Source organism: Argopecten irradians, chromosome 13, assembly GCF_041381155.1.
Source record: "Argopecten irradians isolate NY chromosome 13, Ai_NY, whole genome shotgun sequence".
In the NCBI taxonomy this organism is placed as follows: domain Eukaryota; kingdom Metazoa; phylum Mollusca; class Bivalvia; order Pectinida; family Pectinidae; genus Argopecten; species Argopecten irradians.
This window is the reverse complement of record NC_091146.1, coordinates 33,131,222-33,419,579: the sequence shown is the minus strand read 5'-3', so window position 1 is coordinate 33,419,579 and position 288,358 is coordinate 33,131,222. Positions and strand designations below refer to the sequence as shown.

Genomic DNA, 288,358 nt, shown 5'->3' with positions numbered 1-288,358 from the left:
GACAAAGCAGTTACCTGTAATTAGTGGACAGACAAATGAGTTACCTGTAATTAGAGGGCAGAGAAAGGAGATACCAGTAATTAAAGGCAGACAATGAAGTTACCTGTAATTAGAGGGCAGACAAAGGAGTGACCTATAATTAGTGAGCAGACAAATGAGTTACCTGTAATTAGAGGACAGACAAAGGAGGTACCTATAATTCGAGGGCAGACAATGAAGTTACCTGTAATTCGAGGGCAGACAATGAAGTTACCTGTAATTAGAGGGCAGATAAAGGAGTTTCCTGTAATTAGTGGGCCAACAAATGAGTTACCTGTAATTAGAGGGCAGACAAAGGAGTGACCTATAATTAGTGGGCAGACAAAGGAGTTACCTGTAATTAGTGGGCAGACAAAGGAGTTACCTGTAATTAGTGGGCCGACAAATGAGTTGCCTGTAATTAGAGGGCAGACAAAGGAGTTACCTGTAATTAGAGGGCAGACAAAGGAGTTACCTGTAATTAGTGGGCCGACAAATGAGGTGCCTGTAATTCGAGGGCAGACAAATGAGGTACCTGTAATTAGAGGGCAGACAATGAAGTTACCTGTAATTAGAGGGCAGATAAAGGAGTTACCTGTAATTAGTGGGCCAACAAATGAGTTACCTGTAATAAGAGGGCAGACAATGAAGTTACCTGTAATTAGAGGGCAGACAAATGAGTTACCTGTAATTAAGGGGCAGACAATGCAGTTACCTGTTATTAAAGGGCAGACAAAGGAGTTACCTGTAATTAGTGGGCAGACAAAGGAGTTACCGGTAAGTAGTGGGCAGACAAATGAGTTACCTGTAATTAGAGGGCAGACAAAGGAGTCACCTATAATTAGTGGGCAGACAAATGAGTTGTCTGTAATTAGGGAGTAAATAAAAAAAGTTTAAAACCTGTAACTATCATAATAATAATATAAATCACACATGGTCAAGATGATTTTAAAATATACATAACAGTAAATGCAACATATATTTATTTGTATTATTTATTTCCAATTGCCTGATATAACAGTTTTGAGCGAGCGGACACCATCACACCTCACTATTTCCATTGAAGGTACAGGGATTGGTGTGCACGCAGTAGTTGTCTCCCCTCTTTAATTCTATAGTTGATCTTCTCTATGAACTCTTGGTCAAATGTAGCATGGTTCATTTCTCTGTCCTTTGACTTGTGGTGGGTTTCTTATTTTCCAATAAAAAAAAGAAATATTTGTAATTAAAAAATCTTTTATTATTCTTTGTGGGGAACAATTAAAAAAAATGTATTAATTAAAAGTTATATTCTTTTTAATTAAAAGAATTTAAAAACAAATACTTACCTACCAAAAAACCTGTGTAGCATGTGATGGTTCTAATTAAGATAATGTAGCAGAGGTGTGAATAACATGTAGAATATTTCATCTTTCATAGAAAAAATCATGTAGCGTGGTGGTTTTCATAACTCTGTAGCATGGTGGTTTTCATAACTCTCTGTAGCATGGTAGTTTTCATAACTCTCGGTAGCATGGTGGTTTTCATAACTCTCTGTAGCATGGTGGTTTTCATAACTCTCTGTAGCATGGTAGTTTTCATAACTCTCTGTAGCATGGTGGTTTTCATAACTCTCTGTAGCATGGTGGTGCTAAAATTTACAGCATGGAGGATATAAAAATGTGAAGATGTTTCTTGATATGGATTTGTAGTATGGTTTATAAAATCATGGTTTGTAGTTTATACAATACGTAGATTATTATTTATTTGTATATACATTTTGTAGCTTGATTGTTTGATTACCGATTTCAGTAGAGTTGTCTCCCTTAGATAATATAAATGTAATGTACGTAAGCCAGATAAAAAAAAAATGATGTCTCTTTCATTTGTCGATATGGAGGATACTGTAAACCAACTTGTTTTTGTAAACAATTTAATTTCCCGTAGTTACGCGATTAATTTTCCGTAGTTATGTGATTAATTTTCCGTAGTTACGCGATTAAATTTCCGTAGTTACGCGATTAAATTTCCTGTAGTTATGCAATTCAATTTCCCCTAGTTACACGATTTAATTTCCCATAGTTAAACGATTTAATTTTCCGTAGTTACTCGATTAAATTTTCTGTAGTTACGCGATTTAATTTCCCATAGTAACACGATTTAATGTCTCATACGTATGCGATTTAATTTCCCATAATTACGCAATTTAATTTCCCGTAGTAAAATGATCTAAATTTCCATAGTTAGGCGATTTAATTACCTGTAGTTATGCGATTTAATTTCCCGTAATTACACAATTTCATTTCCCGTAGCTACGCGATTTAATTTCCCATAGTTATGTGATTTAATTTCCCGTAGTTATGTGATTTAATTTCCCGTAGTTATGTGATTTAATTTCCCGTAGTTATGTGATTTAATTTCCCGTAGTTATGTGATTTAATTTCCCGTAGTTATGTGATTTAATTTCCCGTAGTTATGTGATTTAATTTCCCGTAGTTATGTGATTTAATTTCCCGTAGTTATGTGATTTAATTTCCCGTAGTTATGTGATTTAATTTCCCGTAGTTATGTGATTTAATTTCCCGTAGTTATGTGATTTAATTTCCCGTAGTTATGTGATTTAATTTCCCGTAGTTATGTGATTTAATTTCCCGTAGTTATGTGATTTAATTTTGTGTAGTTACGCTATTTAATTATCCGTAGCTATGCAATTTGATTTTGCGTAGTTATGCAATTTAATTATCCATAGTTACGCAATTTGTTTTTCCGTAGTTAAGCGATTGATTTAATTTCCCATAGTTACGCGATTTAATTTCCCGTAGTTACGCGATCTAATTTCGTGTAGTTTATGGGTAATCTGAGTTCAGGGAGATTTTCTCTTATTATGAGAAGAAAGTTGCTACTATAAAAAACTTAATATAGTGCAGCCACATTAAAAAAAAAATTGTAAATTATGATTTAGAAGTACGGATATAAATTAGTGCCATTCGATGGTTCAATACAGAATATATCCTTTTACTAAACAAAATATAGCGCTGTAAGTGAGTCGATCAGCACCTCAAAGACAGCGAAAATAAAACTACCGCTAAGATAAGTACATTTACATATGAAATATAATAATAAAAGAGCAAATACAAGAAGAAATTTTAACAGAATAAATGTTTCCTTTGATGATTTATACTTCATTTTAAATTATTTGAAAATCATTAATGAGCTTGAAAAACAATACCTAGATTTTATTTGTTGGATATCGAAGCTTTAGTTTGATGATTTCTTGTGTGCTGGTTTTCGATGTACAGTACAAAAGTAAAGATGTAATTTATGTTTTCAAACTATTTGGAAGCAATTGTCTCTAATTTAACATGGCATCAAGTTCATTGTATGTAAAGTGACTGCTGTAAGGTGTATATATATATACTTTATTTTCCAAGACAATGTTGGTTAACACAGAGTTGTGTTTGATGAGCTTAACATAGCCAGTATACTAACTCCAAACATAACAAATGTCAAAATAAAATTCTCTCTATACTGTGGGTATTTTCATAATACAAGTTTATGACCTTCAGTACACGACCTTTAAGATATCACTGCAACACAACTCATTTTTTTTTATTGTAAAAGTCAGTAAAATCACGGAAATTTGTATCTAATTAGTACCTGAGTGAGTTATTTGAATTAAATTATAAGCAATATTCTCAATATCTTTTGGGGTTATGAAGTCATAGACAAAAAACGAACAAACTCTATTTTTCATAGGTGTCTATGAGGTACTGTAGGCATTAATTTCCATGCTTTTACTTACTTTTTACAGTTAAAGATGTTCCACCGCTGACAAATGGTATTTTTTCACTATAAAAAACAGGAGCAGACGATTTAGAATTTTTCTTCAGTTACAAAAGTTACTTACTTTACACCATTACCACCATTGAAAAGTTTGAGCTTCTAATTTTACTTCAAGTTAAAAATATAAAAAATAATTAATTGCATCCCGAAAAAATTCCGTGACACTATATCCTATATGGAATGATGTACTGATTGCGCATGCACCAAAGGCGAAATAACTTATTGCATATTATTTTTTGTGTTAATTTATAAGCATATATATACACGATTAAACACCAATTATTGTTCAAATGATTAATATCATTTATGCTCTGTCGGCGGTGGAGCAACAAATTGAGTTGTGGCGCATTGATATCATGGCCAATAATTTAGTTTGGCCAATAGCTGCCACTCTTAAATTTCCCCACGAAAATGTTCTGTATGTGTGATGTCATAATACTCGATGTACATTTCTGAGCAATAGAAATGAGTGTAACTCATTAAATTGAATTATTCAGAAATGTATGAAATATATATATACTTTCTCTCATACCTACACGTGTAATACTGGCTGGTCTAGGGCAATACACTTTTTTTGCCCGAGGCTGTATTACATTGCTACCCATGCAATAAAGCTTCACGATGTCACAGCATCAACAATATTACTATTTTCTCGGTAAAGTTTTAACAATTTTTTTTCAGAAACTAGTCTAGATTTACGTTAAAAGATACAAACAACGGAATTTCCATTGAAGATATCACACAATTTTCATGTATGGAGAATTGACTTGCAGTCGCATTTATTGTCAAATTTATTTCAAATTGGCAAAAATTTGTAGAAGTAAAATTGCAATAAAAAACGTCGAGGTATGACAGAAAAATACTCTTCCATATGTGAATATGAAGGATAGGGATATTCTACCCTCGGGATCACAAAATGTTGTAAAACTCTTGGCAATTCTCAGGTTTTACAACATTTCGTGACCCTCAGGTAGAATATCCCTTTCCGTCATATCCACATATGAAAGCGTCTTATAATACTTTACAGCCAGATAAGAAAATTTTAAAACCACAAGACAATAGTTAAAAATCAATTTTCTACACAATGATGAAAATCGTGGAAATCGAGAAAATCATGAAAATTTTGATATGGTCATCCTGTAATCTAGCTGACATCAATATGATAAAAAAAATTCCAAACTTTCACCAATTTTCTTGTCTTTTATTTCCCAGAAAATGTCAAAAAGAGCAAGAGTCTGAATGAAAATGTGTTTGAAATTCTTGACAAGATGGAGGCACTACAGAATGAGGTATGATTTATTTTATCGGAATTAATTATACCTATAGATATATTGTATCTTAACTCAAACACCCCTAAAGACACATATGAACTCTTCCATTTTAATGACTGGAATAACCCATTATGAATTGCCAGGGTGAATATGTTTTATATACCTGTAATTATATTTCATTTAACCCAATGTTCTGCAGCGAATTTGCAGATTGATGGCTACATTTTTCAAACTAATTTTGTTTTCAAAATCTGTGAAATGTTAGTTTTTTGATAAAATTTAAACTGTCTACAAACTGTGTTTATTTATTATGAAAGGGATTTGGGATAAAAATCATTTCTTATTATCGTTTTTAAAACTGTCATATTTGTGCCAAATTTTTCATACTCATGAATCAAGAAGAGCTTTAATATGTTATTCACTACCAAAAGTTACCAACATTTTTGAGAATAACAATGATTACAATGCATAGGTTTTAATTTTACAAATACAAATGAGTACAGAAAGAGTGGCGATGTGGCTGACTTTTTTCGTCCACAACATTTTGGTTCAATGATAAGCGACTCCCTTTGTAACAATTCTTAAATGCACTGGTTAGTTACAAATTACGGCATATAAGGAAGTTTTTTGGGTTTTTTTTACAGCGTGCAAAGACTTGGGCGGACAAAATGGACCAGATGGGATCTGAACGAATTCGCCTGGCAAACCTCCTGATGGAGACTCTGGACTCAATCGAACAAGAATCAGGAATATTCCTCATCAAGCCCATGTATTCCTACCGTGGCAGGTAAAGTGCTATAAACTATACCGATACACATAAATACATACTTATATATTCAACGCTAAAAAAGAGGAATTTAAAGGTGATCTACTTTTAAACTTGAAATTCTAGCTACTTAAAGCCTGTATCATTCTATTTGACTATACATTCTTTGACCCCAAAACCTTGACCCAATCACATGGTAAAAAATATTGCTGCTATTATTTTTCCGAAAGAGAATGAGCAACTGAACATTTTGGTATATGGTGTCAATTAAGCTTTATCAAGAAACTACCACGGATTGACCCGCAAAACTATACATTATAAAGACACCAGACTTTTTAATTGGAATGATTTTCTTTATAATACCAAGTTTTTATAAGTAAGAAGAATTCGTCTCTCGGGTTTTGGACGAATACAGCGCAAGTGCTTTTGTGTTTGTGCACTGATCGTGACATTGGGCTACGACAGATTTTCCTTTGATATCCGCCGGCGCAACATTTGATGTGGCTTGTGGGTGTGAGGGTTTACCGTCTTACTTTCTGAAGCGGGCCGTCATCTCATGAACTATAGTATTTTTAGGTCACCTGAGACGAAGTCTCAAGTGACCTATTCTAATCGCCTTTTTTTCCTTCGTCCGTCGTACGTCGTATGGCCGTACACAATTTACATTTTTGACTTCTTCTCCAAAACTGCTGAAGCAATTTCAATGACATTTTGCACAAACCTTCTAAGGCATAAGGCCAATCAAAATTGTGAATTATATGGTCCCCAACCCCCAGGGGGCTGTGGGAGGGGCCAAAAGGGGTAAAATTGACTAAAATTTCAAAAATCTTCTTTTCCACTCACAGATGTGGTTGAATCAAATACTCTTCATAGATAGAAAGGTCTTTAGGCCCTTTACAAAAATTGTGAATAATATGACCCTGAGATATCAGATTTTCCCCTGGGGAAGGGGTCAAATTAGCTATAGTTTATATAGGAAAAACACCTTTATGAACATTATTTGCTTAGTTTTCATAGAAAATTAGTCAAACTGGGTTAGAATTATTAGCATGAGGTAGCATTTTAACGTCATATCCATATTGGTCCTGGCCGACCCCCAGGGGCCAGATGGGCGGGACCAAAAGGGGTCAAAAAGCTTAAAATTTCAAAAATCTGCTACTGAATTCACAGACTTGATGGAACCAGATATTCTTCATAGATTGGAAGGTCTTAAGTACCTCTAAAAAAATTGTGAATTATATGACCCTGGGGTCTCAGGTGTCCACCTGGGGAGAGGGTTAAGTTTACTATAGTTTAAATAGGGAAAACAAATTTTTCAGCATTATTTGGTCATTTATAATAGGAAATTAGTCAAATATTGTCATAATAATTATCCCTATGAGATTGCCATTGAATCCTATTAACAAATTTTCCATGACTGACCCCCAGAGGCCTGAGGGGTGGGGCCAAAATGGGTCAAATAGACTAAAACTTCAAAAATCTTCTTCTGAAATTCTGGAACTGGTAGAATCAAATACTCTTCATAGATGGAAAGGTCTTAAGGTCCTTTACAAAAATTGTGAATAATATGACCCTGGGATATCAGATTTTCCCCTGGGGAAGGGGTCAAATTACTATAGTTTATATAGGAAAAACACCTTTATGAACATTATTTGCTTAGTTTTCATAGAAAATTAGTCAAATTGGGTTTGAATTATTAGCATGAGGTAGCATTTTAACGTCATATCCATATTGGTCCTGGCCGACCCCCAGGGGCCAGATGGGCGGGGGCCAAAAGTGGTCAACATGGATAACATTTCAAAAATCTTTCTTCTGAATTCATAGATTTGATAGAACCAAATACTCTTCATAGATTAAAAAGTCAAATTTATAAAATCACTGCCTGATGGGCCAATATATTGTGTTTATATGTCTTTGTTTCATTCTGTATCTGAACTCAGGTGACCGTTAAGGCCCATGGGCCTCTTTTTTTTAATGAATTTTAAGGCACCTTAAATCAATGACTGAACGTTGTGAAATTTATTAAGCTTTACAATTGTTTTTCTTTTGACTCGAAAAGACAAGTGTTTGTTGAGAAAAATGGTTTTTATTCCCGGTCCATTTATATCGGCGTCTCGCGTGGTGTTTATATTAGTATTGTAAAGAGACAGTGACGAATCCTCCTCACTTATAAATCCTTGATAATATAGAAGTTCACAGTCATATCAATATAATCCATTGTTGAGATTAATGGTAGTATGACCTTTGACCCCTAACATTGACCCCACCACATGCGGGACGTTTTAATAGATTAATATCAGTTTAATGAAGCAGCCATTGTTTTGAGTGTCACATTACCACATTCCAGTATTTAACTCATTCACCCCTGAAATCTCATAATAAACTGTTCTAGTCCTTTATCTGGGAGAGTCTAAATATGTCTTCAGGGGTGAATGAGTCAAAAAACTTTGGTCAGTATGACACAAGAATAGGAGGTAAATTGGGTCTGGGTCCTGGGAGGTTCAAGTCTTTTCAGGTTTGTTTACATTAATTGGAGCTGTTTATTTATTGTTTATATTCAGGTAAATTTTAATAATTGATTAGATCTAACAAGGATTTATAAGTGAGAAGGATTCGTGACTGTCTCTTTACATTACTAAACACCACGCGAGACGCCTATGAACAGGGAATAAAAACCGTTTTTCTCAACAAATACTTGTCTTATCGAGTCAAACGAAACACCATTGTAAAGTTTATTAAATTTCACGACGTATATTACTTGCTTTAAAGACGGAATATTTACAGGATATGTCTTAAATTTTCGTTAAAAAAAATCGACAGCTCATGAAATGACGGCCCCGCTTCAGAAAGTAAGACGTGAAACCATCGCACCCGCAAGCTACATCAAAGGCTGCGCCGGCGGATATCAAAGGAAAATCAGTCGTCGCCCAATGTCACGGTCAGTGCACAAGCACAAAAGCGCCTGCCTTGGACTTCCCCAAAACCCAGTGTGACTTATCCTTCTCATATACGTCCTTGACTAGTAATCCTTATCACTTTTCTTTGAAGGAATAAATCTTTGTTTTACTGGGTGTATATAAAATATTCTTATCTAACGTGGTTTTGAATGATATTGTACCATCGGTAGATCTACTGAATAGGTCTGACCTACCGGCAACTAAATATTCAGTTTAAATTTTAAGATACATATCAGTACACTGGTTAGCCCAAAACTCGTAAATAAGAGAAAAAGTCGTAACTTAACTGAAAATGCGTAAAAATTACAACCTTATGGTTATTTTACAAATAGGGAAGTTATTTTAAGAGTTGAAAAGTTAAATTACAAGTTTTCCAGTTAAATTATGACTTTTTTCTTATTTCACAAGTTTTGGGTTTACCAATGGTTTCATTTCATATGTTAATATAATGTTTACAGTGAACAGTCGGGCAAGGATGGCTAAAGTCGGTAAAAATGGTGTGAATGTATCCAGTATAATTTCTTATGAAATGGAAAAATAAAATCTCTCGTCAAAATCTGTCTGCGTACGAAGAAATTAATTTAAAGTATGGAAATTCTAAAACGTCCTCCCGGCTCACTATGTCCGTGGTTACATTTCCACGCAGCCTCGCTTTCAATGCTTTCAATTTTTCTTTACTTTAATGGTCAGAACTGGGAAACTAAGCAGAACTTGGCCGTCGTATTAATATGCGAGAACTTTTGGAAGGCCAATGAACACATTTAGACTGGTTTTCTTTGCCCGACTATTCACTTTAAGCATTAAACTAGATTTCTATGGAATCTGTCGTCTATTTACTAATTACAGTAATTAGCTGTTTAACAGGTTAATTAAAATAATTGACTTCATCAGATAAATTCACCCTTGATATCATCTAGATATAAATATATTACACAAAAGCAGTATAAATATATCTGCTCAGGTAACATAGGACAGATCGCCAGCTGTCAATCAGACTTACTGAGTACCACACCTAACTTTGCATTTTGTATTCAATATTTTCTGCGATATTGAATAAGTACAGGAGCATTTGCGAGCATGAGTTGTGACTATATACTGCCTTGCGATTGGTCAATTGTTCCGTACTTGATTGTATGTTTCAGTCATTGAGAATAATCGTAACATATTTAATACTTATACCTTAATAATTATGTAAGACATATTTCTATGTTTCTCCAGGTTTAAATATCTTAATGCTCCGTTGACAGTGCGGTGAGAGAATTTAAATTATGATAACACTGCATAACCTCTCTAACTCGAACTCGCATTCCTCGAATACGAGTTTCATCAAACTGATCACATAGTCCTGACCTAATGCTCCAGATAGGTCTGTATATTTCATGTCACAAAACCCTCAGGATAGCTCAAACAGATATTGATCGTCAAAATACCCCTTATTCCTCAAACAGATATAAATTTGCTTTCCTTAATTCATATTCATATGTTGAACACTCGGGTATTTCGCTCAATAGATTTGTTGGTTAACGGAATTGGCCCGGGCTAATTCATGTACCATGTAATACCCGATAACATTTGTGCAGGACTATTGTTTCTTTTGGTGATGGAATGACGTCAAAAAAATGATATCACGAGCTAACGTCATTTCAGTGGGAAGATTACAAAGTGTTATTCCATCACCACTGCAGATACTAGTCCCGCACTAACGTTATCAGGTATCACATGGTACGTATGGAAATTAGTCCCATTTGAATGAGTGTGTTTATCCATCTATAATGAATTCTATTATCACAACAGTTGAAAATCACTTTTAAGATAATTAAAATGCTTTTAAACATGTTTAAATGGAAAAAAAAAATGTTAATTCAAATGTCATTTACATGCATAGTTTGTCATACATTGGTATCAAAGACTTTGACTGTCGATGCCTGAAATACCTCGTATTCCTCAAATTATTAACCGAGTCCCTTGTGGTTTGAGTTAGAGAGGTATTACTATACATGGTTATAAATTGATTGAGCCCACAATTATTCGTATTATTCTGTCTACTAATAATTCACTTCGCAACACATGTAATATCATGACATTATTTTGTAAAATAAAAAAAAAAAAAAAAAAAAAAATGCAATATATTCATGAATCAAAGATGCTCCACCACTGACAAATGGTATTTTTTCACTATCAAACAAAGGAGCTGATGATTTAGTATTTTCTTAAAGTTGAAAAAGTTACTTTCTTTACACCATAACCAGCATTGAGCTTCTATATGGAATTAAGTACTGATTGTGCATGCACCAAAGGCAAAATAAATTATTTCATATTATATTTTGTGTTAATTAGGCATATATACACGATTAAAACACCAATTATTGTTCAAATGACGAATATCAATTATGCTCTGTTGGCAGTGGAGCATCTTTTATCATATTTGTAATTGCTTTATTTAATCAAAGAAAAACAAATTAATGTATCTTAAAGTAATTAAATTACATGTATAGATATTAGAATTATTAATATTAGAATTTTAGCAGTTAGACTGTGTTTAAAACATTTGAACTATTTTTAGCTCACCTGGCCCGAAGGGCCAGTGAGCTTATGTCATGGCGCGGCGTCCGTCGTCCGTCCGTCCGTCCGTCAACATCCTTTAAATCACTACTTGTCCTAGAGTTCTGCATGGATTGTAACCAAATTTGGCCACAAACATCCTTGGGGGAAGGGGAACAGAACTTGTGTAAAGTTTGGCTCTGACCCGCCGGGGGCAGGAGGGGTGGGGTCCAATAGGGGAAATAGAGGTAAATCCTTTAAATCGTTACTAGTCATAGAGTTCTGAATGGAATGTAACCAAATTTGGCCATAAACATCCTTGGGGGAAGGGGAACAGAACTTGTATAAATTTTGGCTCTGGTCCCCCGGGGGCAGGAGGGGCGGGGCCCAATAGGGGAAATAGAGGTAAATCCTTTAAATCGCTACTTGTCATAGAGTTCTACATGGATTTTAACCAAATTTGGCCACAAACATCCTTGGGGGAAGGGGAGCAGAACTTGTATAAATTTTGGCTCTGGCCCCCCGGGGGCAGGAGGGGCGGGGCCCAATAGGGGAAATAGAGGTAAATCCTTTAAATCACTACTTGTCCTAGAGTTCTGCATGGATTGTAACCAAATTTGGCCACAAACATCCTTGGGGGAAGGGGAACAGAACTTGTGTAAAGTTTGGCTCTGACCCGCCGGGGGCAGGAGGGGTGGGGCCCAATAGGGGAAATAGAGGTAAATCCTTTAAATCGTTACTAGTCATAGAGTTCTGAATGGAATGTAACCAAATTTGGCCATAAACATCCTTGGGGGAAGGGGAACAGAACTTGTATAAATTTTGGCTCTGGTCCCCCGGGGGCAGGAGGGGCGGGGCCCAATAGGGGAAATAGAGCTAAATCCTTTAAATCGCTACTTGTCATAGAGTTCTACATGGATTTTAACCAAATTTGGCCACAAACATCCTTGGGGGAAGGGGAGCAGAACTTGTATAAATTTTGGCTCTGGCCCCCCGGGGGCTGGAGGGGTGGGGCCCAATAGGGGAAATAGAGGTAAATCCTTTAAATCGCTACTAGTCATAGAGCTAGTGGAATGTAACCAAATTTGGCCAGAAATATCCTTGGGAGAATAAGAACTGAGTTTGTATAAATTTTGGCACTGGTCCCGGGGGGCAGGAGGGGCGGGGTCCAATAGGGGAATTATAGGTAAATCCTATAAATCGGTACTTGTCCTAGAGTTCTGCATGGAATGTAACCAAATTTGGCCACAAACATCCTTGGGGGAAGGGGAACAGAACTTTTATAAATTTTGGCTTTGGCCCCTGGGGGCAGGATGGGTGGGGCCCAATAGGGGAAATAGAGGTAAATCCTATAAATCGCTACTTGTCCTAGAGTTTTGCTTGGATTGTGACCAAATTTGGCCAAAAACATCCTTGGGGAAGGAGAACAGAACTTTGGCTCTGACTTCCTGGGGACAGGAGGGGTGGAGCCCAATAGGGGACTTAGAGGTAGATATTAAAATTCCTTCAGAAAAGAAACAATGAACCTGTATTCAGAACATTATTTGGCATTACAAACCAGGTGAGCGATACAGGCCCTCTGGGCCTCTTGTTTATTAAAATGCATTTAGGATAAGGGCTGCAGTGGCCTAGTTAGTATGACATATATTACCACAAGCCCTCCATCTCTAAGTCACATGTTCAAATCCCATGTGGGGCAGTTGCCAGGTACTGACTGTTGGTCCGTGGTCTTCCTGCTGGTACTCAGGCTTTCCTCCACCAACAAACCTGGCATATCCTTTCATGACTCTGGTTGTTAATAGGATGTAAAGCTAATAAAAAAAAATCTTTTAGATAATTATGTACTTGTTTATTTGACCTTCACTATTGGTTTGACCTTCACTGTTGATTTGACCTTCACTGTTGATTTGACCTTCACTGTTGTTTTGACCTTCACTGTTGATTTGACTTTCACTATTGATTTGACCTTCACTGTTGATTTGACCTTCACTGTTGATTTGACCTTCACTATTGATTTGACCTTCACTGTTGATTTGACCTTCACTATTGATTTGACCTTCACTGTTGATTTGACCTTCACTGTTGATTTGACCTTCACAAAACACGGTCTCGTAACTATACGTAATCTGCACTTGTCCGTGAAAAAAAAAGAAAAATAAAGAATAACTAGATTTGATCGCGATCAAAACACGGGATTTCCACCTATGTGATGATAAAGTAATGTTAGCGAACAGACGATTGCTTGAACGAACGAACGATCTCACTCAATATTAATCACAAAGCGTTTCTTACGAAAGTAGTCTGGTTCAGCCGAAAAACAGATTTAGGGGAATCCCCCTTTGGGCACAAGATTTCATAGAGAGGTGAATATATAGGAGCCTGCTGATTGGATATATGTGTGGGTCGGAACAATACATGTAGATGTAAATTTTGTAAAGAATTTTGATAACTTCAATTAACCTGAATAGTAGCAAACGTTAACACGGTCCTCTATGGGAATTTATTTGGTTCTGTGATCTCAAAACGGCCGGATAGTTTCTCAAAATAGCACCGGTTGTGTTTGAACATCCGGTGTCACAGGTGACGGCTCTGCCACACACATAAAAGGTTTTTAAACCTGTCAGTTATTGTGTTTGTGCATTACTTTTATTGTTTGTTTGTTCAAATGTACGTCCTATTAACAGCTAGGGTCACGTAAGGACGGCCTCCCATGTATGCGGTGTAGTTACACATGTACGTGTATTTACGCAAACACGTGTACATTGTTCATATATACGTGTATATGTAGTGTGATAGAACGGGTTTCTATCATTGTTGCATTTATTTCTACAGTATGTATATTTGTTATTGCACTCTTCTAAGTCTTCACTTCAGTGATCTGTTTATGTATCTTGGACCCAAATTCAGGGGAACACCGTGAGAACAGGTCTTATCTAGGGTGTGTTTGCTGTTTAGCAGTCACATTCATCAACCTAGTTGTCCTCATGATCACCCCGATGATGACCGCTGGCCGGAGTACACGTGTGGTACACGTGGGAGGTTTTTATCAGTCAGTTGAGCCTTGTCTGTTTTAAGCGGAAGATATATTTAGTGTGTAGGTGGGTTGTTGTAGCAACGGTTTCACCTAAATATGGTGCTCTGTCCGGACATTGACCAATCAGTGGTCACTTTGGGGGTACTGGGTTGATGAGTTGTTATAAAAGGGGCTGATGGGTCTTTACTTAGAGTGTATCTATAGCTAACGTAGGGTTTGTGTATAATTAGGGGTTGTCAGGGGCTTAGGGCTTAGGCATCCTAAGGTATCCTAGTTTACACCGTTGGTTTTATATACCTCTAGAGTTAAGAACACTTGTAGGTGGTTAGTTGGCTCCGTAGGGTGTTAGGCTTTGTTTAGGGAACGTGGTAATCACACAGGACTTAGCTAATTAGGCCTAAAGTTTGGCTATAGTTAATCTTGGATACATTGTAACTGCTTCGGCACTTATATATCTCTTATTGTTATCTGTCTTAACGGGCACTATTGTGAATCTTCTATGTAATAATTAATCTACTTGTCTTTTATATAATAAATAGTTATTTGTACCTGTATTTACCTAGTTGAGTTATTGGATTAGTGTCAGTGCTTCCGCTACATCCTAGAGATCGAACCTGTTGAGATACAGGCCTGTAACCTGTGGAGGAAACGGGATCCGGAGAGGATTTGTGACGACTGTGGACTCTGTTGTATACTAAAAATACTATACGATCACGATTTGGGACTTATACATATAACGGGAGCTACAGTCGGATCGCCCCTCCGGGTCTCTTGTGGAAAACCCTCCCTATTACAGTAGCACTTAAAACATCCCGAAAAAGTATTGAAAACTAAATGTAAAAATACCTTCGAAACGGCCCGTGTGTAACGAAGATTGAGCCCAGGACAGAATTTTAACCCGGCCGCTGATTGGCTGGCTTATTATGAATTTCAAAATTAAAAATGTTTTCTGACAGGTAATTATTTCTTGATAACCGTGATATGAATTTGGAAATTCCGATTGAGATTTAGGTTCAAAATATCAATTTTGATAATGAATAGGTAAACACATTAGAATTTCAGGTTTTTTAAAAGTGCAAAAATTCTCCTTATCTTATGAAGATCTTGGACCAATGCGGAATAACAAGTACGATTAGAGTTTTAGTATTAGATACCGATTATCTCCCTTTGGCCACATGCCACATCATGTAATCACACCTCAAAATCGCTGAAAGTTCTATACCTCCGCCATTTTGAATCATATGACATTGAAATTGGTCATTTTATGTGTCTGAAAGCATGATCTTTTCACATCCAATTCAAAACATTTCACCTTTGAATTTTCATGAATTACCCTAAAATTTACGTTAAAAAATGAACGAAACGCCATATTCGGAGGTCTATATTTCCGCCATATTCAAATTCATGACTTTGAAATTAAAAACCTGTACAGACAATAGGCTAAAGCTAACATTTACAAAAATTCAACACTCTACATGAGATGATAAAGGCCCTACGAGCTCACAAATAACGGAAAAAAAATAAGAAAATGAAACAAATCGCCATATTCGGAGAGCTATCTTTCCGCCATTTTTCTATATAACCCCTTAAAAATAAATAACTTTTGAAGACAAAAGTTCATACAACATAGGTATGAAAAATCAACACTGTACATACAGGTTTAAAGGCGCTGAAACGTCTCGGGCAAGGACAAATATAAACTAAAATTTCGATTTTCGATGTCCTATATCTCCGCCATTTTGAATCTTATGACCTTGAACTTGGTCATTTTATGTGTCTGAAAGTATGATCTTTCACATCCAATTCAAAACATTTCACCTTTGAATTTTCATGAATTACGCTAAAATTTACGTTAAAAAATGAACGAAACGCCATATTCGGAGGTCTATATTTCCGCCATTTTCAAATTCATGTCTTTGAAATTAAAAACCTGTACAGACAATAGGCTAAAGCTTACATTTACAAAAATTCAACACTCTACATGAGATGATAAAGGCCCTACGAGCTCACAAATAACGGAAAAAAATAAGAAAATGAAACAAATTGCCATATTTGGAGAGCTATATTTCCGCCATTTTTCTATATAATCCCTTTAAAACCCATAACTGTTGAAGACAAAAGTTCATACAACAGCGGTATGAAAAATCAACACCGTACATACAGGTACTAAGGCGCTGAAACGTCTCGGGCAGGGGCAAATATAAACTAAAATTTCGATTTTTGATGTCCTATATCTCCGCCATTTTGGATCATATGACCTTGAATTTGGTCATTTTATGTGCCTGAGAACATGCCCTTTCATATGCGCCCTTCGAAACATTTCTATGGTAAAGTTCATTTTTGACCTTTGTTTTGACCTCATTTGACCCCCTAGTGAACTCGTGACCTTGACATAATTTCTGATAACATGTAATGAGAAAAAAACGTGAATTATCGTGATCTACATGGAGAATGAAACGTACATGTTGTGTAGCGTACGGTTATGAAATTATGAGCGTTTAAAGTTCGTTCGAAAAAAGCAGTTTTTTACGTCTGTGACCTTGACCTTGAACGTTATCCTCCAAAATCGAGAGTACATTTCAAGAACTCATGTACGTACATAACGTGTCCAAATTACAGCGCTCTACACCTCTTATTTATAAAGAAGAAGTCGTTTAAAGATTTAAAGCTTTTTGAACCCTGTGACCTTGAATGAATGTCAAGGTCAATAAAAAGGCATAAGTTCTGTAGACATTCGTCCATGCTATGTCTATACAAAAAATCAAGCATGTATGTTAAGTATTAAAGGCGCTGAAACCTTTAATATTTTTGGCGGGAAAACGCCAAAATAGCCTTTTTTCAAAGGCCTATATCTCCGCCATTTTGGATCTCATGACCTTAAAACTTGTCATTATATATTTCTGAGGGCATGACCTTTCATATTCAACTTTCAAAATTTTTCTGTGGTAAATTTCGTTTTTGACCTTTGTTTGACCCCGTAGCGAACTCTTGACCTTGACATAATCTCTGATAACATGGCATGGGAAAAGCACGCGCAATGTCACGATCTGCCTGAATAACAAAACGTGAACGACGTACAGCGTACGGTAATGAAGTTATGAGCGTTTAAACTTCATTCCAAAAAATTGTTTTTTACGTCTGTGACCTTGACCTTGAACATTTTTGTAAAAAATCGAACGTACATTTCAAGATCTTATGTACATTCATAACGTGTTTAAAGTTGAGCGTCATACCTTATTCCGTTCCTGAGATATCCTGCTAACAAGATTTGTGGAAATAAGAAAAAAAAAGAAAAATAAAGAATAATAATAATAAGAAGAAAAAAAACAGAACAATAACAATAGGGATTTCCATCCTCAATGGAAATCCCTAATAATGTAACACCGCCGACAAACATTAATTTTTATTAGGTCATCTGACCCAAAGGGTCAGGATGACCTATAGTCATCGTGATTCGTCCGTCGTCGTGCGCGCCGTGCGTGCGCCGTGCGCCGTGCGCCGTCCGTCGTGCGTAAACTTTTTCCTTTAAAACGCTACTCCTCCTTAACCACTAAGCGGATTTCATCCATATTTGGTGTGAAGCATTATTGGGGAAGGACAATCATATTTTATATAAATGAGCTTGGTCCAACCCCTAGGGGCTGAGGGGTGGGGCCCCAAAAGGGCAAATTTTCTTATTTTAAGCTTTAAAATCCTACTCCTCCTTCATCCTTGGGTTGATTTCATCCATATTTGGTGTGAAACATCATTAGGGAAGGGTAGTCAAATTTTATATAAATGAGCCTGGTCCGACCCCTAGGGGCTGAGGGGTGGGGCCCCACAAAAGGGCAAATTTTCTTAATTTTAGCTTTAAAATCCTACTCCTCCTTCATCCTTGGATGGATTTCATCCATATTTGGTGTGAAACATTATTGGGGAAAGAATATTTTATATAAATGAGCTTGGTCCGACCCCTAGGGGCTGAGTGGTAGGGCCCCAAAAGGGCAAATTTTCTTATTTTAAGCTTTAAAATCCTACTCCTCCTTCATCCTTGGGTTGATGTCTTCCATATTTAGTGTGAAACATCATTAGGGAAGGACAGTCATATTTTATATAAATGAGCCTGGTCGGACCCCTAGGGTCAGAGGGGCAGGGCCCCAAAAGGGCAAATTTTCTTAATTTAAGCTTTAAAATCCTACTTCTCCTTCATCCTTAGATGGATTTCATCCATATTTGGTATGAAATATCATTTGGGAAAGACAATCATATTTTATATAAATGAGCCTGGTCGGACCCCTAGGGGCTGAGGGTTGGGGCCCCAAAAGGGCAAATTTTCTTATTTTAAGCTTTAAAATCCTACTCCTCCTTCATCCTTGGGTTGATGTCTTCCATATTTAGTGTGAAACATCATTAGGGAAGGACAGTCATATTTTATATAAATGAGCCTGGTCGGACCCCTAGGGTCAGAGGGGCAGGGCCCCAAAAGGGCAAATTTTCTTAATTTAAGCTTTAAAATCCTACTTCTCCTTCATCCTTAGATGGATTTCATCCATATTTTGGTATGAAATATCATTTGGGAAAGACAATCATATTTTATATAAATGAGCCTGGTCGGACCCCTAGGGGCTGAGGGTTGGGGCCCCAAAAAGGCAAATTTTCTTATTTTAAGCTTTAAAATCCTACTTCTCCTTCATCCTTAGATGAATTTCATCCATATTTGGTATGAAATATCATTTGGGAAAGACAATCATATTTTATATAAATGAGCCTGGTCGGACCCCTAGGGGCTGAGGGGTGGGGCCCCAAAAGGGCAAATTTTCTTAATTTTAGCTTTAAAATCTTACTCCTCCTCAACTCTTGAGAGGATTTCATCCATATTTGGTGTAAAACATCATTAGGGAAGGACAATCATATTTTATATAAAGATTTTAGTATTCCAAGATGGCCACTGGCCCACTTCCTGTTTTCAGTCTTCAGTATCTGATCTCAATGAAAATTGGTCTATAGGGGTTTTAAGGGATGGCGAACAACATACAAACATTTTTATAAAGATTTTGGTATTCCAAGATGGCCGCTAGCCCACTTCCTGTTTTCAGGTTTCAGTCTCTGATCTCAACAAAAATTAGTCTAGAGGTTTAAAGGGATGGCAAACAACATGCAAATATTTTCATAAAGATTTTAGTATTCCAAGATGGCTGCGAGCCCACGTCCTGTTTTCAGGTTTCAGTCTCTGATCTCAACAAAAATTAGTCTGTAGAGGTTTTAAGGGATGGCGAACAACATGCAAACATTTTGGTAAAGATTTTGGTATTCCAAGATGGCCACTGGGCCAACTTCCTGTTTTTATATTTTGGTCTCTGATTTCAATGAAATTTAGTATAAAGGGTTATAAAGGGATGCTTGTCAGTATGATAAAAATTTTGAAAGATTTTTGCTGGGCAAACCTCCTGTTTTCAAATTTTCGTCTGCAATTCATTGAATGTAAAAGTACCTCAAAATTTCTTTCAAAATGTTCATATACTGTGCAACTGCATTCTTAATTTGTCGCAGGTGGAGATGGGGAGGGGGTCGTTTGGGGGATTATGTATTAGTGTCCATTACAATGAGTACTTGTTTTAGCTTTAAAATCCTACTCCTCCTTAACCCTTTAGTGGATTTCATCCATATTTTGCGTAAAAGATCGTAGAGGAAGGACTGTCATATTTTATATAAACAAGTTAGGTCCGACCCCTGGGGACAGAGGGGCGGGGCTCAGAATGGGGAATTTTGATTAAATTTTGCTTTAAAAGCCTACTCCTTGCTAACCCTTGTGGATTAATGCATCCATATTTTGTGTGAAACATCACTGGGGAAGGACAATCATATTTAATATAAACGAGTTAGGTAAGACCCTAGGGGACAGAGGGGCGGGGCTCAGAAGGGGGAACATATTTTATAAAGGACGAGGTAAGACCCATGGGGATAGAACGTCAGGGGTCCAAAATGGGAGCTTTGCTGATATTTGGCTTTGAAATCCGACTCCTCCTTCATCCTTGAATGGGTTAATACCATATATGGATGAAGGGCTACCAAGTTTGTTCAACAAATGACCTTTACCTATTTCAGAAACTTACATATTCAAAAAAAAGTTCCTTGTATTGCTTATATTAATTGTTAACCACTCCATTATACTGTGACTGTTGTTTTGTGCCATGAGTCAGATGACCATTAAGGCCCTTGGGCCTCTTGTTTGAAATTAAAAACAGGAGCAGACAATTTAGTATTTTTCTTCATTAACAAAAGTTTCTTGCTTTAATTATACTATTACCATCAATTGAAATTTTGAGTTTTATATTTTACTTCAGAATAAAACTATTTAAGATAATTTAATGCATCCTGGAAAAAAATCCACGACACTGCCATATGTAGAATAAGGTATTGATTGCGCTGACAACAAAAGCAAAACAATTTATGTTATAAGTATTCTGGTTTTTAATATATACATGATTTAACATCAATTATGCTTTGTCAAAAACAAAACTGTTAAATCTTGGTTAAAGTATCAGCGGGACAAATCTTACTACTTTGACACAAAATCTCTGTTCAATTGTGGTGTGACATGAAGGGAGACAACTCTAACAACCTTGACAACAAACATCTTACTTACCCAGATTGAAGTTTATTTATGTTATTTTTTTTGTTGTACACGACTATAATATGAACTAGAAATTGTCAGACAATTTGGCGGGCTTTTCACTATATTTAGTTTACAATACCGTCCTTGCCAGGTAAGTAAAGAACTAGGTAATGCATGGGTTTTGAAGTTGTAACCAATAAATGACCTTGACTTTCAGCCCTGAATAAAAGTGTTTTAGTGAAGATCTGCATGAAGTTTGATCAGCCGAAGAGAACTCTCATCTTAATCCAATTCATATTTCCAAATTCGTTCGAGCAAATGATAACGAGATCGAATGCACCTTAACGTCATCTGACTTGCGGTGTTGTTAAGTATATATACCCCGGTATGTATATTTAAACTCTGGACCCCTGTGACCTTGAACATATGAAGACTCTTGTCATTTTGGTTATTGTTGAGTCATTTAAAGATTTGAACATATTTGACTCATGTGACCTTGAATATGGGTCAAGGTCATTCCTAGTATCTGACTTTATAGCCCATCCCCTGGACATCTTATATATGAAATATGAAGATCCTAGACCTTACAGAACTTCAGGAGAAAAGTTTTCAAGTTTATTGTTAAAAACAGGACCTTTAAAATTTTACTCTTACGCTTAAGATTATCTGCAAAAAATATTATTGGATGAAATCTGTGAAAAGAACTGTAAGTGAGTTATAAGCATTTTTAAATTTTAAGATATGACGTCATAGCGACCATTTTTTTTTTTTTAATGAAGATGAAAATCATATCAAACGTTAGCGAACATTAGAGGGGTCTTTTCTATAGCAATTGCAGACTATATTAGTCATTCAGTTCGACAATATATAATGTTAAACATTTTGGCGGGAATTTAGCAAAGATCAAAGGACTGTTCAAAATGGCATATAGCATTAACCGGAAGTGCTACCGAAAAATAAAGACACCAAATTCATCAGAATGACATTCGCAAATTAAAAAAAATAAAAATTCGTGAACTTTGACCCCATAGCGAACTTTTTTGTTTGACCAAGGACGTATATAAGAAGGATAAGTCACACTGCGTTTTGGGGAAGTCCAAGGCAGGCGCTTTTGTGTTTGTGCACTGACCGTGACGTTGGGCGACGACTGATTTTCCTTTGATATCCGCCGGCGCAGCCTTTGATGTAGCTTGCGGGTGCGATGGTTACCGTCTTACTTTCTGAAGCGGGGCCGTCATTTCATGAGCTGTCAATCTTTTTTAACGAAAATTTAAGATATATCCTCTAAATATTCTGTCTTTAAAGCAAGTAATATACGTCGTGAAATTTAATAAACTTTACAATGGTGTTTCGTTTGACTCGATAAGACAAGTATTTGTTGAGAAAAACGGTTTTTATTCCCTGTTCATAGGCGTCTCGCGTGGAGTTTAGTAGTGTAAAGAGACAGTCACGAATCCTTCTCACTTATAAATCCTTGGTTTGACCTTTGACCTAATTGCTGTAATTAAATAAAAGTTAGTCTTTTAAACGATCTACATAAAACACCAAAAATATTTGCTGTATCTTAAACGGTTTTTGAGTTATGTCTGTTTTAAACTTTTTAGGTATGACGTCATGGCGGCCATCTTGGATTTTTAACCTACTTAAAAATGTTGCGGTCACCCCATCAACTCATGCCATACAATATAACAATAAGGCATTGACATACCTCTTATCATTTTGAACACAAAAAAGTGTAGAATAATAATAATAATAATGCTAATAATAATAATAAAAAACAGAACAAAAACAATAGGTCTTTTCACCGAAATGGTGAAAAGCCCTAATTAAATGTGCAATACAGTGTATATATTCTCTGCAAATGTTATGTTATTATCATCTGCTAATGGTATCGTCATCCCTTAAAAAGAGTTGTCTCCCCATATGCAATGTACATTATGAAATTACAAGAATTATCTCCCTTTGAATATTATCTCCCCTTAGTATCGTATGTCATTATAAAAAGAGTTTCTAATCCATATCTTTAGAGTGAATTTCCCTACTTGATCCATTAATTAATTAATTATTGATTAATTACAGTGATATATGTTGATTATATCTCCTAAATAATAGACTTATACAAAATACAATACTTATCACTTCTGACTGAGTGTGATATCTTGCAACAATATTTATCTCAAATTTTCCTTTTGCCATGAGGCAATAGCAAAGTTTGCTATTCTATGTGCAAATCCTATGTGATCAAAGGACTTCTTCCTCAAAAACAAATACATATTCATTATTGATATCACAGAGTTCGTTTTCGAGAATAATTTTTTTCAAGCAAAATGAAGTGTGAAATACCAGAGATAACAATGTTTTTGAGATTTTTTTTTCAATCAAAATTAAATTTGAAATACCTGCTAGAAAATAACTAGAATTAAGACAAAGTTTTAATCCATGATCTTCATTTTTCCAGAGACATCAAAGATGCTCGTTATGGAGGCAAACTAACGAGACCAAGCAGGCCACATCGAAACTTATCACCTCACAGAGACCAGAAATCATCGTTTGCTCCTGCGCCAACGCCTGCCTCTAATATGCGCCTTATAAGAGGTCAGCCAGTACCAACAACACAGGTAAGTAGGTCACTGTGACCTAGATCAGAGATCAGTCAGTACCAATAATACAGGTAAGTTGGTCAATGTGACCTAGATCAGAGATCAGTCAGTACCAATAATACAGGTAAGTTGGTCACTGTGACCTAGATCAGAGATCAGTCAGTACCAATAATACAGGTAAGAAGGTCACTGACTAGATCAGAGATCAGTCAGTACCAATAATACTGGTAAGTAGGTCACTGTGACCTATATCAAAGATCAGTCAGTACCAAGAATGCTGGTAAGTAGGTCACTGTGACCTAGATCAGAGATCAGTCAGTACCAAGAACACTGGTAACTAGGTCACTGTGACCTAGATCAGAGATCTGTCAGTACCAATGATACAGGTAAGTTGGTCACTGTGACCTAGATCAGAGATCAGTCATTACCAATAATACTGGTAAGTAGGTCACTGTGACCTATATCAGAGATCAGCCAGTACCAATAATACAGGTAAGTTGGTCACTGTGACCTAGATCAGAGATCAGTCAGTACCAATAATACAGGTAAGAAGGTCACTGACTAGATCAGAGATCAGTCAGTACCAATAATACTGGTAAGTAGGTCACTGTGACCTAGATCAGAGATTAGTCAGTACCAATAATACAGGTAAGAAGGTCACTGACTAGATCAGAGATCAGTCAGTACCAATAATACTGGTAAGTAGGTCACTGTGACCTAGATCAGAGATAAGTCATTACCAATAATATAGGTAAGTAGGTCACTGACCTATATCAGAGATCAGTCAGTACCAAGAACACTAGGTCATTGACCTATATCAGAGATCAGTCAGTACCAAGAACACTGGTAAGTAGGTCACTGTGACCTAGATCAGAGATCAGTCAGTACCAAGAACACTGGTAAGTAGGTCACTGTGACCTATATCAGAGATCAGTCAGTACCATTGCTACATGCTTTTCAGATAAAATGATGTCACAATGGATACCTATAGGGAATAACTTAATGATAAACAACAATGGAATATATTGGTTATGATTGAGTGAATGGAGAATCTTTGAGAAGTTATGCATTTTGTGCATGTGACTGCGTATATAAGGTCATTATGGAACAGTAGCTTTATTGTAATTGTTGATCTGGTTGGACACAGATCTTCTTCTAAATTCTGATCACCACTTATGTTCCTTTTGACAGTCAATGACGCACGAAACTACAGTGCCTAAACAGGAAGTACAGCGCCCTCTGGAGGGAGATGAAGGTGGCATATCTGGGGCCTCCCTAAACTGGGTCGGGACATCCCAAAAGCAAACCTGGAGTGTAAGTTGTTGCTTTTGATCTTGGACTTGTTCACGTGTACTGTGTATCATTGTATGATTATTTATCTGTTCCATTGTAAGGATGGGGTAGGGGAGCGAATGGAACTTCGTGAGATTTTGTAATTTTGGCAAATATTGCAAACATGTACTTCATTTCAAATCACACTTATATATTTAGTTTGTTAAATTTGTCTTTGAAATAATTGGGTGAAACAATGGTCAGACCTGAATGAAGTGAAAAAAATATTATGGAGCAAAATGGATGTCCATGGAATTTCATTGAATTTTGTTAAAAGATTTCACCAAATGTTGTTAACAATATATTCAGATCCATAATATCTGTTATTTGATATGAAAGTAATGGATATTAAAATAATTGCCTGGCATGCTATCCTGCAGCATGTTTGTTTGTTTTGTATTATTTTTTTTTTATCTTTTTGTCTCCCTTGCAGATGAACTCTTCTTTAGTAAGAGGAGATCCAGAAAACTTTCTTAGTTCACAAAATCCAAATGCAATGAACACACCCCGTATATTGGAGTTGGATATAAACAGGATGCTGATTGGTCAAAAACACTATCAGGTTTGTAACATTTAGTTTGATTGGATGGTTAATGTATCATCATATTCATAATGTTTTATTTGATTTGGCAATGCAGCTATTTGAGTTTTTTGTAATAATGTTTGTGACTAACTTTGCAATAATGTTTGTGACTAAGCTATCAAATCTATAACACTTTTGTAGTTAAAAGTTATAGTCAATAAAAATGATTTATTGTGTTAAATATCTTATAGTGTATGTAAAAATTGAATAGGTTATAGATTAAGGTACACTGCCTCTTTTGATTTCCAGTTCTAAGATCACACAACCTGGTATGACAGAAGACAGACTCGTGAATGCCTCACAAAACAACCTTCGATCTTACGTAACTGTTAACAGACCAACAGCTCAGCCAGTAAATGCACGACCACGGTCTTTTGCCAGTAAGTCACTATTTTAATTAGAACAGGTGTTTATTTTTATCATAATTAAGGTAATAGCAAAATCAAGAAAGATAACGACATAATTAAGGGAGTATGTCATAGTCAGGGGAGATAATGTTGTTTAGTCAAGGGAGGTAATGTCAGTGTCAGGGGAGGTAATGTCAGTGTCAGGGGAGATAATGTCAATGTCAGGGGAGATAATGTCATAGTCAGGGGAGGTAATGTCATAGTCAGGGTAGGTAATGTGTTATAGTCAGGGGAGGTAATGTCATAGTCAGGGGAGTAATGTGTTATAGTCAGGGGAGGGAGTAATGTGTTGTAGTCAGGGGAGGTAATGTCATAGTAAGGGAGAGTAATGTGTTATAGTCAGGGAGGTAATGTCATAGTCAAGTGGAGTAATGTGTTATAGTCAGGGGAGGTAATGTGTTATAGTCAGGGAGGTAATGTATAGTAAGGGAGATAATGTGTTATAGTCAGGGGAGGTAATGGATAGTCAGGGGAGGTAATATAGTCAGGGGAGGTAATGTCATAGTCAGGGAGTAATGTCATAGTCAGGGGAGGTAATGTCATAGTCAGGGGAGGTAATGTCATAGTAGGATTCATAGTCAGGGGAGTAATGTCATAGTCAGGGGAGATAATGTGTTAAGTCAGTAGGGTGGGAGTAATGTCATAGTCAGGGAGAGGTAATGTCTAGTCGGAGGTAATGTCATAGTCAGGGAAGTATATATCATAGTCAGGGGAGGTAATGTCATAGTCAGGGGAGGTAATGTTTAGCAGGAGTTATGTCATATCAGGGAGGTAATGTCATAGTCAGGGAGGTAATGTCGTATAGTCAGGGAGTGTAGGTAGTAATGTTTATAGTCAGGGGAGATAATGTGTTATAGTCAGGGGAGATAATGTCATAGTCAGGGGAGGTAATGTCATAGTCAGGGGTGGTAATGTCATAGTCAGGGGAGGTAATGTCATAGTCAGGGGAGATAATGTCATAGTCAGGGGAGATAATGTCATAGTCAGGGGAGGTAATGTCATAGTCAGGGGAGGTAATGTCATAGTCAGGGGAGATAATGTCATAGTCAGGGGAGGTAATGTCATAGTCAGGGGAGGTAATGTCATATAAAATGAAGGTAATGTCAAAGTCAGGGGAGGTTATGTCATAGTCAGGGGAGGTAATGTCATAGTCAGGGGAGGTTATGTTATAGTCAGGGGAGATAATGTCATAGTCAGGGAGGTAATGTCATAGTCAAGGGAGTAATGTGTTATAGTCAGGGAGGTAATGTTATAGTCAGGGGAGGTAATGTCATAGTCAGGGGAGTAATGTCATAGTCAGGGGAGATAATGTCAGTCGGGGAGATAATGTCATAGTCAGGGGAGAGTAGTTGGGAGGTTATGTCATAATGTCATAGTAGGGAGGTAATGTCATAGTCAGGGGAGGTAATGTCATAGTCAGGGAGGTAATGCAAAGTCAGGGAGGAATTCATAGTCAGGGGAGGTTATGTCATAGTCAGGGGAGTAATGTAATGTATAGTCAGGGGAGTAATGTCATAGTCAGGGAGTAATGTCATAGTGGGGAGTAATGTCATAGTCAGGGGGAGGTAATGTCATAGTAGGGAGGTAATGTTATAGTCAGGGGAGGTTAATGTCATAGTCAGGGGGTAATGTGTTACAGTCAGGGGAGGTAATGTCATAGTCAGGGGAGATAATGTCATAGTCAGGGGAGTAATGTCATAGTCAGGGAGATAATGTCATAGTCAGGGGAGATTTACAGTCAGGGAGGTTATGTCATAGTCAGGGAAGGTTATGTATATGTCAGGGGAGAATGTCATGTCAGGGGAGGTAATGTCATAGTCAGGGGAGATAATGGTCATAGTCAGGGGAGATATGTCATAGTTGGGAGGTAATGTCTAGTCAGGGAGGTAATGTGTTATAGTCAGGGGAGTATGTCATAGTCAGGGGAGATTATGTCATGTCAGGGAGGTAAGTGTTATAGTCAGGGGAGGTAATGTCATAGTCAGGGGAGGTAATGTCATAGTCAGGGGAGGTAATGTCATAGTCAGGGGAGGTAATGTCATAGTCAGGGGAGGTAATGTCATAGTTAGGGAGGTAATGTTATAGTTAGGAGAGGTAATGTCATAGTAGGGGAGGTAATGTCATAGTTAGGGGAGGTAATGTCATAGTCAGGGGAGGTAATGTCATAGTCAGGGGAGGTAATGTGTTATAGTCAGGGGAGGTAATGTCATAGTCAGGGGAGGTAATGTCAGTGTCAGGGAGTATGGTAATGTTATAGTCAGGGAGGTAATGTCATAGTCAGGGAGGTAATGTCATAGTCAGGGAGGTAATGTCATAGTCAGGGGAGGTAATGTTATAGTCAGGGAGGTAATGTCATAGTCAGGGAGGTAATGTCATAGTCAGGAGAGGTAATGTCATAGTCAGGGAGGTAATGTCATAGTAGGGGAGGTAATGTCATAGTCAGGGGAGTAATTATAGTCAGGGAGAATGTATGTATAGTCAGGGAAGGCTATGTCATAGTCAGGGGAGGTAATGTTATAGTCAGGGGAGGTAATGTGTTATAGTCAGGGGAGGTAATGTCATATAGTCAGGGAGGTAATGTCATAGTCAGGGAGGTAATGTCATAGTCAGGGGAGGTAATGTTATAGTCAGGGGAGGTAATGTCATAGTCAGGGGAGGTAATGTGTGATAGTCAGGGGAGGTAATGTCATAGTCAGGGGAGGTAATGTCATAGTCAGGGGAGGTAATGTGTTATAGTCAGGGGAGGTAATGTATATAGTCAGGGGAGGTAATGTGTTATAGTCAGGGGAGGTAATGTCATAGTCAGGGGAGGTAATGTGTTATAGTCAGGGGAGGTAATGTCATAGTCAGGGGAGGTAATGTCATAGTCAGGGGAGGTAATGTGTTACAGTCAGGGGAGGTTATGTCATAGTCAGGGGAGATTATGTAATAGTCAGGGGAGGTAATGTCATAGTCAAGGGAGGTAATGTGTTATAGTCAGGGGGAGGTAATGTCATAGTCAGGGGAGGTAATGTCATAGTCAGGGGAGGTAATGTCATAGTCAGGGGAGATAATTGTCATAGTCAGGGGAGATAATGTCATAGTCAGGGGAGGTATGTCATAGTCAGGGGAGTTAATGTCATAGTCAGGGGAGGTAATGTATAATCAGGAATGTCATAGAATGAAGGTAATGTCATAGTCAGGGAGGATAATGTCATAGTCAGGGGAGGTAATGTCATAGTCAGGGAGAGTAATGTCATAGTCATCAGGGGAGATAATGTCATAGTTTGGGGAGATAATGTCATAGTTTGGGGAGATTATGTCATAACTTAGGGGAGGTAATGTTATAGTCAGGGGAGGTTATGTCATAGTCAGGGAGGTAATGTGTTACAGTCAGGGGTGGTAATGTTATAATCAGGGGAGATATTGTCATAGTCAGGGGAGATAATGTCATAGTCAGGGGAGATAATGTCACAGTCAGGGGAGATAATGTCACAGTCAGGGGGGTAATGTCATAATCAGGGGAGATGTCATAGAAATGGAAGGTAATGTCATAGTCAGGGAGGATAATGTCATAGTAGAGGGAAGTAATGTCATAATAAGGGGAGATAATGTCATAGTCAGCGGAAGTAATGTCATAGTTTGGGGAGGTAATGTCATAGTCAGGGAGATTGTGTCATAACTTAGGGGAGATTATGTCATAACTTAAGGGAGGTAATGTTATAGTCAGGGGAGGTTATGTCAGTCAGGGAGGTAATGTGTTACAGTCAGGGATGGTAATGTTATAATCAGGGGAGATAATGTCATAGTCAGGGGAGGTAATGTCATAGTCAGGGGAGATTATGTCATAACTTAGGGGAGATTATGTCATAACTTAGGGGAGGTAGTGTTATAGTCAAGGGAGATAATGTCATAGTCAGGAGAGGTAAGGTCACAGTCGGGGAGGGGGGGGGGGTGATGTCATAATCAGGGGAGATAATGTCATAGAAATGGAAGGTAATGTCATAGTAAGGGGAAGTTATGTCATAGTCAGGGGGATAATGTCATAGTCAGGGGAGGTAAGGTCATAGTAGAGGGAAGTTATGTCATAATAAGGAGAGATAATGTCATAGTCAGCGGAAGTAATGTCATAGTCTTTGAAGGTAATGTAATAGTCAGGAGAAGTAATTTTATAGTCAGGGGAGATAATCTCAAAATGAGGGAAGATAATGTCATAGTCATGAAAGGTAATGACATAGTCAGTGTTGCTTCAATATTATAGCTCAGAAGACTTTAGACAGAAAATGGTGTCGTCTTTAGAGCTACAATTGGCGTCTATTACTGCTAATGGAGCAAAGTAATGGTTATTCAAACCATTATTAAAACGGTTGTTAGCATTTTATCATACTTGTTTTATATTTCTTATCTACTAGTTATCTACTAGGGAATAAAACTGAACAAAATATAAAATAACAAACTTTCTGCGAGGTCTTTTTGAAGGGAATATATGGGAAGTCTACAAATTGTGATTTTCACGTCTTGTGAGTGGGACGATATTAAAAATGGTAGTTATGTTTGTTTTGGACAAAAATAGTATATAAATGCATGTATATGCATTAAATAATCGGAAACCTACAAAAAAGTATCGAAAATTGTGCTTGAGTGATTTTCTTAGGCATTGCTCCCCTAGGACACATAGGCACCATTTAGTACCCGGCTGAAAGGTATAGTAGGTCAGGTACATATATTCGTTCTAAGTCAGGGGAGGTAATGTCATAGCCAGGGATGTTGTAGTCAGGGGAGATAATATTGCTTGTGAAGGAAAAATAAACACATGAATCATTTGTACAATAACTCACTCTATTGTTTAGGTTCTGCCACTAAGGAATACGTTCCACCATCGTCCCCTGTCAGCCAGAACACAAAACGAGTGAGGATGTCGGATGGCGACATGTCAAGGATGGACATGTCTCGTAATATGACCAACACACCCCCACTGCCACCTATAGGTAGCGCCACCTCCCGGGATATTCCAGGCGGTAGGTACCTGTCACATGCCCTTCATATAATTAACAAAAAAATAATTGTAGTATTGGTGAATGGTGCATAATTATATAGAAAATACACGGTTAGTATCATACAATACAAAATTTAATTAAGTGCGAGACGTATAGAAACCATGATGTTGAGTACCAAAATAAACCTTGTAATGTAAGATACAAACCATTTATTATACTTATCCTGGCACCAATTACTTACAATTGGCACTACTTTTTATGTAGGAAAATATTCATTAACTGAATCAGAATGAGAGTGTACTCCTTTTTACTGCTGTGAAAAATATATAGCACCTTCGCAAACAGCTCCAGTAATCCTGTTTTTAAATTTCATCAGAGTGTAAAAGCACTGAATGGAAATACTCAGAAAACAACTATAACCAAATAAATAATCATGTACAATACATAGATTTGTCACGATCCAAGATAAATGACGTCATTCCAATGAAAGGTTAAAGTTTGGGGTCAATTTAGAAAAGGTTCTGTCAGATTTGGAACAAATTCAATTGGTTTTTTGACATTTGGTATTGACACAGAAACCATAAGTTTATCTGGCTGTAGTTACATTGTGCAGTAATTGTAGATTAGATATATATATATATATTTAAATAACAAAGTTTGCCAATCTATGGTTAAATCTTGTATATAACTAATTATATATGTCGAGTTAAACTCAATAATTGGAAGTTGGCCCTGACCAAACTTCAAGCATCTGGGTACACTTATTTGGATTTCCGGTATCATTTGAAGTTTTACAATAACCTAGGATACCCTGACATCACGTGATCTTACTGTAAACAAAACAAAATCAGTTCAATCACTCTCCTCTCAAATCATCATTTTGGACACTTAGCGTTACTGAACTAGTCTAGCCTTAATGTTAATTTGGAATGAAATGAGAAAAGTGACGTTTTCATGTGAAATTTAATTTGAAATGGTATTTTTACATACCGTATTCGCAATATTCGTTGTAATAAGCGTCCAGGGCACTAAAAATATTAAAAATAATTGGGGCGCTTATCAGGGTATCAAAATTTAAGTTCGGTATAAAAAATCTGTAAAAAAAATTGCCATATTATTACACTTTCGGTACTCATGACACATTAATCTTTCAAAGTAAAAATGTGTTTTTTCCTCTGAGATACTTTATTACGTCATGATTTACATAAGAAACACTCGCAAGTTCATGTAATATGGGATACAATGACGATGCTATAAGCATCACAAACATGTAAAACATCATTAAATCCATGAGATGGGGCTTCTAAATAACTTCAATACTTTTCCTGAAGATGGGAGGGGGCGCTAACTACGGCCAATACAGTATTTTATCTGCACCTTTTTTCTTAAAAGGGATGCTTTCGTGTGGATGAAAAGCGGTATATGCATTGATTTTATATGTGTAATAATGGCTGTTTAATTTACTTTCAGAACCCCCTCGTAGTCCCCCAGGCTCTTCCATGCGTCTGTCACCTCCCCACGTACAGGAAGTGATATCACCTTTGAAATGATTGTTGATCATGCTGCACGTTCTTCCAGATGTGAAATTTCTCCCTCAAGATATGATAGTTCTCCATCCAGATGTGACATATTTCTCCATCAAGATGTGAAATTTCTCCGTCAAGATATGATAGTTCTCCATTTAGATGTGATAGTTCTCCATCCAGATGTGATAGTTCTCCATCCAGATGTGATAGTTCTCCGTCCAGATGTGATTGTTCTCCGTCCATATATGAAACCAGTGTACCATTGTCATAGACTTTAGTCCAATGATTGTAACATTGTAGACTCAAAAATTATTTTATCACTGGTCTTAAAATTTCAGTACTTTCAGTACTTTGATTTTATACCTGTACCTATGGAAACCATATTAACAATATCAGTATAAGTCTGACACTTTTACGACATTGTGTAGGTACACGTGCGCCAAGCACGAGGCGTGACTGCATACTGCCTGGTGATTGGTTAATTTGGCTACATCCGACCCCAATAACCCCAATTACGACCTGTGATTTTTCTGTGATTTTCTTGTGAATCATTGGGATATGAAATACGGCAGTGATTCTTGATTAACGTTTGAACTTTAATTAACAAATAAATAATTAATGATAATTTAATTTCAATAGGAGATAATTTATGTTTTCTTTTCTCTTTGTCTATACTAATCAGGTATTGAGAAATTATTGTCTTATTATCAGTTAATCATGAATAATTATAATTACAATCTGTGCTATAATGTAGAGTTATTTTCACTAGCATTATTTGGAGTTATTTCCCCTGAGTAGTGATCTCCCCTTCTCCAGAATTATCAGTGTCAGAATTAAGATATAAATTAAAAATTGAAATTGAAATTAAAGAGTATAAATATATGTCTAAATGTCAGATATTTTTGTGTAATATCTGGTCAAGCTATCTTTTATGTTCATAACAATTAAAGTTATATTTTTGACTTATGTTTTAATTATCAGACTTCAATTATGCTAATCGAACAATCCTAGCCTCTGTTCCGTTATTTGTGTTTATTTAATTGATAAGTGCTAAGTCTTAAAACAAAGACTGATCTTGTTTTATTTTATTGTTCTACGTATCATGTTTTAACTTTCAAACCATGATGGAGTATCGATATGAGTGCTTTAATTCCAAATAATCTTCCTATTCACAATGATCTATTGTTTTTCTTGAATTTTCAAATTTTTACATCTGTGAGATAAAATCCGATCTTAATATATACATTTATACCTTGTTTTTCAGCAACATAACAACAATTTTAGTCAGAATCACAAAATTAAGTTTGTATGGCCTTGTATTTATACGTAGAGGTAAACACGTTTATATAGACTGTGGTGTATATTGAATAGACTTGACATGTAGACTATCTATTGACTTAACTGTGATAGACCAATATGGTCTGTATATTTTTGTAAATAAACACGACTATCTCATATACAACAAAACTGTGTTGTTATATTTATCATAAAAGCAATAAAATCTTCTTTTTTTTAGCTCACCTGGCCTGAAGGGCCGGTGAGCTTATGTTATGGCGCGGCGTCCGGCGTCGGCGCGGCGTCCGTCGTCCGTCCGTCCGTCCGTCGTCCGTCCATCCGTCGTCCGTCCGTCAACATTTCCTTTAAATCGCAACTAGTCAAAGAGTTATGGATGGATTGTAACCAAATTTAGCCAGAAACATCATTGGGGGAAGGGGAACAGAACTTGTATAAATTTTGGCTCTGACCCCCAGGGGGCAGGAGGGGCGGGGCCCAATAGGGGTAATAGAGGTAAATCCTATAAATCGCTACTTGTCCTAGAGTTCTGCATGGATTGTAACCAAATTTGGCCAGAAACATCCTTGGGGGAAGGGGAACAGAACTTGTATAAATTTTGGCTCTGACCCCCTGGGGGCAGGAGGAGCGGGGCCCAATAGGGGTAATAGAGGTAAATCCTATAAATCGCTACTTGTCCTAGAGTTCTGCATGGATTGTAACCAAATTTGGCAAGAAACATCCTTGGGGGAAGGGGAACAGAACTTGTATAAATTTTGGCTCTGACCCCCCGGGGGCAGGAGGGGCGGGGCCCAATAGGGGTAATAGAGGTAAATCCTATAAAATTCTACTTGTCCTAGAGTTCTGCATGGATTGTAACCAAATTTGGCCAGAAACATCCTTGGGGGAAGGGGAACAGAACTTGTATAAATTTTGGCTCTGACCCCCCGGGGGCAGGAGGGGCGGGGCCCAATAGGGGAAATAGAGTTAAATCCTATAAATCGCTACTTGTCCTAGAGTTCTGCATGGATTGTAACCAAATTTGGCCAGAAACATCCTTGGGGGAAGGGGAACAGAACTTGTATAAATTTTGGCTCTGACCCCCAGGGGGCAGGAGGGGCGGGGCCCAATAGGGGTAATAGAGGTAAATCCTATAAATCGCTACTTGTCCTAGAGTTCTGCATGGATTGTAACCAAATTTGGCCAGAAACATCCTTGGAGGGAGAGGAACAGAACTTGTATACATTTTGGCTCTGACCCCCTGGGGGCAGGAGGGGCGGGGCCCAATAGGGGTAATAGAGGTAAATCATATTAATTGCTACTTGTCCTAGAGTTCTGCATGGATTGTAACCAAATTTGGCCAGAAACATCCTTGGGGGAAGGGGAACAGAACTTGTATAAATTTTGGCTCTGACCCCCAGGGGGCAGGAGGGGCGGGGCCCAATAGGGGTAATAGAGGTAAATCCTATAAATCTCTACTTGTCCTAGAGTTCTGCATGGATTGTAACCAAATTTGGCCAGAAACATCCTTGGGGGAAGGGGAACAGAACTTGTATAAATTTTGGCTCTGACCCCCCGGGGGCAGGAGGGGCGGGGCCCAATAGGGGTAATAGAGGTAAATCCTATAAATCGCTACTTGTCCTAGAGTTCTGCATGGATTGTAACCAAATTTGGCCAGAAACATCCTTGGGGGGAGAGGAACAGAACTTGTATAAATTTTGGCTCTGACCCCCTGGGGGCAGGAGGGGCGGGGCCCAATAGGGGTAATAGAGGTAAATCGTATAAATTGCTACTTGTCCTAGAGTTCTGCATGGATTGTAACCAAATTTGGCCACAAACATCCTTGGGGGAAGGGGAACAGAACTTGTATAAATTTTGGCATTGACCCCCCCCCCCCCCCCCCCGGGGGCAGGAAGGGCGGGGCCCAATAGGGGAAATAGAGGTAAATCCTAAAAAATTCTACTTGTCTTAGAGTTCTGCATGGATTGTAACCAAATTTGGCCAGAAACATCCTTGGGGTTAACAGAATTTGTATAAATTTTGGCTTTGACCCCCCTGGAGGAGAAAGAGTTGGCCCAATAGGGGAATTAGAGGTAAATATCCAAATTTCTTCAGAAAAGAAACAATGAACTTATATTCAGAACATTACTTGGCATTACAAACCAGGTGAGCGATACAGGCCCTCTGGGCCTCTTGTTTCACTGGGAGTTTGATGTATTCTGTATTTGCATGGCACGGAGTTATCTGCCCTTGTGGGATAAGTATTGATTGTGACGTCGTGTGTTTAGGAGCGTAACGTCATTCTTTTCGTAGAAAACAATGTGAATTGCGCACACAAAATAATGACGTAACAATGGATACCTACCTGTAAGGGAGCTTACTCTGTAATATGCAAAGACAGAAATGTGTAGCCGGTAATTTTGAAGGGTTGATATTTTCATAGAACATGTATATACGCAAAAAAATTGATCCGCGAACAATTGAAGTTTGATGAATTTAATGTACACATGTATATCCAATATCGCGAAATTTCATAAACGATATAATGTTAATTATCTCGTTTTTACTTCACATTTCGGCAATGTTGAAGCATGAGAATAGTTGGCTATAGGTATAGATATCACTATGCTAGCGTGCTTCATGTGGATTTATTTGAATATAATGTGTTAATTCTTAAAACTTTGATTGCAACCAAAGTACATCTGTGCTGTGAAAATGTCACGCTCTGGTGACTTTCAAATCGACCAATCAATCCAAATTTCTTGTCTTGGACGAAATAGTTTGGATAAGCTATCATAATTTACTTTCATGTACGGAAGCGTATTAGGCTCACGTACGAAAATATTTTTTAGGATAGCGAAAATGTTTTATTTGGCGGCCGCCAGATAATTAAGTGGCGGCCGCCAGATAATTATTTGGCAGCCGCCATATAATTATATGGCGGCCGCCAAATAAAACATTTTCGTTATCCTGAAAAATATTGTCGTACATGAGCCTATTACGCTTCCGTAGTCATGCAAGTAGATATTTGGATGAGCATAATATAGATACATATCGTTTTCAGCTGATGAAGCTTAACAGTGACTAACGTACAGTGAATATAAAGGTCATCAGGATGTGACCCCGAATGGAATGTTGTTATATCCTGTATGAAACGAAGCGGAATTGGACCTATATTTCATCTAATGAATGCATTGTATATGAATTGTATATGAATTGTACATGAATTGCCTTATAGGCCGTAATTTGTTAGATGGTGGACTATTCAAATCACCTTTCTTCTGTGGTGTAACAAACAACAGTGCTTATATGTATTGCATCTTCCTAAATATCTAATAATTAAAGATGCTACACCGCTGAACAATCAAACTAGTATTTTTCTTCAGTTACAAAAGTTACTTACTCACTGTATGCATGGTAATTAATGACACCGGAACTAGGTACCCCCTGAAGCGAGAGTGAGAAAATCAGGATTTGAATAGAGCCAAGATTGTCGCTATTATCTGCATTTTGAGATGTTTTTGGATACTGACGTTTGATGAACGTGTTTCCAAATATGTCAGCCACACAATGATATATAAATAGTTTTCGAGAAGTGTCGCAAAAAAGTTTGACAGATGTTAACATGCCACCACACCAAGGGAGGTACCGATGTAAATCGCCTGTCGTTAGAACAGATGCTGGAAAAAAACTTTCCATCGCCCATAAATACATAATTTAGTACTACTCTATTAAGATATATAAGGATAGATTCACAAGAAAAATACTTCTCAGTCCGTCTCATTATGCCAAAAGGCTCGTCCAAATCGCAAAGAGGTGTACGGCTCATAGCAAATGTAAAGGTAGTGGGCTGCAAAACATATTATAATATGTTGACTTGTTTATTATGTATGGGCTGCTTTGGTGGATAATGTTATGATTAAGTAATTCCCCGTATATTGATAAGTCAATTGTGTAAATGAGACAATACCTGAAAACAGTATACATGCATAATGGTGCAAAAGTTTTGCCACTTCGGTGGTAGCTAAATCCGGTGTACGATTACACACACTGGTTACACGTAGTGATCTGACGGAATTTCCAGTTTACTTCAATGAGATAACACTACAAAAGTTGAACGAGTTTTTAATATTACGCAACATAAGCATTATGTGATATGATACATTGTAGCCCGAGATACTCTGGCCCTGACACCAGACTTAGACATTATGACAGATAGATGTCTGGTGAGGGCCAGAGCGCAGTGCTATATCAAAACATGGAATAAGCCGACACCGTTTGGTATCGGCCCAGGCCATCTCCGATTGAGACTGCTTACAAAACATTACCACCGAGAAGCGTCACTTAACTTGGTCTTTTCAACAAGTGAATAATTTATCTACCCATATCAAGGACGTAGATAAATCCTTGACCCAGATATAGCAATCTGTCGAGATTAGAGGCGATTTTGTATTCTATGAGAAAATGGCGACGACGAGGAGGATAATTTAAAGTTGCGTAAAGGAAACTATTGTATTGACATAATATAAAATGCATGCATGATAAAATGGATTGCTGTGGGTAGATAAATCATTCATTTGTTGAAAAGCACCTTAGCACTGATAACTCATAGTAGAAATAATCAGTACCGTCCAATTGCTTGTGTGTTATATATATATGGAGACAGATTAATATAAGTACATTGTACTTGTTTCTGAATCCAGCCTTTCTTGTATTTTGTATCCTTTTTGAATAGGATATTGTTTAAACTAAACATTAATACATAGATACATAGATTTATTCTGACAACATACATGTTAACATGTACAGGATTTTTTATAATCCTATAATAGTCAGCTCTTAGAAATTCACGGATTTATTTTTTCAGTGTATAAATACTTTAGTGGCTGATTTTTCCAATGTGAATCGAGTTCATATTCAAATTGCTTAACTATCCTAGACTGAACAACATTTGATGGGAGACTGTTCCAAGTATTCACGACTCTCTGGGTAAACGAGTGTTTTCTCACGCACAGCCTTGAATGCTCTTTGTACACTTTCAAATCATGTCCGCGGGTACTTGATCCCTGGTTGATTGAAAACAAATCTGCGACTTCTTTATCGTATTTTCCAGAAAGTATTTTGTACATTTCAATCATATCCCCACTTGACCGCCTGTATGCTAACGTTGGAAGTTGGTTCTGTATATGGCAAAGTTGAGAGACCTGGCACTTGCTTTGTTGCTCGACGTTGAACGTTTTCTATTGTTGTTACATGCTTTTCCAAATACGGACACCAGGCTTGAACAGGATATTCAATATGAGGCCTAACTAATGCCGTGTATAAAAGTTTAAAACTGTTCTGGTCCATGTATTCCATTGTCCGCCGCAACACTCCCATGATTGAATTTGCTTTGTTGACCTTTTCACATATATGTTTGTCAAAGGTAAGTTTATCATCTATGGTGACACCAATATCCTTCTCCGAGTCAACAAATTTTAAAAATTGGGCATTTTCCTTCAGTCTGTATCCATATTTAGTTGTATTTGAATATCCCAATCGCATCATTTTACATTTGTCTGGGTGGAAGCAGAGTTTCCAAATATCTGACCATTGGCTTAATGAATATATATCATGTTGTAATATTTTGCAATCCTCTTCATTTTTTATTGATCTAAAAGCTTTCGTATCATCCGCATACAGATAGGTGTCTGTTCCGGTACTTGTTACATCGGGCATATCATTTATATAGAGAACAAAGAGAAGTGGTCCCAACACAGATCCTTGTGGTATCCCGCTTAAAACTGGATTCCACTCCGACGTTTTGCCATTCACTACAACTCTTTGTTTTCTTCCAAACAGAAAGGCTTGGATCCAGATTGAAAACTGACCACCGATGCCATATTTTGCGAGTTTATGTACTAGTCGGCCATGAGGTACTTTGTCGAAAGCCTTCATAAAGTCACAGTATATAATATCCACGCATGCTCCTTTATCCAAAATATCTGTCCATTTATCCATGACATTGATAAGTTGAAGAACCGTGGATCTACTGTCTATAAAAGATCAAACTGAGCGTTACTAAATAGCTTATTTCTTTTCATGTGACTCATTATTTTATCCCCTTATTATTGATTCTAATAATTTACAAACAACACTGGTCAGGCTTACTGGTCTGTAGTTTGAAGCCTCCTTCCGATCTCCTTTCTTAAATATTGCCGTTATATTAGCGCATTTCCAGTCCGCAGGTAATTTCCCAGTGTCGATTGATGTTTGAAATATTAATGTTAGAGGATGGCATATAATATCGCGTGTCTCTTTAAGAACTCTAGGATGGATCATATCCGGTCCAGGTGATTTTGAAATTTTCAACTTCATTAGCTTCTTCTGCACGACTTCTGGTGAAATATTTAATTGAGTGATCGGTTCCACATCAATCTTTTCAATATCAGGTAGTGATTTATCTTTATCTTGGGTAAACACTGTCTGGAAAAAATTAGCTAGTACATTTGCTTTTTCATCATCTGTTGTAGTGATATCCTCTTTGTTATTATTTTTGTACAGATTTGAAATATTGGATTTAGTTGTTGTCTTAGATTTCGCGTATCTCCAGAACTTTTTAGGATTGTCCTTTACTTGTTGTGCTATTTGTTTCTCACGTAATTTTACCGCCTTCCTTGTGAGTGACCTTACTTGATTCCTTACTTTACAATATTCTGCGTAGACTTCTTGATCCCGAGTGGACATATATCTGTTCCATAATCTGGCCTTATTTTTGATTTTAGACAATGTCTTTTTATCTAGACAACTTTTGTGGTTACTTAATTTGCGCGATGGTTTTATTTGTTGTACTGGAACTGTGTCCCTGATTGAGTTTTTCTGTTAATGATACCTATCGATTTGGTTTAACCAGAAAAAGCTATATTTAGAAGTCTATAGAGTATGAATATTACCTCGTCCTCGATTTTCACTTATCTGTTATAAAATCAATAATCAGTCGTCATAAAACATGTAATTGCTGTCAATGACATCGGACAGACTTAGAGTAGATTGAAGATTTATTTAAAAGAACCTAGCGGCAATAATTACTGAATATTATTTAAGTTAAAAACGACGATTGGTTTTGTTTCTGTGCTTATGCTTTTTCGTAAGAAATATAATAAAAAAAACTTATTGTAACTAGAGATCTGAAAATTATATTTTATTACAATATCTGCGGCCTCCTTCACTTCTTTGTTCACTTCCGTTTGTATAAGGCAAACCAATACACCGATGGTTATTAGAGAATCGTTTAAATAACACGATACCTAGGCTTTATATAGAGATAAAAATGAATTAAGTTTTAAAGTTTTGTACCCACTAGTCTGACATATGTCGTTATCAGGAATTGATGCTGTACATAAATCGATAACGCATTATTGTTTATTAGGACTCCGCACCAAGAAACTGGTTATAACCAGGGTGTGCGTCTATCCGTCCCTCTCTCTGTCTGTCCATCCGTCCGTCCGTCTGTCCGGGTTTTTTTTTCTGATGTACAATTACGATAGGTTCTTGTGATAATTTAAGAAGATTAATTTCCCATACCATCTAGATCTGGTTTGTGACTTCTTTGGGGGTAACCAAATACAGAATGTATATTTTAAGATAAAATTACGGAGTTAACTGGAAGGGTTAACACTAAGCAAAGACTCACATGACCATATATTACTGATAGTGAGTCACAGTTCAAGGTCAATATGTTAGAGGTCAAGGTGATTAGATCAACATCTCTGTTTTAAGCATAAATCTATTGTAACTATTCAGAATTAGTTCTTATGGCTTTATAAGTTGAAGTTGTTTTGAATTAAGCAATGCTTATTTACACTTGCTTTGAATCAGATATTGTTGAAAAGATTGAAGTTTGCAGTTGACATTTTGATGAGAGTTTTCTTGTGGTAACATCGCCTACCAGACAATCGTTTAGTGGGCTTTTCTGGCTTAATTGACGGTGCTTTATAATTAGTTTGATTATTCATAGCGCTCACTCACAGGTGACAATTCTCTGTTTAATTTTATCATCACTGTTTTAGTTATAAATCCCCGACAACAGTGAATGGTAATTGTCCATTGGCAGTGAATTGTATGGTTTAATCATGAAATATTTTAACTTATAGAAAAATATAAAATCTTTGGCCACATGTCCTATATACTAGGTGTACGTTATTAAACTCTCAATCAGAAACCAGAATCAGACGCCCGTGCTTTGGCATGACTTAAATGTAATTTAAAAACTCGGTATCAGACACTATTCCAGGGTTAGTAAATATTTAGGGCCCAAAATATTTAAAGTTATGCTCTATAATAAAGTAATGCATAGGATATACATGTAATGTATTTGAACGCAAGCTTATATCATTAGTGTCTCTTACTAAGAATAATGACTCATTTTACAGGTAACTTTAATACACAATACAACACAGTATCAGCTTCATAGTCGGTTATCAGTTAGGGCCAGACATATAGCGTTCCTTTAACAGGCATATGCATGTCCATAGTCATGTGAGGTGTTTTTTATCATATTATTAGGGGTGTCCTAAAATCTGACCTGCATCTTGAGTAAAATTTAAATCAATAAACGCTCATGTGATATGATTTGTGGAGATTTCTTATCAGACAACATTTCATTTGAAGAGGCCCATACATATATACCTAACCTGTTACCTGTAAATACAGGGACATGTTACGATGACTAATATCATTGAACGCCCATTTATATTATATTGTGTCTGAATTGTCTTTAATTTGATTATAAGTAAGAAATGGTTTTAAAAATCATAACATATTACAGAGTTAGCTCCCTTGCGGATAGTATCCATTGTGACGTAATTATTTTATGGGCACAATTCACGTCGTTTTCTCCGATAAGTATAACGTTACGCTCGCAAACACATGGTGTCACAATAAATACCTATACGCAAGGGCAGATAACTCTGTACTATGCAAATAGGGAATTAACGAAAAAAGAGCAGTATTTTAAGTAAGAGTTTTACGTAGAACTGTATTGTATGATATAATTATATGTGTAAGAGAGTAGCTTACACGTGCACCTCGCCCATGCATACATATATATAACTTAAAACTCTTATATTTATAGATATGATTCGTCAGGAAATTGCTAGAGTGTAATAAAAATTAAATTTTGTGTGTTGAAATTATCCAGGTTTCGATAGATTGCCATTTTACTAATCTTAGCCAATAAAGTATGGGTATTGATTTTTTTTATTTCATCAAGGCTATTTTGTCGTCATTACACGAAACCACACAGAGTTTGTGTGATAGACGCGATTCCTTGATCTTGATTGGCTGGCATACAAATTGCTAAACATTCGGAGGCGGGGTCTACTTTAGACTATGATCTTAGCTGGTTCACATTGATACCACTGATAAGCAGAGTACACGTGACGTGACCACGTCATTCACGTGACCGGTAAACTATTTATCTACCTGTGCGCTAACGACATTTCGTTATTGGAGCAAGGAGTCTCATATGAAAGACTTACAATTGGTGGACACGCAAGTTCTAATACGTTACTACGAAGATCACCAAATTCACAGTTACCAACACTCCGGATCTGCAAAGGTGAGTTAACTATTTTTTTTTATTTAACTGAAGAAGGCGATTCCCCTTTCTATATTTCTAGGTTGAGACAAGGACGAAGATATCACTTATTAATCCTTGGTTGAGATAAGAAACGATTGTCTTAGTTGATAGGATACAAAACAAACAGGTTTCTGTATCTGGAATATGTTTACTACCATTGTCAGTGGTAACGGTGACAGGAATAACACAATCAAACTATTAAAGGACGATTATCTTACCAAAACGGATTTTATGTCTTTAAAAAAATAAAAAAATAAATCAATAATTAAAAAATAATGAAACTGTATTAAATTTAAATTTTCATAACGCGGGTCGTTTTATGTTTCCCGCCGTCGTCCTACATTGTAATTACCGCGCATTTGTTGACTATTACTGCGCAAGACAGCAAACATTCAATGTTAACATATATTAAGCAGGGAATCTTACATTTGTTTAATGTTGTAATCGTGTAACTGATTCTAGTACTCTCTACTCTCTAACCCCTGCCCTTTACCCCCTACCTTCTAACCCCTGCCCTTTACCCCCTACCTTCTAACCCCAACCATCTACCCTCTACCCCATATCCTCTACCCTCTAACCCTAACCATCTACCCTCTACCCTCCACCCCATATCCTCTACCCTCTAACCCCAACCATCTACCCTCTACCCTCTACCCCATATCCTCTACCCTCTAACCCCAACCATCTACCCTCTACCCTCTACCCTCTACCCCATATCCTCTACCTTCAACCCCCTACCCTCTATCCTCTACCTTCTAACCCTACATGAGTTGCTATTACGGTCTATCGCCTTGCGCATGCACGGATTATGACGCCTTAGATATTCGAGAGAATTACAAAAGATAATAAAGGAATCATTTTAATGAACTCTAATTAATATATAAAAGCAATTTCTCAATTACTTTCCTAACAATGGCAGTCGGTCATTTTTAAGGCCGTGACATACTTGCATACCCTACCCTGTACCCCCTACCCTGTACCCCCTACCCTGTATCCCCTACCCTGTACCCTGTACCCCCTACACTGTACCTCTATCCTGTACCCTGTATCCTGTACTCTGTACCCCTACCCTGTACCCTTTACCTTCTACCCTTCCCCCTATCCTGTACCCTTTCCCCCCTACCCTGTACCCCTACCCTGTACCCTGTATCTCCTACCCTGTACCCCTATCTTGTACCCTGTACCTCTACCCTGTACCCCTACCTTGTACCCCGTACCATGTTCCTCTACACTGTACCCTGTTCCCCCTACCTTGTACCCTGTATCTCCTACCCTGTACCCTGTACCTCATACCCTGTACCCCTACCTTGTACCATGTACCTCTACCCTGTACCCTGTTCCTCTACCCAGTAGTACCCCCTACCCTGTACCCCTACCCTGTACCCCTACCCCTACCCTATACCCCCTACCCTGTACCCTGTGCCCCTACCCTGTAACCCCTACCCTGTACCCTTTACCTCCTACCCTGTACTCTTTACCCCCTACCCTGTACCCCCTACCCTGTACCCTTCACCCCTACCATGTACCCCCTACCCTGTACCCTTTACCCCTACCATGTACCCCCTACCCTGTACCCCCTACCCCATTACCCCCTACCCTGTACCCTTCACCCCTACCATGTACCCCCTACCCTGTACCCTTTACCCCGTGCCCTGTACCCCCTACCCTATACCCTTTACCCCCTACCCTGTACCCTTTACCCCCTACCATGTACCTCCTACCCTGTACCCTGTACCCCTACCATGTACCTCCTACCCTGTACCCTGTACCCCTACCATGTACCTCCTACCCTGTACCCTTTACCCCCTACCCTGTACCCTATACCCCCTACCCTTTACCCCCTACCCTGTACCCTTTACCCCTACCATGTACCCCCTACCCCTACCATATAATCCCTACCCTGTACCCTTTACCCCCTACCATGTACCTCCTACCCTGTACCCTTTACCCCCTACCATGTACCTCCTACCCCTACCCTGTACCCCCTACCCTGTACCCCTACCCTGTACCCTGTACCCCCTACCCTGCACCCCTACCCTGTACCCTTTACCCCCTACCATGTACCTCCTACCCTGTACCCTGTACCCCCCCTACCCTGTACCCCCTACCCTGTACCCTTTACCCCCTGCCATGTACCTCCTACCCTGTACCCTTTACCCCCTACCCTGTACCCCCTACCCTGTACCCTGTACCCCTACCCTGTACCCTTTACCCCCTGCCATGTACCTCCTACCCTGTACCCTGTATCCCTACCATGTACCTCCTACCCTGTACCCTGTACCCCTACCCTGTACCCTTTACCCCCTACCATGTACCTCCTACCCTGTACCCTGTACCCCTACCCTGTACCCTTTACCCCCTGCCATGTACCTCCTACCCTGTACCCTGTATCCCTACCATGTACCTCCTACCCTGTACCCTGTACCCCTACCCTGTACCCTTTACCCCCTGCCATGTACCTCCTACCCTGTACCCTGTACCCCCTACCCTGTACCCCTGCCATGTACCTCCTACCCTGTACCCTGTACCCTCTACCCTGTACCCCTACCATATACCCCCTACCCTGTACCCTGTACCCCTACCATGTACCTCCTACCCTGTACCCTTTACCCCCTACCATGTACCTCCTACCCTGTACCCTTTACCCCCTACCATGTACCTCCTACCCTGTACCCCTACCCTGTACCCTTTACCCCCTGCCATGTACCTCCTACCCTGTACCCTGTACCCCCTACCCTGTATCCCTACCGTGTACCTCCTACCCTGTACCCTTTACCCCCTACCATGTACCTCCTACCCTGTACCCTTTACCCCCTACCATGTACCTCCTACCCTGTACCCTGTATCCCTACCATGTACCCCCTACCCTGTACCCTTTACCCCCTACCATGTACCCCCTACCCTGTACCCTGTACCCCCTACCCCGTACCCCCTACCCTGTACCCTTTACCCCCTACCATGTACCCGCTACCCTGTACCCTTTACCCCCTACCATGTACCTCCTACCCTGTACCCCTACCCTGTACCCTTTACCCCCTACCATGTACCCCCTACCCTGTACCCTGTACCCCCTACCCCGTACCCCCTACCCTGTACCCTGTACCCCCTACCCTGTACCCCTACCCTGTACCCTTTACCCCCTACCATGTACCCCCTACCCCTACCATATAACCCCTACCCTGTACTCCGTACCCTGTACCCTTTACCCCCTACCATGTACCTCCTACCCTGTACCCTTTACCCCCTACCCTGTACCCCTACCCTGTACCCTTTACCCTCTACCATGTACCTCCTACCCTGTACCCTGTACCCCTACCCTGTACCCTTTACCCCCTACCGTGTACCTCCTACCCTATACCCTGTACCCCTACCATATACCCCCTACCCTGTACTCCGTACCCTGTACCCCTACCATCTACCTCCTACCCTGTACCCTTTACTCCCTACCATGTACCCCCTACCCTCTACCATATACCCCCTACCCTGTACCCTTTACTCCCTACCATGTGCCCCTACCCTGTAACCCCTACCCTGTACCCTTCACCCCCTACCATGTACCTCCTACCCTGTACTCCGTACCCTCTACCCTCTGCTCTTTACCTTATACCCCCTACTTTCTACCCAACATGAGCTGTTATTACGGTCTATCGCCGTGCGCATACGCGGATTATGACGCCTGGAATTACAAAAGATTATAAAGGAATCATTTTGATGAACTCTAAATAGAATGATAATAGATACAAGATTAAAAGCATTTTCTCGATTACTTTTCTAACAATAGCAGTCGAACATCGAGTCTTACTTGGGTACTCTACCCTCTACCCCCTACCCCTACCCTTTACCCACTTGTCAATTTTGTTTGTTATATGTTTTATATGGAATTAAGAACAACCCATTTATGCCATATTTTGCTTCGTGGTTATGTATGTAACCAAAAATCAACCTCATTGCCTCTTTGATGTTGACCTTTGTGGTTTGTCGAAAACATAATCGGTCTTTAACGTTGTCTGAAATCCTGACCTGGTCACGACTAAGTGGTGTTATTTCTTTGGTCTTTCCAAAATTCAAGATAGCCACCATATTAAAAACGTATTTTGAACTTGTTCTTGTATCAATGCGATGTAGCTGAAACTTGATCCAGAACACAAGTGTTGTTATGTTACAAAACGATCCGAAATTCAAGATAGGTACCATAGTGCCATCTTAAAAGCAAATCTAAAAGTTCTTCTATTTAAAAGAAGGCGGCTCAACAAGTGTAGTTATTTTAACCCGTCTAAAAAACATTGCCCTGTCTAACTAAATAACATCCATGATTGACGCCAACGTCACTATTATAAACTTACCACATTGAAAAAACATTTCTGTTTTCTAATTCATCGTTAGCCAAGCTTGTCACAAGACCGCAGAGACAACTGGACCTTTTGTTTGATGTTTTACAGGTTTAGATTAAAACAATCCTCGAAATCATGCTGTAAATGCTGTATCACATACAGCATGTATATTGTGATTTGACGTTTTTTTTTAGATAGTCGACCCTTATATAAAACGTCCAAAATCACCTATGGAAACTCTAGTGAATAACCTGTCATTGTTTCTCAGATCCCTGTGATTTGGCTTTTTTTCAGATAGACCCTTATATAAAACGTCCAAAATCACCTATGGAAACTCTAGTGAAGAACCTGTCATTGTTTCTCAGATCCCTGTGATTTGACTTTTTTTCAGATAGACCCTTATATAAAACGTCCAAAATCACCTATGGAAACTCTAGTGACTAATCTGTAATTGTTTCTCAGATCCCTGTGGTCATTCCTTGTTATACTCGATACCAGATAATAAGAATAACTCATTTGTATAAAATATCAGGTGACCGTTAAGGCCCATGGGCCTCTTGTTTAGATAGACCCTTAAAACGTCCAAAATCACCTATGGACACACACGCGATTAATCTGTAATTGTTTCTCAGATCCCTGTGGTCATTCCTTGTTATGATATTATTATGGAAGGCAGATTTCAGTTGGATGTTCACAGAAATATGTATATGAATATGTTCTATTGTTATCCTTAACGGTTTCATAATGATTGGCAACGACACGCTAAATTCAATACAACGTCATTATAAACTTGAACCTGGAATTCCCATAAGAATAGTCAATGTTTGTCTTATTTTTTGCATGTTATCACGTGGTAGTAATTTAAGCAATTAGAAAGGTTTCTTCTACGAATTCTGTATACATGAACATTTAAGTCTTCCAGTCCTTGTCAATATTCAAACGGTTTTTCAAACCATCGTTTTTTTTTTAGATCAGACGTTTCTTTTGACTAGCGTTTTCCACTTTGTCTTCGAAGAAGGAAAATATCAAAATTGTACATAGTTATGAATGTAAGCCATTAAGTTGTATTTACTAAGAATAGAAATAATAATAAGCACGAAGTCAGTGTGAACAAATCGATGTTCTTCACCACATACAGAAAAGTTCAAACGTCTTGAGAAGATGTGTTTCGCCTGCGATGAGGAGGAAGTGCTACGAGAAGTTACAAGTTACTTTTAGCTGAGACTCTTAGAATTCCAAGAAGACTTTCAACCCTATTTTATCGCGTTTGTTTATTGAATCCAAGGATAGGTTTTGCAACGTAATATTGGAACTGAAAAGACTTAAAGCCTGTTTTAAATACTATATCAAAGCATTTGATTTTGTGATAAGTATAAAATTACCGAACAGGAAAACCTTTATGTTTCTTTATCAATTTACACAGCTTATTTGGTTAATTTCGGAATCTTTTCTGGACTTCCACACTCGCATGACCTTTTAAATGCAAGTCCATAGGATAAGTTTATTATTATGAAGGAATAGGTAAAATACATGTACACTTTTGAGCATAGTTTGTGTTAACTGTATTAGGAATTAGTGCAAACTTACTTAACTAGATTGAAATTATCCTTATGTAATGGAAGCTTGACATTATACACATATCGGCCATACATCTCAAAATCATTCGTAATAGCTGTATTTGATGAGGAAAAAATACTCACTGAATCACATACAATAACAGTTGTACGGTGTATTTGATTCAACATTTTGTTATCATAAACATTTTTAAGTTTGTAGTGTATGGGATTGAATTGGATGATTTGGAGTATTAAAAATGTGTGCATGGTGTAGGCAGGAGGTAGAGGGCAGAGGGTAGGGGGTATGGGGTAAAGGGGTAGAGGTGGAGGGTAGAGGGTAGATGTAGAGGGAAGAGGTAGCGGGTAGAGGTAGGAGAAAGAGAGTACGGTATAGAGTGTAGGGATAGAGTGTAGGGGGTAGATGGTAGGGGGTAGGGGGTAGAGGGTACAGGGGGTACAGGGTAGGCAGTAAGGGTACAGGGTAGAAGTACGCAAGTATAACTCGGAATTAAAATGACCGACTGCCAATGTTAGGAAAGTAATTGAGAAATTGTTTTTATCAAGTAATAACAGGTTCGTTAAAATGATTCCTTTTAAGGGTAGGAGTAATGGGTATGGGTAGAGGGTAGGGGTTAGAGAGTAGGGGTAGCAGGTAGGGGGTAGAGGGTACAGGGTAGGGGGTACAGGGTAAGGGGTACAGGGTAGGGGGTCAGAACCCGCGCATGCGCACTCTGATAGGGTAGGGGGAGAGGGTAGAGGGTAATAGGTAGGGGGTAGATGCTAAGGGGAATAGGGTAGAGGGTAGGGGTAGAGGGGTAGAGGGTAGAGGGTACTAGAATCAGTTACATGTTAGTTTCATCTTAGACCATGTATATAATTTTGTTCATGTGGTTTAAGAAATTCATAATATTTGTTTCGGAAAGGTAGTGGGTCTTTAAAGATGATGAAATTGCTATAACGGAATAAAATTGCGACGAAACTAAAATATTAATTGCATTCATGTTTGAAACGTGATGATACGATGTTTAGAAAGCGTGTTATCGATGCTGTCGCTAACTTGTCCACGTGTGTTGAGCATTCTTGCAATTTTGTCGTAACCGATGTTTTACATACTTTTGTATATTGGAAATATTCTCCTATATTTTCAAGGCATCAAAATGAACTGACTTGTAAACCGATATTACAAAACAATCTACCATGGTAACTAAATAGATAAATCGGTCCCTTAAAATCACTTTGGAAACCTTTACTTTTTGTAGGTTTCCACATTTTATGCGTATACATGCGTTTACATATTATTTTTGTCCAAAACAAACATAATATTCCATGATATCTACCGACCGCTCACAAGACGTCAATTCACAATTTGTGGCTTGCCGTATAAATTCCCTTCAGAAAGACCTTCATATGTATTATATAAAAAAACAATGCCTCGATAGAATTTGATATTTTATGTGGTTCGGTTTTATTACCAAGTAGGTAAGCGACATCAAAAAGTACGAGATAATGCAAACAGACGTTTTACCTGCCTTAGTACAAATTTTCTCCGCTAGGCTGCGCACTTAAATACTTTTCGGGGCGAAGTCAAGCGGAGAGTAGAAAAGACTACGACAGGTATTGATATTCCAGTCTATCTACAATACGATTTATCAGTATTTAAGAGCGCAGCATAGTGGAGATGTAATTGGTACTAAGGCAGGTAGGCCTAATCCATCCTGAACTCATCGGGTTTAGTATCCCGAGAATATCTATTCCCCGAGGAGTTCCGGATCAGACAACTTTCGGATCCTTTCGTATGTTTTCGGAACACCTCGCTAGCTCGCAGCAGACGACACCGATTAGGGCCTAGGCCTAACACACTGAGAATATTGAATAGGCTGAAGAGATCTAGTAGATATATAAATGCGATAACGTTACGAAGTAATATTATGGTAAGTATAGAAATACATCTTACTGAAGGGTTCATCATTTTCAAATGAAAACTTGCAGAAATGTTGACAAGAAAGTTGTACAAGTAAATTTAATATTTGCTCCTTTTCAAGTTTTTGCCAAATATCTTGAAAACATTGCTTTTTTTGTGAAAAAAAGACGATTCCTCAGCCTAAATTTGATTGTTCTCTATCCTTATTTCATAAATCTACAAGCCTAAGTGAAATGTAAATAATCTAACATGAAATATCTCAATTTTTCTAATTTCGGTCAGCAAATTTGCACAGATGGTATGTATTTCAAGCTCAAATATCTCAAAACATTGTTCGAGAGCACCCATATTTTTTCACATATTTGAAATCTACTGAAAACAAATAGCAAGAAAATAAGACATGTTAGAAAATAATGGCATATGTTTCCCAAAAATATGGAGCTACCTTAAAATCATAGCTATAGATCTACGGGAAATTGTATACAAATGCTATATAAAGAATCTACAAATAATTTCTACTTCCACGTGAAATTGAAGGGAAATTTGTTGCAAAACGAACTACATTTTTTTTGCAATATGAATATACAAAATACAATGTAGTAAGAGGGTACAAGATAGAGGTTCAGGGTAGAGGTACGGTGTACATTTTTGAGGTAGAGCGTACATTGTAGAGGTAGAGGGTATAACGTAGAGGGTAGAGGATAAAGAGTACATTGTACTGGCAGGTTTTATGAAAAAGTCAGAATTTTGTAATGTTGGTTTGACCAGAAGACATTAGACGCCCTGGTCGGGTTTTGGATAATAAAATCAAGAACATATACGTCCTTGATATGATATTCATTTTTCTTCCACAATAGGGGGAGTTATTCAACTCTCAGGGTATCAAATATACGATGCAGCTGTTAATATTAACAATTTGTTTATACTGCACGTGGTATAAATTCTGTGCTTATTCTGATTGGCTGACACGGTGAACTTTGACCGAACTACTTATTTCTCAGTGTCACGTCAATAATAATAGAGTGACGTCAAGACTGATGTTGGATGCGTCACTGATGTTGGAAAGCGTACATTATGTGACGTCGCCGCTGTAATAATACGTCAAATGAAAATTATTTTATCCTAAAGTTGTTTTTAATTAGAGGAATTTCATATGAATGGATTCTTTAATAAAATATGACTTTTGAATGTTAATTAGTGACTTTTTGCTGATGAAAATATCACTGCATCTTATTTGGATATCTCGGCAAACACGCGTTACCTTATCTTCGTCGGATTTCTATCGGCTAAAAGCGGATATAATTGTGGAAGAAACAAATCACACAACTCGTGGTTGTTGGATATGGAATTATTTCCACGCGAGTGAGTTATTTTAAGAAATAACTCACAAGTGTGGAATAAATTCCTAATCCAACGACCAATAGTTGTGTAACCTCTATATATACAACGTAAGCTTACGTGGATTGTGTATTATGCAGTAATCGCGCAGAGATGTTCATTTATCTACGACAGGTACATCAATATATGTATGCAGGTGTAAATCCCTATTTCCAATTAAGCTAATACAAACTGATATCTGTGATTGAAGCTAATATTAAATAGTATATATCTGGCATGTATACGGGTATTTGTGTCTTCAAAATTGATATTTACAAACAAATAATTTACATTAGATGACAGACGCCGAAAATCGCCACTCTTATAACTTATGCGAGTAGAGTCGATCCCGTTGTTCTTATGACGTCATAGATCAGGGGTCCCTAATTCGAATCGAGGTCAATGGCTTTGGGCTTCAGGTGTGTTCTAGAGAAAAGTCGCATTATCTCTAATACCGTAATCGCTATGAAACTCGTATTTTCTCCATTCTAAATTTTATCCAATGAATGTGTTTGTTCCAATTTAGGTCATGGTTGATGGTGACCCCTAGATATTTCCCAGATTCTACATTATCTAAAATTTCGTTGTGAAGTGTGTAATTAAATTTAATATGGCTTTTCTTCCTGAAGATGTTAATAACAGCTAGCACACTTCTTGGTATAAAATTATATTTGCCATTTATCTTCCTGGTCTTCTAGTGACTTCTATATCATTGTCCAGTTTCTGACAGTCTTGCAGTGAAGAGATTTCTATGTAGAGGAGGCAGTAGCAAATATTATATCATGTACAGGTAATACTGTTGGTTAGTTTTTGTGGCAGGTCCCTGTGGTACAATACAGATAATTGAAATAACATGTAAGCAGTAACTTGCTCAGTAGATTCTTTAAAGATATTTCCTAAAACTTATAAACTGATTTTGTAGATATCCATATTACATTTCAAAACGAACCATTTGTATCATTTCGGTACAACCGTACTGATACAACTGGTACGATCAACTAATGGAACGCTAGCTATAGGCTATACGTAACTTCCGCTGTGTCAAGGCGTTGTCAATCCAACAAGTCCCCGTATGAGGATGTACGTACCCATTATTGTACCTTCTACAGTCATGTAGTGGATCGCACCGACAGAATTATCGACCAAATATCCCGGAATCAACAGGTAAATATCCGTCGGATCAGTCAGCTTAGGACGGCAATCGCTAAACTTATTTTTCATCACAATGTTCCTAGCTTGTATGGGCAGGGCCAAATAATCATAATCTGCCTGCACCCTTTGGGCCCTTCCCAGCATGACGACCATATATATATAGCATCTGTGAGAAATCTTCCATCCGGCCAGGGCTGTTATAATTAGAAGTTTAGAAGTTAATTATATAAGCAAACTTTTAAGATAATTAAATTTTCAGTCCAGGGGTTACTTTCACTGACAGGTCCGGTAGCACCGCTAAATCTGGCTATCATAACTGATCATGATCGAGAACAATGTCGATGTTTGCTTTCTGATTGTATATATATAACCCAGAGATTTAAATGTACTATTTAAATCTCTTATATAACATTGGAAAAGTGACATTATATTGTGAAAATTTGCACCCGTGAATTTTAACAACTTTATAGTAGTCTGTAACTGTATCAAACCAGCTACAGAAAAAAAAATGTCTGACTAGATTACAATTGAAACTATCGATAGCTTAATTGGCATTCTATCAGCGATTGTTATCGGCTTATCGAATTTGCCATCGATTGATCTATTTGAGAGGCATACAATCACAATATATCGATAGTGTGAAGTATTGTTACACCCCTAAACACGCTGATCATACTTGTAAAGTGAAAGCGGATGGATAAAGTGTGTTTCGGGTGGATAAAATGCTAAAATAGATAAAAACAAACATGGACCTGTCAGATTGACAAGGATATATCAACCCTCGTGAAATGATATTGGTGTATACATGTATTATATAAACACTCGGCAAGCCTAGCGCTGGCCAGCCAAAATCTTTCACTTGAGAAAGAGATTAATATAATCTTACATGGGTCTGTCAAGTGGACATGGATATCTCAGGGTTGACAGATCCATGTTTGGTTATTTTTCTCCCACACTTAGTAGAAAAAAATATGAAATTTTACTTGCTTTCCAGCTTTTTCATTGTGCCACTATCACAGGAACGTCGTTATGTGACAAAATTGATGATGTCATTGACAATGCACGCAGTGGTTACACCACATGTATTGATGACGTCACGTGTGTAAGCTGTCTTAAACCCTCTGTGTAAGATTGTTATCATTTCCTAGCAACCACTCGATATATCCCTATGAAGTATGGGAGAAATCCCTATCCACTGAATTGACAGGCCCATACAAAATGATGTTAATGTTATCCAGCAGGGCAAGGCAGCCTTCACAAACAGAACAATTACATGACGTCACAACAATACTATATTGTCAAGACCTCGCGATAAAAACATTCCAATAACTGGCGATGCTGTGCATTTATGAAATGTCAACTGAAATCCCATAAACAATATTAACCCTATAACCTTACTACCGAGACCACTTTTGCTCAGATCCCTGGGTGGTCTTAATATAGGTTTTACTGTAATTGTTTTCAAACCTAGTTTTCCCTAGCTAGTCATATATATATAATATACCAAAAAGTGTATCTTTTAGTAACCTTCATACAATTACTCAAGGGGTTACTATCATTATATCAACCCCTAGAATACAATATATATCATTGTATGTCATAAGTCGAAGGCAGTTCATGATCAGGAGGACAAACCTGACCAATCACAGGCCTGAGTAGACCTACTTTGAAGAGAGAGTGACACCTAAACTTCAAAGCCACATAGTCAACTACAGTGTACTGTTATTCAAGGACCAAACTACTACTTGTCTCATCGGTACTTTTACCCAGAGCCATGATTGTTATGGCATACATGTATTCCAGGGGTGGCTTAGTGACAGTGATATTAACCCCTAAATTATCATGGATAGTCATTTAGCTGATTTAAAGTTTTACTCACTTTTACCTTTATGTTTTACAGGTAGCTGTTTTGCAAGATTGTTTTGGTATGGTGGCCAGTGATACCTTACTTTAGAAGTAAACAAGACATTTTGAACCATAACATCGTGTGACATCTAACAAAAACAACCATTGGTTCCTGTTGCTGCGACAAGTGGTATGAAACTAATAATAACCCAAATTTTAGATATGGATTCATCTTTTCTAAATTTTCAATTTATTTGTTATTATATAAATACTGTCATAACGAATGATGTTAAACAGAAATATACATTTTATTTTTTTATAAAAAACGAATAGCTTTCTTTTATGCCTTGGTTCCTACACATAATTTTAATCTACCATGATGTAAAATATTCAATTTCATCGTTTTTAGGTCACCTGAGACGAATTCTCAAAAGACCTATTGTAATTGCCTTTTTTCCGTCGTCGTATGTCGTCAATCTTGTCTGTAACCAACTTTCATTTTTAACTCATCTGGCCCGGAGGACCGGTGAGCTTATATCACGGCACGGCGTCCGTCGTCCGTCCGTACGTCCGTCCATCAACATTTCCTTTAAATCAATACTATTCATAGAGGTCTGTATGGATTGTAACCCAATTTGGCCAGAAACATCCCTGAGCAAAGGGGAACAGAACTTTTATGAATTATTAAATTTTTGGCTCTGACCTCCCGGGGGCAGGAGGGGCAGGGCCCAATAGGGGAAATAGAGGTAAATCCTATAAATCACTACTTGTCCTAGAGCTGTGCATGAATTGTGACCAAATTTGGCCACAAACATCCTTAAGAGAAGGGGAACAGAATTTGTATAAATTGCAGCTCTAACCCCTCAGGGGCAGAAGGGGCGGGGCCCAATAGGGAAATTTGAAGTACATCCTATTAATCACTACTTGTCCTAGAGTTCTGCATGGATTGTAACCAAATTTGGCCAGAAACATCCCTGGGGAAGGGGAACAGAACATGTATAAATTTTGACATGACCCCTTGGAACAAGAGGGGCAGGGCCCAATTGGTGGATTTGAACAAAATCCTGTAAATCGCTACTTGTCCTAGAGTTCTGCATAGATTGTAACCAAATTTGGCCACACACATCCTTGGGGAAGGGGAACAGAACGTGTATGAATTTTAGCTCTGACCCTCTGGGGGCACTTGAGGGGCGGGGCCCAATAGGGGAATTAGAGGTAAATCCTATAAAACACTACTTTTCATAGAGTTCTGCATGGATTGTAACTAAATTTGGCCACAAAGATCCTTGGGGGAAGGGGGACAGAACTTGTATTAATATTTGGGTCTTACCCCCTGGGGGCAGGAGGGATGGGGCCCAATAGAGGAATTAGAGATAAATATTCAAATTCCTTCAGAAAAGAAGCAATGAACCTGTATTTAGAACATTACTTGGCATTACAAACCAGGTGAGCGATACAGGCCCTCTGGGCCTCTTGTCTACTTCTCCAAAACTGCTGAAACAAATTCAATGAAAGTTTGCAAAAACCCTTCTAAGGCATCAGCCCAAACAAAATTGTGAATTAGAGGGCATCTCCCAGGAGGCTGTGGAAGGGGATAAAATTGGCTAATATTTCAAAAACCTCTTCTCAATTGTTACATATGAAGTTCACCTTAGACCATAATGCATAAGTGTAACTCTATGAAACTTCGGAAAATTGGATTGTTTTATCAAGTCAATCAAATTATTCACCTTGATGATATTGACATACATTGACAGACAAGAATAATACAAATGATCTTACATACTACATATAGATTTTATTTGATCTGTAGGTGACCTCTAGATCACAACTCTGACCTTTTCACATCCCTGCCGGGGATCAAATTCTGGCCGCTGTTAGGTGAAGGAAAAAATGACTTAACCACTACGTGACTCGATTGGTTAGACAAAAACTTATATTTCAGATCTTAATCAAGTGTAAAAAGTAGTTGTTTTTGCATAAATTATGTGCCAATATTTCTGGTTTACTATATAGCTTATTGGGTTATTGATGTTTTTCTGTTTCAGATTTAAATTAACACTTCAAAAATGGCAGCAAAGAGAGAGACCAAAACAGAAGATGATAATGTGAGAAGAGAAGAGATAAGAGATATTCTGAATGCAGGTGAGAATTGTATCTGTAATTATGATTCCTCATCTATTAGTGGCTCATATTAATGAATTGTCAACATTTTTTCTAGTTCAGATGTGTTATGTTAGTGATAGTTATATACAGGTAAGTCAACATCCCTCTGGTCCAGGTGTGTTATGTTTGTGATAGTTATATACAGGAAAGTCAACATCCCTCTGGTCCAGGTGTGTTATGTTTGTGATAGTTATATACCGGAACGTCAACATTCCTCTGGTTCAGGTGTGTTATGTTTGTAATAGTTATATACAGAAAAGTCAACATCCTTTTTCTTCAGGTGTGGTATGTTTGTGATAGTTATATACAGGAAAGTCAACATCCATCAGGTTCAGGTGCGTTATGTTTGTGATAGTTATATACAGGAAAGTCAACATTTCTCTGGTTCAGGTGTGTATTATTTGTGATATATACAGGAAAGTCAACATTTCTCTGGTTCAGGTGTGTTATGTTTGTAATAGTTATATACACAAGAAAGTCAACATCCCTCTGGTTCAGGTGTGTTATGTTTGTAATAGTTATATACAGGAAAGTCAACATCCCTCTGGTTCAGGTGTGTTATGTTTGTAATAGTTATATACAGGAAAGTCAACATTTCTCTGGTTCAGGTGTGTTATGTTTGTAATAGTTATATACAGGAAAGTCAACATCCCTCTGGTCCAGGTGTGATATGTTTGTCATAGTTATATACAGCGAATTCAACATTTCTCTGGTTCAGGTGTGTTATGTTTGTAATAGTTATATACAGGAAAGTCAACATCCCTCTGGTCCAGGTGTGATATGTTTGTCATAGTTATATACAGCAAATTCAACATTTCCGCGGTTCAAGTGTGTCATGTTTGTAATAGTTATATACAGGAAAGTCAACATCCCTCTGGTTCAGGTGTGTTATGTTTGTAATAGTTAAATACAGGAAAGTCAACATTCCTCTGGTCCAGGTGTGTTTTTTTGTGATTGTTATATACAGAAAATTCAACATTCCTCTGGTCCAGGTGTGTTTTGTTTGTGATAGTTATATACAGGAAAGTCAACATTCCTCTGGTTCAGGTGTGTTATGTTTGTAATAGTTATATACAGGAAAGTCAGCATCCCTCTGGTTCAGGTGTGTTATGTTTGTAATAGTTATGTACAGGAAAGTCAACATTTCTCTGGTCCAGGTGTGTTATGTTTGTGATACTTATATACAGGAAAGTCAACATCCCTCTGGTTCAGGTGTGTTACGTTTGTGATAGCTATATACAGGAACGTCAACATCCCTCTGGTTCAGGTGTGTTATGTTTGTGATTGTTATATACAGGAAAGTCAACATCCCTCTGGTTCAGGTGTGTTATGTTTGTAATAGTTATATACAGGAAAGTCAACATCCCTCTGGTTCAGGTGTGTTATGTTTGTGATAGTTATATACAGGAAAGTCAACATTCCTCTGGTTCAGGTGTGTTATGTTTGTGATAGTTATATACAGGAAAGTCCACATTCCTCTGGTTCAGGTGTGTTATGTTTGTGATAGTTATATACAGGAAAGTCCACATTCCTCTGGTTCAGGTGTGTTATGTTTGTAATAGTTATATACAGGAAAGTCCACATTCCTCTGGTTCAGGTGTGTTATGTTTGTGATAGTTATATACAGGAAAGTAAACATTTCTCTGGTTCAGGTGTGTTATGTTTGTGATAGTTATATACAGGAAAGTCAACATCCCTCTGGTCCAGGTGTGTTATGTTTGTGATAGTTATATACAGGAAAGTCAACATTCCTCTGGTTCAGGTGTGTTATTTTTGTGATTGTTATATACAGGAAAGTCAACATTCCTCTGGTCCAGGTGTGTTATGTTTGTGATAGTTAAATACACGAAAGTCAACATTCCTCTGGTTCAGGTGTGTTATGTTTGTGATAGTTATATACAGGAAAGTCAACATTTCTCTGGTTCAGGTGTGTTGTGTTTGTAATAGGTATATACAGGAAAGTCAACATAGCTGGTTCAGGTGTGTTATGTTTGTAATTGTTATATACAGGAACGTAAACATTTCTCTCGGTTATAATGGGTTATTTGTGCCTACATGTACATGCCAGGCATTACATCTGAGTACACATAAAATTATATAAAAACCAGAGTGGGGACATAAGCTCTCAGACATACACGAGTAGCTGTAAGTCTGACACTGGCCAAGACTTAGAGCTATATGTTATACAGTTAAGATCTCGTTTATAATGTACACAAGGGAGAGATTGATGTTAGGGTAAACTAATGATATTTCTGTAAATAAGTAAATCACTCTAATCTTCCTACCTAACGTTGATTTTTTTATAAACATCACTCACAAAATATAATAGAATATAGGCTATACAGTATCAATATATGCTGTATATATGTAGCGGGATCGGACTGGTTTGATCATCGGTGACCAGGTAGCTGAGTCGGTAGAGCACTCTGCTAGTATTTGGAGGGTCACGTGTTCGAATCCCGGTCTGGCCGCTAGTTACATTTTCTCATATACAGTTACAAAATCGGTGCCCAACAAAAAAACCACGGTGGTGGTGTTTCGAAGGGTCTGGTATGTCGTCGAGGTCTAAGACTTTGAGAAAGGATGGAGGAGTGTTGCTGAATTGGACTGGGTCAATCATTGGTGACCAGGTATCTCAGTCAGAGCACTCGGCTAGTATTCGGAGGACCTTGAGTTTGAATCCTGGTCTGGCCGCTTCATTTTCCTCTCTCCTGTTTCATATACAACAACTCATTTGAACAAGGGTTATCACGTTCATGACCCGGGTGGATGATGTGAACGCTTTAAAATTATTATCATTAGTTAATTAGGTCACCTGAGAGGAAGTCTCATGGTGACCTATTAGATCGCCTTTTGTCCGTCGTTGTCTGTCGTCCATCATGCGACGATAACCTTTTACATTTTCGACTTCTTCTCCAAAACCATTGAAGCAATTTCAATGAATTTTTTTACAAACCTTTTAAGGCATAAGACCAATCAAAATGTGAATTACATAGTCCCTATCCCCCAGGGGCTGTGGGAGGGGCCAAAAGGGGTAAAATTGACTAAAATTTCAAAAATCTTCTCTATACTCACAGATGTGGTAGATTCAAATACTCTTCATAGATTGGAAGGTCTTAAGGCCCTCTGCAAAAATTGTGAATTATATGACCCTGGGATCTCAGGTTGCCCCCTGGGGAGGGGGTTAAGTTTACTACAGTTTATATAGGGAAAACATATTTTTGAGCATTTTTCGGTCATTTGTAATAGGAAATGAGTCAAATTTTGTCAGATTTATCAGCATGAGATGACCATTGAACCGTATTATCAAACTTTCCATGATTGACCCCCAGGGGCCTTATGGGCGGGGTCAAAAGGGGTCAAATAGGCTAAAACTTCAAAAATCTCCTTCTGCATTTTTTGCTCAATTTTCAGAGTAAACGAGTCAAACTTGGTTAGAATTATCAGCCTAGGATAGCACTTTAACATCATATGCCTATTGATCCTGGCTGACTCCCTGGGAGCAGAGTGGCGGGCCAAAAGGGGTCAAATAGGCTAAAACTTCCAAAATCTGCTAAAATTCTGGAATTGGTAGAATCAAATACTCTTTGTAGATGGGAGGTCTTACGGTGTTTTATAAAATTGTGAATTATATCACTCTGGGTCTCACTGGTTATCACATTACCCCACTTGTATCAAGTTTTCTTTAGTTTATATAGGTAGAACACATTTATGAACATTTTTTGCTCAATTTTCATAGGAAATGAGTCCAACTTGATTAGAGTTAATTATTAGCCTGAGATATAGAAGTTTAATATCCATATCAGTCCTCGCTGACACCCTGGGGGAACAAAGGGGCGGGACAAAACAGGGTTAAATGAATAAAATTTTAAAAAATTATTGAGTTCAGAGGTTTGATGTAAGCAAATGCTCTTCATAGATTAAAAAGTCAAATTTGTAAAATCACTGACCGACATCAAGGGCCAGTAAATGGTGTTTATATGTCTTTGTTTCATTCTATATCTGGACTCAGGTCACCGTTAAGGCCCATGGACCTCTTGTTTTGTAATGTTTCAATTCAATATCAATGTGATTACTATGACAATTCTAATGTAGAACAAGATTCTGCCTTTGTTTCCAAAATATTACAGATTGTAACAATTATCCATAATATTACAGATAGTAACATCAACCCAGTTGGAGCTGAGAGGTTCAGTCAGGTGATGGAGTCTTTGATCTCTTCTGCCGTCCCTGGCCAGACTGAAAGTTGTACTCCAAGCGAGAAGACAGGAGCAATAGCAATACCGGAGATCTCTTCTGGAGCAGTTGCCACTCCCACAACTGTCAATCAGTGTACGGAATCATTTTTCTGCGTAGATTATATCAAAATTAAATTCTCAAATTTGTTGTGGATTGATGTCAATTTGGGTTTTAGCCCACCATCATCAGATCAAATTGCCTTTCATCTGTGGTCAGTCCGTCCATTAACAATTCTTGTCGGTCCGTCCGTCCGTCCGTTCGTTCGTTAATAACTCTTGTTCTAATTCCCATAAAATACTGAAGGATCATTCTTGAAACTGTAGGTTTCCCGAGGGCCTTAGTTATGCATATTGCATTCTGGGACTAATCGGTCGACAAGATGGCTGCCACGCAGCTATCTTGGATTTTGATAAAGTAAAGTTTGTAACTGCTATTTCTCAAAATGATATTGAAAGAATATGTCTTAAATTTCATATGTAGGTGTCCTAAGTGCCGTTATTGTGCATATTGCATTTTGGGAAGGCCAACTTCTTGGATTTCTATAGTTGAAGGTTGTTACCGATATTTCTCAGAACCTAGCTTTGCATAATGCATTTTGGGACCTATTGATAATTAAGATGGCCGACAGGCCGCCATCTTTGATATTGATAGCTGAAGTTTGAAAAGCAGAGAGGAGATCCCTCTTTCAATTGTCATATTGGGGAACGGGATTAGGGTAACTATAATTACCCAGATCTAACATGGCGTTGATGCAAAAATACGAGGAAATCGTACTGCCTGTTCACAGAATATACAGGTATTTTAGATTTCTAAAATAACCACCGTAGATTTGTCTTGTAACACTATATTAGCAAAATTTTAAGTGTAAGTCCTATCACAGTATGCTTTCCTTGTATATTTACCCCATCGCCATGTTGGATCTGGGTAACTGCAGTCACCCTGATCTAGTTTCTTCCTGTGCATTGTCAGCCATAGATCATTCTTTTGTGAGCGCCAAGATTTCTCTGGTTTCATGTTCATATTTAATCATATCTAAATAGAAATTACAAAAAAAAAAAAAAAAATTCTGAGTCATGAACGAAATAAATATTTGCATATCCTTTAAAATTCTTTATTGAATCAATTAATATATCAACAATTAGTCATGGGATCCAGCATGTTTTATGACATGTTACATAATTTGACCACAATCAAAATAATCTAAATACGTAAAGTCTTAACAGCATAGACTCAGTTTGTTATCTATTGAAATCAGTATAACAGCAACATTTGATATCCCAGTGTATATCAATCTAATTATGATTTATTACATGTTTCAGTCACCATCAACTACAATGATCTCAGGGAATATACAGATGAAATTAACATTAAGACTATGAAAGTAGGACATGCTGAAAATCTTTCCATTGGGGAACAAACAGTTTTACCACCAGGTTTGTATGAAAATTATGTAGCATTGAATTGTTTATCATTGGATGGTTTACTATTTAAATTGCTTTTGGTCTGTGGTCTGTGCTCTCGGTCTGTAATCAATTCTTGTCACCGCTTTTTCTCAGAAAGTATTTAGGGACAGGAGCTTCAAATTTTATATGTACACTTAGCTTCCTTTGATCCCTAATTACAAGACATATTGTAGTGAGGCATTGTCTGATAGGCAACAAGATGACCGACAGTCAGCCATCTCGGAATTTAATACCTGTACTTGAAACTTGTTATCGCTGCTTCTTAGAAAATGATCCTTTTGATATACAGTAGTTTGATATACAGTAACGGTATATCATATTGACTTGATGTGATTTGGCATAACCAGGTACTATGCATCATTCTTCTTGTAATCAGCATGCACATCATATAACCCCTTTGACATTTGTCAAATAAAAACATATCTAATGTTAAAATTAAGGACCTTCGATGTGGTCGCTATGGTGTTATATTGCCCTTGAAGAATCTAAACTATGGAATGATGCATTGATTCACCATCCTCATAACAATACCAGTAATCATAATACAATGTAATTATCATACATATCTTGTTTTCTAGGTGGTCCTCCTGTCGGGGATCGTTCTGCAGCCAACTCAAGTCGATCCCAAAGTAAGTTTTACAGGTGAAAAGTAGGATAAAATAAAGCAATATTGAGCATGCTAGTTATTAACTAGTAGCTAATTTAATGTGGCTATCATTTTGCCAGTACAAGACTATCATATTGCAGAATCCAGTTTAATAAATATGTAACTAGTTATGTAGCAAGATATTGCAATAAAGAAATATTGGCAGTAATCCGTGGTCCGTGGTCCGTGGTCCGTGGTCCGTCCGTCCTTCCGTCCGTTAACAATTTTGTTACTGCTATTTCTCAGAAAGTACTGAAAGGGTCTTTCTCAAATTTCATTAGGGCCCTAGTTGTGCATATTGCATTTTGGTACCGATCACTTTACAAGATGGCCGACTGGAAGCCATCTTGGATTTTGACAATGAAGTTTGTTACCGCTATTTCTCAGAAAGTACTGAAGGGATCTCACTCAAATTTTACATGTAGATTCCCCTAGGAGTCTTGTTGTGCGTATTGCATTTTGGGACCAATCGATTAACAAGATGGCCGACAGGTCGCCATCTTGGATTTTGACAATTGAAGTTTGTTACCACTATTTCTCAAAAAGTACTGAAGGGATCTGTCTCAAATTTCATGTGCATTCTCCCCTAGGTCCCTGGTTATGCATATTGCATTTTGTTACCGATCAGTTTACAAGATGGCCGACAGGAAGCCATCTTGGATTTTGACAATGAAGTTTGTTACCGCTATTTCTCAGAAAGTACTAGAGGGATCTCTCTTAAATTTTACATGTAAGTTTCTCTAGTGTCTTGTTGTGCATATTACATTTTGGGACCAATCGGTCAACAAGATGGCCGACAGGACGCCATCTTGGATTTTGACAATTGAAGATTGTTACCACTATTTCTCAAAAAGTATTGAAGGGATCTGTCTCACATTTTATGTGCATGGTCCCCTAGGTCCCTGGTTATGGATATTGCATTTTGGAACCGATCGGTGAACAAGATGGCCGACAGGAAGCTATCTTGGATTTTGACAATGAAGTTTGTTACCACTATTTCTCAGAAAGTACTGAAGGGATCTGTCTCAAATTGCATTTGCAGGTTCCCCTAGGGGTCTAGTTGTGCATATTGTTGGACTGATTGATGAACAAGATGGCCGATAGGCCACCATTTTGGATTTTGATAGTTGTAGCTCGATACCACTATTGCTCAGAAAGTACTGAAGTATAAAATAAAGTCAATATTTAGCATGTAGTTATTAACTAGTACCGTTTTTAATGTGATATTGCATTTTGCCAGTACATGATCAGTCATATTGCCGATCAGTTTAATAAATATGAATTTTGATATGTTGCAAGATATTGTTAAAGAATATTGGCAGTAATCAAAAAACAAGGGATGTTATAACTCATCAAACAGTTTCATATGTAGTAATCTGTCAAATATCATATGTATGAAAAAACTTTGACAATAGCAAAACTGAATGGAATAGTTTTAGTCATCCACATTTTATTGACAGACATAGTAAACATTTTCATATAAAATACTCATGGTGAAGTTTTATTATCACCTAAGATTCCTTTGATTTTATTTCAGTACAATATTGCATATCAGACCAGTTGTATGAAAAAAATAAGTTTGTGTTTAGACAGATATGTTTATTTAAGGTTTCTGATATTTGTTATATAACTGAATTGTACTTAAGTAAAATGATTGTTTTTATTCTACAGATATCCATTCCGACCTATTACCCCAAATAGGTGAGTCTTCTCAACTACTTGTATTTACAATATGATAGTAAATGTACAGCGTAAAGATTTAAAGATATAAACATTTTTACAGTAATAAACATGTTTCTTGACTCATTACTATGTTTTCACATTATGGAAATTTCCGTAACACACTAACTTTTATCAGCTTTTTTGTCTTTTTGTATTATTAGAAACAACTATTGATAAGATCAAGACAGAAAAAGAAAAAAAATTCATACAGACCAGAGCGTACCATGATGCTCAAGAGAAGCTCCGAATGAATAGAGTCTTAGTGATCAAGGGGAACACGGGAGACGGGAAAACGTCTGCCGCATTCCAGCTGGTACATTGGTTGATGGAGCAGGAGCAGTGCAGAAAACCACTTCAGCTTCATAAAATTGAGAAATTGGATTTACTGGCTCCACATTCTGATCTTGCTTGTATTATTGATGACATATTTGGAGAGAGAGATATTGGTAGACTGGATGTACAAGAGTGGAACAAAAGGCTTAAAGATGTAGAAACACTTTTTGCTAATAAACAAAACCAGACAAATATCCTGATTATCACAATTCGAAATGAAATATTTAATGTTTTGGAAGAAAAATCTCTAGGGACAGTTTTTAGGAAAGACAACATTATTGATCTGAGCTCAAATAAGTACAAAATCAAGGGTGAAAAACAAAAACTATTAGCAATGTACACGCCAATAAATCTGACATGGACAGAGGAAGAAGAGGAAAAAATTCTAGGTTATGCAACTCATATTGGATTCCCTCAATGTTGTCAGCTTTTCTATAATTCCGCTGAATTACAGAAAAAACGGGCAGAATTTTTCGAGAAACCAGTTAAATTTTTCATACAAGCTCTGTCAAATTTACCAGAATGTTCTGCCATTCTGTTTCTCTTCCTCAATGGTGGAGATATTAAGGTAAATGATCTTGACCCAAATGTGGATAAAGTTAACAAAACGCTGTTAGAACAAGCATTTAGGATTAAACTGGTTAATAGTGAAGTAAGGACAAAAAGGGAGTATGAGGAGAAAGTAGATTTTGTAAGAGAGAGTTTAGATAAGCTATTAGGATTTTTGGTAAGGAAGGAGAAACAATGGTCTGGTGAGGAAGTGTACAGATTTCATCATGATTCTATATATGTCACAGTAGCTCTGTTGTATGGAAAGAAAACACCTGTTGGCTACATAAAACATTGTCCAAGAAAAGCTCTCAGTTATCTAACAACTGTAGAAACATCTACAGACATGGTTGTCATATCACCTGGTCATTACAATGATTTGTGTGAACGTTTGCTCCGAGAGTTTGAGAGTGTGAAGAAGTATGATTATCGTACTGTGATTGGCTCTCTAGATGTGTGGAAAGAATTTGTTGAGATATTTGATAAGTATTTGAATGAGAAAAAGGTTAATAAACTCAACATATTGAATAAAGCATGTTTGTCTGGATCAGCTGAAATAGCTTTGTATCTATTGAAAAAAGGTGTGAAACCTGACGAACACACAGATTGGTGGGGATTGATTACAAGAGGTTATAAGGGTGAGAGAGATCTAGATATACTCAAGGAAATTGTTGTTTACTTGAATGATGAGATGAAACAGAAATTGTTAAATAAAGCATGTAGGTATGGATCATCAGAGTGTGTTATGTATCTGCTCAGTGTCGGGGTCAAACCTGACGAGGACACAATGTTATATGTGGTGGAGGGAGGGGAGTATGGACCTGTACAATACAGTACGACAGTATGGTGGCACTCCTACAGGGACGGATGAGGACCTGTACAATACAGTACGACAGTATGGTGTCACTCCTACAGGGAGGGATGTGGTCGGTAGGAATGTCCTACATTGGGCGTGTATGTTACAGAGAGAATCTATAGTAGCAGACTTGTGTAAAGATTACCCTGACCTCGTACATGGTACTGATATGTTGGGACAAACACCGCTCCATATGGCGGCGGGGACAGGAAACTGTTCTATGTTCCAGACAGTAGAAAAAACTGTACTTAAATGTTTGTGTAGAGTTGAAGATTTACATCACAAATGTGAAAAAGTGGACGAATTTTTGATACATATAGATTGTGCGTGTAGTCAGTACATGTGTCAGTTAGTGAACCGTGACGGGGAGACTGTGTTACATCAGAGTTGTATGAGGGGACAAAAGGATTTGTGTTTGTATATTTGTAGGTCTTACCCCGCCATGACGGCGTGTAGAGATAGGGACGGCCGTCATTGTCTACATTATATAGCTAGATATACAACAGATGTAGACTTATTTATTGAGGTGGAGAATGTTGTGAGTAAACACTTAGAATCATTACATCAACACCACAATATTAAAACTTTACTGGACAGGGAGGGGAGATCTGTTTTAGACTTGGCGAAGGAAAGGACAGAGGAACTGAGAGGGAGAAGGAACCCTTTGTATGAACATCTTCTGGGAGTGTTTTCTAAATAAAAACAATACCATTCACACCTGTAAGTATGCACAAATAATCATCACAAATCATATTAAACAACCATACATAAATTCCAGGATAAAATTAAGTATTTTCCTGAGGACAATCGATCCATTGTCGAGTTTATAGTCCCGATTTCACCGAACGACTTCGAGCTGCGCCTCTAGGGGTGTCCTCGACGACGTCCGAGTGCGGGTCACAAACTAGGACGTTAAGTCAGATCAATCAATCAATACACAGCAACAGAGTATTATGTAATATATATATTTAAAATAATGAGTAACATTGAATGATACTATTTTTCTTGTTTGTACAATAATTGATATGTTACGTATAGACCAGTCATTTAAACAAAATAAAATACAATGTTTTGATAATTCAGCAAAGTTGTTTTAGGTTTTTATATTTTTGTTTTTTGAAGAGCTAAACACATATATTTCGCTTTGGTTCAATAAAATATTTTTTTTTATAAAAATTACGACTACAATATGAAAGACGATGTGGAAGCTATTCAGAATTTTTTTGTTTATTTATTTATTTATTTTTTTTTTTGATTGAAATAATTCTTTTTTTTTTTTTGCTTTGATTGTATGAAAAAAAAGAGCAAAAAAAAATCCAAGACTTGAAAATCATTTATTTTGCTCTCGAACAACAAGTTCTCTTCTTTTTTAAGACATAACAGATAGCCGTTAGCGTTTTATCTAGTGTAATGAAAGGACATCGCTAAATATCGGAATCAGATTTTGTTTGCGGTACAAGGGAGACAACTCGTATAAGTACTAACATCATTGCATGACGAGAGAAGTCGTACGAAAATGACGGAAGGTTTGAGTAGGTATGGGTCTGAGTTGTACATTTATATTATTTTAATATTTTGACTGACATTGTAAACCGGTTTCTCCAATAGATTTGTCGTATGAATCAAAGACATACAGTAGATTATACATCTATGCGTTATCTTTGTGACATTTCTGGTATATATTTTATTGTATTTCTAGCTCAAACCGATATTCTAAAATGACCTTGTATGTGTAACACAGTGCTACATTTTACAGAAATATAATCATTGCCTCCTTTAGAAATCGAACTCTGGTCCTCTGACTTGATAATCTGACGCTCTAATCAACTGATTGAGCTTAAGAAAGTCTCTATCCGAGAGGTATATTGTATAGTGTGTATTCACCAGAGTTTCTACATATCTATAACTTAATGATGTCATATTTTGGATGCTTTCTAAAATAAACGGAGACAGATTTTCTCTGCATTAGCCTGTATGAATATTGGACGCTTTACATATGTAATTGCTAAATATGCTGAGTGTGTAATTAAATGGTATGTATTCAAAATTACTCGTATGAAAGACAGATCTATAAAATGTGTGTATTCTGTACATGACTTTTATACTGGGAGTATATGTTAGATTTGATCTATAAAATGTATGTATTCTGTATATGACTTTTATACTGGGAGTATATGCTAGATTTGATCTATAAAATGTGTGTATTCTGTATATGACTTTTATACAGGGAGTAAATATTAGATTTGATCTATAAAAATTTGACATATGTATTATTTATATGACTTTGGGAGTATATGTTAGGTTGTGTCATATTCTTTGAGAATTTACCATTCAATATTTCAGTTTCATTTGTCTTCAGTATTTGATTAAGCCAGTGGTACACAAACAGTTTATATTTAAAGCAAGAACATGACAATCTTGTTATTATCACGTGCTTTGTACTTTGTATTTAACAATGTTGTTAAATTGTGTGTATATAATAAAAATAAACATTCATAATATAATCTTCCGTTGTTGTGACTTTTTAGGTCATCTGACCAGAAGGATGACCAATAGTCATCATGCTTTGTGACGTCCGTCGTCATGGCTGAAACTTGCTTTAAATGATCCTGACATGACCCCGACAAAGTGCTGTTATTTTTCGGGTCAATCCGAAATCTAAGATGGCCGCCACAATCGCCATCTTGAAAACATATTTTGACCTTCTAAATTGCTGCCAGTGCGATTTGGCTGAAATTTGGCTAAAATGATTCAGACATAGTCCTGACAAAGTGTTGCTATATTTTTGGTCGAACCGAAATCCAAGATACTCTGTATGATTTATTTCATATATGACTGTTGCAAAGACATACAGTTACCGTTAAGGTCCTTGGGCCTCTTGTTTTTAATATTACGGTCTTACATGTAATTCCATTTCATATATTTCATCGCTCCAGGTTATATTTTCCTACAATCTGATTAAAATACAGATATTAATTATCACTACGTGTGATAAGGGTATCTGACAACATCCCATAAGGGGTTACGTTCTGGTGACCTTCGGAAATGAACAATCAAATTGCTGTAACCAGAATCTTGTCTGGGGACGAACAGTTTGAAAAAGCTGTCAGAATTAGTTTCATGTACGTAATCATCTCCCCCAAAGAGCACAACAAAGCTAATTGTATATGTATATTTGGACGAAATAGCATTTTCAAATGATGTAGCAAGGTGTAGAAAATAATCTGATGTACAGGTGGAACAAAGGTCATCCGAACATGACCCCTTATGGGATGTTGTCAAATGAGATTGATTACCCTAATGGCATAGACAAATATATTACATGTGATAAAACAATGGGTATGGGGCGGATTACGTGATAAATATAAATACATCACTGCCAGGATGTTGTCTTAGTGAAAACACTTCATTTTATAGTTGTGTAGGATAAATTGAAAAGAATTATATTGGCCTTTATACGTTATAACGTCAGTAACATTTTGTGAAAATTTGCAGGAAATACAATTGTTTTACCGAAAAATCAAAGTATGAATAGAGTTTATGTCCTGGTGAAATAATTCTCAGATCCCTGTGTACACCAAGATAGATCCAAATACATGTATATATAAACTGTAACTAATTCTCAGATCCCTGTGTACACTAAGATAAATCAAAACATATATAAACTGTAACTAATTATCAGATCCCTGTCTACACCAGGATAGATCCAAATACATGTTTATATAAACTGTAATTAACTCTCAGATCCTATGTATTATAAACTGGAAGTTATTCTCCGATCCCTGTGTACTCTAGGATAGATCCAAATATATATAAACTGTTACTAATTCTCAGATCCCTGTGTACACTAGGATATATCCAAATATATATTAACTGTTACTAATTTTCAGATCCCTGTTTACACTAAGATGGATCGATATAGATGTAAACTATTACTAATTCTCAGATCCCTGTGTACACCAGGATAGATCCAAATATATATAAACTGTGACTTACTCTCTCAGATTCCTGTGTACATTAGCTAGACTGTATTAAAACAGGACAATGATGTCATCTTTTGTCGTCACCAGTGCTTGTTTTGTGTAAAGGAACGAATCAGGATATATAGGTACTTGTCGAAGTGAGAGAATGGCAGATCAGATAGAACACGAAGTTCTTCTATCGCATATTTTCTATATTTAACTTTGTTTAATACGACTAAAGTTCTAAACAAATTTTACCTTATAACTTTACAATTAGAAGATAGTCAACAATGCATCATCGGATCCGGAAGTGTATATTTAAGCAATAAACTGTTACCAGATTGACATACAGTTGATATGAAGCCCATCCGGAAGGGAGATAAATAGAATGGCGCCCGTTAGGGCGCCATGAATATTTATCTTTCGGACGGATGGGTTTCATATCAACTGTATGTCCAATCGGGTAACAGTTTATTACTTATATTTCCATTACGATTATTAAAACAGCCATATCATCAGCTTCTGAATGTAGTTCAACACAAAACGGTTTGAAACAAGCGCACAAATGAAAATTATGCGATGATATTTTTCAATACATGCTATTTTGTAAACATGATAATACTATTAGATTTCATAGACCACACAATTTTAAAACCACTTTTTAAATTATTTGACCGTTATGTATAGTCGTAAGTATATATTGTATACACTGTCCGTGACGCGGCGGAAACGTTTAATATTTATACGCTTGACCAGATTGGAGTTCATAGCGTGATATTGCCCATCTGGTTTAACATAGATCAAACGGGAAACTGAAAGTAGAATGGAAATATATGTATATATAGACGCGTCGTAAGATACTGGTGATACTTAACGTTACACTAGGGTAACGTCGAACGGCGTTAAATACGGACAAGGGCATGGATTAAAATGGCATATAAGGATACTTCCAATATAGAAATACAAAAGTTATAGATGTATCGAATCCTTTTAATATGGCCTATAATACCATGTATATAAAATGTATGTGTATATATCTGTATATTGTGTCTGTTTCTGACTAGTCTTCGAATTCAGTTGAATTAAAGATTCCTGTAGTGTTTGTCTTGTGTTTGAATGGAGTTTCCGATACACATGTTGAGGACTAACATAAACATCTTTATTTCACTTCCAAAATGTACATATGTAACGGTATAAAATGCTTAACTAGTACACAAAGGTGCAGTTAAGCCGTTCTCGGTTTAGAAGTCAAATACGGCGATTGTATTTTCATAAAGCAACGTTAACGTAAGATTTTAATGAAAAAGATAGTATTACGATATTTGTTATTTGACATCAGTACAGTAGTATTTCCTGTGAATATCAACCGAACATAAAATGCTAATCGGCCGTTTATCATATGATGTCCGAGCGATAACCGGCCTATTTACTGGACATCCTACGAATATCGCCCGAGCATCTTACGGACAACGAACGATAGTTGTACCAGGCCCGGACGAATGTCGGGCGGTGGGATTGCCGCTCGATTCCCGGCCAATTATTGGCGATATTAAACGATGAGTGAAAAATCTACGGGAAACCGGCGATATTTTACTTGCAGCTAAAAAACTCTTCGGGCACCTCCCCGATTATGTCTGAAAGCCTCGGCCACCGGCCGGCCATGTCTGGTGTCCGGAACCAGACCAAAATGACTAAAAACCAAAAAGTCATTGTACAATTAATATAACATAATTTTAATACTTGACTACATTTATTGCATTATTATGTCCATGTAAGCATACGCACATAAATTATACCAGCACCAGTATTCATTTGAAGAGGTTATCGTGAAAGGTCACAGACTCATGGTAGTTCCATTTGTTGAAACTCTCGTGACATCTCGCGAGCATCTCAATGTATAGTAATCGTCTATGAATTCATTAAATGGAAATGCATTTACACATACACGTTAAGTTAGATACGGAAGCCTATGCGTTAAATATATTTTTCGGTGTTTATAGCTTGAAATTCAAACCAATATGTTCCCGTCAGATACCGTCACGACTTGGATTAAAATTTTATTACGCAGATGTCTGGAACATTTCAATATTCCGGGGACATTAATTTGCAGATAAAAAAAATATGTTTACAAGAATATAAACAATTGCATAAATAGGATAAGTTATATCATGACCACAACACTGCAATCGAAATGCCACACCACTGATGATGTGGACGGTTCTTCCTCCGCGAGATCCTAGACGGTTTTAACTGAAGTTTCCTCGTCAGTCGGGACTGTAGAGGAGCTCCCTCCTCTTCGAGGATTGTATGACGTCCGAGTATTAAATCTGTTACTACCCGAGGAAAATCTACCGCGCTTAGCAGGGGGAGCGACTCTGGATTTACCAAATCCCTGCCCCACTGATCGTGAATCCACACGTTCTGGAGTCCCGTTATCACGAGGCCTATCAAACGATCTAACGGCACTACTATATCTTCTGCTAGTGTCGTCCCTTGGTCTAGCACCAGTAGCGTTAAAGTGAACAGTCGGGCAAGGATGGCTAAAGTTGGTAAAAAATGGTGTGAATGTATCCAGTATTATTTCTTATGAAATAGAAAAATAAAATCTCTCGTCAAAATCTGTCTGCGTACGAAGAAATTAATTTAAAGTATGGGAATTCTAAAACGTCCTCCCGGCTCACTATGTCTGTGGTTACCTTTCCACGCAGCCTCGCTTTCAATGCTTTCAACTTTTCTTTACTTTAATGGTCAGAACTGGGAAACTAAGCAGAACTTGACCGTCCTATTAATATGTGAGAACTTTTGGAAGGCCAATGAACGCATTTAGACTGGTTTTCTATGCCCGACTATTCACTTTTAACTTCGTTGACAGTTATATGTCCATTCGGTGCTTCTCTAGGTTTATCTTCCGTTACAACATCCTCCGTGTATAGATGACCGTCTACAATAAGTTAATCTCGAACTAGTTTCACTCGGTGGCCTTCGCGCCGTAGTTCTTTGAGTTTGGGATACAACACCCTCCGCTTTTCCTCAATTTCCTCAATACGTGAGTATGGCATGTACACCAGGAACTGAAACATTACTTTTTCCCCATCTTATTTTTGTCTGTGTTGTGTTTGTTTACATACTTCACATTAATTTCATTTCCTTTCCTGTAATGCAACGCATAAAACCGTACTGCATATGATAATTTAAATAGCCAATTGATACTATATCATCTCGGTGAGTCATACTAACCTTCAGCATATCAGTGAAAGTATAATATTTATCAATATATATTGTGCAATTGATTCTACGTATATTGCATTTACATTGCAAGTTTATTGGGGTTTGGTGTACAAATTAGTCTCAATTCACACTCGGCTTATATATTCCATGAAATATGCAGTTATCGGTTTGGGTTTTGTGTATAAATCTGTTGATCTGAAACCCGTACATTCTATGAAATTCCAAATAGTTCTATAATTGAACTGCTTCTTGTCTATTCCATGAATGTGCATAGTCCTACGAAAATGTACCACTCTTGTGTGAAATAATACATGGTGTGAATTATGTATATATCCCGCTGTAAAAGTACTTTTTGACTCTGTGAACTCAAGTTTTGTATGAAAGTAGCCTTATAGCATACATCTTAATCGGGTTTTTTTTTTGCAAATTAGTACACTGCTAATATAAGTTCATTACATATATGAACTTACAACCACAGGGGCTTGGCTCTAGATCTGTAGACCTTTTTTTCTTTGCATATGTGTGGTACTGTGCCACAGTATTACACGTATGGGGAGGAAAGATGTGTACAGAGCCAAGCGCCGGTGATACAACTGTGTACAATACAGTACAGTGTCATATACAATATTTTTGGTACAATGTACTTAAACGTGAAAATATCACTTAACTGAATTTTTACATGTAATGAACGTAATAATTCATATGTAATGAACTTTCATATAATACCACAGGGGCTTGGCTCTGTGCACCTTTTTCTCTTTGCATATGTGTGGTACTGTGTCACAGCATTACACATATTGGGAGGAAAGATGTGTACAGAGCCAAGCGCCGGTGATCTGTGTAAAATACAGTACAATGTAATATACAATATATTTTTTGTACAATTTACTCTGTAGTAACCGTGAAAATATCACTTAACTGAATATTGTCGTGCTATCATAAAGTGTGGGTTGTGATTGAATAGTGTATTTTATATGCGCCTGCGCGCGCAGATACACACACACACACACATGCATGCGAGTTCCTTTGTAAAGAACATTCGTATACAACCACAGGGGTTTGGCTCTGTGTACATTCCTTTCTCAGCATATTTGTGGTACTGTGTCACAATATTACACGTGTTGAGAGGAAGATCGTATACAGGGCCAAATGTAGGTGAAGACTTAATTTAACTTTTCTTTTTATATAAAGTGTGGGTTGTGATGAAAATATTATATTTTATATGCGCCTGTGCGCGCTAATTAATACACACGCACACACAAGCATGCTATGGTCACTGCTTGCACTGATGTAGGATCACGTGATGGCCGAAGAGCGCTGACCAGGTGTGACATGCGGGTGTATAAATTTAAGAAATTTTGATATATAACAGACACTGGAGATGTCCTATCCAAACAAAGTAAGTCAATAAGATATCATGGAATCATCATGCTGATAAATTTTGTGACATTGAACATTTTAAAAGTGTTTACTTGAGCCATTTTGCTGGATCCTTTGTCACCCGGTGCTATTTTTAGATACAGTGACAGCTATACATAGACTAGACCATTGTGGTCACTACTTGTGGGTACGTTGCAGGTGTACACTCACACTGAACTTAGATCAGAGAACTTTACGTTATTTTCATATGCATACGGTGTATAACATCCTTGTTAACTGTGATTCACCAGCCATAACCAGAGACCAAGCTTTGTTGTTTTGCTCACCGGTATCTAATACGGTAAACAGTGACCTAAAGCGTGATAAACCGTGTAGTCCTCAATCTCCCGATGATTATTTATCCAAACGTCATACTGGTGAGACTACACCAACTTCTCAAGCGGCCGTGTATCCCTTACCAGAGAGCGATCCCGACCCGTGTACCGATACTCCAAACCCAGGATTGAGCCAGATATTAGATACCATGTATTCCCCACAATTCCTCAATAAACTCGTTAATGCATTAGCACCCGCAGTTGCTTCTATTGTGACTTTAACCGTGGAAAAAATACTAGTTGAACACACCAAGCCCCAGATCGAAGCAACAATCAACGAACTCGTGTCCAACAATGCTTTTCTAAACGAGGCAATCGAACAAAAACTGGACGCTGTTGTCTCCCTCCTCCATAGTAAGATCAAACGGCAGAGTGACGAACTCGAGATAGTTAAAAATCAGCTCCACACTACAGAGCGTGACCTTGAAGAACTCCAGCAATACTCCCGTCGGACGGCACTCAAGTTCCATAACGTACCAATCCCCCCGGGGGAGTCCAAGACCTCGATCCATACCGCGCAGTGACATCAATTGCCAGCGACATCGGAGTCAATTTAAGCGCTACGGACATTTCGCGGGCCCATGTAATAGGAACACCTAGAAACCAGAAAATCACTGTTATTGTCCGCTTTGTCCGTTACACAGACAGACAACATGTCTACGAAGGTAGATTCCGTCTCAAAAATCACCGAGATCATATCTTTATAACATAGAGTCTTACTAGACCAAGACAGGCATTGGTCTCCAGTCTCAACATGTTACGCAAAGATGGCAAGATTCATTCGTTCAGGACAGCTGATGGTCGAATATTTTGTAAAAAAAACAGCCACCTCTCGGAAAACCGAGATTTGTTCCCCGCAATGCATCGAAAAGCTTGAACTCCCCGTCTCCGGATCATCATCATCATCAGCAGCAGCAACAACAGACAACCAGCAATGAAATCCCCAAAGCGCAAAAAATAACTGATTTATCTCCAGCATGTAGTGAAGTTTACTTATCTAAACATGAATTTCGAAATGCATTTAGCTGCAAGCTATTTTGTTCATAACGACATGAAATAATGCAATTTATGTAAACTGATTACATTCTACTAGAAACAGATACCCGACACTCCCGAGGGGACCTGAATTTTTCACCTGTATCTTATACATGTGAGCACGCGCTTGTACATTTTTATATTAAACTGCGCTCCAATACTGAGGTTTCCTACGGGTACCCATCGGTTCACCAGTCCTCCCGGAGTATCGGAGCTCTGTTTCTATACTTGAACGCATGTCTACAAAAATGGTTAGACAATTGTGATAATCGAATTCTATATATATACGTATTCATACACTTCCTACCCCTGCCCATGGCCACCAGGATTCATACTTCCCCAAACTTAATTTGCCATGCTGAAAATTCATTAAAACCATAAAAAGTTTTTTGGTGTGTTTTCAAAATCCATGTCGATGACATTGAGAAAGATCGTATAAATTACATTATCATTGTTCACATGTTTTTAACGCTCATATGTATATAACATCTGCCTATTGATCTATGTACATAAATATAACGACACCAATAATGTTATTTACGTAAACTGACTACATTCTACTAGAAACAGATACCCGACGCTCCATAGGGGACCGGAATTTTCACCTATATTTTATAAAAAATATACATACATTTTTTCTATAATTCATATTCTTGAAGTTCCTACACCATTTCAACCCTCAGACTATGTTAACATCATTATGTTTCCTGGATGTGTCTTGTCTACACTCTAAAATTCATATTTTCATGTTTTGTAGATCTTCATTATATATATATATATATATTACTGATTCCTCCATACATACCCAAAATCATAGGTTCATATTGTTCGATATCAACAAGCAATTTTTTCTCCAGTGTCATACTCATATTGATCACCCGCTGACACGTTATTGTAGTGTCATTACTATTATTTTCCTTCCAATGTTGTGTAACCATGTCCCATGTATATATAGTGTTCTCTACCTATTTTTTTCAGTTCCCTCCCCCTCTCTCTCTACCCCTCGCTCTAACCTCTTAGTTATCCTGGTTGTCCGCCATGCACACGTAATAACAATAAACCTATCCGTTAGCATTCTCCACTTTCCTACTTTATACTCTTTCGATCCGCCATGACAGGGTGCTCTGTTTTCACATGGAGATGTGCTATCGGACTATATTACTCTAAGCAAACTCGTATATGTATAAAACACAGATCACATAACAACATTCCTTCGTATTACGATACCTTCAAACTACAGTTCATACACTTGCCTATAGCATTCGTTTTCCTTACTTTCCTACAAACATATAGCAATCCTAACAATATTGCCATATTACTAATCCTCATCTTACTCTTGTCAGGGGATAGATATACATACAAATCCAGGGCCAGTGAACAGTTTTTCTTCATTTAACGACTCCGACTCCGACAATTTATCTTCTTTTTTTTTCTGAAGACAACTCATTAAAAATTATGCACTTAAATATCCGCAGCGTTAGAAACAAAATTGAATTTCTTGAAAGTTTTACCGACGACATAGACGTATTGTGTTTGACAGAAACTCATCTCGACCCTTCCATCCCCGATTCTGATCTTCTTCTTACCAATTTTACGACAATATACAGAAAGGACAGGAACTCTTTTGGTGGAGGTATTATGATTTTTTCTTCTAACGACATACTGACTAAACGGAGACTTGACCTAGAATCACCAAATGACGAAATGATGTGGATTGAATTTTTTACTGACAATAAGAAGTATCTTTTATGTTTATTATACAAACCACCGTGGCAAAAATCTAACTCTGGAATTTGGACACGACTGAAATATTCTTTGGACAAAGCTTTTGACTATACGCCTCACATTATATTAACAGGGGACATAAATATTGACCTATTGACAGCAACTAATAATGATCTTAGCAATCTCGCACAACAATATAATTTGACTAACCTTGTAACCAGTCCAACTAGAATAACACATACAACTCAATCTCTTATTGACCCATTCTATATCAGTGATACTGTATTCTCCGAATCATCCATGGTTATACCGGTTTTAGAAACTATTAGTGATCATAGAGCTATTATTGTGTCATTGTCATCCTGTCTACCTATACGTAAATCTTTTAAGAGGAAAATATGGTTGTATAACAAAACAGATATTCTTAACCTAAAAACAGAGGTAGGACATGTAAATTGGGCTGATTTATTTTCTGAAACGAATAACGTAAGCGACAAGTGTAAATTGTTCTCAGATAAACTTATGTCTATTTTAGAAAAACATATCCCTAAAAAAACTGTAACTGTCAACAGAAACGACAAACCATGGATGAACGGAGATATAAGGAAAGAAATCAAACGTAGAAACAGACTAAGAAAACACTTCATCAGAGTTAAAACCCCAATGTCCGAAATAAACTTTAAACGCGCTCGAAACAAAGTAAACAATATGCTAAAACACGCACGAACACTATTTTACGCAAATGTAGACGGATTCATCAATAACAACTCCTCTAAACCCAAAGTATACTGGAAACTAATGCGCATGCTTTTAAAAGGAAACACTTCAACCGACATACCCCCTTTACTAAACCCTACTAATAACCGCTTAACTTCAGACGACTATGAAAAATCTAACATTCTAAACAACTTCTTCAAATCTGTTTCTGACCTTGGCGACCATGACGACTCTACACCCAATTTTGACAAACAAACTGACATGTGCCTTTCTGAAATTGTAATAACTAACCAAGATGTTTTAGATATAATTAATATTTTAGACGTCAACAAAGCTGCTGGTCCTGACGGCATAAGTCATAAAATGTTAAAAATGTTATCCAATGAATTATCTGCACCTTTAACACTCCTATTTAATGAATCCCTAAACACCTCTGTATTTCCTGACTTATGGAAACTCGCCCACGTGACACCTATTTTCAAAAAAGGAGAACCTGAATTGTCAAATAACTACAGACCCATATCCCTACTTAGCTGCATAGGCAAATTTTTCGAACGAATAATCCACAAGCACATTTACAATTTTTTTCTTCCAAAACAAACTTCTATATAATTTGCAGTCTGGCTTCCTACCTAATCACTCTACAACTCACCAACTTATGGAACTCTATCACACCATACTTACAGCAATGGAGAATCATGAATATACTGCTCTTGTTTTCAGTGACTTTTCCAAAGCTTTCGACCGTGTCTGGCACAAAGGGTTACTGATTAAATTAGAAAACTACGGGATAAAGGGTAAACTACTTGATTGGATAAAAAATTACTTAAGCAATAGACGCCAGTCAGTCGTACTAAAAAATGTTTTATCCTCTGAAGTACCTATCAAAGCCGGAGTCCCCCAGGGCTCAGTTTTAGGACCACTTCTTTTTCTTGTTTACATTAACGATATTTCAAATACATTATTATCAATTACTAGACTTTTTGCAGACGACACAACATTAGCATACTCCTCTAAAAACGTACATGACATAACACAAGTAATAAACTATGACATGGAACAACTACACCTCTGGTCACAGAAATGGCTAATGAACTTTAATCCTAACAAAACAGAAATACTCCTAGTCTCTAACATGCATATTCCTGCAAACCCCCAATTTATTTTCAATAACACATCTATACCTATTGTTAGAAATCACAAACACCTAGGAGTCATTATGAATGACAACGGTACATGGAACACCCATATTGAACACATACTATCAAATTCTACCAAGTATATTGCAACTCTAAGGAAACTAAAATGCATCCTAAATAGAAAAAACATGGAAAAAATATTCCTTGTTTTTATTAGACCACTTTTTGAATATGCCTGCGAAGTATGGGATAATTGTAATATAACACTCTCGAATAAATTAGAAAACATGCAGTACGAAGCTGGTCGAATCATAACCGGTTTACCAATATTCTCGAAAAAAGAATTTATTTACAGAGAGCTTGGATGGAAAACATTATCAGATAGGCGTAAGGACAGAAAATTATCAATGTTTTACAATATTTATCATAATAACGCTCCTTCATATCTTAAATCTCTTCTCCCACCACTTGTGTCAAACTTCTCCAACTATAATCTTAGAAACAATAATAACTTCCAAAACCCACACTGCAGACTGCAAATCACAAAATCATCCTTCATACCAAACACTTCAAACTCCTGGAATAACCTACCAACAGAAACAAAGTCATCTGACTCTATCAAACAATTCAAAACTTTTCTTCGACCTCAGAACACCATACTTCCTCACATTAAATGCTTTCTGGAATATGGCCCTAGAAGAACTAACATTTTACATTGTCAACTGCGAAATCGCTGCAGCCCTCTACAATACGACCTCTATAAAGCTAATCTTCGAGACGACTCCTATTGCGACTGCGGACATTACCCAGAAGATGCTTCCCACTTCTTACTATACTGTAAAAATCACGATCAGTCCCGCATCTTAATGCTCCTGTCTCTTAACTGGTACAAGGAAATCACTGTGGAACACCTTCTTTTTGGAGAAACAAATCTAGACGCTAATCTAAACATTCAAATATGTAGATCTGTCCAACTTTTTATTTCTAACTCTAAACGGTTTAACATGTAACTCCCACCAATCATACCGGACGGCCAGGATACTCTCAGCTTTATCTGCCCAAATCTAGGCCCTACTCTCCCTCCCCTCTCCTCTTTAGCACCAACGTCCTCCACTTTTACTTCAAGCTCGTAGATTACTTATTAAATGTATATATAACAAATTTATTTATTTTCATAAATTTATCCAACAATAAAGAGCGTGTGCCTGGTTGATCTTATCTAGTCGGCTAAGTATGAAAGAAAGGAATTCGTAAGGACCCGGAGTATCATGGTGAAAGGCAAACGCGGCACGGGATGTGACTGAACATTAGAAAAGCAGAAGGCTATGTGTGTAGACAAGGATTATACTTACGCCGCCTAGTTAAGAATAACCACTCACACGTTCTAAGCAAAACCCTCTACAACAAACATAAATATGCGTTGGTGTCTCTTATCCCTCCTTTATCTCTTTAGCTATATCCTAATTTGTAACCTTTTGTTTTGTTTTGATATATAAAATAAACATATATAGACATATTTAAGCTATCACGTGACAAACTATCATTGTAATTATATATTTATTTGTTCGGAAAGGACGTCAGTAAGTTGTAATAACTTTTGTCCAATCCATTTGTCTTTTGTTACAATAAAATTGATTTAAACTAAACTGCTTGCACTTACATCTGTGGGACACGGTAGCGATGTGGTTGTACACATTTATGTATACACGTTATGCTTTACGGTGTTTATAGTTTACATGTTCAAAGCAATAAATTGTATATATATCTTTAACAAATTATTTGAACTGTGAGCGTGCCTGAGTCCTGCGTTAGTTATTAAAGTACATGTAACGAACACTAAATAGTAAATCTATACCATACAGTATATGCATGTTCTAGAACAGTGTAACGTAATATGTAAGCTTTAGGCATGAATGGGAAATCTATTCATTTATGTAAAACAAAAAGAACCAGATAACTCTTTCATTTTTTTTTCTCGTTTTTATTTTATTATTATTTTTTTTCCATTCTTCTTTCTGTGTTTTGTGTGTTATTTTTTTTACATTTACTTTTCTTACGTTGACAAATCTTGATGTCTACCACTTATTATTGAAATTTTATATCGTGGAAGTATGTAATTGATTAATTTCAAAAAGAAACAAAACAAAATCTTGTTTTAAAATATGTGTTTAAAATATGTGTTGGTGTGTAGCTAACTTTCTTTCCGGATTCCCGAGTTCTATATAAATGGGATAATTAATACCTAAACTGTAAGTACACATCAATGTTATCACTGTTAGAGCTATAAAATATTGATATTATTGCACTTTTTGTTCCGACTTCAACTGACGTCGGAAGCTGCATCAAAGAAATGACCCTTCGGAAATGAGAGTCGACAGTCAGCAAAATAATGTCCGATATAAAAACGGCTGACCAGTCGACTCTCATGTTATGGGAGTAGGTGCTATCAGCGAACTGTCAGGGGTTGGGTGACAGGGTCAAAAGGAAAGACGTATTTTCTTATTTAAGAGATAAACGATAAGTATATATTGTTTACAGGACACTCATTTTTCTTCTGACCAGGAACAAATTATTAAAAACGAATGGGGGTATCACACATACTTTAGTTCTTTTAAATCTAATGCACGTGGCGTGGCAATCCTTTTGAATAATAACTTTGAATTTAAAGTATATAAAGAAAAAAGGGACTCGAGTGGTAATTTTCTTGCTCTTGATATAGTTATTGATGGGTCCAGAACAACAATTATCTCTTTTTATGGACCAAACCAGGACACACCAAGCTTTTATGACTTTATACTACGATAATAATTATAGACATTGAATAATCCTGCAGCCAGAAATAAAGTCTTGGAAATCAATCAAAATTATAGTTTAATTGACATTTTTAGGGAGCACCATCCAGATACTAGGCGTTATACCTGGCGAAACGTAAATCCTATAAAACAAGCAAGACTGGACTTCTTTTTAATATCCGAAACTCTTCTTTCTAGTGTTAATAGGTCCAGAATTGAACTGGGTTATAGATCTGACCATTCTATCTCAACATTATCTTTGACTTTGAATGAATTTAAAAAAGGGAAGGGACTTTGTAAATTTAACAACTCTTTATTATTTGAATCTGAATATCTTGAAATGATTAAAACTTGTATTGAGGAGGTCAAGCTGCAGTACTGTTTACCTGTGTATAATTTTAATTCTATTGAAAATATTTCTAACAGTGATATACAGTTTTTAATAGATTATCAATTATTTCTGGAAACATTACCTATGGAAATAAGGGGTAGATCTATATCATATTCATCTTTTAGGAAAAAAACAAGCTAATCTACTTGAGAATAATCTTAAGACTTCAATAGAATTATTAGAGGCGGAAACTGATCCTGACCATGAACAATTAGATAGATTAAGAAAGGAGTTGGAAGCTGTACCTGTTAAAAAAGTTAAGGGCAGTCTAATTAGATCAAGGGCAAAATGGATTGAGGAGGGGGAGAAACCAACATCATATTTCTTAAATTTAGAAAACAGAGATTTCACTTCTAAGATCATACCTAAATTACAAAAAGATAATGGAGATATTATAACTAAACAAGAGGAAGTCCTGTCTGAAGTAAGATTATTTTATGAAAATCTTTATAAGTTTAGGGAGACTGATAACATTGACTTAGAAGTACATTTAGAAAATTGTACTATTCCAAAATTAAGTAATATTGAGTCAGATAGCTTAGAGGGTAAGATAAAGTTTGAGGAAGCAGGAAAAGTTCTAAGAGGTATGAAAAATAATAAGAGTCCAGGGTCAGATGGCTTCAGAATTTTTTAAAGTTTTTTGGAGGAATTTAGGTCGTTTTGTTGTGCGCTCTTTAAATCATGGTTTTTTAGTAGGTCAATGTTCAGTTACCCAACGACATGGAATTATTGTGTGTATTCCCAAGGGAGATAAGCCACGCCACTTCTTAAAAAACTGGAGGCCAATTACACTCTTAAATATTATATATAAATTACTTCAGGGGTAATTTCACAAAGAATCAAAACAGTTTTAGATAAAACTAGAAATTGTCATAGACAATTTGGCGGGCTTTTCACTTTATTTAGTTTACAATACCGTCATTGCCAGGTAAGTTAAGAACTAGATAATGCATGGGTTTAAAAGTTGTAACCAATAAATGACCTTGACTTTCAGCCCTGAATAAAAGTGTTTTAGTGAAAATCTGCATGAAGTTTAAATATTCCAGGTATGTTGATGTTAGTAGATTTCGAAAAGGCTTTTGACTCTGTCTCATGGAGATTTATTGATAAAGTTTTTAACTATTTTAACTTAACCATCTATTTATAACCTTACCAAACCCACCAGAAAAATATTTAGCTACAATAAATTCTTTATTATTCGATTTTTTGTGGAATGGTAAATGCCATAAGATCAAATCAGATGTTATGATTCAAAATTATGCAGATGGTGGGCTTAAGATGATTGACTTGTATGCTTTCATCCATTCATTAAAGTTAGGATGGGTTAGAAGATTTTTCTCGTCTTCAGGCAAATGGTATGACTATCTGATCCTCAAGTCAACTCTAGATTTGAATAAGATATATAATTGTGGGAAGGATTATGTAAAATTGTGTATATCCAGATGTCGTAATCAATTTTGGAAAGATGTCTTTAAAGCATGGGATAAATTATACTAGTCTGAAGATATGAGGCTAAATAGACAAGAGTGTATCCTCAAAACACCTCTCTGGTACAACAATGATATTAAAGTTGGTAATAAATTTGTTTTTTTACCCCAATTGGTTTAGGTCAGGTACTTTAATTTTAAATGATTTGATGAAAAATTCTGACAATTTTACTTTTCTTTCTTTTGACGAATTTATATAAAAATTTGGAATTGGTACTAATTGTTGACAGTACCATGGACTAATATTGTCAATAAAGCGCTATTTAAGAAATCTCGAAATAAAACCAGAGAAACTTTCATACCCTTTTATACCACAATTATTAGAAATTTTCTTTAAAAGCAAAAAGGGTGTGAAAGACTTCTATAGGTTTATCATAACTCCATCAACAACTCCAACGGGTACTAGAAAATGGAATTTGAGCTTTAACTTTGATACAGAAATGTGGTTAAAAATATATACTCTTCCATTTAAGGTAACAAAAAATTCCAAATTGATATGGTTTCAAGTCAGAATATTCATCATATATTAGTTACTAATACCTTCCTTCATAAGATAGGAATAAACCCTAGTCCTATGTGTACTTTATGTAACACAGAAAGGGAGACAATTATACATTGCCTATGGGAATGCAAAGAGGTGCAAACTCTGCATCAAAATTTTGAAACTTTATTAGATTTATTGTTTATTCCCTTTGAATATAATAAAGATTCATTTCTTTTTGGAATAGTTTTACAAAATTGTAGCTCTGTTGACAATGAAATTTTGATAATTATGAAACATTACATTTATAAAACCAGATGTATTAGCAACTCTTTAAATATCAATGCTCTTATTAATGTAATTAAGGATAATTTTTTAGTTCAAAAATATATGTTTTTTAGTCAAGGTGACCATGTTAAAAGGTAATTTGAAATAGGCTGGAGGAAATGGAAACCTTTATTGGACCTTTAAGTATATACCTGTACCCTAGTCTTTCACTTAGTCTTTTACTACAGCTAACTTACTTTAATTTTCTTTTTTATCTTTTGCTGGGGTTTAAATAGCTGATCAGCACAACGATTCTTCAGAACAATTTTTTATTTTTTTTATTTAAACTATAATATAGTGTATGTGTAACGGTACCTCCTCCATCTTCTGTCTTCTACCTTCTTATCTTTCTTCTTTAGTATGTCTGTCTGTCTGTATGTATGTATGTATGTGAGTGTGAGTGAGAGCATGCATATATGTGCGTTATGGTTTGCTATTAATGGCTAATATATGTTTTTATGGATGTCTCATAACGTACAATTTGATGTTTTTAAGTATTGTGAATGAGTGCATATGCAAGTGTTTGTGTGTTAGTGTCCATTTAAATATACATTTTATATGTGCTGTGTAAAATGTTCGAAAATAAAAAATTAAAAAAAAACCAATACATGCAGAACTCTAGGACAAGTACCGATTTATAGGATTTGCCTTTAATTCCCCTATTGGGCCCCGCCCCTCCTGCCCCCCGGGGCCAGAGCCAAAATTTATACAAACTCAGTTCTTATTCTCCCATGGGTATTTCTGGCCAAATTTGGGTACAATCCATGCAGAACTCTAGGACAAGTACCGATTTATAGGATTTACCTATAATTCCCCTTTTTGGCCCCGGCCCTCCTGCCCCCCGGGACCAGAGCCAAAATTTATACAAGTTCTGTTCCCCTTCCCCCAAGGATGTTTGTGGCCAAATTTGGTTACAATTTATGTAGAACTCTATGACTACCGGTAGTATCGATTTAATGGATTTACCTCTATTTCCCCTATTAGGCCCCGCCCCTCCTGCCCCTGAGGGACCAAAGCCAAAATTTATACAAATTCTGTTCCCCTTCCCACAAGGATTTTTGGGGCCAAATTTAGTTACATTCCATTCAGAACTCTATGACTAGTAGCGATTTAAAGGATTTACCCCTATTTCCCCTATTGGGCCCCGCCCCTCCTGCCCCCGGGGGACCAGAGCCAAAATTTATAAAAGTTCTGTTCCCCTTCCGCCAAGGATGATGTTTGTGGCCAAATTTGGTTACATTCCATTCAGAACTCTATGACTAGTAGCTAGCGATTTAAAGAAATTACCTCTATTTCCCCTATTGGGCCCCACCCCTCCTGTCCCCGGGGGACCAGAGACAAAATTTATACAAGTTCTGTTCCCCTTCCCCAAGGATGTTTGTGGCCAAATTTGGTTACAATTTATGTAGAACTCTATGACTACCGGTAGTATCGATTTAAAGGATTTACCTCTATTTCCCCTATTAGGCCCCGCCCCTCCTGCCCCTGAGGGACCAAAGCCAAAATTTATACAAATTCTGTTCCCCTTCCCACAAGGATTTTTGGGGCCAAATTTAGTTACATTCCATTCAGAACTCTATGACTAGTAGCGATTTAAAGGATTTACCCCTATTTCCCCTATTGGGCCCCGCCCCTCCTGCCCCCAGGGAACCAGAGCCAAAATTTATAAAAGCTCTGTTCCCCTTCCGCCAAGGATGATGTTTGTGGCCAAATTTGGTTACATTCCATTCAGAACTCTATGACTAGTAGCTAGCGATTTAAAGGATTTACCTCTATTTCCCCTATTGGGCCCCACTCCTCCTGTCCCCGGGGGACCAGAGACAAAATTTATAAAAGTTCTGTTCCCCTTCCCCCAAGGATGTTTGTGGCTAATTTTGGTTACAATCCATGCAGAACTCTAGGACAAGTAGCGATTTATAGGATTTATCTCTATTTCCTCTATTGGGCCCCGCCCCTCCTGCCCCCGGGGGGTCAGAGCCAAAATTTATACAAGTTCTGTTCCCCTCCCCCAAGGATGTTTGTGGCCAAATTTGGTTACAATCCATGCAGAAGTCTATGACTAGTAGTGATTTAAAGAAAATGTTGACGGACAGACGGACGGACGACGGACGCCGGGCCATGACATAAGCTCACCGGCCCAAAGGGCCGGTGAGCTAAAAACTACATTTTATTGTTGAACAATGACGCACGACTTCAAAGTCGCACAGTCAACCCAAATATGTAGATGAATCCTTGGTCAACCACAGTGTGTCGTTATTCAATTGTTTTCATCTATGTCAATTAAAGGACCAAATTAGAGCATAGATGATGGCTTTACATTGAACGGAATGTATGGTATGACAAGAGATCCCAGAGGGATCTTGGCGTTGGCGCCCACCAAAGAATGATATATGTCTGACAACAGAAAGAGGGATCTTTTCTCTGCTTTTCAAACTTTTACTACATACTATATATGAAACTTGAGAAAGATTGTTTTGGTACTTTCTGAGATATGTAGCAATAACAAACTTCAATTATCAAAATCCAAGATGGCTACCTGTCGATCATCTTGCTGACCGATAAGTCCAAAAATGCACTAGACCCCTCGGGGAACTGCACATGAAATTTGAGAAAGATTCCTTCAGTACTTTCTGAGAAATAGCGGTAACAAACTTTAACTATCAAAATCCAAGATGGCCGCCGGTCGGCCATCTTGTTGACCGATCTGTCCCAAAATGCAATATGCACAACTTGGGTCCAAGGGGATCATACATATGAAATTTGAGAAGGATCCCTTCAGTACTTTCTGAGAAATAGCGGTAACAAACTTTGACTATCAAAATCCAAGATGGCCGCCGGTCAGCCATCTTGTTGACCGATCGGTCCCAAAATGCAATATGCACAACAACGGTCCTAGGGGAACCTACATATGAAATTTGAGAAAGATTCCTCCCGTACTTTCTGAGAAATAGCGGTAACAAACTTTAACTATCAAAATCCAAGATGGCCGCCGGTCGGCCATCTTGTTGACCGATCTGTCCCAAAATGCAATATGCACAACAACGGTCCTAGGGGAACCTACATATGAAATTTGAAAAAGATTCCTTCAGTACTTTCTGAGAAATAGCGGTAACAAACTTTAACTATCAAAATCCAAGATGGCCGCCGGTCGGCCATCTTGTTGACCGATCTGTCCCAAAATGCAATATGCACAACTAGGGTCCAAGGGGAACATACATATGAAATTTGAGAAGGATCCCTTCAGTACTTTCTGAGAAATAGCGGTAACAAACTTTAACTATCAAAATCCAAGATGGCCGCTGGTCGGTCATCTTGTTGACCGATCGGTCCCAAAATACAATATGCACAACTAGGGTCCTAGGGGAACCTACATATGAAATTTGAGAAAAATTCCTTCAGTACTTTCTGAGAAATAGCGGTAACAAACTTTAACTATCAAAATCCAAGATGGCCGCCGGTCAGCCATCTTGTTGACCGATCGGTCCCAAAATGCAATATGCACAACAAGGGTCCTAGGGGAACCTACATATGAAATTTGAGAAAGATTCCTCCAGTACTTTCTGAGAAATAGCGGTAACAAACTTTAACTATCAAAATCCAAGATGGCCGCCGGTCGGCCATCTTGTTGACCGATCTGTCCCAAAATGCAATATGCACAACAACGGTCCTAGGGGAACCTACATATGAAATTTGAGAAAGATTCCTTCAGTACTTTCTGAGAAATAGCGGTAACAAACTTTAACTATCAAAATCCAAGATGGCCGCCGGTCGGCCATCTTGTTGACCGATCTGTCCCAAAATGCAATATGCACAACTAGGGTCCAAGGGGAACATACATATGAAATTTGAGAAGGATCCCTTCAGTACTTTCTGAGAAATAGCGGTAACAAAATCCAAGATGGCCGCTGGTCGGTCATCTTGTTGACCGATCGGTCCCAAAATACAATATGCACAACTAGGGTCCTAGGGGAACCTACATATGAAATTTGAGAAAAATTCCTTCAGTACTTTCTGAGAAATAGCGGTAACAAACTTTAACTATCAAAATCCAAGATGGTCGCCAGTCGGCCATCTTGTTGACCGATTGGTCCCAAAATGCAATATGCACAACTAGGGCTCTAGGGGAACCTACGTGTGAAATTAAAAGAAGATCCCTTCAGCACTTTCTGAGAAATAGCGGTAACAAGAATTGTTAACGGACGGAAGGACGGACGGACGGAAGGACGGACAGACCACGGACGAAAGGCGATTTGAATAGCCCATCATCTGATGATGCTGGGCTAAAAATTGGATATTTTTTCAGAGAGACATTTGGTATGTTTCTTAATTACGTTGACATAATTTTAACGTTATTTTCAGAAACTAGACTTTCTTCTTTTTATTACAATTGTTGTTATACAAATACACAAGTAAAATCACCCTCGATACTCCTGGTGTTCCCATCATATATGTGATCTCTACATTCCCGGACAATCTCATCGTGAAACCTGAGGCAGCTTCAGGGAACAAGTCTGAACCAGTTACAGGCCTTTAAACATTTCTTTGAAAGTTACAGCACAGGGCCATGTATAGTTTCTATATGAAAAAATAGCCAGAAATACATTGTTATGTGCATCAAAGGGACTAAATTACCTGTTCTGTTATGATGCCTCCAGTTTTACTATGAGATAGTCCAGATCAGAAACCCTGGGGTATCAGGAATGGGTAAAAGGTTGCTTCACATGTTTAACACAAATAAGGTGCTAGACCTATATATGATACTTATAATAAAAGGACACTTTAGTTGGCCTTTGATTGGTTCAGAATATTTCCTCTGAACTTCCTTTCAGTTTACTATGGTAAACCATGGTATGACACACTCAATTCCGCAGGGGTTAATATCACTCTCGTAATGATTTTCAAACTCGTCCGAGATCTTTCAAATTCATATTAGCAAAGTCAAATAGCAATCAATATTATTGCTTAGAACAATGTATCCATAAACGAAAATGTTCTTCTTTCGATCTTACTAATGAAAGTCTAAATACAAAAGTAAGTTTCATTCAAATTAGTTTATAACTTAGTTAATAATCCCAGAGGGATCCTTGCGCCAATCAAAGAATGATCTACGTCTGACAATGGAAAGAGGATCTTTTCTCTGCTTTTTAAACGTTTACTACCGGGTACATATTACTACATATGAAATTTGAGAAAGATCCTTTCAGTACTTTTTGAGATATATAACACTAACAAACTTCAATAATCAAAATCCAAGAAGGCTATACCTGTCAATCGATGCAATATGCACAACTAGGGGAACCTGCACATGAAATTTGAGAGAGATCCCTTCAATACTTTCTGAGATATAGCGGTAACAAACTTCAGTTGTGAAAATCCAAGAAAAAGAATCCACAAATGAAATTTGAGAATGATCCTTTCTGTACTTTCTGAGAAATTGCGATAACAAACTTTAACTATCAAAATCCAAGATGGATGCCTGGTGGCCATCTTGTTGACCGATTGGTTTCCAAATGCAATATGCATAACTAGGGCCATAGGGGAACCTGCATATGGAATTTGACAGAGATCCCTTCAGTCCTTTCTGAGAAATTGTGAAAACAAAATTTTAACGATCAAAATCTAAGATGACTGCCTGGCGGCCATCTTGTTCACCGATTGGTCCCAAAATGCATTTTACTCAACTAGGGCTCTAGGGGAACCTACATATGAAATTTAAGAAAGATCCCTTCAGCACTTTCTGAGAAGTAGCGATAACAAGATTTTTTAACGGACGGACGGTTTGGTTTGATTAGTTTAACGTCCAGGTTTGTTGGTGGAGGAAAGCCGGAGTACCCGGAGAAAAACCACCGACCAGCTGTCATTACCTGACAACTGCCCCACATAGGATTCGAATTGCGACCCAGAGGTGGAGGGCATGTGATTCGATGTCGGTACATCTTTACCACTCGGCCGGACGGACGGACAACGGACCACGGATGAAAGGCGATTTGAATAGCCCGCCATGATGATGGGCTAAAAAAAGGAAAATATCATACACGAGAGACCATAAGGATCTTGGTGGCTACCAAAGAGTGATCAATGTTAGGATAATTTCTCTGTATTTCAAACTTTGACTACATACCACGTACAACATACATGTACTGTACTACATTTGAGATAGATTGCTTCAATACTTTCTGAGAAATAGCGATAACAAACTCCCAACTATTAAAATCCTAGATGGCGACCTGCAGGCAGTCCCAAAATGAATGCGATATGCACAACTAGGGCCATAGGGGAATATACATATGAAATTTGAGACAGATGTATTCCGTGCTTTCTGAGAAATATCGGTAACAAACTTCGATCACCAAAATCCAAGATGGCGGGCTGTCGGCCATCTTGTTCACCGATTGGTCCCAAAATGAAGTATTCAAAACTACTGTCATAGGGGAACTTGCACATGAAATTTGAGACAAATCCTTTCAGCACTTTTTGAGAAATAGCGGTAACAAAATTAAATATGTTATCAAAATACAATATGGCGGCCTGGCCGCCACATTGTTTTACCGATCAGTTTTAAAATCAGCATGACACTCTAAGGGACCATGGGAATCATGCATGTGAAATTTGAGAGATATCTGTTGAGTAATTCTTGAGAAAATGCGGTAAAAAAACATCAACTGCCAAAATCCAAGATGGCTGCCTGGTGGCCATATTGTTTTTCCGATTAGTTTTAAAATCAGCATGATACTCTTAGGGACCAATGGAATTGGAGAAATATCCGTAGAGTACTTCTCAAGAAATAGCATAACAAGCATTGCTTACTAAGGCAACAGATGCCAGAAAACAGACGACGTACGACAGACCAAGGACGAAAGACAATTTGAATAACCCCCCATCATATCAGATGATGGTGGCCTAATTATAAAAATCAATTGAACAGCAAAACAATTCCCAAGACACCAGGATCTATACATATAGATATTTATTGATAAAAGAGAAATAAAGCTAAAACTGGCTACATTATATCGTCTTGATTAGCTATCAAATAAATATAAGATGTCACTACAAGCTTTATTCACATATCCCGCAGTACTAGTTGATTTCTCATTTACATTGACGGCCTAGATCAGAGTATGTCGAGTTAAATCACATACACCGGTTGTCTCACGAGTTTGTTTATACACAATGGTAGTCTCAATACATGTTTCTTGATTGGTAGGTTTTTTACTCAAATTAACACATTCCCAACCATGTCAGTCGATGTTAAAAATTGTTGCTCAACTTCCGTTGAGTCATGCATACCGGGCAAAGTCTCTACAGCATATGTGACACCTCGTGCCCTTTCAAAGACAATGGAGAGCTTTAAATTTCACCATCATATGATGGGAATTTCATATCAGTATGAGCTGACTTCTCTCTTGATGCGTTTTCAGATGTTTGTTTAACAGTTTTCTGACTGACTAAGCCCCTAACCACATACAGTATAGTCGAACAGTTTTGTATAACACTTCTCTGCTTGATGCGGTTTCAGATGTTTGTTGGAAGTTTTCTGACTGACAAATTATTAAGCCTCTAACCAGAAAGTTTAAATGTACGCTTTTGTATTTAAGACTTCGCTCCTTGATGTGTTTCAGATGTTTCTTGAAGTTTTCTGACAGACTAAGCCCTTTACCAGGCAGTTTAGATGTAACCTTTTGTATTTATAAGACTTCGCTCCTTGATGCGTTTTTAGACGTTTGTTGAAGTTTGCGTTTTCAGACGTTTGTTGAAGTTTGCGTTTTCAGACGTTTGTTGAAGTTTGCGTTTTTAGATGTTTGTTGAAGTTTGCGTTTTCAGACGTTTGTTGAATTTTGTTTTTTCAAATGTTTGTTGAAGTTTTCTGACTGACTAAGCCCCTAACCACAGACAATATAGTTGTACGTTTTTCCGCCATTGATGTTTTGAATCGCTTGTGTCCAGTTTCATTCTTATCAAATTCTTTGCCATATACCTTGCATATGTAGGCGTTTCGTTCGTGCGTCTTGGTGTGCTTGTAAAGCGAACTTGCCTGAGTAAAGGCCCTTCCACAGTCATCACATATGTATGGTTTCTCTCCGGTGTGTGCTCTTACGTGTTTCTGTAGAATATCATTCCTGCCAAATCCTTTTCCACATACGCCGCATGTGTAAGGTTTTTCTCCTGTATGTGTCCTCATGTGCATATGTAGGGTACTACCCTGACCAAACCCCTTACCACAGACCTCACATTTGTACGGTTTCTCTCCTGTATGTATTCTTGTGTGCACTTGTAGGGGCCCAAGCTGAGTGAATCTCTTTTCACAAAATTCACATTTGAATGGCTTTTCTCCTGTATGTACCCTCTTGTGCTTATATAGTGTACTTGACTCGCTAAATCCCTTGTCACAGACATCACATTTGTACGGTTTCTCACCCGTGTGTGTTCTGAAATGTCTCTTTAGCAATTGCGCTGTATCAAATTCCTTATCACATACACCACACTCGTACGACTTCTCTCCTGTATGCATCCTGAGGTGTCGATTCATGAGACCTGGCCTGCCCAACACCTTACCACAGATATCACACGTGTAAGACGTCTCTTCTTGGTGCGTTTTTAGATGTGCATTTAAGTAATCAGCCTGATCGTACCTCTTACCACAGACTTCACATTTGTATTGCTTCTCTTTTGCATGTACCTTGAGATGTTTCCGTAGATAGCTTGTGTCGCTGAAGCCCTTACCACAGATATCACATTCGAATGGTCTCTCCCCTGTATGTGCTCGTATATGCCTCTGGTGTAGGTTCTTTCTGCTAAACCCTTTTCCACAAATGTCACACGTGTAAGGTTTCTCTCCTGTATGTGTCCTCATGTGTGTCTGTAGGGCACTTGCCTGGCTAAATCCCTTCTCACAGAAATCGCATTTGTGTGGTTTATCCATTGTATGAATGCTGTTGTGCCTCTTAAGACTCACCGCCGTACTAAAGCCTTTACCACAGACATCACATTTGAACGGTTTATCTCCTACATGTGCCATCATATCCATCATGTGTGCCTGTAAGGTTTGGTCTCCATTAAATCCCTCACCACCCACATCACATTCATTTGGCTTCTCTCCTGTATGAGCGTGTAGCATTTGGTCTCTATTAAAACCCCCACTACGCACATCACATTCATTTGACTTCTCTCCTGCATGCACCTGTAGCGTTTGGTCTTCATTAAATCCTTCACCACGAACATCACAATCGGTTGGCTTCTCTCCTCTATGTGCCTGAAGCGATTGGTCTTCGTTAAATCCCTCACCACGCAAATCACCTTGGTTGATCTTCTCTCCTGCATGCACTTGAAGCGTTTCGTCTTCGTTAAATCCCTCACCACGCACATCACATTTGTTTGGTTTCACTCCTGAATGTGCACGTGCCATCATATCCATGATGTGTGCATGTATTGTTTGGTCTACGATAAATCCCTCACCATGCACATCGCATTCGTTTGGCTTCTCTCCTGTATGTGTCATGCCGTGTGCCTGTAGCGTTTGGTCTTTGGTATCACACACATCATTTGACTTCTCTTCAGTACGCATTATTATAGAACCACTTTGATTGGTTAATCTATCCATTGTCGGTGTATCACTTTGCAAAGATTTCTCCATGGAGATTTTTTATGACTTGTCTGTAGTCAAATGTTTCGTCGAATCTCCTTTTGGAGAATTTTTACTTTAATCAATATAGCTGATATTAAGTATGCTGTATCGACATCAATCAATATTTTCCAATAACAGTAGCGCTGTTGGGAAGTTGGGAATTCTCTCTTCGTTACCTTCAAATGATTTATATCCTTTTGATGGGTTATCTCCTCCTTTGAAGTTTTCCGTTGTAATTTATATCTGAAATATAAAAAAAATGTGTTAAATTACAATGTATGGACTGAAACATCAGCATGGGAAAGCAAGCAATGCAATACTGTCATCCTCGGCGCTCCATGGATTACTATCACTGATGTTATATCCATGTATCCCTGGACTATTTTATAGTAAAACTGGAAGCAGCCTAGGAGAAAAAACTGGCCTATCACAATCCTTTGGAGATTACAGAGAGAGCGCATGACTTCAAAGCCACACAGTCAATCACAGTGTACCGTTATTTGATTTGCTGTACATGTACATCAAAGGACCAAATTCATGTCTTATGTTGCTTTCAGTGTAGTTCAGAAGTGGATGTGGCATCAGTGATATATATATATGATACATGTAGTAACCCCTGGAGTATCAAGGATGCAATCATGTAAACCAATTTAATTCTTTACTTCAAGACTTTTTTTCCGTGAATTTGGAGAATTTTTTTTTAATCTGTATCTGTGCTAAGAACATTTTATGACAATTTAAATCCCATTCTTGATTCCCAAAATCAAATATCAGGAAAAATAAAGCTGCTTTTTCAACATGTTCTTACAATTTACTAAAAATAAATTAAATGTTATTTTTATCATGCGAGTGGTATTATGTTTCCTGTTGTCGTCCTAATTACGCGCACACATTAGTTGATTATCACTGCACCACATGGTAAGACATTGAAATTAATCTTCACTTTTAACATAGATTACCCATAATGACTTCAATTGTTTAGTTTATATCCTTTGGACGGCCGTAACGTAGTTATGCGTAATTATTCATTTGCCCCATTTCATGCACCCTTCTGGAGCCCCACTGAGACCGTTGAAAACTAAATACTAGTTTTTTGAAAAGGAGATGTTCATCCCTATATAGCATGTCAATATCGATTCGGTCATTGCATTAGTGACGTCACAAATCACCTCTGAACATGCCCAAATAAGTCAAAAATTGAGGTCTGAAATCCGGATTTTAGTGTGTGCCTGGAAACCTGTCGTTGTGAGCTTAATGATCAAGATACAGACATGCAGATGGTCTTAAACGATAGAAGAGATATCAAAGTAATAGAAAATAGAGAGAAAGGGAAAAGGAAGGGTAAAATAGCACCGATTTAAAAAAAAAAAAAAGTCCCACGCGCAGGTTTCTGCCTCCCATGACCCGTGCGTGGTGACCTTTAGGGGACTTCCGGTGACTGTTTTTGCTTGTTTGTAGTGTGTACTGTTTGTTATCATCGTGAAAATGGCATCAAACCGAAATCTAGATGCAAACTGCTTTCATAGATGGCATTTGTAATAACCTACTATCAAAATTGAGTCAAGTTCGAATCCTGCCGGCCGTCGAAAGAATATGTGACATATTTCATTATATTGATATAGTGCAGATAAATTATTACATACGGTCAGACCATGAAGCTAAATGGTGGTCAACAATTTCAGTCCATATTTTAATTGTGATTAGTAGTTCTATGTGATTTCTGAGATGTTTCCACCTTAAACAAAGCCTATAGCTAAAAACAAGTATTTTACAATGTATAATTTGTGTTGTAACTAACGTTTAAAAGGCATCTGAAGCTGTTTGGATGATTTTCACAGCTTAAATCATTAAACTTTGTGGTTTTTATATAGATCAATGAGAAAAAAAAAATAACATGTAAAAAAATTCGCCCAGTTACGGCACATATCTATGTTATTACTTTAACCCGTCATCCGACCAACCACTACTTTATGCTGGAAACTGATCTAGACAGATAGAATGGATCAATGGCGGCAGTCAAACCAACATTGATAAAACTCCCCAGTGATTTGAGGGTGGGAATTAAGGAAAAGAGTACAAGTGAGAGTGTAGAACCAACAGAGGCAATAGACAGGATCGATCAAATATTTTCTGTGGTTCATGAATTGACGTTGCCAAGAAGGCAAATGCAGGATATAAAACGGACCCACTAGAATCAAATTCTTTGTGGACGATGTGATTATTTAGAATTCTTTGAAAAAAATAATGGTGTCAAGGCCTAATTTCCAGAACATTGAGTAACATTATGGAATTCCTTCACTTAAAATTCTCCATATAGAAAAGCATTACAGAAAATCTTAAGTTAAAAGGCATTACTCAAAATCTGTACTGTAATGCTTTCCTATGGAGAATTTTAAGTTAAGGCCAAAAGGGATTCTTTAAGTTTAAGGAATGTTTATGAAACTGGACCCAAATTACAATACAGAGATAATTATATAATAAAACAAGTCAATAAGACAGGAATAATGAAACAAGCAGCCTTTTGAGTTAAACCATTGGGAGAGACTTTATACATATATGTATGACTAAAAAATTGAAAACAGATTTAATACAGACAGACCTAAGGTTTGCTTTTATTAGTTTAATGTCCTATTAACAGCCAGGGTCATTTAAGGACATGCCAGGTGCGTTGGTGGATGACAGCTGGAGCACACAGAGAAAAACCACAGACCAGCGGTGAGTACCTGGAACTGCCTCACATGGGATTCGAACCCACATCCCGTTTAAAGATTTTAGCCTATTTGACCCCGTGACCTTGAATGAATATCAAGGTCATTCATTTGAACAAACATGGTAGGCCTTCATCCCAGCATGTCACATGTTAACAGGTCCAATATCAGGTCTCTAGCTAGGCCTCCTAGTTATTCACAAGAAGTTGTTTAAAGATAGCCTATTTGACCCCTGTGACCTTGAATGAAGGTCAAGGTCATTCATTTGAACAAAATTGGTAACTCTTCATCTCAGCATGCTGCAGGCCCAATATGAGTATCCTGGGCCTTTTGGTTCTTGAGAAGAAGTTGTTTCAAGATTTCAGACTATTTGACCTCTGTGACCTTGAATGAAGATCAAGGTCATTAATTTGAACAACCATGGTAGCCCTTCATCCAAGCATGTCACAGGTCCAATATCAGGTCTTTAGGCCTCCTAGTTATTCACAAGAAGTTGTTTAAAGATTTTAGCCTATTTTACCCCGTGACCTTAAATGAAGGTCAAGGTCATTCACTTGAACAAACTTGGTAGTCCTTCATCCCAGCATGCTACAGGCCAAATATCAGTACCCTGGGCCTTCTGGGTCTTGAGAAGAAGTCGTTTAATGATTTTAGCCTTTTTGACATCTGTGACCTTGAATGAAGGTCAAGGTCATTCATTTGAACAAACTTGGTAGCCCTTCATGCTACAGGCCAAATATCAGTACCCTGGGCCTTTCGGTTATTGAGAAGAAGTCATTTGAATGAAAAGTTTAGGCACGGTGGACGGCAGATGACGGACGCCACACGGCGCACGACGACGGACGGTGCATGATGACAATAGGTCATCCTGACCCTTCGGGTCAGATGACCTTAAAATGCCAATAAATGAACTGTTCCGTCACGCGGAACAAAGAACTGTAAAAATCGACTGCTTAAATGTGCTGTTGGACAGGAGTGATATCACACCTACATTTGTGACTTCAATGCATTGTTTTGAGTCAATGAGTATAACAAAACAGTTATCGACTGGGTTTTTGGGCAACAGTTTGTCTTTGGGTCCAACAAATCATCTGTTGCCCTCAATCCCAGTCCATAACTGCATAATGTCGAATATTCTGAAATATGAATAAGGAATCATCTGCCACTGATCATACCTTGACTAATTGTGATATGGTTAAATCAGTCCGTCAAGGAAACTCAAGCTTGTTGTTAATACAGGTGAAGCCACTAACCAGTGCCATTCAGTCTGAAACAGAAATAAAACAATATTTAAGAACAATTGCTTGGGGTCATACAATGATATTCTGTATTTGCACATTACAGAGTTATTTACCCTTGCAGGTAGGTATTGATTGTGACGGCATGTGTTTGCGTGCGTAAACGTCATATTTTTCGAAGAAAAAGAAGTGAATTGCATCCATAAAATGATAATGTCACAATGCATACCAGCTACTAGCAAGGGAGCTAACTCTGTAATATGGAAAGAAGGAATAAATCATGAAGGATAAACAAAACAAGGGTTTTTCAGAGTTCTATATGAAATATTTAAAAGGCTGTATATGTACAAGTTTACAGAATGATGATTGAAGAACAAATTAAATATTTGTGTGTTTTGTATACAACAGATTTTGTTTTCATGTACTCTATGAAAACAGCTAGTAGCGATTTAAAGGATTAACCTCTATTTCCCCTATTGGGCCCCGCCCCTCCTGCCCCCGGGGACCAGAGCCAAAATTTATACAAGTTCAGTTTCCCTTCCCCCAAGGATGTTTGTGGCCAAATTTGGTTACAATTCATGTAGAACTCTACGACTAGTAGCGATTTAAAGGATTAATCTCTATTTCCCCTATTGGGCCCCGCCCCTCCTGCCCCCGGGGGACCAGAGCTAAAATTTATACAAGTTCTGTTTCCCATCCCCCAAGGATGTTTGTGGCCAAATTTGGTTACATTCCATTAAAAACTCTATGACTAGTAGCAATTTAAAGAATTTACCTCTATTTCCCCTATTGGGCCCGGCCCCTCCTGCCCCCGGGGGACAGAGCCAAAATTTATACAAGTTCTGTTCCCCCTCCACCAAGGATGTTTGTGGCCAAATTTGGTTACAATCCATACAGAACTTTAGGACAAGTAGCGATTTATAGGATTTACCTCTATTTCCCCTATTGGGCCCCGCCCCTCCTGCCCCCGGGGGGGTCAGAGCCAAAATTTATACAAGTTCTGTTCCCCTTCCCCCAAGGATGTTTGTGGCCAAATCTAGTTACAATCCATGCAGAACTCTATGACTAGTAGCGATTTAAAGGAAATGTTGACGGACAGACGGACGACGGACGGACGGAAGGACGGACGACGGACGCCGCGCCATGACATAAGCTCACCAGCCCTTTGGGCCAGGTGAGCTAATAACCTACTATCAAAATTGAGTCAAGTTCGAATCCTGCCGGCCGTCGAAAGGATATGTGACATATTTCATTATATTGAATATAGTGCAGATAAATTATTACATACGGTCAGACCATGAAGCCAAATGGTGGTCAACAATATAAGTCCATATCTTAATTGTGATTAGTAGTTCTATGTGATTTCTGAGATGTTTCCACCTTAAACAAAGCCTATAGCTAAAAAGAAGTATTTTACAATGTATAATTTGTGTTGTAACTAACGTTTATAAGGCATCTGAAGCTGTTTGGAAGATTTTCACAGCTTTAATCATTAAACTTTGTGGTTTTTATATAGATCAATGAGAAAAAAAATAACATGTGAAAAAATTTCGCCCAGTTACGGCACATATCTATGTTATTACTTTAACCCGTCATCCGACCAACCACTACTTTATGCTGGAAACTGATCTAGACAGATAGAATGGATCAATGGCGGCAGCCAAACCAACATTGATAAAACTCCCCAGTGATTTGAGGATGGGAATTAAGGAAAAGAATACAAGTGAGAGTGCAGAACCAACAGAGGCAATAGACAGGATCAATCAAATATTTTCTGAGGTTCATGAATTGACGTTGCCAAGAAGGCGAATGCAGGATATAAAACGGACCCACTAGAATCAAATACTTTGTGGACGATGTGATTATTTAGAATTCTTTGAAAAAAATAATGGTGTCAAGGCCTAATTTCCAGAACATTGAGTAACATTATGGAATTCCTTCACTTAAAATTCTCCATATAGAAAAGCATTAAAGAAAATCTTAAGTTAAAGGCCATTTCTCAAAATTTTGTACATGTACTGTAATGCTTTCCTATGGAGAATTTTAAGTTAAGGCCAAAAGGGATTCTTTAAGTTTAAGGAATGTTCATGAAACTGGGCCCAAATTACAATACAGAGATATATCATAATTATATAATAAAACAAGTCAATAAGACAGGAATAATGAAACAAGCAGCCTTTTGAGTTAAACCATTGGGAGAGACTTTATACATATATGTATGACTAAAAAATTGAAAACAGATTTAATACAGACAGACCTAAGGTTTGCTTTTATTAGTTTAATGTCCTATTAACAGCCAGGGTCATTTAAGGACATGCCAGGTGTGTTGGTGGATGACAGCTGGAGCACACAGAGAAAAACCACAGACCAGCGGTCAGTACCTGGAACTGCCTCACATGGGATTCGAACCCACATCCCGTTTAAAGATTTTATCCTATTTGACCCCTGTGACCTTGAATGAATATCAAGGTCATTCATTTGAACAAACATGGTAGCCCTTCATCCCAGCATGTCACTGGTCCAATATCAGGTCTCTAGGCCCCTAGTTATTCACAAGAAGTTGTTTAAAGATAGCCTATTTGACCCCTGTGACCTTGAATGAAGGTCAAGGTCATTCATTTGAACAAAATTGGTAACTCTTCATCTCAGCATGTTGCAGGCCCAATATGAGTATACTGGGCCTTTTGGTTCTTGAGAAGAAGTTGTTTCAAGATTTCAGACTATTTGACCTCTGTGACCTTCAATGAAGATCAAGGTCATTAATTTGAACAAACTTAGTAGCTCTTTATCCAAGCATGTTATGGGTCCAACATCAGGTCTCTAGGCTTCTTAGTTATTCACAAGAACTTGTTTAAAGGATTTTTAGCCTATTTTACCCCTGTGACCTTAAATGAAGGTCAAGGTCATTCACTTGAACAAACTTGGTAGTCCTTCATCCCAGCATGCTACAGGCCAAATATCAGTACCCTGGGCCTTCTGGGTCTTGAGAAGAAGTCGTTTAATGATTTTAGCCTTTTTGACATCTGTGACCTTGAATGAAGGTCAAGGTCATTCATTTGAACAAACTTGGTAGCCCTTCATGCTACAGGCCAAAGATCAGTACCCTGGGCCTTTCGGTTATTGAGAAGAAGCTTAAGTCATTTGAATGAAAAGTTTTAGGCACGGTGGACGGCGGACGACGGACGCCACACGGCGCACGACGACGGACGGTGCATGATGACAATAGGTCATCCTGCATTTTCCAAGTATAGTTCATTAAACGAATTGTTAAAATAAGCGTAGAAATGCGCGATAATGAAAATTTATATTTGTGTCATTTTTGTGGTCTAATGTATAATGATCTCATATTGCACAGTGTACTTGAATGTAGCCACACTGAGAACTTGCGAGACCAATTGTGGTGTATTATCAGTACTGTGATTTTTTTATCTTTGTTTTTTATCTCAATTCAATGTCAAAATATCATCTACTGCATGTTCTTCTTGGTGGACTATTTAACTATCATTTATCTCAAAATGAAATGGAAGACTTCAGACTAAATTCAATTATTATTGTTAACAAAATGTTCGTACAAAGTGGTATCCACTAACTGACCTGCCATTCAGTTTCTTTTTATTTTTTTTAGGCAAAAATTTGAATTGTATTAACTTCAATTGCTTGGGGTCATACAATGCTTAATCTGTATTTGCACACTCCAGAGTATTTGCCCTTGCATTAGGTATTGATTTTGTGAGCCATGTGTTTATAGACTTTTGTATACGTCATATTTCTCGATTACAAAGACTGTAATGTATCATAAAATGATAATGTCTACATATGTTTTGTAGCTACCATTTATTATAAGCAGCTAACTCCGTAATATTAGATAAAGGCAAATCATGAAGGATAAACGAATATCTAATGGTTTTTTCAGGGTTCTATTGATAGATATTTAAATGTGTGTAACTTGTGTATGTTAGAATGTTTACAGATTTATGTATTGTAAACTCTTCAATATTGGAGGAAATAAAGGAAATAATAATAATTACTGAAATAAGTACATTTATCAAACCAATAAATCTGGTAAAAATCTGAGTGCCATTTTCGTTTAATACATGTAGGTAATCAATATACACATACTAATTACTGAAATTATCAATTTCATCAATGTCTCTTTAAAAGAAAAGAAAATGAGTTAATTAATATCCATTTAATAACAACAGAAATATTGCGAGACTAACATAGCTGCTTGCATGTGTGTATCACATTGCTTTGCCGACTTTTGACTTATAAATCAGGGCCAGATACTTTTGTCAAATAAAAAGTCATAAATTTACCTTTTACAACAATCCTTTGATGTTATGGAACATTGTTGCAAATATGTTGTGTATCTTTGTTTAAACACGCCTTGAACAGATTCACTACGGTAACACAGTAATGAGGTTTAAAGGGAGGCAACTCGAGCTTTCAAATCTCTAGATGGAAGAGAGCGTAGTAATTTCATCAGATATAGTTCGTTTTACTACTGTATGTTTTCAGAAAAAAAAAAGAAAAATGGAATTGATGTTGACTAGAGGTTGACACCACATGCATAATTTCTATATGTATTTGTTTGAATTGATCTTAAGTTAAATAATTAAAAGGTAGCTATAAATAATTAATTCCTGCAATGAAAGGCCTAATAGCAATGACGTTTAAAGTGAGGCAACTTGAGATTTCACATATCTAGATGGAAGAGAGCGTACAGCTGTAGTAATTTAAACAGATATAGTTCGCAACGTCAACCAAATAAAAGACTTTTGCAAACACATTTAAATATTATTTTTTGTATAAATCATCAAAACAAACATAATTATCATCATTTATAGCATCAATTTTGTACCATTCACCTAGATAGATTAACTAAGAAAATCTACTGCGGAGGAATAAATTAAGAAGGCGTTGTGTGTGATTTTCGGGAATACACAAGATCTTAACCATCGTAAACGACTAATACTATCCAATATAGCAAAACTGTGCAGTTTAAGTGAACTTTTTAACAAACGCACGTAAGATACCCGGGTATTTTAGGCAAGGGAATCTAGCCGTATAGAAAGTAAACATCGGAAAACATCACTGATTGCGTAATTGTACACATTGATTATCGTTGTGACAATTATTATACATGTGTGTTTTATTATTTTATACCTTCAATTAGGGTGTGAAAGTAACAAAACAGCATTTAATTTTCATCGCGGATTCTTATTGTTGTTTTGATGTGCTCAGGCTTGGTTAGCGTACCTATGATTGCTGTTTCACAGCATCAATTAGAAGCTCAAATTTTTCAATGGTGGTAATGGTGTACATGTAAAGTAAGTAACTTTTGTAACTGAAGAAAAATACTAAATCGTCTGCTCCTGTTTTTGATAGAAAAAAAAAACCATTTGTCAGCGGTGGAGCATCTTTAACTGAAGGCATATTTTTCAGGAGAAAAACACTGACTAGTCACAGGCCTTTAAAATCTTCCTTTGAAGATTGTGTAGAGAGAGACCCAAGTTAAAAGCCACAGGTCAACCATACAACTTCAAAGCAATACAACCATGGCCACCACAGTGTAAATAATGAATATCTATTCTTTTGATGTAGAACATCAAAGGACCGACTTATCTAGGTCTGACTGTGCTTCATCTGTGTACACATGTACACGAGCCTTCAGTTTTACTATACCACAGTGTGATAGTAACCCCTGGGGTATATCAGGCTGATAAACACATATACACTGTGACAGTATTTAACCCAATAAGCACCCAGCTGCTGGGCACTTCAATAATCAAAGGAAAGTAAGAGCCGCTTAATGCACCAGATGTTGACTACATTACCAAATCAAAGTGCCAAGGCCACTCATAGATGCTGTGAATGAAGGACTCAAACAAAGGAATAAAGAAATTGGTTTTTCATTTAAATATAGAGTTAAGTAAACTATTCATAAGTGTGCAGTGTTGAATTTCGGAGTTTAACAAAAAATATTTACGATATACCGTATTTATTTTATGATATTTGAAGTTTTTCAAGAACAATAAGTTGAATAACTTATTATCCTGAAATAACTGTAATAAATTTTATTTCTAAATTATTTTTGAAATAACGATTTCAACACCAATGAAACCGTTCAGAATCTGAGTATCATTTTTCTATAATTCTTTATTAATTGCTAAATGATCAATTTCATCAATGTCTCTTCAAAGACAAAAAAAAATAAGTAAACATTTTCGTATCTTAAAGGGCCACTACCTTTCCGAAACGGCTTTTATTTTTTAAAATAGGAATGTAAAACGAGATCAATAATTTTGTAGAGTCGCAGAAGTCGATAGATATTTTCTTTTGTTATTAATGTTTTTAAGAAACCTTTAAATTTTGCTCCGGGAAGGTAGTGGGCCTTTAATATCCACTTAACATTGAAGAATATTTTCGGAAAAATATAACATTAGAAATATTACCTTTTCCGGATATGTTTTGGTTTCCTTTTTAGAAAACTAACATGGGTTGCTTTGACGACTTTTGACTAATAAATCATGGCCAGATTCTTTTGCCAAATAAAAGGTACATTAGTTCATTACGTATATCACTCGGATTTCTTTTAAATTCACAAGAACGCTAGCCGTTAACATCAAGAAAACTTCATGTAATGTATCGGACTTTAGCAAGTCTTCGTAAGCCTAACAGTAACTGGTTCACAGGGACCTGGCACGAAAATTTTTAAACAATAATATACATATATATATTATAGTACACTATACTATTGGTTAAAAATTTTCGTGCCAGGTCCCTGTGAACTGCATGGTTGGCGAGATATTATCGTGCAGAACATTTATCGTGAGTTTTGCTTTGCCGACTTTTGACTTATAATAAAATATGGCCATATACGTTTGTCAAGTAAAGGGTATATTATTTGGTTACTTATAACAGTCAAATTTCTTTTGAATTCATAAGAACGCTATCATCAAGAAAACTTCCTGCAATACATCGGACTTTAGCAAGTCTTCATAAGGCTACCGTACATTACACGGCAATATAAGTTCATTTGTCAATTTAAGTTGTTCGTACATAAATAGATCTATATTATCATTATATTTTGTAAGTTTATGTTGATAGATTTGGTACTTTTTCCCTTCCAATATACCGCAGTTGTCGATAAACAAAAGACAGAACTCCCAGTGACAGATCAAGGGAGGAGGCACGTACTCAAAACTATTAACTTTTACTGCGCAATAATATCTCAGATATAGTTCGTCAATACAACCAACACAAAAAAATTTATAAGCGTTATAAGAACTTTCTTTTGCAGTTACCTTCCTAACATTTGACTACAATAATCGATCATTAGCATGAATTACGTAAAATTTAAACAAACATACACAATCTATAATCCACCGAAAGTCTGTCGCGGAGGAAGACAGCGAAGAAGGCTTTGTTCGTGATTTTCGGAACACCAGTGTTCTCGGAGTAATACAAATATCATAGAGTCCCAACTGAACACTTAAAACACTCCATCCATGGTGTATACGTATGTACAGATTCTATGTCTGTTGTTTTGAATATTGGGGTTTGATTTTTTTTCATACCATTAAGTATTACATGAAATGAGCAAAACAACTTTTAATTTTCATCGCGGAGTGGTTTCATTGTTTTGATGTGCACAGGCTCTCCGAGCGTACCTAAGAATGCTGTTTCACAGCATCAAAAACCGTAACTTCGCGACAAAAACCTGGCATACATTGCAAAAAGAGGATTCTTAATTAAGGTACGTTGATTGAACGAGCGGACACTCAATATTTTCGTCAAATTTGGTCTAATTTCAAAGTGAATTGGAGCGTACCCTTAACTTCCGGTTCATGGGGTGTCTTACCTTGTTCATATAGTAGGGGTAGGACATTGTATTTTTCCAAAACCAGATGCAGACGCCTGTGGATAGCAGTGACAGTCTTGCCTCGGCATGTTCTGTAAGCGTATCGCACGTCTTACCACACCTGACCCAGGTTCTGGCAAGGGGTTTCGGGCCTTATTGGCATAAATACCACACGCAAGAAATAAAGAACTCACGTGAACGTTTCTGTAAGTTTATTAATTCTTTTATAGGTGAAAGGTGATATACATTGTACACACACGTGCACGCCGCCCTCTTACCTAGGCCGCCGCTAGGACACTTACAATTAGAAAGGGACAGCGCCCGGCTTCTTCCCAACAATGCACGCACATATTACTCACACAAGGAGGACATGACAGTGACACAGTTTAACATGGACTCACAATTTAAGTTCAGCACAACAAGCAACCCTCACACAGAGACTACATACAAAGACATCTACTGGACAGCCCCCAGCTCAACGAAGCTACTCTAGACTGCCCAGCGGTCACACGTGCGCCGGTGGTATAGGAGATTTCAGAAAAGATGGCGTGACGTCACAGAAAGTTTACATCCGAGTCCTCAAAGGTACAAACACAGTATGGCGACTAATAAAAACAATAAAAGAAACGTACATCCCTGCTTCATAATCGATACTTTGACAAAAGTTTACACTTTCATACTTGCAAATTCTGATTTTGAAATGTTTTCTTATTGTTTCACAGGTTACGGATGTTGAATTTTTTATATTTTCATTTGTTTATTGCTAAATATACATGTACTTGTGTAGATTTAGTGTCGAAGCGCTGCCGGGCCATCACGTGCACACGTATCCGATTTTGTTCATACGTAGAAATTCAGGTTGTGAAAAAAGTTGTTATGAATAGATGATTTATTTCAATGTATCATGTTTCTGTTATACATGAAAAAGCTGTTCACAACACGATATGATATAAACGAAACGTGAACCACCTGACCAGACTACGGCCGCTCGTGAATGGCTTCGTCGCTGGTAGATCACCGCAGGCCGCAGCATTGTTGAGGAAATAAATCATACTAATAATTACCAACACTTTTATCTAAAAATTGCTTGCTTAAGATATGTATTTCGTTATTTAATATGTACGTGTTGTTTTAATGGAATGCTCTTGCATCGTAACAAAATTACGAATAGTAATTAAACTACTGTGTTATACATTTGTACGTACACGAATGGCTGCCGATCTCGAAAAATAAAATGGTGAAATCGTTCAGTTTTCATGCTGCAGATTTCATTTTTATTAATTCATTTTCAGCCGCTTTTATGCCATAGACTGCTGTGTGAAGTCTCAAATTGAAGTGATATTACTTTTAGATAATTTGAATATATATTAGGTAGACTTCATTTAAATTGATATATTTACATATGTCCCTATATAGTCAACGGGAGGGGAGTTGCGTTCAAATTAGCGTAAACGCAATGACGTATGAATAAAAAATCAGTGCAGGTTCGGACTACTTCTAGTTCACGCTTCGATAAGATTTTGCGTCATAAGTTGACGGATTTTAAAATAACAATAAAGAGTTTTTATTACATCCAATTAGATATGTATTTGACATCAAAACAAAATATGTGTTCAAGCATTGTAACGGTAATAAACTACAAAATGAATCGCTGGTCAGGGCTACAACCGGGGACTTTCCTAAGGAATGTTCGGGGAATCCCATAGTTACGTCAGTTGTACATGTGTATACAGAACATCTTATTGTCGGTGAACAATTCTGGGAGCGTCTAAGCGAACAATAGGTTAACAGATCATATACAGGTTTCCAGAAAAAAAAAAAACATTACAGGTTGCCTATCCGAAACAGTATCATCAGCTTAAATGGGGGCGTCTTGGCATTCAAAATAGGCCTACACACACGCAAACACTTGTCTATCCTCCGTACAATAAAATAAAAGTCATGACTATGAAAAATTTAGTCTAAATCGCGTTCTTAGACCGATACATACATGACAAACATTCAGCAGCTCAACGGTCATACCATCAAAAGGCTAAATCACAGTCACTTTCTTCGGTTGAAAATCAAATATGGCGGCTCGCTCCACTTCGGACCGCATCCCTACCCTGACAACGATACATACAGGTAGTCGTTCCGCCTTGGTTATCTCAATTTTTATTCGAAATGGACATTATTGATATATTATCAAATTGAAAAAAAATATATGTTGAAAATAATTGAAAAGTGTCATTGTTGTATTTCAAACCAAACTGCAGCTATAACATTCAACAGTCGGAACTATATCTTCGGTCATCCTGACTACCGTAGTTACCCAACTTAGCAACCATCACCGTTTTAAATTTTACGTAAAAGTAAATTTATTTATGTAAATATATAGATTGAACAGTGTTTTGATTGCGTTAAAGGTGGTATGAACGCAATGGGATACAGACATATTCTACATGTAGCGCTAACGCGCTACATTGAATATGTCTGTATCCCATTGCGTTCATACCACCTTTAACGCAATCAAAACACTGTTCAATCTCTATATAAATTACAGATCGTAGTACTGTAAATGCCGACCAGGATGCATATTGCGCACGGCTTCGAGAATCCTAAATACACAAAGTTTTGTTTAAAAATATGATAAAAAGAACCTACAAACTGACTCATTTGTATGTTATAAACTAAATCCCAAAATTAATGACAAAAAAATAACCAGAATACGTGATTTTATGACACTGAAAATGGACGAAATTCGGGTTCTCGGCTGTACTGTAATGGCTGCCGTGGGCTTGAGGTAATCTACGAAAGCAAATGTATAATTTGCACTAATCACACATCGTAAGGTGTTTTATCAAGTAACACTTCGAAAACAGTAATTGCTTATAATCATATTTTGGGGGACTTTGAATTTAATTTGTAGTTTCAAGTTGATATTTGCAATATATCTGTCAATGTTTATACGTAATGGCGACCGTGTTTTCTCGTAGCGGTCGGAAATGGAGTATAAACAGAGTAAAATATATGATTACCATATGTTTAAATTTGTATATTATTGTAAAATAGTTTTATTTACAACTATTGAAATTAAAATAACGCAATAGTTCTCGGATTGCCGTACTATTTATTACAATAAAATGTAAACAAACATCGCAAGCGGCTGTGTTCCCACAATGTTTATGTGTACAGATATAGGAGTTGTACCTTTGAGCGCCCGGATGTACCTTTGTGTGACGTCATCGCCATCTTTTGTGAAAACTCCTATATTGACCCAGCTGGGCCAATCACCGACGCCGACAGATAGACACACCCACCCTCACTTACATCCAATCACACGACAGCTAACGCACGACGGAAATACACACATACAACATGGTGGACATAGTACGACAACATATAATCATTATATTTACAGGTAAAACATTCTCACTCCTAACTCACAATCGTTCCAATACAGCACACATACACACACTAGCTCCATCACATACTCTCGCGCATCCAGTAGGCCCACATCATGCATTCCATAGCGAAATTCCACAGTTCAGTAAAAAAAATAACAACAACAATCGAAGTGCGATGGACTGTTTATACATATCATATCATCTAAAACACTTCATGTTACTTACATACGCTCGCTAGCTTAGTACATCAAACATATATCTAGTAATTATATAAGTCTGTCGCTGTATGTGCCGCTGGCATATGTGTTGAAATTTAACTCACCACGTGCAATAGAATCCGGGCAAGATCCGCTTGTGACGTGGCTTCTGTTTCTTCTATTGCTACATACCATCTCTGAATTTCATTCCCTAGATATATCATAGGGTGCTACCGATTCCATTCTAATTTCCTCGTCTTTGTTGCCGATACAGATTCATTTTTCTTTTCTCGCACGCTTTCGTTCAGTCATTTTGTTTACTTTTAGTGCGTAACAATACGCATGCGCGAAACTTCGACAACACAATCTATCGCAGCTTCATTTGCATAATATTCTGTCTGGCTGACAATCGTAATAAATCAAGGATTTCCTTCAATTTTTGTATTCAAGACACATTTATTCAATCTCATACACATATCGAGATTAAATTGAGGTATTTTTAATATGTTTTTTTTTTCATCTTTTCTTCCGTCTATCGGATTTTAAAATATATATATATATTTGTTAGGTTGGGCGAAACCTACCTTTAATACATTTATTTTAAAAAATGTTTCGTACAACATCATTCATTTAATTTTAGTCTTTGCAATATTGATATATTTGATAAACATCTTCAAACTTTAGTTGATACATATCTACATGTATTGTAAACTTTAAAAATATTCCAGTTAAAATCGATTTATATCAATAATTAAAACAAATCCTATAAATATTAATACTATTTAACATACATGCATGTTAACACAATCGGCTGAGGGATACATCGTTCATGTACCCTGTAGATATTCTACCTAGGTTATATGCTTTACAATCAGGTTATCACATTCTTTTCTATATTAGACCTGTTGGACTAGTATGTATACCAGAGCCACTATGTTAGTTACAATCGATGGCTAGAGGGCAGAATTAATGTCAGTGTGGCGAAATACACATACAATAGCCCAGTAGGCACACGATGTCGCTACATTATTGTGAGCACGTCGCACTGCAACGTTGTACTTTGGTCGTCAGATGGTTGTCAGTGAAAGTTTTCCTGACGTCATTTCCGACATTGTCACAACGTAAACTGACATTACCACAACGTATCACGATACCATAACGTATCCTGACATTACCACAACGTATCCTGACATTACCCCAACATATCCTGACATTACCACAACGTATCCTGACATTACCCCAACGTATCCTGACATTACCCCAACGTATCCTGACATTACCCCAACGTATCCTGACATTACCCCAACGTATCCTGACATTACCCCAACATATCCTGACATTACCCCAACATATCCTGACATTACCCCAACATATCCTGACATTACCCCAACATATCCTGACATTACCCCAACGTATCCTGACATTACCCCAACGTATCCTGACATTACCCCAACGTATCCTGACATTACCCCAACGTATCCTGACATTACCCCAACGTATCCTGACATTACCCCAACATACCCTGACATTACCCCAACATACCCTGACATTACCCCAACATACCCTGACATTACCCCAATACCTGACATTACCCAACATACCTGACATTACCCCAACATATCCTGACATTACCCCAACATACCTGACATTACCCCAACATATCCTGACATTACCCCAACATATCCTGACATTACCCCAACGTATCCTGACATTACCCCAACATATCCTGACATTACCCCAACATATCCTGACATTACCCAAACATATCCTGACATTACCCCCAACATATCCTGACATTACCCCAACATATCCTGACATTACCCCAACATATCCTGACATTACCCCAACATATCCTGACATTACCCCAACATATCCTGACATTACCCCAACATATCCTGACATTACCCCAACGTATCCTGACATTACCCCAACGTATCCTGACATTACCCCAACGTATCCTGACATTACCCCAACATATCCTGACATTACCCCAACGTATCCTGACATTACCCCAACGTATCCTGACATTACCCCAACATATCCTGACATTACCCCAACGTATCCTGACATTACCCCAACGTATCCTGACATTACCCCAACGTATCCTGACATTACCCCAACATATCCTGACATTACCCCAACATATCCTGACATTACCCCAACATATCCTGACATTACCCCAACGTATCCTGACATTACCTGAACATTACCCCAACATATCCTGACATTACCCCAACATATCCTGACATTACCCCAACGTATCCTGACATTACCCCAACGTATCCTGACATTACCCCAACATATCCTGACATTACCCCCAACATATCCTGACATTACCCCAACATATCCTGACATTACCCCAACATATCCTGACATTACCCCAACATATCCTGACATTACCCCAACGTATCCTGACATTACCCCAACATATCCTGACATTACCCCAACAACGTATCCTGACATTACCCCAACATATCCTGACCCTGACATTACCCCAACATATCCTGACATTACCCCAACATATCCTGACATTACCCCAACATATCCTGACATTACCCCAACATATCCTGACATTACCCCAACGTATCCTGACATTACCCCAACATATCCTGACATTACCCCAACATATCCTGACATTACCCCAACATATCCTGACATTACCCCAACATATCCTGACATTACCCCAACATACCCTGACATTACCCCAACGTATCCTGACATTACCCCAACATATCCTGACATTACCCCAACGTATCCTGACATTACCCCAACGTATCCTGACATTACCCCAACATATCCTGACATTACCCCAACATATCCTGACATTACCCCAACATATCCTGACATTACCCCAACGTATCCTGACATTACCCCAACGTATCCTGACATTACCCCAACGTATCCTGACATTACCCCCAACATATCCTGACATTACCCCAACGTATCCTGACATTACCCCAACATATCCTGACATTACCCCAACATATCCTGACATTACCCCAACATATCCTGACATTACCCCAACGTATCCTGACATTACCCCAACATATCCTGACATTACCCCAACGTATCCTGACATTACCCCAACGTATCCTGACATTACCCCAACATATCCTGACATTACCCCAACATATCCTGACATTACCCCAACATATCCTGACATTACCCCAACGTATCCTGACATTACCCCAACATATCCTGACATTACCCCAACGTATCCTGACATTACCCCAACATATCCTGACATTACCCCAACATATCCTGACATTACCCCAACATATCCTGACATTACCCCAACATATCCTGACATTACCCCCAACGTATCCTGACATTACCCCCAACATGACATTACCCCAACATACCCTGACATTACCCCAACATACCCTGACATTACCCCAACGTATCCTGACATTACCCCAACGTATCCTGACATTACCCCAACGTATCCTGACATTACCCCAACATACCCTGACATTACCCCAACGTATCCTGACATTACCCCAACGTATCCTGACATTACCCCAACACAAGACATTACCACAACGTATCCTGACATTACCCCAACATATCCTGACATTACCCCAACATACCCTGACATTACCCCAACATATCCTGACATTACCCCAACGTATCCTGACATTACCCCAACGTATCCTGACATTACCCCAACATATCCTGACATTACCCCAACGTATCCTGACATTACCCCAACGTATCCTGACATTACCCCAACGTATCCTGACATTACCCCAACGTATCCTGACATTACCCCAACGTATCCTGACATTACCCCAACATATCCTGACATTACCCCAACGTATCCTGACATTACCCCAACGTATCCTGACATTACCCCAACATATCCTGACATTACCCCCAACGTATCCTGACATTACCCCAACGTATCCTGACATTACCCCAACGTATCCTGACATTACCCCAACGTATCCTGACATTACCCCAACATATCCTGACATTACCCCAACGTATCCTGACATTACCCCAACGTATCCTGACATTACCCCAACGTATCCTGACATTACCCCAACATATCCTGACATTACCCCAACATACCCTGACATTACCCCAACGTATCCTGACATTACCCCAACGTATCCTGACATTACCCCAACGTATCCTGACATTACCCCAACGTATCCTGACATTACCCCAACGTATCCTGACATTACCCCAACGTATCCTGACATTACCCCAACGTATCCTGACATTACCCCAACGTATCCTGACATTACCCCAACATACCCTGACATTACCCCAACATATCCTGACATTACCCCAACATATCCTGACATTACCCCAACATATCCTGACATTACCCCAACATATCCTGACATTACCCCAACATATCCTGACATTACCCCAACGTATCCTGACATTACCCCAACGTATCCTGACATTACCCCAACATATCCTGACATTACCCCAACGTATCCTGACATTACCCCAACATATCCTGACATTACCCCAACATATCCTGACATTACCCCAACGTATCCTGACATTACCCCAACATATCCTGACATTACCCCAACGTATCCTGACATTACCCCAACGTATCCTGACATTACCCCAACATATCCTGACATTACCCCAACATATCCTGACATTACCCCAACGTATCCTGACATTACCCCAACGTATCCTGACATTACCCCAACATATCCTGACATTACCCCAAACATATCCTGACATTACCCCAACATATCCTGACATTACCCCAACATACCCTGACATTACCCCAACATATCCTGACATTACCCCAACATACCCTGACATTACCCCAACGTATCCTGACATTACCCCAACGTATCCTGACATTACCCCAACATATCCTGACATTACCCCAACGTATCCTGACATTACCCCAACGTATCCTGACATTACCCCAACGTATCCTGACATTACCCCAACGTATCCTGACATTACCCCAACGTATCCTGACATTACCCCAACGTATCCTGACATTACCCCAACGTATCCTGACATTACCCCAACGTATCCTGACATTACCCCAACGTATCCTGACATTACCCCAACGTATCCTGACATTACCCCAACGTATCCTGACATTACCCCAACGTATCCTGACATTACCCCAACGTATCCTGACATTACCCCAACGTATCCTGACATTACCCCAACATATCCTGACATTACCACAACGTATCCTGACATTACCCCAACGTATCCTGACATTACCCCAACGTATCCTGACATTACCCCAACATACCCTGACATTACCCCAACATATCCTGACATTACCACAACCTGACATTACCCCAACGTATCCTGACATTACCCCAACGTATCCTGACATTACCCCCAACGTATCCTGACATTACCCCAACATATCCTGACATTACCCCAACGTATCCTGACATTACCCCAACGTATCCTGACATTACCCCAACGTATCCTGACATTACCCCAACATACCCTGACATTACCCCAACATATCCTGACATTACCCCAACATACCCTGACATTACCCCAACGTATCCTGACATTACCCCAACGTATCCTGACATACCCTGACATTACCCCCCCAACATATCCTGACATTACCCCAACGTATCCTGACATTACCCCAACATATCCTGACATTACCCCAACATACCCTGACATTACCCCAACGTATCCTGACATTACCCCAACGTATCCTGACATTACCCCAACATATCCTGACATTACCCCAACATATCCTGACATTACCCCAACGTATCCTGACATTACCCCCAACGTATCCTGACATTACCCCAACGTATCCTGACATTACCCCAACATATCCTGACATTACCCCAACATATCCTGACATTACCCCAACGTATCCTGACATTACCCCAACATATCCTGACATTACCCCAACGTATCCTGACATTACCCCAACGTATCCTGACATTACCCAAACGTATCCTGACATTACCCCAACGTATCCTGACATTACCCCAACGTATCCTGACATTACCACAACGTATCCTGACATTACCCCAACGTATCCTGACATTACCCCAACGTATCCTGACATTACCCCAACATATCCTGACATTACCCCAACGTATCCTGACATTACCCCAACATATCCTGACATTACCCCAACATATCCTGACATTACCCCAACATATCCTGACATTACCCCAACGTATCCTGACATTACCCCAACGTATCCTGACATTACCCCAACGTATCCTGACATTACCCCAACGTATCCTGACATTACCCCCAACATATCCTGACATTACCCCCAACGTATCCTGACATTACCCCAACATATCCTGACATTACCCCAACGTATCCTGACATTACCCCAACGTATCCTGACATTACCCCAACAATCCTGACATACCAACTATCCTGACATTACCCCAACGTATCCTGACATTACCCCAACATACCCTGACATTACCCCAACATATCCTGACATTACCCAACGTACCCAACATATCCTGACATTACCCCAACATATCCTGACATTACCCCAACATATCCTGACATTACCCCAACGTATCCTGACATTACCCCAACGTATCCTGACATTACCCCAACGTATCCTGACATTACCCCAACATATCCTGACATTACCCCAACATATCCTGACATTACCCCAACATTACCCCCCCAACATATCCTGACATTACCACAACATGACATTACCCCAACGTATCCTGACATTACCCCAACATATATCCTGACATTACCCCAACATATCCTGACATTACCCCAACGTATCCTGACATTACCCCAACGTATCCTGACATCCTGACATTACCCCAACGTATCCTGACATTACCCCAACGTATCCTGACATTACCCCAACGTATCCTGACATTACCCCCAACATATCCTGACATTACCCCCAACATATCCTGACATTACCCCAACGTATCCTGACATTACCCCAACGTATCCTGACATTACCCCAACATATCCTGACATTACCCCAACATATCCTGACATTACCCCAACGTATCCTGACATTACCCCAACGTATCCTGACATTACCCCAACGTATCCTGACATTACCCCAACATATCCTGACATTACCCCCAACATATCCTGACATTACCCCAACGTATATCCTGACATTACCCCAACATGACATATCCTGACATTACCCCAACGTATCCTGACATTACCCCAACGTATCCTGACATTACCCCAAACGTATCCTGACATTACCCCAACATATCCTGACATTACCCCATTACCCCAACGTACCTGACATTACCTATCCTGACATTACCCCAACGTATCCTGACATTACCCCAACGTATCCTGACATTACCCCAACATACCCTGACATTACCCCAACGTATCCTGACATTACCCCAACGTATCCTGACATTACCCCAACGTATCCTGACATTACCCCAACATATCCTGACATTACCCCCCAACGTATCCTGACATCCCATACCCAACGTATCCTGACATTACCCCAACGTATCCTGACATTACCCCAACGTATCCTGACATTACCCCAACGTATCCTGACATTACCCCAACATATCCTGACATTACCCCAACGTATCCTGACATTACCCCAACGTATCCTGACATTACCCAACATATCCTGACATTACCCCAACATATCCTGACATTACCCCAACATACCCTGACATTACCCCAACATACCCTGACATTACCCCAACATACCCTGACATTACCCCAACATACCCTGACATTACCCCAACGTATCCTGACATTACCACAACGTATCCTGACATTACCCCAACGTATCCTGACATTACCCCAATATATCCTGACATTACCCCAACGTATCCTGACATTACCCCCAACGTATCCTGACATTACCCCCAACGTATCCTGACATTACCCCAACGTATCCTGACATTACCCCAACATATCCTGACATTACCCCAACATACTGACATTACCCAACGTATCCTGACATTACCCCAACGTATCCTGACATTACCCCCAACGTATCCTGACATTACCCCAACGTATCCTGACATTACCCCAACGTATCCTGACATTACCCCAACGTATACTGACATACCAACATCCTGACATTACCCAACATACCTGACATTACCCCAACATATCCTGACATTACCCCAACATATCCTGACATTACCCCAACGTATCCTGACATTACCCCAACTATCCTGACATTACCCAACTATCCTGACATTACCCCAACGTATCCTGACATTACCCCAACGTATACCTGACATTACCCCAACATATCCTGACATTACCCAACTATCCAACGTATCCTGACATTACCCCACTATCCTGACATTATACCTGACATTACCCCAACGACCTGACATTACCCAACTATCCTGACATTACCCCAACGTATCCTGACATTACCCACTATCCTGACATTACCCCAACATATCCTGACATTACCCCAACGTATCCTGACATTACCCCAACGTATCCTGACATTACCCCAACGTATCCTGACATTACCCCAACATATCCTGACATTACCCCAACATATCCTGACATTACCACAACGTATCCTGACATTACCCCAACGTATCCTGACATTACCCCAACATATCCTGACATTACCCCAACGTATCCTGACATTACCCCAACGTATCCTGACATTACCCAACATATCCTGACATTACCCCCAACGTATCCTGACATTACCCCAACGTATCCTGACATTACCCCCCAACGTATCCTGACATTACCCCAACGTATCCTGACATTACCCCAACATACCCTGACATTACCCCCAACTGACATTACCCCAACATATCCTGACATTACCCCAACGTATCCTGACATTACCCCAACATATCCTGACATTACCCCAACGTATCCTGACATTACCCCAACATATCCTGACATTACCCCAACGTATCCTGACATTACCCCAACATATCCTGACATTACCCCAACATATCCTGACATTACCCCAACATATCCTGACATTACCCCCAACGTATCCTGACATTACCCCAACATATCCTGACATTACCCCAACGTATCCTGACATTACCCCAACGTATCCTGACATTACCCCAACATATCCTGACATTACCCCCAACGTATCCTGACATTACCCCAACTATCCTGACATTATATCCTGACATTACCCAACACCTGACATTACCCCAACGTATCCTGACATTACCCCAACGTATCCTGACATTACCCCAACGTATCCTGACATTACCCCAACATATCCTGACATTACCCCCAACGTATCCTGACATTACCCCAACGTATCCTGACATTACCCCAACGTATCCTGACATTACCCCAACGTATCCTGACATTACCCCAACGTATCCTGACATTACCCCAACGTATCCTGACATTACCCCAACGTATCCTGACATTACCCCAACATATCCTGACATTACCCCAACGTATCCTGACATTACCCCAACGTATCCTGACATTACCCCAACGTATCCTGACATTACCCCAACGTATCCTGACATTACCCCAACATATCCTGACATTACCCCAACATATCCTGACATTACCACAACGTATCCTGACATTACCCCAACATATCCTGACATTTACCCCAACGTATCCTGACATTACCCCAACGTATCCTGACATTACCCCAACATATCCTGACATTATCCCAACATATCCTGACATTACCCCAACGTATCCTGACATTACCACAACGTATCCTGACATTACCCCAACGTATCCTGACATTACCCCAACGTATCCTGACATTACCCCAACGTATCCTGACATTACCACAACATACCCTGACATTACCCCAAACGTATCCTGACATTACCCCAACGTATCCTGACATTACCCCAACGTATCCTGACATTACCCCAACGTATCCTGACATTACCCCAACGTATCCTGACATTACCCCAACGTATCCTGACATTACCCCCAACGTATCCTGACATTACCCCAACGTATCCTGACATTACCCCAACGTATCCTGACATTACCCCAACGTATCCTGACATTACCCCAACGTATCCTGACATTACCCCAACGTATCCTGACATTACCCCAAACGTATCCTGACATTACCCCAACGTATCCTGACATTACCCCAACGTATCCTGACATTACCCCAACGTATCCTGACATTACCCCAACGTATCCTGACATTACCCCAACGTATCCTGACATTACCACTACGTATCCTGACATTACCCCAACGTATCCTGACATTACCCCAACATATCCTGACATTACCCCAACATATCCTGACATTACCCCCAACGTATCCTGACATTACCCCAACGTATCCTGACATTACCCCAACGTATCCTGACATTACCCCAACGTATCCTGACATTACCCCAACGTATCCTGACATTACCCCCAACGTATCCTGACATTACCCCCAACGTATCCTGACATTACCCCAACATATCCTGACATTACCCCAACGTATCCTGACATTACCCCAACATATCCTGACATTACCACAACATATCCTGACATTACCCCAACATATCCTGACATTACCCCAACATATCCTGACATTACCCCAACGTATCCTGACATTACCCCAACTATCCTGACATTACCCAACTACCTGACATTACCCCAACGTATCCTGACATTACCCCAACATATCCTGACATTACCCCAACGTATCCTGACATTACCCCAACGTATCCTGACATTACCCCAAATATCCTGACATTACCCCAACTATATCCTGACATTACCCCAACATATCCTGACATTACCCCAACGTATCCTGACATTACCCCAACGTATCCTGACATTACCCCAACGTATCCTGACATTACCCCAACATATCCTGACATTACCCCAACATATCCTGACATTACCCCAACGTATCCTGACATTACCCCAACATATCCTGACATTACCCCAACGTATCCTGACATTACCCCAACGTATCCTGACATTACCCCAACGTATCCTGACATTACCACAACGTATCCTGACATTACCCCAACGTATCCTGACATTACCCCAACATATCCTGACATTACCCCAACATATCCTGACATTACCCCAACATATCCTGACATTACCCCAACTATCCTGACATTACCCCAACATATCCTGACATTACCCCAACGTATCCTGACATTACCCCAACGTATCCTGACATTACCCCAACTATCCTGACATACCCAACTATCTGACATTACCCAATATCCTGACATTACCCCAACTATCCTGACATTACCCAATATCCTGACATTACCCCAACATACCTGACATTACCCCAACAATCCTGACATTACCCCAATATACCTGACATTACCCCAACGTATCCTGACATTACCCCAACGTATCCTGACATTACCCCAACATATCCTGACATTACCCCAACTATCCTGACATTACCCCAACAACTATCCTGACATTACCCCAACGTATCCTGACATTATCCCAACATATCAAGACATTACCCCAACATATCCTGACATTACCCCAACGTATCCTGACATTACCCCAACGTATCCTGACATTACCCCAACGTATCCTGACATTACCCCAACATACCCTGACATTACCCCAACATATCCTGACATTACCCCAACGTATCCTGACATTACCCCAACGTATCCTGACATTACCCCAACGTATCCTGACATTACCCCAACGTATCCTGACATTACCCCAACATACCTGACATTACCTCCTGACATTACCATGACATTACCCCAACGTATCCTGACATTACCAAAACTCCTGACATTACCCCAACGTATCCTGACATTACCCCAACATATCCTGACATTACCCCAACGTATCCTGACATTACCCCAACGTATCCTGACATTACCCCAACATATCCTGACATTACCATTACCCCAACATATCCTGACATTACCCCAACATATCCTGACATTACCCCAACATATCCTGACATTACCCCAACGTATCCTGACATTACCCCAACGTATCCTGACATTACCCCAACATATCCTGACATTACCCCAACGTATCCTGACATTACCCCAACGTATCCTGACATTACCCCAACATATCCTGACATTACCCCAACGTATCCTGACATTACCCCAACGTATCCTGACATTACCCCAACGTATCCTGACATTACCCCAACGTATCCTGACATTACCCCAACATATCCTGACATTACCCCAACATATCCTGACATTACCCCAACGTATCCTGACATTACCCCAACGTATCCTGACATTACCCCAACGTATCCTGACATTACCACAACGTATCCTGACATTACCCCAACGTATCCTGACATTAATCCTACTTAAGTGCGTTCATACAAACCTTGCTTCACATTTCCAATCTCTTTTTTCCATGTACTAGTCCTATATCATATCTTTGTATCTACATGTAACTTAATTTTAGAAAAATACCATGTTATAAAATAATACCAAAAAAAAATGTTTCATTGCACATTAATTAATTTATTCGTATTCTTCCGGCATAACTTTTCCAGTATTTGAGGAAAATGACGCCACCTTTCAAAATAAATGCATTTTATTTTAATGTTCAAGGAAAGTATTCACTATTTTTAAAAGCAATATATCTTTTGAGCTAAATGTATATAGCTGAAAAAACAAGTGTCTTAAAATGTTGTATTAATGTTTTCTGCTACCACTTCCGCCTGTCACAGGGCATAGTTCAAAATAGCCGATAAAGCAGTATCTAGAGCTACATCTGCACATATGTATGCTTTTGTCTTTACTACAGCATCTGGAATAGAAAAAATAACTTCTGTGAATCGAAAGCAATAAAATGCATTTCAAAGTATGGTATACAAATTTCAATTAAAAATAAAACAATTCAATCATCACATTAAATAGATACATTGAACATAGATTTATTATAAATCAGAAGATATCTGATGCAGAATGATAACTGATAGTGATATACCATATTAACACCATTATACATGCAAAGATAAATATTTGTACAGTTTTTATTATGAAATTTGTCTACAGAGACGCAAATTCTGGAAACAGTACAATAAGAGATTCAGCACAAAATACATGTATAATAAATACGAAAATTGTTATGTGCAATATACAATAAAAAGTCCATTTTACAAACAGTAATTATAATTTATCAATTATTAAAATAAAGATATTATGGGTTACCTTTCTGAGAACTAAATAATTAAGTTATCATGCATGGACACGTACGTGTACATATTGTATTGATAAAAACTGCCGAGTTCAATACATAATTATACAAGATGTAATAGATGTACATGTATACAGAGACATAGATAATTACTAACTAAATCTCTGTTGTATATAAAAGTATACGTAATGTAGTCCTAGTTTGCAATAGCCTATCCTATAATGTTCTCGAAACTTTTAATGATGCAATAAATTATATTTCTTGTTTTGGTTGTGTCTGTTTCATAGCAAACATGTGTGGAGAATTGTATCAACTTTATTGTCCATTCACATGCATGTACAAAAATACACTTCATGTACATGTACAAAATTTAGTTAAATCGGATCAGAGTAAAATCAGTCTATTAGCTTTTAATATGTATTGTATGTATGGTTTTATATTGCAAAACACGGATATACAATGATATACTAGTATATAGGAGAAACAGTGGTTTTAATACAAAACAAATGATTTATCTATGATCTTATCATATACAATGTACTACAATGTATGAGCCGATTAATTCAACATTTTTTATTGTGGTCCGATTTGACTTACTGTGCCGTGCGTACTTACAAACACACACACACATACAGAATGTATATATATATATAAACACAGTATATGTACATATGTAGCTCTATCGAACTTCAAAACACGCATGCATAAAGATGAAAATAACTAAGATTAGCTGCATTTTTTCTATTGTATACACACAATATCTATATTTATTTAGCGAATGCACTTACAACAATTTAAGATCTCGACACACCTATATTTTACTGGACAGTCGCCGATCGTGACTCTGTTTCTTTGCAGTTGTTTACATCGTAATTTGCTTACATTTTAGCAGAAAGCAGAAAGTAGATCTATACGTACAGCAGAAGTGTTTTTTCAACAACTCAACATGCGTGCATACATTGTACGATACATACCTCAATACTGAAGATTCTGTGTTAAAACGAGTGCTTATTTGAGGAGTCGCACTCGTCAGTGGCTGGTCAGTGTTGTCCGAACAAAGAACCGGAAGTGAATTTGAATTTGACCGCTTAACTGCTGCTGTTATATTTTCATGTCAATAAATGTCGAATATATTTTTACATGAATTATCTATGTGTAATTAAGCGTTCGATGTAAAAAAGAAGAAGTAATTTAATAAAATACCCGTAAATTGCGAGTGTTATGTAACGGATTATTTCATAAGTTTATTTTCCGCAATATACCGCCACCTGGTGGTAAAGCTACAAATTAAGACGTAGATTACATCCCCTGTTATGACTGGCTGCATTACCATAAGAACAAACGAAACACACTTTATTGTCCATTTATTGCTGTAAATTCATTGTTTTCATACACATAAAACTTAAAACGAACTTATTTTCATAATAATTTGCTTATAAATACGAATTTTAATCATGTGTATGTTGCGACTTGACGTCGTAGAGACGTCTGCTACGACCGTGGTGCTGATGTCAGGGATACAATGTCGCCTTAATGTTGTATTCAAGTCCCAACATCGCAACCAAAATACCACGTGGCAGCAATGTTGTCTTGACGTCTTGTGCCCACTGGGAGGTAGGTTTGGGGTGGGGATAAGGAAGTCCAGGGGTATTGCATCAAGCAAGTTTTACATTGTAATAGGGACATTTCAATTTATCAAACCATGATATCATGTTTAAACTTTGTATTGACGCAGATATATCATATTTAAAAGAATACACTTAGAAGAAGTTAGACAAGGGGGAATGCCTATAAACCGTAGGTCCCTCTGCCTGTCAACAGAGACAAAGAAGGAGTTTCTGATCTATATATATATATGTGTGTGTTTCTGTGGGGGGTGGAACATCTTTAATTTATTTTTCTGCAAAACAAATTAATATTATCGTATGCTGTTTATTATGTATAGGTTGCTTTGATGGAAAATGTGATATGATTGAGCAATTCCCCGTATATTGAAAATTCAATGGTGTAAATCTTTTATAATGGTGCAAAAATCTACCACTTCGTTGGTAGCTAATTCCGGTGTACGAATTCACACACTGGTTACAAGTATGGCCTGGCAACATGATTATGATAAAACAATGGCAGTGATCTGACAGAATTTCCAGTTTACTTCAAGTTTTAATATTACCCAATACAAGCATTATGTGATATGATACATTGTTTCCTGCCTCATGACGATTATCTACCTCCCTTGCGGCAGTGATCGGAGCGCAGCCTGGTAGAGTGTAAAGAACTAAGGGAAGAGAACCGGTCTAGTGATGTGGAATGTGATTATCAGAATCTTTGTTTGTATAGATAAGGTAGCTCTATATAATTATTACAATAAAATATGATATTGATAACGTACATTTTGTATTGAGAATGCAAATTTAATTATTCTGTATGCTTTAGAGTGTCGTCCTTAACAGATCATATACCAAATTAAAGATACATTAATTCTTAATATTCGTATTTTTTCTGACATTGAGTAGTGTTACATGTCTGACCGAGTTACAGACCTTGACATTGAGTAGTGATACATGGCTGACCGAGTTACAGACCTTGACATTGAGTAGTGATACATGTCTGACCGAGTTACATACCTTGACATTGAGTAGTGATACATGGCTGACCGAGTTACAGACCTTGACATTGAGTAGTGATACATGTCTGACCGAGTTACAGACCTTGACATTGAGTAGTGATATATGGCTGACCGAGTTACAGACCTTGACATTGAGTAGTGATACATGTCTGACCGAGTTACAGACCTTGACATTGAGTAGTGATATATGGCTGACCGAGTTACAGACCTTGACATTGAGTAGTGAAACATGTCTGACCGAGTTACAGACCTTGACATTGAGTAGTGATACATGGCTGACCGAGTTACAGACCTTGACATTGAGTAGTGAAACATGGCTGACCGAGTTACAGACCTTGACATTGAGTAGTGATACATGTCTGACCGAGTTACAGACCTTGACATACCTGTAGTATTACCATACAATGTATTTGGAGGTGTACGTGTATCAACACAGTCAAACAACTGTGGACAGACCCGCAGTTGGGTACTATATAGATAAAGTTAGACGACCCAACACACACAAATGATAACTCATCGTCAACCCAACGTCTGTTCAAGGGCCATTTCTGTTTAATCACACATCTATATATATATAACAGTAGTAACAGTTTGTTTTTATTTTCAATCAATAGTTATACCCAGTGTGGAATCCAGTGCATTAAAGTGTCCTACAAAGTATAAATGTATATAGAATATTAGTATTTTTAATGAATTTATTGCACGTTTGATGAAAATTTGAACTGAATAGAAATGTATATTAATTGGAAGTAAGCAATGTATAGCGAAATGTATTCTCGACTATATCGAAAAATTATTTTTAACACTTTTGAAATAAAAATTAAGCGATAATAACTCAACAGTATTGTTTTAGTGGGGTTCCTTGTATTCGTATACAGCACATTGTCAATGAATGGTTGTATATACAATGCATTATATCATCATTCGAGATTCAGGATAACAGGAATGAGTAACAACCAAGGTATATAAATATACTAGTTTAAACCCTACGTCCTTCTGGACGGACCCGCTCTCGTAAAAGGTAATTCAAACGTTAACTGCCAAAGCACCTTAGCACTGATAACTCATACTAGAAATAATCAGTACCGTCCGAATGTTACGAAACTCACGTCAAATGATGACGTCATAATCACCGGATGGTGGGACTAATAGACGGTAAATTGTACTTAACCCACGTCGTTTTTTGGATCTCGAAACCCATGTATTATTTTTTTATTTTTTTTTCGCTTGTGTGTTATATATAGAGACGGATTAATATAACTATATTGTACTTGTTTCTGAATCCAACCTTTCATGACATGTATTTTATATCCTTATTGAATAAAATATTGTTTACACTAAACAGTAACGACACATATCGATTCAGTTTATCGGGTCGGCTTTAAAAAGTTTTAACCAGAAAAGCTATGTTTAGAAATTTCTATAGTGTATGAATCTTATCTCGTCCTCGATTATCACCTTCATAACATTCAAAATCAATAATCAGTCGTGATAAAACCAGAGATTTCAATATAATTTTAAATCTCTGATAAAACGTGTTTAAATTTGTATTTGCTGTCGATAATTCCGGCCAAACCAAGCGACAATAATGAGTGAACGTTATTCAAGTTTAAAAAAACGACCATTGGTTTTGATTCTGTGCTTATGCTTCGGTGGTGATTTTTCCAAACAAAAATAATAAAATAAAGAATATTTGTGATTGAAAATCTGAAAATTAAATTTTATGTAAACCACATACACTGAAGACTTGCTACTACAAAATCGTTTACATAAAACAATACCTACATATAGATATCACCATGAATTAAAGTGCCCATTAGTCTGATTCAGGTGGCGTTATCAGATTTTGATGTTGTACAAATAACAATAATATGTTATTGTTTATTAGGGCTCCGCTTCGAGATGCCGATCATCTATCTTAATCAGGTTGTACGTCTATTCGGCATTCTATCTGTCTGTCCGTCTGTCAGTTTTTTTTTCTCTTTAATTTGTATATTTATGATATTTTAAATAAATAATTTTAACATTAAACACTCACCTGATACAGGAAGTCATGGGTCAAGGTCAATGTGTCAGAGGTCAAGATCAATGTGTCAGAGATCAAGGTCATTAGATCAACATCTCTGTTTTAAGCATATAGATATATGTGATATAATTGTGTAACTGTTCAGAATTGGTTCTTTTGGCTTTATAAAAGGAAGTTGTTTTGAAGTAAGCAAGACATATTTACACTTGCTTTGAATCAGACATTGTTAAAAAGATTGAAGTTTGCAGATTGTATTTTGATGAGGGTTTTCTTGTGGTAACATCTGATACCTTGGTGAGTCAATCGTTTAGCGGGTCCTTTCTGGCTTAATTGACGGTGCTTTATAATTAGTTTGATTATTCATAGCGCACGCTCACAGGTGACAATTCTCTGTTTCATTTTATCATTACTGTTTTAGTTATACATCCCCGACAACACTGAATGGTAATTGTCCTTTGGCAGTAAAGTGTATGTTTTAATCATGAAATATTTTAACTTATAGAAAAATATAAAATCTTTGGCCACATGTTCTATATTCTAGGTGTACGTTATTAAACTCTTAATCAAAAACCAGAATCAGACGCCTGTGCTTTGACATGACTTAAATGTAATTTAACAACTCGGTATCAGAAACTAATCCAGAGTTAGTAAATATTGAGGGCCCAAAATATTTAAAGTTATGTTTTATAACAAAGTAATACTATTGATATATACATGTAATGTATTTGAACGCAAGCTTATATCATTAGTGTCTCTTACTAAGAATAATGACTCATTTTACAGGTAACTTTAATACACAATACTAAACAGTATCAGCTCCATAGTCTGTTATCAGTTAGGGCCAGACATATAGCATTCCTTTAACAGGCCATTGCATGTCCATAGTCATGTGAGGTGTTTTATCATATTATTAGGGGTGTCCTAAAATCTGACCTTTATCTAAAGTTAAATTTTAATCAATAGACGCTCATGCGACATGATTTGTGCAGAATTCTTATCAGACAACTTTTCATTTGAATAGGTCCACATATACCTGACCTGTTACCTGTAAATACAGGTACATGGTACAATGACTGATATCATTGAACGTCCATTTATATTCTATTGTGTCTGAATTGTCTTTAATTTGGTTCTTAGTAAGAAATGGTTTTAAAAATCATAACATATTACAGAGTTAGCTCCCTTGCCGATAGTATCCATTGTGACGTAATTATTTAGTGGGCGCAATTCACGTCGTTTTCGCCTAAAAGGATGACGTTACGCTTGCAATCAAATGACGTCACAATAAATACATGTACCTACCCGCAAGGGCAGATAACTCTGTAACTATGCAAATACGGAATTTGCGAGAATAGAACAATATTTTTAAGATATTTTATTTTTCTTATTTAAAGATGCTCCGCCGCTGACAAATGACATTTTTTCACTATCAAAAACACGAGCAGACGATTAAGTATTTTTCTTCAGTTACAAAAGTTACTTACTTTACACCATTACCACCATTGAAAAGTTTGAGCTTCTAATTTCACTTCAAGTTAAAGTTACAAAAAGTAATTAATTGCATCCCGAAAAAATTCCGTGGCACTATATCCTATATGGAATTAAGCACTGATTGCGCATGCACCAAAGATACAATAAATTATTTTATAATATTTTTTGTGTTAAATTAGACATATATATACACGATTAAACACCAATTATTGTCCAATGATTAATATCATTTATGGTCTGTCGGCGGTGGAGCATCTTTAAGTAAGAGTTTTACGTAATACTGTACTGTATAATATATATGTTTGGGAGAGTAGCTTAAACGTACACCTCGCTCATACATTTATATATTTTTTTACACATATGTAGAACTGATATTTCTCTATTTTTATAGATATGATTCGTCAGGAAATTGCTATCAAAACATATTTGTGATGTCATATATTGTTGTTTCTGTGCTTTAACTCCAGGATTATGGGACCATTACCTGTAACTGTCCTATATGTTACCTTTTACTGTCTTATACATGTATGTGACTCTAATATAAGACAGTAAAAGGTAACTTATGGGAGAGTTACACAATGAGGGTGAGTATATGTCTCCGGGCATAATCCCATAATTATGTTAACACACAAAACACAACCTGCCGGAATATTCCATAATTTTTAAATCCAAATTACGAATAAAATCCCACACAATGAATATGAAGAGAAATTAATCCTCTATTGATGCAGAATTAAACACATCCACATAATGTCTGTATATATCCAATATCGAGTTTTCCTCCTTATCATTAATTCACCATTTAACACTTGCATGTATCTACAGCATTAACTCCAATTTCCGCTTTCTGAAAACCTTGTTTTTGTACACCACTTTTGATTTGAAATTTCCAAATCATCTACACTGTAGTTTTACACTTATTTTGATTTTGATTCAACAATATTTAAGAATTTCACCTAAATCCAATTGGCTTGTTGAATGAAATAGCAAATGGTATAAATAAATCCAAGATTGTCCCTAGAGAGGTCGAAATTTTAAATCCTCTGAATGCAATGTAAGTTCTGGGGGCACCGACTGCTTTGAACTAACCTGGAAAATCACTATTATATGCGATCATTTTAGCAAGACGCTTTCAAGCAAACGCCTAAATTGCAAGTCTAGTTTCATATGTTATTTCTTGACCACATAAGACATTGAACAGAAATGTCCTTTTGACAATAAAAGTCACTAAAGTCACCTTATTATATCATTTAAATTAATATAAGAAAGTAATAAGGAAGGTCAAGGTCACGAGGACCTGGCAAGTCGACTGTCACATCGGTCCTGGGAATACGCTTTTTTTCCGAGGATCATTTATATTTGAATGGAATATTTCTGGACCAGAATGTAGTTGATATGTTCAGCTAACATATTCCACGATATTTTGGTGAACTTTCGCCTAAAAAGTAACTTTTGGTGAAAATACAGTTGAGGCCATGAAGTGAACTACGTGAGCGACCACTACTCACCACTTACGTATTGTTACCTGGCGTACATTGTGCCTACTCTATGTATGTGACTTGCGTTTGGACTTACATTTTGTTTATATTGTGCATTCAATATCTTTCATTAACGATGCCTTCTGGATCCAATAGGAGTCGTACTACCAGTACTGCTACGAGGACAAGTGATATAGGTTGTTCTAAGTCATCTACAGATGAAAGACTTGATGAGATTTCCAGAATTTTGAAAACTCTTATCACTGAGGACGCTTTGGATCGTAAGCTTGAAAAGCTTCGTTCTGACATTCAGCGGGAATTCTCTGAAAGAATAGAGTCTTTAGAGGACAAGGTAAATGAACTTGAGCAGGAAAATGATGACTTGAAGGAAACAGTCTCGAGGCTAGAGGAGAATCTTGATACAACAAAGGAAAAAGTTGCCGAGCTATCGGGAACACACAATGATCTGGAGCAACAGGGAAGGAAGAATTCTCTGAGAATAGTCGGACTTAAAGACCCAGGAGATAAGGAATCGGTGGAAGACTGTGTACTGACCATAGTAGATTTTGTGAATGACAAACTAAATGTACCCTTAAGGGAAACTGACATAGACATTGCCCATAGGCTCGGTAGGTTCGACGGCAGCACTCCACGGAATATCATTGTCAAATTTACTCACAGAAGGAAGAAGGCCGAGATCATCCGTGCCCGGAAAGGACTTAAGGGGTCAAAGATAGTGGTTTACGAAGACCTGACGCGATATAACCAACAGAGACTGAAGGATGCATATCAACTGAAGTGTGTCAGGAATTCATATAGTGTTGACGGCAAGCTATTTGTAATCTCTCAGACGGAAAGACTCGGCGCAGACTCGCTTACGATACTCCGCTAACTGAGAGTTATCTCCTAGATGACGCTAACTTTGTAAAAGGAAAGCCTGGTAATCGCGAGTAATAACTGTATAGGTTGTGTGGAATGATCGGTCGGACATCAAACGTCAGAACGCTCTGACTACCGATCATGCAACTGTGTTATATAAACTCAGTTTGACTCGCGAGTGTAAATATTAACACATGTGTTTCGTTTCCTTTTCATAATGTGTGTATTGTGTGAGATTGGATATATATATTCCGTGTGAATGGATTTTTATTTGGAAAATGATATTCTTGATATAAGGTAAGCCGATTATCATTATAAATCGCAGTAAGACTGCTTAGATTTTAGCAAATTTTCCCAAAAACAATTCTTGTCGTTTTTCTACGTCTTCCTTCTATAATATATTTCTTTAGTACCGAGTACTGAATCGCGAAGAATACCGAAGGGTGATCGGTAGCCTTCGTGTATTTCCGTAAACGTGCAACGGCTGCCGACCTTCTTTCAAGCGTTTCCGCGATCTTGCTTAATACTTGAAAATATGTGGAAATAAGGAATTAACTAAGTAACTAATTTTACATGCGGTCGGTTTTTAAGTACCAAAGTTGTGTATACAGACTTATCGTAGGCTGCTGCATCATAATGTTGTAGATCTACCTTTTTTTTTTTTTTAAATAAAAATAAATTATTTTGGGCCTTTAGAATAAGAGTTCGCATAACCGAGATTTTTAATGTTCAGAACTTCCGGTATTGAGTAACTGGTATTTACACATGTACATTGTTTTGCAGATCTTTGATATGCCTAGTGTGATAATATGGTTCCTAGCTGTTTTATACGACGTAAGTGCTGAGTGGTGGTCTGTTTATTTGACCCATGTTTATGTATATGTTTTTATTTCTCTTTCTCTTTCTTTCTTTCTTCTTCTCTTCTCGAGGTGGGGGTGTTGTCAAATTTGAAAATGGGATTATAGTTATTATTAACCATGCCACCTTACATTTTTTATGTGACGATTTAAGAAGCATGAATTCCATTAAACTTTCAAAAAGACGGCTTACAGATCAAGGAAGTAGGGAAAATATCAATTAGTTTTTAATTGTGCGTTTCAAATAGACTTTTATGTACAAACAATATTTATATGAATGGAATCAAGATATTATCTGCCAATTGTCAGGGGCTAGGCGATAGGCTAAAACGGAAAGATGTTTTTACTTTTTTGAGGGAAAAACAATATAATATCTACTGTCTTCGAGACACTCATTTTACCCAAGAACAAGAAAATATAATACAGAATGAGTGGGGATATGACTGTTTTTTTAATTCCTTTAAATCTAATGCAAGGGGGGTAACAGTGCTTATAAATAACAATTTTGAATTTAAGGTGTTAAAGGAGAAAAAAGACTTGTCTGGGAATTTTTTAGCTCTTGATATGACCATAGAAGGTGGGAATGTAACTTTGATTACATTGTATGGACCAAACACAGACAATCCCACTTTTTATGATAGAATAGAGGATACACTCTATGAGTTCAAGAATGACAGCTATATTATTTGTGGAGATTTTAACCTAGTACTTGATCCTGAAATAGATTGTGACAAAAGTTATAAAAATATTAATAACCCGAAGGCTCGTATGAGATTGTTGGAAATTATTGAAAACTTTGACTTGATTGATGTTTTTAGAGAACAGCATACTGATATTTCTAGATATACTTGGCGGAGAAATAGACCTGTTAAACAAGCCAGATTAGATTTCTTTTTAGTATCAGGAAATTTACTATCAAGTGTAGGGGAGGCAACCATTGAACCAGGTTACAGATCTGATCATTCTTTTCCAAAAATTGTATTAAAATTTAATGAGTTTAAAAAGGGGAAGGGATTATGGAAATTTAACAACTCGCTCTTACATGACATTGGATTTCTCAATACTATCAATGAAACCATTAAGAAAATTAAATTACAATATTGTCTTCCTATTTATAACATTGAACAAATTGATGAAATACCTAATTCAGACTTACAGTTCATCATCAACGATCAGTTATTTTTAGAAACATTACTATTGGAAATAAGAGGTAAGTCAATATCATATTCATCTTACAAGAAAAAGCAGAGTTGTGCTAGAGAACTGAATCTAATAAATGAGATACAAGACTTGGAAAATAAAAATGATTTAGATCTAGATAAGATACAAGAAAAAAAAAACTGAATTAGAAAAAATTAGATCTTATAGGATAAAAGGAAGTATAATACGAGCTAAAGCATTATGGATTGATGAAGGGGAAAAACCAACAAATTACTTTTTTAACTTGGAAAATAGACACTTTACATCGAAAATTATTCCAAAATTAGAACGAGAGAATGGTGAAATTTTAATAAAACAAGAGGAAATTTTGAACGAAGTGAAAGATTTTTATGAACAATTGTACTCCATTGATGAGAACGTTGAAGATGTAGTTTTAGATGATTTTCTAGATGGATTAGATGTTCCAAGACTAAACATGACTGAGTCAGCTAATTTGGAAGGGTTAATTACATTAAAAGAAGCTTCAGAGACTCTGAAAAATATGAAAAATAATAAAAGTCCTGGCTCGGATGGTTTTACTTCTGAATTTTTTAAATGCTTCTGGAAACAACTAGGTACTTTTGTTATTTTTCATATTCCTGAACTATGGTTTTTTAATTGACGAGTTATCGATCACACAGCGATTAGGAATAATTACATGTATACCTAAGGCAAATAAGTCAAAAAAATTTATAAAAAATTGGAGACCTATTTCATTGTTAAATATTGTGTATAAAATTGCCTCGGGTTCAATTGCTGGTAGAATTAAAGTATTTTTAAATCAATTAATTAATTCCGATCAGACAGGTTTCATATCAGTGTAGCGTCATTTATGATGTTTGTGATCGACATAAACCCAACACACTTATCAGCTTGACTGTATTCATTCCCCATCATAACAAGCACATGGTATACACAAAAACTGATGACATCATAAACCGGAAGTACCATTTTCAAGGGAGTGTCTATTAAGGGGAGAAACCATTATTGTAGTTTCTATATTATCGTTACATCCCCTTTCTTTAGCACTGTTCATAACTCACTATATTCATCAAGATCAGAGTCTCTTTCGCGATGGTGCCACTTTTACTTAATTCACAGTCTTCGCTGAAATTATTAACATTAACAAATGAACTATTAAAACAAGAACAAAATAAAAAAAAAGTCTTTGGTAAATTGTCCCTTCAATCGAATGACTAGACAGACTAAGTTACTGAACTGTTTATCACTTGCGCATAAAGTAAACATATTCAAGGATAGTGGCACGTTTCACGAGACACACAAAGTCCTTCAAGTAACTTGGTCGATGTACTTCTCGAGTCGATCTCCTCAGTGGAACCTCTACGACTGTCTGTTCATGCGTCCTTTGTGGCGGCCTCTCGTCTCCTTCATTGACGTTCGTCATCGCTGGTTCAGACACCTCCGATTCCAAAATGGGTTGATTGTCATCCTCAGTGAAGACCTCTGGGGTCTTCTTGAGATGATGCCGATTTCTACGATATACTGACCCGTCCTCTGTTTTGACTGTGTATGATCTAATGTTCACCTTATCTTGCACGCTTGCTTTTGTCCATTCCTTTCCGAACTCAGTTGGTTTAATTCTGACTGTCTCACCAGGCATTAGTTCAGCCAATGCCTTGGTACCTTTATCATAATATTGTTGTTGTTTGTCTTTCCTTCGCTCAATTTCCTTTCGAGTTTGTGAGTTTGGAACCACATTAGGCTCCAACAGCTTTGTTGTTAGCGGTAACAGCGTACGGGTGCGTCTTCCATATAGCCGTTGGACAGGGGACGACTTGACAATTTCCCCTGGTGTGTTCCTCCAATCCAACATGGCCAAGTAGGGATCTGTCTTGTCCTTCTTGGATTTTTCAAGAATACGTTTGGCGGTTTTGATAGCGTTTTCCACTTTCCCATTAGATTGCGGGTATCTTGGCGAACTAGTGACATGTTGGAACTCATAGGCCTTTGCAAAGTCAGAAAATTGTTTCCCGTTGAAAGGTGGCCCATTATCCGACATAACGACACACGGTAGACCATAGCGCGAAAAATGAGCTTTCAACTTTCTGATTACCTCAGTGCCTTTCTTGTCATGGAGACGGTCGACTTCAAAAAAATCTGAATAATAATCAACGGTTAGAAGGTAGTCTTTCCCATCCAAGTAGAACAGGTCAACGCCGACTTTTTCCCCATGGTCTACTTGGTGTCTCATGCGATATCAGAGGTTCTCTGCTATTCTCCTGCGAATATGCATTGCACGTGTCACATGCCCGAATAAACTCTTCAAAGTCACGATTCAGATTCGGCCAATATATTGACTCCCTTGCTCTTCGTAAACATCCCTGGAGACCAATATGGCTTGAATGTGCTCTTTCCATCATGTTACGGCGTTCGGAAATTGGCACTACTACACGGTCGTTCTTGAATAACAATCCGTTGTGGACAGTCAACTCTTCTCGAAAAGGGAAGTACTTCTGGACCTCTTGAGAGAGTTGTTCTTTGCTCTCTGGCCACCCACGTTGAACAACTCGCATTAATTCTATAAGACTTGCGTCACTTTCAGTGGCCTGTTGTAGCTTATGAAGCGTTTCAGACGACACTGGCAGATGTTTCACAGTGTTTACGTGTTCAAATTCAGAAAGGCAACTCGCAACACGTGTCTCTTCATCAGTACTTGACAAAAATGCCCTGCTTAACGTATCCGCCATGTACATTTCCGTGCCTTTCTTGTAGACGATTGTGTAGTCAAAACGCTGAAGATTTAGCAACATACGTTGTAAGCGTTTAGGAGCACTAAACAGGTTTTTCTTGTCAATAATCTCTAATGGCTTGTGGTCTGACTCGACAACAACATGTGTTCCATACGTGTATTGTTCAAATTTTGTCATTCCAAAAACCACCGCCAGAAGCTCTTTCTCAATCTGGGCATAGTTACATTCTGTTGCCGTGAGCGCTCGCGACGCGTACCCCACAGGGTGTCCTTCCTGAAGGAGACATGCCCCTAGTCCATTTTCTGAAGCATCACATTGCAGTACTGTTTGTTTTGATGGGTCGAAAAATTTCAATACCGGCGCATCAGACAGTGCTTTCTTGATTTCATCAAAAGCTTTGCCTTGAACAGTTGCGTCCCACATAAATTCTGAATCCTTTTTCAAAAGGTCACGTAACGGAGTGGTCATCTCTGACAATCGCGGTGCAAACTTTTGCACAAAGTTTATCATGCCTAACAAGCGTTGTACTCCAGCTTTGTCTTTCGGAACGGGTATTTCGGTGATGGCTTTCACTTTAGCCGGATCCATTTCCAGACCTTTCGCCGAAATCACATGTCCCAAATACGTCACAGTGCTTAGGCGCAACTTTAACTTGTCTCTGTTGATTTTTATGTTCTCATCACGACATCTGTCAAATAAAGCCTGAAGTTTTCGATCGTGATCATGCTTTGCTTCTTCATCTGTGTCACCACATCCGAACACAACAATGTCATCGTGTATCGCCTTAACTCCTTCTAATCCTTCAAGTGCCTCGTCCAATCTCCGCTGAAATTCCTCTGGGGCAGGTGAAATGCCAAAAGGCATTCTGAGCCATCGATACCGGCCCCAAGGGGTTCCAAATGTCGTCAAATAACTGCTCTCTTCGTCTAACTCAACATGCCAAAACCCGTCCTTCGCATCAACTACCGAGAATATGCGTGCTTTGTTCAATTCGGGAAGGATGTCTTCTATGGTTGGCATAGCATAATGATTCCTTTTAAGTGCCTGGTTTAATGGTTTGGGGTCAATACAAAGTCTCAACTTTCCGTTCGGCTTTTTCACGACTACGATTGATGAGATCCAATCTGTTGGAGTGTTTACAGGTGCAATCACACCAATATTAGTCAGCCTATTGAGTTCAGTTCGAAAATCATCCTTTATCGCCACAGGGGGCCGGCGCACAGGTATTTTCGAAGGTGTAACATGAGGATCTACTTCAAGATGCAGTTTTCCTCTCAACTTTCCGAGTCCTTCGAAAATTGTCCTGTCAGCTTTCACTTTTGACACATTTTCAGTCGATGAATCCGTTGTCAATGGTAACTGACTTGTGACTTGTGATTCATTATCCACTGGCAATGAAGCATTTGATGTGGAGACGATCGGCACGTGAGTGGATGACTTAAGTTGTAGAACTTCCTCCTTTGGACCTCAGCCCACGAGTATAGGTTTTGTGTGTTCACTGTTATTAAGTCCATTGCTTGTATAACGCGGGAACCTAAAATTGGCTTCACTTTTCCATCTACAATTACAAACTCGACCGAATACCGTCTCCCATTTTTTGGGTTGATGATTTGAACTCGTCGGGCCCCGACCGGAGACATTTCAGAGTTATTGAACATGACAAGCGTTACATCTGTCTCTACTAAGTGTTCCAACTGAGGATCCTCAAAAACTTCCATATAGATAGATTTGGGCAACGCGTTCACGCTTGATCCGCTGTCGAGTTGACATTCAATTAAAATGCCCTTTGTTTCAATTATGGTATATAGCTTGGTCGGTATCTCCTCATGTTTTATAGTGTTTACCTCCTTTCGATCGATTGTGAAACAAAAGTCATCATCTGAACTCTCGTTTGTAGCCTCCACGTAATATACCTTTGGTTTTAATCTCCGACCAGGACGTCCATTTCCTTGATTTTGTCTTTGACCTTGACCTTGACCTTGACGAGGTCTTGACCTACATTTCTTTGCAAAATGATTCAGCATTCCGCAGATCGCACACGTTTTCTGCCATGCCAGGCACCGTTCGCGCTCGTTTACATGATTGTATCCACAATTGCCACAATTCACTATTTGTTTTTGCGAATTTCTCTTTCCACTACTTGTTTGCGGACGGTCCTGTGGTTGAGCGTTATCAGTTGCTTTCTTTCCGCATACCTTAACCTCTTCATTTGTAATGTCTTTCATGTGTTGAACTGATTTTTCAAATGAACGGCAAATGTCAATACACCTATGCAATGTCAGTGACTGATCCTGCAAGAGTTTTTTTCTTGTAGCATTTTCCCGAACCCCCATAACGATCCGATCTCTGATAAGACTTTCCTCTAATGCACCATAGTTACATGTCTTTGCAAGGGACCTTAATGCTGCGACATACGCATCTATTGTTTCTCCTTGTTCCTGACTCCTGTTATTAAAGAGGTAACGTTCATAAGTCTCATTAGTCTGTCCAATGCAGAACTTTTCGAATTTGTCCAACACTTTGTCTACATCTGTTTTGTCGTCATCGTTGTCAAACGTGAGCCCATCGTATATTTGTAATGCATCTGGCCCTATACAAGTGAGCAGAGTAGCATTTCTCAGTTCTTTAGTTTTGTGTTTTAAGCCACTCGCGATCTCATAATTGTCCCAAATACGACGGAATTTTTTCCAGTTAGCACATAAATTGCCTCGTAAGTCTAGCGCTGTGGGAACGGGAAGGTTTGCAGGAGCTTGTACAACAATTGGAACGGCATTTATTTGGGCTTGGGAAGTCATGGGAATTGTAGTAGAGGCTGTGTTTGTAGTACCAGTAGACATTTTCACGGACACGGTGATGTTTGCACTTTCAAGAGTTAGGTTTTACCGTTTCACTTTGTGTTCATTATTTGACATTCGTCACTTCGTTTGAATCTCCCAGTCTTACCACACACTTCTGACACCATGTAGCGTCATTTATGATGTTTGTGATCGACATAAACCCAACACACTTATCAGCTTGACTGTATTCATTCTCCATCATAACAAGCACATGGTATACACAAAAACTGATGACATCATAAACCGGAAGTACCATTTTCAAGGGAGTGTCTATTAAGGGGAGAAACCATTATTGTAGTTTCTATATTATCGTTACAATCAGGACGTTATGTAGGGGAGAATACTCGTTTGGTTTATGATATTATGCAATATACTGAAGAGAATAATATTCCAGGAATGCTATTAATGGTTGATTTTGAAAAAGCTTTTGATTCTGTCAGCTGGAAATTCATAGATGAAGTTTTTAGATATTTTGGCTTTGGAAATGATATTAGAAAATGGATAAAAATCTTTCATTCTAATATAAGTTCTGCCATAAACCAGGGGGGTAATTTGTCTCCTATTTTTAAAATTAATCGTGGCTGTCGACAAGGTGACCCTATCGCTCCATACATTTTTATTCTATGTGCTGAAATATTGGCAATTCGCATTAGAAATAACAGAAATATTACTGGAATAAATATTAATAACTGTCCTATCTTGAACTCACAGTATGCAGATGATACCTCAATAATATTAGATGGTTCAGAAAAATCTTTGAAAGGGGCTGTTGATGAATTAAATAGCTATGCGAAAATTTCGGGTCTAAAAATAAATTTGGGTAAAACTGAAGTAGTCTGGATAGGTAGTAAAAAGTATAGCCAAGACGTTCTCATTCCAAATATGAATCTTAGATGGGGAGTAGATAAATTTACACTTCTTGGTATAGATTTTCATGTTGATCTTAGTAGAATTCCGAAAATGAATTTTGATAAGAAATTAGTTAAACTTAAATCAATTATCAAAAGTTGGAGTAGACGTTTACTCACACCGATAGGAAGGATACATGTTATTAAATTACTATTGATATCACAAATGAATCACCTTTTTATTTCCTTGCCTAACCCTTCAACAAATTTCATTAAGCAACTGAATACAATTCTGTTCAACTTTTTATGGAATAGCAAAATTGATAAGATTAAAAGAGATGTAATAATCCAGCAATACCAGGAAGGTGGGCTAAAAATGGTTCATTTATCATCATATATTGAGTCTCTTAAGATAAGTTGGATCAGAAGAATTTTTATGTCGGAGAGTAAGTGGTTAAGTATACTGAAATCAGATATAAGCTTGAACTTATTGGCCAATTCTGGCAAAGAGTATTTAAAACAAATAAATAGCAAAAATCAGTTTTGGGTAGATGTTTTTAATGCATGGTATAATTTAAGAACAAAAATAGATAAGTTAAAGAGTAGCCAATCCTTACTTAAGACGCCATTATGGTTTAATAATGATCTATCTGTTGGAAATAAAGCAGTATTTTATCGGAAATGGTTTGAAAAGGGAATAATGATAATTAATGATCTATTGAAAAACAATATAGATTGTTCCTTTTTTTCATTTAATGAATTCTGTGTTAAACATGGCGCAATAACAATTTTTTTGGAATACCATGGGTTTATTACTAAGATAAAGAAGTACTTGAACAATTTTCATTTCCCGTTTGAAACACTACTATATCCATTTGTTCCATTACACCTTGAAATAATACTAAGGAAGAAAAAGGGTTCCAAAGACTTTTATAATGTTCTTAAAGCAAACAACTGTCAAATAACTACCCAAATTAAATGGGGTTTAAATTTTGATTATAATCATGATACTTGGGAGAAAATATATTCTCTTCCCTTTTCTGTTACAAAAAATACTAAGCTACAGTGGTTACAATATAGAATTAACCACCATGTCTTAACAACTAACTCCTACCTATACAAAGTTGGACTTGTTAATAATCCATACTGTGATTTCCGCTTCATTGAAAGGGAGACAATCGTACATATTCTATGGGAATGTAGGGAAGTTCAAGATTTGTTGATAAGATTTGAGAATTTGCTATCTGCTCTCAGTATTCCATTTGCTTTAAATAAGGAGGCTTTGCTATTCGGTTTTATTAATCAGAATGGTATTAATACCAGAATTGATAATGAAGTTTCTTTGTTTATTAAACAATATATATACAAAACTAAATGTTTACATAAAACTCTAAATATTTCAACATTAATTAACTCAATAAAAGATTACCATAAAGTTCAAAAAATTATTGCTTGTGGTAAAGGTGAACAAAGTGTTGACAAATTTACAATGGAATGGAGGAAATGGCAAAACTTAATTACATTAGACATGAATTAGACATTCAGTACTTACATTGATATTTCTTATTATATATGATTTACGAACAGTTCAAGTATATGATACTGGTACACTGGTGTCTGTTCCAGATTATTGTCACATTTATTCAATATATAAGTATAATTCATTAATGAATAATCTCTTGTTAATTATTCCATTTCATTATTGGCAACATATATTCCCCACCTCTCCCCACTTCTTACCCTCCAACCCATCCCTTTCCTATCTCCTTTTCTTCTCCCACCCATCCCGTTTCTGACTGTTCTTTCCTTTTCCTAACTTCTCTCCTGTAAATGTAACATCTTGTCTCCCCCCTGAATAAAAGTGTGTGTGGAAGGAATGAAAATAAAAACAAAAAGACAAATATTATATGTAATTATAATAAACACATAATGTATAATTTAAATATTCTAGTAAGAAGGTGTGAGGGTGTATGTATGTATCAGGGTATGTGTGTATGTGTGAGTTTGTGTGTGTTTGTGTGTATAGTGTGATGTGTGGGTGTTGTCTCGTTGTTAATATTATATACATGTACAAAATTTGAAAAATAAAAAAATTATAAAAAAAAAAAAATATATAAGAAAGTAATATCCCTCCATCACTGTCGGTGGACATGTTTAAAGTGAATTTACAGATAGTTTTCCAACCCAAAAGCATGCTTCATGCATTCCGTTCATGAATGCTATTCATCACATATAACACAGGCAAAGGTAATTCTATGTTGCCATTGTCTATATTGGATTTGTTATGGTTGAACGCACATTGGTAGAGTGACCTGAGCTCATAGACAAAGGCAAAAAACTGACTGATATTAGAAATAAAAGTGTACTTTATTAACACAAAGACTTGCTATGTTTTAAGTAAGAGATAAGCCTGAAACTGTACAATATGTTGGAGAGGGGACAGATCTCGGTCCTGACGGACCTCGATACAGTTCTTTCTCCAACATATTGTACAGTTTTCGGCTTATCTCCATAACATAAAAAAATTAAAAGTCGCTTGTTGAAATTATCCAGGTTTCCATTGATTTATATATACTTGTCAACCGATTGCCATTTCACTAATCATATTTCACAAGGTATGGGTACTGATATTTTTTTAATTCATCAACTCTATTTTGTCGTCATTTTTACACGAAACCACATACAATCTGTGTGATTGACGCGATCCCTTGATTTTGATTGGCTGCCGTAAAATTGCTGAACATTCGGGGAGGAGTCTACTTCGATTTTACTCCAAAAATATTACACTTGTAGATGTAAAGCATGAATACACTTTTGAATTATTACGTCGTGTCTAACTGCCTATAGGCGATATACCGTTGGTGGGATAACGTTAAAAGTCTGGATTTTGACAATATATAAAAAGATTTTTATAACAATTAAATGATAATTCATGTTTATCTATTTTTCAAATATGAATACTTAGATTGACAGAATAAGATGTCAGAGACATTAACACGTATGTACATCTCCAAACGTAAATTTCCACACCGCATGTGATAACGCATCTGATAGCGCTCGGTCCAGTAAATAGAAAATACGGTCAGCAAGATAACGTCCGACACATATAGGCTGATCATAATCTCTCATGTGATGGCGGTACTTTAGACTATGATCATAGCTGATTCACATTGATACCACTTATAATCAGACTACACGTGACGTGACCTACGTCATTCACGTGATCAGGTAACTATTTATTTACCCGAGCTCTAACGATATTTAGTTATTGGAAAAAGGCGTCTCTTCTGAAAGACTTGGTGGACACAGAAATTCAACGTTACTACACAGATCACCAAATTTACAGATACAAATACTCTACAAAGGTAAGTTAACCTTTTTTATTTATCTGAAGAAGGCGACTCCCCTTATTCCGTCTTTGCATATTACAGAGTTATCTCCCTTGCGGGTAGGTATCGATTGTTACGTCATTATTTTGTGAGCGCAATTCACGTCGTTTTCTCCGAAACGTATGACGTTACATTCGCAAACACATGACGTCACAATCAATACCTACCCGCAAGTGCAGATAACTCTGTAAAATGAAATTCGGAATAAGGACGTCTACCTTTTTCTCACTACAATTTATAGGTTGAAACCAGGACGAAGACATACAAAGATTATCTTACATGAATGGCTATGTAATATGTAAAACCAGGACCAGACTAATAGTTTTGCTTGTAGGCGGGTAAAAGTGGTGTTTTTTTTTTTTTTTACGATCGTTTGGATAATATTCAAATGTTCAAATTCGCTAAACGCAGCATGCAGTTTGTAACCAACTCCTTTTTTATGTGTAACATAAAGTAGGGAAATAATATTCTATTACCATATACATGTATCAATTATTGAAAATTGAAATTTTGCCTTAGAAGTGAATAAACTAATATATTTTTTGTACACCACGCGAAAATGATTAATGAAAGAAAATATTATTTAAACAGTTTATTAAAAAATAGTTCAACCAATCATTTTTGTTAATCTGAAAATTTGCAAATGTGGAATTTTCGGAATACTCAAATTTTTTTAACATTCTCTGACAGATAACCTTCAAATATCCCATATTTTCACAGTAATGTTGCATGTCCGCCAAGGATATTTCATGCAGAGCTTCAGAACTTCCTACTTTAAATAATGAAAGATTGCCTGAGCAAATGTTAACATACATGTATATGTATATAGTTCCTGCATGTTTGGTTAAAGATTTCATTATGTAAAAACGCATTTTAACTGGATTAAAATCTATGCTATATGTAGTCAGAGGGAAGAGAGAACACAATCTTCAAATCTATGTGTATCTGTACAAATAAGTAAGTAGATCACTTATAAAGTCATGGTACAAACTATAATAGTTATCGATAGATTGAATATGTCACACGCAATTTGGAGCCGCTCGGATGAATTCATGATGGTCCACATCAGAAACTGTTGGGTGGTTTCAGTACAGACCGTACGTTCGAGGAACGTTTATCAAAATTGGTTTGAACACATATACATCCTACGTGTGTACAATGAATTGCGACCACGGCGGAAAAGAGAGGGTTCGTTTCGAATGAAGTTTCGCGGCGGGAAATTGTTACACCATTCCGAAAGTTTCTTTGATGTGGTCACAGACCCGTCACAGGTAACCTTCACCCCATCACCGACATTCTGTCAAGAATTGAAACAACTCCCACTTACAATTGCAAATCCATGGCGCCTTTTGATTGGTCAGTCCCATTTTAAACTTGTGCTGCTGGTCTTTGATTGACATGGGATTTCATCTGGCTCACGTGCATATTGTAATATTAAAAAAACGCTTGCATGTACAATTCGACCTCGGGCAAATTATTATATGATTATGCACATTCAAAAATCGAATTATGGATATATCACCAAGGATTTATAAGTAAGACTACGTCCTTGATATCACATATCTTAAGACTTTGTCATGTGTATAACTGTATATGAAGGATAGGGATATTCTACCCGAGGGTCACAAAATGTAAAACCCGAGGCTTGCCGAGTCTCATACATGTACCGTTTATTGCTATTTTACTACTATGAATTTCCGCCATAAATTCAAAAAAGCGATTGCAAGTCAATTCTCCATTTATGAAAATTGCGTGACATTTTCAACACAAATCCCGTTGTTTGTATATTTTACTAATAAAGTAAACCAAGCCTAATTTCTGAAAACAAAAGTTTAAATTTCACCGGGAAAATAGTCATCAAAATGTATGTATTACCCGTATATTTCAACTTCATTTATGGATATTCAACCCGGCTGTTAGTCCGCTAAACCTGCCTATATTATTAGGGTTTTTCCCCCTAATACATATGTATATAGTAAAAGTACTGAAACACGAAAGCTACCTGAAAAAGTTGGTCGATTACAATTTTTTTTATGAATGTATGGACTTTGAGTGATTGGCAAGAAATTATTTGATTCTAGAAAGAGACAAGTTTTATACATATGCCAATAGTTATTGAGAAAGATCGAAAAATCATTCAAGAAGGTATGACAAATTGAAAATAAGGAATAAATGGATGGTTTCTATAAAAATACAAGGTCCAATAACAATTATTATTGCAAAGGGCAATAACTGCGTAAGTTACGGTCGAATCAAACTGGTTTTCGAACTCGTCCGAGATCTTTCTAATGTTAGTCTACTTGAAAAGTTTCAGTTTCATCAAGTTCGGTGCATATTTACTCAAGTTATCATGTACAATTTTTATTATAATTATTATTGCAAAGGGCAATAACTCCGTAACTTACAGTCAAATCAAGCTGATTTTCAAACTTGTCCGAGTTCTTTTAAATGCTAATCTAAATACAAAGTTTCTTTGAGCTGAGTGCATATTTACTAAATATATCCTGTTGTCTATGTTCATTAATTATTATTGCAAAGGGCAATAACTCTGTAAGTTAATGTCAAATCACGCTGATTTTCGAACTTTTCAAAGATTTCTCCAATGTTAGTCCAAATACAAAGTTTCATTAAGCTCGGTGCATCTTTACTCAAGTTATCATGTTCACAAGATCCATTAATAATTGTTAGTGCAAAGGGCAATAACTCTGTAATTTACAGTCAAATCAAACTGATTTCCAAGCTCATTTATTGATTAAGTTGGTTCATGTTTACTCAAGTTATCGTGTTCACAAGATCCATTAATAATTATTCGTGCAAAGGGCAATAACTCCATAATAATTTATAGTCGAATCAAGCTGATTTTCATACTCAGCCGAGATTTCTCCAATGTTAGTCAATATACAAAGTTTCATTAAGCTCGGTGCATCTTTACTCAAGTAATCATGTTCAAAAGATCCAGTAATAATTGTTAGTGCAAAGGGCAATAACTCTGTAATTTACAGTTAAATTAACCTGATTTCCAAGCTCATTTATTGATTAAGGTGGTTCATGTTTACTCAAGTTATCGTGTTCACAAGATCCATTAACAATTATTCGTGCAAAGGGCAATAACTCTATAATTTACAGTCGAATCAAGCTGATTTTCATACTCAGCCGAGATTTCTCCAATATTATTCAAAATACAAAGTTTCATTAAGCTCGGTGCATCTTTACTCAAGTTATCATGTTCACAAGATCCAGTAATAATTGTTAGTGCAAAGGGCAATAACTCTGTAATTTACAGTCAAATCAAACTGATTTCCAAGCTCATTTATTGATTAAGTTGGTTCATGTTTACTCAAGTTATCTTGTTCATAAGATCCAGTAATAATTATTCGTGCAAAGGGCAATAACTCCATAATTTACAGTCGAATCAAGATGATTTTCATACTCGTCCGAGATTTCTCCAATGTTGTTCTATATAAGTATCATTTAGCTCGGTGCATACCTATTCAAGTTATCGTATAAACAAAGTCCAGTAATAATTATTAGTGCAAAGGGCAAACTCCTTAAATTACAGTCAAATCAAGCAGATTTCTAAACTCATTTATTGATTAAAAGTTAGGTCATATTTACTAAAGTTATCGTGTTCACAAGAACGGACAAATGACTAATCTCAATAGGTCATCAGTCAACGAAGTGACCCAAAAAAGAAAAATGTATGCTGCAAGCGTAATTATGGTAGTTTGCTGCAAGCGTAATTATGGTAGTTTGCTGCAAGCGTAATTATGGTAGTTTGCTGCAAGCGTAATTATGGTAGTTTGCTGCAAGCGTAATTATGGTAGTTTGCTGCAAGCGTAATTATGGTAGTTTGCTGCAAGCGTAATTATGGTAGTTTGCTGCAAGCGTAATTATGGTAGTTTGCTGCAAGCGTAATTATGGTCGTAATTTAAACACAGCCATATACTCTAAACATCGATGTATTGGAAAACTATTCTGCTGTCTTCATGAAGTCTATGTTCTCCAGTGTATCAAAATATAAGCATGGTCAACATCGGTTGTAAGCCCAGCAGTCTGTGTGTATTTGTTTATAGATGTTACGGTCTCGTTCTAGCTTCGCGCTAGGGGACCCTTTAGCTCAGTCGGTAGAGCGGCGGACCAGTAAGTCCGGGGTCGCGGGTTCGAGCCCGGCTAGCGGCACACTACTCTCATCCTGTTACACAAACACACATGGCTGTGCTTCCCACACTGAATAATCACGTGACAAACTCATTTGTGTCAGCAAAGAATGTCGTAGAATGTCGTAGATACACTCTCTTAACAAAGAACTGTCGCTTCCGACAAGTTTTGTTTTTAATACTATATAGTAGACATTTTGTTGTTTTATTTGGATAATGCTTCACGTAATATAAATAATAAGATCGACAGCACATGTAGGGGCCTACGACAACTTTTTCTATTGTATCAAAAACAAATTCCGGTATGTCGTGAAAGTGGAAACGATCGATATTCTAAAAGATACAGAGCACTTCCACTCCATTTGGCATTAAGTCTGATGTGGATTTTACTAGTGAAAAGTCATTTTATCATTGCTAAATAATATCCGTACAACATACTGTATGGTATTCATTGTTGTAGGTTTATGGAATAGTGCGTCAGATCCAAGCTATCAACCGATCTCACTTCACAAGTTTCCTAGTTTTACACACGTATTACAATGACCTCGCTCATGCCGTTCATGATTGTTTTGTTAATATCAATTCCTATATATAATTGCTGAACATTATTTCATATTTACACGTTAATATCGCCAAAATTCTTTCTTTAGTGTGACCTTATGACGAGGAGAAATAAGGCCAACGGTCAACATAATTTATGCAACTTGTCTTGACCATTTTACGTATTATTATAGATATTTGTTAATTCAAAGATGTGTAATGGAAGGTAGGTATGAATAAGAAGAAGATAAAGAAAAATTAGCATTTAAATGAGAGGTCAACCGCATTTAAATTAGTAGGTCAGCCATACGCGCGTGTATAAAAATAAGGCATACATGCCTTTTGTGTTAAAAAATAATAAAAAAGGCCTAATAATATAGGCAGGTTTAGCAGACTAAAGTCATACACGTATCAACAATTAAATAAGACCTATTTTTAGAAAACTAGTTTGTTTGTTTGTTTGAATTGTTTGTTTGTTTGTTTGTTTGTTAGCTTGTTTGTTTGTTTGAATATTTTAACGTCCTATTCATTTAAACTTTTGTGAGAATCCGCGCGGATTCACACAGTTTGCAAACAACATTTCTTTCATACCCCGATGAAATTAAAAAATAATGACTTCAATGCTTAATCAAAACCTCAAAAATTCTGAAATAATGCCATGTTTCAGTGTGGAACCATTATAACATCCGTGTAGTGATTTTCAACGTGAATTGATCAATAGAACTCAAGTCGGATCGTCACAAATCTCCTTGATGTAAACGGTTTGAATCGGACGCCGCGTTACAAGTAGGCCTACGTTAAATATCCTGTCACGTTATATCTTGTGTACACGTGTGTAACCATACTATGCAAACGCCTGAAATTAAACTTATTTGCAATGTAAAGTTTTTGACATCATATAAATAAAACGATTTATAGTTTCATATCGGGAAACCTCAGATATATATTATGCTGCATCAGACGGAACTCATTTTAGTTGTATGTTCATTGATAAACTGGCGGGAATTCCCGCCACTTCGAGTGGCTGTTTCAAATGCCCGTCTGAGCCAAACGATATAATGCAATTTTAACCTTACAAATGCCATAAACACTAGATATTTAAATATTGAGCTATATATTGAGCTATGGAAATAATAATTGAGACTGTAAATATAAGGATTAAAGTATCTTTCTGGTGGTTCTATCGAAGAATAAAGTTGAGTGTGGTATCGGTATATATTTCATGGACCGCTTCCAAATATTGATAACCTACTCAACTTTATAGAACCAACAGAAAAAAATACTTTAATCCTTAAATAAATACGATATACATGTACATGTAACTGTCTCACACCAATCACCTTGCAGGTTGTTAGAACAAAGTGGCGTTGTCGAATTTACTTCCATTAAACTATTGGTGTCATATCCACTCTCCTTCCTTTCTCTTTATCTGTATATATTTTTCTTCTCTCTTATCTGTTCCTGTTTTAGAAAATAATTATGGTATAATGCTTTAAAATATGATGTATTTGAAATTTTAATTTTAACTTGTACCCAATCCTGTCGCTTATATGGATCGAATAGAATATGTTTACGCCCATTGTCAGTGATATGAATACCGCAATCAAACTATCAAAGACCGACACTGATTCATTCATTTTTTTTAAATGAGACTGTAAAACTAGATAATGATTTCGTAAAGTCGCACAAGTTATTGGTTTACAGTTAATACTACACTTGTCATGACCGTAATAAAAATAACTTAGCTGAATTAAATTTTAATTTTCATAACACGGGTCGTTTTATGTTTCCCGCCGTCTTCCTAATTACCGCGCATTTGTTGACTATTACTGCGCCAGACAGCGAACAGCAAATGAATATTCAATGTTAACATAGATTACACAGGGAATCTTGCGTTTGTTAAGTGTTGTAATCTCATCTTAGGCCATGTATATATTTCATTATGTTATCATTGTTTTTAAGAAACTTTTATTATTTGTTTAGAAAAGGTAGTGGGTCTTTTGAAGCTGATGAAATTGCTAAAATGGATTAAAATTGTGACGAAACTAAAATATCAATTGCATACATGTTTGAAACGTGAGGATACGATATTTTGTAAGAGTGTTGTTAGCAATAGTTTTTCCACGTGTGTTGGTCATCAGGTGCATGTTTGCAATTTTGTCACGTATTACAACATGTAGTACATAAGACGAATTGGACATAATTGTATACAATACCGATGTTTTACCGCCAGTTTATGAATATTTATCATATAACTGCAACGTAACCCCATAAATTGAAGTTACTTCATAAAGTCGTGGTGTATTTAACATATTTTGGTAATATTCTCCTATATTCAGTCAAATCAACTGACTTGTTTACCGATTATTATAAAATAGATCATATATTATTTGATAAAGTTTTAATTAATAAATTCACTTTCATAAATATAGGAACGAGTCGACACGTATATCAAAAATGTCCGAATCATTATAAAACTATAGACTAGATTACTTACCTTAGTACCAATTTTCTCCGCTAGGTTGCGCTTTTAAACTCTTTTCTGGGCGAAGTCAAGCGGAGAGTAGAAAAGACTACGACAGGCATTGATATTCCAGTCTATCTAAAATTACTATTTATTAATATTTAAGAGCGCATGCGCAGCCTTGTGGAGATATAATTGGTACTAAGGCAGGTAATCCAGTCACGACACGACTTGCGGAGCCTCTCGTATGATTTCGGAACACTTCGCAGCAGACGACACCGATTAGGCCTAACACACTGGAATATTGAATAGGCTGGAACGATCTGAATAAATAATTGTGATAAAGTTACGAAGGTAATATCATGGTAAGCATAAAAATTAATTTTACTGACACGTTCACCATATACATAGTTTTCAAATGAATACTTGCATACTTGTTGACAAAGAAGTTGTACACGTAAATTTAGGCCTAATATTTGCTCCTTTCCAAGTTTTTGCCAAATATCTTGAAAACATTTTTTTGTGTGAAAAAAATAACAACAAAACTAAAACGATTCCTCAGCATAAACTTGATTGTTCTCTATCCTTATTTCATAAATCTACAAGCCTAAGTGAAATGTAAGTAATTTAATAATAAATATATAACTTTTTTCTAATTTCGGTCAGCAAATTGGCACTGAAAGTATTTCAAGCTCAAATATCGCAAAAAGTTGTTCGAGAGCACCCATATTTCTTCACATATTTGAAATCTACTGAAAAAATAGCAAGAAAATTAGACATGTTAGAAAAAAATGACATGTGTTTTCCCAAAAATATGAAGCTACCTTAAAATCATATAGCTCTATAGATCTACGGGAAAGTATACAAATGTTATGTAAGGAATCTACAAATAATTCCACGTGAAATTGAAGGAAATTTGTTGTAAAACGAACTACATTTTTCGCAATATGCATATACAATATACAATGTAGTAAGAGGGTACAAGATAGAGGTTCAGGGTAGAGGTACGGTGTACATTTTAGAGGTAGAGCGTACATTGTAGAGGTAGAGGGTATAACGTAGAGGGTAGAGGATAAAGAGTACATTGTACTGGCAGGTTTTATGAAAAAGTCAGAATTTTGCAATGTTGGTTTGACCAGAAGACATTAGACGCCCTGGTCGGGTTTTGGATAATAAAATCAAGAACACATAAGTCCTTGATATGATATTCATTTTTCTTCCACAATAGGCGGAGTTATTCAACTCTCAGGTTATCAAATATACGATGCAGCTGTTAATTAACAATTTGTTTATACCGCACGTGGTATAAATTCTGTGCTTATTCTGATTGGCTGACACGGTGAACTTTGACCGAACTACCTATTTCTCAGTGTCACGTCAATAATAATAGAGTGACGTCATGCTATGTTGTGATTGCGTCTTGCATTGACGTCAAGACTGATGTTGGAAAGCGTACAGTATGTGACGTCGCCGTTGTGTCAAAAACGTTACGTGTTTATGTGTGGTATAAAAATCTGTAACTCGTTTTGGCGGAAAAGGATCTTAATTGGTGAGTTTTGGTGGATGAAACGATTCTGAAACGGACTTGAACTTGATTACAATGGCTTGATGATGTGCGCATGATTTTTTATAGCCCGACAATGAGTGTTATATTGTTGAAGTAACTTTGAAAAATTGAATTTAATAATACGTCAAATGAAAATTATTTCATCCTAAAGTTGTTTTCAATTAGAAGAATTTTATATGAATGGATTCTTTAATAAAATATGACTTTTGAATATTAATTAGTGACTTTTTGCTGATGAAAATATCACTACATCTTATTTGCATATCTCGGCAAACTCACGTTACCTTATCTTCGTCGGATTTCTATCGGCTAAAAACGGATGTAATTGTGGTAGAAACAGATCACACGACTCGTGGTTGTTGGATATGAAATTTATTCAACGCGAGTGAGTTATTTTAAGAAATAACTCACTCGTGTGGAATAAATTCCATATCCAACGACCAATAGTTGTGTAACCTCTATATATACAACGTAAGCTTACGTGGATTGTGTATTATGCAGTAATCGCGCAGAGATGTTCATTTATCTACGACAGGTACATCAATATATGTAATGCAGGTGTAAATCCCTATTTCCAATTAAGCTAGTACAAACTGATATCTCTGATTGAAGCTAATATTAAATAGTATATATCTGGCATGTATACGGGTATTCGTGTCTTCAAAATTGATATTTACAAACAAATAGTTTACATTAGATGACAGACGCAGAAAATCGCCACTCTTATAACTTATGCCAGTAAAGTAGGTCCCGTTGTCCTCGTGACGTCACAGGTCAGGGGTCCCGAATCGAGGTCAATGGCTTTCCCTTTGGGCTTCAGGTGTGTTCTAGAGAAAAGTCGCATTATCTCTAATACCGTAATCGCTATGAAACTCGTACTTTCTCCATTCTAAATTTTATTCAATGAATGTGTTTGTTCCAATTTAGGTCATGGTTGATGGTCGAATATTTCCCAGATTCTACATTATCTAAAATTTCGTTGTGAAGTGTGTAATTAAATTTTATATGGCTTTTCTTCCTGAAGATGTTAATAACAGCTAGCACACTTCTTGGTATAAAATTATATTTGCCATTTATCTTCCCGGTCTTCTAGTGACTTCTATATCAATGTCCAGTTTATGACAGTCTTGCAGTGAAGAGATTTCTGTGTAGAGGAGGCAATCATCAAACCGCATATAGTTGATATAAATCCACAATAGATGTGGTGGATTTTTGTCAGGACCTGCCCCCTGAGGAACTTAGTGTTAATGAGGTTAAAAAGGAGGATTCCTACTCATAACACGGAAACTAGCTTGCCTGAACATTTAGAAAAACTCTTTGATGAATCTCGGACAGATCTTACAGATTCACAGAGCAATGCCCTTAAAGGTTTACTATTAGAGTATCAAGATACATTCTCAAACTCATCTAATGATTTGGGGTTAACTACTTTAGTAGAGCACACAATAAATACCGGGTCATCTCTTCCCATTCGCCAATACCCTAGACGCATACCAATAGCAAACAGAAAAGAAGTAGAACAGGAAATAGAGGATATGGTAGAGAAAGGGGTCATAGAAAAATCAGACAGTCCATGGTGCTCACCAGTGGTTTTGGTTAGAAAAAAAGACAATTCCCTTAGGTTCTGTATTGATTACCGGAAAGTTAATGATGTAACAATTAAAGATAGTCATCCTTTACCCCGGATAGATAGCACAATAGATGCACTCTCTGGATCTCAGTGGTTTTCCACTCTGGACTTAAAGAGTGGGTACTGGCAAGTTCGGGTAGCTCCCGAGGATAGGCCAAAAACAGCTTTCTCCGTTCAAGGAGGAGGGTTATGGCAATTCGTAACAATGCCATTTGGATTGTGCAATGCACCAGCCACTTTTGAGCGGCTAATGGAAAAGGTGCTAGCTAAACTTTCGTGGCAGATTTGTATGGTATATCTTGACGATATTATAGTATTTTCCAAAACGTTTGAGGAACATGTAGCAAATTTGGAAACAGTTTTTCAAAGATTAAGAGAAGCTTGTCTTAAGATGAGCCCGAAAAAATGTAAACTATTTCAGACGAAAGTTTCATTTTTGGGACATGTGGTCAGCAGTGAAGGTGTATCCACTGACCCGGATAAAATAAAGGCTGTGGAAAGTTGGCCTGTTCCTACCTGTGTGAAGGAAATAAGGATGTTTTTAGGTCTATGTTCCTACTATAGAAGATTTGTCCCAAGGTTTGCGGATATAGCAAGACCTTTACATAAACAAACTGAACTATATCAAACCTTTTCTTGGGGGAAAGACTGTCGGGAAGCTTTTGACAAGTTGAAACAGGCTCTTACAAGTTCTCCAATTCTCTCCTACCCCATGGCTGAAGGATTGTATATCCTGGATACCGATGCGTCAAACGTTGGTTTGGGAGCGGTTCTGTCACAACTACAAAATGGAGAAGAAAAAGTCATTTGCTATTATAGCAAGGCATTTAGTAAGACAGAACGGAAATACTGCGTTACTCGGAGAGAATTACTAGCTATAATCAGCTCAATCAAACAATTTCACCACTATTTGTATGGTCAATTCTTCAGAGTAAGGACAGACCACGGGGCTTTAACTTGGTTGATTAACTTTAAAAACCCAGAAGGGCAGTTAGCCCGTTGGTTTGAATTTTTGTCAACTTATCAATTTAAAATTGAACACAGGGCAGGAAAGTCACATGGGAATGCAGATGCCTTGTCCCGCAGACCTTGTGTTGACGAGCAATGCAATCATTGTACACGGGCTGAACAAAAATATACCCATAACACTAGTATTGATCCCCAAGAGTCAAGGGTAATGAACCCCGAGGAGGATACCATATGTTCACATGTATATACCCGGAGCCAAGCTTCGAAGGAGGAATCTTCTACGGACAGCAGCAACCCAAGTTCTTCAGGAACGGGAGCTCCATCAGGGAACATATCTCAGGAGTCTGTTGATGAGAAGAACGCATATAAAAGTAATTCAGAAATGGATAACTTAGCCTACTTAAAACATATGCAGGATCAAGATCCTATCATAAACCAAATAACCCGATGGGTAAAGGATGGGAAAAGACCAGATTGGTCAGGAATCTCTCATACAAATGACAAAACTAAGTATTATTGGATGATTTTCAAATCTTTGGAAATTCATAATGAAATTCTTTGTCACAAATGGGAGCAGACTGAGGGGAGACAACCAATTTTCCACACCTTACTTCCTCAATCGCTTGTTCATCTAGTGTTGAAACATTTACATAATGGAATTAGTGGAGGACATTTAGGAATAAAGAAAACTCTTCTTAAAATAAAAGAGAGGTACTTCTGGTACAAGATGAAAACAGACGTTGAGAGATGGTGCAAGACCTGTGATCAATGTGGAGCTAGAAAATCACCAACCAAGCATGCCAAAGCTCCTCTCCAAACTTACCAAGTTGGTGGACCTATGGAGAGATGGGCTATAGATGTCCTTGGACCCCTTCCTTTAAGCAATAGTGGAAACATGTACTTATTAGTAGCTGCTGACTATTTCACAAAATGGGTGGAGGCTATCCCAATACGGAATCAGAAAGCGGTCACTGTAGCTAGGAAATTCGTCGAAAGAGTGGTTACAGTTTTTGGTGTTCCAATGCAACTACATTCCGATCAAGGAACTAACTTTGAGTCTGAAGTGTTCCAGGAAATGTGTAAACTTTTAGGAGATTACAAGGTTCGAGTGCCAGATGTGTAGAACAGATTATGCAAAGCTATACTTTGCGGAGCGCCATCTGACTGCAGCTCATTCAGGGTTCATTTTCCGTTGCTCAACTTGCAGAGCATTGGCGAACCGGGTAGACGCACGGCATGCAAAGTGTGCAGGTGGCACCATGGAAACAGTCAAACGAAACACCATGACTTTCACCCCTGCTGAGCAGGAGGAATTTACCAGATTTCAGAGAGGGAGAAGGGAGTTTATTAAGAAAATCTCCCGGGAACCAAGGACTCCGCAGGAACGGCAGGAGGCCCGGAGGGAGGCGGAACTACGGGCGAGACCTGCAGCTGTACAACCACCTCCCAGACCCACAGTTAAGGCACGCCCACCAAAACTAGCTTCAGTGGTGCGGAAGGTCATCCCAAGTTCAAGTTCTGCTAGCAGAACCCAGGAGCAGGCTCCTAGCAGGAAGAGAACACAACCTTCGAAGCCGCACCAACCCAAGAGGAGCTGGGCTCCGAAACGGCCTCGTCTGTTTACCTCCTCCTCGCAGGATAGCTCTGAGGAATCAGAGCGGGAGTTCTCTGAAAACATAGCAGAAGACCTGATCCTCTCTGATGACTCCGTTCACTTAACCGATGAGGAGGAATTACTGGGAAAAACTGAAGGTCCAACGCCAAAGGGAACTGAGGGCCAAACAGAGGATCTGGTAACACCTGAGCCCTACCTGGAGAAAGCAGATGAAGATCCTAAGCTGCTACAGGAACCGGAGGGCCAATCAGAGGTTAAGTCCCAAGGGGAGACTGAGGACATTCCACCATTGGAGCCAGAGACCAATGTTCCCCAGGAACCGGAGGGCCAGACAACAGCAGGTTCCCAAGTCATTGAGCCTAGCCAACCCGAAACTGACGATGGATACAGTGTTAGTTCCACTCCAGTCACTTACCATCCATCAGACAAGAAACTCCTCCAAAATGCCATAAACCAGTCACAGAGGCTAATTCTCAATCTCGGAGGTGAGAGATTTGCGACTTGCGCGGCCACCCTTATGGCCGAGGATGGACTCCTTTGTCGAATGGTACAGAAAGATTCCCCTCACCAACCATACGAGACGGCCAGTAAGTTCACTTACTTTCTCGATCGAGATGGAATACATTTCAGGACCATCCTCAACTACCTACGAAACAAGACCGGGGCACCTTCACATAGGACCTTGCCAAATGGATTTCGTGAGCTTGAAGAGCTGTTGATAGAATCAAAGTATTATGAGTTAACAGGATTAGTTAAGATTGTTGAAGAAAAACTGGGGAACTATTAGGTTTAGAAATAAAGGGGATAGGGGGTGGACATAATATATGTAGTTAGTGTTTTACCCTAGGGACAGACATAACCCTTAAATCTATATATGTATATTGTAATACGTGAAAAGGGTAATCCTATGTATTGTTTATTAATGTTACATGTTTGTTTTAATTAGATAACTTTGGATATTGTATATCCTAAAAAAGTAATATAACCAGAATGGTCTTCTTTATAGTTAAAAATAATAATGATAATAATATTAATAATTTTGACATGGAAATGTTCATTGTCAGAATAGTGGGAAATACATACCTTAAGAAGGCTCGACATAAGAAGGCTGGACATTATTCAGATTCATACTGCCTTCGTGGACCCATGCTGAAATTTAATTAAAAAAACATAATTCGGGACGAATTCTTACGTGGAAGGGGGTAAAGTACAAGGTATAGAGTATCATAATCAAGACCATTCCAAAAATTTTCAAAATTTTTTACAAGTATTATCCTCATCAATATTATCAGAGGAGACCTGTGTAGTCTAAGGGAGATAACTCTCCATTTTTAATAGTCTGGTCTTCAGGATTTTCAAATGTTACAAAATTTAAGAGCATTGTAGCTCAATAATATAGAATAGAATATATATATTGCCTACCTATTGGTCAATAAGGATCTAGTATTTTAATATTAATAGATGAATCTGAAATGCCAATACTTAATCTTATTCAAGGAGTATAAATTGAACATGGTCCTACAAGTGAGAGTTTGTGTATGTACACAAGTAATATATTATTTTTTTACAAATTTCAAAATTTACGTTATCTTATAGTATCTTCATTACATATTGTGGGAACAATTATTTCTGTATTGTTATACTTACCTGGAAATAATTATACTTACCTGTAATCTTCACTGTATCAAAAACACTTTCAGCAGGAGTGTATACTGAAATGGAAATAGAAATTGATAAGGATTACCCAATTTGTACCGCTGTACATGGGAAGGATTAATTATCCAAATTATTTAAATACTGTAAATATAGAACACACTTGTGTATGGATTACCCATTTTGTACCGCTGTACATGGGAAGGATTAATTATCCTAATTATTTAAATATTGTAAATATGGAAAACACTTGTGTATGGATTACCCATTTTGTACCGCTGTACATGGGAAGGATCAATTATCCTAATTATTTAAATATTGTAAATAGTAAGCACATTTGTGTGTGAATTGACATTAGGTACTGCTGTACTTGGAGTTTATAACTAAACTGCATAACTATTTTTTTATTATTGTACCTGTCTTTATATTGATAGACAGCATTTTTGTGCTCAAACTGCAGTTGTACAGCTGTACACTGTATTACCAATACTACTGTGTATATGTAAATAATTTTTCTCTATAAATGAGAAGGTCAAAGTTAATATTATCAAGATTCGAATTGATACAGTTTTATTACAAGTTCTTAAATTGTTCAATATATTGTTAATATTCAGAGAAAAAATAATGTGAAGACTCTTGTTTTGTACATCAAATCGAAAACTACGCTGTGTAAATTATTAACTACATTCAATCATATTGTTTGACAAATTGTAGAATTTCTAAGAAGTTATCCATTTTAAAATATTACACGAGGCTCCAATTATAGAAACTGTTGTAATACATTGATTGTGAAGATGAAATAATTTTACATAATAATTTGTCTTAAAATTTTATTAATAGTTACAAACTGTGTATCTGATAAATATGATGTGATGATAAAATTCCAATATGATAATATATAAACTCTGAATTTAACTTTACAAAGTTGTTTGTTCCTTCATTGGGAAAAATACATACCTCAAATCCAGTTCCAACTGGGGATGGCTCGAAATGATGGAAATACTTCACGAAGCTTGTACAACATGCATATCATTATTACCTCCAACGTTACTAAATTGTTGGGATGGCGGGAACCCAGCTGGATGGCTGAGTCAACTTCAGTAAACAATATGTTTAATCATGTTGAATCCGGTATGGACCACACCAACGGGAAAATAGTATATTGGAATAAAATTCCAAGGATACTTCCCATCTTATATTCGGTTATTAATAATCTCAAGGAAGAATTTGCAGAGTCAGTATACGGGCCTAGCGAACCCAAAAATACTTTCTCGGATTACTATAGTCACGCGGCGCGGAGCACGTGACACGCACCTGTTATCTTGTAAATTCGAGAGTAATTAATTAGCATTCGGGACGAAATGCTTTACGTGGAAGGGGGTAATGTTACGAGCTGGACATATGCTCGATTTACAAGCTAAGGTATTGCTAAATAAATCTATACCGGGTTTCTTTATGAAGATAGAAGATAGAAGAGAAGAGCAGACGACCAGACCCACTGGACTGGATTCAACAGATGTTCGCCATATTTGTAACACGATCAAATCATCGATGTCAATATTACAAAAATAACGGTATAATTCACGGTTAACATGAACGATAGAGTATTTACCTCATCTATGTAGTCTCTTTAGTTGTCAATCGTGTTATATTTAGGTATAATCCATGATTATTTACGCTAGAAATGAATATATTTAGTCTGTGTTGACAGCATGTTGCACAGCTTTCGACATCGGCTATAACAAAGCATTACGTTTGTAAGCACGGCGCTGATTGGTTAATATGCCGAAGGCGGATAGAAGCGCGGCGCAGATTCATTCTCAGTAGAGATGTCTGCACGCGCTCCTGTTCCGAATACTATATAAACCCTGAAAATCTCACAAATGTCGTCATTCGTTATACATAACGTCCGGAGGCCACTGACCCTTCAACCCATTTGCCATCATGGAAACTTTGGTAAGCTTTATAGCAAAGTAAATTGGGGCGGATGACCCGGTGTACACATATTGGAACAAGCTTATAGTGGGGAAATACATTTTTCTATATGTATTACGGATTTAACCCACTGGAGAAATTCCCCATGGCGGGAATGTTTGAATGTTCCAAGTGTCACCGTTGATGTAAAGCAATTTTTGCTATAGTCATTTAAGAGTATCTTTCATTATACTAACTATATTTGGTCAAGTGTCATACAAATCCAACTTTTATAAAGTTTCATAATCTCCATATCTGGAAAAATATAGTTCTCCATATCTGGGAACAAAGATAGTTGCTCCATATTTGGGAACAAGTACGGTTTGCTCCACATACGGGAACAGGATAGGCGTTCCCATATTTGGGAACGAGTTAAGATAGATAATCATTCTTTGTACATGGAGTTTTTAGCTCACTTCATTTATGTAACTATATTGTTGAATACTTTGACAATTGTAAATTAAATGTTGAACTTTATCTTATTTGTTGCTGGTTTTACTTTTGGTCACGAGTGCTAGGCTGGGAACGGACCTTATAAATTTATGATAACGGACAACTCGCCCACAGGAGTAGCTGGGTCGAGCGAACGTTACATATAGCTCTATCGAACTTCAAAACACGCATGCATAAAGATGAAAATAACTAAGATTAGCTGCATTTTTTCTATTGTATACACACAATATCTATATTTATTTAGCGAATGCACTTACAACAATTTAAGATATCGGCACACCTATATTTTACTGGACAGTCGCCGATCGTGACTCTGTTTCTTAGCAGTTGTTTACATCGTAATTTGCTTACATTTTAGCAGAAAGCAGAAAGTACATTGTACGATACATACCTCAATACTGATTCTGTGTTAAAACGAGTGCTTATTTGAGGAGTCGCACTCGTCAGTGGCTGGTCAGTGTTGTCCGAACAAAGAACCGGAAGTGAATTTGAATTTGACCGCTTAACTGCTGCTGTTATATTTTCATGTCAATAAATGTCGAATATATTTTTACATGAGTTATCTATGTGTAATTAAGCGTTCGATGTAAAAAATGAAGAAGTAATTTAATAAAATACCCGTAAATTGCGAGTGTTATGTAACGGATTATTTCATAAGTTTATTTTCCGCAATATACCGCCACCTGGTGGTAAAGCTACAAATTAAGCCGTAGATTACATCCCCTGTTATGACTGGCTGCATTACCATAAGAACAAACGAAACACACTTTATTGTCCATTTATTGCTGTAAATTCATTGTTTTCATACACATAAAACTTAAAACGAACTTATTTTCATAATAATTTGCTTATAAATACGAATTTTAATCATGTGTATGTTGCGACTTGACGTCGTAGAGACGTCTGCTACGACCGTGGTGCTGATGTCAGGGATACAATGTCGCCTTAATGTTGTATTCAAGTCCCAACATCGCAACCAAAATACCACGTGGCAGCAATGTTGTCTTGACGTCTTGTGCCCACTGGGAGGTAGGTTTGGGGTGGGGATAAGGAAGTCCAGGGGTATTGCATCAAGCAAGTTTTATATTGTAATAGGGACATTTCACTTTATCAAACCATGATAGCATGTTTAAACTTTGTATTGACGCAGAAATATCATATTTAAAAGAATACACTTAGAAGAAGTTAGACAAGGGGGAATGCCTATAAACCGTAGGTCCCTCTGCCTGTCAACAGAGACAAAGAAGGAGTTTCTGATCTATATATATATATGTGTGTGTTTCTGTGGGCGGTGGAACATCTTTAATTTATTTTTCTGCAAAACAAATTAATATTATCGTATGCTGTTTATTATGTATAGGTTGCTTTAATGGAAAATGTGATATGATTGAGCAATTCCCCGTATATTGAAAATTCAATGGTGTAAATGAGACAATGTGTGAAAACATGTACTTCTTTTATAATGGTGCAAAAATCTACCACTTCGTTGGTAGCTAATTCCGGTGTACGAATACACACACTGGTTACAAGTATGGCCTGGCAACATGATTATGATAAAACAATGGCAGTGATCTGACAGAATTTCCAGTTTACTTCAAGTTTTAATATTACCCAATACAAGAATTATGTGATATGATACATTGTTTCCTGCCTCATGACGATTATCTACCTCCCTTGCGGCAGTGATCGGAGCGCAGCCTGGTAGAGTGTAAAGAACTAAGGGAAGAGAACCGGTCTAGTGATGTGGAATGTGATTATCAGAATCTTTGTTTGTATAGATAAGGTAGCTCTATATAATTATTACAATAAAATATGATATTGATAATGTACATTTTGTATTGAGAATGCAAATTTAATTATTCTGTCTGCTTTAGAGTGTCGTCCTTAACAGATCATATACCAAATTAAAGATACATTAATTCTTAATATTCGTATTTTTTCTGACATTGAGTAGTGTTACATGTCTGACCGAGTTACAGACCTTGACATTGAGTAGTGATACATGGCTGACCGAGTTACAGACCTTGACATTGAGTAGTGATACATGTCTGACCGAGTTACAGACCTTGACATTGAGTAGTGATACATGGCTGACCGAGTTACAGACCTTGACATTGAGTAGTGATACATGTCTGACCGAGTTACAGACCTTGACATTGAGTAGTGATACATGGCTGACCGAGTTACAGACCTTGACATTGAGTAGTGATACATGTCTGACCGAGTTACAGACCTTGACATTGAGTAGTGATACATGGCTGACCGAGTTACAGACCTTGACATTGAGTAGTGATACATGTCTGACCGAGTTACAGACCTTGACATTGAGTAGTGATACATGTCTGACCGAGTTACAGACCTTGACATTGAGTAGTGAAACATACATGTCTGACCGAGTTACAGACCTTGACATTGAGTAGTGATACATGTCTGACCGAGTTACAGACCTTGACATACATGTAGTATTACCATACAATGTATTTGGAGGTGTACGTGTATCAACACAGTCAAACACCTGTGGACAGACCCGCAGTTGGGTACTATATAGATAAAGTTAGACGACCCAACACACACAAATGATAACTCATCGTCAACCCAACGTCTGTTTAAGGGCCATTTCTGTTTAATCAGACATCTATATATATAACAGTAGTAACAGTTTGTTTTTATTTTCAATCAATAGTTATACCCAGTGTGGTATCCAGTCCATTAAAGTGACCTACAAAGTATAAATGTATATAGAATATTAGTATTTTTAATGAATTTATTGCACGTTTGATGAAAATTTGAACTGAATAGAAATGTATATTAATTGGAAGTAAGCAATGTATAGTGAAATGTATTCTCGACTATATCGAAAAATTATTTTTAACACTTTTGAAATAAAAATTTAGTGGTAATAACTCAACAGTATTGTTTTAGTGGGGTTCCTTGTATTCGTATACAGCACATTGTCAATGAATGGTTGTATATACAATGCATTATATCATCATTCGAGATTCAGGATAACAGGAATGAGTAACAACCAAGGTAAATAAATATAAAAGTTTAAACCCTACGTCCTTCTGGACGGACCCGCTCTCGTAAAAGGTAATTCAAGCGTTAACTGCCAAAGCACCTTAGCACTGATAACTCATACTAGAAATAATCAGTACCGTCCGAATGTTACGAAACCCACGTCAAATGATGACGTCATAATCACCGGATGGTGGGACTAATCGACGGTAAATTGTACTTTACCCACGTCGTTTTGGGATCTCGAAACCCATGTATTTTTTTTTTTTTTTTTTAGCTTGTGTGTTATATATAGAGACAGAATAATATAACTATATTGTACTTGTTTCTGAATCCAACCTTTCATGACATGTATTTTATATCCTTATTGAATAAAATATTGTTTACACTAAACAGTAACGACACATATCGATTCAGTTTATCGGGTCGGCTTTAAAAAGTTTTAACCAGAAAAGCTATGTTTAGAAATTTCTATAGTGTATGAATCTTATCTCGTCCTCGATTATCACCTTCATAACATTCAAAATCAATAATCAGTCGTGATAAAACCAGAGATTTCAATAAATTTTTAAATCTCTGATAAAACGTGTTTAAATTTGTATTTGCTGTCGATAATCCCGACCAAACCTAGCGACAATAATGAGTGAACGTTATTCAAGTTTAAAAAAAAAGACCATTGGTTTTGATTCTGTGCTTATGCTTCGGTGGTGATTTTTCCAAACAAAAATAATAAAATAAAGAATATTTGTGATTGAAAATCTGAAAATAAAATTTTATGTAAACCACATACACTGAAGACTTGTTACTACAAAATCGTTTACATAAAACAATACCTACATATAGATATCACCATGAATTAAAGTGCCCATTAGTCTGATTCAGGTGGCGTTATCAGATTTTGATGTTGTACAAATAACAATAATATGTTATTGTTTATTAGGGCTCCGCTTCGAGATGCCGATCATCTATCTTAATCAGGTTGTACGTCTATTCGGCATTCTATCTGTCTGTCCGTCTGTCAGTTTTTTTTCTCTTTAATTTGTATATTTATGATATTTTAAATAAATAATTTTAACATTAAACACTCACCTGATACAGGAAGTCATGGGTCAAGGTCAATGTGTCAGAGGTCAAGATCAATGTGTCAGAGATCAAGGTCATTAGATCAACATCTCTGTTTTAAGCATATAGATATATGTGATATAATTGTGTAACTGTTCAGAATTGGTTCTTTTGGCTTTATAAAAGGAAGTTGTTTTGAAGTAAGCAAGACATATTTACACTTGCTTTGAATCAGACATTGTTAGAAAGATTGAAGTTTGCAGATTGTATTTTGATGAGGGTTTTCTTGTGGTAACATCTGATACCTTGGTGAGTCAATCGTTTAGCGGGTCCTTTCTGGCTTAATTGACGGTGCTTTAGAATTAGTTTGATTATTCATAGCGCACACTCACAGGTGACAATTCTCTGTTTCATTTTATCATTACTGTTTTAGTTATAAATCCCCGACAACAGTGAATGGTAATTGTCCATTGGCAGTGAAGTGTATGGTTTAATCATGAAATATTTAAACTAATAGAAAATTATAAAATATTCGCATTGGCCACATGTCCTATATACTAGGTGTACGCTATTAAGCTCTTAATCAGAAACCAGAATCAGACGCCTGTGCTTTGGCATGACTTAAATGTAATTTAACAACTCGGTATCAGACACTATTCCAGGGTTAGTAAATATTTAGGGCCCGAAATATTTAAAGTTATGCTCTATAATAAAGTAATGCATAGGATATACATGTAATGTATTTGAACGCAAGCTTATATCATTAGTGTCTCTTACTAAGAATAATGACTCATTTTACAGGTAACTTTAATACACAATACTACACAGTATCAGCTTCATAGTCTGTTATCAGTTAGGGCCAGACATATAGCATTCCTTTAACAGGCATATGCATGTCCATAGTCATGTGAGGTGTTTTATCATATTATTAGGGGTGTCCTAAAATCTGACCTTTATCTAGAGTAAAATTTAAATCAATAAACGCTCATGTGACATGATTTGTGGAGAATTCTTATCAGACAACTTTTCATTTGAAGAGGTCCACATACACCTGACATGTTACTTGTAAATACAGGGACATGATACAATGACTGATATCATTGAACGCCCATTTATTTCTATTGTGTCTGAATTGTCTTTAATTTGGTTCTTAGTAAGAAATGGTTTTAAAAATCATAACATATTACAGAGTTAGCTCCCTTGCCGATAGTATCCATTGTGACGTATTATTTTTGTGGGCGCAATTCACGTCGTTTTCGCCTAAAAGGATGACGTTACGCTTGGCAAACACATGGCGTCACAATAAATACCTACCTGTAAGGCCAGATAACTCTGTAACTATGCAAATACGGAATTTACGAGAATTGAACAATATTTTTAAGATATTTTTTTTTTTATTTAAGTAAGAGTTTTACGTAATACTGTACTGTATAATATATATGATTGTGAGAGTAGTTTAAACGTGCACTTCGCTCGTACATTTATATATCTTTTTATACATGTGTAGAACTGATATCTCTCTATTTTTATAGATATGATTCGTCAGGAAATTGCTATTAAAACATAATTGTGATGTCATCTAATGTTGTTTCTGTGCTTTAAAGGTAGGTTTCGCCCAATGAAATATAAAGACTACGAAATTGAAATTTATCCTGTACATAGATATAATCTTCAGATCATTTTCAATGCATACAGCGAACAATATGGGTGGTCAGTTGCCTAGCTTGACCAGGAAAATACTCCTCTAAAAATAGAGGAAAGTCAAGCTTTACATAGAACATGACGTATTTTTTCCAAAACGAGGCCGCAGCAACAAACGGAAGCGTGCAACAAAAAGTCAGATGGCAGTGACAGTTTGCCACGGCATGTTTAGTTAAAAAAAACCAAGAACAAATCGAAGTACGATGGACTGTTTATACATATCTTATCGCACCTCGGACAGAAATGTCCCCAAATGATTGGCGGAGAGCCGTCACGTGGTGACCCCCTAATACTTTATAGGGGGTCAGTAAATTTTATTATGGTGCAATATGGCGGCTGTCGCCCTCGCTTCAAAATTTTAACACTTCTCTTCAACTAAATATACCATTTCTTTACCGTAAAAATATATTTTACTTATTATTTTTTATGTAAAATTCATTTAATACTTCAAATTAAATGAAACGCATTTTTTAAATACGAGTTGCTTCCCCTACGCCAGTTTGAAAGTTGATGACGCGGTGAAAGTCAAAGGTAAGAAGTCAAGCGTTTTCTTGACTGCGACCATAAACAAATGGAGGGGTTCGTATCTTTAGATCTTTCAACCCTCACTCTACAGTTGATATATCGGCATTACTTTAAGTGATTATCACAGCGAGAATGCAGAGATGATCATGAGTCTGTGCTATAAATGTTGGATGGGTGTTTGTGTCACTTTTGTTTGTGATGCTTTCAATATACAACCAGTCTGATGTCGCATTGAGGTAGGCCTATTGTGCAGTTAGGAATGTCGAATTATTGTTGATTTATGAATTACTCAGTATTGTTCTTCAGGTTCCTTATACATTTATTTGCAGATTCCGGAAAGAAATACATACATCTAAATAAATACGTAGGCCTACTGTAGGCCAAATATTTAAAAAGCGGCGATTGTTGTATACTTCGCCAGCATGGTTCAGGTTTGATATCGGATTCTTGAGAAAACAAATAGGAAACAAAGATCTAATGAAACAAATAAATGGTCCTCGATGCGATAAATTCGTTATATAGTCAGTTACTGACCCCCTATAAAGGCATAGAGGGTCAGTAAGAAGTATAGGAGGCTCGGGCTACGCCCTCGCCCCCTATCAATCTTACTGACCCTCTATGCCTTTATAGGGGGTCAGTAACTGACTATATAACTAATAATATATGCTAAAACACTTCACATGTTACTTACATACGCTCGCTAGCTTAGTACACCAAACATACATGTACATTGTAGTTAGTCTGCGGCTGTATGTGCGCAGGCATATGTGTTGAAATTTAACTCACCACGTGCAACGCCGTTACACGAGTCCCAACAGATCCGGGCAAGTTCCGCTTGAGATTTGGCTTCTGTTTCTTCTATCGCTACATGCCATCTCTGAATTTAATTCCCTATAAATATCCTAGGGTGCTACCGATTCCATTATAATTTCCTCCACTTTGTTGCCGATTCAGACACAGTTTTTTTTTCTCACACGCTTTCGATCATCCATGTTTTGTTTACGCTTAGTACGCAGCAATGCGCATGCGCGAAACTTCGACAACCCAAATCATTGCAGCCTCATTTGCATCGTATTTCGTCCGTCAGTCGTTTTATATTATCAAGGATTTCCCTCAATTTTGTATTCAAGACACGTTTGTTCAATTTCATACGCATTAAGAAATTAAATTGAGGTACTTTTAATATGATTTTTCGTCTTTTCTCCTATTTGTCCGGTTTTACAAAAAATATTTATTTGCTTGAGCGAAACCTACCTTTAACTCCAGGATTATGGGACCATTACCTGTAACTGTCCTATATGTTACCTTTTACTGTCTTATATGTGACTCTAATATAAGACAGTAAAAGGTAACTTATGGGAGAGTTACACAATGAGGGTGAGTATATGTCTCCGGGCATAATCCCATAATTATGTTAACACACTACACACAAACTGCCGGATTATTCCATAATTTTTAAATCCAAATTACGAATAAAATCCCACACAATGACTATGAAGAGAATTTAATCCTCTAGTGATGCAGAATTAAACACATCCACATAATTTCTGTATATATCCCATATCGAGTTTTCCTCCTTATTATGAATTCACCATTTTACACTTACATGTATCTACAGCATTAACTCCAATTTTCCGCTTTCTGAAAACCTTGTTTTTGTACACCACTTTTGATTTTAAATTTCCAAATCATCTACACTGTATAGTTTTACACTATGTAAGAAAGTAATATTCCTCCATCACTGTCGGTGGACATGGTTAAAGTGAATTTACAGATAGTTGTCCAACCAAAAAGCATGCTCCATGCATTCCGTTCATGAATGCTATTCATCACATATAACACAGGCAAAGGTATTTCTATGTTGCCATTGTCTATATTGGATTTGTCATGGTTGAATGCACATTGGTAGGGTTACCTGAGCTCATAGACAAAGGCAAAAACACTGGCTTATATATAGAAATAAAAGTGTACTTTATTAACACAAAGACTTGCTATGTTTTAAGTAAGAGATAAGCCTGAAACTGTACAATATGTTGGAGAGGGGACAGATCTCGGCCTGACGGGCCTCGATACAGTTCTTTCTCCAACATATTGTACAGTTTTCGGCTTATCTCCATAACCTTAAAAAAAATAAAAGTCTCTTGTTGAAATTATCCAGGTTTCAATTGATTTACATACTTGTTAACCGATTGCCATTTCACTAATCATATTTCACAAGGTATGGGTACTGATATTTGTTTTTTAATTCATCAACTCTATTTTGTCGTCATTACACGAAACCACATACAATCTGTGTGATTGACGCGATCCCTTGATTTTGATTGGCTGCCGTAAAATTGCTGAACATTCGGGGAGGAGTCTACTTCGATTTTACTCCAAAAATATTACACTTGTAGATGTAAAGCATGAATACACTTTTGAATTATTACGTCGTGTCTAACTGCCTATAGGCGATATACCGTTGGTGGGATAACGTTAAAAGTCTGGATTTTGACAATATATAAAAAGATTTTTATAACAATTAAATGATAATTCATGTTTATCTATTTTTCAAATATGAATACTTAGATTGACAGAATAAGATGTCAGAGACATTAACACGTATGTACATCTCCAAACGTAAATTTCCACACCGCATGTGATAACGCATCTGATAGCGCTCGGTCCAGTAAATAGAAAATACGGTCAGCAAGATAACGTCCGACACATATAGGCTGATCATAATCTCTCATGTGATGGCGGTACTTTAGACTATGATCATAGCTGATTCACATTGATACCACTTATAATCAGACTACACGTGACGTGACCTACGTCATTCACGTGATCAGGTAACTATTTATTTACCCGAGCTCTAACGATATTTAGTTATTGGAAAAAGGCGTCTCTTCTGAAAGACTTGGTGGACACAGAAATTCAACGTTACTACACAGATCACCAAATTTACAGATACAAATACTCTACAAAGGTAAGTTAACCTTTTTTATTTATCTGAAGAAGGCGACTCCCCTTATTCCGTCTTTGCATATTACAGAGTTATCTCCCTTGCGGGTAGGTATCGATTGTTACGTCATTATTTTGTGAGCGCAATTCACGTCGTTTTCTCCGAAACGTATGACGTTACATTCGCAAACACATGACGTCACAATCAATACCTACCCGCAAGTGCAGATAACTCTGTAAAATGCAAATTCGGAATAAGGACGTCTACCTTTTTCTCACTACAATTTATAGGTTGAAACCAGGACGAAGACATACAAAGATTATCTTACATGAATGGCTATGTAATATGTAAAACCAGGACCAGACTAATAGTTTTGCTTGTAGGCGGGTAAAAGTGGGTTTTTTTTTCTTTACGATCGTTTGGATAATATTCAAATGTTCAAATTCGCTAAACGCAGCATGCAGTTTGTAACCAACTCCTTTTTTATGTGTAACATAAAGTAGGGAAATAATATTCTATTACCATATACATGTATCAATTATTGAAAATTGAAATTTTGCCTTAGAAGTGAATAAACTAATATATTTTTTGTACACCACGCGAAAATGATTAATGAAAGAAAATATTATTTAAACAGTTTATTAAAAAATAGTTCAACCAATCATTTTTGTTAATCTGAAAATTTGCAAATGTGGAATTTTCGGAATACTCAAATTTTTTTAACATTCTCTGACAGATAACCTTCAAATATCCCATATTTTCACAGTAATGTTGCATGTCCGCCAAGGATATTTCATGCAGAGCTTCAGAACTTCCTACTTTAAATAATGAAAGATTGCCTGAGCAAATGTTAACATACATGTATATGTATATAGTTCCTGCATGTTTGGTTAAAGTTTCATTATGTAAAAACGCATTTTAACTGGATTAAAATCTATGCTATATGTAGTCAGAGGGAAGAGAGAAACACAATCTTCAAATCTATGTGTATCTGTACAAATAAGTAAGTAGATCACTTATAAAGTCATGGTACAAACTATAATAGTTATCGATATGATTGAATATGTCACACGCAATTTGGAGCCGCTCGGATGAATTCATGATGGTCCACATCAGAAACTGTTGGGTGGTTTCAGTACAGACCGTACGTTCGAGGAACGTTTATCAAAATTGGTTTGAACACATATACATCCTACGTGTGTACAATGAATTGCGACCACGGCGGAAAAGAGAGGGTTCGTTTCGAATGAAGTTTCGCGGCGGGAAATTGTTACACCATTCCGAAAATTTCTTTGATGTGGTCACAGACCCCGTCACAGGTAACCTTCACCCCATCACCGACATTCTGTCAAGAATTGAAACAACTCCCACTTACAATTGCAAATCCATGGCGCCTTTTGATTGGTCAGTCCCATTTTAAACTTGTGCTGCTGGTCTTTGATTGACATGGGATTTCATCTGGCTCACGTGCATATTGTAATATTAAAAAAACGCTAGCATGTACAATTCGACCTCGGGTAAATTATTATATGATTATGCACATTCAAAAATCGAATTATGGATATATCACCAAGGATTTATAAGTAAGACTACGTCCTTGATATCACATATCTTAAGACTTTGTCATGTGTATAACTGTATATGAAGGATAGGGATATTCTACCCGAGGGTCACAAAATGTAAAACCCGAGGCTTGCCGAGTCTCATACATGTACCGTGACGTTTTATTGCTATTTTACTACTATGAATTTCCGCCATAAATTCAAAAAAGCGATTGCAAGTCAATTCTCCATTTATGAAAATTGCGTGACATTTTCAACACAAATCCCGTTGTTTGTATATTTTACTAATAAAGTAAACCCAGCCTAGTTTCTGAAAACAAAAGTTTAAATTTCACCGGGAAAATAGTCATTAAAATGTATGTATTACCCGTATATTTCAACTTCATTTATGGATATTCAACCCGGCTGTTAGTCCGCTAAACCTGCCTATATTATTAGGGTGGTTCCCCCTAATACTTATGTATATAGTAAAAGTACTGAAACACGAAAGCTACCTGAAAAAGTTGGTCGAATACAATTTTTTTTTTATGAATGTATGTACTTTGAGTGATTGGCAAGAAATTATTGGATTCTAGAAAGAGACAAGTTTTATACATATGCCAATAGTAATTGGGAAAGATCGAAAAATCATTCAAGAAGGTATGACAAATTGAAAATAAGGAATAAATGGATGGTTTCTATAAAAATACAAGGTCCAATAACAATTATTATTGCAAAGGGCAATAACTGCGTAAGTTACGGTCGAATCAAACTGGTTTTCGAACTCGTCCGAGATCTTTCTAATGTTAGTCTACTTGAAAAGTTTCAGTTTCATCAAGTTCGGTGCATATTTACTCAAGTTATCGTGTACAATTTTTATTATAATTATTATTGCAAAGGGCAATAACTCCGTAACTGACAGTCAAATCAAGCTGATTTTCAAACTTGTCCGAGTTCTTTTAAATGCTAATCTAAATACAAAGTTTCTTTGAGCTGAGTGCATATTTACTAAATATATCCTGTTCTCTATGTTCATTAATTATTATTGCAAAGGGCAATAACTCTGTAAGTTAATGTCAAATCACGCTGATTTTCGAACTTTTCAAAGATTTCTCCAATGTTAGTCCAAATACAAAGTTTCATTAAGCTCGGTGCATCTTTACTCAAGTAATCATGTTCACAAGATCCATTAATAATTGTTAGTGCAAAGGGCAATAACTCTGTAATTTACATTCAAATCAAACTGATTTCCAAGCTCATTTATTGATTAAGTTGGTTCATGTTTACTCAAGTTATCGTGTTCACAAGATCCAGAAACAATTATTCGTGCAAAGGGCAATAACTCCGTAATAATTTACAGGCGAATCAAGCTGATTTTCATACTCAGCCGAGATTTCTCCAATGTTAGTCCATATACAAAGTTTCATTAAGCTCGGTGCATCTTTACTCAAGTTATCATGTTCACAAGATCCAGTAATAATTGTTAGTGCAAAGGGCAATAACTCTGTAATTCACAGTCAAATTAAACTGATTTCCAAGCTCATTTATTGATTAAGGTGGTTCATGTTTACTCAAGTTATCGTGTTCACAAGATCCATTAACAATTATTCGTGCAAAGGGCAATAACTCCATAATTTACAGTCGAATCAAGCTGATTTTCATACTCAGCCGAGATTTCTCCAATATTAGTCAAAATACAAAGTTTCATTAAGCTCGGTGCATCTTTACTCAAGTTATCGTGTTCACAAGATCCAGTAATAATTGTTAGTGCAAAGGGCAATAACTCTGTAATTTACAGTCAAATCAAACTGATTTCCAAGCTCATTTATAATTAAGTTGGTTCATGTTTACTCAAGTTATCGTGTTCATAAGATCCAGTAATAATTATTCGTGCAAAGGGCAATAACTCCATAATTTACAGTCGAATCTAGCTGATTTTCATACTCGTCCGAGATTTCTCAAATGTTGTTCTACATACAAAGTATCATTTAGCTCAGTGCATACCTATTCAAGATATCGTATAAACAAAGTCCAGTAATAATTATTAGTGTAAAGGGCAATAACTCCTTAAATTACAGTCAAATCAAGCAGATTTCTAAACTCATTTATTGATTAAAAGTTAGGTCATATTTACTAAAGTTATCGTGTTCACAAGAACGGACAAATGACTAATCTCAATAGGTCATCATGATTTAGTCAAGTGACCTAAAAAAGAAAAATGTATGCTGCAAGCGTAATTATGGTAGTTTGCTGCAAGCGTAATTATGGTAGTTTGCTGCAAGCGTAATTATGGTAGTTTGCTGCAAGCGTAATTATGGTAGTTTGCTGCAAGCGTAATTATGGTAGTTTAAGTGGAGTCATCTAAAGCGATATTAAGCGCCAAAAAAGTAAATGAGGTTACCAGTGGAATTGAAGTAGTCCCTCTAAGGGGATTCGCAGTAGTCCAGCTAAGAGGATTTGAAGCGGTCATGCAAATGGGGATTTTAAATGTCTAAAATGTATGTATGTAAATATGGACACCTGTGGATTTGAAGTGGTACCCTTAAGGGGATTTGATTTGGTCTCTATAAGGGGATTTGAAGCGTTTAAAAATCAAGCGGTGCTTAACAAGAGCTATTTCATTAAAATCATCTTTGGTAACTTCTGAATTAAAAACACAAAATATTAAAAGCAGCTGTAACAACTATTGTTCGAATCTCTAAGCAATCTGGAGTCCAGGGGTTTGTGAAAGATGTTTTACTGGAATAGCTCTTATTTCTGAAAAATGACAAAAGTGACAACTAAATTTAATGTATTGTATTTCATATAAATAATTAATTCTTTCTTTTTTTAAAATACGAAGCGGTCGTGCAAAGGGGATTTTAAATGTCTAAAATATATGTATGTAAATATGGACACCTGTGGATTTGAAGTGGTACCCTTAAGGGGATTTGATTTGGTCTCTATAAAGGGATTTGAAGCGTTTAAAAATCAAGCGGTGCTTAACAAGAGCTATTTCATTAAAATAATTTTTGGTAACTTCTGAATCAAAAACACAAAATATTAAAAGCAGCTGTAACAACTATTGTTTGAATCTCTAAGCAATCTGGAGTCCAGGGGTTTGTGAAAGATGTTTTACTGGAATAGCTCTTATTTCTGAAAAATGACAAAAGTGACAACTAAATTTTAGTGTATTGTATTTCATATAAATCATTAATTCTTTCTTTTTTAAAATACATTCATAAATATATCCATATGTATTTTGTAGTATTACAGCACAGTCATTACTTTATAGTACCGATATTGTAAATGATATTCTGCATTTGCGTATTATAGACTTATCTCTCAAAATTACTGTGAAGTTTGCCATGTGATACGTATACCTACCGGTCGTAATTTAAACACAGCCATATACTCTAAACATCGATGTATTGAAAAACTATTCTGCTGTCTTCATGAAGTCTATGTTCTCCAGTGTATCAAAATATAAGCATGGTCAACATCGGTTGTAAGCCCAGCAGTCTGTGTGTATTTGTTCATAGTGATACCGTATCGTTCTAGCTTAGCGCTAGGGGGAATTTCCCTTTAGCTCAGTCGGTAGAGCGGCGGACCAGTAAGTCCGGGGTCGCGGGTTCGAGCCCGGCTAGCGGCACACTATATAGCTACTCTCGTCCTGTTACACAAACACACATGGCTGTGCTTCCCGCACTGAATAATCACGTGACAAACTCATTTGTGTCAGCAAAGAATGTCGTAGACACACTCTCTTAACAAAGAACTGTCGCTTCCGACAAGTTTTGTTTTTAATACTATATAGAGTAAACAGTTAATAGACATTTTGTTGTTTTATTTGGATAATGCTTCACGTAATATAAATAATAGGATCGACAGCACATGTAGGGGCCTACGACAACTTTTTCTATTGTATCAAGAACAATTTCCGGCATGTCGTGAAAATGGAAACGATTGATATTCTAAAAGATACAGAGCACTTCCACTCCATTTGGCATTAAGTCTGATGTGGATTTTACTAGTGAAAAGTCATTTTATCATTGCTAAATAATATCCGTACAACATACTGTATGGTATTCATTGTAGTAGGCCTATGGAATAGTGCGTCAGATCCCAGCTATCAACCGATCTCACTTCACAAGTTTCCTAGTTTTACACACGTATTACAAGGACCTCGCTCAAACCGTTCATGATTGTTTTGTCAATATCAATTCCTATATATATTTGCTGAACATTATTTCATATTTACACGTTAATATCGCCAAAATTCTTTCTTTAGTGTGACCTTATGACGAGGAGAAATAAGGCCAACGGTCAACATAATTTATGCAACTTGTCTTGACCATTTTACGTATTATTTATAAATATTTGTTAATTCAAAGATGTGTAATGGAAGGTACATATAGGTATGAATAAGAAGAAGATAAAGAAAAATTAGCATTTAAATGAGAGGTCAACCGCATTTAAATTAGTAGGTCAGCCATACGCGCGTGTATAAAAACAAGGCATACATGCCTTTTGTGTTAAAAAATAATTTAAAAAAGCCTAATAATATAGGCAGGTTTAGCAGACTAAAGTCATACACGTATCAACAATTAGATAAGATCTATTTTTTAGAAAACTAGTTTGTTTGTTTGTTTGTTTGTTTGTTTGTTTGTTTGTTTGTTTGTTTGTTTGTTTGTTTGTTTGAATATTTGAACGTCCTATTCATTTAAACTTTTGTGAGAATCCGTTACGCGGATTCACACAGTTTGCAAACAACATTTCTTTCATACCCCGATGAAATTAAAAAATAATGAGTTCAATGCTTAATCAAAACCTCAAAAATTCTGAAATAATGCCATGTTTCAGTGTGGAACCATTATAACATCCGTGTAGTGATTTTCAACGTGCGTGAATTGATCAATATAACTCAAGTCGGATCGTCACAAATCTCCTTGATGTTAACGGTTTGAATCGGACGCCGCGTTACAAGTAGGCCTACGTTGAATATCCTGTCACGTTATATCTTGTGTACACGTGTGTAACCATACTATGCAAACGCCTGAAATTAAACTTAATATAAATAAAACGATTTATAGTTTCATATCGGGAAACCTCAGATATATAATATGCTGCATGTTCATTGATAAATTGGCGGGAATTCCCGCCACTTCGAAAGGCTGTTTCAAATACCCGTCTGAGCCAAACGATATAATGCAATTTTAACCTTATAAATGTCATAAACACTAGATATTTAAATATTGAGCTATATATTGAGCTATGGAAATAATAATCAAGACTGTAAATATAAGGATTAAAGTATCTTTCTGGTGGTTCTATCGAAGAATAAAGTTGAGTATGGTATCGGTATATATTTCATGGACCGCAAATATTGATAACCTACTCAACTTAATAGAACCAACAGAAAAAATTCTTTAATCCTTAAATATATACGATATACATGTACATGTAATTGTCTCACACCAATCACCTTGTAGGTTGTTGGAACAAAGTGGCGTTGTCGAATTTACTTCCATTAAAGGCCCACTACCTTTCCGGAGCAAAATTTAAAGGTTTCTTAAAAACATTAATAACAAAAGAAAATATATATCGATGGCTTAAGATGAGGTTACAACACCAAACATATGCAAGATTTTCTGTCTAATGTACGATAACAGCGGAGATTCATTTCGCTGTTTTGCCGTCTGGCGCAGTGATAGTCAACTACCGCGCGGCACTTAGGACGACGGCGGGAAACATAAAACGACCCACGTTATGAAAATTAACCTTTTATTTATCCTAATTGAACAGTTCTGAAGGTGATGATAAGTGTGCTAGTAAACGTATAGTTAATAAATTCTGTGACTCTACAAAATTATTGATCTCGTTTTATATTCCTATTTAAAAAATTAAAAGCCGTTTCGGAAAGGTAGTGGCCCTTTAAACTATTGGTGTCATATCCACTCTCCTTCCTTTCTCTTTATCTGTATATATTTTTCTTCTCTCTTATCTGTTCCTGTTTTAGAAAATAATTATGGTATAATGCTTTAAAATATGATGTATTTTATATTTTAATTTTAACTCGTACCCAATCCTGTCGCTTATATGGATCGAATGGAATATGTTTACTGCCATTGTCAGTGATTTGAATACCGCAATCAAACTATCAAAGACCGACACTGATTCATTCATTTTTTTAAATGAGACTGTAAAACTAGATAATGATTTCGTAAAGTCGCACAAGTTATTAGCTTACAGTTAATACTACACTTGTCATGACCGTAATAAAATAACTTAGCTGAATTTAATTTTAATTTTCATAACACGGCTCGTTTTATGTTTCCCGCCGTCTTCCTAATTACCGCGCATTTGTTGACTATTACTGCGCCAGACAGCAAACAGTAAAATGAATATTCAATGTTAACATAGATTACACAGGGAATCTTGCGTTTGTTAAGTGTTGTAATCTCATCTTAGGCCATGTATATATTTCATTATGTTATCATTGTTTTTAAGAAACTTTTATTATTTGTTTAGAAAAGGTAGTGGGTCTTTTGAAGCTGATGAAATTGCTATAATGGATTAAAATTGCGACGAAACTAAAATATCATTTGCATACATGTTTGTAACGTGAGGATACGATATTTTGTAAGAGTGATGTTAGCTCTAGGCTGTCCACGTGTGTTGGTCATCAGGTGCATGTTTGCAATTTTGTCACGTATTACAACATGTAGTACATAAGACGAATTGCAGATAATTGTATACAATACCGATGTTTTACCGCCAGTTTATGAACATTTATCATATAACTACAACGTATCCCCGTAAATTGAAGTTACTTCATAAAGTCGTGGTGTATTTAACATATTTTGGTAATATTCTCCTATATTCAGTCAAAATCAACTGACTTGTTTACCGATTATTATAAAATAGATCATGGATTATTTGATAAAGTTTTAATTAATAAATTCACTTTCATAAATATAGGAACGAGTCGACACGTATATCAAAAATGTCCGAATCATTATAAAACTATAGACTAGATTACTTACCTTAGTACCAATTTTCTCCGCTAGGTTGCGCTTTTAAACTCTTTTCTGGGCGAAGTCAAGCGGAGAGTAGAAAAGACTACGACAGGCATTGATATTCCAGTCTATCTAAAATTACTATTTATTAATATTTAAGAGCGCATGCGCAGCCTTGTGGAGATATAATTGGTACTAAGGCAGGTAATCCAGTCACGACACGACTTGCGGAGCCTCTCGTATGATTTCGGAACACTTCGCAGCAGACGACACCGATTAGGCCTAACACACTGGAATATTGAATAGGCTGGAAAGATCTGGATAAATAATTGTGATAAAGTTACGAAGGTAATATCATGGTAAGTATAGAAATGCATCTTACTGACACGTTCATCATTTACATCGTTTTCAAATGAATACTTGCATACATATTGACAAAGAAGTTGTACAAGTAAATCTAGGCCTAATATTTGCTCATTTCCAAGTTTTTGCCAAATATCTTGAAAACATTTTTTGTGTGAAAAAAGATTCTTCAGCATAATCTTGATTGTTCTCTATCCTTATTTCATAAATCTACAAGCCTAAGTGAAATGTAAATAATCTAACATGAAATATCTCAATTTTTCTAATTTCGGTCAGCAAATTTGCACAGATGGTATGTATTTCAAGCTCAAATATCTCAAAGCATAGTTCGAGAGCACCCATATTTTTTCACATATTTGAAATCTGCATGAAAAACTAACAAGAAAATTAGACATGTTAGAAAAAAAATGACATGTGTTTTCCCAAAAGTATGAAGCTACCTTAAAATCATATAGCTCCATAGATCTACGGGAAAGTATACAAATGCTATAAGGAATCTACAAATAATTTCTACTTCCACGTGAAATTGAAGGGAAATTTGTTGTAAAACGAACTACATTTTTTTCAATATGCATATACAATATACAATGTAGTAAGAGGGTACAAGATAGAGGTTCAGGGTAGAGGTACGGTGTACATTTTTGAGGTAGAGCGTACATTGTAGAGGTAGAGGGTAAAGAGTACATTGTACTGGCAGGTTTTATGAAAAAGTCAGAATTTTGCAATGTTGGTTTGACCAGAAGACATTAGACGCCCTGGTCGGGTTTTGGATAATAAAATCAAGAACACATAAGTCCTTGATATGATATTCATTTTTCTTCCACAATAGGTGGAGTTATTCAACTCTCAGGTTATCAAATATACGATGCAGCTGTTAATTAACAATTTGTTTATACCGCACGTGGTATAAATTCTGTGCTTATTCTGATTGGCTGACACGGTGAACTTTGACCGAACTACCTATTTCTCAGTGTCACGTCAATAATAATAGAGTGACGTCATTCTATGTTGTGATTGCGTCATGCATTGACGTCAAGACTGATGTTGGAAAACGTACAGTATATGACGTCGCCGTTGTGTCAAAAACGTTACGTGTTTATGTGTGGCATAAAAATCTGTAACTCGTTTTGGCGGAAAAGGATCTTATTTGTGAGTTTGGTGGATGAAACGATTCTGAAACGGACTTGAACTTGATTACAATGGCTTGATGATGTGCGCATGATTTTTTATAGCCTGACAATGAGTGTTATATTGTTGAAGTAACTTTGAAAAATTGAATTTAATAATACGTCAAATGAAAATTATTTCATCCTAAAGTTTTTTTTCAATTAGAAGAATTTTATATGAATGGATTCTTTAATAAAACATGACTTTTGAATATTAATTAGTGACTTTTTGCTGATGAAAATATCACTACATCTTATTTGCATATCTCGGCAAACTCACGTTACCTTATCTTCGTCGGATTTCTATCGGCTAAAAGCGGATATAATTGTGGTAGAAACAGATCACACGACTCGTGGTTGTTGGATATTGAATTTATTCAAAGCGAGTGAGTTATTTTAAGAAATAACTCACTCGTGTGGAATACATTCCATATCCAACGAGCAATAGTTTTGTAACCTCTATATACATGTATACAACGTAAGCTTACATGGATTGTGTATTATGCAGTAATCGCGCAGAGATGTTCATTTATCTACGACAAGTACATCAATATATGTAATACAGGTGTAAATCCCTATTTCCAATTAAGCTAGTACAAACTGATATCTCTGATGGAAGCAAATATTAAATAGTATATATCTGGCATGTATACGGGTATTTGTGTCTTCAAAATTGATATTTACAAACAAATAGTTTACATTAGATGACAGACGCAGAAAATCGCCACTCTACCAGTAGAGTAGGTCCCGTTGTCCTCGTGACGTCACAGGTCAGGGGTCCCGAATCGAGGTCAATGGCTTTGGGCCTCAGGTGTGTTCTAGAGAAAAGTCGCATTATCTCTAATACCGTAATCGCTATGAAACTCGTACTTTCTCCATTCTAAATTTTATCCAATGGATGTGTTTGTTCCAATTTAGGTCATGGTTGATGGTCGAATATTTCCCAGATTCTACATTATCTAAAATTTCGTTGTGAAGTGTGTAATTAAATTTAATATGGCTTTTCTTCCTGAAGATGTTAATAACAGCTAGCACACTTCTTGGTATAAAATTATATTTGCCATTTATCTTCCCGGTCTTCTAGTGACTTCTATATCAATGTCCAGTTTATGACAGTCTTGCAGTGAAGAGATTTCTGTGTAGAGGAGGCAATCATCAAACCGCATATATACATGTATATAATCGAAAACGGCCATGTATACATTAATTCTATGTACATCATACATGTACATGTATTCAGTACAGTACACAGGGACCTGGCACAACAAATTTTAACCAACAGTTTACACATATATATATATGTATATAAAATACTATAATATTATATATGTACATGTAATACTGTTGGTTATTTTTTTTGTGCCAGGTCCCTGTGGTACAATACAGATAATTAAAGTAACATGTAAGCAGTAACTTGCTCAGTAGATTCTTTAAAGATATTTCCTAAAACTTATAAACTGATTTTATAGATATCCATAATACATTTCAAAACGAACCATTTGTGCCGTTTCGGTACAACCAGAAACATATATACATTTTATGTTTATGTTTATGGTACAACCGTACCGATACAACTGGTACGATCAACTAATGGAACGCTAGCTATACATAGGATATACGTAACTTCCGCTGTGTCAAGGCGTTGTCAAACCAACAAGTCCCCGTATGAGGATGTACGTACCCATTATTGTACCTCCAGCACTCATGTAGTGGATCGCACTGACAAAAATATCGACGAAATATCCCGGAATCAACAGGTAAATATCCGTCGGATCAGTCAGCTTAGGACAACAATCGTTAAACTTTTACATTATACATGTAACTATGATTACGCTATAGTATTTTTTCAATTAACTAAATTAAACTTCCGTGTTCCTTGTATGGGTAGGGCCAAATAATCATAATCTGCCTGTACCCTTTGGGCCCTTCCCAGCATGACGACCATATATATAGCAACTGTCAGAAATCTTCCATCCGGCCAGGGCTGTTATGATTAGAAGTTTAGAAGTTAATTATATAAGCAAGCTTTTAAGATAATTAAATTTTCAGTCCAGGGTATATTTTCACTGTCAGGTCCGGTAGCACCGCTAAATCTGGCTGACATCACTGATCATGGTCGAGAACAATGTCGATGTTTGCTTTTTGATTGTATGTATATAACCAGAGATTTAAATATAATTGGGATAAGTAACTAGGGCTGTTCTGGCCATATCACGTACACACCTATTGTTATCGTAACGGATGAAAAGTTACCACGAGACCAAGCCGTGAGTCTACGCACTATAGCTGGAGGCGAGTTATCATAGTGTTAGCCCATGAAGCTGTGTACGGCATATTTGACTACAAACCAATAAACATAGAAAAGTATCTCATAATTGCATTAGAGACGCTCATCGCATGCATGTATATATATTTCTGTGTTGTTTTTTTATGAGAAACTGTAAAATTAAAACCTATGCATTGAAAGTTCTGTAAGTAATGATCAAAGCGTTCGAAAATTTTGGTGATTAATGACATATTATAAAAGCTGTTCTTGATTCATGAGAATGAAAAAATACGACACATATAAATTTAATGAGTAACCATTTAAATTCAATTCGGCTTTAGTAAAAAGATTGCTTGGTAAAGCCAGATATTTAAATAAATGGGAAGTTTCTAGTATAGCGGACCCCGGAAGTTTAGAAACATAATAATCAGTGCGCATGAGGTTGCTACGGATCATGTAAATATGTCGCCATTTTGAATCACCGCTTCGAAGAGTCGACGGGGGTACGGGGGTGAAACCCCCGAGAAAAGAAAAAAAACCAACTCAATTTTACATCTTGAACTCATCTTAACTGTTTTTGTAGCATTTTAAATATTTAAAAAACAATTCTAGGACGTTTGAAAGGAACTTTGGCCTCAATGTGATCTTCGATAATGTTTGGACCATGGCCAGCACATGTGAACACTGATTCGCTGTCTTTTCCATGCCAAATTTTCCTCTGTTGAGCAATATTTACCTGACAAACTGAAAAATGATTCAATTTCAATAAGCCAGTGGATGGATATTGCCACGTTTTCATTATTTCTGTCATATATCCTTCATTCGAATCGTCACCATCGTAAACTACACGTGTACTTGTGTTTACAAATAAAATCAAAGTCCGTAAAATCACTCATTGCGCATGTTCAGCGCGTGCTCGGCTGACAACCAAAACGAAATCCCAAATTTTTTTCTCGTACAGTCTACAATGTTTTCCGCATGATCCTTAGTTAAAAACTTTGTTGAAAACTTCAGTTTTTAACCAAAAAAGGACACGGTAAGCTCAAATTTTAACATTTTTTTGCATAAAAACCCATATTTTTAATTTTTGACCGCCCGCTCACGCGGTCTCTATATATACAGGTCGCCGTCAATAAACTCGTGATATTTCGCGGAAAAAATGGGGTCCGCTATACTAGATGTGTTCCGGAAATTCACAGTTAACATTACGTTTATTTAGTGTAACACCTCTACAATTATGAAAATGTGATGGATTAATTAAATAAATAATATTTTCAATAAAGAGCAAACTTTAAGCTATTTGGGTTTTTTTCTGTTCATCTCCTGAGTTATACTTAGATCGCATCATCGGACGAAGCGTAGTTTCAATATGGCGTTGTTAGACTGTACTCGGCTGTTATTTAGACAAGCGATGCACTCTGGGAAAGCTTCCGCTGCGGGCGTCGTTAAGTAAGGCTATGAGGTACCTTCTTATCCCTACTATTTAAATCTCTGATATAACATGGGAAAAGTGACATTATATTGTGATTGTTACTGTAGTTGCTAATATTCATGGGGTTTTCATTTCGCCCTCTTCTGTGTGTAAATCATTTTAGTCCAAGCTACAGAAAAAAAAATGTCTGACTAGATTACAATTGAAACTCGATAGCTGAATTGGCATTCTATCAGCGATTGTTATCGGCTTATTGAATTTGCCATCGATTGATCTATTTGAGAGGCATACAATCACAATATATCGATAGTGTGAAGTATTGTTACACCCCTTAACACGCTGATCATACTTGTAAAGTGAAAGCGGATGGATAAAGTGTGTTTCGGGTGGATAAAATGCTAAAATAGATAAAAACAAACATGGTCAGATTGACAAGGATATATCAACCCTCGTGAAATGATATTGGTGTATACATGTATTATATAAACACTCGGCACAAGCCTAGCGCTGGCCAGCCAAAATCTTTCACTTGAAAAAGAGATAAATATAATCTTACTTGGTCTGTCAGGTGGACATGGATATCTCAGGGTTGACAGATCCATGTTTGGTTAATTTTCTCCCACACTTAGTAGAAAAAATATGAAATTTTACTTGCTTTCCAGCTTTTTCATTGTGCCACTATCACAGGAACTTCGTTATGTGACAAAATTGATGATGTCATTGACAGTGCACGCAGTGGTTACACACCACATGTATTGATGACGTCACGTGTGTAAGCTGTCTTAAACCCCCTGTGTAAGATTGTAATCATTTTCCGAGCAACCACTTGATATCCCTATGAAGTATGAGAGAAATCCCTATTCACTGAATTGACAGGCTCATATAAAATTATGTTAATATTATCTAGTAGGGCAAGGCAGCCTTCACGAACATAACAATTACTTGACCTCACAACAATACTATATTGTCAAGACGTCTTATCTTGATAAAAAAAAATATTCCAATAACTAATGATGCTGTGCATTTATGAAATGTCAACTGAAATCACATAAACAATATTAATCCTATAACCTTACTACTGAGTCCACTTTTGCTCAGATCCCTGGGTGGTCTTAATAAAGGTTTTACTGTATTTTTTTTCAAACCTAGTTTCCCAAGTCATATATATATATATATACCAAAAAGTGTACTCTTTTAGTAATCTTTATACAATTACTCAAGGGGTTACTATCACTGTCGTCATATCAACCCCTAGAATACAAATGTATATCATTGTATGTCGTATAGAAAAACCGAACGCAGTTCATGATCAGGAGGACAAACCTGACCAATCACAGGCTTGAGTAGACCTGCTTTGAAGAGAGAGTGACGACTAAACTTCAAAGCCACATAGTCAACTACAGTGTACTGTTATTCAAGGACCAAACTACGGCTTGTCTCATCGGTACTTTTACCCAGAGCCATTATTGTTATGGCATACATGTATTCCAGGGGTGGCTATAGTGACAGTGATATTAACCCCTAAATTATCATGGATAATCTTTTAGCTGATTTAAGGTTTTACTCACTTTTACCGTTATGTTTTACAGGTAGCTGTTTTGCGAGATTGTTTTTGGTATGGTGGCCAGTGATACCTTACTTTAGAAGTAAACAAGACATTTTGAACCATAGCATCGTGTGACATCTAACAAGAACAGCCATTGGTTCCTGTTGCTGCGACAAGTGGTATTAAACTGATTATAACTCAAATTTTAAATATGATTTCACTTTCCTAAATTTTCAGTCTATTTGTTATAATAGAAATACAGTTATATCAAATGAAATTACACAGAAATGTTTTATTTTATGAAATTAAAAACAAACAAATAACTTTCTGTTATGACCTTGGTTCTTACAAATAATTGTAATTTATTATGATGTAAAATATTCAATTTCATTATTTTTAAGTCACCTGAGACGAAGTCTCAAGTGACCAATTGTAATTGCCATTTGTCAGTTGTCAAGTGTCGTCCGTCGTGTCCGTAAACAACTTATATTTTCTACTTCTCCAAAATTAATGAAACAAATTCAGTTAAAGTTTGCAAAAAACCCTTCTAAGACATCAGTCCAAACGAAATTGTGAATTATAGGGCCCTCACCTCCCAGGATGCTGTGAAAGGGGCCAAAATGGGTAAAATCGGCTAAATTTTGCTAAATTTTCCCGAAGGGTCAAGATGACCTATTGTCATTATGCACCGTCCGTCGTCATGCCCCGTGCGCCGTCCGCTGTGCGTAAACTATTCATTTAAACGACTTCTTCTCTATAACCGAAAAGCCCAGGGTATTCCAGAGGCCTAGAGACCTGATATTGGCCCTGTGACACGCTGGGATGAAGGGCTACCAAGTTTGTTTTAAATGTATGACCTTGACCTTCATTTAAAGTCACTTGGATCAAAGAGGCTTTGATCATTATATAACTTCTTGTACATTATATAACTAAGACCCTGGGTACTGATAGTTGGCCTGTAGCATGCTTTAATAAAGTGCTATCAACATTGTTGAAATGAATGACATTGACCTTCATTCAAGGTCACAGGGGGTAAAATATGTTACAATTGTGAAACATACATACTTACTGTGTATTTCAGTTCTACTATATGTTGTATTAACAGTCAGGTGACCGTTAAGGCCCATTGGGCCTCTTGTTTGCTAATTAGCAATAAGATGTTTGGAAAAGAAATACACAAGTTGTGCAAACAATGTTTTTTCACATAAAACAGAATTGCAAGACTTTTAAAGACAATTTTCTAATCGTACAAATGACTGCATCACATGCGTGAAAACAATCAAATTACTAGACTGCATTTCAATATTAGTGTATCTGTCAGACATTACAATCTTAGTGGATCACTTCGGTTTTGATTTGTAGGTAACCTCTAGATCTCAACTCTGACCTTGGAACAAAAATGGCTTAACCACTACACGATGCGACTGGTTAGACAAAAACAAAGATTTGAATCAAGTGTAAGACAGTGATTTTTCTCCTTATATAACTGGGGTCGGTAAACAACCCCATTCTCAATGCCATACCCCCTATTTTTTTCCAAAGTACAATGAAAAATTCCCAAATCAAATTGCTGAAAAACAAATAAAATCCAGAAATCTCTCCCCTCGTTGTCTAATCTAAAACAAACTACTCTGAAACTGTTTCGATGGTCGTCACCTTTTGATAAAATGAAACAATTTACTGTTTTACAATATCTAATTACATATAATACCATGATTAGTAATGGTTAACATTTCCCAAAAACTGCTCTTTTGCGATTGAAAATTCCCAATTTGATACAAAAACTTCCCAAAATACCCTGAAAAATCACTGTAAGAAGAAGTTATTTTTGCATAAATTATGTGCCAAGATTTCTGGTGTACCTAACTTACTTACTGTATAACTTATTCGGTTATTGATGTTTTTCTGTTACAGATTTAAATTAACACTTCAAAATGGCTGCCAAGCGAGAGACCAAGACAGAAGATATCAATGAGGAAGTCATTTTAAAACATAATTATCTTGTCGACGATCTGAGTGTACAGATAGTGGAAGACGACTTTCAGTCATTGATAGATCTATTTAAGGATTGTCCCCGCGCGCCAAAAGACTTAATCAACATTACAACTATTCAAGAGCTATTCGTAAAGCTCAAGAAAAACGAAAACATCAGCATTGGACGCTATGAATATTTTACCGAACGGTTAGAAAAAGTTGATAAAAGTTTGGCTTCTTATGTGAGAAAAGAAGAACAGGAGATTAGAGATATTCAGAACGCAGGTAAGCTTTGCATCATGCAAATTTTATAATTATGATTTCTTCATCTAATTGGCTGACATTAATTAATTGTATACCGCTATAATAATTTCTTGTGTCCTAAAGTAATAATGTTGTCCGCCTGTCCAACTCTCTGTCTATCTTGTCGGTCCATGTAACTGTCCAAATCACTGTCCCTGAACATTATAATAAATAACATATCAGGGACGTTTATGAATAATTTCTAACCCTTATACAAGGTTCATAGACAGGATTTCTCATATTTCATTAATTTTACATTGATTGTTTCCATATCTCGGCATAAATATATATAAATATATTATATTAATATTAATGTATACACACATGGGCAAATAATTGACTATAATAGTTTTAACTCTGCCTTTCTTGTAGGTCTATCACCAGCGAAACGATTGCGAACGGAGCAGGAGTGTATCCAGCAGTCTAATTCAGGTGTGTTATTAGACTTTAGCATGCTTACAGTAAGACAAAGCCTTATGCTATGGAAATTGACAACAATCCTAGCAATCTGATTGGTTCAATTATTCCAACAATTTACTAACACCATCTGATGACACAATCTTCCTACAAAATATTGCCGCCATTATTCAAGATAATTTTCTGTGTGAATTCAAATTACCATTCAAACTGAAAATATTAGCATGTCTTGATTATTGGACACTGACATATTCTATGTCAAAGATGATATGAAATACATGCACCTATAGTATACGTAATAAGAATATATATTCTCAAGACGTGGAGAAAAATTGACAGAGTTGCTTCCCTTTGTTTCTCTCGGTCAGTGCACATTTGAAGGTCACGATTGAGAAACACTAACAAGCTTCCAAATTTGGAAATTCATATCAATTACTATATTAGTTATATTGAAACTGAATGTTATCAGCTGAAAAATACTTAATACTAGCATTGGTCGTATGGCCTGAGACAACCAATATATTGAATAGATCAACTACTGCTTTTCAAATTGATCTCTTGATCAGCAAAGACTTCATCAGCAGAGACTAGACCAGTAGCGATTTGATCAGTAAAGCTTTGACCAATACAGACTTGTTCAGCAGAAGCAGAGACTTGATCAGAATAGCCTTGACCAGCAGTGACTTGATCAGTAGAGATTTGACCAGTAGAGACTTGATCAGCAGAAGCAGGCTTGACCAGCAGAACAAGAGACTTGATCACCAGACTTTATCAGTAGAGCTTTGACCAGTAGAGACTTGTCCAGCAGAGACTTGATCAGAAGAGATTTGATCAGAATAGACTTGACCAGAAGTAACTTGATCAGTAGAGATTTGACCAGCAGAGACTTGATCAGCAGACTTGGTCAGTAGAGACTTGACCAGCAGAGACTCGATCGGTAGAGACTTGACCAGCAGAAGCAGAGACTTGATGAGTAGAGACTTGACCAGCAGAAGCAGAGACTTGACCAGCAGAAGTAGAGACTTGACCAGTAGATACTTGATCGACACAAGCAGAGACTTAACCAGCAGAACAAGTAACTTGATCAGCATTCTTGACCAGAGATACTTGACCAGCAGAGATTTGACCTGCACAGACTTGATCAGCAGAAACCTAATCAGCAGATACTTGATCAGTGAAGACTTGACCAGCAGAGACTTGATCAGTAGAGGCTTGATAAACAGAAACCTTATCAGCATACTTGACCCAAGAGACTTGACCAGTATACTTGATCAGCAGAGACTTAATCTCCCCGCAGAGACTTAATCAACTAAGACTTGACCAGCAGAGACTTGATCAGTAGAGGCTTTATCAACAGAAACTTGATTAGCATACTTGACCAGAGAGACTTGACCAGTAGAGACTTGACCAGTAGAAACTTTATCAGCTGAGTCTTGATCAGCAGAGACTTCACCATCAGAGGCATCACCAATAGAAAATTGATCGCCACACTTGACCAGAAACACTTAACCAGCAGTGACTTGACCAGTAGACTCTATCAGCAGAGACTAGATCAGCAGAGACTTGACCAGTGGAAACTTGATCATGGGAGACTTGATCAACAGAAACTTGACCAACAGAGACTTTACCAGCATACTTGATGAGAGAGACTTGATCAGCAGGAACTTAATCAGCAGAAACTTGGTCAAAAGGGACCTGACCCGCAGACTTGATCAATAAACAGAGACTTAATCAGCAGACTTGGTAAGTAGAACTTTGATCAGCAGAGACCTGACCAGAGAAACTTGATCAGTAGAAACTTGATAAATAGGGACTTGACCCGCAGACTTGTTCAGCAGAAGCTTGACCTATATAAAATTGATCAGCATACTTGACCAGAGAGATCTGACCAGCAGAAACTTGATCAATAAACAGAGACTTAATCAGCAGACTTGGTCAGTAGAACTTTGATCAGCAGAGACCTGACCAGAGAAACTTGATCAGTAGAAACTTGATAAATAGGGACTTGACCCGCAGACTTGTTCAGCAGAAGCTTGACCTTCAGAAACTTGATCATCATAAACTTGAGCAATAGGGACTTGACCCACAAACTTGATCGGCAGAGGCTTGGCCTAAAGAGACTTGATCAGCATACTTGACCAGAGAGACCTAACAAGCAGAGACTTTATCAATCAGCAGAGACTTAATCAGCAGACTTTGTCAATAGGGACTTGACCAGCAGAGACTTGATCAGCAGAGACTTGAACAATAGATACTAGATTGGTAGAGGCTTGGTCACTCAGTAGACACTTAATCAGATGAGCCTTTATCACACAGCAAACTTAATCAGCAGAGACTTGATCAGTAAGGACTTGACCAGCAGAGGATTGACCAACAGAGACTTAGTCAGTAGACCTGATCACTTCACAGAGACTTGATCAGCAGAGACTAGACCACCAGAAACTTGATCAGCATACTTGACCAGAGAGACTTGACCAGCAGAAACTTGATCTGTAGGGACTTGACAAGCAGAGTCTTGACCAACAGAAACTTGATCAGCATACTTGACCGGAGAGACTTTGCCAGAAGATACTTGATCAGCAGAGACTTGACCAGAGAGACTTTATGTGCAGAGACTTTATCACTCAGCAGCAACTTAATCAGACGAGACTTGATCAACAGAAATTTGATCAGCATACTTGACCAGTAGAAACTTTATCACTCAGCAGAGAGACCTATTCAACAGAGACTTGATCTGTAGAGACTTGATCAGTTGAGAATTGACCTGCAGAGACTTGATCACTCAGCAGAGACATGTTCAGCAAAGACTCCATCAGTATAGACTTGACAAGTAGAGACTTGTTCAGTACAGACTTAATCGCTTAACAGAAACTTGATCAGCATACTTGACCAGCAGAGACTTCATCACTCAGCAGAGACTTGATCTACAGAGACTTGACCAGTAAAGACTTGATCAGTACAGACTTAATCAGTAGACTTGACCTGCAGAGTCTTGATCAGCAGAGACTTATTCACTCAGCAGAGACTTGATCAGTAAAGACTTGACCAACAGAAACTTGGTCAGCATACTTGATCAGCAGAGACTTGGTCAGTAGGAACTTGACCAACAGAAACTTCATCAGCATACTTGACCAGCAGAGACTTGATCAGCTGAGACTTGACCAGAGAGACTTGGTCAACATATTTGATCACAGAGACTTGACCAGCAGAGACTTGACCGGTAGAGACTTGATCAGCTGAGACTTGACCAGAGAGACTTGGTCAACATATTTGATCACAGAGACTTGACCAGCAGAGACTTGACCGGTAGAGACTTGATCAGCAGAGATTTGACCAACAGAAACTTTATCAGCATACGTGACCAGCAGAGTCTTTATCACTCAGCAGAGACTTGTTTAGCAGAGACTCGATCTGTAGATACTTAATCAACAAAGAGTTGACCAGTAGAAACTTGATCAGCTGAGACTTGATCAGCAGAGACTTGATAAGCATACTTGACCAGCAGAGACTTGATCAGCAGATACTTGATCAGCAGAGACCTTTTCTCAAGGTACTTCGGCTTTCCTCCAACAACAAACCTGGCACGTCCTTATATGACCTTGGCTATTAATAGGACGTTAAACTAATAAAACCAAACCAACCTTATTTATTATAATTTCTATGTCTGTAAAACTGGAGAGGACTATTATAGTGTTAGTGTCAGTCTGTCTGTCTCTCTGTCCGTCCGCCGGTCTTTCTTTCTGGATGATGGTTTTCAGATTATAACTTCTGAATTTAGTGATAAATTTTGTTGAAACGTCATGCAATGGTATTTTATGAGGTAACACATCTCTGGGTTGATGTTGGATTCAAAAGGTCAACTACTAATGTCACTTACTAAGAATAGATTAAGGTCAATGTAATAACAGGTGGGGACCAGTAGGGGTCGTATAATTTGTTTGTACTGGATAAAGCTTTACTGACTTATTGATATATACTAGCTAGATAGGCTCAACTATTCTCATGAGCTAGTACATTGTCATGTTCAGTTTGATATAGAATATCGACCTGATGTTGTTTTTGTAAGAAACGCCAAGTCAATATTTCTTTTGTGACATCACAACCAGGCTGATATTGTATTTGTCCATTGTCTAAACATTTCACTCTGCATGGTGGTGTACTATGTACTATGGCCATCGGTTATTCTTCTGTAATTAACATGAACATAAGATAATCTTTTTGACACTTTTCAAAGAATCTTCATATCAAATATAAGTTTAAGGATTTGTAATTTGGTCGCTGTGGTGGTATGTCGCCCTTAAAGAATCTAAAATAAGGATATAAGGCTTTGCACTTGGCCATTGTATAGGTCCATACTGTAATTTATGAAATAATATAATTGGTTGGTCTAAATACGAAACATGTTCATGTACAATAATTCTATGAATTTGAGAATCATAACATGTTTCTTGTTTTCTAGGTGGTCCTCCTGTTTCCGATCAAACTGCAGGTAGTTCAAGTCACTCCCAAAGTAAGTTTCACAGGTGAAAATTTGGATATAATAAAGCGATATTGAGCATGCATTATTAACTAGTAGTTAATGTAATGTAATGTAATGTTACTAGTCATATAGCAAGATATTGTAATACAGAAATAATGTAATGTAATGTTACTAGTCATATGGCAAGATATTGTAATACAGAAATAATGTAATATAACTAGTCATATGGCTAGATATTGTAATACAGAAATAATGTAATGTAACTAGTCATATGGCAGGATATTGTAATACATAAACAATGTAATGTAATGTTACTAGTCATATGGCAAGATATTGTAATACAGAAATAATGTAATGTAACTAGTCATATGGCTAGATATTGTAATACAGAAATATATGCATTAATCATAAAAACAAGGGATTTTTAGCTCACCAGTCCAGAAGGACAAGTGTGGTTATATCTTGATGCAGCATCCATCGTCTATCAGTCCGTCCGCCAACATTTCCTTTAAATTACTATTAGGCTTAAATCTACATTTTGTTTGTTTGTTTGTTTGATTAATTAACATCTTATTAACAGCCAGGGTCATATAAGAACTGCCTCCCATGTATGTGGTGTGTAGCGTGTATATTGTATGAAGTGCATGTTTTGGGAAGCTGCGGTATTGTGTTGTGTCTTCTTGTAAAGTGGAACTCGTACCCTTTTTATATCACTGAAGCATGCTGAAGACACCGAGCAATACACCAAACCCGGTCACATTATACTGACAACGGGCGAACCAGTTGTCCTATTTTCTGTATGCTGAGCGCTATAATTAGCAGTTCTTCATGGATTGCCCAGGGGCAGGAGTGGTGGGGCCCAATAGGGATAATAGAGGTGAATTTTTGAAATTGCTACTAGTCATATAGTTCTACATGGATTGTATACTAGTTTGGCCAGGAACATGCTTGGGGAAGGGGAACAGTGTTTGTATAAATCTTGGCTTTGACCACCTAGTTAGTTTGGCCATGCAGGAACAAGCTTGGGGGAAGGGGAACAGTGTTTATATAAATCTTGACTCTGACCACCCTGGGGCAGGAAACATGGAGTCAAATTGTGGAATTAAAGGTAAATTATTTGCTAATAGTCATAGAGTTCTGCATGGATTGTAGCCAAATTTGGCCAAAAACATCTTTGTTGGAAAGGGAACAGTTGTGTAAATTTTGGCCCTGGGCTAGTAGTAGTTAGGTCTGTTAAAAATTACTTAAAAAGAAAATCTTAAATAGATGATCTTACATGAGTGGCTATATAATATGAAAATTATCAAACGAGTTCACTAATTTGATATGCCACGAGCCTATAGGCTAGTGACATCAAATTATACACGAGTTTGATAAATTTCATATTACATAGTCACGTGTGTAATATTCTATTAACACATTACTTTTATTAAGAGAAAAATAAGTAAAGCTTTTAGTTTTGTCTCTATATAAAACAGAAGAAATCCGGCTCGGATGTGACTTTTCGTCTACTGAGACATCCATGCGACGTCATATAAATATTATGACGTCAAAACTACCTGTGACGTCACAATAGTGTTATTACACATGTGCCTTACGATATTTATGACATGGCCGTATGGCATGGCTGGACGGGTCAGTTATGTGATAAAATCTAATAGGCTATATTTTTACATGGTGGCTGAGTGGTTAAGATGTCTTGACATGATACCACAAGCCCTCCACGTTGCACCTCTGGGTCACGAGTTTTAATCCCATGTTTGGCATTTGTTATGTACTGACTGCTAGTCCGTGGTTTTTCTCTGGGTACGATGGCTTTCCTCCACAAACAAAGCTGGCACATCCTGACCCTGGCTGTTAATACGGCGTTTAGCTAATAAAATCAAAACTCTGTAGTTATGGCATTGCTTAGTACCAGGTGGGTGATGAGGTGCTCTGAGCCTCTCGTTCATTTTAACTGCCCTGGACGCATATTTGGTTGAATACGGTAGATATCTTTGGTATTGAAACAGAGTACTCTAAACAATATCGTAGACAAGACAAGTTTTTTGAAAAAATAAGAGAGTTTATTATACCTCATGTTTATAACAGTATCTGTGATGAGTTGAAACGCATTACACGACAGGGGAAAAAAACATAGTATTTCTCTGGGGCGCGGGCCCCTATGGTGACCGCCCGTCTTTCACACGGAGTTATTTTCCCTTCCGATTGTACAACAATGACAGCACGGACGAAGCGTAAAATGTCATTTTTTCTCATCGCAAATTTAAGTAAAATTTAACCCAGAGTAGCGAATCGTGAATTTTCGGTATAATAAACAATTTGTGTCCCCGGTGGCAGTGGAATATGAAGGTTTATTTACTCTCAGATGCAATATTTCCCTCTGGTAAGCCCTCAGTAAATATTACACCTTCAGGTAAAGAAACCTTCATATCACACTGTCACCGGGGACATAAATGCATAATATATAAATGAATTATTCTTATGTGAAATGTTTTTTTTCTTTATTTATTTTACAGAGATCCATTCTGACCTTTTACCTATGATAGGTGAGTCTTCTCAGCTTATCCTTTGAGGTATTTACTATATGTTCATAAAGCTTATTCATTGATGTATTTACTATAATATGTTAGTACAGTGTGAGGATGTAAAGATATTAACAGTATTAGGAGAGTAATAAAAGTACCTTGACTCAACAATACAATTTTATATGTGATAATTTCAGTATTTTTATGAGCTGTTTTGTCTTTTTTGTTGTATTATTAGAAACAACTATTAGCATGATCAAGACAGAAAAAGAAAAAGAAATACAATTCATGCAGACCAAAGCTTACCATGATGCTCAAGAGAAGCTCCGAAAGAACAGAGTTTTAGTGATCAAGGGGAACACGGGGGACGGCAAAACGTCTACTGCATTTCAGTTGATACATTGGTTGATGGAGGAGGAGCAGCAGTGCAGAACGCCACTTCAGCTTCATAAAATTGAGAAATTGGATTTACTGGCTCCAAATTCTGATCTTGCTTGTATTATTGATGACATATTTGGAGAGAGAGACATTGGTAGACTTGATGTACAAGAGTGGAACAAAAGGCTTAAAAATGTAGAAACACTTTTTGTTTGTAAACAAAACCAGACAAATTATTTAATTATCACAATTCGAAATGAAATATTTAATGTTTTGGCAAAAAACTCTCGAGGGACAGTTTTTACGAAAGACAACATTATTGATCTAAGCTCAAATGAGTACAAAATCAAGGGTGAAAAACAAAATCTATTAGCAATGTACACACCAACAAATCTGACATGGACAGAGGAAGAAGAGAAAAAAATTGTAGGTTATGCACCTCATATTGGATTCCCTCAATGTTGTCAGCTTTTCTATAATTCTGCTGAATTGCAGGAAAAGCGAGCATATTTTTTTGAGAAACCGGTTCAATTTTTCATAGAAGCTCTGTCAAAACTACCAGAATGTTCTGCCATTCTGTTTCTCTTCCTCAATGATGGGGATATAAAGGTAAACGATCTTGACCTAAATGGGGGTAAGGTAGACAAAACATTGTTAGAACAAGCATTTAACATTGAATTAGTTGAAAGTGAAGATCAAATCAACCTGGAAAATGAGAAAAAACAAATAGGTTTTGTAAGAAAGAGTTTAGATAAGCTATTAGGATTTTTGGTAAGGAAGGAGAAACATTGGTCTGGTGAGGAAGTGTACAGATTTCATCATGATTCTATATATGTCACTGTAGCTCTGTTGTATGGAAAGAAAACACCTGTTGGCTACATAAAACATTGTCAAAGAAAAGCTCTCAGATATCTAACAACTGTAGAAACATCTACAGACATGGTTGTCATATCACCTGGTCATTACAAGGATTTGTGTGAACGTTTGCTCCGAGAGTTTGAGAGTGTGAAGTATGATTATCTTACTGTGATTGGTTCTCTAGATGTGTGGAAAGTTCGTGTATTTGTTGAGATATTTGATAAGTATTTGAATGAGAAAAAGGTTAATAAACTCAACATATTGAATAAAGCATGTTTGTCTGGATCAGCTGAATTAGCTTTGTATCTATTGAAAAATGGTGTGAAACCTGACAAGGACACATATTGGTGGGGATTGATTACAAGAGGTCGATGGTCTGGTGAGGGAGATCTAGATATACTCAAGGAAATTGTTGTTTACTTGAATGATGAGATAAAACAGAAATTGTTAAATGAAGCATGTAAGTCTGGATCATCAGAGTGTGGTATGTATCTGCTCAGTGTCGGGGCCAAACCTGACGAGGACACAATGTTACATGTGGTGAGGGGGAGGGAGTATGGACCTGTACAATACAGTACGACAGTATGGTGTCACTCCTACAGGGACGGATGAGTTCGGTAGGAATGTCCTACATTTGGCGTGTTTGTTACAGAGAGAATCTATAGTAGCAGACTTGTGTAAAGATTACCCTGACCTCGTACATGGTACTGATAGGTTGGGACGAACACCGCTCCATGTGGCGGCGTGGACAGGAAACTGTTCTATGTTCCAGACAGTAGAAAAAACTGTACTTAAATGTTTGTGTAGAGTTGAAGATTTACATCACAAATGTGAAAAAGTGGACGAATTTTTGATACATAGATATTGTGTGTGTAGTCATTACATGTGTCAGTTAGTGAACCGTGACGGGGAGACTGTGTTACATCGGAGTTGTGTGAGTGGACATCGGGATTTGTGTTTGTATATTTGTAGGTCTTACCCCGCCATGACGGCGTGTAGAGATAGGTACGGCCGTCATTGTCTACATTATATAGCTAGAGATACAACAGATGTAGACTTATTTATTGAGGTGGAGAATGTTGTGAGTAAACACTTAGAATCATTACATCAACACCACAATATTAAAACTTTACTGGACAGGGAGGGGAGATCTGTTTTAGACTTGGCGAAGGGAAACACGGAGACACTGAGACCGGGAGAGAGGAACCCTTTGTATGACCATCTTCTGGGAGTGTTTTCTAAATAAAAACAATACCATTCACACCTGTAAGTATGCACAAATAATCATCACAAATCATATTAAACAATCATACATAAATTCCAGGATAAAATTAAGTATTTTCCTGAGGACAATCGATCCATTGTCGAGTTTATAGTCCCGATTTCACCGAACGACTTCGAGCTGCGCCTCTAGGGGTGTCCTCGACGACGTCCGAGTGCGGGTCACAAACTAGGACGTTAAGTCAGATCAATCAATCAATACACAGCAACAGAGTATTATGTAATATATATATTTAAAATAATGAGTAACATTGAATGATACTATTTTTCTTGTTTGTACAATAATTGATATGTTACGTATAAACCAGTCATTTAAACAAAATAAAATACAATGTTTTGATAATTCAGCAAAGTTGTTTTAGGTTTTTATATTTTTGTTTTTTGAAGAGCTAAACACATATATTTCGCTTTGGTTCAATAAAATATTTTTTTTTATAAAAATTACGACTACAATATGAAAGACGATGTGTAAGCTATTCAGAATTTTTTTGTTTATTTATTTATTTATTTTTTTTTTTTATTGAAATAATTCATTTTTTTTTTTTTGCTTTGGTTGTATGAAAAAAAAAAAGCAAAAAAAAATCCAAGACTTGAAAATCATTTATTTTGCTCTCGAACAACAAGTTCTCTTCTTTTTTAAGACATAACAGATAGCCGTTAGCGTTTTATCTAGTGTAATGAAAGGACATCGCTAAATATCGGAATCAGATTTTGTTTGCGGTACAAGGGAGACAACTCGTATAAGTACTAACATCATTGCATGACGAGAGAAGTCGTACGAAAATGACGGAAGGTTTGAGTAGGTATGGGTCTGAGTTGTACATTTATATTATTTTAATATTTTGACTGACATTGTAAACCGGTTTCTCCAATAGATTTGTCGTATGAATCAAAGACATACAGTAGATTATACATCTATGCGTTATCTTTGTGACATTTCTGGTATATATTTTATTGTATTTCTAGCTCAAACCGATATTCTAAAATGACCTTGTATGTGTAACACAGTGCTAGATTTTACAGAAATATAATCATTGCCTCCTTTAGAAATCGAACTCTGGTCCTCTGACTTGATAATCTGACGCTCTAATCAACTGATTGAGCTTAAGAAAGTCTCTATCCGAGAGGTATATTGTATAGTGTGTATTCACCAGAGTTTCTACATATCTATAACTTAATGATGTCATATTTTGGATGCTTTCTAAAATAAACGGAGACAGATTTTCTCTGCATTAGCCTGTATGAATATTGGACGTTTTACATATGTAATTGCTAAAAATGCTGAGTGTGTAATTAAATGGTATGTATTCAAAATTACTCGTATGAAAGACAGATCAATAAAATGTGTGTATTCTGTACATGACTTTTATACTGGGAGTATATGTTAGATTTGATCTATAAAATGTATGTATTCTGTATATGACTTTTATACTGGGAGTATATGCTAGATTTGATGTATAAAATGTGTGTATTCTGTATATGACTTTTATACAGGGAGTATATGCTAGATTTGATCTATAAAATGTGTGTATTCTGTATATGACTTTTATACTGGGAGTATATGCTAGATTTGATGTATAAAATGTATGTATTCTGTATATGACTTTTATACTGGGAGTATATGCTAGATTTGATCTATAAAATGTGTGTATTCTGTATATGACTTTTATACAGGGAGTATATATTAGATTTGATCTATAAAAATTTGACATATGTATTATTTATATGACTTTGGGAGTATATGTTAGGTTGTGTCATATTCTTTGAGAATTTACCATTCAATATTTCAGTTTGATTTGTCTTCAGTATTTGTCTAAGCCAATGGTATACAAACAGTTTATATTTAAAGCAAGAACATGAAAATCATGTCATTATCACGTGCTTTGTACTTTGTATTTAACAACGTTGTTAAAATTGTGTGTATATAATAGAAATAAACATTCATAGTATCATCTTCTGTTGTTTTGACTTTTTAGGTCATCTGACCAGAAGGATGACCAATAGTCATCATGCTTTGTGACGTCCGTCGTCATGGCTGAAACTTGCTCTAAATGATCCTGACATGACCCCGACAAAGTGTTGTTATTTTTCGGATCACTCCCGAATCTAAGATGGCCACCACAATCACCATTTTGAAAACATATCTTGACCTTCTTCTAAAATGCTGCCAGTGCGATTTGGCTGAAATTTGGCTAAAATGATTCAGACATGATCCTGACAAAGTATTGTTAATTTTGGGTCGATCCGAAATCAAAGATACCATATTTGATTGATTTTATATGACTGTTACAAAGGTTTCAGTTGACCGTTAAGGTCCTTGGGCCTCTTGTTTTTATGATATATTCGATCTAAATGAAATTTCATTTGATAAATTTTATGAAAATCGCTCCAGGTTATATTTCCCTACAATCTGATTAAAATACAGATATTTATTTTCACTACGTTTGATAAGAATATCTGACAACATCCAATTAGGGGTTACGTTCTGGTGACCTTTGGAAATGGCCAATCAAATTGCTGCTGCCATAATATTGACTGGGGACGAACCGAACAGTGTGATGTAGAAAGGTGTAAAAATACGTTTACATTTAATTTGATGTTCGGGTTGAATAAAGGTCATCCGAACATGACCCCTTATGGGATGTTGTCAGTTCATATTGATTCCCCTAATGGCATATACAAATTTCTTTCATACCTACGGTTGTAATACTGGATGGCGAGCTTGGCTAGTTGCGAATGTTATCAGAAAAAAAACCAATATACAATTTTTATATTAGTTTCCAATACTTTTACAATGTATAGACTGCCAATCTCACCCGTAGTATACTCATTCTAAAACGAGTTTCACAAAAACATACACATGTACCATTCCAAACGTCCCACGAATATTGGAAATTCTCGATTTTAATACACATACTTAGGAATAGGAAAACGATGTGCATGCACGGGCTTATATGCTTACATGGCAGCTACGAGCCTGACATGTACATGTATGAAACTACTGGGTATCGGGCGGATTACGTGATAAATACAAATATATTACAGGTGTGAAATCACTGGGTATCGGGCAAATTACGTGATGAATACAAATATATTACATGTGAGAAATCGCTGGGTATCGGGCGAATTACGTGATAAATACAAATATATTACATGTGAGAAATCACTGGGTATCGGGCGGATTACGTGATGAATACAAATATATTACATGTGAGAAATCACTGGGTATCGGGCGGATTACGTGATGAATACAAATATATTACATGTGTGAAATCACTGGGTATCGGGCGGATTACGTGATGAATACAAATATATTACATGTGAGAAATCGCTGGGTATCGGGCGGATTACGTGATAAATACAAATATATTACATGTGAGAAATCGCTGGGTATCGGGCGGATTACGTGATAAATACAAATATATTACATGTGAGAAATCGCTGGGTATCGGGCGGATTACGTGATTGAATACAAATATATTACATGTGAGAAATCGCTGGGTATCGGGCAAATTACGTGATGAATACAAATATATTACATGTGAGAAATCGCTGGGTATCGGGCAAATTACGTGATGAATACAAATATATTACATGTGAGAAATCACTGGGTATCGGGCGAATTACGTGATGAATTACAAATATATTACATGTGAGAAATCGCTGGGTATCGGGCAAATTACGTGATGAATACAAATATATTACATGTGAGAAATCACTGGGTATCGGGCGGATTACGTGATGAATACAAATATATTACATGTGAGAAATCGCTGGGTATCGGGCGGATTACGTGATAAATACAAATATATTACATGTGAGAAATCACTGGGTATCGGGCGGATTACGTGATAAATACAAATATATTACATGTGAGAAATCGCTGGGTATCGGGCGGATTTGTATTAGTTCTTAAAATATAATTGCTTCAGTCGAAAGTCATTTCCGTGACAACAGTACGAACCTGATGTCAAATTGAAGACGACGTTGGAACGAAACCGATTCGTCTTGTAGGTCTCGTTTGAGGGTTTCAAGTTCTAAGACGCTTATCCGTCATGTTAACTATAATTTATGCTTATAATGTGATTGGTTCACGGAGTATGAACCAAAATGTTCCCCAGAACTTTAATTTCGCTGTTCACAGTTCAAGCAATCAGAAAAGGGTGAATTACAATACGAACACGTGAATTGAATCTATTCTTTATACAATGTATTTCAATTCAAAACTATAAATCTTTGCTCAGATGATTTTACGGGCAGCACGTACTATTCTACTGAAAAAATGAGAAATGATTTAGGAACTGTAATGTATCCACCGCCTTGTATACATGTATGTTGTTTAGTGTGTACCGATTAGCGTTCTCACATGCATAATTTTGAAATTATAGTTAAAACAGTAACATTCAACAAGAAAAAGTCACCTAACAATTAATATCTGTGATAATTTTATGAACTGGATGGAGTTTTAGCTCTGTCTCTCGTTTAGATATACAATGTATATCTGTTTGAATACATAACAAAAATCACACTTTTCAACTGTGATATGGCATATCAGTCTATACTGTGCGCGAAATACAGGACAAAATACAATACAATAAAACCTCAATTTTAATTTTGAATAACTATACTGTTCCGTGGGTAACTTATATATTTGGATGCTTGACCGTAAGCTGAACACCGAGCAAATATTTATCACGTTTCCCCAGACGACATTTTTCTATGTAAACGAAGCGTTTCAACGAGCGTAATTATATAAATAGCGTAGCCCGGTTTCTAAGATTAGTTAAAAATACGTCACATGACCACATTACCCCATCCTCGATACTCCAGGGGTTACTATCACTGACGTTATATCTACCCTTGGACTATCTCACAATAAAACTGCAGGAAACCCAGGAAAAAAACTTAGCCAAACGCAGGCCTGCAAAGATTTACTTTGAAGACTACAGAAAGAGCGACGCCAAGCTTAAAAACCACACAGTCAACTACATTGTACCGTTATACGGCTCGGCTGTATCGTATCTGCCCTTTGTCTTCTGTACTCGAGCGTTAGAAACCCTAAACCCCTAAAATGTTCTGGATATGAAAAACAGGATATTATTGTCCCTGCTGAACTGAGTACAAACCAAACATTTGAATACAGTTCAGTAAACCATGACTTAACGAATCACAAAAGTAAAAAAAAAAAAAAGTATATTTGTTTTACCCATGTATGAAGGACATTTGTCGATTTAAATGTAGCTATATAGGGTTCATAAATCATTTGATTTCTCCAATGTATGTCAATAACTCGATAAACAGACTTTTACGGTCGCCATGTATATTTATTTGGATTCTCGTATTCTCAACTCGCCACCTATATTGTTTGTATGTAAACACAGGGACCTGCTAGCTTGTTAAACTTATGATTTCTCTGTGTATTTATCTAGCACAACGAACAACCATTAGCCAAAGAGTATTGACTTCAATATCGGCCTTCAAGTATGCATATGAAAAGCGCAGTTCTCTGACATTTCATTTTTTTAATCTGTGGCTTTTGAATGCTGTGTGATTATTTCGCTTTCGTCGCAAACATTTCAGCGCGTGGATAAAAATAACAGTGTCATAAAAGTTCATGTAAGGGTCAGTATTTCTATTGCGCTTGTGAACTTTATATTGACCAGGTGATGAATTCGTCAGGGCGGCGTCCTATGACTATCGTTCTTCTTGTAATTATCTTTCAGGGAATCTTTTTTTCAGATTTGTCAAAGAAACTATACATATATATTATAAACAAATACTTGATTCGGCAAGTATGGTATTATACTGCCCTAGCTAGTAGAATCGAAAATAATGACTTGTTCAAGTAATACCAGTTATTAAAATATACGTATCTTAGTAAATATTTTATAAAAAAAATAAAACAATGAAAATATTCAAGTCACATTGCATCAACCATGCATGGAGAATTACGACTAACATGGAACCCAGTTGAGCTACAAAGAGTAAGACATTTGACAGATTTGCAAAGAAATACCAAATAGTTCAAGTATGTTCCTAAAACTTCGCTTATATTTGTATGGAAAATATGGGACCGTTGGGTATTTGCCAGTTACTGACCGCTGGTCGGCATCTTTTATCCTGGTACTCCGACATTCCCCCATCATCTACACCTGAAACATTTTTTTTTCTTAGCTGACTTTACATTCACATTACATTTACAATGAGAGTAAGGAAATATTTGTGATATGAACCTTGTTTTCGACAGCCAGGGTTAATAAGGGCTAAATGTATTGGAGGTGCAGTGGAACTTGGTTAATACGAACTCGGATAATTCTCGCGGTCCCTTTGAGTTCGTATTAACCGAGTTCCGCTTTATATAACAGGAACATATTTCAGATCACTTGACAACCCTCTAAAGTGTAGTTAAATTGACATTGTGTACTTACATTGTATTATTAAGATTGATTCAGGTTTTGAATGTCGGTATTCACTATTAAAACCATGTTTGATATTTTATTTTCATTTAAAATCGTCACAAATAAGAGAGGGTTTAAAGTCATTCTGAACTCATCGGGTATTATCGCGAGAATATCTATTCCCCGAGGAGTTCCGGATGGGTTTAAAGTAGCACACTGCTGATCGCAAATATAAAAAGTTTAATTGAACATGAATTATATTGACTGTGCAGTTTTCATAAAGAGGATTGTTTTAAACAAAAAATCTGACTTTTAGAATGTAGTCCAGTTTTGTCGTTCAAAGGTGTACCACATTAAAAAAAAAAAAAAAAAAAAAAAAAAGTTAATCCCCCCTTTAAAACAGCATGGAAATTCATCTCCAAACTTAACACAAATTAGTGATAGATATAGAAACTGTAATCTCGCTATCAGGGACCGTTCATAATCAGTAGTATTAAATGTTAAATTACACTGTCTCGGAGGGATTATTATCCTATATGTATAATGTATTATGAATTAAATAATACCGCCGGCACTTTTGTCTGCAAGTTACAGTATATGATAATTATTTGCTGTAAGCACAAAATGTAAATAAAAAAGGCGATTTTTATTCCACTTGATACAAAGAAGTTGGAGATGAACCGCTTTTTTAGGTTTTGATTCACCCAACCACTGACAGGTTACAGAATATATTTACTGAGAACTTCAGATCTTTTTGATTGTTGACATTGAACTATCTTCTTTCCAACTTCTTCTCCTAGACATTTTTCGCTAAAACATGACCGCGGTCATCATTGCGCATATGACATTCAAACATAGCATTAGAATAGTTATTATCAAGACGAATGCGCCAGTGCCTCACTGCGCTAACGGAATTTTCTACATAGCATTAGTACGTATATAGCTATTATCAAGAAGAATGCGCGAATTTCTCAAGGCGCTAACGGTATTTTCTACATAGCATTCGTAGAGCTATTATTACAGAGAATGCGCGAATTCCTCACTGTGCTAATGGTATTTTCTACATAGCATTAATATAACTATTATCACGACGAATGCGTGAATTTCTTAGCGCTAATGGTATTTTCTACATAACATTAGTATAGCTATTATCACGACGAATGCGCGAATTTCTCACTGTGCTAATGGTATTTTTTACATAACATTAGTATAGGTATTATCACGACGAATGCGCGAATTTCTCACTGCGCTAACGGTATTTTCTACATAACATTAGTATAGGTATTATCACGACGAATGCTTGAATTCCTCACTGCGCTAATGGTATTTTCTACATAACATTAGTATAACTATTATCACGACGAATGCGCGAATTCCTCACTGCGCTAATGGTATTTTCTACATAACATTAGTATAGCTATTATCACGACGAATGCGCGAATTCCTCACTGCGCTAATGGTATTTTCTACATAACATTAGTATAGCTATTATCACGACGAATGCGCGAATTCCTCACTGCGCTAATGGTATTTTCTACATAACATTAGTATATATAGCTATTATCACAACGAATGCGCGAATTTCTCACTGCGCTAATGGTATTTTCTACATAGCGTTAGTATAGCTATTAGGACATAACGCTCATACAACTTCCGGTTTCCGCGAAAATAAATATATGTACTATTGAAGTATTTATTGAAATATATACATATTCACTTCCGGTGGCACTGTGAAAGCGTGAAGGCGTGATGTATTTCTGTCTCTACAAAATGTGGTTTTAAACTCAGTTAGACAGTCTTTTGGAATTACTTTGACGAACCACAATTTTGTGACATTATGGAACATTCGTGACTTATTGGATTTTGGAAAAAGTGACTATTTCTCGAGATATTTGAGGATATTTCCTGTGAGATGTGAGAAGTTTGTCATGCTTCAGTGACCACCATATAGTGAACACTATCCACGCGCACACCTGTTCTTGAGATACTACGTACAGGCACAGGGACTTGTAACGTAGGTTGTGAGAAAGTCTGTTGTGTACTAGGCCTATATACTATATAAAAGGACTTTTATATAGTATATAGGCCTAGTACACAACAGACTTTCTCACAACCTACGTTACAAGTCCCTGTGCGTACAGGTACGTATTGCCCGATTTCGTTGCTGCCATTTATTTGACACGATAATATTATTCACCGTACGGACTAGTAAATCTTTAGAAAATGCCGACCGGTAGGAGCATTAGTACCAGTAATAAGACGAAATCTGATCGTAGAGGTAGCGGAGTGTCAGTTAGTCACATGGACAGTACCGATGATAAACTCGACCATATTAACCAGGTATTATTAACTCTCATGACAAAAGATGATATGATTTTTCATATGGAGAAATTGAGAGATGAAATCAGACAAGAAAACAAAGAGATGATTGAGAGACTTGAAGGGAAAGTTTTTGACCTGGAAAATGAGAACGAGAAATTACGAGAAACAGTTGGTCAGTTAGAGACAAGTGTACAGATAGCTGAAGAGAGAATAGTTCATTTGGCACGGCGGGATAATGCACTAGAACAACAAGGACGGAAAAATTCGATTCGAATTGTCGGACTAGAGAGTGGACAGGTCGGTATTCACAGAGCTGGCGATTCATACTTTTTTAATCCTTGAGAAATGACATTTTTCTAACTTTTTCCTGTGAGATTATGAATGTTACATATATGTGGTATATAGTGTCAGCTCGTTCATGGGGAAATCGTCGAAAAAACGCCGCAGAAGCAAAAACTCTGCCTCAGGTGTGACCCCGCCGAGCAAAACAGCGAATAACAACAAGATGGCTATGTCAGGTATGTCGGGTTCCTGTATACCAACTGGTAACCTACAGACCTCTCAAGTTTTGTCCGATGCCCACGGGTCATTGTTTGGTCCTCAAATGACTGAGAATTCTCTCCCACCCGGATATGTAACTTTTAATGAACATTTTCCAAACGGTCAACAGTTATCAAACTCGATGCCCGTGCCTTCAGTTCACGCCGTTCATAGTCAGTCATGCGAACCGGCACGTGAACATGTACATGTAGCGCACAGTACACCTTATTTTCAACCTGATGTGCACTCCATAGTGAACGGTCAGCATATAGCTAACAGGCCCCCGCCACCATTTCCCCAGTTTATCACATCGACGTCTCCACCCATACTGCCTCCTCCTTCTCGGCCGCCTCCTACTCAGCCCTCCTCCACCCAGCCGCCTTCATCAACATCAATCGTGACAATGCAAATGATATTCACAAATATAAACTTGATGAACGATAGACTGGACAAATTTGAAAAAAAAGTCATTAATGAAAAGCTTACTAAGCTCGATATCCTTGATGATATAAATACCAAGTTCGAAACCCTTGACACCAGTATGTGTTCATTGAAGGATGAACTCGCAAATATTGCCTCTAAAGTAAAGCGACATAACGACATTCTAGCGAAGGAAGAGGCCCATCACCATGAAATGGATGATCGTGTTTCATACATTGAATCGATGAATAGTGATCTCGAACGGGAGAACTACGAGCTCAGGGAGCAATTTTTACGTCTCCAAACTCACTCCATGAAGTATAATTTAATATTTTCGGGAATCGCAGGTGAAGGCAATGTTGACGAGGAGAACACAGAGGACGTTCTCAAAACCTTCATCGATCAGCAGCTGGAGGTTGTAAGTGCTAGAGACATAGCGTTCCAAAATGTACACCGTCTACGTCCGCGACGGGATGGAAAACCACGCAATATCATAGCCAAGTTTGTAAACCACCACGACCTTGACCGCGTGTTAAAGGCTGCTCCCGAAAAACTTCGTAACAAACCGGAATATTCCATCTAGCTGCAGTACCCGACGGAAATAAGTGACCGTCGGTCGGCCCTTTACCCGGTTATGAAAGAGTTTAGGCGAAAGGGGGACAGGGCCAAAATAGTGTACGATACACTATATGTGAACGATAGACCTTACTACCCACCATAACACCCTCGAAAACAACGAAATTACCGTTAAACCTCGGAAAGTCGTCACCCTAACCAGCATGCACCCCGGGGCTACAATTACGACCCCTCCCCCTGGACATCACCGCGCACCCCCAGGCAACCACCGCGCATCATGTGGACACTCTCAAGAAAATCGAGGGACACACGGAATCTCCGACGACCGCGCTTCTCGCGTCTCCGCGCCCCAATTCGGAAACGACTTTCCAACAGACCTCAACGCCGACACTCAGACCCAACGAGAGACTGTTCTGTAGGACAACACATCGGACACCCCAAACTTAGCCCCAGAGAAGTCTAATGATCTTAACATTGGCTTCTAGAACACATGTGGAATTACTTCAAAATTAATTGACCCAGAATTTCGAAGCCTAATTACAAATTACGACATTTTGATATGTGTTGAAACAAAAATTGATGAACACGATGAATTAGACCTACCAAATGGCTATGTATCCTTTTCAAAATATAGAACCAAATTCAAAAGAAAATCTGGCGGTATCACTGTTATTTTTAAGAGCCACTTGTCAAAATATATACATTTTCATGATACAATGTATGAATATGTTTTGTGGTTTGAAGTATATAAAACTCTATCTGAATTAAATGAAAATTTACTTACAGGCTGTATATATATTCCCCCTGAGAATTCTAGGTATTCCTCAGATAATGCATTTACAGAAATTGAAGACGAGTTGATAATGCTATCACAAGAAAACAAAAATATGCTTGTCGGCGATTTTAACTCAAGAACTTCTGACGCCATAGATTATATCATACCAGATGAAAAATTACATGATATACTAGATATATCTGATAATAACCATGCTACCGATAATATGAATTCTTTTGAGCGATTAGCTCAATATGACATCCCTCTTGCTCGATCTTCTCAAGATAAAGGACGTATAAATAATTATGGGTCGAAATTGATTGAAATGTGTAAACGGAGCTCTTTATTTATCGCGAATGGACGAGTCTCATGCGACAAGTATCTCGGAAAAACTACATGTAAAGACTCAAGCGTTGTTGATTACCTTATATTGATGCCAGATTTATTTCCGTTCATAAAATATTTTGAAATAATTGATTTTAACCCATTGTTTTCAGATGTGCATAATCTAATAAATTTCTCATTCGCTTCTCCGGAAAAAAAAGATGTCCGAGATGAAAAATGTTTTGCTGATAGAGATTATGTGAGATGGAATCCCTTGAAATCGTCAGATTTTGCACGAGCAGTTAAAAACAATATAATGTAAATTTAAATAATGTATTACTTAGTGACACTATCACAAGTGGTCAAGTGAATGGTCTAGTGACAGACATATGTACAGTACTAACAAATTGCGCTACAAACACGATAGGTGTGACTCACCACCATAAAACAAATAATAAAAATATAAACAAACCTTGGTTTAACAAGGATTGTAAACTTGCCAGGAACTCTTTTAATAAATATAAAATAAGGTACAAATTTAACAAATCAACAGAAACTAAGCACACGATGAATATTAAAGGGAGAGAATACAGAAAACAACTGAGAAAGAACTACAAAAAATATCAAGCGAAATGCACAAAAGAATTAAGGGATAACGCGAAACGAAACCCAAAAGAGTTCTGGAAAACGCTTAATAAGTTTTCACAAAAGAAGAAAACAGAAACAAACATACCCATAGACGTTTTACACGATTATTTCAAAAAACTTAACACACCTGAAGAAGAAAATAATAATGTTATAAATGAAATTGACAACCTTGATGTTAACGATAATGACGTCAATAATACACTGAATCAACCGATTAACGAGATAGAAATACAGAAAGCTATTCGATTACTAAAAAATAACAAAGCGTCCGGCCCAGATCGTATTTTGAACGAATATTTGGAAAATTCTCCTCCGGAGATGCTCCCTGTTTATGGTAAATTGTTCAATATAATTTTAGACACGAGGATTATTCCGGATAGTTGGAGTGTCGGTATCATCAAACCTATATACAAAAATAAAGGTAGTCCGGAAGACCCAGATAATTATAGAGCTATCACATTGATAAGTTGTCTTGGCAAATTATTCACTTCAATAATTAATAATCGCCTTAATGAATATGAAAAACAAATTAACGTAATATCTCGAAACCAGGCAGGCTTTAGGAAAGGTCATTCAACTGTAGATAATGTTTTCGTTTTGCATATTCTCATATCTATATATCTTTCAAGTGGAAAAAAACTATACTGTACCTTCATAGACTTCAAAAAGGCATTTGATACCGTATGGAGAGCAGGCCTTTGGCAAAAATTACATAACAGTAATGTAAATGGTAAATGTTTCAAAGTTATTTTTAACATGTATAATAATATTAAATCATGTGTTCAATTCAATTCCAGAACGTCTGATTTCTCCCCGTGCTTAATTGGAGTCAGACAAGGAGAAAACCTATCTCCCTTTCTCTTTTCCGTGTTCCTTTATGACATAGAAAGTTATTTTGCCTCTTTAGGTAGTCATCCACTTGAAACTGTAAGAGATAAGTTTTTTAACGAACTTCACATCTTTGTTGAAATCTTTGTTCTTTTATACGCCGATGATACTGTGTTATTCTCAGAAAGTCCAGAAGGTCTTCAAAGTGCTTTAAATGTATTCCAGCTTTATTGTGAAACTTGGAAGCTTAAAATTAATGTAAATAAAACAAAAGTTATGGTATTTTGTAAGAAAAAAAGTAAACAGAATCATGTATTTATATTGCAAAACGAAACTTTAGAAAATGTAGATAATTTTACTTATTTAGGAATTACTTTTAATTACAATGGCAACTTTGTCAACGCGAGACGTAGAGTAATCGATCAGGCACAAAAGTCAATATTTTCTATATATAAAAAAATCAGGAATCTTTCTCTTCCGATAGATCTCTAGGGGCCGCGGTGGTCGAGTGGTTAAGATGTACCGACATATTACCACATGCCCTCCACCTCTGGGTCGCGAGTTCGAATCCCATGAGGGGCAGTTGCCAGGTACTGACCGCTGGTCGGTGGTTTTTCTCCGGGTACTCCGGCTTTCCTTCACCACCCAAACCTGGCACGTCCTTAAATGACCCTGGCTGTTAATAGGACGTTAAACTAATCAAAACCGATAGATCTTCAACTAAAACGCTTTGATTCTTTAGTAGAGCCTATCCTATTGTATGGGTCAGAGGTATGGGGATTCGAAAATTTAAAAATACTTGAACAGATTCATCTTAAGTTTTGCAAAAGAATCCTGAAAGTGAGGTCTACTACTCCAAATTTTATGATTTATGGTGAGCTAGGTCGTGTGCCGTTAGAAATAAATGTTAAACTAAAATTAGTAGGTTTTTGGAATAGATTGCTAAGTAATGATAACAAACTAAGTAGCATTTTATTACAATTGGCCTTACATTTGCAAAATGATGCTAATTTTTCTTTTAAATGGATTAAATGTTAACAAAGTATTTTTAACGAAACTGGATTTTCTTTTATATTCGATAATAAAATACTGATGCCTGATAATTTCTACAAAGATGTTTTGAAACAACGTCTGATTGATCAGTTTATACAAAGATGGTTTTCCGACTGTGCTAACTCAGCTCGTGGACAATTATATTCTGTATTTAAAACAGAATTTTGCATGGAAAAGTATTTATCAAATTTGTCAGAACATGCCAGAATACAAATAACAAAACTGCGTACTTTGAATATTAAATTTCCTATAGAAACGGGCAGATGGTATAATATCCCAAAAGTGAATCATTTATGTAATTTATGCGCCGAAAGCATTGGTGATGAATTTCATTATTTGTTTATATGCAACAATATTACTTTATCGACTCTAAGAAATAAATATATACCTCGCTATTATTATGCAAACCCAAATATTGATAAGTTTAAAGGTTTTTTTTTATCAATATGCAACCAACAAATTCTGACAGGTTTTTCTATTTTCCTAACCAAAATGTCCCATCTTTTGTAATTAATTCCTTTGCGGTTGTTTATCTGTTTGTTCTGATTGAAATATTAAGTTATTTATATGTACACATTTATACATATAATGTGGATTTACACGGTGCGTGTGCGAGCGCGTGACTAAATTGTATAACTACATGCTCATGTACATGTGTGAGAATATTAGGTTTTTGATCGTATGAATTGTGTGTGTGTGGCAGGTTATATATGTACACACGTAAATGTATGAGGATAATATGGTTGAACGTATACATTGTATGTATGTGTGTGGCTGGTGTTATTATACACATATGTATGTATATATAACTGTTAATTACCAAATTTATCTGTCCATTCTGTCAATTATATCTGTATGCCTCCTCATGTTACACATATCTTATGTGTCTGAGTGTTAAAAATAAAATCTTGAAAATCTTGAAAATCTTGACTAAACTGTGATCGCACTGAGACGGCTGAGGCTTGCGCTAAGAAATGTGCCAAATTTTTCAGGGATAATCTTAAAGTCGATGTCAAAGTAACTGATATCGACATTGCCCATCGACTTGGACCTCGTTCCACTATTTGCAAATTTGTGCGTAAAATGAAAAAGTTCGAAGTTTTGAAGGCAAGGAAAGAGCTCAATGGTAAGAAGATATATATCTTTGAAGACTTGACCCAGGAAAACCAACAAATTCTGAAGCGCACGTACGAGCTAGACTGTGTTGAGAACTCCTGGTCGATTGAAGGCAAGCTGTTTGTTAAGCTGATCAACGGGAAAAAGCGAAGAATTTCTGATGACACTATATTAACAAGCGCGTACCTGCTGAATGACGCGAATTTCGCTAATTAATTAGCGTGAGTGATAAAGACTAATGCGCTCATCATACATTGACAATGACAAAGATTATATTCTCGTAAACATGCAAACAGTAGTGTAGAGAATATATAAACAGGACATATATATATGTAAACAGCATTAACAATGAAATAGTGCAGTACATACATGTATTACACATCTACTAGAATATACATATAGAATATACTGGTTATATTAATGAACTGAATTAAGTCTGTCTTGTATAATAATTATAAATTTTGTAAGTGAAATAAGTTCATTGCTAACTACATCATTAAATAGAGTATCAAATTTAAAAGTATTTGGTCTTTCATAATAGTATCTAGACATAAATTTCTTTCTATTGGATACTAAGTGATCATCAGTACAGTTAAATAAATAATGGAACTCATCTCCAATTTCGTTTAAGTTACACATGCTACAAAATCGTTGTTGTCTTGGTATATTAATCCATCTGCCACATTCAACCGCTAGTTTTACATTACATGTTCTAAATTTACAATAGGCCTTCGCCAGACGTGGAGGAAGAACAATCAAATAGTTTTCAAAAATCAAATCATGCTTATAAATTCTATAATTGGTACCTTTCGGAGAGTTGAAAACATCATTTTTTCCAACTATATATAAAATTACATTTGAGGGCATGGAAAATAACTTTTTTCAAACAATGTGAACTAGTGAATTGCCCCTCTCGAAAACATTAACAAGATTACATTCTTCAAAAATACTTTTAATACATTTTAACCACTGTGTATTATAATTATTAGTAATCTGGAGCAGTTTATAATTAAGCTTGTTATGTGACGATTCGATCATCCTTGCCCAATAGCCAATCATGCGAACTTTAATACTGACAGATAATGGGAATCTACCAAGTTCCCCGTATACCATGAAGTTGGGTGTTGATGTTTTCAACTTAAGAATATGTTTACAAAATTTAAGGTGGAGACGTTCTAAAAGTTTACAATCACAAAATCCCCAAACCTCACAACCGTATAATATAACAGGTTTTATAGCTTTATCAAAAATATCTAAATCACAATCAATAGATAGATTATGACTCCTACATTTAGCAATGGCACCATACATCGCTTTTATACCCTTTTCATATAATTTCTTAACATTAAACTGCGTGAAGCCATTTTTGGTGAAATAAACACCAAGATGTTTGAAATTTTTCACAATTTCCACGTTGTTACCATTAAAAGTGAACCTTATATCTCGAGATAGATTCCCTCTACCAAAAACCATAACTTTCGTCTTATCGATGTTAACTTTAAAGTGCCATAGCTTGGAATAATTATAAAATACATTAAGTTGCTTTTGTAAATCTTCAGCAGAGTCTGCAAGTAATATAGTATCGTCAGCATACAGTAAGACATACAATTTAAAAAAAGTCTTCTAAATCGTTTAAAAATATTGAAAATAAAAATGGGGATAAGTTTTCTCCTTGTCTCACTCCAGAGTTACAATTAAATATGTTAGAAACTGATTTACCTTTAACGACATTAGCTTTAATGTCATTATACATATTTAATATTACATTAAAACACTTTCCATTTATACCACTTGATATTAATTTGTTCCATAATCCTAATCTCCAGACACTGTCAAAAGCTTTTTTGAAATCTATAAAAGCACAATACATACGTTGTTTAAATTGCTTTGACAGCTCAATTAAAGAATATAACGAAAATATGTGATCTAAGGTAGAGTATTGCTTTCGAAATCCTGCTTGGTTTTCAAGTATAAGTTCAATGCTATTGGCATAGTTATTTAGTCTTTCATCAATGATAGTAGTAAATAGCTTACCCAAACAACTAACAAGAATGATAGGTCTGTAATTTTTTTGCGTCAAACCTATCCCCTTTATTTTTATATACAGGTATAATATTTCCCATAAGCCACGACTTTGGAATGATACCATGCAGTGTCAAATATGTAGTTAAAAACTTTTACATATACGGGAATCATAATATCAATAGTAGATTTAATATATTCATTACAAACTAAGTCCTCACCAACAGCCTTATTGCTTCTTAATTTGCTGACACAATTAAGTATTTCAGATGCTGATATTTGTTGATTCAAGATATCATGAGCACCTAGGTTCGACAACTCTTTGATTTCTTCAATTGATAGTACATGGTCAATATCACCTTCAACATTATTATTAAAATATGTACCAAAAAAGTTGAATAATTCATCGATGCTTGCCTTACACGATTTATTTGTGGAATTACCTTGATTTAATATTTTCCAATATTCTTTTGGGTTTCTAGATCTTAGATTATTTAACTTGGTTTTTATATTCTTCTTATGTGAAGTCACAGCAGATTTCAGTGTTTTACGATAACTTCCTTATCATATAAATTTTCTTTGAGCGCAATATCACCATATCTTTTGTATAATCTCTTGGCTTTTCTGTAGTTCTGTCTAGCAGATTTACATTCAGTTGTAAACCAAGGTTTTTGAAACTTCTGATACTTCTTAACAGGTTGGTTTATACCAAATGCATGTTTGGCAGCATCGACGAAGATTTCACACATTATATTTACAGTTTCATCAAGTGAATTTAAATTATCAGTTTCGCTATTACACATAGCGTCTACGATATTTTCGATATAGGGAAACCTTTCGGAAACATAATCAACAAATAATCCTTTACCAGCATCATTCCACTTTTTAGGTTTCAACAATGAAGATTTCGCTTGTATCAGAAATATTACATTTTTTTATAAACATAAGTGAATCGGACAGTGTACATCTGACAACAATGTGGAGAATTCGTTAATCGAGAACTCATTTACTAACTTTAAAAAGTCAAAATTACTTATACAATAATCCACAACACTTTGGTTTTTACAAGTTAACTTACCGACTCCACCATCATCTCCCATTCGACCGTTCAAAATAAAAATATTGCAATTATTACACATGTTTAGCAAATGTTTACCACAATTATTACACACTTTATCCTCAGAGCTTCTCATCTGAGATACTTGAATTTCTTCAAATTTGTGAATATCAGAGTGGTTAAAAAGTACATCCGATACTTCAACAAAATCAGGTTGTTCTGCAGTTCTACTATTAAAATCACCAAGCAGACATATATACTTATAATTAAAATCTCCACTTAGATTCAAAAATTCATTCTCACTTTCCTCATAACAATCGATTGAAGAATAATTAGAATTAGCTGGGGGAATATAATTTAAAGCAAATAATACGTTGCCTTGGCAATTAAGTACAGAACTATTCATTTTAATCCATAAAGTATGTTTAGAATCTGTTTTCAGGTAAGTACACGTAATGTGTTTAGCATATTCATTTTTTACATAAACAATTATTCCACCATATTTTTTAGTAGATAATGACTTTCTGTGCTTACAATATACCGTGTACCCATCAATATCTATAGAGTCTGCCTCATCAGTTTTTGACTCAGTGATACAAATCATATCATACTTCAGTATGTAATCCATAAACTCTGGATATTTAAGTTTACCTACAAGACCATTTTCAGTTACACAAATAATTTTAAACGAGTCATTTAAGGACGGTTCTTCCTCCGCGGGATCCTAGACGGTTTTAACTGAAGTTTCCTCGTCAGTCGGGACTGTAGAGGAGCTCCCTCCTCTTCGAGGATTGTATGACGTCCGAGTATTAAATCTGTTAACTACCCGAGGAAAATCTACCGCGCTTAGCAGGGGGAGTGACTCTGGATTCACCAAATCCCTGTCCCACTGATCGTGAATCCATACGTTCTGGAGTCCCGTTATCACGAGGCCTATCAAACGATCTAACGGCACTACTATATCTTCTGCTAGTGTCGTCCCTTGGTCTAGCACCAGTAGCGTTAAAGTGAACAGTCGGGCAAGGATGGCTAAAGTTGATAAAAATGGTGTGAATGTATCCAGTATTATTTCTTATGAAATAGAAAAATAAAATCTCTCGTCAAAATCTGTCTGCGTACGAAGAAATTAATTTAAAGTTTGGGAATTCTAAAACGTCCTCCCGGCTCACTATGTCTGTGGTTACCTTACCACGCAGCCTCGCTTTCAACGCTTTCAACTTTTCTTTACTTTAATGGTCAGAACTGGAAACTAAGCAGAACTTGACCGTCCTATTAATATGTGAGAACTTTTGGAAGGCCAATGAACGCATTTAGACTGGTTTTCTATGCCCGACTATTCACTTTAACTTCGTTGACAGTTATATGTCCATTCGGTGCTTCTCTAGGTTTATCTTCCGTTACAACATCCTCCGTGTATAAATGACCGTCTACAATAAGTTTATCTCGCGATCGAACTAGTTTCACTCGGTGGCCTTCGCGCCGTAGTTCTTTGAGTTTGGGATACAACACCCTCCGCTTTTCCTCAATTTCCTAAATACGTGAGTATGGCATGTACACCAGGAACTGAAACATTACTTTTTCCCCATCTTATTTTTGTCTGTGTTGTGTTTGTTTACATACTTCACATTAATTTCATTTCCTTTCCTGTAATGCAACGCATAAAACCGTACTGCATATGATAATTTAAATAGCCAATTGATACTATATCATCTCGGTGAGTCATACTAACCTTCAGCATATCAGTGAAAGTATAATATTTATCAATATATATTGTGCAATTGATTCTACGTATATTGCATTTACATTGCAAGTTTATTGGGGTTTGGTGTACAAATTAGTCTCAATTCACACTCGGCTTATATATTCCATGAAATATGCAGTTATCGGTTTGGGTTTTGTGTATAAATCTGTTGATCTGAAACCCGTACATTCTATGAAATTCCAAATAGTTCTATAATTGAACTGCTTCTTGTCTATTCCATGAATGTGCATAGTCCTACGAAAATGTACCACTCTTGTGTGAAATAATACATGGTGTGAATTATGTATATATCCCGCTGTAAAAGTACTTTTTGACTCTGTGAACTCAAGTTTTGTATGAAAGTAGCCTTATAGCATACATCTTAATCGGGTTTTTTTTTTGCAAATTAGTACACTGCTATTATAAGTTCATATATGTAATGAACTTACAACCACAGGGGCTTGGCTCTAGATCTGTAGACCTTTTTTCTTTGCATATATGTGGTACTGTGTCACAGTATTACACATGTGGGGAGGAAAGATGTGTACAGAGCCAAGCGCCGGTGCAATGTACTTAAACGTGAAAATATCACTCATAAAGATGCTCCACCGCTGACAAATGGTACTTTTTCACTATCAAAAACAGGAGCAGACGATTTAGTATTTTTCTTCAGTTACAAAAGTTACTTACTTTATACCATTACCACCATTGAAAAGTTTGAGCTTCTAATTTTACTTAAAATTTAAAATATTAAAAAGGCGAAATAGATTATTACATAATATTTTTTTGTGTTAATTAGGCATATATATACACGATTGAACACCAATTATGCTCTGTCGGCGGTGGAGCATCTTTAACTGAATTTTTACATGTAATGAATGTAATAATTCATATGTAATGAACTTTCATATACAACCACAGGGGCTTGGCTCTGTGCACCTTTTTCTCTTTGCATATGTGTGGTACTGTGTCACAGTATTACGCATATGGAGGAAAGGAGTAAAGAAGCGCCGGTGATCTGTGTAAAATACAGTACAATGTAATATACAATATTTTTTTGTACAATTTACTCTGTTATCACTTAACTGAATATTGTCGTGCTATCATAAAGTGTGGGTTGTGATTGAATAGTGTATTTTATATGCGCCTGCGCGCGCAGACACACACACACACACACACACACACACACACACACACACACACACACACACACACACACACACACACACACATGCATGCGAGTTCCTTTGTAAAGAACATTCGTATACAACCACAGGGGTTTGGCTCTGTGTACATTCCTTTCTCTGCATATTTGTGGTACTGTATCACAATATTACACGTGTTGAGAGGAAGAACGTATACAGGGCCAAATGCCGGTGAAGACTTCATTTAACTTTTTCTTTTCATATAAAGTGTGGGTTGTGATTAAAATATTATATTTTAAATGCGCCTGTGCGCGCTAATTAATACACACGCACACACAGGCCACAGGGGGCCAACTCAATGAAAATGGATGTTGTCATACATTTTTTATATTTGGTGGATGGACTGATGAGTATATATGACAGTCATGTGATTTTTTTCCGAAAAATACGAGATTTGAAAAATTATTAAAAAATCGGGATATTTGACCTCGATATTTACTATAAAACAGAGAAAGGGACGACAGTCGCCATATTGGAATTTTTACCCCCACCTCGATTAAAGTTAATTTTTCCACAATAGTATACCTTTTTTTCCTAGAGTCATAGTCACGCATCAGTCCTCCGATAATCCATAATCACACACATACCATGCAAAAGCATATAAACGATGTCTATATAGTCGAACGCAATATTTTAATCCAAAATTACCGGCGCTTTCTGACTTGTGACATCGAAAGCAACGTCCTAGTGAAGAGCGATTAGAGTGACTTCCCCTGCAGTGTAATTCAATCGGTTTAGTCAGAGATATTCCGATACGTTTGTTTTCGCGGAAAATTTGAATATTAAAACGTATCGGAATACCTCTGATCAGAGATTTAAAATCTCTGCTCTGATTAAACCGATTAAATTTACACTGCAGGGGAAGTCAGGGGTGACACAGGCATGCTATGGTCACTGCTTCCACTTCGGTGGGACACGGTAGCGATGTGGTTGTACACATTTATGTATACACGTTATGCTTTTACGGTGTTTACGGTTTACATGTTCAAAGCAATAAATTGTATATATATCTTTAACAAATTATTTGAACTGTGAGCGTGCCTGGGTCCTGCGTTAGTTATTAAAGTACATGTAACGAACACTAAATAGTAAATTTATACCATACAGTATATGCATGTTCTAGAACAGTGTAACGTAATATGTATGCTTTAGGCATGAATGGGAAATCTATTCATTTATGTAAAACAAAAAGAACCAGATAACTCTTTCAATTTTTTTCTCGTTTTTATTTTATTATTTTTTTTCCATTCTTCTTTCTGTGTTTTGTGTGTTATTTTTTTTTTTTACATTTACTTTTCTTACGTTGACAAACCTTGATGTCTACCACTTATTATTGAAATTTTATATCGTGGAAGTATGTAATTGATTAATTTCAAAAACAAACAAAACTAAATCTTGTTTTAAAATATGTGTTTAAAATATGTGTTGGTGTGTAGCTAGCTTTCTTTCCGGATTCCCGAGCTCCGGGTTTCTTCCTATTACTTCGTTTTATCTCCACTCTGTTATTTCCGGTTTGGCACACGTGTAGTCGACGGCCGATGTGTTTTGGTTGTGAGCAGGTGTGTAGTGGACGGTCGGTGTGTTTTTGTTGTGAGCAGGTGTGTAGTGGATAGTGAGTCACTGTTCTCTGACCATGGTTTGTATGTTTTACTTTCTTCTTCTCCTTTACTCTTTTTTCTTTCTTTATGTTCTACTTTCTCTTTGTTGGGAGGTGCCAAGTCATCTGGTTACACATATGATATCATGAACACCAATGACATCACGGTGCTATCAGCGAACTGTCAGGGGTTGGGTGACAGGGTCAAAAGGAAAGACGTATTTTCTTATTTAAGAGATAAACGATATAGTATATATTGTTTACAGGACACTCATTTTTCTTCTGACCAGGAACAAATTATTAAAAAAGAATGGGGATATCACACATATTTTAGTTCTTTTTAATCTAATGCACGTGGCGTGGCAATCCTTTTGAATAATAACTTTGAATTTAAAGTATATAAAGAAAAAAGGGACTCGAGTGGTGATTTTCTTGCTCTTGATATAGTTATTGATGGGTCCAGAACAACACTTATCTCTTTTTATGGACCAAACCAGGACACACCAAGCTTTTATGACTTTAGACTACGATAATAATTAAAGACATTGAATAATCCTGCAGCCAGAAATAAAGTCTTGGAAATCAATCAAAATTATAGTTTAATTGACATTTTTAGGGAGCACCATCCAGATACTAGGCGTTATACCTGGCGAAACGTAAATCCTATAAAACAAGCAAGACTGGACTTCTTTTTAATATCCGAAACTCTTCTTTCTAGTGTTAATAGGTCCAGAATTGAACTGGGTTATAGATCTGACCATTCTATCCCAACATTATCTTTGACTTTGAATGAATTTAAAAAAGGGAAGGGACTTTGGAAATTTAACAACTCTTTATTATTTGAATCTGAATATCTTGAAATGATTAAAACTTGTATTGAGGAGGTCAAGCTGCAGTACTGTTTACCTGTGTATAATTTTAATTCTATTGAAAATATTTCTTACAGTGATATACAGTTTTTAATAAATTATCAATTATTTCTGGAAACATTACCTATGGAAATAAGGAGTAGATCTATATCATATTCATCTTTTAGGAAAAAACAAGCTAATCTACTTGAGAATAATCTTAAGACTTCAATAGAATTATTAGAGGCGGAAACTGATCCTGACCATGAACAATTAGATAGATTAAGAAAGGAGTTGGAAGCTGTACGTGTTAAAAAAGTTAAGGGCAGTCTAATTAGATCAAAGGGCAAAATGGATTGAGGAGGGGGAGAAACCAACATCATATTTTTTAAATTTAGAAAACAGAAATTTCACTTCTAAGATCATACATGAAATACAAAAAAAGATAATGGAGATAATATAACTAAACAAGAGGAAGTCCTGTCAAAATACTGAGTCAGATAGCTTAGAGGGTAAGATAACGTTTGAGGAAGCAGGAAAAGTTCTAAGAGGTATGAAAAATAATAAGAGTCCAGGGTCAGATGGTTTCACTTCAGAATTTTTTAAAGTTTTTTGGAGGAATTTAGGTAGTTTTGTTGTGCGCTCTTTAAATCATGGTTTTTTAGTAGGTCAATGTTCAGTTACCCAAAGACATGGAATTATTGTGTGTATTCCCAAGGGAGATAAGCCACGCCACTCCTTAAAAAACTGGAGGCCAATTACACTCTTAAATATTACATATAAAATTGCTTCAGGGGTAATTTCACAAAGAATCAAAACAGTTTTAGATAAAATTATCAATGAAGATCAGACTGGCTTTTTATCTGGTAGGTATATAGGTGAAAATATCCGCACAGTGTATGATGTAATGCAATATGTTGAAGATTTAAATATTCCAGGTGTGTTGATGTTAGTAGATTTCGAAAAGGCATTTGACTCCGTTTCATGGAGATTTATTGATAAAGTTTTTAACTATTTTAACTTTGGACCAGAAATAAGAAAGTGGTTAAAATTATTTAACAATAATGTATATTCTTCAATTAATCAAGGGGGAAATTTATCGGAACGTATCAGTATACAAAGAGGTTGTCGTCAAGGAGATCCAATAGCTCCCTACATTTTTATTATATGTGCAGAAGTTCTAGTTGCAAGAATTAGAAATAATAATCATATTAAAGGCAATGATGTAGATAATGTACCAATTTTGAACGTGCAATATGCAGATGACACTGGTTTAATACTAGATGGGTCAGAGATGGCTCTTAATGAGTCTATATCTGAGTTGAATAACTATGCAAAAAATTCAGGTTTAAATATTAATACTAGTAAAACACAAGTTATATGGTTAGGGAGCTATAAATACAGTAATGTAACATATAGGCCAGATTTGAATTTACAGTGGGGGAAAACCAGATTTACATTTTTGGGGGTTGAATTTTCAGTTGATTTAGATCAAATACCAAAAATGAATTTTGACAAAAAAAATTGTAAAACTCAAGTCACTTCTTACTGTTTGGAAGAGGAGGAGCTTGACTCCAATTGGGAAAATCAATGTTATTAAATCTTTATTGATCTCGCAACTTAACTATCTATTTATAACCCTACCAAACCCACCAGAAAAAATATTTAGCTACAATAAATTCTTTATTACTCGATTTTTTGTGGAATGGTAAATGCCATAAGATCAAATCAGATGTTATGATTCAAAATTATGCAGATGGTGGACTTAAGATGATTGACTTGTATGCTTTCATCCATTCATTAAAGTTAGGATGGGTTAGAAGATTTTTCTCGTCTTCAGGCAAATGGTATCTGATCCTCAAGTCAACTCTAGATTTGAATAAGATATATAATTGTGGGAAGGATTATGTAAAATTGTGTATATCCAGATGTCGTAATCAATTTTGGAAAGATATCTTTAAAGCATGGGATAAATTAAACTAGTCTGAAGATATGAGGCTAAATAGACAAGAGTGTATCCTCAAAACACCTCTCTGGTACAACAATGATATTAAAGTTGATAATAAATTTGTTTTTTACCCCAATTGGTTTAGGTCAGGTACTTTAATTTTAAATGATTTGATGAAAAATTCTGACAATTTTACTTTTCTTTCTTTTGACGAATTTATACAAAAATTTGGAATTGATACTAATTGTTTACAATACCATGGACTAATATTGTCAATAAAGCGCTATTTAAGAAATCTCGAAATAAAACCAGAGAAATTTTCATACCCTTTTATATACCACAATTATTAGAAATTTTCTTTAAAAGCAAAAAGGGTGTGAAAGACTTCTATAGGTTTATCATAACTCCATCAACAACTCCAACGGGTACTAGAAAATGGAATTTGAGCTTTAACTTTGATACAGAAATGTGGTTAAAAATATATACTCTTCCATTTAAGGTAACAAAAAATTCCAAATTGATATGGTTTCAAGTCATAATATTCATCATATATTTAGTTACTAATACCTTCCTTCATAAGATAGGAATAAACCCTAGTCCTATGTGTACTTTATGTAATAGAGAAAGGGAGACAATTATACGCAAAGAGGTGCAAACTCTGCTTCAAAATTTTGAAACTTTATTAGATTTATTGTTTATTCCCTTTGCATGTAATAAAGATTCATTTCTTTTTGGAATAGTTTTACAAAATTGTAGCTCTGTTGACAATGAAATTTTGATAATTATGAAACATTACATTTATAAAACCAGATGTATTAGCAACTCTTTAAATATCAATGCTCTTATAAATGTAATTAAGGATAATTTTTTAGTTCAAAAATATATGTTTTTTAGTCAAAGTGACCATGTTAAAAGGCAATTTGAAATAGGCTGGAGGAAATGGAAACCTTTATTGGACCTTTAAGTATATACCTTTACCCTAGTCTTTCACTTAGTCTTTTACTACTGCTAACTTACTTTAATTTTCTTTTTTATCTTTTGCTGGGGTTTAAATAGCTGATCAGCACAACGATTCTTCAGAACAATTTTTCATTTTTTTTATTTAATATAATATATTTAAACTATAATATAGTGTATGTGTAACGGTACCTCCTCCCTCTTCTGTCTTCTTCCTTCTTATCTTTCTTCTTTAGTATGTCTGTCTGTCTGTCTGTCTGTATGTATGTGAGTGTGTAATTTTGTGTGTATGTGTGTGTGTGTGAGAATGAGAGAGTGAGAGCATGCATATATGTGCGTTATGGTTTGCTATTAATGGCTAATATATGTTTTTATGGATGTCTCATAACGTACAATTTGATGTTTTTAAGTATTGTGAATGAGTGCATATGCAAGTGTTTGTGTGTTAGTGTCCATTTAAATATACATTTTATATGTGCTGTGTAAAATGTTCGAAAATAAAAAATTAAAAAAAAAACAATCCATGCAGAACTCTAGGACAAGTACCGATTTATAGGATTTGCCTTTAATTCCCCTATTGGGCCCCGCCCCTCCTGCCCCCCGGGACCAGAGCCAAAATTTATACAAACTCAGTTCTTATTCTCCCATGGGTATTTCTGGCCAAATTTGGGTACAATCCATGCAGAACTCTAGGACAAGTACCGATTTATAGGATTTACCTATAATTCCCCTTTTTGGCCCCGCCCCTCCTGCCCCCGGGGGACCAGAGCCAAAATTTATACAAGTTCTGTTCCCCTTCCCCCAAGGATGTTTGTGGCCAAATTTGGTTACAATTTATGTAGAACTCTATGACTACCGGTAGTATCGATTTAAAGGATTTACCTCTATTTCCCCTATTAGGCCCCGCCCCTCCTGCCCCTGAGGGACCAAAGCCAAAATTTATACAAATTCTGTTCCCCTTCCCACAAGGATTTTTGGGGCCAAATTTAGTTACATTCCATTCAGAACTCTATGACTAGTAGCGATTTAAAGGATTTACCCCTATTTCCCCTATTGGGCCCCGCCCCTCCTGCCCCCGGGGGACCAGAGCCAAAATTTATACAAGTTCTGTTCCCCTTCCCCCAAGGATGATGTTTGTGGCCAAATTTGGTTACATTCCATTCAGAACTCTATGACTAGTAGCTAGCGATTTAAAGAAATTACCTCTATTTCCCCTATTGGGCCCCACCCCTCCTGTCCCCGGGGGACCAGAGACAAAATTTATACAAGTTCTGTTCCCCTTCCCCAAGGATGTTTGTGGCCAAATTTGGTTACAATTCATGTAGAACTCTATGACAAGTATCGATTTAAAGGATTTACCTCTATTTCCCCTATTAGGCCCCGCCCCTCCTGCCCCTGGGGGACCAGAGCCAAAATTTATACAAATTCTGTTCCCCTTCCCACAAGGATTGTTGGGGCCAAATTTAGTTACATTCCATTGAAAACTCTATGACTAGTAGCGATTTAAAGGATTTACCTCTATTTCCCCTATTGGGCCCCGCCCCTCCTGCCCCCAGGGGACCAGAGCCAAAATTTATAAAAGCTCTGTTCCCCTTCCGCCAAGGATGATGTTTGTGGCCAAATTTGGTTACATTCCATTCAGAACTCTATGACTAGTAGCTAGCGATTTAAAGAAATTACCTCTATTTCCCCTATTGGGCCCCACCCCTCCTGTCCCCGGGGGACCAGAGACAAAATTTATACAAGTTCTGTTCCCCTTCCCTAAGGATGTTTGTGGCCAAATTTGGTTACAATTTATGTTGAACTCTATGACTACCGGTAGTATCGATTTAAAGGATTTACCTCTATTTCCCCTATTAGGCCCCGCCCCTCCTGCCCCTGAGGGACCAAAGCCAAAATTTATACAAATTCTGTTCCCCTTCCCACAAGGATTTTTGGGGCCAAATTTAGTTACATTCCATTCAGAACTCTATGACTAATAGCGATTTAAAGGATTTACCCCTATTTCCCCTATTGGGGCCCGCCCCTCCTGCCCCCGGGGGACCAGAGCCAAAATTTATAAAAGTTCTGTTCCCCTTCCGCCAAGGATGATGTTTGTGGCCAAATTTGGTTACATTCCATTCAGAACTCTATGACTAGTAGCTAGCGATTTAAAGGATTTACCTCTATTTCCCCTATTGGGCCCCACCCCTCCTGTCCCCGGGGGACCAGAGACAAAATTTATAAAAGTTCTGTTCCCCTTCCCCCAAGGATGTTTGTGGCTAATTTTGGTTACAATCCATGCAGAACTCTAGGACAAGTAGCGATTTATAGGATTTATCTCTATTTCCTCTATTGGGCCCCGCCCCTCCTGGCCCCGGGGGGTCAGAGCCAAAATTTATACAAGTTCTGTTCCCCTCCCCCAAGGATGTTTGTGGCCAAATTTGGTTACAATCCATGCAGAAGTCTATGACTAGTAGTGATTTAAAGAAAATGTTGACGGACAGACGGACGGACGACGGACGCCGGGCCATGACATAAGCTCACACCGGCCCAAAGGGCCGGTGAGCTAAAAACTACATTTTATTGTTGAACAATGACGCACGACTTCAAAGTCGCACAGTCAACCCAAATATGTAGATGAATCCTTGGTCAACCACAGTGTACCGTTATTCAATTGTTTTCATCTATGTCAAAGGACCAAATTGAAGCATAGATGATGGCTTTACATTGAACGGAATGTATGGTATGACAAGAGATCCCAGAGGGATCTTGGCGTTGGCGCCCACCAAAGAATGATCTATATGTCTGACAACAGAAAGAGGGATCTTTTCTCTGCTTTTCAAACTTTTACTACATACTATATATGAAACTTGAGAAAGATTGTTTTGGTACTTTCTGAGATATGTAGCAATAACAAACTTCAATTATCAAAATCCAAGATGGCTACCTGTCGATCATCTTGCTGACCGATAAGTCCAAAAATGCACTAGACCCCTCGGGGAACCTGCACATGAAATTTGAGAAAGATTCCTTCAGTACTTTCTGAGAAATAGCGGTAACAAACTTTAACTATCAAAATCCAAGATGGCCGCCGGTCGGCCATCTTGTTGACCGATCTGTCCCAAAATGCAATATGCACAACTTGGGTCCAAGGGGATCATACATATGAAATTTGAGAAGGATCCCTTCAGTACTTTCTGAGAAATAGCGGTAACAAACTTTGACTATCAAAATCCAAGATGGCCGCCGGTCGGCCATCTTGTTGACCGATCGGTCCCAAAATGCAATATGCACAACAACGGTCCTAGGGGAACCTACATATGAAATTTGAGAAAGATTCCTCCAGTACTTTCTGAGAAATAGCGGTAACAAACTTTAACTATCAAAATCCAAGATGGCCGCCGGTCGGCCATCTTGTTGACCGATCTGTCCCAAAATGCAATATGCACAACAACGGTCCTAGGGGAACCTACATATGAAATTTGAGAAAGATTCCTTCAGTACTTTCTGAGAAATAGCGGTAACAAACTTTAACTATCAAAATCCAAGATGGCCGCCGGTCGGCCATCTTGTTGACCGATCTGTCCCAAAATGCAATATGCACAACTAGGGTCCAAGGGGAACATACATATGAAATTTGAGAAGGATCCCTTCAGTACTTTCTGAGAAATAGCGGTAACAAACTTTAACTATCAAAATCCAAGATGGCCGCTGGTCGGTCATCTTGTTGACCGATCGGTCCCAAAATACAATATGCACAACTAGGGTCCTAGGGGAACCTACATATGAAATTTGAGAAAAATTCCTTCAGTACTTTCTGAGAAATAGCGGTAACAAACTTTAACTATCAAAATCCAAGATGGCCGCCGGTCAGCCATCTTGTTGACCGATCGGTCCCAAAATGCAATATGCACAACTAGGGTCCTAGGGGAACCTACATATGAAATTTGAGAAAGATCCCTTCAGTACTTTCTGAGAAATAGCGGTAACAAACTTTAACTATCAAAATCCAAGATGGCCGCCGGTCGGCCATCTTGTTGACCGATCTGTCCCAAAATGCAATATGCACAACTAGGGTCCTAGGGGAACCTACATATGAAATTTGAGAAAGATCCCTTCAGTACTTTCTGAGAAATAGCGGTAACAAACTTTAACTATCAAAATCCAAGATGGCCGCCGGTCGGCCATCTTGTTGACCGATCTGTCCCAAAATGCAATATGCACAACTAGGGTCCAAGGGGAACCTACATATGAAATTTGAGAAGGATCCCTTCAGTACTTTCTGAGAAATAGCGGTAACAAACTTTAACTATCAAAATCCAAGATGGCCGCTGGTCGGTCATCTTGTTGACCGATCGGTCCCAAAATACAATATGCACAACTAGGGTCCTAGGGGAACCTACATATGAAATTTGAGAAAAATTCCTTCAGTACTTTCTGAGAAATAGCGGTAACAAACTTTAACTATCAAAATCCAAGATGGTCGCCAGTCGGCCATCTTGTTGACCGATTGGTCCCAAAATGCAATATGCACAACTAGGGCTCTAGGGGAACCTACGTGTGAAATTAAAAGAAGATCCCTTCAGCACTTTCTGAGAAATAGCGGTAACAAGAATTGTTAACGGACGGAAGGACGGACGGACCACGGACGAAAGGCGATTTGAATAGCCCACCATCTGATGATAGTGGGCTAAAAATTGGATATTTTTTCAGAGAGACATTTGGTATGTTTCTTAATTACGTTGACATAATTTTAACGTTATTTTCAGAAACTAGACTTTCTTCTTTTTATTACAATTGTTGTTATACAAATACACAAGTGAAATCACCCTCGATACTCCTGGTGTTCCCATCATATATGTGATCTCTACATTCCCGGACAATCTCATCGTGAAACCTGAGGCAGCTTCAGGGAACAAGTCTGAACCAGTTACAGGCCTTTAAACATTTCTTTGAAAGTTACAGCACAGGGCCATGTATAGTTTCTATATGAAAAAATAGCCAGAAATACATTGTTATTTTATATGTATTTCTGGCTAAATTACCTGTTCTGTTATGATGCCTCCAGTTTTACTATGAGATAGTCCAGATCAGAAACCCTGGGGTATCAGGAATGGGTAAAAGGTTGCTTCACATGTTTAACACAAATAAGGTGCTAGACCTATATATGATACTTATAATAAAAGGACACTTTAGTTGGCCTTTGATTGGTTCAGAATATTTCCTCTGAACTTCCTTTCAGTTTACTATGGTAAACCATGGTATGACACACTCAATTCCGCAGGGGTTAATATCACTCTCGTAATGATTTTCAAACTCGTCCGAGATCTTTCAAATTCATATTAGCAAAGTCAAATAGCAATCAATATTATTGCTTAGAACAATGTATCCATAAACGAAAATGTTCTTCTTTCGATCTTACTAATGAAAGTCTAAATACAAAAGTAAGTTTCATTCAAATTAGTTTATAACTTAGTTAATAATCCCAGAGGGATCCTTGCGCCAATCAAAGAATGATCTACGTCTGACAATGGAAAGAGGATCTTTTCTCTGCTTTTTAAACGTTTACTACCGGGTACATATTACTACATATGAAATTTGAGAAAGATCCTTTCAGTACTTTTTGAGATATATAACACTAACAAACTTCAATAATCAAAATCCAAGAAGGCTATACCTGTCAATCGATGCAATATGCACAACTAGGGGAACCTGCACATGAAATTTGAGAGAGATCCCTTCAATACTTTCTGAGATATAGCGGTAACAAACTTCAGTTGTGAAAATCCAAGAAAAAGAATCCACAAATGAAATTTGAGAATGATCCTTTCTGTACTTTCTGAGAAATTGCGATAACAAACTTTAACTATCAAAATCCAAGATGGATGCCTGGTGGCCATCTTGTTGACCGATTGGTTTCCAAATGCAATATGCATAACTAGGGCCATAGGGGAACCTGCATATGGAATTTGGCAGAGATCCCTTCAGTCCTTTCTGAGAAATTGTGAAAACAAAATTTTAACGATCAAAATCTAAGATGACTGCCTGGCGGCCATCTTGTTCACCGATTGGTCCCAAAATGCATTATACTCAACTAGGGCTCTAGGGGAACCTACATATGAAATTTAAGAAAGATCCCTTCAGCACTTTCTGAGAAGTAGCGATAACAAGATTTTTTAACGGACGGACGGTTTGGTTTGATTAGTTTAACGTCCAGGGTCATTTAAGGACGTCCAGGTTTGTTGGTGGAGGAAAGCCGGAGTACCCGGAGAAAAACCACCGACCAGCTGTCATTACCTGACAACTGCCCCACATAGGATTCGAATTGCGACCCAGAGGTGGAGGGCATGTGATTCTATGTCGGTACATCTTTACCACTCGGCCGGACGGACGGACAACGGACCACGGATGAAAGGCGATTTGAATAGCCCACCATGATGATGGGCTAAAAAAGGAAAATATCATACACGAGAGACCATAAGGATCTTGGTGGCTACCAAAGAGTGATCAATGTTAGGATAATTTCTCTGTATTTCAAACTTTGACTACATACGACGTACAACATACATGTACTGTACTACATTTGAGATAGATTGCTTCAATACTTTCTGAGAAATAGCGATAACAAACTTCCAACTATTAAAATCCTAGATGGCGACCTGCAGGCAGTCCCAAAATGAATGCGATATGCACAACTAGGGCCATAGGGGAATATACATATGAAATTTGAGACAGATGTATTCCGTGCTTTCTGAGAAATATCGGTAACAAACTTCGATCACCAAAATCCAAGATGGCGGGCTGTCGGCCATCTTGTTCACCGATTGGTCCCAAAATGAAGTATTCAAAACTACTGTCATAGGGGAACTTGCACATGAAATTTGAGACAAATCCTTTCAGCACTTTTTGAGAAATAGCGGTAACAAAATTAAATATGTTATCAAAATACAATATGGCGGCCTGGCCGCCACATTGTTTTACCGATCAGTTTTAAAATCAGCATGACACTCTAAGGGACCATGGGAATCATGCATGTGAAATTTGAGAGATATCTGTTGAGTAATTCTTGAGAAAATGCGGTAAAAAAACATCAACTGCCAAAATCCAAGATGGCTGCCTGGTGGCCATATTGTTTTTCCGATTAGTTTTAAAATCAGCATGATACTCTTAGGGACCAATGGAATTGGAGAAATATCCGTAGAGTACTTCTCAAGAAATAGCATAACAAGCATTGCTTACTAAGGCAACAGATGCCAGAAAACAGACGACGTACGACAGACCAAGGACGAAAGACAATTTGAATAACCCCCCATCATATCAGATGATGGTGGCCTAATTATAAAAATCAATTGAACAGCAAAACAATTCCCAAGACACCAGGATCTATACATATAGATATTTATTGATAAAAGAGAAATAAAGCTAAAACTGGCTACATTATATCGACTTTGCTATCAAATAAATATAAGATGTCACTACAAGCTTTATTCACATATCCCGCAGTACTAGTTGATTTCTCATTTACATCGACGGCCTAGATCAGAGTATGTCGAGTTAAATCACATACACCGGTTGTCTCACGAGTTTGTTTATACACAATGGTAGTCTCAATACATGTTTCTTGATTGGTAGGTTTTTTACTCAAATTAACACATTCCCAACCATGTCAGTCGATGTTACAAAATGTTGCTCAACTTCCGTTGAGTTATGCATACCGTGCAAAGTCTCTACAGCATATGTGACGCCTCATGCCCTTTCAAAGACAATGGAGAGCTTTAAATTTCACCATCATATGATGGGAATTTCATATCTGTATAAGCTGACTTCTCTCTTGATGCGTTTTCAGATGTTTGTTTAACAGTTTTCTGACTGACTAAGCCCCTAACCATACAGTATAGTCGAACAGTTTTGTATAGATGCGTTTTCAGATGTTTTTAACAGTTTTCTGACTGATAACACATACAGTATATTGAACAGTTTGGTATAACTTCTGCTTGATGCGGTTTCAGATGTTTGTTGGAAGTTTTCTGACTGACGAATTATTAAGCCTCTAACCAGAAAGTTTAAATGTACGCTTTTGTATTTAAGACTTCGCTCCTTGATGTGTTTCAGATGTTTCTTGAAGTTTTCTGACAGACTAAGCCCTTTACCAGACAGTTTAGATGTACCCTTTTGTATTTATAAGACTTCGCTCCTTGATGCGTTTTTAGACGTTTGTTGAAGTTTGCTTTTCAGACGTTTGTTGAAGTTTGTGTTTTCAGACGTTTGTTGAAGTTTGCGTTTTTAGATGTTTGTTGAAGTTTGCGTTTTCAGACATTCGTTGAATTTGTTTTTTTCAAATGTTTGTTGAAGTTTTCTGACTGACTAAGCCCCTAACCACAGACAATATAGTTGTACGTTTTTCCGCCATTGATGTTTTGAATCGCTTGTGTCCAGTTTCATTCTTATCAAATTCTTTGCCATATACCTTGCATATGTAGGCGTTTCTTTCGTGCGTCTTGGTGTGCTTGTAAAGCGAACTTGCCTGAGTAAAGGCCCTTCCACAGTCATCACATATGTATGGTTTCTCTCCCGTGTGTGCTCTTACGTGTTTCTGTAGAATATCATTCCTGCCAAATCCTTTTCCACATACGCCACATGTGTAAGGTTTTTCTCCTGTATGTGTCCTCATGTGCATATGTAGGGTACTACCCTGACCAAACCCCTTACCACAGACCTCACATTTGTACGGTTTCTCTCCTGTATGTATTCTTGTGTGCACTTGTAGGGGCCCAAGCTGAGTGAATCTCTTTTCACAAAATTCACATTTGAATGGCTTTTCTCCTGTATGTACCCTCTTGTGCTTATATAGTGTACTTGACTCGCTAAACCCCTTGTCACAGACATCACATTTGTACGGTTTCTCACCCGTGTGTGTTCTAAAATGTCTCTTTAGCAATTGCGCTGTATCAAATTCCTTATCACATACACCACACTCGTACGACTTCTCTCCTGTATGCATCCTGAGGTGTCGATTCATGAGCCCTGGCCTGCCTAACACCTTCCCACAGATATCACACGTGTAAGACGTCTCTTCTTGGTGCGTTTTTAGATGTGCGTTTAAGTAATCAGCCTGATCGTACCTCTTACCACAGACTTCACATTTGTATTGCTTCTCTTTTGCATGTACCTTGAGATGTTTCCGTAGATAGCTTGTGTCGCTGAAGCCCTTACCACAGATATCACATTCGAATGGTCTCTCCCCTGTATGTGCTCGTATATGCCTCTGGTGTAGGTTCTTTCTGCTAAACCCTTTTCCACAAATGTCACACGTGTAAGGTTTCTCTCCTGTATGTGACCTCATGTGTGTCTGTAGGGCACTTGCCTGGCTAAATCCCTTCTCACAGAAATCGCATTTGTGTGGTTTATCCATTGTATGAATGCTGTTGTGCCTCTTAAGACTCACCGCCGTACTAAAGCCTTTACCACAGACATCACATTTGAACGGTTTATCTCCTACATGTGCCATCATATCCATCATGTGTGCCTGTAAGGTTTGGTCTCCATTAAATCCCTCACCACCCACATCACATTCATTTGGCTTCTCTCCTGTATGAGCGTGTAGCATTTGGTCTCTATTAAAACCCCCACTACGCACATCACATTCATTTGACTTCTCTCCTGCATGCACCTGTAGCGTTTGGTCTTCATTAAATCCTTCACCACGAACATCACAATCGGTTGGCTTCTCTCCTCTATGTGCCTGAAGCGATTGGTCTTCGTTAAATCCCTCACCACGCAAATCACCTTGGTTGATCTTCTCTCCTGCATGCACTTGAAGCGTTTCGTCTTCGTTAAATCCCTCACCAAGCACATCACATTTGTTTGGTTTCACTCCTGAATGTGCACGTGCCATCATATCCATGATGTGTGCATGTATTGTTTGGTCTACGATAAATCCCTCACCATGCACATCGCATTCGTTTGGCTTCTCTCCTGTATGTGTCATGCCGTGTGCCTGTAGCGTTTGGTCTTTGGTATCGCACACATCATTGGACTTCTCTTCAGTATGTATTATTATAGAATCACTTTGATTGGTCAATCTATCCATTGTCGGTGTATAACTTTGCAAAGATTTCTCCATGGAGATAGTTTATGACTTGTCTGTAGTCAAATGTTTCGTCGAATCTCCTTTTGGAGAATTTTTACTTTAATCAATATAGCTGATATTAAGTATGCTGTATCGACATCAATCAATATTTTCCAATAACAGTAGCGCTGTTGGGAAGTTGGGAATTCTCTCTTCGTTACCTTCAAATGATTTATATCCTTTTGATGGGTTATCTCCTCCTTTGAAGTTTTCCGTTGTAATTTATATCTGAAATATAAAAAAAATGTGTTAAATTACAATGTATGGACTGAAACATCAGCATGGGAAAGTAAGCAATGCAATACTGTCATCCTCGGCGCTCCATGGATTACTATCACTGATGTTATATCCATGTATCCCTGGACTATTTTATAGTAAAACTGGAAGCAGCCTAGGAGAAAAAACTGGCCAATCACAATCCTTTGGAGATTACAGAGAGAGCGCATGACTTCAAAGCCACACAGTCAATCACAGTGTACCGTTATTTGATTTGCTGTACATGTACATCAAAGGACCAAATTCATGTCTTATGTTGCTTTCAGTGTAGTTCAGAAGTGGATGTGGCATCAGTGATATATATATGATAGTAACCCCTGGAGTATCAAGGATGCAATCATGTAAACCAATTTAATTTTTTACTTCAAGACTTTTTTTTGTCCGTGAATTTGGAGAAATTGTTTTTAATCTGTATCTGTGCTCAGAACATTTTATGGCAATTTAAATCCCATTCTTGATTCCCAAAATCAAATATCAGGAAAAATAAAGCTGCTTTTTCAACATGTTCTTACAATTTACTAAAAATAAATTAAATGTTATTTTTATCATGCGAGTGGTATTATGTTTCCTGTTGTCGTCCTAATTACGCGCACACATTAGTTGATTATCACTGCACCACATGGTAAGACATTGAAATTAATCTTCACTTTTAACATAGATTACCCATAATTACTTCAATTGTTTAGTTTATATCCTTTGGACGGCCGTAACGTAGTTATGCGTAATTATTCATTTGCCCCATTTCATGCACCCTTCTGGAGCCCCACTGAGACCGTTGAAAACTAAATACTAGTTTTTTTGAAAAGGAGATGTTCATCCCTATATAGCATGTCAATATCGATTCGGTCATTGCATTAGTGACGTCACAAATCACCTTTGAACATGCCCAAATAAGTCAAAAATTGAGGTCTGAAATCCGGATTTTAGTGTGTGCCCGGAAACCTGTCGTTGTGAGCTTAATTATCAAGATACAGACATGCAGATGGTCTTAAACGATAGAAGAGATATCAAAGTAAGAGAAAATAGAGAGAAAGGGAAAAGGAAGGGTAAAATAGCACCGATTTCAAAAAAAAAAAAAAAAAAAAAAGTCCCACGCGCAGGTTTCTGCCTCCCATGACCCGTGCGTGGTGACCTTTAGGGGACTTCCGGTGACTGTTTTTGCTTGTTTGTAGTGTGTACTGTTTGTTATCATCGTGAAAATGGCATCAAACCGAAATCTAGATGCAAACTGCTTTCATAGATGGCATTTGTAATAACCTACTATCAAAATTGAGTCAAGTTCGAATCCTGCCGGCCGTCGAAAGGATATGTGACATATTTCATTATATTGATATAGTGCAGATAAATTATTACATACGGTCAGACCATGAAGCCAAATGGTGGTCAACAATTTCAGTCCATATTTTAATTGTGATTAGTAGTTCTATGTGATTTCTGCAGATGTTTCCACCTTAAACACAGCTATAATAGCTAAAAACAAGTATTTTACAATGTATAATTTGTGTTGTAACTAACGTTTAAAAGGCATCTGAAGCTGTTTGGATGATTTTCACAGCTTAAATCATTAAACTTTGTGGTTTTTATATAGATCAATGAGAAAAAAAAAATAACATGTAAAAAAATTCGCCCAGTTACGGCACATATCTATGTTATTACTTTAACCCGTCATCCGACCAACCACTACTTTATGCTGGAAACTGATCTAGACAGATAGAATGGATCAATGGCGGCAGCCGAACCAACATTGATAAAACTCCCCAGTGATTTGAGGATGGGAATTAAGGAAAAGAATACAAGTGAGAGTGCAGAACCAACAGAGGCAATAGACAGGATCAATCAAATATTTTCTGTGGTTCATGAATTGACGTTGCCAAGAAGGCAAATGCAGGATATAAAACGGACCCACTAGAATCAAATACTTTGTGGACGATGTGATTATTTAGAATTCTTTGAAAAAAATAATGGTGTCAAGGCCTAATTTCCAGAACATTGAGTAACATTATGGAATTCCTTCACTTAAAATTCTCCATATAGAAAAGCATTACAGAAAATCTTAAGTTAAAAGGCATTACTCAAAATCTGTACTGTAATGCTTTCCTATGGAGAATTTTAAGTTAAGGCCAAAAGGGATTCTTTAAGTTTAAGGAATGTTTATGAAACTGGACCCAAATTACAATACAGAGATAATTATATAATAAAACAAGTCAATAAGACAGGAATAATGAAACAAGCAGCCTTTTGAGTTAAACCATTGGGAGAGACTTTATACATATATGTATGACTAAACAAGAGGCCCAGAGGGCCTGTATCGCTCACCTGGTTTGTAATGCCAAGTTATGTTTTGAATACAGGTTCATTGTTTCTTTTCTAAAGGAATTCAAATATTTACCTCTATTTCCGCTATCAGTCCCCGCTCCTCCTGCCCTCGGGGGGTCAGAGTCAAAATTTATACAATCTCTATTCCCCTTCCCCCAACGATGTTTCTGGCCAAATTTGGTTATATTCCATGCAGAACTCTAGGACAAGTAGCGATTTATAGGATTTACCTCTATTTCCCATATTGGGCCCCACCCCTCCTGCCCCCGGGGGTCAGAGCCAAAATTTATACAAGTTCTGTTCCTCTTCCCCCAAGGATGTTTGTGGCCAAATTTGGTTGCATCCATGCAGAATTCTAGGACTAGTAGCGATTTATAGGATTTACCTCTATTTCCCATATTGGGCCCCGCCCTCCTGCCCCCGGGGGGGTCAGAGACCAAAATTTATACAAGTTCTGTTCCCTTCCCCCAATGATGTTTGTGGCCAAATTTGATTACAATTCCATGCAGAACTCTAGGACAAGTAGCGATTTATAGGATTTACCTCTATTTCCCCTATTGGGCCCCGCCCCTCCTGCCCCCGGGGGGGTCATGAGCCAAAATCAAGCAAATTTATACAAGTTCTATTCCCCTTCCCCCAAGGATGTTTGTGGCCAAATTTGGTTGCATTCCATGCAGAATTCTAGGACTAGTAGCGATTTATAGGATTTACCTCTATTTCCCCTATTGGGCCCCGCCCCTCCTGCCCCAGGGGGGTCAGAGCCAAAATTTATAAAAGTTCTGTTCCCCTACCCCCAATGATGTTTGTGTCCAAATTTGGTTACATTCCATGCAGAACTCTAAGACAAGTAGCGATTTATAGGATTTACCTCTATTTCCCCTATTGGGCCCCGCCCCTCCTGCCCCCGGGGGTTCAGAGCCAAAATTTATACAAGTTCTGTTCCCCTTCCCCCAAGGATGTTTGTGGCCAAATTTGGTTACATTCCATGCAGAATTCTAGGACAAGTAGCGATTTATAGGATTTACCTCTATTTCCCCTATTGGGCCCCGCCCCTCCTGCCCCACGGGGGGTCAGAGCCAAAATTTATACAAGTTCTGTTCTCCTTCACCCAAGGATATTTGTGGTCAAATTTGGTTACAATTCATGCAGAACTCTATGACTAGTAGCGATTTAAAGGAAATGTTGACGGACGGACGACGGACGGACGGACGGACGGACGCGGACGCCGCGACGACGACATAAGCTCATCGGCCCTTCAGGCCAGGTGAGCTAAAAATTGACAACAGATTTAATACAGACAGACCTAAGGTTTGCTTTTATTAGTTTAACGTCCTATTAACAGCCAGGGTCATTTACGGACATGCCAGGTGCATTGGTGGATGACAGCTGGAGCACACAGAGAAAAACCACAGACCAGCGGTCAGTACCTGGAACTGCCTCACATGGGATTCGAACCCACATCCCGTTTAAAGATTTTAGCCTATTTGACCCCTGTGACCTTGAATGAATATATCAAGGTCATTCATTTGAACAAACATGATAGCCCTTCATCCCAGCATGTCACTGGTCCAATATCAGGTCTCTAGGCCTCCTAGTTATTCACAAGAAGTTGTTTAAAGATAGCCGATTTGACCCCTGTGACCTTGAATGAAGGTCAAGGTCATTCATTTGAACAAAATTGGTAACTCTTCATCTCAGCATGTTGCAGGCCCAATATGAGTATCCTGGGCCTTTTGGTTCTTGAGAAGAAGTTGTTTCAAGATTTCAGACTATTTGACCTCTGTGACCTTGAATGAAGATCAAGGTCATTAATTTGAACGACCATGGTAGCCCTTCATCCCAGCATGTCACAGGTCCAATATCAGGTCTTTAGGCCTCCTAGTTATTCACAAGAAGTTGTTTAAAGATTTTATCCTATTTGACCCCTGTGACCTTGAATGAAGGTCAAGGTCATTCATTTGAACAAAATTGGTAGCTCTTCATCCCAACATGCTGCAGACCCAATATGAGTATCATGGGCCTTTTGGTTCTTGAGAGGAAGTCGTTTTAAGAGTTAAGCCTATTTGACCCCTGTGACCTTGAATGAAGATCAAGGTCATTCATTTGAACAAACTTGGTAGCCCTTCATCCATGCATGTTACGGGTCCAACATCAGGTCTCAAGGCCTCTTAGTTATTCACAAGAACTTGTTTAAAGGATTTTTAGCCTATTTGACCCCTGTGACCTTGAATGAAGAGCGGGGCCCGCCCGCCCTAGCCCTGCTCCGGTCATTCATCAGAGACATAGAACTATAAAAGCTCTGTTTCCCCGCCTACCCCCCCAATGATGTTTGTGTTCCCAACAATCAGGTCTTACATTCCCATTCCATGCAGTTATCTCAGAAAAGAACTTGTTTATATGATTTAAACACTAACATCTATTTTTTCTATCCCTTATTGGGGCCCGTATTTGGCCCTTGGGCGCCCCCGCCCCTCCCTGCCACTTTTTAAATTCAAGGTCAAAATTTATACAAGTTTTTCTGTTCCCCCTTTCTCTTGCGCTTCCCCCAAGGATGTTTGTTGGCCCAAATTTTTTTACATTCCATGCAGAACTCGTGAACGAAGAAGCGATTATATGAGGATCTACTTTTCAAGACGGCCAGCATGCCCTTGGGGGCAGGCCCGCCCCTCAGTTGACCCTGGGCCTTCTCTAGGATTGAGAAGAAGTCATTTGAATAAAAAGTTTAGGCACGGTGGACGGCGGACGACGGACGCCACACGGCGCACGGTGCATGATGACAATAGGTCATCCTGACCTTCGGGTCAGATGACCTTAAAATGCCAATAAATGAACTGTTCCTTCACGCGGAACAAAGAACTGTAAAAATCGACTGCTTAAATGTGCTGTTGGACAGGAGTGATATCACACCTACATTTGTGACTTCAATGCATTGTTTTGAGTCAATGAGTATAACAAAAACAGTTATCGACTGGGTTTTTGGGCAACAGTTTGTCTTTGGGTCCAACAAATCATCTGTTGTCCTCAATCCCAGTCCATAACTGCATAATGTCGAATATTCTGAAATATGAATAAGGAATCTGCCATACACATGGATATGGTTATTCGAACCCACATCCCAGTCTGAAACAGAAATTTAAAGATTTTAGCCTAAAATGATAATGTCACATTTGACCCCTGTGACCTTGAATGAATATATCAAGGTCATTCATTTGAACAAACATGATAGCCCTTCATCCCAGCATGTCACTGGTCCAATATCAGGTCTCTAGGCCTCCTAGTTATTCACAAGAAGTTGTTTAAAGATAGCCGATTTGACCCCTGTGACCTTGAATGAAGGTCAAGGTCATTCATTTGAACAAAATTGGTAACTCTTCATCTCAGCATGTTGCAGGCCCAATATGAGTATCCTGGGCCTTTTGGTTCTTGAGAAGAAGTTGTTTCAAGATTTCAGACTATTTGACCTCTGTGACCTTGAATGAAGATCAAGGTCATTAATTTGAACGACCATGGTAGCCCTTCATCCCAGCATGTCACAGGTCCAATATCAGGTCTTTAGGCCTCCTAGTTATTCACAAGAAGTTGTTTAAAGATTTTAGCCTATTTGACCCCTGTGACCTTGAATGAAGGTCAAGGTCATTCATTTGAACAAAATTGGTAGCTCTTCATCCCAACATGCTGCAGACCCAATATGAGTATCATGGGCCTTTTGGTTCTTGAGAGGAAGTCGTTTTAAGAGTTAAGCCTATTTGACCCCTGTGACCTTGAATGAAGATCAAGGTCATTCATTTGAACAAACTTGGTAGCCCTTCATCCATGCATGTTACGGGTCCAACATCAGGTCTCAAGGCCTCTTAGTTATTCACAAGAACTTGTTTAAAGGATTTTTAGCCTATTTGACCCCTGTGACCTTGAATGAAGATCAAGGTCATTCATTTGAACAAACTTAGTAGCTCTTCATCAAAGCATGTTATGGGTCCAACATCAGGTCTCTAGGCTTCTTAGTTATTCACAAGAACTTGTTTAAAGGATTTTTAGCCTATTTGACCCCTGTGACCTTAAATGAAGGTCAAGGTCATTCACTTGAACAAACTTGGTAGTCCTTCATCCCAGCATGCTACAGGCCAAATATCAGTACCCTGGGCCTTCTGGGTCTTGAGAAGAAGTCGTTTAATGATTTTAGCCTTTTTGACATCTGTGACCTTGAATGAAGGTCAAGGTCATTCATTTGAACAAACTTGGTAGCCCTTCATGCTACAGGCCAAAGATCAGTACCCTGGGCCTTTCGGTTATTGAGAAGAAGTCATTTGAATAAAAAGTTTAGGCACGGTGGACGGCGGACGACGGACGCCACACGGCGCACGGTGCATGATGACAATAGGTCATCCTGACCCTTCGGGTCAGATGACCTTAAAATGCCAATAAATGAACTGTTCCTTCACGCGGAACAAAGAACTGTAAAAATCGACTGCTTAAATGTGCTGTTGGACAGGAGTGATATCACACCTACATTTGTGACTTCAATGCATTGTTTTGAGTCAATGAGTATAACAAAACAGTTATCGACTGGGTTTTTGGGCAACAGTTTGTCTTTGGGTCCAACAAATCATCTGTTGTCCTCAATCCCAGTCCATAACTGCATAATGTCGAATATTCTGAAATATGAATAAGGAATCATCTGCCACTGATCATACCTTGACTAATTGTGATATGGTTAAATCAGTCCCTCAAGGAAACTCGAGCTTGTTTGTTAATACAAGTGAAGCCACTAACCAGTGCCATTCAGTCTGAAACAGAAATAAAACAATATTTAAGAACAATTGCTTGGGGTCATACAATGATATTCTGTATTTGCACATTACAGAGTTATTTACCCTTGCAGGTAGGTATTGATTGTGACGGCATGTGTTTGCGTGCGTAAACGTCATATTTTTCGAAGAAAAAGAAGTGAATTGCATCCATAAAATGATAATGTCACAATGCATACCAGCTACTAGCAAGGGAGCTAACTCTGTAATATGGAAAGAAGGAATAAATCATGAAGGATAAACAAAACAAGGGTTTTTCAGAGTTCTATATGAAATATTTAAAAGGCTGTATATGTACAAGTTTACAGAATGATTGAAGAACAAATTAAATATTTGTGTGTTTTGTATACAACAGATTTTGTGCTCCAAAAAAAGATGGTCACCTTAATTTACAATCTAATTAAAATCAAACTTTAATTCCGCTCCCACTACGATACTCTACGTTACATTCCAATATAATATACTTGTAATGGAGCTCGAATGTAACGTAGAGTATCGTATTGGAGTGTAACATAAAGTATCGTAACTTTAATAAGATTGCTTTAATTTACATATGCCACCATGTTTTTTGTATACATCAAAAATTCTAAATAATGTCCAAGAGACAATTAGTTTTTTATTATAAGTTATCTAAAATTTCAAGAAGATATCATCACTTTGATTCTTTCCCAGGAACAGTAATTATAAAGCAAAACTTGTCAAAATAAAAGATGGCCACCTGTCAGCCATTTTGTTTACAGATCAAATTAAACTAACAAGAGGCCCAGAGGGCCTGTATCGCTCACCTGGTTTGTAATGCCAAGTTATGTTTTGAATACAGGTTCATTGTTTCTTTTCTAAAGGAATTTAAATATTTACCTCTATTTCCGCTATCAGTCCCCGCCCCTCCTGCCCTCAGGGGGTTCAGAGTCAAAATTTATACAATCTCTATTCCCCTTCCCCATGGATGTTTCTGCCCAAATTTGGTTATATTCCATGCAGAACTGTATGACTAATAGCGATTTAAAGGATTTACCATTATTTCCCTATTGGGCCCCACCCCTCCTGCCCCCAGGGGTCATAGCCAAAATTTATACTAGTTCTGTTCCCCTTCCCCTAATGATGTTTGTGGCCAAATTTGGTTACAATGCATGCAGAACTCTAGGACAATTAAATAGCGATTTATAGGATTTACCTCTATTTCCCCTATTGGGCCCCGCCCCTCCTGCCCCAGGGGGGTCAGAGCCAAAATTTATACAAGTTCTTTTCCCCTTCCCCAAACGATGTTTGTGGCCAACCTTCGGGCCAGGTGAGCTAAAAATGTATGTACAGTCAACCACATCCTCAATACTCCAGGGGTTCCTATCACGATCTATACACCCCTGGACTATCTCATGTAGTTAAACTGAAGGCATCTTGGCAATAAAAGTCTGAACCAATCACAGACCAGCAAAAATTTCCTTTGAAGACTACAAAGAGATTGACGCCTAACATCAAAGCCACACAGACAACCACAGTGTACCATTTAACAGGTCTTTTGATGAGTATCAAAGGACTAAATTACCTGTTCTGTTGCCTCCAGTTTTTATACATTTTATTTGTATAGTCCAGGGGTGTAGAGATCCTAGTGATCAGAGTATAAGAATGAGTCAACCAAAGTTTACATGCTGTTATACAATTTTTTTTAAGATGTATATCAAAGGACTAAATTACCTGTTCTGTTGCCTCTAGTTTTACTATGAAATAGTCCAGGGGTGGATACATATATATATATGTATATATAATAACTGACAGTGATAGTAACCCCTGGAGTATTAAGGATTGTAGGCATCATACACATTGAGAGGCCTAGAAATTACTATTGGATTACTGTAAATTATACAGCGAGTTATTTATAAACATTTGAGTACTGACGCCACTTTTTTTTTTTTTAATTTCATCAGGATATGAAAATAATTTTGTTTGAAAACACTGTACATGAATATGAATCCCCTAGCAGCTTCTCATAAACGTAAAACTAGAAGCCTGAATTTCTGTAATAGTAATTTAAAGATGCTCCACCGCCGACAGAGCATAAATGATATTCATCATTTGGACAATAACTGGTGTTTAATCGTGTATATAAATGTCTAATTAACACAAAGATTAATATAAAATAATTTATTTTGCCTTTAGTGCATGCGCAATCAGTACTTCATTCCATATAGGATATAGTGTCACGGAATGTTTTCGGGATGCAATTAATTATATCTCATGTTTTTAACTTGAAGTAAAATTAGAAGCTCAAATTTTTCAATGGTGGTAATGGTGTACATGTAAAGTAAGTAACTTTTGTAACTGAAGAAAAATACTAAATTGTCTGCTCCTGTTTTTGATAGAGAAAAAATACCATTTGTCAGCGGTGGACATCTTTAACTGAAGGCATATTTTTCAAGAGAAAAACACTGACTAGTCACAGGCCTTTAAAATCTTCCTTTGAAGATTGTGTAGAGAGAGAGAGAGACCCAAGTTAAAAGCCACACAGTCAACCATACAACTTCAAAGCAATACAACCATGGCCACCACAGTGTAAATAATGAATGTCTATTCTTTTGATGTAGAACATCAAAGGACCGACTTATCTAGGTCTGCCTGTGCTTCATCTGTGTACACATGTACACAGCCTTCAGTTTTACTATACCACAGTGTGTGATAGTAACCCCTGGGGTATATCAGGCTGATAAACACATATATATATACACTGTGACAGTATTTAACCTAATAAGCACTCAGCTGCTGGCCACTTCAATAATCGAAGGAAAGTAAGGGGCGCTTAATGGACCAGATGTTGACTACATTACCAAAAAAATCATTGCACAAAGTTATTAAGTCATATGAATCAATATTTGCAAAAGAAATTAAACAAATAAACTGCTGGTTGTCATATTTTTGGCATGATGAATTTCTTTTTTATTTGAGTACCATATTCGACCCAATATGCACCTCCATCCCGATGCATATCATAAGAGCTTCTTAGTTTTAGCTTCCCCTTTTTGAGACCCTTATATACTTTATTATATATATAATTCACACAATTCTCAAACTTAAATACAGACTGAAAATATGAAAACTTGTGATTTCCCACAAATCAATTGTTTTTGTGCAATAATTTATTTCAATGCTTTATTAATCAAAATTTTGTTCTTTCCAGCGTTAGCACAACATTATTTTTTCAATGTTTGTATTGAGTTGAATATGGTAATTGAATTGAGGAGATCTAGAGCTTATACTAATATACTGACAAGGGTGCTTACTGAGTCATTTATTGTATATATATTCTAGAAATGAAAATCAAATAAAAAATACAGTTTCTAATCTGCTAATGGAATATCACATCTACTGTAACAAAAACATACTAGAACAGACAACCATTAAAATATCTACATAAACTGTATATAAATATTATCATCTTTTTTTTTCAAAAACAGTTGTATTCTCCCCAGGCCCTTTCCGCATAACTGTCTCGTTACATGGAAATTTTGAGTTATTGCACCGGAATTTCATTCGTAGCGCATTGAAAAAAAACCTGGGGAGGATACTGAATAGGATCACTAAAAAATCCAAATAAATACTAGAATTGTGATCACATTTTGGTTTAATTCGTTTAACGTCCTATTAACAGCCAGGGTCATTTAAGGACGAGCCAGGTTTGTTGGTGGAGGAAAGGCGGAGTACCCGGACAAAAAACCACCGACCAGCGGCCAGTACCTGGCAACTGCCCCACATGGGATTCAAACTGGCGACCCAGAGGTGGAGGCATGTGGTAATATGTCGGTACATCTTAATTATATATAAACCGATCGGCCACCGCGGCCCAAAATCACATGTGATCACATAAAAATTGTAAGGCTAGCATGCATACAAATGGCAACTTCTCTTATCGTATTCAACATAATTAGCACCCAGTGAGCTTCAATAACTGTACCAAAAGGGGCACTTACTACATATAATGAACCAAAATGTAAGTTGTGGACGAAAAAATCAGCCATATGTTAAATCTTTCTGTACTCATGGTGATTACAGTAAACATGTATACATATGCCTTTTAACCTTTTAAGCTGCATTATCATGTCAGTAAAAGACTCACAAGTTCATTTAATATGGGATAATACTGATGTTAGTGACTTCACACATAAAATTTTGTTTAATCCATGGGATTGGGGCGTTTATACATCTTAAACTCTTCTCTAGGAAAGGGAAGGGACGCTTATTACAGCGAATATGGTAAGTGTTTTCATACCATTGTCGACATATTTTTTTTATATTAAATATCCTATCTATATTCAAATTTTCAATGTAGTTATACAATGTATTATACATATGACAAGTAATTTAAGTTCAAAACAAACATCCTGGATGCTAAATAAACATTTATTTATTATTTCCATGTTGATCTTTTTATGGCAGAATAGCAAGTATCCATGCAATGATACCCCAGGGTTACTACCACTGACATTATAACCACCCCTGGACTATCTCACACAATGTAGTAAAAGCTGATACTGGAGGCAGTTCAGGAGATAAAAAATTAGGTCAATTACAGGCCTGCAGAGACTTCCTTTGAAGGTTGTAATTACAGAGAGAGCTGCCCAGCTTCAAAGCAGCACAGTCAACCACAATGTATTCAATTCCTTTGATGTACCTCAAGGATCAAGAGTTCTGTTGCCTCCCATTTTACTATGAGATAGTTTAGCTCAGGGGCGTGGACATATAACATACTGATAGTAAATTCTGGAGAATTAAGGATGAAGAGCAAAATAAATCAAGCAGATTTTATCATCATATAACAAAATGGTGGCTTGCAAATGTTAATTCACTACAGATTTCAATATCTAAACAATATCTTAAATCAAGTTTTGAATAACTATATATATAAATAAAATGAATTCAAAGAAAGTCCAAATACATGTAATTGCAGTAACCAAAAATCAGTAATTGTTAGGTCAAAGAAATTACCATGCAGCAAATACAAATGTCTGATATTTCACAAAAACTTCCGAGGGGGTGGTGGGGGGTAGATATAATGACAGTGATAGTAACCTCTTGAATATTGAGGCTTCCCATTTCCTTGAGTATCTTATATTATCGAACAAAGTTAGTGTTTCACTCGAGTGACTTGATCGATCACAATTATTTGATTTGTTTTGGTACTTACAAATAAAACTAAATTCTGGTTTTGCTTTACATATTTAAAAGTATTGAATGCCCTGACCATGATTCGAAGCGAGGTCTTTGGCATGAAAATCGACGGCTCTATAGACCGAGTCAAAGAAACATGCTCCGTCAAATGATCGAGTTTGCAACAGAATAATTAATATTAGAAAATATAGTTGAGACAATGAAGTTTGTAAAATGTCTTAATCCTTTGAGTGATCAATTAAATGTAAATGTACTAAGATATGTACATTATGTACCTAGCTATAGGCCTACATTATAATATAATGTTGCCATTTGAAAATTATAACAAGAGGCCCAGAGGGCCTGTATCGCTCACCTGGTTTTTTGTTAGTAATTATCACAAGTCTCAGACAATTAGAAAAATAAGCAAAATTGACTCCCAAAGTTTAATTTTGAATCACAACCATACAATGATGCTATTGATACCATACAAATATGCTATCCAATACATAGGTTCAGAGACAAAGTAATTTATATGAAAATAGTAGCCTAATTGACCTTTTGACCTCGCATCTATTGCCGTCTAAGGCCCCGGGGGTCAGCCCTATCATTTGTACAATTTCAAATCCCAACCCTATAAGGATGCTACCATTGCATTATAAGTGCTCTTCCATTCTTAGTTGCAGAGAAGAAGTCGTTTATATGGAAATAGCTAAATTGACCCCTTTTGACCCCACCCTTCAGGCCCCCGAGGGGTCAGCCCCATCATTTGCAAAATTTTGAATTCAAACCCTATAAGGATGTAACCATTGCATTATGAGCGTAATCCATGTTAAGTTAGCAGAGAAAAAGTTTATTTATATGGAAATTGACCTACTTTTGACCCCGCCCCTCAGGCCCCCGGGGGGGGGTCAGCCCTATCATTTGCACAATTTTGAATTCCCACACTATAAGGATACTAGCCATTGTATTATGGGTGCTATAACGTGCTTAGTTCAGAGAAGAAGTCGTTTAATTATGGAAATAGCCAAATATGGCCCTTTTGACCCCGCCCCTGCAGGCCCCCTGGGGGTCAGCCCTATAACATCATATTTGTACAATTTTGAATCCCCAACCTATAAAGATACTACCATTGCATTATGAGTGCTATCTCATGCTTAGTTTCAGAGAAGAAGTCGTTTATATGGAAATAGCCAAATTGACCCCATTTGACCCCGCCCCTCAGGCCCCCGGGGGTCTGCACCATCATTTGTACAATTTTGAATCCCCACCCTATAAGGATGCTACCATTGCATTATGGGTGCTATCCCATGCTTGGTTTCAGAGAAGAAGTCGTTTATATGGAAATAGCCAAATTGAACCCTTTTGACCCCGCCCCTCAGGCCCCCGGGGGGTCAGCCACATCATTTGTACAATTTTGAATCCCTACCCTATAACGATGCTACCATTGCATTATGGGTGCTATCCCATGCTTGGTTTCAGAGAAGAAGTCGTTTATATGGAAATAGCCAAATTGAACCCTTTTGACCCCGCCCCTCAGGCCCCCGGGGGGTCAGCCACATCATTTGTACAATTTTTAATCCCTACCCTATAACGATACTACCATTGCATTATGAGTGCTATCTCATGCTTAGTTTCAGAGAAGAAGTCGTTTATATGGAAATAGCCAAATTGACCCCATTTGACCCCGCCCCTCAGGCCCCCGGGGGGTCAGCCCCATCATTTGTACAATTTTGAATCCCCACCCTATAAGGATGCTACCATTGCATTATGGGTGCTATCCCATGCTTGGTTTCAGAGAAGAAGTCGTTTATATGGAAATAGCCAAATGGACCCCATTTGACCGCGCCCCTCAGGCCCCTGGGGGGTCAGCCCCATCATTTGTACAATTTTGAATCCCCACCCTATAAGGATGCTACCATTGCATTATGGGTGCTATCCCATGCTTGGTTTCAGAGAAGAAGTCGTTTATATGGAAATAGCCAAATGGACCCCATTTGACCGCGCCCCTCAGGCCCCTGGGGGGTCAGCCCCATCATTTGTACAATTTTGAATCCCCACCCTATAAGGATGCTACCATTGCATTATGGGTGCTATCCCATGCTTGGTTTCAGAGAAGAAGTCGTTTATATGGAAATAGCCAAATTGACCCCTTTTGGCCCCGCCCCTCAGGCCCCTGGGAGGTCAGCCCCATCATTTGTACAATTTTCAGTTAGTAGCCCATAAGGATGCTACCAGCCAAATTTTGTTGAAATCCGACCAGCGGTTATGGAGAAGAAGTCGATTGTTGACGGACGGACGAACGGACGGACGACGACGGACGACGGACGACGGACGCTGGACGCCACGGTATGGCATAAGCTCACCTTGGTCCTTCGACCAGGTGAGCTAAAAATGTTTTAAACAACTTCGTGTATTTACTAAAGAATTGTAACATTATCAAATCACAACATTGAATTATATTTGATAACAGATCCATTTTATGGTAGTAAGGGTACAGTGTAGTAGATCTCGTAGTACATTGTACATGTAGATCTAGTTCTGTGATAGCACATCAACGTGCCGCATGATTAAACTTGCCTTATATTATATTATAGCCCAAGCGGAGTATGGATTTGTTTCTAAATATTGATGAAAGTTGGTGGTTTCCCCGACCTGATGATAGTTTACTGTTCCGTTATTAATTACTCAAATATCGGAATATTGGACTTGGTACAAGCAGACAAATGAATAATCATAATGCGGTGTTCACGTTCAGCACGGCTTGGACCTGTCGGAACAAAATCTTGCTCCTTTGCCTGATAACACAATTGGAATAGGATCATAAGACTGATGTTAAACTATAAAACATTACGAAAATTATCAGGTATTCTTACTCACCACAGCACGACCTCCACTGTACAGACCCCAAGTCCAGAGTGGTCCAGAGGGATATAAACCGGAAGTAAACATTTGATGACGTATTCCTTTGATGTCCACATGCGTACGCTATCCCATTGAGTAACATATTACTTATCGACTACTTTTACCTGATTTAATTTGTATACAGTGTAAGGGAAATAACTCTTATAGACAAATCCAAGTGACTGTTGATTTAATCGCACGATTAATTAATTTTATTTAGTTTACATTTACAAATGTACCAAATTATTAATTTAAACTTTCATTGTTTTTTATTTTAATATTTCTATTTTATACTTATTTTTTAATCAATTTATCTATTACACCAGAGATTTAAATCTAAATCTCTGATTAATACACTATATGTATCGTGTACATGAAATGAATCAAAATATTTGATTGATTGATTTATTGATTGATTGATTGATTGATGGGGTTTAAAGGCCCATTACCTTTCCGAAACGGCTTTTAATTCTTAAAATGGGAAGTGAAACGAGGTCGATAATTTTGTAGAGTCGCAAAAGTTATTAGCTTACCGTTAACAAGGATTTATATACTTATCGGTAACAATTTGATTAAAATGTTAATTTTCATAACGCCGTTCTAAGTACCGTGCGGTAGTTGGCTATCAAGACAGCAAACGAGCGAAATGACTTTCCACATATATTACGCTGGAAATCTTGCATATGTTTGGTGTTGTAACCTCATCTTGGGCCATTGATATATATTTTCTGATATTATAAATATTTTTTAAGAAACTATAATATTTTTGTTCCGGAATGGTAGTAGGCCTTTAACGTCCTTGTTCCGGTTATAACCGAGCCTAGGTCACTAAGTGGGGAGGGGATATTAAGGGAGGCAATTTTGCAATTTAATATACATAATAAAAGTTCCAAATTGTTGATTAAAAATATATACGTAGAATGTACTATATATATAGGCAGGTATTTTTTTTATTGGTTGGTTGGGGTTGATCCAAATGCCATATGTCTGAACTACGGACTTATATTCCGTCTTTGCATATTACAGAGTTAGCTCCCTTGCAGGTAGGTATCGATTGTTACGTCATTGTTTTGTGAGCGCAATTCACGTCGTTTTCTCCGAAAAGTATGACGTTACGCTCGCAAACACATGACGTCACAATCGATACCTACCCGCAAGTGCAGATAACTCTGTAATATGCAAATTCGGAATAAGTAATCAGTGGCCTGGTACTTGGAGAGGTTATGTACATCAATCACCATTCTCATCCATCAGAGTTACTTCCCCTCCTTTCATTCTGTAAGTTGGTATAGCGATAGCTTGACAGCCGATGGGGGCCGAGAATGATCAATCACCAGATATACAACTAGGTGTAAAAAAATATTTCATTCACACCAGAGATTTACCATAAACGTTTTTTTATATAAATAGCATTTTTACAGATATCAGATACATCTATACATGTATTTATGTTTCAGATATAAATGCATTTAACCGTCCAGTTTTATAAATGTATACGTATAAACTTTAAATGTTATATTGTTAAATTTACTTTTTACTCATTTTGATCACTATATTTACACAATGACCTCCATTGAAAATTAAAACCTGTATTAAAAAGTAGCTTTCATGGGTTATCATCAGGCGTTTGGGTCGATTGACATGTTTCTATATTACATGTATATGTAATACTGTGACACAGTATTACATACATATATTGAAATATGTATATAGAGCCAAACGCCTGTGGGTTATCCATGACAAGGACACATACAGTGTACACGGGTAAACTGTCGGTTTCTGTTCTTCGAGTTGCTTCCCTTACCACATCTAAATGGAAAGAATATGCACACTCTACTATTTACATTTTTTGTCATTCTCGATGCTCCAGGGGTTACTATTTTTATCGTTATATCCATGAATAATAATGACATAAAACGGTATAAAGCTAGTATATTAATAATCCGAAATAAAAAGCCAAAATAAATTCAAAGTAAAATTACAAATCAATTCTATGGAATAAATATTCAGCCACTATAGGGCCTTCTTCAACCCATTTTACAACGAGTTCAGTATATCCACGAAGAACAATATATATATTATAGGTCATTTTAACAGTTTCTGTAATATACTTTAGCGTTATTTTGGACATTATGACCAATATTGGCCCGCTAAACCTGCCTACAATGTATATTTTGTTGCCTAATACATATAATAGCCTAATATAATTGGCAGATTTAGCGGACTAGACCACAGGGACCTGGCACGATTTTTTAAACTAACAGTATACATATATATATATATTATAGTATATATCAATACTTGGCCAATTTTGTTCATCAAGCACTCAATGGAAAGATAAATTATTTCTCTTTAAGGTAAGATATCCGTCAATGTTGTATTGAACCCATTTATTAAAATAATCAAGGTTTTAAAAAAATAGGTCCGTTTTTCTCGACCGCCGAGTTCATACCCTTACTATAATATATATATGTATACAATTGGTTAAAATTTTAGTGCCAGGTCCCTGTGGACTAGACCAATATCAAACTTCATTAGAGGTTTCACTTCGGTCTCGGCTCTCTATAGGCCATATCCAGAAACATATATACATAGAGATTGGAAACTCCTTCTTTGTCTTTGTTGACAGGCAGCGGGACCTCCGGTTTATAGGCATTTTCCCTTGGCTAACTACTTTAAAGTGTACTCTTTTAAACATGATATTTGTGTATCAATACAAAGTTTAAACATTATATTATGGTTTGATGTGATCTGTTTTCCCAATTGATGTTATTTTATATGATTTTTGAAAGCATGAAAATAAGCAATTTTACCTGGTTTTTCGAAAATCAGACATCCAAAACCGGAAGTGCATTTTGTTTTATTAATATATAAGTTAAAACATTATTTTTTCTTTCCAAAATCGTACTCAAACCATCTGAAAATTACTTAACTTTTATAACATATCAAAGTTATTCTGCTGTTTTTAACTATTTAAGAGTTTATCTAAAAACCCCTAGAGACATACAGAGGTACATCTGCCGATCGTAAAAATGGCGGAGTTGCCAATCTCTATGTATATATGTTTCTGGCCATATCGCATTCATCTTTGTCAGACTGTCATGAACATTTGACAATACAGTCTATATTTTGTGTGACACCCGAGAAAGAAAGAGTTTTATTTCATACTTAAAATGTTCTCTTACATAGATCTGAGAAACAAATTCTTTTTAAAACGTTTCAAAGTGGTTTACAAACTCAAAAATTATTAAATCAAAATATACACAAACTTTACATACCGTTATATATCCAAAATCAACCAAATAAAAATATGCCCAGTTTTATTATATATAATTATGTTTTTATCCTAAAACCACTGTCAGAGTTACTTCCCTTCATGCTTTATTCTATCACTGTCAGAGTTACTTCCCTTCATGCAATACACCTACCACATAAAGTTATTATGTTGTATTCGACACTGACGGATAGCCTGGAGGCCCTACCCATAATTCCTAGCCACCGCTAGGAATTATGGGTAGGACCTCCAGGCTACACTGACGGAAAACGACTTAATTTTTCATGTGCGCCGATTCCATCGACCTCCTATTGGTAGATCCATTGTTTGAAAGTCGGGCTTGTTCGTCAAATATTATGATACGAATATGTTAATAAATGTAACACTGCTAAATATGAAATTCATATTATGCAAAAATCATATTATGCATTTTTGTAATGTTACAGGATAAAACGAATACATGGTCAGTGTCTTAAAATATAAGCTGTATTTTGACTCTGTATTCTCTATATAGTTGAACTATTATCGTCAGAATATATAATTTAGGGTTCGTAGCCCTACTAGCTAGCGGGCGATATTATGTCTTTACATCTACATCTATATATGTCGCCTATATACCTCTATTTTGTGACTGTTTATATTGCTGATATGATTGCCATTTAAGCATCGAAGTCGCTATTTTTTAATTTCATTGGGGTAAGAAGGAAATTTTGTTTGCAAACTGTGTGAATACGCGTAGCGGATTATCACAAAAGTTTGCAAACAAATTTTAATCATACCCCGATGAAATTAAAAAATAGTGACTTCAATGCTTATAATTAATTTTCCAGGCTGCTTTATAAAATGAAATACGTTTACACATACGATTCCATTGATTTTTTCCAAGGGATTATTTTTTCCAAATCAATACGCAACGTCAATGTTTCTATTGTGACGTCACGATAACGTCGGGTTTCCGCGCCATTCTCGGATATTTTGTTTCATCGGGGAATGAAAAAAATGAATAGGCCAATCAGAAAGCCAGAAACAAAGAGAAAATTAATTATTTAATATTTGGGTGGATTACAAAATTGAGGACTTTAATCCGAGTATATTAATGTTATATTCAGTTTGAAGTATATACCTTTTTAAGTGTTATAGCAAAATAAATATTCGCCAATTAATTCATTTTGGAGCCCTATCAGTTTTAATTTAGTCCAGGGGTGGATATAACGACAGTAATAGTAACCCCTGGAGTATCGAGGATGCACGGCTGTATACTATATAGAATCGCCCCATGTGTACCAGCATAGCCCGGGCCACGTAGTTAGAGACTGACACCACTGATATAATGAAATAAACATCATTCAATCAAAGCGAAACTTGACACCAACCCTGATCAGAATTAGAGCACGTGACATGATGTCATTTCCCTCCGGACCAATCAAAGGCGTTAAATCATGGCGGATCCGATTCAAATATGATTACAGAACAATCAGAGCAACTTTTAGGTGGACATGTACTGATAAATCTTTGACCGACGTGTTAGGTTGTATCTGTTTATTGGAAAACAAAATTATCCCGAAAGTACTACAGTAGTGCATCTATAGCGAGCTGCGGGTATGATCTTCTGATAACAATGGTAGATGTCCGAAATGTACTAATAGAATCTTAAGTGAGGGTGAATCATGTCAACAAGGATATCTCAACTTCAGAGGAAAATTTTAGCTGGTCATGAGGCTAGCCGAGTGTTAATTGACAGCAGAATCTTCTTTGTCGTAAAGCATCAAAATTCATGACGCCATCGAAAATGGGCACCTCAAATATTCATGACATGAGGTCATTATGCAGCGAGTGTAAGTTTAACTTAATATAATACCATTGTTCTACCCTCTACTCCGAACCATGTACCCCAACATCTGCTATCTACTCTGTACCTAACTTCTCCCCTCTATACCCTTTACTGGATTACTCCCAATCCTGTACTCTGTAACCCCTAACATCTACCCTCTACTCTCTACCTTGTACCCTGTACCCTTTAACCTCTACCCTCTGCCATATACCCCCTTTACCTCTACCCTCTACCCATACCATGTACAGTACTCTGTAATCCCTAACCTCTACTCTATACCCTCTACCCCGTATCTACTCCCAATCATGTACTCTGTAACCCCTAACCTCTACTCTACACCCTCTACCCCGTATCCTCTACTCCCAATCATGTACTCTGTAACCCCTAACCTCTACTCTATACCCTCTACCCCGGATCCTCTACTCCCAATCCTGTACTCTGAAACTCCTAACCACTACCCTCTGCCATATACCCTCTTTACCTCGAGACTCTACCCATGCCGTGTACTCTGTAACCCCTAACCTCTACTCTATACCCTCTACCCCGTATCCTCTACTCCCAATCCTGTACTCTGTAATCTCTACCGTCTACTCTCAACCCTGTATCCCTTAACATATATCCCATACTCCCTACCATGTATTATGTACCACCTATCCTGTAGCCTCTACCACTTTTATGTACCCTCTACCCTATATATTGTACCCCTGCCCTGTATCCTCTATCCCTATCCCGGCCCCTCTACCATATACACTGTATCTCCTACCCTGTAGCCTCTGCCCTATACATTGTACCAATACACTGTATCCCTATCCTGTTCCCTCTACCATATACACCGTGTCTCCTATCCTGAAGCCTCTACCCTTTTCTATAATCGTTACCATGAACCTTATACGCATATCCCTTTATCCTCTACCCCAACCTAACACCCTCGCAACCCTGTTTTCCCTACCCCAGATCCGTTACTGTCTTCCACCTTCTAACATCTAGTCATATCCTTTACCCTCTACCATTCCCCCTACCCTGACAACTCTCTCTCCCTCACCCACACCCACACCCTCTCTCCCTCACCCCACACCCTCTATCTCCCTCACTCATTCACTCTCTCTCCCACCACCTACTCAACCACACACTTTCTCTTACTCAATCACTCTCACGCACTTATTCTCCCACTCACTCCCACTAACATTGGTGATATTTCCAAGCAAACAACTACTATTGACAGCTATCCTATCAAAAAATACCTACATATGTAGGAACTTCTAATATACATCTATCACAGTAGGAGTATCCAAGAAAAATTACAAAAGTAGATGTAAGTGTCGTATCAGTAGACTGTAACAATCTAAATTTGCACCAGGGCAAACATACATGAAGGCCAATCAGGGTTTAGGGGAAGTTTGAATATACGTTGGTACGTTGCGTACCGGGTTTAGGGGAAGTTTGAATATACGTTGGTACGTTGCGATACGTTGGTACGTTGCGTACCGGGTTTAGGGGAAGTTTGAATATACGTTGGTACGTTGCGTACCGGGTTTAGGGGAAGTTTGAATATACGTTGGTACGTTGCGTTCAGGGTTTAGGGGAAGTTTGAATATACGTTGGTACGTTGCGTACCTGTGTTTGAAAATGACACGACTTCTAAATTTATTTGATTATATGATAGAAATCGTCGATCTCACTTAGTATTCATATTTTCCACAGTTCCCCTTTTTATTACCTTTTAACTTTTAATATTAATCGATTTCAAAGAAGGCAGTTTTTTTAACATATGAACATTCATAAATTAATAAGATTTTTCACCTTTGCGTAAAGTATATTTGTTTTGTTTGTTTTATTTGATATCTCTGAAAATAGATGGTAGATAACTCTGTATACATGTGTAAATTACAGTTAATCGGCTTAACGGTATAAGTATTGCTCCATGGTAATTATCGCGTCGGCGATAGGGCGAATGGCCACATACTTGTAGTGTACGGGTCAGGGGGTAGATGGTAAAGGGTAGAGACTGGGGGGGGGGGGGGGGGGAGAGCTGGTAAGGGGCAGAGGGTAGAGAATAGGATGTACGCGAGTCAGTTTCATTGTGAAACAGTTTGTTCTATTTGGTAAAGACAACTAATAACTACGGGAAGACCTAACTGAAATCAAACTGGAACATAATTGCAAACTAAATATTTTGTCCCCATTTGTCATACAAAATGACAATGGAAATTTGTTACGGGGATGTGCCAGCTACTGATCGCAGGTCGGTGGTTTTTTTTCCCATATTAAATAAATCAACCCGATTTTTTCAAGGAATTAAAGGCAGAACCACTCCAAAAAAAACCATAAATAAATAAATAAAAATAAACCAAACAAAAAGAATAAAAAAAACCACATCAAAGCGAAAATATATATACTACAAAAAAGTCTTATTTTCAGTATAATGTATACTTGCATTCAATCTGTTCTGTTATATATAATCATACCTGTAGACAGGCAAACACGATACCCTAAACATTCTACCAATTTCTCGTGAGATAAGCTCTGTACTTTGACGGCCTAAACAGTACACGGGGCTCTCTTTAGCGTGCAGAATCGTGCACGTGCATCGGGCTATTATGCAAATTATGTACTTTTTGTGTATCAATCAGTTTTATGGCTTCCATGTAATGGAATGCCAAATCACATCAGAAAGCAAGCATATTAAGCTTTGTAACTAAAATATTGAACATTTTAACCATTTTGAAAATTTTCAAAATAAGCGTCTCCGCATAAGAGATACCGTCTTTTACTTCCTAAACAATTAAGCATTGCATGTATCGATTATGCTGAAGCGATATTTTGGTTTTAAAAAATCCATTTTGATATCGTCAAGCTTATTAGGTGTTGTACATGTTGAATGAAATATCTCGAGCCTCGCTACACCCAATGTTCTATTAGCTCGCACCCCAACAGATAGGCTGTACTCTATAGACTTTAGGATATATTATCGGTCTGTATTTATCATAGAGTTCCACTACACTTGGGACAAGCTATAAATCACTTCGGAGTTCCTCTGCACCCTACGCTCAGATCGTACCGTTTGTATATATATCTGTGAGGGCATCCTATCGGTAGTATTTAACATAGAAATGCATTTGAACATATTCTAGTCTTTAAAGACCATTCCTTAATATACATCTACAGTAAAACCCCGTTATATCGCCACCTTCTGTTTTCCTAGATTTTGGCGATATATCGAGTTTGGCGGTATATCGGATTTGTCGTTGAAATCTTAATTAGGTCTAAATATAAGTAATCCCCCGGTGCCGTACTGAAACAGACTTTCTAGTCAGTCTGTGTACTGTACGGCCACTTCGTATTTTGTAATATGAATAGTTCCAAAATTAAAGTAATTTCGATAGTAGTCTTTCAATAAATATGTCAGCTTTATGTTTGTGAAATACGAAAACCGAACTCGTTTGTGCTACCACGTATCGTGCCGTAATTACCTGCTAGCTGTGATTTTCTCGGTTACATGATATTTTTATCACGGGAAATGTATATGTATTAGTGTGTTTATATGGTACAGTAAAGCAAGTTACTAAATCGCGCGCGATAAATATCGTGTATTTCGCAAGCGATGGACGTTCGGAAAAAATGGAACTCGGAACGCCTCTACAATTTGTCAAGTGTCAATCACCGGCGTATTTCAGTGAATCAAAGTTATTAGGTGCGAATCTTTGACGGGCAGCCGCTAAAACAAGTTTAAATAACCCATACGTACATAGAAATCAATATTTTTTGCTTAGTTTTATAAATTTGGGAACCAATTTTCCCAGAGTTCTTTGCGGTATCCTCCTTACCCACAAAAAGCTGTTATGACTCGTATATATTCTGGTTTATCAGAGTTACTTCCCTTCTTTTCACTCGGACGTTGTGAAATGAAGCGACGTCAGTGATAGAATTACGCAAGAAGGGAAGTAACTCTGACAGTGATAGAATGAAGCATGAAGGGAAGTAACTCTGACAGTGATAGAATAAAGCATGAAGGGAAATAACTCTGACAGTGATAGAATGAAGCATGAAGGGAAGTAACTCTGGCAGTGATAGAATTACGCAAGAAGGGAAGTAACTCTGACAGTGATAGAATAAAGCATGAAGGGAAGTAACTCTGACAGTGATAGAATGAAGCATGAAGGGAAGTAAGAAGGGAAGTAACTCTGACAGTGATAGAATGAAGCATGAAGGGAAGTAACTCTGACAGTGATAGAATGAAGCATGAAGGGAAGTAACTCTGACAGTGATAGAATGAAGCATGAAGGGAAGTAACTCTGACAGTGATAGAATGAAGCATGAAGGGAAGTAACTCTGACAGTGATAGAATGAAGCATGAAGGGAAGTAACTCTGACAGTGATAGAATGAAGCATGAAGGGAAGTAACTCTGACAGTGATAGAATGAAGCATGAAGGGAAGTAACTCTAGATCCGGATGATCAAAAGTAATAAGTTTATAATAACGTCATATATTACCAGGAACGAGGAGGAAAGGCGTAGTACCCTGTGAAATACTACCGACCAACTGCTGGCCCCTGCCCAAACAGGCTGGAGACATATCATCTTATAATTATTATAATAAAAAGAAAATATTTTATTTGACGGCCGCCAAATAATTAGTTTGATTCTGAAGGGCTTGTGTGTTAATATATCGGGATATCTTAACCACTTAGCCACTGCAGTCCCTTGATACATGGCAATGAAACAAACAAAATTAGATGTATTTTGCTTCTGTCACATGTACTATCAGAATAGTATTTCATATGGGATTTAGACGCAATGTAGTTTTAGGATTACTGTCACTTTGAAGATGAATAAGAAACTCAAATTATTTGAGAGTGTTAAAAGTCAATAACGATACTTCAGCATTGTCGTATTCTATTTATATATATATATATATATACCTAAATATAAAATCTCGGTCCAAACTAGAGATTAACGTTAGGGAGTACGCCATTCTAATCGCATTTCAATGAAGCCTCAAAGTGTTTGGAAATGCGCTTTACAGACGAGGAAAGCAACACAATTTCTAAAATACACGTAATTGGTTCCCAAACACTCGTGGGAGAGGAGCGACACATATTTGTTGGTATAGCTGTGCATCATTATAACATCACCGTCCCCCCCCCTTCAATATAGCCCAGGGGCCCGTGTCCCCCATCCTCGATACTCCAGGGGATACTATCACTGACGTTATATCCACCCCTGGATTATCTTATGACAAAAATGAAGGCAGTTCAGGAGAAATAAACTGACCAATAACAGGCCTGCAGAGACTACAGAAGATTGTATATATATATATATAAACTCGCTGTCCCGTTACCGATACTCTCTGTCCTGACCCTTATATATACTCGCCGTCCCGCCCCTATTTATACTCGCAGTCCCGTCCGCTATACTCTCCGCCCCTTCCCCTATATATATACTCGCTGTACCCGCCCTTTTACTCGCCGTCTTGCCCAATATACTCGAAGTCCAGTCCCCTGTATATATTCGTTGTTCCGTCCCCTACATTCTACGCCCCGTCCCTATATTCGCTGTCCCGGCCCCTGTACTCGCCGTCCCGACCCTTATAATCGCCTCCGTCCCCTACACTCTACGCCCCGTCCCTATATTCGCTGTCCCGTCCTCTATATTTGCTGTCCCGGCCCCTGTACTCGCCGTCCCGACCCTTATAATCGCCGTCCGTCCCCTATACTCTCCGACCCGTCCCCTATATACGCTGTCCCGTCCGGATCCCCTATACTCGTTATATATATCCTGTCCCCTATTCTTGCCGTCTCGCCCCTATACAGGCTGTTCCGCCCCTATACTCGCTGTTCCGGCCCACATACTCGCCGTCCCGTTATCTATACTCGCCGCCCCGTCCCCTATATGCTAGCCGTCCCGTTACCTATACTCTCTGTCCCGTCCCCTCTACTGACTGTCCAGTCCCCCTATCTCTCTGTCCCGTCCTCTATACTGACTGTCCCGTCCCCCATACTCTCTATCCCGTCCCCCTATTTACCGCCCCGGGTACTATGTACTTTACCGTTATCGCCCGCCTATAACACAGACGCTGTATCTGTTTAGCACTGAGCAGCAGACGAGTATGGCGGGCTATCTCTGACGGATGTAAAACCTTATCTCACTCGTAAAACAAGACGGAAGGCAATAAAACGAGAGGTTAAATAAGCGAGGGACATCACTTAATTCTCACCAGTTCCATAAAGTTCCCTTCCTCCCTGTGGGGGAGGCGTACAGTTTCCTTAGTCTGGTCACAGTGCGGAATGTGAATGAATGTATTGTATTCATTGCGTAATGTACTAAAGCAACGTTAAGTATAAATAATTCAATTTTGCTTGTTACGAGCATTTTCATTGGTTTAAAAATTTACTTTATCAGCTCATAAAGGAAAAAATGGCGTCGCCGTTTGTAACGTTACTTCTGATTGGTTGAGATGACGGCGTAATGATTCATAGACAAAAGAGTCCCAAAATTAATTTTGAATATTGAAGAGATTATCTTTAGTAAATTGAATTATAAGGATTAATTTGAATAGATTTTTTATGTTATGGAGATATAAGACAAAAATCTGAGTGTACTCTCATCATAAACCGCTTCGCGGTTTATTTAGAGTACACTCAGATTTTTGTGTTATATCTCCATAACATAAAAAAATCTATTCAAGTTAATCCTTAACAGTAAAAAGTGTTAACGTTGCGACGTCTGTGTAAAATATGATCACAATTCTTGTAAATAACGACAAAACGGCGGTGATCCTATGGGGTATATATTATATAGCGAAATAACTGTCCATATTTACAGTTTGCACTGACTTTCTAGTATTATCATTATCAGTGTATAATGATAGTACAACACGTGCGGAGATTCTATTGTTACGGGAATAGTCGCTGGCGTAGCAACGTGGGGTCATGACTCCACTTTTGGTGGAAACAAATGAATGACTCTATTCCGATCAGCTGTTCCATCGAATTCGTTGACGATGACGGGAGAGAAAAAAATATTGGTATTGTGATAAACAAATATGCAGCTGTCGCGAGAATAAATAAAATCAATTTGCGTGAAAAATAGTAAACATAAAGAATATATTTTGATAATTTAAACGGGTTCCATTATCATTATACCCTCATAACCTCAACACAATCAAAATAAATTCCTCAAATAATGCGTCGTCTTATCTGTTCTTAGAGGAATGTGTCGTGCAAATATGTATATGACGTCATGTGAGGGTTGCGTCGTATTTTCAGCGAAAGCGACGTCGCTTTTGCACACACAGAAACTGATGACGTAATCATGAATACCTAACTTCAAGAACAGATAACTCTGTTATTCAATATCGTTATTATTGTCGCCGTTTATACCTTATCACGACAACAAAGACGTTTGGAGGATTAAAAATGGCAAAATATACTAAACAGCCTTTTTTTTTGTCTCAGCAAAAGAACGTGTACCGCTATTCCGCATTCGCATATTACACATATTTTCAAGGGAAGAAGACGTCATTTTGGCTATTCAAATGTTGACGTCACAACTGATGCCTATCCGCAAGGACAGATAAGTCTGTATTATGCAAAAACAGATAAGTCTGTATTATGCAAAAAAACACATCTTTCTGTATTTGCAGTTATCTGCCCTTGCAGGTAGGTATTGATTGTTACGTCACGTGTTCACGAGCGTAACGTCATTCTTTTTAGAGAAAATGAGATGAGATTTGCTTACAAAGCAATGACGTCACAATGGATACCTACCGAGAAGGGAGGTAACTCTCTTACATGCACAGACAGAATACACATCAGACCATACGATTTGCATAAGGCTCCACAAGAGTTCAGATGTACTAGAGGTTTCCTCAGAATCCATGTCAATACCAAGACGCATGTGATGGATTTGACAGGGGAGATAACCGTGTGTAGTGTGAGGCGATGGGATTTTTTTATGGGCCTTTATACATATAAACATTTCACGATAGCCATGACATAATTAGCACAATTTAAAACAGTACTTACATGTTTAACTTAACGGTTTCCCGGCAGTTTACATATGATAAATGAGCTAAATCATAAATGATAAATCACCATGCCTCTCGTCGGAGCTCCTTATCTCTCTTATTTATATTTTTCTCTTTTCGTTTTTATGTTTCACTAGTCCGACCTGCTGTGAGTGTGATACTCCGTAAATACAAACCTATCTGAGATTTGTACCCCGTCAACTTTACCGTTTCCTCAGTTAGATAAACAATTTCAGTACAATGAACAGTAATACAGAAATAAAATATTCACTTTTGAAAAGGAATTCGAACTCCATTCTGTAAAAACTGAGTTTCTTTGATTTTGCAGGACGCTACCGTTTCCTTTACAAGATAGACCATTTTCATTAAAATGAACACTAAAAGATCTCAAATGTATTTACACATTGAATAACGTACTAACCAGCAGTCGAAATTTTTCAATTCTGATACATATACATGTACTAGGAGTTAACTCAATGGATCCTATATAAATTTACTGTTGAATGTATCTATTACTATACTTTCCTGTACTTTGAACAAAGGTGTATTTCTAATATTTGACATTTGATTCATTTAATGATGTTATTTACAAATTGATTCTGTATTTTACAGTAATTTTATTTTATAAAGACATGAGGGTACAGAGACATTTCCATCATGCTTGAACTTCATTGTAAATTTTATCTCAAAGCTAGTTTTGTGCGTTATTCAATCATCATTTTGTTTAATATTTGCGGTCATATGTATATATCATCATTATTTTTTACGGGAGAAGACGGATTATAAGTTTACAACTTGTGTCTAATCCCATTTGTATATAATGTACAAATAAAATATGTTTAAATCAAACACTTAAAGAGGAATGAAATATTCTCTTATGAAAATGATTTCGAAATCCTTTCTGTGAAAATCGCGTGTCTTTGATTTTGCAGGGTGCTACCGTTTCCTTACTAAGAAAGCAATATTTATTAAAATGAACTGTTTCAAGTAAAACAGAAATGAAATAATCTCATATTAAAAAAATTGAACTTTCTTCTATAAAAATCGAGTTTCATTGATTTTGCTGGGCGCTACCGTTTCCTTAGTAAGAAAAACAATATCAGTAAAATGAATAGTAATTAAAAATTAAAATTAGATATTGAATTTCTAGTTTGAAAAGATTTTGAAGTACATTTTGTAAAAATCGAGTTTCTTTCATTTTGCAGGACCGCTATGTTTGGGTGGTGATACTATTCTTGTTGGTAAAATGTTGTGACAAGGGAAATGTTATGATTTATTTAAAGATGCTCCACCGCCAACAATGCATCAACGATACATATCATTTGAACTATTACTGATGTTTAATTGCGTAAACATGTATCTAATTAACACAAAATGCATGTGAAATTTTCATTTTGCTTTTGGTGCCATAGTGCCACTCAGATTTTTGTGTTAAATCTCAATAAAATAAAAACAAATCATTTTATGACTCATTTTTTAACAAAATTATTTCGCCGTTGTCTCAGCCATTGAGAAGCGACGTTACAAACGGCGACGCCTTTCTTTTTCCTTTATGGGCTAATGAAATAATTTGTAAGCCAATGGAAATGGTCGTTATTTAAAACACCAAACAACACATTCCAGCGGAATCACATCACATAATGACAACAACGGGCAAACCAGAAATAGGAATTAAATTAAATACTTGATCAAATACCAAAACGGAAACACTTATCTATCTGGAAAGTGATTAAAAGTTTCGACAGTCAGCCAGCTTTAAACCATAAGCCTTCATAGTTGTAGTCAGGAAAATTATATTTCGGGAACCTGCGTTTTTAAATGATACTTGTTTAAGATAAAATAGCAGGCATCCATTCAGCTCAGTAGATGAGAATTAACAATTCCACGTGCACGTGGGATTCGAAACTAAATTTATTCTTGAGGTGAAAATCTTGTGATAATTATATTTAGATACACCTAAACCATTCGGCCAAAAATGAGTCCAGTCCGATAAAATTGAAAGCATGCACTATAAGTGCATATACATATCAACATGATAGAAGAGGCTTAGTTTTTGGATCACTGTTTATATACGTTGCCTTCCAAACGGTTCACTGACTGTCACTCAAACTTTAAAAGTACACCACACATGCTTTCAGGCTCCGTGTCATACTAGTGAACGCCTAAATTCTACAACTGTAGAAACATATGGTTTATTTCCATAAAATTAATTATGCCGCCGACAAGCAATGATTGAGGGGGCTATCGAAGGGATCAGTGTTCTTCACATGCAGCCACTGTTTCGTATTTGCCTCAAACAGCATGAGCTGTCGACAAGTGGTTAATCATGTCGTAAATTTGTAATGCTGTTTTTGATTGGGCGATAACAGATATATCCATACCTTCCCTAAAGTACATTTCCGTAAAGCGGAGAGTATGCCAAAGTTTACATGGGGTAATGCCTCCATTAAGTTTCGCCATCTCGAGACATTCGGTTGAATTATATAGGGTAAGTTTTATTAAGAAAATTACCACCAAAGATACACGGAATGAAACATTTAGTTATCTTAATGTGCTATTACGATATCTTTGATTTAATAAATCCTCGCAGACATCTAGGGTAAAACAAGACCAAAAAAACATAATCCGAAGATTTATATCGCAAATAAATAGACATGAATTAATGGCTTTTTCGTCCGACTAAAAATCTTCTGTCTGTGAAATTAAACCGAAATATGTAATGTAAATAGCAGGAAATTTTGTCCTCGATCACACATTATTTAATAATTAACCTGAATAATAATAATTAACCTGAATAATTATATAATATTATGAACAACTAATATAATCCATGCATTCCTATTTAACAAACACCATTTCGAATATTCCTTCTTTGCATATTACAGAGTTAGCTCCCTTGCGGGTAGGTATCGATTGTTACGTCATTATTTTGTGAGCGCAATTCACGTCGTTTTCTCCTAAACATATGACGTTACGCTCGCAAACATGTGACGTCACAATCAATACCTACCCGCAAGTGCAGATAACTCTGTAATATGCAAATTCACTACATTCCGACAATTTTTCCAGTAAAGTGATATTTACTTTCCGCCTAATAACCATCTGACCATTGTAACAAAGTAAATGTTTGTCCGGCCTAAGTGCGTTAATTCTAACGAAATCATCCCCAGGATAGGAAAAAAACCTTGTTTGGGCCTGTTTGAATTCCGAGCTACCAATGCTGTTTATCACAATGTAATTATATCTTAACTATAATCAGAAAATAAGTAAAGAATAGAATTCAGAAGAATTTCATAAAAGTTTTTAGAATTCATCTTACTAGAAACTACTTTATCTTGATTTGAAAACTGCCGTTAAATTATGATTAGTCTAATCATGGCCACCTTTTGAACAGCTAGGCCCTGGTGATTGCTGAGAGTTATCCATGGGCTGATTTGTTGCTGTGAGATTTTGTTGAAGTTTCACCTATTTCAATGTGACCGGCAATCGGATCCCCTCGGAGAAATTTCCGGTAATCTTCGGAGGTGATATATTTCCGAAGATTCACGGAAATTACTCCGAGATGTCGCGATTGTGTGACCGGGTGGTATGTGTTGCTTGGTGTCTTCGGTGGCATGCTTCAGTGATATAGCACTATAAAAAGGGCAACAGTTCCACTATATAAGAAGATACAACACGAACATACCGCGGTCTCCCATAACACGCACCTCGCACTTCACACACGCTACACACTGAATACATGGGAGGCCGTCCTTACATGACCATGGCTGTTAATAGGACGTAAAAATATTTCAAAAGTGCGGCGGTATCAAGGGAGACGTTAAGAATAGGAAAATCAATTAGAAAGAATAGAAAAAATAATATCCCAAATAGTTGTCTTTTACGTATGCAATGGGTGTATCAGGTCTAACTCTATCGCTGTGCCTGTAGGATCAAACAAATAAAGCAACAATGTGTTTTGTATAATAACAGACCCACATTAAATCATTACCTTTGTTTCATAATAGCTTTAATAATGAAACTATGAACTTAAACAATGAAACCCAGATTCCTGATTGGAATAAATGTTTTTGGTGTACTTTTTGAAGATTACAAATCCGCTATTCTTTCAAAAGTGATAAAAGCGATAAATGTATCATAATTGATTAAATACTTCAGTTGTTATGTGAAGAATCACTTTATGGCAACAGCGGGAATGGTTATCGAAAGGCACTTCCAGTGATACATTTTTTTGTATGTGTTCATTACAGAAACTGTTGGGAAGATTACATACATAAATTGTAGCACGTAGAAAATATATCAAAGTATATCACGTCATCTAAATGTGCCATTATGATTTTACTTGATTTAACCAAGTCATACCGATATCCCAGTGCGGAAAGGTTGCATAGTCTATGTACAACGTACGCCGAAAGTTTGAAATGTAACATATAAGATGGCTATAAGATACATTCAGATATATATATAGAGTCTTCGACCCTTGACTTGTGCTTAGATTAGATGTATTAGTGTGTTATGCTGAACGCCAGGATACTGTATAGCTGATCATATTAGTGGTGACTCTATGTCGATAAATTCGCGGTTTCACCAAAGTTCGCGAAATATAATACTCCAAGAAACTTTTCACAAAGCATGCTTTCACATTGCTAACGCTAATATCATTCTCCGCGAACAAAATCCAAGCAGTATAAATCGCAATTTTTTACACCGCGAAATTAAACAACCATGCAGTAGTTGTACCTCACTTTTATCTCTTGGCCTGTGTACAGTGTTGTCTCACTGAAGACTTCTTACAACGGTAATTAATAGCAAACCCTTCCAACCACACAGTATACAAAAAAAACGAACAAACCAGTCGCCCCTATTCCCGGAAAGCAATTAGTAGGAGTAGAAAATACAGTTTTATAGAATAAGACGTGTTTCAGTCAAGGGAACAGAACCCAGAGTCTTCCTCACTGGAGAAGCTGCTCCACTCCAGGCCAAGAATGAGGCGGTGTCAAGGGAAACGTTAGGAGGATGGCAATTATTAAGGAAAATAGAACAGATTCCAAATTTAGTCGCCTTCAGTAAGTCGGGAATAATCCTACTATAACAAGGAGACGCAATACGAACATGTTTCTATTAAAAAACAAACACTGCAAAGTATATATGCTATTTATCTATACCTACAACTATTGCGATACAATCAACCCACTGATTCCACCACATACAATCATATCAGTTAAATAAAACAAATAAAATAAATAATCAATAAACCGACAAGAAGATGGGATCGAGGTTGACCTACAGGTGGAATAGTATACTCCGAATTTGCGTATTACAGAGTTATCTGCACTTGCGGGTAGGTATTGATTGTGACGTCATATGTTTGCGAGCGTAACGTCATACGCTCACAAAATAATGACGTAACAATCGATACCTACCCGCAAGGGAGCTAACTCTGTAATATGCAAAGACGGAATACGTACATCTAATCGAGAAGCTCTAAAGTTATACGCCTTCAAATTCAAAATTATTGTTATAAGTAATATTGCACGTAAACTATTTTCTTAGCCATTTTTGTTTAAAATTCCAAACACTAGTAGTTTCTAAAACTAAAATGAATAAAAATACATAAATAGAACGAAAAACTCCATTTTTGTAATTGTTTACATTAATCCAATAAAACCACCACTCGAAAATCGACAGAATAAATATAACATAAACATTTAACTTACAATGATTCAGAAAAATTGGCACGATTACTTCAAAACATTCTTCTGTTTGGTGCGTAAATTCATAAGTATTTATAAATTTACTGTTGAACCTCTGTTAAGTCTATAAAATAAACATGTTTAAGACAAGTTGGCACAATAAACCCAGCAAAAACAGCAGAATATAGTCTGATAATTGTATTGCAATTGGATTGAATTAATGATATTCCGTTTAACACATTTTCTGTAGGAGAGCCAGTGATCGATTCACGCGGCTAAAGTACAAGTTCGGGATTCTCGGCCAAATCGACAATAATAACACAATGTATTTTGGCGGGCACGCGTTATGACTACTCAGGTCCAAAACCTTAAAGTACATAAGCGGCCGGAGCCCAATCCGTCACCATGGAAACGTTTTGCTGTTTTATCAATATCTAAAACTGTTGCTGTCACTCTGAGGCGCGTGCACTTTGGTACGTACAAAACACATCTGGCCCCAGGATCATGGAACAGTCTTAGACTGAAATGTTTGCTTAGCCAATAAAATATCACGTAACGTTTCGTAACACCATCTGTGATTGGTTACGTTTAAACATTAGGCTGTTTTATTATCTTGAATCCTGGTCAACATGGGAACTTGACTAGTGGTGTCCACTGTGTAATGAAAGGACACATTTGCATCCTGCCATTCATTAACAATTATACCTAAAGCAATATTACAACAAAATCGCATCAGCAATCACATTGTCTGAAATTAATACTGAATGTTAGTGTAAGTCGGAGTACCCAACAAAAAACACCGGGATCATTACGCTAAATTCGCGGATCCATCGCGAAATCTAACAAATGCATTTTTTGACATATCCTTGCCTGTTGTATAAAAACGCTTTCAAAGGCTACAAAGATAATTCGTGAAAACATTAAATTACGAAATTTTACACCCGTGAAATCTCACATTATAGTAATAACTGTATAAAAGTGTATTTTGCGGCATTACAATTTCGCAATTTAGGGTCATGAGGGTCTGACGTAACTTTGACTGACACCGTTACACGGATATTTATTTTCGCGTTTTCGACTTGCCCGCGAAATTAAATCGCGCGCGAAAATTATTTGGATTACAGTAAGCCCGAGGTTTTCCGAACTAAAAAATTAGTTTGATTACAGTATTATAAGCCCGAGGTTTTCCGAACTATAAAATTATTCTGATTACAGTAAGTCCGAGGTTTTCCGAACTAAAAAAAAATAGTCTGATTACAGCTACAATGTAGCCCAAGGTTTTCCGAACTAAGAAGGTAAACACAGTTTTCTCAAATTTCATCAATCCCTTCTGGAAAAAAATATCATCGATATAATATATCAACTCTCGAGATTAATACCATTCCGTGATGGTTCTGATAGACTTCTCAACGCCCGACTACAACACCGCAGTCACTGGTCCGTGCCAAACAATATCATGTGATCAGTTTTTGATATAAATCAATCGGAATATAAATCTCGTAAGCTGTGATAGAAATGGAATAAAACGGGCAGAGCTTCCTGGCACGGAGTCTCGACTCGGCGCTTCTACACCCGCCGCGTCTAAAAGTACAGTCGACACCGGACCGCGAATACGGACGAAAAATGTACTTTTAGTGTATATACATTGTTCTCAAATCTGTAAAGTATGTTTCATGTTTTGGCTTGGGATCTCGGGAGATTTGTCAGTCTGTTAACTTATCGAAAGTAAAACATAAAAAGGTAGTACATATCTCTTTACAATTAAATTTTATATCAAGTTGAATTAAAATGGAATAAAATTTCTATGCCAAAATACCAATCCTTTCAAAAATAATGCATGATAATTCGTTAGATCGACAATCTGAGCGTATGGTTCGAGTTTTTATGACCATGCTTTTAAGAAGAGAGAAGTGTTTTAGAGAAAATCTGATTATTTATCTATCGCTCATTGATTTATGGTTATAGCACACCTAATTCTTCTGAACTATTAAATACAATTTAACAACAAGTCGCAAGTTGTTGCTATTACTGTTTCAGAAGAGTGTATGTACTTAAAACACCGATATAAAACCTGCAGTGAGATGAGGCAAAACCAAACAATTTAAGTGGTTTTGTTTTAGTTTTTTGTTTCTTGATTTGGTTTTTGTGGTGAGGTGGTTATTTTCTAAATACTGTATACCCGGTCATTTTCGCTGGAATGGTATTTTTGCGACTTTAAAATTGTCGCGTAAATATCTGCAAAATATTGAGAAATGGTAATCCTTACATACAAACGCCAGATAGCGAAAAATTAAAACCATTCAAAATTAAATTCGTCGTGTTCTTAAAATTCAGAAAAATTAGGCAGATGTATAAAAATCGTCTCGACATATTTTTTACTTAATCTATACCATTTATTGATTAATATATAAACAAAAATGAATATTTACCTATCTTTAGGTATTTACTTTCCATATCGAGGCTAAAATACCAAAAAAGGGAATTGTGATCTAATTTACGTACCCAGTATATCATTCCGAATTTGCATATTACAGAGTTATCTGCCCTTGCGGGTAGGTATTGATTGTGACGTCATGTGTTTGGGAGCGTAACGTCATACGTTTCGGAGAAAACGACGTGAATTGCGCTCACAAAATAATGACGTAACAATCGATACCTACCCGCAAGGGAGCTAACTCTGTAATATGCAAAGACGGATGACACTATTATTTATCACTGTATATTATTCCGAAAGACATCTTTAAATATAGTATATGTTGATTCGCTTTAACCCCCCCTAGTCTATATCAGAGGCTACAATCGTAAAAAACTTGCAGCAAATGAGAAATTTATTATGCAATTCCCTTATTACCGAATTCTTTTATTATTTTTCATCGTAAAAACCAACAGGGACTAACGATTTAGGTTGTGAGAAAGTCTTTTGTTACATGTGTACTAGGCCAATCTCTATATACTATATAAAAGGACAAGGGAACCAACGGCTCGCTTGGAATAGGTACCACCATATGTTTCCCGTCATATCGCTATATAATTACATTCACCATGGAAAAACACAGTCATACCTTTATTTCACTATGAACGTGTCTCGTTTCCTCGCTCGTTTTGCTTTGTCCACTGGCAGCAATGGATATTGTGTACTACCCGAAAACTGGAAACCCCATAGGTTGTATTTTATAAATTTGAGTCTCGACCTTAAGCAGATCAAAATCAAAAAAATACTTAATTACAAAATTAATCCAAACAAAATGTTAAATTTATTATGCAATACCTTATTTTCATATTATCGAGGTTTTGTAAGTACTTACTTTAAAATTTAAAAAAAATATGCCTTTTATTATTGTATCGACGCATTATCGAACGACTTTCTCACAACCTACGTTACAAGTCCCTGTGTTAAAAACGGGTGTACCCAGGCAAACAATCACCGACCAGCAGTTAGTACTTGGCAATGTTAACTCTCCAATATTGGATTCGAACTCGCGACCCAGAGGTGGATGACTTGTTGTTCAGTGGAAAATGTAGGAACATCTTAACCACTCGGTACCAGGCATAATGTTAAACCTCACTTTCATTTAGAATATGATTAGATTAAACTTGATCACATGACCTGGAGAAAATAACTCTTTCCTGGGAGACAATTTTAGATGAATTCCACCATAGAGAGCCATAATTGTATATTATACCTTTGGTAATCAGTATCTTTATCGTCATCAAAAGTAGTTGCTTGGGGTCTTCCGCGGTATGATTCAGTGATGTACCATTATATCAATGACATCAGTCCCACTATTCCTAATATGCATATTACAGAGTTATCTGCATTTGCGGTAGGTATTGATTGTGACGTCATATGTTTGGGAGCGTAACGTCATACGTTTCGGAGAAAACGACGTGAATTGCGCTCACGAAATAATGACGTAACAATCGATACCTACCCGCAAGGGAGCTAACTCTGTAATATGCAAATACGGAATACAAGAAGACACATCACGAATATACCGCAGTCTCCCCCCCCCCCCCCCGCAAAAAAAAAAAAAAAAAAACCAAAAAAAAAACCACGCACCTCAGACACGCAACACGCCGCACACGTTGGAGGCCATCCTTACAGTATAGGACCGTGATGATAATAGGAGGTAAATGTAGTAAACCATAAAGTGGTGTTTTGGCACGACCTACACCGAACGATTCTAGTTGAAATAATAATAAATTCACGTGTGTCTAGCAACAAATAATTCTTGTCTGATTTCATTTAACGCAAGTCACGTTTTATTAACATGACATTATATCAAATAAAAATATCAAAGTTGTTAAGTTTTATGGAGTTCGATAAAACGAGATAGCTGTTTTTAAAAGTACGTGTGACCCCTCTGTCATAGCATCGCGTACTTTTAATATCGGAACTGGCAATTGTCGGCATTATAGACCGAGATACCAGGAACGCAATCCAATTTGCATATATTAGAAATTTAGTTGGCGATGCGGATTGTGTTTGTACCGACGCATGTAGACAATATTCGATATCGGCACAAAGACAAGCAATAGGGTGAATACGGAATTTCTGTATCATTTTTTTTCTTTTTTTCTTTTTCTTTTTCTATTTATTTATTCATTTTTTTATGTTGTCGTTTTTTTTGTATGTTATTTTTTTTTTTTTTTTTGCGATTTTTATTGTACACAAATCTATGGAGATCTTTTTGGAGAAAACGACGTGAATTCTGCTCACAAATTAATGACGTCACAATAAATAACTACCCACAAGGGAGCTAACTCCTTCCCTTGGCGATCAATTTCACAGTTTCTAATTGCTAACGAAATTCAATTCTGGGATCCTCTTTGATAAATTGTATCTTTTCCAGATTTCCAGATTTCTTTATTACTCTCTGACACACTTACGTGTGTAACAAGAGGTCAAATCAGTGTATTACATTTTGACATGACGGAACACAATCAACATAGCATTAATATAATACAATCAACATAACATAAGTATAATACAGAATATAATGGACTTAATTGATCTAATTAATATAAATTAATTTATCTAATTTCTCAATAAACCTGCTAAGTTGCGAAAGAATACGTACGTTACACAGTGAGATTAGACCTTTCATTTTTGTAAGATTAGGGTTCGTAAAATAATGATTTGGTTTATACATTTGCCTAATTTGATGAACTGATATGTGAGTACAATTAAATAAGTAATGAAATTCGTCACCAATACCGTTGGAACAAAGGGGACAAATTCTTTCATTGCGTGGTATATTAGCCCATTGTCACGTTTCTATGGGCGGTTGGCGTGTAACAGCATAGTACATAGCGCGTAGAAATTATACCTGATGTTCCCATTATGTGATCTATCTATCATATTGGCTTAAAACTTCTGGATGATTCCCTTGAAAACAGCTACAGCTACTTGAGAGTTCAGGCATTAAATGATATATTATGCCCTTGTTCATAGCTGGAAAGTTTGACCTGTATTGGTTGGTTTTATCTAATATATCGAAGGTTCTCGGAGAATTTACTGAGTTATTGGCGATTCATTAGAGGCTGCTGTTTGATCACCGTTGATGTAATAGAATAAAGAATTTTTTTTTAGATGGATTTTTTTTATTGGACAGACTATTCTATAAATAGATACTTCCAGGGTTGGGGCCCTGGGGTTAGCCTCCTTACAATGAAGAATGTTGTATATTATCACTTTTGTTCTGGGTTTGAATTTTTCTCCGTCATCAAAATGTTTTGATTTAACATAACAATCAGACAATGATAGGTATACAAATAGAGAGGGCGATTTATTTACAGTACATTGATACAATGGATTGTGATAGTTGTTTTAAAGGGCCACAACCTTTCCGAAACGGCTTTTAATTTTTGAAATAGGAATGTAAAACGAGATCAATAATTTTGTAGAGTCGCAGAAGTTATTAGCTATACGTTTACTAGCACACTTATCATCACCTTCAGAACTGTTTAATTAGAATAAATAAAATGTTAATTTTCATAACGCGGGTCGTTTTATGTTTCCCGCCGTCGTCCTAAATGCCGCGCGGTAGTTGATTATCACTGCGTCAGACGACAAAACAGCGAAATGAATTTCCACTGTTATCGTACATTAGACAGGAAATCTTGCATATGTTTGGTGTTGTAACCTCATCTTAAGCCATCGATATATATTTTCTTTTGTTATTAATATTTTTAAGAAACCTTTAAATTTTGCTCCGGAAAGGTAGTTGGCCTTTAAGTGTCGACTGTACTGGATGGTACAAAGTTTCTTTTAATAACTTTAGTATACTGTATATCATGTCATGTTGCTTATATGGCAATAAGATATGTTTAAACTAAATGGAACAAAAGAATAGTTATAACAATATGAGTCAGCCTATGATAACACAACTAAAGAGAGCGATACACTTAAAGTTATATGTGCCGTATTTTTCATAGTCACGAATCAAGAAGAGCTTTTAATATATTATTCAACTCCAAAAGTTACCAATATTTTGAGAATTACAATTCCTTCAATGCATAGGTTTTAATTTTACAAGTACAAAAAGGACTGAAAATGATTTTTGGCAGTACTGACAAAAATCATTATATTAACATCTTCAGTGTAGTGAAATGAGTACATACGGTCAGACCATGAAGCCATATTGTTGTCCCCAATTTCATTGCACATTTTTACAGTATCATTAGTAATTGTAAAGTGGTTTCTGAAGGTATATTTCCATCTAAACATGTATAAGGCATAAAAAACAAGAATTTCACAGTGCATAACCAATGTGTTCTAACTAACGTTTTTAAGGCATTATATATGATTGTCTGTCCATTTGAATGATTTTCACAGCTTTATTCATTAAAACTTATCGTTTTAAATAGATACTTGAAGAAAAAATAACATGTCCAAATTTTCAACCAGTTACGGCACATATAACTTTAAATGCAGTAAAGAACCTGTGTTATTTGATATTCTATATAGAAAAATGACTGGACAAAGATGTGTAAATAAAGGTAATAGTATCAATCATAATATCTATAGATAATGAATAAAATGTAAACGTATATTAGGCCGCCCGTAAACGAAATTCAAATTCCTTTATTAACCATGGGCTTTACAGCCTATCAATACTTATACAATACCTTTACACAAAGCAGACACTGCACTAAACTGTGTAGAGATGACAGAATACATGTGTACAGGTATGATAAATTAATAGAGAATAGACAAATATAATTACATAGCAATAAAATCCTGATTATTTGGTAAGCCTCATATGTTATGTATTTGAGTTAAACAAATTTTATTGCCAAATGTGCAATGGGATTTGGCACAAGTTGTACAACTTATATAAAGCTCTTTCCCAAAAAAATTAAGACATTTAAATTACATAGTGTTTACTAAAAATAGTCAAATCTTTCAAATTAGTTGAGTTTGATAATTGTATCGTTTTGTTTTATCATTTTTTATTTTTCTAATTATAAAATTATATTTGTTTAAATTAACTAATTTTATGACAATCAAACCAAACAAAATACGTTGTTTGTATTTCAAGCCACACACATGTTATTAAAAATTGTGTAACTTTAATTGCGCTCCATTGTGCTGTATAGTTAGATATTTGTATACTTTGTCCCGCATTACTGTTCGTATCCTATTATGTAACCGTGTTCGTTTTGTATGTCTTGATAAAGGGGCAGATCGCCTCGAAAATTTGACTTTTTTGTTTTGTCCACACGGTTGGAATTACTTCCTTGTCCCATATAAAATTCTCTACGTAGTGAGTCCCATTTATTTACCATCTGGAAGAAGCTAAAATGCACCTGGTACTGACCGTAGGTCGGTGGTTTTCCACCGTGTTATTTGGCTTTTTTCACCTAATATACCTGTCATGTCCATAAATGACCCTATATGCTAGTCGGTTATAATAACAATATAACGTAGAACAAACACAAACAAAAGAAAATATTCCATGTCTACAAAAAAGTTCATTATCATCTGCGTTATCACTTATAACCGTTAAAACCATATGTTTACAACATTTTCAGGTTCTCCATAAGCAACTTTAATCCCATCCTGGGAGTACACTTTTGACCCGTCCGCAGCACATTTACTTCTGACAAGCATGAATAGAAACAGAGCTATACAACTAAAAGTACACCCGACACCGGGCAGGCGATTCCGGAACTGTTGACTGGTTCCCAGTTTAGATGTACTTTAGGTGGAAGACTCCTGTTATTAAAGCTGCTAGCATAGTGGTTTTTGTTTTGGATAAATGTCGATAATTACTGATGTTTTCCTGATTCGTTTTTATTAAATGTTGATAATAACCGATATTTTCCTGTTTTGTTTTAATTATATATCGATAATCACCGATATTTTCCTGTTTTGTTTTGGTTAAATATCTATAATAACCGATATTTTCCTGATTCGTTTTGGTCAAATGTCGATAATAACCGATATTTTTCGGATTTGTTTTGTTAAATGGTCGATAATAACCGATATTTTCCTGAATTGTATTCGGGTTAGTAACCTGCCACATTAGTAATATTAGCATCTGATCAATAAACCACCAATATTCGCGCTGTCATTATTGTTTCGCGTTTTACGAGATAATGATGATGACTCAGTACACGTATTAAACATAGGCAAATGTGAAGTGGAACTGTCGTCTGCCTCACCGCTCATTAATGTAAATACGTTTTTATGTGCGGTTTCCTTAAATTCGATAATATTCAAACTAATTTCCGGAATTGAACACCCCGCGTTTGTTTTCAAAATTTCACACTTCATGGTTTCACATATCATATTGTTACGTAAATGCCAGACGTTACAGAATTCATTTGCGAACATAACCTTCCTTGCATATGTTTCAATCTGTGAATCGCAAAATTTTACAATACGACGTTGTTAATATCACGATAGACATACCTTCACACTTTTAGCAAAATATAGTTCCATACGTACACAAAATACTACGCGTGGGGAACATTTGACGGTAAAAGGTCTCCGCGAAATTGGGGGACCTTTTAGATTAACTCGTTTTCTTCGACAAATTACTCTTTCTTTTATTATGGAATTAAACGAAACTTGAAACATATGTCCAGCATTTTCGGGGTCAAGGTGTGCATGCTATTTTTATGATTAAAAGATGTTACTTTTAGGTTTCGATCGAGATATGAACAAGTTTAGTAATCGGAACATTTTTAAATTGTGAATCTATTGAAAATTCTAAAAAAAAAAAAAAAAAAATGGATAAATAAATAAAAAAAAATCAGTAATGATAACATAATGGTTAACAGAACACCACACTGCGTTGGCGTTATGTAACTCTTTTTTATCAGAGAGAAAAGACTTGCTTTACCAATTTTGCAAACAGTAATGATGTATAGCCAACCAATTCAGTAGTCCGTCTTTGCATTATTACAGAGTTAGCTCCCTTGCGGGTAGGCATCGATGGTTACGTCTTTATTTTGTGAGCGCAATTCACGTTGTTTTCTCCGAAACGTATGACGTTACGCTCGCAAACACATGACGTCACAATCAATACCTACCGGCAAGCGCACAGAACTCTGTAATATGCAAATTCGGAATATTATGACAAAAGAGGTGAAATTCCGGTACAGCATATATTATATCATAACTTTATATTTGATTTACAATAGTTCAAAATCAACTTCACCAATAAATGGATTTTTCAACTATGATATAAATTCTTATGATTTCTGAAATCAACACGGGGAATAAGTTAGCCTAGTCGCTGTGAAATTAAAAGTTCTCTGCAAAAGATCAGTTTCACTTACAAATGGGAAATTAAGATTGCATAATGTATAAATAAAGTTGAGCGTCATGTGGCAACCGAAAAAATCATTGTCACTTGAGACAAAGTGTTGCCACTGTAGGCACTGTAACCCTGTTGAAGGTATACTATTCTTGATATCAAACTTTGTAGCAGTTACGAAAAAAAAATACTTTCATCCATAACAAGTTGTAAGACAGTAATAAAATCCACAATTAAGTTACAATTCCTCCGCAGTCGGTCCTAACTCGTGCTGAGAACGGAGACGGGGTAAAGTATTGTGTAATGATTGTTGTTGTATTGTTGTATATATGACGTAGATTCAATTTGCATGTTAACAAAACACGTTAGTAAACAGCAGCCATCTTGGCAGGTAACCCCGAAACGAGGCTTAGCTATAGTCTGTATCAATAAAGCGCTTATACAGTAACTTAAGTCTGTTACATTTAATGTAGCTCTTATACATATATCTCAAACATTTAATGTAGCTCTTATACATATATCTATGTGTAACTCTGCAGTTGTATCCTGAATTTTGAATTCGACAATCACACCAACGCATTTTCCTCTCATCCGAAAGCGTTGCAAAGCAGTCTATCAATTAAATATTGAGAAGGCACATTGAGCAATGTTTCTAAAGTACTAAAATGCAAAAAGGTTATATATATTTTAGAATCACCCAAGTGTTATTGTTAAACTAAAGGTCCAGTCAATAGACGTCTCGCTGTACCGAGGAACATTGAACTACATTAACAGTGTATTGTTACCAGCTTCATGGTATTATTGCAATGCAATGCGGATTTTCTAGTTATGGTATTCGATGGAAGAACACATGCAGGGGTAACACCAGACGTTTTCTGATTGGTCTAGACCGCCCAGACAGGTATTGACAAAATGCAATGTCAACCTGAGACCTACATATGTAGGAACACCTGTTCGAAGGTTAAAATTGCAAATCCGGTAACCTAGCTATAAATATACAAGGAATTCCCTGTCTCTTATACATTTTTTGACCAATCAAAACAGAGCACTGCCGAACATCGGGCAACAGCCGTATTATAAGCAAACATGGCAGACAACATTGCCAGGTAGGATTAGGAAATATAATATTATACGCATGTTAGATATAGCCATATGTTCGAAGATAACGTACATTGTATGTTGTGAAGAAACCTACCAGAAGTGCTAAAAGTACTTGCTGAGGATACACGAATGAAGATTTTCGTGAATTTTTGTTTAAATAGTCGTTTTGTTTCCTTCAAATTTGTTTTAGAAAGAGGCATATAACAAAACAAAACAATTATTGCCTTTTTGTAGGTGAATACGAAAAATTGTTAAAAGGTGATATTTCCGGTCTACTGCCTTGTGGAATATCACCTTTTTCAGGTTTAACAATTCCTCGTATTTTTATAAAAAGTCAATAATTGTATTATGTTACTAAAGCAGTACACGTGTAAAGTGCAAAAAGGGTGTATTTTTTTCAGAATCACGGAAGTGTTATTGTTAACCTAAAGGTAAAGTCGAATGACGTCTTGCTGTGATCCGGTTGTCACGAAGAACACGGAGTATATGAAAAGTGTATTGTTACTAGTTTCATGGTATTAATGCAATGATATTCGGATTTTATAGTTATAGATTTCGATGGCAGAATGCATTCCATCTATCAACTGAACAAATGTCATCGTCACTTGAGACAAAGGGATGACACCAGATACTGCCACCCGGTATATGTAGGTAAAGTATTTATTATAGTGTAATATACCAGCAGTTAAAGCCCCAATATACGTAACTTTTCAAGGTTTGGTTTTGAAATCACAAACATTATACAATGATCGAACATTGTACCAATGGCCAAGAATACAGATGAAAGACGTGTATGATGATATTATGTCAAAAATCGTCTTGTAAACATAACTGCCATCTTGAAACAGTCGCAATTGCAAAACCGACAAATACCGAAACATTTCGTATAAGGGCCCACAAGGACCTGGCAAAATTATCTAACCACCAGTATATCTATATGTATTTAATATAGTATCAAGGGTATTAACTTAACGGCAGAGAAAAACGGACACATTTCTTTAAATCCTAGTTGTTTAATAAAGTGGCTCTACTTACAAGTGACTTATATCTTACCTTAAAGTGAAATAACATCTGACCAGGCTTTAGTCAACATTTTATGCAAAGAGAACGTTGTATTTTTCTTGTAAATGTTTGTGATTAAACAAAAAAAAAATCTGAAAAAGTTTCGTATATTGTGCCTTTAAAGGGACAATTCACTCAGGCAAAATCTTTTACATAACCAAGAAGCAAAATATGGCATAAATGTATTGTTCTACATTTCTTATGAAACATATAACATAAAATATTGACAAATTCCACGACATTGTTTAGTATTTTAATTGATACCGTTGTAATTACAAATCGTTGATCAATACGATTAAGCAGGTACAATATGTACGCTGTACCAATATCCGAGCCAAAGTTACGCACGTGAAACAAATGAACTACATAACCACTGTGGAGGTGATATAATGATTTTTTAGGCAAAACAATTCACCTAATAAGGTAAACACACTTCTGTCAGAGCGATTTGAGCAGTTCTAGACAAAAGTAGCATTACTCTACGAGCAAGGGACTGGGTTCGGCATACAAGATATTCGACCACAATGTGTAATGGCGGACAGCGAGTGAGTTTGAACATTTCACACGCATTTCACCACCATGGGATTTTCTGACATATCACAGTAAAACCGACTGATCTAATTTCCATTAGAACTGGGGGTTTTCTGATATATATACAAATTTTAATGTTATCGTAGAATGAATTGTCCCTTTAAGATCAAATCAAGTCACAAGTAACTGCACTGCCATCAATAACAAATTTTGAGACAGTAAAGGCAACGTTAAGAAGACATATAGAAAACATAGATATGATATAAAATTAAGTATCCCGTTATAATTCCGTTGTGTAGGGTTATCATCTAGAGAGTAGAAGTTGTAACCTAGATCGTTTTGATCACTAGATCATTCGGGATCATGGTAATGCCTGGTTTGTTGGTAGAGGAAAGACCGAGTACCTGGAGAAAAACCACCCACCAGCGACCAGTACCTTGGAACAACCCCACATGGAATTCGAAATTGCAATCCGGAGGTGGAGGGCTTGTGGTCACATGTCAGGGTTTCTTCACCATTCGGCCACCGCAGCCCCTGCTTAAATCACATTTTTTGTGAAACAGTACCAAAGGAAACGCCAAGAAGAAAATATTTACAAAAAACATATACGATCTAAAGTTAAGTTGGATAAATTTCTCCGAGGTCGGTAATACTGCCAGTTAGTCCGTGTTGAGGAAAGAGAAGGGGAGAAGCTTCAAGTAGTGGTTGTATCCTAAATCTTGACTTTAAACAACCACACCAACGCATTCTCCTCCGAAACTCATAAAGCGTCGCAAAGTAGTCTACCAATAACATCATGAGGATACAATGTTAATAAAGTAGTTTTTAATTTAATGCAAACAAGTATTTTTTTTGAGAATAACGGAAGTGAAATTGTGAAACTAAAGGTCGAGTCGATAGACGTCTAGCTGTGATCCGGCTGTGCTGAAGATCATGAACTGTATTAACAGTGTACTGTTACCAGCTTCATGGTATTCGGATTTATGAATGAAAGAACGCATTCTGTGTTTTATACTGTAATCTAACTTATTTGTAAAGCCAGTTATTTCCGCGGACCAAAAATTTCGCGATTTGATCTAAAAACGAGAAAATCATTTGTTCGCGATTTAAAATTTTTGCGATATGTATCTTAAATGTAGATATCATTCAACCATTTTTCAATATTTCGCGGAATAAAGTTTCGTGACCCTAGCAATGTCCCGGGAATTCGCGAAAATATCATCCCCGCGGAAATAACCGGCTATATGTTACCACGAAAACTTCATCCCGTACATCAATGGAGACAAAAATGTGCCAATCATTGGTCCAGTAGAATCATATGACTCTTAACTAAGATATCAAAACAACATCGCAAAATATTTAAAGTTAGATGTGCCGTAACTGAGATATATTTATTTATCGGCGTTTTTTTTCAGTTGAAATTTGATGGAAATGATAAATATTAGTTTTTATACTATTCGCCCCATATAGTCTACCTATAATAATTCTCAATATTTTATTATATTGCTGCGGAGAAAAATAAATAAAAGTAAATACAGATTTGATATTAACTCTGATACTAAACGCGACGTTGAGTCGCTCAATATATAAGCTAGCTTACGAAATTTGTTGTTATCTTATTATAATGATTTAAAAAATATGTTTGTTATCTTTATGATATTTATTTGCATTTTTATTTATCTGCATAATTAAAGCTATTATTGGGCAATCACGAAGAGAAACAAACTTGATACAGAATCAACATTCTATGTTTTATCATTGACACCGCACCGAGAGTATTGTTTAAATGATGAACCAAGAATTTGACCTTGACCCTGATAGTCTTCTGTGCACGAGTGAAGAGTCGACATATTGTATTGTTTATCCAAATTACAATACAAACCGTTCGTGCTACTGTCTGGCCAACGTACCATTCTCGTGATGACCTTATAAGGAAATATGCAAATGAAATGACCTCCTGTCTGTGACAACCTGTTGACGGATGCTTCTGTATTTCAACACGTGCAACGATAATTATTTTTGTCTGATAGCATTTATATCTTGTTGGAATTCTATATTACATTAAACCAGACTAACTTCCAAAACGGCTTCTATTTTTTTTCAAATGTGAAACGAGTATTATGATTTTGTAGGTTCGCAAAAGTTATTGGCCTACCATCAATACTATACTTATCATCTTCTACTGAACTATTAAATTAAATAACATGAATGTAAATTTTCATAACGCCTGTCGTCTGGTTTACTGTTTGAAATTAATTCACGGAGGGTTTTTTCCGCGAATCATCTTTCAGAGCCTTGGAGAGCGTTCTTCACAAGACAACCCATGATTTATAAAGATCATCATTTTGATAAATTTTGTGAGACATTAAATTCTGCTAATTTGGATCAATACGCGAATTAGAAAAAATAAAGATCTCGCGAATATTAGTAACTATACAGTATAATATGAGACAGGATCAGTTTGATTTTATAAAGCTCATTATTTTGATAAATTTTGTGAGACATTAAATTCTGCTAATTTGGATCAATACGCGAATTAGAAAAAAATAAAGATCTCGCGAATATTAGTAACTATACAGTCAGTTAAGCAACGAACCCTTTTAATCTCCAAAAGAAGTTAAAGTTTGCCTACGAACGACAACCATTGTCTTTCCATATGCCCTTTATATAACAATGACATATTCCAGTAATGATAACCCCCCGATTGAGCATTAGATAGTTCCCTGAATATCGCCTTTGCTTAAGCTTGTGTTAGAGTAAGCATCAGTGGAAATAGGTGAAAACCTTGAACAGAAGGTACTGAAGTATGAAAGGTCGACTAAGTTTAACAATACAAAGCTTTGTTTTCATACAGCCCGATCGTGTTATGAGGATCAACATTGAAGTGGAAGCCATTTGTTATTTTACGAACAGATGACACGGAACAGGCGCTTTGTTGACACGTCAACTACGAAAGTCTTTAATGTGTGTTGTGTGTTTTTGAAAATTAGTTTTGGACATTTTTTATTGTTTGTAGAACAATTAGGACCTTTCCGTACAAGTGGAGTCATTCGTAGCGTGACAATTAGTTTATTTCGCTTTATTTTAAAGACAGCGAAGCTATTCACATGCGAGCATTGTTACAATTGTAAACTGTACATACATTATATGCCAACTTACAAACACAGAGCGAAAAGTGAAATCATCTACATATGAAACTATCGGCGTTTAAGTTTTTATGCTAGAAATATATATCTTATTAATTTTTTTCGCATTGCAATTATACGTACTTGGTAACTCCAAGTTCGTAAAGATATACGGTATAACCTTCATTATTGGTAGAGTTTTCTTTCGTGGTGTGTGGGTTTCAAATAATTTCGTGGATAGAAATATCCGTGGTAAGTCAATGGAACAACAATTATAATGATAGTATGAAAACATCATTCGATTTGAAATTCACATTTCAAGTAAATGTATATTTTATTGAAAGTCGAATATACATGTATATATATATATATATATATATATATGCATAAGGGACATCAAAGGCACTTAGCAAACTTTTCTTTTACAGTCAGGTGTCCTTTATATAGAGGTCAAATACACACATGTAAATTTAAATTTTCGCGAAATTTAATACCTCGTGAAATTATCAAAATAATGATTTATCCTATTATACAATGTCGTAAGATTGATGCTTTCAAACGGAAATTTGCGAAAATAGCCACCGCAAATAAGTTCGAAACAAAAAATCGCGAAACTCCACATCCGCGGAATTCAACAGTTATACAGTACTTCCATGACATTAGATAACGAAATGCATGCTAACTCTTGACCTTATTAACGGACACTTGAATACTTCCATTGTCCCGCTGATAAGAAACTTAAGACAGTCTCTCTCCGATATCAGAGGTCATCAATATGGCGATTGAACGTTTCATCATTATATTTCTGTTGATAAATGTTACATTCGCCAACAATGATCCTTTGGAAACACAACTTCAAACAGTGGAAGCAAGGTTGGCTTTGTCGATGGAACGGATGATATCGGAGTTGAAGGACGCCCAGATAAGGCTCCACAGTGTCCAATCGGAGCTAGACGTCACTAAATCGACCCTGAAGGACGTTAACCTGCGCCTGAAGGTATCGGAGGAGCAGTTGAATTACAATAATATTCGCCTTGAGAAGACTGAGGCAGACTTAAAGATAACTCGGGCAGAGTTGTCTGTTGCAAAGTTGGAATGTTTTAGAGCCGATTTGACACGGGAAGATATTAGAAAGGAAGTCGAAAGAGACATTCGAAATGACTACAGTAAAGTTGAGTTCGGGCAGCAGACAACTGGACACATCAACGAGGAATTGGATCAACGCCAAATGATTCGTCGTAGAGTACAAGATGGACTAACCTCGGATTTATCTAAACAGAAGAAGCGGCAACTCAAAAGAGGTATGAATATTTACAATTTTTATGCAAAATATTATATTTTTGAAAAAAGAAAAAAGAAAATAGGAAACAAAAGTTTTGATATTAAAACATTTGAATATTTTCATGTTTTAACTGATTATTGAAGACTTTATCACAATTGTTTAAATCATTCTCTCATCATAGACAGTCGATGATTTAATTTAATTATCTTTAATTACATTAACAATGTAGTTACTAATACGGCATATTGTTATAACATTATTATGTATAAAGACGCTAATTGAATTATTGATCAGGAGTTCCTTTTGAGATAATGAAGTTCGGTAATCTTTACTATTAGGTCGTCGTGTATCTGACGGATTCAATGAGAAAGCTTTTTCGGCCCAGATGACAGACCACGCCCAGTCTTTGGTGACTCACCAGACCATTCTATTCCCCCACGTGGTCCTAAACGAAGGGTCAGCCTTCGACAATCAGACTGGTGTTTTCACCTGCCCGGAGGCCGGGGTGTATCATTTTGACGTAACCATCATGGCGTTCTCGAACGAGCAGGTCGAGACGGAACTGGTGATAAATGGGAACTTGGAACTGGTGATAAATGGGAACTTGTTTATGAGGAACTTCGCCGGTGGATACCAGAGGTACAATCAGGGCACGAACTCGGTGCTGGCACGCCTGAGTGTAGGCGATCGAGTGTGGGTGCGGATTATGAAAGATTCTAGTATAAATACTGATGGTGTAACTCGAGTATACGGTTATACTTGGTCAACATTCAGCGGCTATATGATATAGCTTATTCCGAATTTGCATATAATAGAGTTATCTGCACTTGCGGGTAGGTATTGATTGTGACGTCATGTGTTTGGCAGCGTAACGTCATACGTTTCGGAGAAAACGACGTGAATTGCGCTCACAAAATAATGACGTAACAATCGATACCTACCCGTAAGGGAGCTAACTCTGTAATATGCAAAGACGGAACATGAAATTTCCCACCAATTGATTAAGTGATAATAAAATAAGAATATAAAATAAGTTTCGTTGGCATATTTTATTTTTGGATTTATGTTATATGGAAAAGCTTTCCAATGACTTCATTTCGACATATTCTCTATTTGCATATTACAGAGTTATCTGTCCTTACGGAAAGGTAGTAATTGTGACGCCATATATTTGGGAGCGTGACGTCATACTTTTCGGAGAAACGACGTGGATTTCGTTCACAAAATAATGACGTAACAATGGATACCTACACGCAAGGGACATAACTATTTAATGTGCAAAGCCAGAATTTAACTGTTCGCCACCAGCTATCAATAAACCAATTGTGTACTACACGTGCATTTTAATGCTACGACATTTGCTCCGACACTGTATGGATGCACGTGCGTGATCGTCCACAGGGAGGGGCTAGATACTGTCAGGCAATAGGTCAATTGTATACAGTTGTTGACTGGGATTGAGGGCAACAAATGATTTGTTGGACCTGAGGACAAACTGTTCCCCGAGGCCGAAGTTCGAGGGCAACAGTTTTTTGAGGGTCCAACAAATCATCTGGTGCCCGAAAACCCAGTCAATAACTGTTTTGTTATTCATACTGACTCAAAAGAATGCATTTACGTCACGAATTGTAGGTGTGACGTGACTTCGGTCCAACAGCACATTTTAACAGCGGATTTCAACAGTTCTTTGGACCGTTCGACGGAACAGTACGTTTACTGGCATTTTTGTCAATAGTGTTTGTATATATAGGAACTATTTTATAGGGGTATAACAATGTTTGTTATTTCTTTTGAGTGTGACATTGTGAAAATGTTTGCTAATGCAAAGACAAATCTATCTTTTCTTCGGTATAGCTTGCCAAGACAAGAAATTGTTATAACCTATAAAATAGTTTCTATATACATAATATATTGACAAAACTGACAATAAATTATGTACTGTTCCTTCGAACGGTTAAAGAACTGTTAAAAACTGTCAAAATGTGCTGTTGGACCGGAGTGA

At 37.0% G+C, this 288,358-nt stretch overlaps 8 protein-coding genes and 2 long non-coding RNA genes across 11 annotated transcripts; 7 read left to right on the top strand and 3 right to left on the bottom strand.

Annotated features, from left to right (window-relative positions):
* The first annotated feature begins 25,491 nt into the window (after positions 1–25,491).
* On the top strand, positions 25,492–33,895 carry LOC138306393 (uncharacterized). The gene is made up of 4 exons (XM_069246842.1): positions 25,492–25,498; positions 25,769–25,899; positions 30,756–30,923; positions 32,373–33,895. Exons 2-4 carry the CDS (start codon positions 25,791–25,793, stop codon positions 32,450–32,452), a joined length of 357 nt encoding a protein of 118 aa, XP_069102943.1. The 5' UTR covers positions 25,492–25,498; positions 25,769–25,790; the 3' UTR covers positions 32,453–33,895.
* Positions 33,896–43,179: 9,284 nt separating this feature from the next.
* Positions 43,180–69,979, top strand: LOC138306394 (uncharacterized). Its single transcript, XM_069246843.1, has 9 exons — positions 43,180–43,298; positions 55,557–55,691; positions 57,550–57,646; positions 61,826–61,999; positions 63,226–63,339; positions 63,948–63,998; positions 65,687–65,716; positions 65,899–67,452; positions 67,508–69,979. The coding sequence occupies exons 3-9, from the start codon at positions 57,571–57,573 to the stop codon at positions 68,173–68,175; spliced, it is 2,667 nt and encodes an 888-aa protein (XP_069102944.1). The 5' UTR covers positions 43,180–43,298; positions 55,557–55,691; positions 57,550–57,570; the 3' UTR covers positions 68,176–69,979.
* Positions 69,980–94,039: 24,060 nt separating this feature from the next.
* Positions 94,040–250,735, bottom strand: LOC138306383 (zinc finger protein 234-like). 2 transcript variants are annotated; one of them, XM_069246821.1, is made up of 3 exons: positions 250,638–250,721; positions 100,019–100,110; positions 94,040–96,378 (listed from the first exon to the last, which is right to left on the bottom strand). In XM_069246821.1, exon 3 carries the CDS (start codon positions 96,142–96,144, stop codon positions 94,357–94,359), a length of 1,788 nt encoding a protein of 595 aa, XP_069102922.1. In that variant the 5' UTR covers positions 96,145–96,378; positions 100,019–100,110; positions 250,638–250,721; the 3' UTR covers positions 94,040–94,356. The 2 variants fall into 2 exon arrangements, with proteins under 2 accessions (XP_069102922.1, XP_069102921.1); XM_069246820.1 differs by lacking the exons at positions 94,040–96,378; positions 100,019–100,110 and adding exons at positions 233,091–235,452; positions 242,508–242,600 and having other exon boundaries at positions 250,638–250,735.
* Positions 123,902–126,169, bottom strand: LOC138306402 (uncharacterized). The gene is made up of 2 exons (XR_011205852.1): positions 125,571–126,169; positions 123,902–124,206 (listed from the first exon to the last, which is right to left on the bottom strand). It is a non-coding gene; the product is annotated as an uncharacterized lncRNA (long non-coding RNA).
* On the top strand, positions 126,810–127,614 carry LOC138305834 (zonadhesin-like). Its single transcript, XM_069246099.1, has 2 exons — positions 126,810–126,856; positions 127,110–127,614. The coding sequence occupies exons 1-2, from the start codon at positions 126,810–126,812 to the stop codon at positions 127,612–127,614; spliced, it is 552 nt and encodes a 183-aa protein (XP_069102200.1).
* Positions 155,924–161,857, bottom strand: LOC138306401 (uncharacterized). Its single transcript, XR_011205851.1, has 6 exons — positions 160,491–161,857; positions 159,548–159,592; positions 158,964–159,029; positions 158,077–158,592; positions 156,515–156,609; positions 155,924–156,077 (listed from the first exon to the last, which is right to left on the bottom strand). It is a non-coding gene; the product is annotated as an uncharacterized lncRNA (long non-coding RNA).
* LOC138305833 (uncharacterized) lies at positions 162,830–164,380 on the top strand. Its single transcript, XM_069246098.1, has 2 exons — positions 162,830–162,885; positions 163,915–164,380. The coding sequence occupies exons 1-2, from the start codon at positions 162,830–162,832 to the stop codon at positions 164,378–164,380; spliced, it is 522 nt and encodes a 173-aa protein (XP_069102199.1).
* Positions 182,891–200,692, top strand: LOC138306377 (uncharacterized). The gene is given in 9 exon segments (XM_069246814.1): positions 182,891–183,032; positions 186,563–186,698; positions 187,882–187,976; positions 188,434–188,778; positions 189,169–189,228; positions 193,673–193,723; positions 196,213–196,242; positions 196,460–198,003; positions 198,005–200,692. Coding segments are annotated over 6 exon segments (2,709 nt in total). The 5' UTR covers positions 182,891–183,032; positions 186,563–186,698; positions 187,882–187,976; positions 188,434–188,453; the 3' UTR covers positions 198,704–200,692.
* On the top strand, positions 207,401–214,036 carry LOC138306388 (uncharacterized). The gene is made up of 2 exons (XM_069246824.1): positions 207,401–207,745; positions 213,555–214,036. Exons 1-2 carry the CDS (start codon positions 207,438–207,440, stop codon positions 213,952–213,954), a joined length of 708 nt encoding a protein of 235 aa, XP_069102925.1. The 5' UTR covers positions 207,401–207,437; the 3' UTR covers positions 213,955–214,036.
* Positions 250,736–285,811: 35,076 nt separating the features above from the next.
* LOC138306191 (uncharacterized) lies at positions 285,812–287,389 on the top strand. The gene is made up of 2 exons (XM_069246587.1): positions 285,812–286,375; positions 286,695–287,389. The coding sequence occupies exons 1-2, from the start codon at positions 285,850–285,852 to the stop codon at positions 287,144–287,146; spliced, it is 978 nt and encodes a 325-aa protein (XP_069102688.1). The 5' UTR covers positions 285,812–285,849; the 3' UTR covers positions 287,147–287,389.
* Positions 287,390–288,358: the final 969 nt, after the last annotated feature.

What these genes read in the sequence shown, in the direction of transcription:
- LOC138306393 (XM_069246842.1), top strand. Translation starts at nt 25,791, where the DNA reads ATGACAGAAGACAGACTCGTGAATGCCTCACAAAACAACCTTCGATCT. An exon ending in ACGACCACGGTCTTTTGCCA is followed by an intron (nt 25,900 to 30,755) that starts GTAAGTCACTAT and finishes TCTATTGTTTAG; the next exon opens with GTTCTGCCACTAAGGAATAC. An exon ending in CTCCCGGGATATTCCAGGCG is followed by an intron (nt 30,924 to 32,372) that starts GTAGGTACCTGT and finishes ATTTACTTTCAG; the next exon opens with AACCCCCTCGTAGTCCCCCA.
- LOC138306394 (XM_069246843.1), top strand. Translation starts at nt 57,571, where the DNA reads ATGGCAGCAAAGAGAGAGACCAAAACAGAAGATGATAATGTGAGAAGA. An exon ending in ACAAACAGTTTTACCACCAG is followed by an intron (nt 63,340 to 63,947) that starts GTTTGTATGAAA and finishes CTTGTTTTCTAG; the next exon opens with GTGGTCCTCCTGTCGGGGAT. An exon ending in CGACCTATTACCCCAAATAG is followed by an intron (nt 65,717 to 65,898) that starts GTGAGTCTTCTC and finishes TTGTATTATTAG; the next exon opens with AAACAACTATTGATAAGATC.
- LOC138305834 (XM_069246099.1), top strand. Translation starts at nt 126,810, where the DNA reads ATGACGATTATCTACCTCCCTTGCGGCAGTGATCGGAGCGCAGCCTG. An exon ending in AGTGATCGGAGCGCAGCCTG is followed by an intron (nt 126,857 to 127,109) that starts GTAGAGTGTAAA and finishes GACATTGAGTAG; the next exon opens with TGTTACATGTCTGACCGAGT.
- LOC138305833 (XM_069246098.1), top strand. Translation starts at nt 162,830, where the DNA reads ATGTGTATGTTGCGACTTGACGTCGTAGAGACGTCTGCTACGACCGTG. An exon ending in GCTACGACCGTGGTGCTGAT is followed by an intron (nt 162,886 to 163,914) that starts GTCAGGGATACA and finishes GACATTGAGTAG; the next exon opens with TGTTACATGTCTGACCGAGT.
- LOC138306388 (XM_069246824.1), top strand. Translation starts at nt 207,438, where the DNA reads ATGGACAGTACCGATGATAAACTCGACCATATTAACCAGGTATTATTA. An exon ending in ATTCGAATTGTCGGACTAGA is followed by an intron (nt 207,746 to 213,554) that starts GAGTGGACAGGT and finishes AAAATCTTGACT; the next exon opens with AAACTGTGATCGCACTGAGA.
- LOC138306383 (XM_069246820.1), bottom strand. Translation starts at nt 235,218, where the DNA reads ATGGAGAAATCTTTGCAAAGTTATACACCGACAATGGATAGATTGACC.
- LOC138306191 (XM_069246587.1), top strand. Translation starts at nt 285,850, where the DNA reads ATGGCGATTGAACGTTTCATCATTATATTTCTGTTGATAAATGTTACA. An exon ending in GAAGCGGCAACTCAAAAGAG is followed by an intron (nt 286,376 to 286,694) that starts GTATGAATATTT and finishes CTTTACTATTAG; the next exon opens with GTCGTCGTGTATCTGACGGA.